The sequence below is a fragment of the Bos javanicus genome, chromosome 1, assembly GCF_032452875.1.
Source record: "Bos javanicus breed banteng chromosome 1, ARS-OSU_banteng_1.0, whole genome shotgun sequence".
In the NCBI taxonomy this organism is placed as follows: domain Eukaryota; kingdom Metazoa; phylum Chordata; class Mammalia; order Artiodactyla; family Bovidae; genus Bos; species Bos javanicus.
In genome coordinates, this window is record NC_083868.1 from 144691142 (window position 1) to 144975936 (window position 284795).

General features: G+C 51.6%; 3 protein-coding genes across 9 annotated transcripts; 2 read left to right on the plus strand and 1 right to left on the minus strand.

Moving 5' to 3' along the window:
- The first annotated feature begins 88519 nt into the window (after positions 1-88519).
- ADARB1 (adenosine deaminase RNA specific B1) lies at positions 88520-205299 on the plus strand. 6 transcript variants are annotated; one of them, XR_009737558.1, is made up of 13 exons: positions 88520-88686; positions 134373-134527; positions 156506-156541; positions 162967-163041; positions 163205-163243; positions 166778-167712; positions 171375-171489; positions 172194-172362; positions 172973-173121; positions 174412-174580; positions 179704-179885; positions 180365-180457; positions 198097-198185. XR_009737558.1 is itself a non-coding variant. In XM_061423483.1 (13 exons), exons 3-13 carry the CDS (start codon positions 156529-156531, stop codon positions 201297-201299), a joined length of 2382 nt encoding a protein of 793 aa, XP_061279467.1. In that variant the 5' UTR covers positions 88521-88686; positions 134373-134527; positions 156506-156528; the 3' UTR covers positions 201300-205299. The 6 variants fall into 6 exon arrangements, 5 of the variants coding, with proteins under 5 accessions (XP_061279467.1, XP_061279504.1, XP_061279472.1 ...); XM_061423483.1 differs by lacking the exon at positions 180365-180457 and adding an exon at positions 200899-205299 and having other exon boundaries at positions 88521-88686; positions 198097-198231; XM_061423488.1 differs by lacking the exon at positions 180365-180457 and adding an exon at positions 200899-205299 and having other exon boundaries at positions 88532-88686; positions 198097-198275.
- Positions 205300-232404: 27105 nt separating this feature from the next.
- LOC133252985 (glycogen synthase kinase-3 alpha-like) lies at positions 232405-233799 on the plus strand. Its single transcript, XM_061426068.1, has one exon. The coding sequence runs from the start codon at positions 232405-232407 to the stop codon at positions 233590-233592; it is 1188 nt and encodes a 395-aa protein (XP_061282052.1). The 3' UTR covers positions 233593-233799.
- Positions 233800-242335: 8536 nt separating this feature from the next.
- Positions 242336-255947, minus strand: POFUT2 (protein O-fucosyltransferase 2). 2 transcript variants are annotated; one of them, XM_061423540.1, is made up of 9 exons: positions 255771-255947; positions 253842-254092; positions 251687-251831; positions 250976-251086; positions 245818-245884; positions 244527-244652; positions 244063-244243; positions 243634-243757; positions 242336-243405 (listed from the first exon to the last, which is right to left on the minus strand). In XM_061423540.1, exons 1-9 carry the CDS (start codon positions 255899-255901, stop codon positions 243252-243254), a joined length of 1290 nt encoding a protein of 429 aa, XP_061279524.1. In that variant the 5' UTR covers positions 255902-255947; the 3' UTR covers positions 242336-243251. The 2 variants fall into 2 exon arrangements, with proteins under 2 accessions (XP_061279524.1, XP_061279515.1); XM_061423531.1 differs by lacking the exon at positions 244063-244243 and having other exon boundaries at positions 255771-255938.
- Between the last annotated feature and the right edge of the window lie 28848 nt (positions 255948-284795).

Here is a 284795-nt window from a genome sequence, read left to right on the forward strand (position 1 = left end):
TGACCTCACTTTCCAGATGCCTCCACAGTGTGGGCAGCGGAGTGAGACCCAGGACAGTGGCCAGTGGACCCCAGGACGCATGGTGCCACCCTGTCTCCTGCCCGCAGCCTTCAGGCCCGTCGGGGGCCTGGAGGCGGCGGGTCTGGGCTTGGCGCTGCGCCGGTGGGAAGGACCACGAGGAGTTTGAACAAAGGCAGTGGAAGCATCCATCCAGAGAGTTCTGAGCTGTGTTTCTGCAAAGCTGTGCCTAAATGGCATTTTGATAAGTTAATTTCCCATCGGCTTGTTGGAATTTTGGCAATACTTTCTCTTTTTCTCATCACAGTTACGTTTCCCGGCTCATGGTGGGCCCCTGAGTGGCAGGTGCACGCACAGCTGCATGCTGGCTGTGTCCTCGCCACGTGGGACACCCAGCGAGGTCATCATAAGAGGGCTTTCCTGAAGGAGCGAGGACGTGCCAGGGGTGACCCTGGGGGCTGGGGTCCAGGTTGGGCTTGGCTGTGGCCCTGTGGGCTCCTCCTGGGTCAACCATGTCCCGGCTGCATTAAGGCTCAGGGTCAGAAGCGTCCTTCATGTGGGAAGTGACCACAGGCTCTGGGGAGTGACCACAGGCTCTCTGAGACCCCACCCCTGCCCTCCAGGTACCAATCAGCCTCAAACCCCACCTTCCTCCTGGTCCACTGTGGCTCCCTGACCCTGTGGACTGTTGTTCTCCAGGTGGCAATCTGGCCTTTTCAAGTTGAGCTGCTCTGAACCCAGGCCCCACCTACCCTGTCTCTTCCGCATGCACCCCCTGCCCCATTCTCTCTGTCTGGTCCTGGGGGGCAGAGTCCAAACCCCCGGCTGTGCTGACGTCTCTTGGGCAGCAGGGGGTCCCAGAGGCCTCAGCTTGGAGCGATTAGGGCTGTCACAGGCACCCAAGCCCCCTCCTTGCTGGCTGCATTTCCTGTCTGCTCTGCCATGGCTATCAGCCTGCTTTGGCCCAGAAGAGAGTGTCTCACTTCCAAGCAGAGGTGTTCAGGGCCCTTGCGTGGTCAGCAGTGTCCTGCTGTCTCCTGCTCTGGCCCTAGAGTAACTCCCTGGGCGACCCTCCCAGGCAGGGAGTGTGGTGGGGGTGGGGGGCTGTCGTGAGATCTGGGGCCTGCTGGGGACGCAGGGTGATCCAGCCCACCCAGGACACACTCGGAAATCAGGAAGGTGGCCAGACACAGCTCCAGTCTCAGGGGACCATGGCTCAGAGGCGCCGGGGTTTTTAAAACTGCACTAGAATGAAACTGGAGCTCCGCCACGGGCCTGGATCTTCAGATGAGCGTGGCCTGGACCTTCCCTGTTTCTTTCTTTCTCCAGAAGTTCTTGGCGAGAGAGCTGATTGTGTGAAATTTTTTCCGGGCAAGGGTAATTTCCAATTATTCTATGATATTTGCAAACACTGCAAGAGCAAGCAGATCTGTGCTGTGATGTTTTCCAAGAAATAAAGTCTCTCCAAGTGGCCCTAACTGCTTCCTCCAATGGCGCAGAGAGAACGGGGCCCTCTGCCCGCTCGCTCGGCACCAGTCCTGCGGGCAGTGGTGTGAGCAGGGTCTCAACAGGCGTCTCAGGCCCTGGTCTGGGAACGTGTGCGTTCCTTCTCTGAGTTCTTTGTGGAAAGGCAGAGCCCAAAGCTCACGTACAGTCTCAGCACAGCCCACCTGTCACTCAGGCCAAGGTGGCTTGTGGCCTGGTCCCTGTCTCCTGTCCCCTCCAGCTGTCCCCAGGTGGGCTCTGTGGTGTGTGCTCCTCTTCTGGGCTGATGCCCCCGCCCCAGGACTGCCACCCCCCAGCCCCCTGCCATCTGCCTCAGCAGGCACTGCTCCCCTGAGATGACCGGCTTCCAACAGTTCTCCAGATTTAAGATGGTATTTAGTCCCCACTGGCGCACATGTCCACAGTCAAGCTAATGCACTTGCCCAGGTGAACTTGGCAAGTTCTCCGTGAGGATGAGAATGCGGGAAGAGCTCAGGTGCCTCCAGCAGGCACCACGTGCCTACGGTGGGGTCGTTCATAGGACAGGAAGGACCACGCTGGCCTTCACACGGCATGGACCAAACTTCAGTGCATTTTTCCAAGTGAAGGAAGCCGGAGCCCAGAGCCCACTTCCTGCCGGAGCCCATTTCTGTGACATCCTTGGGAACGTAAGACTGCTGCCTTGGAGAACAGGTGTGACTGCCCTCTGCCGGTTGGCACTGGGACAGTCTGACCCCACAGGAGCCGGAACCCGGAGCCGTGGACATTCATGTGACCAGAGGCCCAGTGGCCGTAGCTTGGAGCTGGGACACAACCTCTGGGCACGCCATTCACTGTCCTTGGCTTGTGCATAAGCAGCCAGCTCCGTGGGTTCTACATCTAGAGTCGCCATCCCAGCCCCCTGCTCATCTTCCTAGAAGAGGCCATGTTTCTGAGTTGGCCTCTTACAGAGGGGAAGCTGGCACCAGCTCTGGGGCTTGGGGGACCTGTGATGTCCGGTCCAATGGCTCTGCCAGGTGCAGGCACGGTGATATGGTGGCAGGAAGCCCAGAGCGAGTGGGTTGGGGTGGGGGCACTCAGGAGCCAGACCTGCCTCTAAGGTCATCCTGTCCAAGTGGCTCGGCTGGAGGGGATAAGACTTGTGGGGACGCAGCTGGCTCATGGCTCAGTTGGGCCCAGAAACCTCGGCTCCTGAGATCCTCCGCTGCCCCACAGTGTCTGTAGAAGGAAGAGCCCCGGATCCAGCCAAGGGCATGAGGGGAGGCTCCTAAAGGTGGGGGCCCAGGGTGGCTTACTGCAGGCATCTCAGAGACCAGCAGTGGCCCGTGCAGGGGCAGGTGGTCCTGGCAGGTGCTGAGCTGGGCAGTCAGGACCTTGAGCCGCTGCTCTGCACTCAGGCCTCGATCTCTGGCCCTGAGCCTGACAGTCTGACTGGCATGTCCCGGTGGGGTCTCAGCTAGCTGAGCAGGGGAGCTGGCATGCTCGGGTACGTGGGAGATGACCCTCCTACCTCTGCAGGAATGAATGCAGGAGTCACGTCCATCTGTCCTGATGTTTGTGTGCCAGGGAGGGCTGTGGACAGACGCACAGACCTCTGCCTGTCTTAGCACCTCCTTGAAGAGGAGGCCAGGGATCACAGAACCAAAATTCTCTAGGTCTCCCCAGCTGCATACCTTCTGGGGTGATGGGTGCACAGGGGAGCCAGGTGGCCCTAATATTTCAGAGTCAGAGGATGCGTTACATGTGGGAGTCTATAGCAAGCAGCTGCCGGAGAGATTCAAGGAGACTGAAGGCTGCCTCTGCCTGGCGGTGGGGCCTGGCCAGGCTCCCTCCTCCCGCCTCTATGCCTCTTCGTACCCTGACACCAGGCCCTGGGACCCAGGTCAGACTCTGCGGACACAGGCACAGTAGCCGAGGGCCAGGCGCACCCGGCACACTGCCTCCCCCACCCCAAGGTTGACTCCTGCGGTCTGCTCAGCTTACCACACTGTAAACACAACATACTTCGAGTTAGAAATCAATGGCAGATGTGAGCAGATTAGGCCTCTGAGGGACAGGCATGGGGGAAGGCTGGCGGCCAGCCAAGGCCAGAAGAAGCTGCAGCTGTTGCAGCAAGATGCCAGGGCACCCACGGCATGAGGGCGTCTGGGTCAGGGCAGCCCAGACTGCTCCTTGAGAGCTGCAGAGGAGACCAGCTCCTGGCGGCCCTGGGCACATACTCCCCAAAGGTGGGCACAGGCCTGTCCCTTGGCTCTGGAGCACAGCGGACATGCATTGGCATTCATGCTCATTTTAGCCATAGTTGTCATCTTTTAAAACAATCCTCTCTTTCAGAATTTAAAAAAATTAAGGTATAATTCACATACCTTGCAATTCATCCTTTAAAAGCGTCATTCAGCATCATTTCGCACATGCATACTGTTGTATGAAGGACACCGTCCCCTCTCTAGTTCCAGAACTTTTCCATGACCACAAACACAAACCCGGCTTCCCTGGTAGCTCAGCAGTAAAGGATTATTCTGCAATGCAGGACCCACAGGAGACCTGGGTTCAATCCCTGGGTCAGGAAAGATTCCCTGAAGAAGGAAATGGCAACCCATTCCAGTATTCTTGCCTGGAGAATCCCATGGACAGAGGAGCCCGGTGGACTACAGTCCATAGGATTGCCAAGAGTCAGACATGACTGAAGTGACTGAGCACGCACGCACACACGCAAACACAAACCGTGCTCACTAGCCATCCCATCCATTTTGCCCCACACCCAGCCTCGCCACCACGGCTCTGCTATTTGTGTCTATGGGTTTCCCTATCTGGATGTTTCCTATGAATGGACTCAGACAGTGTGGGATTTTCTGAGCCTGACTTCCTTTCCTGAGCATAGACTTTCAAGGCTCCTGCAAACTGTAGCACGTCAGTGGTGTTCCTTTTCACGGCTAAGTAATGTTTCATGGATGGACCACACTGTGTTCACCCCTTTATCGCTGATGGACATTGGGGTTGTTTTCACCTTCTGACTATTATGAATGATAGTGAAGTGAACATTCTTGTACAAGGTTTTACGTGTTTCTCCACCTAGAAGTGGAATTTCTGGGTCGTACAGAAACTGTTTCTAACGACTTAAGTCTGTAAATGGAGAAATACATTTGTTCCATCTTTTATCTTTACCTTTCCCAATGTTCTTTAATTTTTTTCTTTCTTTTTGGCTGTGCCAGGCTGCATGCCAGCTGACCAGGGATTGAACTCAAGCCTTCTGCATTGGGAGTGAAGAGTCTTAACCACTGGACCACCAGGCAAGTCCCCAATGTTTTTTCCTTTTTAATGTCAATTCCAGTGACCATCTAGTGCCCTTCCATTTCAACCCAAAGTCCTCTCTTTAGTGTTTCTTGTAGGGTAGGCTTGCTAGTGATGGGTTCTGTCAGATTTTATTTACTTTTATTCATTTTGTTAAAATTAAGAACTGTGTGTATCATCAGTTCAGTTCAGTTCAGTTCAGTCACTCAGTCCTGTCCAACTCTTTGCGACCCCATGAATCGCAGCACGGATCACCATTTCCCAGAGTTCACTGAGACTCAAGTCCATCGAATCAATGATGCCATCCAGCCATCTCATCCTCCGTCGTCCCCTTCTCCTCTTGCCCCCAATCCCTCCCAGCATCAGAGTCTTTTCCAGTGAGCCAACTCTTTGCATGAGGTGGCCAAAGTACTGGAGTTTCAGCTTTAGCATCATTCCTTCCAAAGAAATCCCAGGGCTGATCTCCTTCAGAATGGACTGGGTGGATCTCCTTGCAGTCCAAGGGACTCTCAAGAGTCTTCTCCAACACCACAGCTCAAAAGCATCAATATTTACAAATGTGTGTATTCTTTCTTTTTATCACTGAGTCTTGTTATTCTGTTTGTGTGTCTTTTGTGTTCTCACTGTTGTCCCACCGCTCGGCTTGCAGGGTCTTAGTTTGCTGACCAAGGACTGAACGAGGGCCATGGCAGCGACAGTGCCGAGTCCTAACCCCATTTACGTGTCTTAGCTTCCCTTTCACTGTGCGGGGTGGTTTCACTGTACATAAAATTCTTGGTTGACCGTCTGTCTTCCAGCACTGTGAATGTGATCTCCATGGTTTCTGATGAGAAATTAACGCTCAGCCTTTCTCACGCTCCCTACTTCTCTACTGCCGCTTTTAAGATCATTAAGTATGATGTATCCAGAGATGGGGATCCCTTTGAGTTTATCCTAGAGTTCATTGAGCTTCTACAGTGTGTAAATTGATGTTTTTCATCAAATCTGCGAAGCTGTAGGTCATTAGTTTTTCAAGTATTCTCTCTGGTCCTTCCTTCTGCCTTTTTCTTGACCCTTTGATGTGTGTTTTGGGTGCTAGTGGCGCCCTCAGGTCTCTGAGGCTCTGTTCCTTTTGCTTTCTTTTCTTCCTCTGTTGTTCTGCTCCTCACCTATCTTCAAGTTTGCTGATTCTTTCTTCTGCTGCTCAAATCTGCCAGTGAGACCCACAGTGAATTTTCTATTTCAGTTATTGTACTTTTCGACTCCGGAAATCCCATCTGGCTCTCTTCATGTCTCTTTGTCGATAGTCCTTACCTGGTGATCCATTGTCCTCATGCTTGTAGTTCCCCTCCCAGGCGTTTATTTATTTGGCTTCACCAGGTTCTAGTTGAGGCACATGGGATATTCAGTCTCCATTGCAGCAGGTGGAGTCTTCAGCTGTGGCGTGTGGGGTCTTCAGCTGTGACAGGTGGGGTCTTCAGCTGTGGTGTGTGGGGTCTTCAGCTGTGGCCTGTGGCATCTTCAGCTGTGTAGGGTCTTCAGTTGTGGTGTGTGATATCCAGTTCCCCGACCAGGGATTGAACCCAGTTCCCCTTGCATTGGGAGCTCAGAGTCTTAGCCGCTGGATCACCAGGGAAGTCCCTCTTCTAGTGTTTTTACTTGGTTTCCTTCAGTTCTTTGAATATATTTAAAACAGCTGACTTGAAATCTTTGATAACTTTAGTGTCTGGACAGCGCCAGGGACAGTGTCCATTGGTTGCTTTGTTCCCTGTGTATAGGACATGCTTTCTTGTTTCTTTACGTGTCTGTTTGTTTTTTTTTTAACTGGACGTTTAAAATAATGCAATGGGGCAAGCCTGGAAGTCAGTTTGTCTTCCCTCCCCAAGGTTTGTTGCTGTCAGATTTGTATTTTGGTGGTTCTTGTTTCTGATTTTCTGAGTCAATCTGTAAAGTCTGTGTTCTTTGTCCTGTGTAGCTACTGAAATGTCTCCTCAGCTACCTTAGAGGTCAGCTGATGGCTGGACAGAGAGCTCCTTAAACTGCTGACCAATATGTCTCAGTCATTGCTGGGGGGCTCTGTGTGTGTGTGCTGGGGCACCTTCAACACTCAGCCAGCAGTTGCCAACTCTGCCTTAGCCTTCACTTCCTACCTGAAGGTTGGCCAGAAGTGAGAATGCAGGGCTTCATCAAGCAATGCACAGCGCTGGGCATGTTCATGGCCTTCCAGGCTCCCAGGAATACATGGGAGCTTTCCAAATCTCCCTGTGGACATCTGACTCCCCAGTGTCTCCTATTAAGCTTGTTTGTTTGTCTTTTTCTTCCCCCAGCTATTTATGGGCTGGCTTAGGCAGCTACAACGTTAAATGACTGCCTCTGGTTTGTTTTCTTTTTTTTTTTTCTTTTTTGGCAGTGCCGCACGTCTTGTGGGATCTCAATTCCCCAACCAGGGATTGAACCCAGGTCATAGCAGTAAAAGCCCAGAATCCTAACCACTTGCTTTTGATTAAGAAACAAATGCCCTTGGGGATATGGCTGTTCCCATTGGGTGAGCTCCAGCTCAAGTCAGATGAAGATGGCCTTGCAAGCGTGGTCTTCAGGGACAGGTCAGACCGTGATGATCTTCTGGGAATTGATGGTTGGGGGCAGCACCTCCTTTCTGCCCCCTCCACCAGCTGCCAGGTTTTCAAGGCTACTGTGGAGGTGGGGGAGGCAGACGGGAGGAGGGCAAGTTAAAATGCCACAGAGCTCGCTGTTCTTACTGAGATTCAGCTGTTTTTCTTGAATAAACATTCCTCATTGCAAGTCTTTGGTTGATTTCCAGAGGTCTGAAACAGTTGATTCCGATCATTTTTGCCAAAGTTCTCATTGCTTTTATGGATAAGAGGCTTTTTGGATGTCCCCATTCTGCCATTTTACTGATGTCATTACTCAGAATGTTAAAAACAGCCTTACGGAGGTAAAGCTGACATATTAAACTATACGGATGTAAAGCACAACTTGACAAGTGTTGAACATACATGTGTACCCGTGAAGCCATCACCACAGTGGAGCTGATGAACCGTCCAGCCCCCCAGACTCCTCATGTGCCTCTGGGGTCCCCCCTTCCTACCCTCTGCACTGCCCTTCGTCTCCAGGAAACCACTGATCTGCTTTCTGTCACTGTAGATTAGTTTGCATTTTCTACAGCCTTATGTAAGTGGAATCATTCTGTCACTCGGCATCAATATTTTGAGATTCATCCATGTTGCTGTGTGAACCAGTTTCATTCCTACTTAAAGCTGAACAGAACCCCATTGTTCGGAAACGAGAGTCTGTGTGTCTCATCCCCTGTTGATGGACGTGTGGATCGCTTCTTGTTTTGGGCTATGACAAATAAAACTGCTGTGGACATTACGCACAGGTCTTTGTGTGGACATGTTTTCATTTCTCTTGGGGAGTGAAATGGCTAGATCATACGCGAGGAATGTGTTTAACTTTTTAAGAGACTGTTCGGTTTTTTTCAAAAGCAGTCATATTCTACACTCCCACCAGCAGAATGTGAATTGACCCACATCCTCGTCCGTGCTTGATTTGGTCGGTCTTTTTATTTGTAGCCGTTCTAATAGGTTGACGGCGGCATCTTGCTGCAGTTTTGTTTTCCCTGATGGCTGATGACATTGAGCGTTTCTGGTGTTAATACGCTGTGTTGTTCAGTCTCTACGTGTGTCTGACTCTGCAGCACACCAGGCTCCGCCGTCCTTCACCGTTTCCCAGACTTTGCTCAAATTCACGTCCATTGAGTCGGTGATGTTATCTAACCTTCTCATCCTCTGCCGGCCCCTTCTCTTTTTCCCTTCAACTTTCCCCAGAATCAGGGAAATTTTACAAACTATATCAGTGTTAATTTGCAAACTGTGTATCTTCTGTGGTGAATCATCTGTTCAAATCTAAAAAAGGGTTATTAGTTTTCTTATTATTGAGTGTTGAGAGTTCTTCACATATTCAGGATTAAAGTAGAAATATAGTTTGCAAATATTTTGTCTCATTTTATGGCTGATCTTTTTATTCTCTTAATAATGTCTTTTGAAGAGCAAAAATTTAAAATTTTGATGAAATCTAGTTTATCAATTGGTTCTTTTATAGATCATCCTATTGGTATTGAACCTAAGAAAATTTTGCCTAAACCAAAGTCACAAGGATTTTCTCTTGTGTGTTCTTCTACAAGTTTTATAGTTTTAGGTTTTACATTTAGACCTATGATCCATTCTCATTTAATATCTGTATATGGTGCAGGGTATAGATAAACATTCATTTTCCCCCCATATGGCTAGTCAATTGTCCAGACACTCTTTGTTAAAAAAGAGACTCCTTTCGACTGAACTGCCTTGGAATTTTTGTCAAAAATCATTTGCATGAGGATCTAATCTGGATTTTATATAAACACTCTATCTTGGCTACTACCTTTATAAAGTTTTAAATCAGGTTCAGCATAAGTCCTCAAACTTCATTCTTCTCTTTCAAAATTACTCCGGCTACTACAGGTCCTTTGCATTTCCTTATGGATTTTAGGGGACATCTGTCAGATTCTACTGAAGAAAGAGAGCCTCCTGGGACATTGGTTGGGTGTTTGTTGACTCTATAGATCAACTGGTTGATATTGCAAGAACATCACTGCTTCCAACCACAATGCAGAGTAACCTCGAATTTCTTTAAGTCCTCTGCAGTTTTCCTCAGCAACGTCTTATTGTTTTCTGTGTACACATCTTACACATCTTCTGTCAGTTTTATCCTTACATATTTTAAACTCATGTGACTATAAATGGGGTCTTCCTTTTCATTTCACTTTCTGGTTGTTCATGGCTCACCGCAGAAACTCACACTGACCTTGATCTCACGACCTGGTAGGCCCCCTCCGCTCCAGTCACTTTTTTTGTGGATTCCATTACATTTTCTGCATAGATGAGCCAGTCATCTGCAGACAAAGACAGCTTCATTTCTTCCTCTCCAGCCGTGACCTCAGACTTCCGTTCCTTTTTTTCCCGCCCCAGCGGGACGGACTGTGAGAGCAGACCTCCTCTCCTGTCCTGATCTGAGGCGCAAAGCATGCACTCTCACCCGTAAGTATGACGTCAGCTGCAGATTTTTCTAAATGCTCTTTATCAATGGAGGAAGTTCCTGGCTATTTCTAGTTTGCTGAGAGTTTTTATCAGAATGTATGTTGAACTTTGTCGAGTGTTTTTTTCTGTGTCTATGAGATAATCATATTATTTTTCTTTTAGTTTTAGTATGCTGATTTACACGGATTAAATTTTGAATGCTAAGTCAACCCTGAATTCTTGGGCTAAACTGTGTATTACATTTGTTGTATATTGTTGGATTTGATTGAGTAAACTTATTTGGGATTTTTCATCTATGTTCATGAAGGATACTTTCTGCATCTTTTCTTGGTGACTTCTTGTCTGGTTTTTTCTCTCAGGATAATGCTGGTCTCATAGAATGTGTAGCTGTTGTTCAGTTGCTCAGTTGTGTCTGACCCTGTGCACCCCCATGGACTGCAGCACACCAGGCTGTCCTGTTCTTCACCGTCTTCCCCAGTTTGCTCAGATTCATGTCCACTGAGTCAGTGATGCCATCTAAACATCTTGTCCTCTGCCACCCTCTTCTCCTTTTGTCTTCAGTCTTTCTCAGCATCAGGGTCTTTTCCAGTGAGTTGGCTCTTTGCATCAGGTGGCCAAAGTATTGAAGCTTCAGCTTCAGCATCAGCCCTTTCAATGAATATTCAGGGTTGATTTCCTTTAGGATTGACTGGTTTGATCTTGCTATCCAAGGGACTCTCAGGAGTCTTCTCCAGCACCACAGATCGCAGGCGTCAGTCCTTTGGCATTTAACCCTCTTTGTGGTCCAACTCTCACATCCAAACATGATTACTGGAAAAACCACAGCTTCAACTATACGGCCTTTATCAGCAGTGATGTCTCTGCTTTTTAATATGCTGTCTAGATTTGTCACAGCTTTTCTTCCAAGGAGCAAGCATCTTTTAATTTCATGGCTGCAGTCACCATCTAAAGTGATTTTGAAGCCCAAGAAAAGAAAATCTGTCACTGCTTCCACTTTTTCCCCTTCTATTTTCCATAAAGCAATGGGACCAGATGCCATCATCTTAGTTTTTTGAATGCTGAGTTTCAACATAGTCTCATAGAATGACTTGGGAATTACTCTTTTCAATTTTATGAAAAATTTTATGTAGAATTACTATGAGTTCTGCCTTAACTATTGGGTGGAATCCTCCAGGCTGCCATTTAGGTTATTTGTGTGGGAAGGTTTCCAACCTCAAATTCACTTTCTAACCTGTGCTCTTCTGCAGATGCAGGGATTCTGGGTCTCCCTGGGGTCTGTGTGCAGCTCCATCCTCACGGGTACATGACTAGAGCTGTCGCTGCCTGGGTCTCCCTGGGTTCTCAGTATCCTCAACCTGGGAGGTCCACCAGCCTCTGCTGGGTGCCCTGTGCTGAGGCGTGGAAACTCTGTATGACAGCGGCCCAGGGCTCCTCTGTCACCACCTCCCTGGCTTCGTGGCTCTTTGTGGCCTGATGTCTGGGGCCTTGGAAACCCTGGTGTCACGTGTTCCGTCTGTGGTGGTGGTTTCAGGTAGGAAAGTAATCCAGTCCCAGTCACTCCATTTGGTGGGAAGTATTGTCCTTTTATTAGACAATAAGATGTTTATTAGGGAGTAAGAACTAAAGAGCCTCTTGATGAAAGCGAAAGAGGAGGGTGAAAAAGTTGGCTTAAAACTCAACATTCAGAAAACTAAGATCATGGCATTCGGTCCCATCACCTCATGGCAAATAGACAGGGAAACAATGGAAACAGTGAGAGACTTTATCTTTTTGGGCTCCAAAATCACTGCAGATGTTGACTGCAGGCATTAAATTAAAAGACCCTTGCTCCTTGGAAAAAAAGCTATGACCAGCCTAGACAGCATATTAAAAAGCAGAGACATGACTTTGCCAACAAAGGTCCGTATAGTCAAAGCTATAGTTTTTCCAGTAGGCATGTATAGATGTGAGAGTTGGACTATAAAGAAAGCTGAGTGCCGAAGAATTGATGCTTTTGTCCTGTGGTGTTGGAGAAGACTCTTGAGAGTCCCTGGGACTGCAAGAATATCCAAACAGTCCATTCTAAAGGAAATCAGTCCTGAATATTCATTGGAAGGACTGATGCTGAAACTGAAACTCTAATACTTTGTCCACCTAATGCAAAGAACTGACTCAATGGAAAAGACCCTGATGCTGGGAAAGATTAAAGGCAGGAGAAGGGGACGACAGAGGATGAGATGGTTGGATGGCATCACCAAATCTATGGACATGAGTTTGAGTAAGCTCTGGGAGTTGGTGATGGACAGGGAGACCTGGTGTGTTGCAGTCCATGGGGTTGCAAAGTGTTGGACACAACTGAGTGACTCAACTGAACTGAAAAAGTTTATTGTAGGAAATCTAGAAAATGAAGAAGAAGAAACAAAGAAGAAACAAGTCGGAATCACAGACAATCTCACTGGCAGCTGACATGTTTGATGTTCTTAATGGCATAATGTTTCCTGTGCCCACCCCAGGAGAGGGATGCCCCATCTCCAGCCTCCTGGCACCACCAGGCCAGCGCTGGACTCAGAGAAACCAGGTGGGCCCAGGATTGGCAGGCTGAGGCGCAGCTCCCCTCCCTGCCTGCTGCCCCTCAGCCTCTGGAGCCCGCAGCGCCTGTCCAGACCTTGGCCCTGCTCAGGCCAAGTCCTAGCTGGTCAGAAAACCCTGCAGGAGGGCTCCCCACCCCATCTGCAGAAACTGGGGAGCAGTTTCTTGAACTTCGGATGGGTGGGGGTCAGGCTTCTTCCGTGTGTGTAAATGGGTCTCAGTGTGGCACTTCCTCAGGGCAGATCTGAAAAATGAAATTCCTGAGTCCAGGTGTGCTAAGCACATGGGCTCCTGTTTACCGAGGTCTGGGTGTGCAAGCCGTGTGGGCTCCTATTCACTGAGCTCCGGGTGAGCAAGCAGAGTGGGCTCCTGTTCACAGAGAGGCTAGGTAAACCCAGACAGCAGCGTGGGTGCTGGGCCCCAGAGATGACGTGGTTTTCTGGCCATTTGTGACCTCTTCTGGTCCAGAGATGGCTCTTGGGGTATCTCCCGGCTCCCTGAGGCTGGTGGGTATCCTGTTTCCTGTCACGGGGGCTGCAGTTCTCAACACACCCCTTCCGGTCACGTTGAAACTGACAAACCCTTCCTCTTGCCCCAGACCCCTCCTGGCCAACCCCTCTCTGCGTCCACAGCTGTGGGGCAGGACCTGGCGGTGGAGGTTGCCAGGAGTGAGGGGGAGGGCCCCGTGGCACACCGCCCGTCACCAAGCTGTGGAAGGTCAGCTTGTCCTGATGCCACCTTCGTGGAGCGTGTGCTTTTAGTGGCTTCATCCTGTCCACGAAAACCCTAATCAATAGTCAGTCTAAGAAAGAAATGGACGCTTGTACATGAGCCAAATCGAGCACTGGCCCCGTGGGCAGCCTCTCGTAACTTTGAGATCTGTTCCGAGGAGGTGACGGTTGTACACGTGTGGCTTGGTGGAGGAGTGTGTGTAACCAAGCACACGTCTTCGTGGAAGGCTGCTGCTGGTCCCCGGGAACAGACGTCTCCATTAGTGGTTTAGTGCTTTTCTAAGCATGGAATCTGCAGGAATCCAGGATCATAAACATTTTCTCCTGAAGATGTCATCTGAGGGCCAGTTCTGCCTGTCTTCCCGGAGCACAGAGAGCCTCAGCCTGTTCTTCACCTTGAACCCCCGATGACCTGATCCTCATAGAGCTGGAGGCGGGGGAGTAATGTTCCTTATTTTAGAATCCTCTCCCTTTCAGTCTTGTGATGTGTGCTGTGCTTAGTCACTCAGTTGTGTCTGACTCTGCAACCCCACGGATTGAAGCCCGCCAGGTTCCTCTGTCCATGGGAATTCTCCAGGCAAGCATACTGGAGTGGGTAGCCATGCCCACCTCCAGGCAATCTTCCCAACACAGAGATAGGACCCAGGTCTCCCACATTGCAGGCAGATTCTTTACTGACTGAGCCACCAGGGAAGCCCAAGAATACTGGAGTGGGTAGCTTATCCCTTCTGCAGGAGATCTTCCCGACCTAGGAATCAAACTGGGGTCTCCCGCATTGCAGGTGGATTCTTTACCAACTGAGCTACCAGGGAAGACTTTCAGGTTTAATTTCAACCAAAGTTTGGAGGCATTTCATGATCAGTTTGTCCCAAGGCCCTCGGGGGCTCATTCCCGGGTCAGGAGAGTATGTTGTTGTGAGGCTGCTCCCTTCATGTGCTGTCCCCAGATGAGGCCCAGAGCCTCTGGGCTGCCTGTCCTACTGGTCTGTTCAGGCCCAGGAAATTAGTCCCTCATGTTGCTTCTTCCATGAAGCATTGCACGATCACAACCATTGATCTTTATGTTCAGAACTTCCAGCCCAGTATCTCCCTGGGTGTCTGAGCAGTCTGTTCTAAATCACTGCCTTTGAGGGGAATGACATACTGGCATTTTACTCCAAATTCACTGAAGATGTCTGTGTACAAGGCCAGTGTGTGTGTGTGTGGGTGGGTGGGGGGTGGTCACTGTGACCTTGTACAGGACTGAGAAAGGGATGTCTTCTCAGAAGTTACATGACTGGTGTCAGGAGGAGAGAAGTTAAATCATGGCTGAGTTTCCTGTCCTTGGGGCGGTTTGGTCAATGCAGGTGAACACTGAAGTCCAAAGGGCAGACAGAAACTTTCTGCTTCAATTTTTCTTATCTTGCCTCAAAATGTGAATTTAAAGTTTGAATCAGCAGGTATGGGAAGCAGTGACTGGTGGCCAAGGGGTAGCAGAGCCCACCCAACACCCCACATGATCCCACATGGTTGCTTGGCTGGGCCATGCGACCCTGGTCCCCTGAGCCCCCTCACTGTAGGCAGCTTGGGTCTAGGGGGGTGGCTCTCTGCAGGGAAGGGCAGAGCCCTCAGCTCTGCAGCCTGGCCTCCCCTCCCCTGGGCACCACACACCCTCTGTTCTTCGGCTGGGCAGACAGAGGGTCAGGCCCCTGGAGCCTCCTGAATGGGACGCCGGAAGTGGGTGTGCGCGCTCGTCACTGGGGATGTTCTGACAGAGCCCCCAGCCGCGCTCCCAGAGACTGGCGCTCCGAGGGCCTGGTCCTCTGATGGGAGCTCTGAGCTCCTATTCTAATGGGCAGTCAGGCAGCCAAGACAGAGGACTGCAGGGAGCAAAGGAACCACCCACAGGTGTTGGGCAGAGAGCCGGCAGTGGAGCCTCGGGGGCTAGGGGGAGAATGTTCCCATGGGAAGGGCATGACCACCGGAGGGAGGGCAAGGGGCTGTGTGAGCGATGGGGAGGGTTGGGGACGGGAGGGACAGGAACCACCCTAGTGTCCCGGGTGTCTGGGGATGTTTAGGTTGGACTGGATGTGACAAGCACCCTGCAAGTTTCCAGCCAGGAAGAGAAGATCCCACCTAGCTCAACAGTGCACGTTCATGAACCGCTTTCATGCCCATTACACAGGAATGGTGAGCGAAGTCGGAAAGGCCACCTGCAGAAGCCTCGGAAGCAGATGGCAGCCCCCCTGCCAGCCCACCGACTCTGGGCCGTGTCCACCCCACAGCACAACGACCTCTCTGTTCTTTCCATTTTTGCTGGCCGGATGCGTGGAGGCAGGCTGTTTTCTAAGTCAGCAAACCCCTAGCCTCTGTGAGGCTGAGAAGCCAGATGTTCAGGGAATCACCCACCCAGAGATGTGGCCTCATTCACCCAGCAGCCCTGCTGGGACTCGGCCTGGCCTCAGGCCCTGCGCCCTGGCAGAAGCCCCTCTCCCAAGAATGGCTCCGCCCAGGAGGCGCAGACCAGCAGGCAGCCCATTTTAAGTAGCTCTGTTCATTTGCCTGATGGATGTTTGACCAGAGAATTCAGAACTGAAGTGTAAGCAGTGTCTGCTTTAAGTGAATTATTCATCAGAGCAGACCAGGCATCCCATGAGATCAATTTTTGGACTCCTGTTTTTATTTTCCTACCAGAATCATTTAATACTGGCAGGAGGGCAGCAAGGAGCCAGGGAGGTGATCTGGGGAGGGACTTTGAGTGGGGTCCGTGGCAACCAGGTTTCGGGGGGCTGTGACCCTGCATGGAGGCTGTGACCCTGTGTGGAGGCTGTGACCCCATGTGGAGGCTGTGATCCTGCATGGAGGCTGAGACCCCAGGTGGGGGCTGTGACCCTGCATGGGGGCTGTGACCCCGTGTGGAGGCTGTGACCCCAGGTGGAAGCTATAACCCTGGGTGGAGGCTGTGGCCTCATGTGGGGGTTGTGACCCTGTTTGGAGGCTGGACCCCAAGTTGGGGGGTGGCTGTGATCCCAGGTGGAGGCTGTGTGTGTTTCTGTGACACCACCAGACCTCTCTTTGCTTGGTGGAGGGGGTCAGGGTCCTGCTGACATGTCTCAGCAGCTGGTGAGTGGTGGGAGCGGGGCATCATGGGGAACATGCCCTCTGCTCAGGGCAGACAGAGGGCCTGACCGGGTGAGGCCTGGTGTGAGGTCCTGGGCCCACGGCTAGGGAGACGGGGCCTCTGTGAAGACCCTGGGTGTCTGCAGTCCTCACCTCTCTTCTGCATGGAGGATGACCAGCTGGCGGGCGTGCGGTGCCAGGCCATCCACGCAGCCCACAAGTGACAGCCGAGAACAGCACTGTCTCCTCACGAGAGCACATCCGTTCCCATAGCCCCTGCCGAAGCTGAGCCGGGCCTGGGGTACCCGCGGACATATATTAATAGCTGTGCTTTCCCCTTTATTATAGAATTAATGTGCGTTCCTTTTAGAAACTTGAGAAAATGTAGATTGTCCAAAGGAGGACAATAAAGCCCGCGGGCACCCTCCCGCTCTGAAGAAATCTGTGTTGCTGTCCACTTGTCATGCGGCATTTCAGACACTGTGGGGCCGTCCTGTGGCTGTCGCTGGCGGCCTGTTTTCTTACGTCACACTCCGTCTGTGCGGGCGACTGAGAGCCTCCCTGTGCGTGTCCTGGCTACTCCACATCCCGCCGGGTGTGCAGACCCGAGTGGGTCTAACCCAGCCCTGTGGTTGGGTGCTGGTTTTTTCCTAGAGTTTTCACTCTGTGAACAATCAGTGGTAAGCCCTCACCCTGCCCTGCAGTTGGCCTCACGTCTAGTATCTGCCTCACCGCGCCCTGCAGTCGGCTTTACGTCTATTATCTGCCTCACGTCTGATGGGGCGCCCCGTTCTCAGACCACATGCTTCGCTCCAGATAGGGCTCCAGACCTGGGTGTGTGAGGCAGCCTTGACCCATCATCCTGGTCAGAATGGGTCAGGGATGGTCATGTGGTCTGAGCTGAGCCATCTGGACACTCTCCCTGGCCCCGGGGAGAGGGCCCTCTCTGTTCCTGGGGCTTGCTAGCCATGGAGGTCACCCCGGGCCAGCCTGGAGGGAGATCCTCTGCAGAAAGAAACAGGCCTGGGAGTGGGTGGGACAGTGGCCCGGGATCCACCTGGACCCCTGGCTTCCCTGGCCCAGATCAGTCCCCTCACCTTTGTCATTGCTCCAACCACCATGCTATTTGCTTGTCTAAGTGGGAGATACACCAGAGAATGGACCTGGCTTTGCAACCAGAGCATCTGGACAGATGCAGAAGTGGTACCAGGCCCGATGTTGCACGTGGCAGCAAGGGGACAGGCCGGACAGACATGGGGCTAAGGTGAGCAGAGGGCTTCTCTGCCCGAGGAGGGCTCCGGGGGACATGCAGGGCCACCCACCGGGCAGTGGCAAAGAGGGCCTCCCACCCCATCACAAGACTCGGCCCAGGGGCATCAAGGTACAGCTCAGCTTGCTGATCCCAGAAGCTCGCTCCTTCCCGTGAAGGAAATACAGCTGTGCAGGGATGGGGTGAGCCCCTCCCAGGCCCTCCCCAAGACAGTGGGGTCCGGCAGACGAGGTGGGAGGGCCGTGTGGTCCTCCAGGTGAAAGAGCTGATGCTCTCCCTCCAGCTGAAGTGGGGGTGGGGGTGAGGCCCCTCCTTGCACCCCTTTCTCCCGGTCCCCAGGGTTTGCTGTCACGTGGGTCCTCTGCTGGCAGTCTGGGGGTAAGACATGTGCCCCTCCTCCCAGCCTGGGGCCCCTCATCTCTGGGCCTCCGGCCTGGGCAGGCCTTCAGGGCCAGTGCTGAGAGACCAATGCCCCAGGCCAGGTCTTGGTCAAATACCATTTTCTCCATCGGTCACGGCTTCCCGGTCCTGCCCCCACAAGTAAGTGGAAGCAGTCAGCCGACGGAGACCCAGATTCTGCGGTCGAGGATCTGGTTGCTCCCACCTGGGCGGCCCCGGGCCTCTCCTCTCCCCGTGCCTTCTCTCCCTTCCCCCAAGTCCTGCCCACCCGGAACTGGACAGCTCCCAGCCGCTCCCAGCCCCACTGTCCCACTCCACGTGTGGCCACTGGGGAAATGAAGCAGCATTGTTAGGGGAACCAGAGCAACTGGACATGGCCCTCCTCCACGGTCCAGTTGGGCTGTCCGGGCTGTGGCCTGAGGCCTGGCTCTGCCCACTTTTCGCCAATGCCAGGTCCGATCTACTGTTTCCATGACCCAGACATTCCCACGGAGCCGAGTGGCTCCATCCTGACCCCTTGCCGGGGGAGCAAGTCACTGGGGGCTGCACGTGGCAGCCTCTGCGTGGCTGGGGGCAGGGGGCAGTCAGCCTTCCTTTGTGTGACTGGGGGAGCAAGACCACCCTCTGCAGTTAACACACCTGTGACCCCAGTGAGACCTCACAGGATGTACCCCATGGCCAAGCATGAGCCAAGAGCAAGCCCTGGATTAGGGGCTGGGACCCGTGGGAGGAAGGGAGAGGGGCCAGGGGAGCAGTGGTGGGAGGTCGATCGAGGGCACGCGGCCCCTGTGATGACCCCGATGGCCCCAGAGCCTCTGGCGCAGCCTGGGGAAAGGCAGAGAGATGGCACCAAGACAGCCGAGGAGGTGCTGGAAGCTAGCACGGATGGGTTTCCCACTGCGAGGGGGACAGAAGAGGAGGGAAACAGCCAGGGTGCTGGGCTGAGCGCCGCTTGCACGGCCCCATGTCAGGCTGACCGCTGGGGGACAGGCAGGCAGGGCTGAGGCCCCCAGGGTGGTGGTGGTGTCCCAGAAGGGCAGCGGCTCCAGCTGGGTCGGGCTTCCCGTCAGTACTGCTCGACCTTCACACTGCGTGCAGTTATGGCTCTGACCAGGTAGATGTGTAAAGGGAGGAATAGCCATGGCAGTATGCCCACGCTCGGCCCAAACCCGCCAAGGGACCCCCGGGTCCCATCCCCCTGCACTGCTCAGCCCATGCTCATCAGCAAGCCCGTTATTTCCTGATAAGCCTGGCGACAGGATGCCAGGGAGCAGAGGGACCTGGAGTCGCTCTGGCCTGGCCAGCCCTGCATTCCCCCCTGGAAGCTGGATCTGGATGTGGAGGGCCCGAGCCTTCCCTCCCCCCAGCCTGTCCTCTCCTGTCCCCTGACGTCGGGTGCAGTGTGGGCGCTGCTAGTGCCAAAGTCAGCAGAGGCCGGGAAGGGAGCACAGCCTTATCTGTCCGCTGTTTTCCTTGAGGCCCACTGCGCCCCGCTGGCTGCACACTCTCACCCTGCCCGCCCGCCGTCCAACATTCCCAGACATTCTTCAGCCCTGGGCCCCTGGCATCCTGGTGGGCGGTGCTGGGAAGCGGCCCGGCTTCGGCTCCCACATGTACACTCTGTCGCTGCTGGGTTCTGGCGAGGCCTCTGGTTACTGCTCTGTTTTTGTGGGCAGGACACCCTGGGGCTCCATTCCCACACCGCCCCCAGGCTGCCTGTTTCAGCCACCATGTGGGGGACAGATGGGGGATGGCTAACCTGTTGCCACGAAGGTCCCCACCCTGCGGACGAAGCCTGAGGCTCCTGGGTGGTGGCGTGGAGGCAGTGGCCACACCTGCCCCACGCGGCCTGTATAAGGAGTCTGAGGTCCCAGCCAGGACGGCTTTGGAACAAACAGAGCTGTGGACGAGAAGACTTAGAGAAAAAGAACCAAGTTCTCCCCCAGCCAGTGAGCAGTGTGGCCACTTGCCTGGCTTGTCTGTGTCCTGCTCCACAGGACAAGCCCAGGGTGCCCTCATCCGGCACTCTGTGTGGCCATGGCCTCCGTGTAGGGACCTCAGCTTCCAACCTCATGTCTACACAGCCAGCAGCAACCGCCTGGGCCGGCCTGGTCTGTGGACACACCGGCTTTTGACATCAGCATGGGGTTGTGGCAGTGACGGGGCACAGACACAGAGTTACTGCAAGTCCATTGCCATGTAGGACTGCTCTTGCTGTTGGGGGACATGGTGGCTGTGGTCTGTGAGGTCACTGGGGGTATCCAGTGGGTCTTGCACTGGGCCTTGCCTTTCCTGGAGGCTGTGGCTTGCTGGGGGAGGGGCATCCATGGCTAAAGACGCCACCGTCCCCACCAGTCCCTGCCTTCAGGGCTCGTCGTTCCTGCGGCCCCATTGGTGGGTCATTGACCTGAAACCTAAGGGCTCCAGGCCTGGTGTTGGGGGCTGCCTGCCCTGGCCCTGGGCCATGGCTCCTGGCAGGTGTGATGGGCTGGATGGGAGAGGATGGAAGGAGAGGCATACAGTGGCCCCGGCAGAGTAGGAGGTCCTAGGGAAGAAAGGCGCCCCTAGCAGGGGCCAGAAGGCCCACCAGAGACCACAGACCTGACACCCCACTTTCCCATCGCTGCCATATAAGCAAATGGTCTTTGCAGAGCTGGAGGCCAGGTGTCTGGACAGCATGGGCATCCCCAGGGCGGAACCACATCTGCCTTTTCCTGCTTCTCGAGGCTCTGCGAGTCCCGAACTTGTGGCGCCTCCTCTGTCTCAAGGTCTCGTAGGGGCCATCCCCCCTCCCTCCCTCTCTCCCTCTCTCCTATCTCCTTCCTCCACATCCAAGACCCTGATGTTTGCATTGGGCCCACCTCCTCAGCCAGGAGAATCTCCCCAAGGTCAGCTGTTGGCTCCCCTTCATCACATAGGCCACCAGAGTCACTGGTCTAGGGATCCAGACATGGCCGTCCCTGGGCCCACTATTCTGCTGACCAGAGCCATCAGGGCTCTGACAGGTCAGAGCCTTGGCGCTGGGCCTGGATGGAGAGGGCCCGCCTGGGGACCTGGCAGAGGACACTGGCCATCGGGAGAGGTCAAGACCCTGCCTGCGGGCCCCTGGGCAGTGGGCGGGGGGAGCCATGTTAAGCAGTCCACGGCTGCGCCTGCTCCTGCAGGGGCCCTCACTTGGGCCGCCTGGGCTTTTGTCAGCCACAAGGGCTGTTCTCAGTGTCAGGAGGGCAGCGGCGAGGAGCGGGGCTTCTTAAATGTCATTCTCCATCTCCCGGGGACCACGCGGATCTGGGGTCAGTCAGGGTGGCCAGACGTCAACGGTGCTGCCCCGAAACCTCACTGTGATGTCAAGGGATGGAGGCGGGAGAAGGAGTAGCGTGGTGTGGCCAGGAGCAGGAGTGGGTCAGAACCCAGGACGGCCTCATAGCGCACCGGACGCTTGGCCTCCAACCCGGCCAGTGCAGCAGGGACAGCCAGTGGACGCACCCTGGGGAGACCAGGATGGCCTGTCATCATCAGCAGTGCTGCCCTGGGTGACGCTCCAGACCCAGGGGCACTGTCTGTGGCAGCACGGCCTGGGAACCTGCCTAGGAACAGATCAATCGGACCGGCTCCTCCTTCATTCATAAGCATTGGAAGCCCGCCACCAGCACCCCTCCAAGGCAATCCGCCTCCTGCTCTACCCTGGCCCCCACCCCTACCCTGGATACAATAGCCGCAGGGCCACTCCCCAAGGCTCCTGCCTCCAGGGAACCCAGCCCCGCGCACCCGCTCGCCTCTGACCTCACACGTCCACCCAGCCGCACACCAGCAGCACCGTCACAGTTAGGCAGGCATCTTCCTGCAGCTCTCTGTCCAAAGGAAGCTCCTAGGGCTTCCTCCGCCACCACTATAACATACACCCCCACCCCCGACCCCAATACCAACCGCCGGCATCGGTCCGCATCCTCCCAGCCACTCCAACTTTCTCCCACCACGTGACACTGGTGACTTGCCGCTGGTAGTCCTTGTCTCTGGCAGCTGGGCTCCCTGCTCTGTGTGGCACCCCGGCGCGCCTGGTAAGTGAGAGGTGCTGGTCGATAAGTGAGTATAGAGCCACAGAAAACACCCCCCAGAGAGGAACCATCTAGAAACTGAGGCATGGCTGGGTCAGCACATGTAGATGGGACAGATGACAAGAGGAGACACTGGTGGACAGTGACACCTGCCCAGACACCCAGCCTGCATGGCAGGCCTCACAGCACACGTGTGTGCAGGGGAGCAGTAAGGGGCCAGCTGGGCACCAGGCACACAGCAGTGTCCCAGGAAGAAGGACGACTGGATGGGACAACGTGGCCAGTCACAGAGGCGGCCTCTGCAGTGCAACTTGGCTGCCATGGTGAGAGGTCAGATGTGGGGACTGGCCCGGGCAGCCCCTAGTCCTTGTGCCGGGTCTGCGTGGCCTCGCTGTTCGCCAGATGGATGCAGATTGCTCGGGGCAAACTCAAAAGAGGACTCGTGGAGGATGTAATCTTAACCAATTCAAATCTTACTACAAAGCCACAGAGGCCAAAACAGTGAGGTGTCAGCCCCAGGGCAGACATGTAGACCAACAGACTAGATGGGGAGCCAACCCCCGCACATGTGGCCAGATGGTTTTGACAAGGCCACCAAGACCACTCAGCAGGAAGGATGGTCTTTGCAACAAATGGTGCTGGGAAAGCTGGATCTCCCCGTGTGAAAGGATGAACTCAGACCCTCCACTAACACCATATAAACAATGAACTCAAAATGGATCAAACGCCTAAATCTAGGACCTAAAACAAAACTCTTAGAAGAAAATACCGGATGCAAACTCCACGACACTGAACTTGGCAATGATTTCTTAGGTATGACACCAAAGGCACTTGCAACAGAAGGAAAAAAACGACCAATTGGAGCAAGAGATCTGCTGGCTGTGCCAGAGCCCCATGTCTGTGCAGGCCCACCTGGTCACAGGCCTCTGCTTCCACTGCCGCCGCCCCCCACCATGCTTCAGTCTGCTCTCACCGGTGCACAGCAAAGCCAGATGCTGTCCGGGCCCCCTGAGACCCGGCTGCTGATCCCCGGCCACTAGGATGAGCCCCGGGGGAAGTGTATGCAGCTAAACAGTTCATTGAAGTGGAGAAAAGGCGGAAATGCCTTTGACTTCCGCAGAGTCAAGCAGGGCAGAAATCCGCAGTGCTTCTCATACGCAGGTATGAGGGTCACGGGGCAGAACAGGAGGTTTGTCATCTGACCTCTGGGGAGAGGCGAGGCTGCAGAGTCCACGCTGCCCCTCGCCTCACCGGGGCTGGTGTCTGATCCCCAACAATGACTGCCGTCAGTGTGCTGAGGGACACGGCTCTGTGTGGCACCACCCTGAGGTCATCCACGAGTACTGAAGGCAGAAGGAGGTGGGAGAGGGGCGGGGACAGGGCCACGCCCGCAGGGGCCTCTCCATGCACCTGGAGCTCAGCAACTCTCCTGCCACCCTGCTGTCCAGATGGTCCCTGGCTCAAAGATCTCCATCCCTGGAAAGGAGCAGAGGAGAGGCGGGCTGGGGCCCCACATGAGACAGGATGGGACACGATCCTGTGTAGTTATGTGAAATTCAGTGTCGGGGTCCATGGTTTACTGGCACACAGCGCGTTCATCTGTGTCTTGTTTATGTACAGTCTGTGGCTGCCATCGTGTAGTTGAGAAGCTTCAAGAGGCTGAGGGGCCCACAGAGCCTCACAGAGCCTCACAGACTGGCTCTCTGCCTCTCCTGGGAAGAGTCACGAAGCCCAAGTGGAAGGAGCAAGCACAGCCGCCCATTGTTTGGAGAGCAGTTCCACAGGGAGGGGCGGCTTCGGCCTCTGTGCAGGCACTGTCCCTGGTCTTGCCCCCAAAAGAACTGGAACCCCTGGGCAGCCCCAGCCGTGTTCCCGTCCTTCCTCAGCCTGGCGGGCTGAGCAGGTAGCAGGGACTGGGCCTTGACTTTACCCTGAACCTGGAGGCCACTCCCTGCCCTGTCCACACAAGTGCCCAGGGCTGGGGAGGGACCCATGTGAGAAAGTGCGTTGTAGTGTAAATGTTTGCTACTGTTATTCACAAAAGGGATTTATGTCGTTGATCTTGTCTAGATTTATGCCATTTTCTGTTACAGACATAAACTCAAAACTGGGCTGTTCAGGGTGCAAAACGCCCCCAGCCTCACAGCCCCTCCAGGCATCCCTTGCCAGCTTCTCACCAAAATACCAGTGAGGAGTCAAAGAAGCCACCTTCCAGATGGGTGAAACACAGTGATTAAAACACGAGGAATAGACGAGCACAACGTTTGTATTCACTGAGTGAAGAAATACTCTCTAAGCATCTCATAAAAGCAGAAATTAAGGATTCAGAGTTAAATTAAGAATTGAAACTTTTTTGCAGGTCTGAAAATAGTCCACAAACAAACTGGGAAGGGAAACGGCGGTGGGAGGCGGGGATTTCAGGCTTTCCAGTGCACGCAGTGTGTGGCGAGATAGTCAGCGCTTTGAACTGTGCAGAGACCTGGAGGACGGGTGCGTGGCTGACCTGCCAGACATCCTGGCCCCCTCACTTGCCACCCAAGTCCCCTGCACCTCTTTTCAGGGCCTGCACGGTGGTGGCCTGGAGTCCTGGGGAGCTGTGTCCCAGCCCCATCTCCACCAGCAGCCTCAGCAATGCCTGATGGGGGCTGGGGTCAATTGCTCAGCTTTCCCAGCCTTGGGAGGAGGCACCCGGCCCAGTGGGACAGCAAGTGGCTTATAGGATCCCCGCACTGGCTGCCTTCTCTTTCTGGCCCCTTTCGCCTTCCCTAGGTGGGTGGTGGTGGTTTAGTCGCTAAGTTGAGTCCAACTTTTGCGACCCCATGGACGGTAGCCTGCCAGTCTACTCTGTCCACTGAATTTTCCAGGCAAGAATACTGGAGTGGGTTGCCATTTCTTCTGGATCTTCCTGACCCAGGGATCTAACAGTGTCTCCTGCATTGCAAGCAGATTCTTTACTGACTGAGCCACATGGTAAGTGGTGGCTTATTCTCCCAAACAAGCCACTTAGAGGCAGTCCTGGACTCAGGATCTAGTCCTGAGGGAATCAAACCAAGACACATCTCTAATTAAAAGTGAGAGAGAGGTCCATTACCAGGGAAACACAAGTAGCCAGGAATTATGTGAAAGGTTTAGGAATCCAGAATTACAGATTGTAACGGGGAAGTGTGCAGCCTCCAGAGGGTGACAAAGCAGAGCCGGGACTTGTCATCCCCGCCCCTCCGAGACATTTTGGGGCCACATGCACGCGATCGTTGAACACACGCATGGCAGGAGTTCGGCTTTGTCTTTTACTCTAAAGGACTAATTAGGTAAGTGTGCAAAGAGATCCATGCATGTGCAAGATGTTTAAACCCCAAACAAAGAAAAGCAGCAAATATAAATGTCCAGTAACAATGGACAGTTTGTTTAAAGCATTATTGATTCCCACAGTGAAATACCATATAGCCATTAAAAATGATGACAACATTCTTTATTTATTGTCATAGAGAGATATTCATGATACTAGGTGGTGAAAGCGGGATTATTCAGTAGTGTGTAGAGCAGAACCATTTTACGCATAGACGCTGATGGGTATAATTTCTGCTCAGGAGAATGTCTACAAAAGGAGAGAGCAACCGACTGCTGTTACTTTGGAACTGTAGGCGGCGTATATCACTTTGTTTTTGCCTATTTTCTCACTTTTCTGTGATAAATATGCATTAGTTATGTGGTTGGAAAAAACCTGGCACCTGCTTCTGCCAGAGCATATTTGCTGATTGCTGAACACTCTGAGAGCTTATACGCTGTTCACACCTATCCTCGCCAACGGGTGGTGTGTACCCAAATGCAGGGGTGTGGTCTCCACCCCACCACTCTGACCCGTCAATGCGGGAGCAGGAGACCCCCACACACCCGCACCTGAGGCCGGCTCTGCTCTAACCAGCTAGACCCACTCAGGGGGCTGCTTTCCCGGGGTACCTGTGCCTTCAGCCTGGGCAGAGTCATCTCTGCTTCTCCCCTTGACTCTCATGAGTTCCTGTTAGCGCCACTGTCCATGGCCTTGGCCAGCCCCAGGGTCATGTCCCCCTGGCTGACAGTGCTTCTTTCCTCCTGCTGCTGCTGCTGTGTCACTTCAGTCGTGTCCGACTCTGTGCGACCCCATAGACCGCAGCCAACCAGGCTTCCCCTCCCGGGGATTCTCCAGGCAAGAACACTGGAGTGGGTTGCCATTTCCTTCTCCAATGCATGAGTTCCAGGCAATATCCCAAGGAAGATGTTCATTGGTCAGGAAGGAGTCACATGCTAATCCTGAACCAATCATGGTGGTGAAGCCAGGGTGGAGTGCATTGATTGGTCAGCCAAGCCCCCCCCCCGACTCCCCGCTCACCTCTGAAGTGGAGGAGGCTGGGTCAGCCCAAGAGGACCACCTAAGGAGAGAAGGGGGTATAGGGGCTAACAGGAGGGTGTGGACATGCCTACCACCCTGGCTGGATGTTCCGCACCAAGGGAAGGTCTGGCTCTGTGTGACCCCACTGAGTCTGCTGATCCTTGTCCTCACAAAGTCCACCTTGAGGAGCTGCTGCTGCTCCCAGCCCCAGGAGGGCAGGTGATCACCAGGAGGGTCAGACCCTGGGCTGGGCTAGACCCGAGGCAGGACAGGGAGGCTCTGGGCTGCAGTGTCCAGGAACCCCTCGACCACAGACAGGCTTGGTTGGGGAGCAGGGCTGGGGGGAAGGTGGGAGGACTCTTGGCCCATGTCGTGGGGAGCCTGGCTGATGTCCTGAGCACCAAGGTCGAGTGGCAGGGCTGGGGTGGATTGCCCACCAACACAGGAGAAGAGCCAAGGGGGCATTGGGAGGTCAGTACCGGAAGGTCCCCAGAGCCCCCAGAACATGGACTGGATCTGAGGTTGGGCAGCCTGATTCCAGGCCAGCCACCCCAGGGACCTCCTGCTCCCACCTGAATCCAGCCAGCTTCACTGGGGGAGCAGAAAGGTGTCTGAGAATTACAAGGCCATGGCCAACAGCCTGTACCAGCCTGGACATGGTCACTCTGGATGCACAGGACACTGAGAACGTGGACGGGACCTGAGGAGCAGCTCAAGCCCAGAACAGTCCAGACTCACGCCACCCCTTTGGGCCCAGACCCAGCCAGGGAGCACCCTCCCTGGGACTGCAGCAGAACAAGGAGAAAAGACTGGGACCACCAACCTGGGAGACATGACCCTGGGGCTGGCGGGGCCATGGAGAGTGTGGCTGTGGGGCCATGGGGAGCAGGATGTGAGTTATCCCTGCTGAGGGCTATGAGGGTTGAAGCTGGCGGTGTATGTGACAGTGACCTATGAACAACCAGCCGTGTGCAGAGATGACTTTTACCTTCCCGGTCCTGCTGTGCTGGCTGTGTTCCCCAGAAATCCATGTTCAGGCCTTTCACACTCCCTCTCAAGTAGGGAGGTCCCTCCCTGGATCACCGGATCCCCTGCTTACCCAGTGACTGCTCAGCTGACAGTCCTGCCCCGAGTTGGCCCCATAGGATCGGCCCCTTGGTCTCAGTGTCCTTGTTGATAACATGAGGCCTTTTCATTACTCACTGTGCTCTTTTGGGAGCAGAGAAGCCAGGACCAGGTGGACATGTATCTTGGGCAAGTAGGGACCCAGATCCAGGAGACCCGAATGCTATGGAGTATCCTAGTAGCAAGAACCTCTCCACACAGCACATGTGGAAACACGGCTACAGTTCATGCATCTTACCAAGCAGAGCTGGCCTGGTACCACACATGAGCTGCATGACCTGTGACCCATGTGGCAGTAACAGGGAACTAGCACACACGTGCTGCATGACTGGTGTAGCAGTAACAGAGGAAAGAGTGTTTCTCCCAGACCATCCTTGACTCTCCAGCCCCATCCCGGTCATGGATGCAGAGGTCACCTCTGGGCAGCCAGGGCCATCCCCTGCCTTCCTCCCCTCACATCCCAGGTCCAGGCAGGGGAGCCCTCTACCTGGGCTTACACACACCAGGGTCTTACATGCACACGGAAGACTTCTACTTTTGGCACATCCCTGGACTTGGTTCCCTGCCCGCCACTCGCATTGGAAGCAAAAGTGCTGAGCAGTGTTTCCTCAGACATTTGCAGGAGCTGGCAGGTGAGGAGTGAAGATGCAGGGGCTGGAGCTGGAGCGTGTGCAGGAGCTGGGGGAGCAGGGGAGACCAGGTGGGGGAGGCTCAGGGGCCGTGCACTCCAGTGGGGGACAGTGCACTCCACTGGGGGATACATTCTAGTGGGAGTGCACTCTGGTGGGGGTGCACTCTGCTGGGGGGAAGTGCACTCCAGTGGGGCCTCCTACCCATGGAAGAGCCAGCATCCTCCTCACATGGATGAACCAGAATAGCACCCCAACCCCCACCCAGGGGACTGCTGGCCCCTAATTGCCATAAGCAGTGGAAGAAGCCTCTCCCTCAAGATTTGTGTCTACCAGCAGACCCTCAGGAGGTTGGCATCCCAAATTCACATCCCCTGTGGGGTCCAAGGCTCATAATTTCAGCTCAAGTAGTTTCAGGCTGGCAGTACCTCTGGGAGAACCCAAGTTCAACCTGACTCCAAGGGCTCCCAGGGTAAAAGTTCAGGACACAGGAAGTCCTAGTAAAAGCTCACAGTGCACCCAGGCAATAAGGCACCACAAATGAGCCAAAAAACCACAGGCAGCAGAATAAGGCTCACGAACACTCTGTCTGGGGGTCGTCAGGGCAGATAATCTAGTACGTAGTTATGCTTAGGGTCTTCCCAGGTAGCTCAGTGTAAAGAATCTTTCTGCAATGCAGGAACTTCAGGAGACACAGATTTGATCTCTGGGTCAGGATGATCCCCTGGAGGAGGGCGTGGCCACCCACTCCAGTATTCTTGCCTGGAGAATCCCATGGACAGAGGAGCCTGGTGGGCTACAGTCCATGGGGTCACAAAGAGTCGGACGTGACTAAAGCAACTTCGTAGCAGTGGCAGCAGGCATGCTTAAGTGAATAAAAAGGAGACAAAAGAAGGAAGTCAAGAAACACCTGGAGTAACAGGCAAATTTGGCCTTGGAATACAGAATGAAGTGGGGCAAAGGCTAATAGAGTTCTGCCAAGAGTACGCACCGGTCATAGCAAACACTCTCTTCCAACAACACAAGAGAAGACTCTACACATGGACATCACCAGATGGTTGACACTGAAATCAGATTGATTATATTATTTGCAGCCAAAGATGAAGAACCTCTATACAGTCAGCAAAAACAAGACTGGGACCTGACTGTGGCTCAGATCATGGACTCCTTATTGCCAAATTGAGACTGAAATTGAAGAAAGTAGGGAAAACCACTAGACCATTCAGGTATGACCTAAATCAAATTCCTTATGATTATACAGTGGAAGTGAGAAATAGATTTAAAGGACTAGATCTGATAGAGTGCCTGATGAACTATGGTCGGAGGTTCATGACATTGTACAGGGGACAGGGATCAAGACCATCCCCGTGGAAAAGAAATGCAAAAAAAGCAAAATGGCTGTCTGAGGAGGCCTTACAAATAGCTGTGAAAAGAAGAGAAGTGAAAAGCAAAGGAGTAAAGGAAAGATATACCCATTTGAATGCAGCGTTCCAAATAATAGCAAGAAGAGATAAGAAAGCCTTCCTCAGCGATCAATGCAAAGAAATAGAGGAAAACAATAGAATGAGAAAGACTAGAGATCTTTTCAAGAAAATTAGAGATACTAGGGGAACATTTCATGCAAAAATGGGCTCGATAAAGGACAGAAATGGTAGGGACCTAACAGAAGCAGAAGATATTAAGAAGAGGCGGCAAGAATACACAGAAGAACTGTACAAAAAAGATCTTCACAACTCAGATAATCATGATGGTGTGATCACTGACCTAGAGCCAGACATCCTGGAACGTGAAGTCAAGTGGGCCTTAGGAAGCATCCCTACGAACAAAGCTAGTGGAGGTGATGGAATTCCGGTTGAGCTATTTCAAATCCTGAAAGATGATGCTGTGAAAGTGTTGCACTCAATATGCCAGCAAATTTGGAAAACTCAGCAGTGGCCACAGGACTGGAAAAGGTCAGTTTTCATTCCAATCCCAAAGAAAGGCAATGCCAAAGAATGCTCAAACTACTGCACAATTGCACTCATCTCACACGCTAGTAAAGTAATGCTCCAAATTCTCCAAGCCAGGCTTTAGCAATATGTGAATCATGAACTTCTAGATGTTCAAGCTGGTTTTAGAAAAGGCAGAGGAACCAGAGATCAAATTGCCAACATCTGCTGGATCATGGAAAAAGCAAGAGAGTTCCAGAAAAACATCTATTTCTGCTTTATTGACTATGACAAAGCCTTTGACTGTGTGGATCACAATAAACTGTGAAAAATTCTTTAAGAGATGGGAATACCAGATCACCTGATCTGCCTTTTGAGAAATCTGTATGCAGGTCAGGAAGCAACAGTTAGAACTGGACATGGAATAACAGACTGGTTCCAAATAGGAAAAGGAGTACATCAAGGCTATATAGTATCACTCTACTTATTTAACTTATATGCAGAGTACATCATGAGAAACTCTGCGCTGCAGGAAGCACAAGCTGTAATCAAGATTGCCGGGAGAAATACCTATAACCTCAGATATGCAGATGACACCACCCTTATGGCAGAAAGTGAAGAAGAACTAAAGGGCCTCTTAATGAAAGTGAAAGAGGAGAGTGAAAAAGTTGGCTTAAAGCTTAACATTCAGAAAACTAAGATCATGGCATCCGGTCCCATCACTTCATGGTAAATAGATGGGGAAACAGTGGAAACAGTTGCTGACTTTATTTTTCTGGGCTCCAAAACCACTGTAGATGGTGATTGCAGCCATGAAATTAAAAGACGCTTACTCCTTGGAAGGAAAGTTATGACCAACCTAGACAGCATATTAAAAAGCAGAGACATTACTTTGCCAACAAAGGTCTGTCTAGTCAAGGCTATGGTCTTTCCAGTGGTCATGTATGGATGTGAGAGTTGGACTATAAAGAAAGCTGAGCACAGAAGATTTGGATGCTTTTGAACTGTGGTGTTGGAGAAGACTCTTGAGAGGCCCTTGGACTGAAAAGAGATCCAACCAGTCCATCCTAAAGGTGATCAGTCCTGGGTTTTCATTGGAAGGACTGATGTTGAAACTGAAACTCCAATACTTTGGCCACCTGATGCGAAGAGCTAACTCATTGGAAGGAAAGTTATGACCAACCTAGATAGCATGTTCAAAAGCAGAGACATTACTTTGCCAACAAAGGTTCGTCTAGTCAAGGCTATGGTTTTTCCTGTGGTCATGTATGGATGTGAGAGTTGGACTGTGAAGAAGGCTGAGCACCGAAGAGTTGATGCTTTTGAACTGTGGTGTTGGAGAAGACTCTTGAGAGTCCCTTGGACTGCAAGGAGATCCAACCAGTCCATTCTGAAGGAGATCAGCCCTGGGTGTTCTTTGGAAGGAATGATGCTAAAGCTGAAACTCCGGTACTTTGGCCACCTGATGCGAAGAGGTGACTCATTGGAAAAGACTGATGCTGGGAGGGATTGGGGGCAGGAGGAGAAGGGGACAACAGAGGATGAGATGGCTGGATGGCATCACTGACTCGATGGACGTGAGTCTCAGTGAACTCCGGGAGTTGGTGATGGACAGGGAGGCCTGGTGTGCTGCGGTTCATGGGGTCACAAAGAGTCTGACACAACTGAGTGACTGAACTGAACTGAACATATTTGGATGGCATCACTGACTCAAGGACATGAATTTGAGCAAACTCCGGGAGATACTGAAGGACAGGGAAGCCTGGTGTGCTGTGGTCCATGGGGTTGCAAAGAGTCAGACATGACTTAGCCACCGAACAGCAACAACAAAAACATGAATAAAGGGCATGTGACGGTAAAAAGGGTATCAACCCAAATTGAAAATAACCAAATGGAATTTCTAGAAATTAAAAACATAATACATGGAAATAAAACTCAATGGATTAAAAAATAAAGTTAAAAACAAAGATTCAATTGATTCAGTTGCAGTTAGATGTAGTTGAAGAAAGAACTAGTAAAATGGAAGATGGAGCTGCAGAAATGAGCTCTAATTCAGCAGAAACGGAACCATGGAAACATGAAGAGTACATGAGATGGAGCTGCAGAAATGTGCTCTAATTCAGCAGAAATGGAACCGTGGGAAACATGAAGAGTACATGATTAAGAGCAAAAAAAGTGGCAAATGTACAGTTAAACCTACTGAGTAAGTAGCTGATCCAAGACACCACATGTTGAGGTGCTGGATACACAGCACACAGCAGCTTGACTTTTAAGGGGGAAGAGGCAGCCAGGCAAGAGCAGAGACTAAAAGAAACATAGGGAAAGAGAGACAAGTATCAGGTTTAAGACAAACATGCTGTGGCAAGTCGACAATGCCAAAAGTCACTCCTTGAAGATGGTGGATAAGATAGACAAACTCCAGTCATCCTGGTCAGGAAGAAGGAGTCATAATGACTACTGTTAGGAATGGGAGCAGGAGACAAAACCACAGATGCTCCACCAATTACATGGGAGATATTATGAATAATTTTATGCTAAGATATCTGTCCACTTGGATGAAGTGGATAGAATTCTAGAAAAATATAACTTAATAAAAGCAAACCAAGAAGAAATAAATAACCTGAATAGTCCTTTAGTTAAAACAAATCAGTAGATAAAAATCTTTCAAAGAAAACCAGTCCTAGATAGTTTTACTATGATGTTTTATCAACATTTAAGAAAGAAAGAATTCTAATCTAAAAAACTTCTTTCAGAGTATATAGAAAGAACGTTTTTCTAAAAGTCTATGTAATATATCGTATTTTAATGGTAAACTCTTAAAAGTGTTCCCGTTAGGATGAGGAACAGGTGGAGGTGACCACTGTCACCATTCCAGTCAACACAGTATGAGTGCAAGGAAAAGGTCATAGGGAGGACAAGGACAGAAGTAAAAAGCAGCCTAAATAGTTAGAATTTTCTTTTTCTCATGTAAATGTAGAAAAAGACTCAGGACTGGGACTGGGGCCCCTTCCTCACTTTATCCCATTGCACAGTCACCCTCAACACCTGGTTGCTAACTCGTAGTCCAATATTGCTGCCCAAGTGCCAGCCATCACGTTTGTATTCCTGCCACGTGGAGAAATTAAATGAGAAGGAGATATGACTGCTGTCTGCTTGGATGTTACTTGAGAGGCATATTTACCACTTCTACATCTATCCTGCTGGCCAGAGGAACATTATCAGACTCAGCTGTCACCTTGATTCTGGGTGGCCATTAGTGGAGAGAGGTCATCCCTGTGGCTGAGTTGGTAAAGAGTCTGCCTGCCATGCAGGAGACCTGGGCTCAATCCCTGGGTCGGGAAGATCCCCTGGAGAAGGGAATGGCAACCCACTCTAGTATTCTTGCCTGGAGAATTCCATGGACAGAGGAGCCTGGTGGGCTGTAGTCCATGGGATCACACAGAGTCGGACATGACTGACTGACTAACACACAGTAGTGGAGAGTAAATGGAGAATGGGACAGGCACGCAGGGACAGACACTCAGAACCCGGGGGGCAGCCCAGACAGTGGGCCAACTGAAGGCTGCCCAAGCCAGGGTCAGAGGTCATCCTCTGCTGGGAGCTGTACCATGCCACTGATACCCTCTACCTGTGCCCACCCAGCCTCCAGCCCCTTTGGGGGATGACGGAAGGCGGAAGGGAGGGGTGGCCGTTGGTGCTCCACAGCACCTGGAGCAATGTGGGCAGAAGTGATGGGTGCGGAGCTCTGGCTCAGTTTGCAAGATGCTGCGTGACCTTGCTCGTTTCAATGCCACGAGTGAGAAGACGCTTTGAGCAGCTGTTTTGCTGCCTGGATCCACGTATTGGCAGGAGGACTTTCAGCAAATGTGCAGAGCACGTTGCTTTTGTCATAATTTCAGCAAGTGTATTTTTAGCTTAAAGACTCAGGAGCAACCTGACTGTGCAGCCTCAAGAGCCTAAAGATGCTGTCAGATGCTGACAGAGGTGGCAGGTCTCCCCAGTCCAGACGGCGCCCTGTCAGAAGGGCCAAAGCCAAGGTCTCATGGGTCACACACTCAGGAATGTTTAGGACGCTTGCCAGATGAAGGACTGGCTGGAGCGCTGGGGCTGCATTTAGCAGTGGATGAGCAGGGGCCACGGGGGCTGCAGAGCCTGCAGCTGAGCAGAGGGGACCTGGGGATGCAAGTGGAAGGGCGGGGTCTGGGGGCGGCAGGACCCTGGCTTCTATTCCCTTGTTGTGGACCCCTCTGTCTTCACTGTAAGGTCACCAGGGAAGGCCTCTGCGACAGGGGAGCCCAGACGTGCAGCCTTGCAGGTTCCCATTGAGGTCATTCTCAGAACGGAGTGGCCAGGAAGATGGGGTGGGGTGGGTGGGCATCTGTCAAGGGTGGGGCCGGAGTGATCGCCAGGCAGTGTGCCCTGGGAGCAGAGGGGTTCTGGGGAGGGAGAGAGCAGAAGTGCTTCCAGTGCAGTCTAGCCGGCTGCCCACCCCCATGTGGGACAGGATATTCAACAAGCCTGCAGCCCTGGGGCACTGTCTTCTTCAGGCAGGCCCTGTGGCCCCTCCACATCCCACTCCCACCTTCCATTAGAGCCCACCATGGCAGATGACCTCATCTGTGACACTCAGCCTCAGAGAGCTCGATCCCCTGGCCAGTTCAGGGTCTGGAGGAATTGGCCCTGACATCACCCAAGGGCAGCTTGGGGGCTCTGGGTGTTTAGGGGGCGACAGGACTTCATATTGAGAACAGGGTCCACTACTGACCAGCACAAGGCCGTGACATCCTGCCTGCCCTGGCACTGATTGAGGCCAGGCTGCATTTGGTCCCTGCTTGGTGGAGGGGAGGGGCACACAACTCTCATCCCCAAGAACAGGCGTCATCAAGTGTGACCCCGACGTAAGTTCCCCGGAGTCACCACGCTCTCGCTCCCTCTCCCCTCTCCCCTGAGTGGAGGGTATGTAGAGGCGGGGAGCTCTGGCCTCCCTCTGTCCCCTTGGGTGTAAGGAGACCCAGACGGGCAGAGAGTGCAACAGCTCAGAAAATGGCACTAATGAGGGGACCCGGACAAAGACGGCATTCAGTGCATTCTGGGACGGCAGGTCCCTCCCCGTGGCCAGCAGCAGGCAGGCCCAGGTTCCCGCACCCAAAGCTTGAGTTTAACAAGCAGCTCCCCTGCACAGCCGTCTGGTCCCCTTACCCTCCTAACCCCGCCTTGGCTGGAGTCGCCTGTTCCCACAAGGCTGCCGGGGCCCCAGCCTGGCTTCACCCACAGGGCCTCCCGCTTCCGAAAACGGTTCTGCCTCGTCATCTCGTCTTCCTCAAAAATGGGCAAAAACTAACCAAGGGTGGCTTTCTGCAGCTTTGGCAGCTCTAGCCCCGTTTGAAACAGTTTAAATGAGCAAAGAGCAAAAAGCGGGTAAAATTGCAATCAGTGTACAAATAAAACACACTTTCCAGTTCCGTGCATGAAGCATGATAGCATCATGAGTAAACACGTGTGTGCCCTACTCGACTTTAGAGTCAGAAAAGAGCAAAGCTGCTGTGGTATCACCCAGGGTGCCCCATACACTGCAGGTGTCCCCGCCTCTCCCCAAACGTTCACCCGATTCCTGTAATAGTTCACGGTTTTTGGAGCTTTGATACTTGAAATGCCAGTTCGTCTCAGGCGCGAGCAAGCGCATGAACCGCTGGGATCCTGTCTGGGCCGGGGTGGGGGATGCGTTCTGAGCAGCACCCTGGGGGCAGTGGGGCCATCATCTGGGGGTCTGGGGGGCAGCACCCACTCCAACGGACTCCAGGGGCGTCGTCTGGAATCCGGAGGGAGGCTTGGGGCTGGAGGAGAGGAAATGGCCATGTCTGGAGGCGAGGAGCCGGCAGAGGTGACGGGGCGCGGTGGGAGATGGGTGTGCTCCTTTTCAGATTGTAAATGATGCTGTTTGAGGTAGAAAACACGGGAAACCTGCGAGAATCTTGGCAGGAGGAGTCACACTGCAGTCAGCAGCCTGTATTTCGTCTTCAAATTATCTCTGTCCTTATGAGTCCCCCATGGTAAGCCTACAAGGTGTAAGGAAGTGTAAACACATCCCTGCTGTATTTAAAACCCTGTCTAGGAGTCAGGGTCCCACTTAGGCGGGTGCACTTGCAGGGGCCGGGCTGGGGCTGTGTCCCCTGAGGGGGCCCAGGGAGGCGGGGGACAGGATAACAGCTGTTTCTCTGAACCCCACTGACATGGCCCAGCGTGCTCCAGGTGTCAAGAAGCCATGTGAGAACTGGGGTCCCTGCTGCCCCGAGACCCTGAGGCTGTGGGAACCTGAAAGCCAGGCCCACCTCTCATCAATCAGCTGCCTCGGATGTCAGGGCTCAGAAGTCAGGCATCAGGGTCTCCCTGGACTCAGTCCCTGTTCCTGGACATCTGGGGACTCCATGTCTTCTAGAGCTGGGAGGAAGGAGCACCTGGTGGGGTGCAGTCGGGGGGCCGGGGCCAGTTCACCAGGCCCTGCTTGGGGGTCTTGGCCCTGGGCCTGCCCTGAAATGGACCGCCCGCACTTCCGTGTTATTCTGAGATGCATTAGGACTCCATCGGTTTCCCCTGGAAGAACTTGTGACTGGAGGAGAGAAAGTGGGCGAGGGGAGGCAGACACCTGACCCCCCCCCCGCCCCGCCCCCAGACAGTGCCCTCAGTCCCAGTTCAGAGAAACAGGAAGCTTCCCTGCTAATCACGTTCCATCCATCTTCGTGTTGGCCTTGAAAGCAGGCTGCGGCGGGGCCAGCGGGGGGTGGGGGCACTTGGACCCTCACACGGGCTGCACGGAGCCGCTGCTGGGGGAGACCGGCTGCCCGGCTGGCAGCGCCCTCTCTTCTGACTCACATGTGTATTTATAGCAGAAAAGATACTCTGAGGCCAAGCTCCCAGCTCGGGAGTCAGGAGAAATTAAATCTCTGCACAGCCCTCAGCCTATCTGCCCCTTCTGCCCACCTGGCATCTGACGGCCACTGGTGAGGCCATGTACATAGGCTTCCTTGAGTTCCAGTTCTGGACGCGGGGCATTTGTCCATCACCATCGTGAGAAGAGGCCAGCCCCAAAGTGGGCAGGTTGGTGCTCAGACACTGGGGCCTGGACTCAGGGAGACACCAGCACTCCCCCCAGTGGAGCCCCCCGGGGTGGGAGCCACAGCCACAGCCTCATGTGCTGTGCCAGCCACCTTGTGTCTGGTGGGCCCGCATCTCTCCTGGGGAGGGTGGGCCTGGGTACCCTGGGCAAGGCTGTGAGGGGAGCCAGTGGGGTGCCTGGTGGCTGAGGAAGGGCTCCTCTGGGCTCGGCCCCTAAGCATGTAGAGTTCCTGCAAATGAAACAGCTGGAGGAGGGGATGGCTGGTATCCCCGGGGCTCCGTCACAAGTGTGACCTGAGTCCTGGGTGTCACCCAGCCTGTCAGGCCAGTGAAGTCTCAGCTCCTCCCCCACCTTGGGGTCTGGGCAGTCACAGACAGGAGCAGAGAGCTGACAAACGAAAGGAAGGCCCAGGACTGCCGCGTCTCAGCAGACACGCAGCTGGGCAGAGAGCGGGTGGGTTTCCTGTCCCAGCCACCTAGGCTCCATGTCCCCTCAGGGCTCCCTCTCCAGAGAGGCCGGGGCGCACCCCCCAGATGTCCTGCTGCAGAGAAGGAGCTTCTGGAGAGGGCTCCGTGCCCCGCTCCACCGCACCCCCGGCCACATGGCTGTTTGCCCTTGAGGCCTGGGGTCAACCAGGCACCTGCCCCTGCAGGACAGCCCCACGTCCCCCTCCCACCGGGCTCCTCCAAGGCCACCTTGGGTCCTTAGCCTCCCATCCCCAGTGAGGTGCACACAACCTCTTCGGGAGGGGGCGGTGCTGAGATGACAGATGCCGCCTGAAACATCCCCACCAGGACATGCCTCTCATGTGCATGAGAACCCCCCTCTGGAAGCCCCCAGGAGAAATTAAAAACCCTAACCTGAAGTCTAAAGGAAATCAACCCTGAATATTCATTGGAAGGACTGATGCTGAAACTGAAGCTCCAATACTTTGGCCACTTGATGTGAAGAACTGACTCATTGGAAAAGACCCTGATGCTGGGGAAGATTGAAGGCAGGAGGAGAAGGGGACAGCAGAGAATGGAATGTGATGGTTGGGATGGGATGGTTGTGTGGCATCATTGACTCAATGGACATGAGTTTGAATAGGCTCTGGGAGTTGGGGATGGACAGGGAAGCCTGGCGTGCTGCAGCCCATGGGATCACAGTGTCAGACATGACTGAGTGGCTGAATAACAATAATAACAAAGCTAAAGTCTGAAAGAAAGTATGAAAGTGCCAGGTTCTTGGGAAATTCTCATCCCAGCTCAGAGATCTGGTTTCCCCTCTGGGTAGGCTCAGCAGGGTCAGAGGTCAGCTGTTAGCGAGGCCAAAAGGGGACCCTAGATTCACACATGACCCTCAGCTGTGGCTGTTGGGGAGGGTGTCCCTAGAAGCCCAAACTCAGGGGCAGGGACCCTGGCCTAGGGCTGAGGGAAACAAGAGAGGAAAAGTGACCATCTAGGCCAGGTCTCGCCAGCACCCTGCCAGCCCCCGCCTCCCTGTCCCGCTCCGGGACCCACGGAAGTGCTGGCAATGGCTCTAGTCACTGGCCTTACCTGGGGGGAGACTCCACCGTGTCCGTCCCCTCCCAGGGCACTTTCCACCTCCTGAAGCCCCCACTCCAGCCTGCTGTGACACTGTCCTTTACCCTCAGGGTCCCCGTGCCCACTCCCCTGTGTGCCGTGGGCGTTCCCGGTTCCTTGAGCTGCAGGGAGGGGCCTGGCTACAGGTTCTGGGTCCCTAACTTGGGACGGCGGTCGCCTCCCAGGCCGCTCCCTCTGGTCTGGGAAGCCTGCATCCAGGCAGGCCCTCTCCTCCCCTGTGCCTTTCAGGAGACACTCCCCACCCTGCCCTATGGAGCTCTGACCTGGGGCTGCACAGAGGATCCTGACCTATGGAGAAGAATCCTCATGGTTTCACCTGCACCCCTCAGAAGGTGAGAACACGCCCGTGCTCACCCAGGTGAGCTTCACACTTAGATGTGTACACGCACGGCTGAGACCACGGCAGCATTAGAACAGAACTAGGAATGCAGCCTGAGATGGTGCAGTGGCAAGGAATTTCACATGACCCAAGGCCAGAACCATAAAGCTGCTGGGACATGTCTGATTTTCTAAGAATCTGAAATTTCTCTCGAGCAGGGTTTAATGAACACGGTTGGAACATAACCTCAGGCTGGGGAGATGGAGTTCACCCCAGTCCTACTAAGGAGCTGCTGGTAGGTTTGAGGGGCTTTTCTCCGGCACCTCCTTCCTTGCTGAGGAGGGATTTTGGCCAGCCCTCCGGCTCCTCTCTCCCACAAGAAGTTCATCTCGGGGTTTATGCTTGTCCTCCTCTCTCTCTCTCTCATATTTAATCATCAACTTTCCTGTTCTCACAAGCCCTTCCCATCTGAAGACGTGAATCTGTCTGACTCAGGGGGAAGGCCTTTCCCTGGGTCTGTTTTTCCTCTGTCCCCACGTCAGCTGTGTGCCCCCAGCCTGACTCTGTCTCCAGGACTCTTGGCCACCCTGGTCACATTCATCTCTACCCCTGTCTTTTCAGTCCTGGGAGGATTTCTGAACTTCTTTTTGAATTCCTGGGTTTGTTTTTTAGGGGTGTGGGGCAAGCTACCCTTTGCTTTCAAAGTCAACAAGCCTACCACTCTCTCCAAGACCTTAGCCTACTCTCAGAGTGATTCTTGCCCATGGCCTGGGCACAAGATCCCTTTGAGATGAGTTGGGTGCACAGGTGGGCTATCTGAGTCTAGCGCCCACTTCCTAGAGGGGCCAGCTCAAAGGACTTGGATGGAGGAGTAGTAGAGTGCCCCCTTGCCCCCTCCCTTCCTGGAGGGGCTGGCTCAAGCACAGTAGTGTCTGTCTGGGGAGCTGAGATGTCAGATTCTTCAGCCCTGTGGTCAGATGGCCCTGCCACCTGGGGGGACCACCCCCGCTCACCCCCCACCCACCCCGCTGTCCGTCAATCCAGCCCCAGTGTGAGGGTAGGAGCTTCCCAGGAGATTCTGTGTCTGAGCCTGGTGGTCAGGGTGGAGCCTGGCCCCTCTGGGGGTGACTTCCCCTGGGGATGCCTAACTGGTCGGTAACCCTGGGGGCCTCCCCTGCCCCCCTATGAGCAAGATGGGGTGGTCACCCTCCCTCTATCACTCAGGGCTGTGTATGTATTCTAGAAACTCTGAGTCATTTCTCCTATGGACGGGCACTTCCTGCTCTCACCAGGGACCGTGCTCGGCTTGTACCCTAGGACAGTCGTTTCAGTGACTGTCCTGAGTGAGCTCCCACACGCCAGCCCCCAGCTCCCTGAGATGGGAACTGCCCAGTGAGGTTGAGATGGTGGAGACGATGCCACCTGACACGGCCCCTCAGGCCAGGCTGGACAGCTGGACATGACAGGGCTTGCATGGGGATACTCGTCCCCCCAGATAAAAAGGACTGGAGGCTTACCCTACCAAGGAAGGAACCCAGGCCCCTGCAGTGGAAACTTGGAGTTCTAACCACTGAACAGCCAGGAAAGCACCCTTCGGGTGAGTTCAATAAGAACCGGTGAGAGAGTGCAGGATATCGAACTGTAGGCTGGGCTGGCATCCCCGCTGTGAACATGGAGCCCCAGCTATTTTTCATGCTTCTACCAAGAGGTTTGCAGATGCGGTCACCCTGTGTGTAGGGGACATGCATGTTCCAGGGCTCAGGGCACCTGCCAAGGCCCCATGGGTGAGGGGCACTCGGACCTGCCGCCTGAGGCCCAAGCCAGAGAGGTCTCCCTTTACTGGCAGAAATGCATGTGCAGGGGAGAGGCAGGGTTGACGGCCGGTCGTCGTGGCGGCAGAGGGCTGTTCCCGCACGTCTGTTTGGGAGCACGGTGATTTATTTTCCTGTCCGAGCCTTGCTTTGCAGTGGGATTTGCAGCCACGAAAAGTTCTTGGCCAGGACATTTGTGTCTTAGGAAATGTTGGGTTGCACTTTTATTTTTAGCTTTAGGAATGCGACACTTGATATTATTTGGGTTGTTTAAGATGGGCCAACTTTAGGATGAGAACTATGTCCCCTAACCCACGCCAATCCTGGAACCTTCTCGTCAGAAAGGGAGGGTCTCGGCTCCACACTGGAGACAGCAGGCTGCATGTGCCCTGTTTCTGGGGAGGCTTCTGTCCAAGGTTCCCCCACCCCGTGTGTGCTGAGTTCACGCCATCAGCTGGGAACAACTGGTGAATCAGAAAGCAAACCTGTTGTCCAGGAAGTGCAGGAGTGGGTTCCCAGTCCAGGGGACAGGTTTCCCCAGGAGGGGCCTCTCTGAGTCATGACCCCTCACCCCCACCCCATGGGTTGCAGACCCAGGAAACCGCCTCACTTGTGCTGTCAGCTGAGTACACAGCCATGTACACAGAGCCCTGGAGCTCTAAGCCTGGGTGGGGGGCTTCTGTAGCAGTGCCGGGGGTCCTGCTGTACTGAATGGCCCCTAAGCTGGGACCAGGGTGTTCTGGAGTCACACCCAGACCCCTGCCCTCAGCTGCTCACCCAACCCCCATTGGAGGGGGCTGAGCAGTCTCCATTCACTCCAGCCTCGGGATCCACACTTCAGCCTCTGCCACTGGGAGCAGAGCCTGTGGGGGAGACTTGGCCTGGACATGGAGTCCCAAGCTTGAGTTTCGTTTCAGTGACTGTCCTGAGTGAGTTCACACACGCTGGCCCCAAGCCCCCTGAGATGGGAACTGCCCAGTGAGGTTGAGATGGTGGAGATGATGCCCCCTGACACGGCTCCTCAGGCCAGGCTGGACAGCTGGACATGTCAGGGCCCTCATGGAGATACTCTTCTTCCCCCAGACAGAAAGGGCTGGAGGCAGCCGGTCTTCCCTGCTCCGTGCCTCATGGTGGGGGAGCGGCCGCGCTCCGTGAAGTTGGACCCGGTGCATCTCCTTGATGTCCTGAATTGAGTCCCTGAGTCTCTGAGCGCTTGTCTCTCAGCTTCATTTTTTCCATTTTGCAGGGATTTTTAAAATGGAAGGCGAAGGCTTTTCCAACAGGAAGTGGAATGTGTGTCCCGTGGGGCTCCCCGGGAGAAGCCGACCAGACAGAGTCCGGGAGAGCAGGGGGGCAGGCACAGGTCACCAGGGGTGGGGGGGGGGCGGGGAGTGGGATGGGCTTCCTGACCTGCAGAGACCACAGCCTCTCCGTGACTCCAGGTCCTGGTTCAGGGACCACAGCCCTGCCGGGAGGTCACACACTTGTCCCTGAGTCCCCACGTATGGCAGAGCCTTACAAATGCCAGTACATTGAATGTGTGCTGAGCCCCTGACAGCTCCGCAGGGCAGGACGTGGCCACCTGGGCTCTGACCACACTGCAGAGGGTTCGAGGGATTCCCTGGAGTTTTCGGCTGCTGCAGCAGAGGCAGGGGCAGCAGAGCTGATGCCCCGGGACAGAGTGGTCTGGAGGCCTCAGACCTGTGTTCTCACACTTGCAGGATGTGGGCCAGTTGGCAGGGACTCTGCCCCTGGGGCTAGAGTCAGCGACCCACCTCAGTTCCGTGGAGCTCTGAGAGCCAGCTGGGGCTTTGGGAGTGAGACTAGGTTTGGGTTTGGGAGGCTCCCCGTCTTCTTCCTACTTCTCTGGGTTTCTCACATTTTCCACCACTTTTCATAATTTGGAAAGCTGATTTTTAAATGTCTGAAGTAAGTTTGAAAACAGCATTTCTGTGTATCCTTGTTGCCAGCCTTGCTCCTGAAGGGTCTAGGATGCATCCCCTCCATTCCCAGGATCATGGTGGGATGAGCTCGGTCTGCTCACGGCCCATCCGCCTGTCGGGGGGTGAACGTCCCTCTGTGCCACATGCTCCTCTCCAGGTCTGCCCAAGTCCTTCACCCCCCTCCCCAGGTTCATCCTGTGCCCTTGTGTCCAGACCTGAAATGGCCATTTCTCCAAGTCCTGGCTCCTCAGAGTGACAAATGGTCCCAGAGACCACAGTTTGGTGTTAGGTGTGCTCATTGTTGGGCTTCCCTGGTGGCTCAGTGGTAAAGAATCCACCTGCGATGCAGGAAATGTGGTTCAGTCCCTAGGTCAGGAAGATCCCCGGAGAGGGAAATGGCAGCCCACTCCAGGATTCTTGCCTGGGAAATCCCACGGACAGGGAAGCCCAGCGGGCTGCAGTCCATGGGGTCACATCGAGTCAGACACGACTTAGTGACTGAGCACGCACATGCTTGTTGCTGCTACAGTGCCGTTGTTTCCAAGCTTCTCCAGCCGACAGGTTTAGGAAATACACGTATTTCTAAGAGGAGAAAGCAGGGGCCCTTACTATTTGTTCAAATTTATTATTAACAAGCTTTTACTTCACTCCATTGACTTTACACGGGATCTCTGAAAATCTCCCTTGTGTTGTGTAAAAAAGTTCTGGCTGTTACCAGCAGTAACTTAATTCCTTGTTTGCTTATTCCTACAGTTTATCTAAATAGTTTCAAGAAAACAGCACTGATAACACTGCCAACCATAAGGGGACCGGATGCTGGTTAAGACTTCTGTGTGATTCTGTGAGTCCCGAGAATATGTCCTGCTGGGGAAGTGCACTCAAAACCCTGCATTTTAAAATCTCTTGAAATAAGGTAGAAACCCATGCAATACTATAAAGCAATTATCTTTCAATTAAAAATAAATAAATTTTTAAAATCTCTTGAAATAACAAATTTTGAAGTCATTTACTAACCACAAATTCATTTCCAGCTTTAAAAATATATTTTTAGGGATTGGTTTTACTTTCGATTTCTTCAAAAAGTTATAAAAGACAACCAAACAGTCCCCCAGTCAAAACTCTATGACCAAGCACATTCTAGAAAACTAACCTCCACCCCTCCCCTTCCTCACCCATCAGGTAAGCATTTACTCATGGCATTTGGTTTACCTTCCATTGCTCCTTTTCAAAAGTTTGAGCAGAATGAATGCCCCTTCCTTACATCAAGTGTAACTTTGCTCTTCGTCCACATAAAAACCCGTCCTGGGCCCCCTTCCAGGTGGACACATCTGGCCAGGACAGCACCGCAGGGCAGGCCCTGGGGACAGAGGGATGGAGGTCTAACAGTCACAGAGGGGAAGTCATGGCCACCATGTCTCCTGCTGTGAGGAGCACAGGCCCAGGAGAGGCAGGAGTGGGGGGCATCACAGAGGCACAGGAGGGAAACGACCCCACCCAGGATGGCCATGAGGGACATGGGTCCTGGGGTGCTCTGAAGGTAGAGGTGGAAAGGTTTGCAAAATTAGATGCAGTATGAGAGGAAGAGAGGGGCCGAGAAGGACCCCAAGGAAGTGGGCCTGAGTTACAGGATGGCTGGAGTGGCCCGCAACTGAGACCAGTTTCTCAGAAGAAAGGACCCAGAGAGGAGACATGGACTGACCCAGAGGACTCAGCTCCTTGACCAGCACCCCTGGCAACTGCCCCTGACAACAGCCCTCCCCCAGCAGCCCTGGACATCAGCTCCCGGCCCTTCTCTGTGAGGTGTCAGCACAGAGGTGGGCACACAAGGGGTCTCAGTACACATCTTTGGAACGGAACTGTAAAAGAGCAACCTATTTTAGCCTCTTAGGGTTTAGGGGATAAGCTGACACCCAGTGATGTTAGCGGTAAAAACCCATCTGCTAGTGCCACAGGAGATGCAAGAAACTTGGGCTCAATCCTCGGGTCAGTTGGGAAGATCCCCTGGAGAAGGGTATAGCTATCCACTCTAGTATTCTTGCCCGGGAAATCCAATGGACAGAAGAACCTGGAGGGCTTACAGTCTCTCCAGGTCCACAGATACGGACTTGACTGAGCAGCCGAGCACTGACACCCAGAGTGTGGGTGCAGAGAGTGCCTGAGGCTACTCACAGGCAGAGCCAGAGTTAAACAAGCTCTGTCTTCTCAACGGTTCCAAATTGCCCCTCAGGCGCCACGGTGGGAATGCGGCCCAGGTTCTCATAGATACTTAATGTTTCAGAGCTGGAAGAAACCTTTGGAAACCATAGTTACTGTTGGAACAGGCTCATGGTGACACCACACCCACAGCAAGAACAGGATTCTCTGAAGAAAACAAAAAAAGAAACAGCTGGAGAATAAGCCAGAGTTCTTGAAATTTGAAATGTAATTTCCAAAATAAAAATTCAGTGGAGGGCTGGAAGAGAAAGGGAGGGAAGTTTCTAAAAGGCAGAGAATGTAGACAAAGATGTGGATGAATTTGGGACAAATTAAGTATGGCAATTTAACGCAGGTGCTCCAAAAACCACCCGATAGCATTTTCAGAATGAGAAAACAGAAAACTGGGGGGAGGAAATACTAGAAGAATTAATAGAAGAAAAGTTCCCAGAGTTGAAGAAAGTCAATTAGACTGAAAGGCCACAGCATCCTGACTGGGGGAAGGACAGAACATCAGCCCTGATGCACCTGCTGAGATTTGGGAATGCCAGTGCAGAGAGAAGTTTTTACAAACTCAGCCAGAAAAAGACAGAGCTCCCTGCAAGGGAACAGAAGCACGTGAATTCAGCATCATGGGTATTAGATTTCCATGTAGGGCCCTGGAGCTTCTGATCAACAATGATTTGGAATCTGGAATTCTATACCCAGCCAAGTAGTCCATCAAGGCTGATGGAGAAGCCAAGCCACGTTCAGACCTGCAGGAGCTCAGAACATGTGCTCCCCATCGGCCTTGAGACAAGGCTTGGAAGGAAGAGGAAGATGTGGGATGGAGGGAAAGTGCCCCCTCTCACCTCACCTCTCCTCACCGAAGAACACAGAGAACAGGTGAGGACATGGCCCAGGTCCAGACGGCACCATCCAAGTCAGGCAGGGTCAGAGCCCCTGGTGGAGTCGTTCAGCAGCAGAATCATTAAGCAGCAGATGAGCTGTGGTGAAGACACATGTCTCCATCATCAAGAAGAAGGAAAGCAATTAGAAACTCCAGGACAAATACAACGTGTTGAGAGAGAGCAGACATCCGGCTGTGCAAGAAGCCGATGCGGGGGAGTGAGGGCAGCAGAGGACGTGTGGGCTGAGGGCTTCCACCTGCCCATCCGCCCTGGCGGCCCTGCTCATCCACAGGACCCTGTTCCTTCTCGGCACACTCAACCATGGTGCAAAGGGAGAGCGCAACTCCAGGCCACGGCTGGCGGAAGGGTGGAGCAAACCCTCTGTCTGACTTGGGAAATAGAACGCCAGAAACTCACCTGCAGAAGGCAAACTTTTTAACAAAAGAAGAAGTAAAATTAAAATTGAAGAAAAACTCAGAACGGACATTTGGCCTGATGGTAATTTATTTCATTATTAAGTGCTAAATCCCTTCTCTATGCTGATGAGCAAAGCTGGAGGTTAAGTATCATTTTTGGTCCAGGGAGTGAAGCACTGCTGTGGGAGGTGGCTGGGTAGGTGAGGCTCTGAACAGGGTCTAAAATAAATGTGACACGTCCTCTGTCCTTCATTCCCTCTGGGTCAGCGTCAGACCCCACCCCAGCCACATTCCTCTGCAGGAGACTCTGGCGCCAGAGGGTTCACACTCAGAGCCTCTCAGGGAGAAGGAGGAGGGGAGCGTGTCTGCACCTCTGCCAGTCCACCCTCCTGGCCTGGATGCTGCACCTGCCATGAAACACCAGCACAGCTGTGGCCCAGGATGGGACTGCTCTGTTCTCCTTCCTGCTAGAGATGTTTGCACTGGGCTTAGAGCACCGAGGATGCTGCTGACAGTGCCAAAACCCAAAACGCAAAGCAGAGGTTTGTACTCCTTGACATAAAAGGGAGTGTATGTGGCGAAAATGTGGAAGTGTGAATGTAGGGCTGTAGCTGATGGAAGGGGAGGGGGAGAGGGGAAAGGAGGCGGGAGAGGGGAGGGAAGAGGGAGAGGAAATGGGGGAAGCAAAGGGGGAGGGGAGGCAGTGCTGCATGCCCCTTCCTCAGCTTGCGGAGGAGGAGCTGAGGATGTCCACAGGGGGCCTGGACCTATAGCCCCAGGCCCCACAGGGCTGCGAAAGCTGGCATGTCCCTTTTCTCCTTGTAGAAATGACCCACAAGCAACAGGGAGAGAAATAAATGCGCAATTCCATTTTCTGGAAACTGAGGAACACAGAATTGCCCAGACCTCCCAACAGCTGAAGCCAGGAGCCTGGGATGAGCAGGAGGGAATGAAAATTGAGGACCTGCTCACCTCCTAGAGTAACGGAAATTAAAACAAAAATTAAACAAGTGGGACCTAATTAAACTTAAAGCTTTTGCATAGCAAAAGAAACTATAAACAGGGTGAAAAGACAACTCTCAGAATGGGGGAAAATAATAGCAAATGAAACAACTGACAGAGATTAATCTCCAAAATGCACAAGCAGCTCAATACCAGAAAAAACAACCCAATCAAAAAGTGGGCAGAAGACCTACAGAGACATTTCTCCAAAGAAGACAACCAGATGGCTAATAAACACATGAAAAGATGTGTTTTCATCTCAACATGGTTCATTATTAGAGAAATGTAAATCAAAACTACAATGAGATATCACCTCACACCAGTCAGAATGGCCATCATCAAAAAATCTACAAACAATAAATGCTGGAGAAAGTGTTAGTTGCTCAGTCGTGTCTGATTCTTTGCGACCCCATGTACTGGAGCCTGCCGGCCTCCTCTGTCCATGGGATTCTCCAGGCAAGAATACTGGAGTGGGTTGCCATTTCCTTGTCCAGGGGATCTTCCTGACCCAGGGACTGAACCTGGGTCTCCCACATTGCAGGCAGATTCTTTACCATCTGAGCCACCAGGGAAGCCCAAATGCTGGAGAGGGTGTGGAGAAAAGGGAACCCTCTTGCGCTGTTGGTGTGAATGTAAAGTGATACAGCCACTATGGAAGAGAGTATGCAGATTCCCTTAAAAATCAGGAATAAAACTATCATACAACCCAACAATTCCATTACTAGGCATGTACCCTGAGAGAACCATAATTGAAAAAGACACATGTACCCCAGTGTTCACTGCATCACTATTTACAATAACTAGGATATGGAAGCAACCTAGATGTCAATCAACAGATGAATGGATAGAGAAGCTGTGGTGCATATACAATGGAATATTACTCAGCCATAAAAAGGAATGCACTTGAGTCAGTTCTGATGAGGTGGATGAACCTAAAGCCTATTATACAGAGTGAAGTAGGTCAGAAAGAAAACAAGTATATGTTAATGCGTAAATATGGGATCTCGTAACACGGTACTGATGAACCTATTCGCACGGCAGCAACGGAAGCGCAGACATGGGGAACAGACGCGTGGACACAGTGGCGGAAGCAGAGGGTGGGGCGAACGGAGAGAGTAGCATGGAAACATGTACTTACCATATGGAAAATAGCCAGTGGCAATTTGCTGTGTGACTCAGGGAGCTCAAACCAGCTCTGTGACAACCTAGAGGGGTGGGATGAGGTGGCAGATGGGATTGAGCCTCAAGACGGCAGGGACATATGTATGTATGCCTATGGCTGATTCATGTTGAGGTATGGCAGAAACCAAGACAATATTGGTAAAACAATTATCTTTCAATTAAAAATAACTACAATTTTTAAAAAGAAAGAAAATTGAGGATCTGGAGGGGACAGAAGGCACCTCCTGGCACTCCTGGGGGCTGCAGCATCAGGCAGAGAGGGCAGGGCAGCTGGAAGGAGGAGGAGGTGCAGGAGGCGGCCCGCACTGAGCAAGGTGGGTGAGGAAAGAGGGTATTCCTGCAGTGTCAGGGGAACCACTGCAGGGACTGCCAGGGTGATTTCTAAAGCGAGGAGTATTTAAAACAAGTTACAGGGAATTTCCTGGTGGCCCAGCAGTTAGGACTCTGCACTTCCACTGCAGGGTCCCAGGTTCCATCTCTGGTTGGGGAACTAGGATCCTGCATGCTGATTGGTGCAGCCAAAAAGCAACCAACCAACCAAACAAACAAAAGTAAGTTATGGAGCCTCAGTGTGTAAAGTAGCACCAGTTGGTGTAACTAAATAGAAGGTTCAGAGGTCGACGCCCTCACCCCATGCACACGGGGGTGTGGTCTGTGCTGAGACTGAAACCCGCATCCATGGGGAAATTAGTAGGAGCCTGGGGACACCAGGTAGCTACCTAAAAGCAAAGTTAGTGACGTTTATACATTACCCTGTCCAGCAGGATACACTCCAGGTGGCTTGAATATTTAATAATTAAAAAACAAAATCTTAAAAGTTGCTTTTAATGGAAGAGTCCTTTAAAACTTCAGAAAGGAAAAGGCTTTTTAAACTGTGACACAAAATCTAGGAACTGTGAACAGCTGACAGAATTGACTCCATAAAAATGAAACAATTTCTACATGACCTGAGCTGTTGTAACCAAAGTCAAAAGGCACCATGGGCTGTGCACTTGGTCTCAAGGGCTGTAATATATAAAGAGCTCCTAGGAGTCAAGAAGAAAAAGACTAGCAATACAAAAAGTGAGAAAGAAAACGTCAGAGAGACGGCACACATGGAAAGTGAGAGTTCTAAGCCCATAAGAAAGTGCCCTTGGCTCTGCCTGGGGCCCCATTTGACAGACTAGACTGGACAGGGCCCCTGTTTGCTGGTACTGGGCTGCAGCCTCGAGAGTGGGCCTGTCACACCACTGACATTCTGCACACAGACCCGTGGACCCACGTGTCCTCGTCCAGGAGTTTTCCTATAAATGCACCACAGACACGGAGCAGGGGACACTCTTTCTGTCCAAGGGTTGCTCAGATGTCCTGGTTCATGGTTCAGGCAAAGCCCAGCAAGGCCATGGACATAATGATCAGCCTGTGTCGTCCCTGGAAGACCATGGGATTCCAATCCTGGCACAGCCCATTCTCCTTTATTTTGAACTCTGTAAATGTATTATCTATACTAAAAAGTGGAAGTGTTGTTGCTGTTTAAAGAATTTGAGTGTAAAGCTCTTCAGTTCAGTTCAGTCGCTCAGTCATGTCCGACTCTTTGCAACTCCATGAATCGCAGCACGTCAGGCCTCCCTGTCCATCACCAACTCCTGGAGTTCACTCAGACTCGCGTCCATCGAGTCAGTGATGCCATCCAGCCATCTCATCCTCTGTCGTCCCCTTCTCCTCCCGCCCCCAATCCCTCCCAGCATAAAGCTCTTACTTGGGTGAACTGGCCTCCCCTGGAGGAAGGAGCAGAGGCAGCCCATGCTTCCCTCCCGGAAAGGGCAGCAGGGATACAGAAGGAGCCAGAAGGCGTTCCTGTACTTTGGTTTCATGGTTTGAGTATTTACCATCATTTTTTATCACTTTTTAAACTGCCATTTTGGCTTATGCTTATGCTTTGAAAAAAAATAAATGGAGAGAACCAAATGAATTGGAATTGCATTGGCATTTCATTGACAAGTAGAGGTTTAAGAACAGTGTCTGAAATACACCGTTGGTTCACAGGAGAGGTGGGGGCCCTCATTCAGCTGCGGCTGTATCCCAAGATGCCAGAACACTGGGGCCTCCCTGGGATCCAGAGGGGACAGACCAACCAGGGGCCTGCAGATGGTGGGGGCAGTTGACTCGAGAAGCTCTTTTCTATCTGATTTATATAATGGGATAAGATTTTGCTGGGGAAAAAAGGCCCTGCCATTAAATGTGCTGTGTTTAGTCGTTCGATCATGTTTGACTCTTGTTGACCCCATGGACTGTAGCCCGCCAGGCTCCTCTGTCTGTGGGATTCTCCAGGCAAGAACACTGGAGTGGGTTGCCATGCCCTTCTCCAAGGGATCTTCCCAACCCAGGAACCGAACCCAGGTCTCCCGCATTGCAGGCAGATTCTTTACTGCCTGAGCCACCAGGGAAGCCCACCATTAGATGCTGCAAGAGTGAGGACCTCTGTATGCATGGCCCGCACGGGTACTCATGTTGGCTGATGCACTTGGTACCAGTGGCCATTGGTGGAGCCTGGAGCAGGGTTCCCTCACTTCTGTTTTTATGTGGAAGCTGCAGGGAGCGGGAGATGGGCCTTCGTGCCTTGAGCCCAGCACAGAAGCCTTTCTATTTACGGACGTGGAAGTGGTGATTAAGGTGGATCAGCCTCACCACAGTGCCTGTTATTTTAAGGCTCCACAAATGTTTACTTTCAGCCTGAAGTTTTCTGTCTAAATTCACATTTTACAGTTTAACTAAATTAGTTTCATTCGTTTTACAATTTACATACGGTGATGAATTCCTTCCTTGCCACTTTAAAGGCATCTTCAAGGGTTTTGCTACGTTGCCCACAGATAAATGCAACACAGATGAGACTCAAGAGCTGAAATGTTTGCTTTGTCTGGCTGCTGAGAGTTCCCCCTGTCCCTGGGTGATTCTGGGAAGAAAAATAAAAACTAACAAAATTATAAGTGAAAAATCACTTGGCCTCCATGAGTTGGGAACCTCACCAAAGTTCAGAGCTGTTTGTGCCTGGAGGCTCAGGGTGGGGGGGAAGGGGAGCTGCTTGGTCTCCTTCCAAGTGGAGTGGAGGGTCTCCTGTGGTGAGGGGAGGAATGACCCGGGAGCTCCACCTTCACCTTCACACCCTTTTCTTGCCTTTTTCTCAACATCCACTTCAGGGAAGAGAAATTAGGAGAATTCAGCTAGGCCTCGGCCCTTCCAGGATGCTGGCCCCTGTCTCTCACAGCCCCAAGGGACTGTCTTGGGGACAACTTGTTACCAGGGCAAGGGCGGTAGCCAAGGCCAGGAGGGCTGGTGGGCAACCCCTCTTGTTTATTTCCCAAGATCACTAAGGCATGAACAGAACATGTTTTCAAATCATAATAACGTAGAATAAAGGTGACAATACCAGCAGCATCCTCTTCTATACATTAACACACAAAGTAGGTGTTTATTATTGACTCTATTTCCTTTTAAACACAAATCATCTTTTTTTCAATGGTTGACACCTCATAATAAACATATGGTGACTACATGAAATAATGATAATCATAAATTTGATCATACATTTGTTCAGCACTGTATGTATATAAAAATGTTAGATAAATCATTTCAGGGTGTCTACAAAATACATGTAACATGGCAAAGCACGTAGGAATGCCCCGGCTTTTAAGAACCAGATGAGACACAGCGTTGAAGACGGAGCACGCCTGCTGTGTATGCGCTGTGTTTAACACACTGTTGGATCTGGGTTAGCCAGGACACCTTGCTCTTTAAAAAAAAATCTTTCAGCTGTACCACATGGCATGTGGGATCTAGTTCCCCAGCCAGGAATCGAACCCTCACCCTCTGCATTGTTAGTGCTGAGGCTCAGCCTCTGGGCCACCAGGGAAGTAAATCCCTGGGACACCTAGTTCACAAGCCACTTGGCTATGCTTTTCCCGCTGTGCCGTCTCCTCCTCTCAGCCCCCATTCCTGCCGACCCCAGAAGCCCCATCTGAGCCATTTAACCAGCGGCCCAATAGGGTGAGGTGTCTGTCTCATCACCGTTTAGACACATTGCTGCATTCACTGGCTTCATTCTGGCCTAAAGAAAACCGTTAGCAGCTCACGCTTTCCACACTTCATCACTCTGTAAGTGTCCGGGAGGCACCGTGCTGTGCGACTATACCGCCGTGTGACGCCTGTGAAGCTGATGTAGCAGCTGATGTAAAATTGCCTACCTAAATGCTCCTCTCTCTCAACCTGGTTAAGATTCCAGGGACTGTGTCTCGCCAGGAGCGCAGAGCCCACCCTGTAGCCGAGGAGCGGCTTGAGGCAGGTGGCGCTACCTGAGAGTTCCTCAAGGACTGCCCCTTCCCTCCAGACTCCCCATCAACATGAAGCCAAGCCCAGACTTCTGTATCCGCAGACACAAAGCCAAGCTGTGATTGTTCGAAGGAGATGTTGTCTCTTTGCTTAGAAAGGAGGTGAAACTCGGGGAGGACGGAAGAGAGGTGGGATGCTGCCCGGGGTGGCAGGTTCGTGCAGCCCAGAGTCAGTGAGGCTAGGGGCAGGCAGCGGCTGGGACGTGACCTGCAGATCCAGGGCTTGGGGTAAGCATGGTGACACTGCTAGTGAAAACAGTCAACTTCGGATTTTTTTTCTTTTTTAGTGAATTTAGCAGTCAGGCAAAGGAAAGTGGAAAATAACAGGACAAAATCTATCCATTTCAACACAGCACCCAAGGCCACTTAGGCTAGGTCATCATCATTCCCCTCATGGCCTCCCCAGGAAGACCACACCCCGAGTGGACAGGACGGAGCCCAGGGAAACCTGCTTATGCCCACAGGACAGCTACAGGAAGGCCTTTCCTGTTATTTGCATAAAGATGATTTATTTGTCAGTCTAAGTATAAATCTGGAGAAGGCAATGGCACCCTACTCCAGTACTTTTGCCTGGAAAATCCCATGGACAGAGGAGCCTGGTGGGCTGCAGTCCATGGGATCGCTAGGAGTCGGACATGACTGAGCGACTTCCCTTTCACTTTTCACTTTCATGCATTGGAGAAGCAAATGGCCACCCACTCCAGTGTTCTTGCCTGGAGAATCCCAGAGACGGGGGAGCCTGGTGGGCTTCCATCTATGGGGTCGCACAGAGTCAGACACGACTGAAGCGACTTAGCAGCAGCTGCAGCAGCAAGTATAAATCAGTAAACTATTTCATCATTAGAAATAAAATGTGAACTGCTTATTTGCATCAGATTTGAATGTGTAGTTATAAAAATTTGATCAAGGAATATGATTCTTCTCTGAAATTTCAGACAATGGTGAATTTTTCCCCTGCTGGTTTTGTCTTAATATTTTAAAATATTTCTGTTATGATCTCCTTGTGAAGAAAAGAATGACCTGTGACATGTTCTGCTTCCAGTCATGGCTCCTAAACAGACCCTCCTCTTGTCCTTTGTAGGTGACAATTGTAAATGCTGAGTAGTACATGAAGGCAAGTCTGTGACGGTGCTGGGCGGTGATCCAAAGTGGCCAGTTCAGCATTCTAAAATAAATTAATGTAATCTCCCACACCAACAGGGTAAGGAAGCAAAATCCCATAATTATGTCAATAGAGGCAACAAAGGATTTGACAAAATGATAGGGAAGCCTGGTGTGCTGCAGGGCATGCAATGGACTCTTCGAGGACAGCAGAGAGGTGAGGAAAGAGTCAGACACGACTGAGCAGCTGAAATGGTGCTGGAATAATTGGATATCATGAAAAACATCAGTCTAGACGCAGACCTTACACTCTTCACAAAAACTGACTCACAGTGGATCACAGACCTAAACGCAAAATATGAAACTATAGAACTCCTAGAAGATATGGCAGGAGAAAACCTGGAAGCTCTGGGTGTGTCAACAACTTTTTAGATAGGACACCAAAGACATGATCCACAAAAGAAAGAACTGGTGGACTTCATCAAAATTAAAGTTTCTGTTCTTCAAAAGACACTGTCAAGAGACAATAAAAAGACAATCCAAAGACTGGAAGAAAATATTTGCAAAACACATATCAGATAAAGGGCTGTTACCCACAGTATGCAAAGAACACTTAAAATTTGAAAATAAAAAATGAACAACCTGATTAAAAATAGGCCAAAGACCTTCACCAACACCCCACCAAATACAATATACATATAGTAAACAAATGTATTTAAAGATGCCTCACACCTGATGTCGTCAGGGAAATGCAAATGAAAACAACAATGAGATATCCCTATACATTTATCAGAATGACCAAATCCAGAACGCAGACACCACCAAATGCTGGTGAGGATGTGGGGCAACAGGAACACTCATTCACTGCTGGTGGGGATCAGAATGTGCAGCCACTTTGGAAGACAGCTTGTTGGTTTCTTATGAAACTGAATAGACTCTTATCATACAATCCAGGAATCAAGCTCCTTGGTATTTACACATAGAATTTTAAAACTTCCATCCATACAGAAACCTGCATGTGGATGTTTATAGCAGCTTTATTCACAACTGTCAAGGTTTGGAAGCACCAAGATGTCCCTCAGTAAATAAATGGATAAATAAAATGTGGTCCATTCAGACAATGGAATGTTATTCACCACTGAGAAGAAATGAGCTAGCAAAGCCTGAAAAGACACAAGGGAACCTTCATTGCATATTATTACTAAATAAAAGAAGCCAATCTGAGAAGGCTACACAGTATATAATTCTAACCATACAACAATCTAGAAAGGGTAAAACTATGAAGACAGTAAAAACATCTGTGGTTGCCAGGGCTTAGGGGGAGGGAGAGATGAGCAGGTGGAGCAGAGAGGATTTGGGGGCAGAGACACTGCTCTGTATGATATGACAGTAGTGGCTACATGGCATTACGCATTTGTCAAAACCAATAGAATGCACAACACCAAGGGCAAACCCTCATGTCAACTATGGACTTTGGGCAGTGATGTGTCAATGTAGGGTCATCAACAATAACAAAGGTACCGTCTGGTGGGAGACGATGATGCTGGAGGCGGTGCATGTGTGGGGGCAGGCAATACATGAACTATCTGTATTTTTTTACTCAATTTTGCTATGAAAGTAACACTGTTCTAAAAATGTCATTTAAAAACTGTACAGCTAAGATTTGGAAGGACTGTTCCTGAAGCTGAAACGCGAATACTTTGGCCAGCTGATGTGAAAAGCCAGCTCACTGGGAAAGAACCTGATGCTGGGAAAGATTCAGAGCAAAAGGAGAAGATGGTGGCAGAGGATGAGATGGTTAGATAGCATCACCAACTCAATGGACGTGAATCTAAGCAAACTCTGAGAGATAGTGGAGAAGCCTGGCATGCTACAGTCCATGGGATTGCAAAGAATCTGATGCAATTTAGCAACTGAACAATAACAAGATTTGTGCATTTTGATGAATCTAAATGTAAATAAAAAACTAAAACAGTAATAGTAACTGAGTGAAGGGTGAGGAGTAAGTGGAAGTATAGATTATCAGGAATGGGAGAATGCTAATAATGAGTATTGAAGTGTTGGATACACAGAAGTATATTATACAATGTGTAACATGTTTGAAATCTTCCATAACAAAGCATTCTCTTTAAAAAAAAAAGCAATTGAAGAGGTAATGTTCAACAAGGAAGACAGTCAGAAGAGATTCAACACATGCACAACTGGAGCCCCGGAGGAGGAAATTTACACCACTGCAACAGAACAAATATTTAGGCATAGAATTCAAGAATACTCTTTACAATAAAATAAGACAAGTTTATAGATTAAAAAAGTCACATTGGATCTCAAGAAAAAGAACACTCCACAGCATTGTTAATACAAAGACTCCTGGAAATTTACCGGACTTCAAATAAAGAACAAATCTTTGCTCAGCAACCCAATAAGAATATGAAGTCAGTTATAAAGAGAAAAAAATCAGTCTGCCCCCAAACTTCTTCACAAAGCAATTGACACCAGAAGATAGCAGAGTAACGCCCTCAGGGAAAGACAGCAAGGATGCAGTTTTATATCCAGCTAAATTGTCATGAGTGAGAGGCAACTAACACACACGTTTGTGCCTGCAAAGCCTTGGGGATGCTATTCCTATGAGCTAGAATGTAAACTGCAGCCAACGAAGAAACGAATTGTAAAACATTACCAAATGTGGCTAGGACAAGTTTGTAAGAATGTAAGGTCATAAATTTCCACTACAGAGAAATTGTACTGCTAACAATGGTGTGAAGTGACAAGGAGCAAGGAGCTGGGAATAGAAAAGACTGCTGACTTCTGTATCTTTACAGCCAGGGGCTAACAAACAGTGTTTAACACCACTACAGCAAATGATGGAGGCACAGGTGTACTTACCAGTGAGAGGCTGGCACTCAGCAAGGAGATGGGGATGAGGAGGGGGGAGAGAGGAATCCCCATGTTGCTCAGCCCTCTACTCATGGTGGCACTCAGCACAGATTGCTTACAGATAAGAGACGAGCAGCAAACACAGAAACTAATTATTTAAAATTTTAAAATAAAATAAATACACTCAAAGTGGTTGTCAAAATACAGGGTGTTTATTTTAGAGCCTCCCTGTTGGCTGAGCAGGAAAGAATCTGCCTGCCAATGCAGGAGACACGGCTTCCATCCCTGGTCTGGGTGGTTCCTGCGTGCTGCGGAGCAACTAAGCCTGCCACAACGACTGAGCCTGTGCTCTAGAGCCCAGAAGCTACAGCTACTGAGCCCATGTGCCTCTAGAGCCTGTGCTCCCCAACAAGAGAAGCCACCACAATGAGAAACCCAGCACTACAACTACAGAGTAGACCCCGCTCGCCAACGAGAGAAAGTCGGCATGCAGCAACAAAGACCCAGCACAGCCGAAAACAAAATAAATATAAAAGTTTTAAAAGTTGTTTATTTTATACAAAATGTGATGACAGAAAGAAGTACTGCCAGGGTGTACATCATTCCTTTCATGCTGATCTTTTTTATTTTGTATCCGGAAATGGTGGTGGTGAAGACAGGGCAGCCAGAACCAGTAGCAAAAAAGACGTTTCCATTTTGTGATTATATAACTATGTCATCAGCAGAGCTCGATAAAATAGGATTTTAGAGTTGTTTTTATCCTTTCGCGAACGATTATATTTCCTAGGCCAACATGAAGTTGGATGGTTAACTTTCAAAATTTTTCTGCAGAGTACATTTCGACATCTTAAAATTCCTGAGAGTGGAGAGTTGGCCTTCTGTTCCACTAAAAGCATGTGGCGGCTTTCTCAACCTGCTTGTGGACCTCAGGCGTTCCACTGTGAAAAGAAAGCAAGCCTGTTTCCGTCCCTAGACGAGATACTTCTTCGGTAAGAAATAACTCCCAAGGAAAATGCCATAGTTGATAGCTGCAGTTTTAACTTTGTTTTGGGGTTCTGCATATTAAAAACAGGCTGAGTGGAAACTGTTACCAATTAATACAGTGATGATTATGCTTCCAAGATAAACGTATCTTCTTCTGATCATCCTTATCCACTGAATGTCCTTCAAATTGAGAACAACTTAGGTAAGAGCACTGTTTTCCCCTCCTTGCATTGAAAGTCTCCTCCTCTCTAGATGCTGGCGGCTAGGAGACAGATGATCCGCCCACTGTGCCCCCATTCAGCCCGCGTTCAGGAAATATCACGACCATCTGGGCAGGATTTGGACGAGTTCTGCAGGGAACGCCAGACAGCAGCCCATCTGCTGAGCATTCAGACTCGCTGGTTGAGGTAACTCTCACATAGTTTTGGTACAAACTGGAAAGACAGTGTTGGATTACAAAAGAATTTAGAAAAATAAGTGTGGTCAGAGCAAAGTTGTCCAGTGATCAAAAAAATTTTTTAAATACCAGGAAAACACACTGGCAGAAAAACAGGAATATCGGTTTAAAACAAACTAAAAGCCATTCAAAGAAATGCGATGTTTGCCACAAAAGTTCTTTTTAGAAACCACATCTTAACTTCAACATTTTTATGGTATTTATATTAATTTTGGTTGAAAAGAACCACATAGATAAATACACTCAGTAATCTGTGAGTCTAAAATCATGATGTTTCTCTGTATGCTCATAAAATAACAATTGCTGTTTTCTAGTCACTAAGTTGTGTACAACTCTTTGTGAGATATACTACTTATATTTGCCCATTTAAAGGAAAAAAAATAGTTCATAAATGCCAAGTATATGTCTAGAAATCTCCTTGTTTCTCGATGTTAGTGGCAGATTTAAAGTGACCCGAAACGACTTAGCAGCAGCAGCAGCAGCAGCAGCAGCAGCAGCAGCTGTGTCTGTATGGATCCGTACCTCCGTCATCACCACATTCAAACCTGTCTTAATCATTTTCAACTCTAGAAATCTCTGGGGTTTCTCAAGTGCCCCATAGTCAACTGTCGACTATGCCTGACCCACTGTCTGGTCACCTCGCGGTCTCCCTGTGGTCACTGGGCTCCCGCTGAGCTCCAGCTGACAGCTGAGCCAAAGGGGCTCAGCAATTCCAGACGCCTCTTCCTGCAGCAAGTGGGATGGGAGGCAGCCTGGGGGCCTAGGGAACCGAGGAACCTCAGTAGCCTGCTCCCTGAATGCCCCAGCGGTGGAAGACCTCTGTCTCTCCGCTGAGACCCCCATGCCCACCCTGCCCGCCCTCTCTCCACTGTTGGCTTGGGCAGTCAGCACGCTCCTCCTGTCTCTGCCTCTGAGCACTGTGCGGTCTGTCTCATGGTCCGCCCACCCCAGCACATCCAGTGAACAGTAAGGTTTCCTCGCAGCCTTCATCCTGAAGCACCATTTGGCATCCCTGTCTTCTGGTCACCAACCCCCCTCCCCCGGGATATTAGCTTCCGTTCTGTCACTGGAACCGGTTTAGAAACGCTCCTCCCAGACACCGAGGTTTTGTTCCCAGCACCCAATCATTGTGGTTATTTCCTGGCAGCGACAGATTAGCTGTGCCTCTCGGAGGCTCTGGCACACTGGCCACGGTCAGCTCCATCCTGGGATCTGGACGCTGGGTGTCTACCAGAGCCCCTGTTCTGACCTGCTGCCGCTCTGAAACGTCCCGTCCCGGTGGGTCTGAGCACAGTCTTGCGGGGTCTGAGCACAGAGCCCACGTGCATGGGGTGATGACTGGCCCGGACTCCTGTGGGATCTGCTCGGGTGGAACCCTACTCAGCTGCAGACTCCTCTCGCCCAGGGAGCTTGCCAGGCCTGTCCCTGCAGGAGGGTCTGCTCTGAGAAGGTGACGGGGCAGCAACCTGCAGAGGCTGGAGGTTCCAAACCATGTTTCCAGAGAAATGAGACCTGGGATGTGAAAATGGGAAACACTGATCACTTTTGCTGTTTAAGCCATTCGTGTTGCTATGTAGTTGCTAAGTCGTGTCCCGCTCTTTCTGACCCCATGGACTCTAGCCCATAGGCTTCCCTGTCCACGGTATTTTCCAGGCAAGAATACTGGAGTGGGTTGCCATTTCTTTCTCCAGAGGGTCTTGCTGACCTAGGGACTGAACCCATATCTCTTGCACTGGCAGGTGAATTTTTTTTTTTTTTTACCATTGAGCCACCAGCAAAGTCCATAAGCCATACATACCATTGCATAAATACATAGAGTTAATCATAAGCAAAAAGAAGAAAGAGACACAGCTCCATCACACCAACAAGTGACGTCTCTGTGAACACACAGAACTATGCCTGCTGTCCTACAGATGGCTGGGGATGCTGCATACGCTCTGTCCTACACAATTTTTATGGAGTAACTATACTGCTAGCATTTTCAAGATCAATGATGTAGACCTCCTGGGTCACTGTAACAGTGGCAAGAATGACATTGCTTTAAATAAATAAAATTGGAGCCTTTACTGTTGACCAGCTACTTATTTCAAGTTTAGCTATTATGAGAATGCTGTGAAAACATTGTTGGGCATATATTTGGGGGCAGGTCTCTTATTACATCTCAGGGTTAATTCTAAGAAGCTGTCCATGTTTCTGGTGGGTGTTATCAGTGTATCCCACAGAAATAAGTGACCGAAATTCCAGCGTCCTCCACATCCCCTCCACACTAAGAATGACATCATTTTTTGTTGTTTTAGCCACTAAGTCGTGTTCGACTCTTTGTGACCCCATGGACTGTAGCCGGCCAGGCTCCTCTGTCCATGGGATTCCCCAGACAAGAATACTGGCATGAGTTGTCATTTCCTCCTCCAGGGGATCTCTTCAACCTAGGGACTGAATTTGCATCTCCTGCAATACAGGTGGATTCTTTACCACTGAGCCACCTGGGAAGCCCATTCTTTTTAATATCTGCTAATCAGATCACTGAAACGTAGTATATCTTTATTCTTTTTTTTAAATATAATTTTATTTATTTATTTTTGGCTGTGTGAGGTCTTGGGTGGCGCGTGGGCTTTGCTCTAGCTGTGGAGAGCAGGGCTTACTCTCTGGTTGTGGTATGTGGGTTTCTCACTGTGGTGGCTCCTCTTGTTGTGGAGCATGGGGTCTAGGGCACTTGGGCTTCAGCAGCTGCGACAGGTGGGCTCAGGGGTTGAGGCTCCCAGGCTCCAGAGCACAGGCTCAGTAGTTGTGGCACATGGGCCTAGCTGCTTGCTGGCATTTGGGATCTTCCTGGATCAGGGATGGAACTCATGTCTCCTGCGATGGCAGGCAGATTCTTTGCCATCAGGGAAGCACTGTTATTCTTTTAATTTACAGTTTTATCTGTGGTGTAAATTGACCACTTGCCGTTCCTCTTGTTAACTGCCTGTTGCCTTTTCATCAGTTCTTTCTTCGTTTGTCTTTTTTAAATTGATGCATTTGTTGTTCAGTCACTGTCAGGTCCAACTCTTTGAGACCCCAAGAACCGCAGCACGCCAGGCTTCTCTGTCCATCACTATCTCCCTGAGTGCTGAAACTCATGTCCATTAAGTCTGTGATGCCATCCAACCATCTCATCCTCTGTCGTCCCCTTCTCCTCCTGCCCTCAAACTTTCACAGCATCAGGGTCTTTTCCAATGAATTGGCTCTTTGCATCAGGTGGCCAAAGTATTGGAGCTTCAGTTTCAGCATCAGTCCTTCCAGTGAATATTCAGGGTTGATTTCCTTTAGGATTGAATGGTTTGATCTCCTTGCAGTCCAAGCAACTCTCAAGAGTCTTCACCAGCACCACAGTTCGAAAGTATCAATTCTTGGGTGCTCAACCTTCTTTGTGGTCCAACTCTCACATCCGTACATGACTACTGGAAAAAACATAGCTTTGACTAGATGGACCTTTGTTGGCAAAGGTAGTAGAGGTGATGGAATTCCAACTAAGCTATTTCAAATCATAAAAGATGTTGCTGTTAAAGTGCTGCACTCAACATGCCAGCAAATTGAGGCATAGATGTTCTTTAAATAGCGTGACATTAAACCCTTGTTTGCTATACTTGCCACACATATTTCTCCCAGTTTGTCATATGCCTTTAAACTTTGTTTGGGTTTTTGTTGTTGTTTTTTTCAATCTATCAGTTTTCCCTCCCACTTGACTTATGCCTTTACCCTCAATTGTTATAATAAAGGTGTAAGTTATTTTCTGTGTGTATCTGTGTGTGATTTTTACACTCAGCTCTTTAAATGTAGGACATTTTTCTGGTGCATGGTATGAAGTGAATACTCTTTCCCATGGGACATGTGAGGGATTCTCAGAACCTGGTAGATGTTAGGGAGACCCCACACTTCCTTCCTGCAAGGCAGGTATGCATGCTGGGGCTGCCAAGATGGGACCAGAGCCTACTCACCCCCATCCCTGGCTGCTGGACCCTTGAAGAGACTTGCCTCCTGGATACGTAAATCCACCCACCCTAAGTGGGATAGTAATAGAAATGCTGCTGTGGAGTTTAGCCTTAACGTTAAGTAGCTATATGATTACTTCATTACATACAATCACAGGTTAATTCCAGTCCTCCAAGAGTGACAACTTGGACCTGGGTTGCGGGTTACTTAAGAGAGGATGGTCTGAGCTGCAGCTGCCTGGGGACCCCGAGGACCTCACAGCAGGAAAATGACTGGCAGACAGTGTCCCTGGGAGGGGAAGCCTAGAGGGAAGACCAGAGTCCCCAGAGACTATCCATTAAACAGAGAAACATCCTCCAGATGCCAGCTTGCCTCCATAGCCTGGATGCTGCAGAGAGCCTGCAGCATCAGCCATGTAACCAAACAGGCTGGCATCCAGAAGCTTAATACGGCCACGGCTTATGGGCCAGGCAGACACGGGCAGATCTTGGGGGTGTGGGTCAGAGATTTCGCTCAATTTATCGCCTGGAGACGATGCCCTGAACTCTCACTTGGGCTGGAGGGAGCGAGTCCATGTACTGCCAGGGGATGAGCAGGTGAGTCCTTCAGTCCTGCAGGCCCGCTTTGGCAGAGATACAAATGGCACGGGTCCTGGGTAACTGCCACGCTGTCTGTGGAAGAAGGACGGGAGACAACAGCCAGGCTGTGACCAGGACGGACAGCACTGCTGGGTGCCCGCCAGGGACGCCAGTGGATCCCAGCCCCGCTCATCTGGCTGGCCGCCCTCCTGCCCCCCGGCCCGAGCTGACCTCTCTTCTCCCTTCACTCGCCTGCAGCCCTCCCGCGGGGACCGGCTTTGTCCAAGGCAATCCACCCACACCTCCCTCTGAAAGTTCCGTGGGCACAGCTGCACTGGTCAGGGCTCCGCAGGGAGACAGGCAGTGGGATGTGTGTACAGAGAAAGCATTATTGCAAGGATTGGTTCACATGACCATCAGGGAGGCTGACAAGACCCAGGACCTGTGGGCAGGCTGGACTCACAAGGGCTGGTGGGTTTGTTGAAGGGCAGAAAGGGGTCGATACCTTATTTAAAATGACGTTAGGCAAGAGAAGTCTTTCTAACTTGGGGGAGATCAATCTGATTGGATGAGGCCCACCCACATGGCAGAGGGCAATCTCTTAGTCCATGGACTTAGATGTTAACCTTGTCCAGAAACACTTGAAATAATGTTGGACCAACAAGCTAAAGAGGAATGAGGACGTAAGACAATTCAAGTAAGAGAATTAATTCCTGCCATGACAGAGGAACAGGGACCAAGTTAAGCTTCTGCTTGGAACAAAAAGGACCCAAGAGAGACAAAATACATGAATCAACTGTTCATGGGCTCAGACGAGGAAGAACAGCCACCTGAGAGACAGGAGATGGACCAGGGGTCCTGGGCTGCAGTAGGGGAGCAGAAATGTGGGGACCCAAGGGTGGCTGACCTGGGCCATCTCTGCAAGCCTTTGGGACGGAAACACTCAGCATCTCAGAAATAGAGCCTGTTTGTCTGCCTCTCCCAACACCTGCTGATGGGGAGCGCAGAGTGGGGGCCCCGCGGTGTCGGAGTAGGGGACGGCACATCCGCATCACGGTGGTGCCCAGTCTGCCTTAGCTGGATGCTGTCAACCAAAGGCTCTGCTGGTTTTCCTGAACTAGAACTGCTGGACGGGGACAGTCATGTTAGATTCTCAGTCGAGTGCCCTGAGCTGAGTGCCACCCCTGGCACGGGAATCCCGCCTTGAAAACAGCAAGGCTGGGGCTGGTGCTCCCACATGCTGAGCCGTCTGGTGTAGGATCCCTCTCCACTGAGGACTTGAATCACCCTCTCCCACCTCGGGGCTCCTTGAATAACCAGGATCTCAAATTAACCATGAGAAGAGCAAAACAAAAGCCCATTCCTTGGTTGTGAAGCGGGAGACAAAACCCCAAAGCTGACCTGCGGGGCAGAGACAGCTCCACTCGTGGGCATTTATCTCCCTTCCTGCTCCGTTTGGCTTCCTCTATTCGTGGAAGGCCAGGATCGTGCTGCCTCAGAATGACAGGAAACGCAGGACAGCAGGCAGCGGCGGCAGAGCAGGGCCAACGGCCGCCCCAGAAATCCTGAAAGGAAAGTGGTTTTCCCATGAAACATGTGCTTGTCAGAGATGTAAATGAGACACAGTTTTAGGAAAGATCAAGGCACTCAGCGCTAATTTGCAGACGGCCACCCCCTTCCCCCTCTTCTACCCAAGGTCATCTGAGTGACCGTTTACAATTCTTTCTGAGAGTAGTGATGTGGTTGTTTTTATAGGAGGGAGGCATGCACATTGTAAAGAGTCCAACGATTCCAAAAGTTAGAAGAGAGACAGCAACAACAAACAAAGCATTCACTGCCGGCCCCGAGGCCAGAAATACCCCGTCCTCATCAGCGGAGGCAGGCCCCAGCAGACCATCAGCAGAGTGCCTGCTGCGTCTTGTGCGTGGATAGGCAGAGGGAAAGAGAGTAAGTATCCTCCTTGATTTTAACAGGAAAAAAAAAAAAGAAAAAAGAAATTGAGCACAATTGAAGGCTGTAAACTTCACATAGATTAATCTTTGTCACGAGAAATCATCTCTGAAAGACCCTGCAAAGAGAGCCAGAAAAGCCCCGAATAGAAGGCGCCAGGCTGGGACCAGGCTTCGGTCCCACACAGAAACCCTGTCAGATGTGTGGGCACGCAGCAGGCCCAGGAGAGAGGAGGAGCCGGGGAAAGGCCCACACGCATCAGGAAGTCAGCACGTGGCCGAGGAGGCTCGCACATCCCTGGGCAAAGTGGACTCTCTTTAAAAAGATTTGTTTATTTATTTATTATCACTACGGCTGTCCTGGGTCTTTGCTCCTGCGCGCAGGCCTTCTCTGGTTACGGCAGGTGGGGCCCTCTCTTGTTGCGGTGCTTGGGCTTCGCAATGCAGTGGCTTCTCTTACTGTGGAGCACAGGCCCTGGAGCACTCAGTAGTTGTGGTGCTTGGGCTTAGTTGCCCAAGGGCTCAGCATATGAGTGCTTCCCAGACCATGGATCTAACCCCTGCATTGGCAAGCAGATTCTTAACCACTCAGACCACCAGGGAAGCCCCAAGTGGACTTCTAATAAATGGTGGGTCCCATGGGACAGCATTTGGGAGAAAGATTAAAGTAGACACACCTGGGCGGGGTAAGGGGGCTGGTGGTAGGAGAAATAGGTGAAGGGGATCGAAAGGTACAAGGAAAAAACAGAGACAGAAAGAAAGAAATATAGCTAAGCTTCCCAGAAGAAAGGAAAGTCTCAGGGAATATCTTTGGAAGTCACAAGGTCCAGTTTTTCTCCATATAAGGTAAGTGCAAGTGTCTGATGAGAAATTTAGGGAAAACCTAAGGATTGCTCGTCACTCTTCATCTCCAAGGCCACAACTGATGTAAAGCAAATAAGCAAATATCAAATAGATCCTTAAAATACATACATATATATACATATAAATTTAAAATAGCCTTTCTATACCCAATCTCCTAGGGAGACATATAGGGAGAAAATAACTAATCATATTAGAGGGAAAAGGTAAAACACTTAATAGTTAGAAAAAAATGTTGGAGGTGGGAGTGAGAGGGGGCAGGGAGGAAGATCACAAGCCCATGTGAAAATTCTGGGGAAAGATGAAAGACGGGCAGAGCGTGAACTCAGGCAACAGCAGTGGCGTGGGGGCTTGAAAAGGCACGGGTTTGAGCAGCTATAAGAGAGAAGGATGAATATAACTTGACGGCTGATAGAATGTGGGCACTCAGGGAAAGAATCGGGGGTGACTCTCAGGTATTTGGCTGCAGTGGACAAACAAAGCTACCACTGGTCGAGGCGGGACTTGGGAAAGGCAGGGGTTGGGGGAGGCGGGGAGGAGAGGGTTAGGAAGGACGGATAACCAGCTGACAAGAGGACTCTCCAGCACGTGGTGAGCAGAGCAGAGGGTCCTCTGCACACAGGTGACATAGCGCATGTGCACATTCCACTCATGCAAATCCCATCCCCACCTTTGAGGAAACAGAGGGAAAGCAGTAAGGATTGAGAAGGCGGTAACTGAAACCATACGGTGGTTTTTCCCACCATTCCTCTTTTATAGTAGACACCCCTTCCCTCCAAAATAGATCCACGCTTCACACCAGACCCAGGAATGGACTTCTGGTGGAGGGGACCTGGTGTGAAGCAAGAAACCACACGAGTACTACATGATGACATGGTGAGGTCCACTCTCACCTGGATGAGAAGTTCTTTCCAATGAGGACACAAAGAGAGACTTCCCTGGCAGTCCAGTGGTCAGGACTCTGTGTTTCCACTGAAGGGGGCATGGGTTCAATCCTTCCTTGGGGAACGAGGATCTTGCATGCTGCATGGCATTGCCAAAGAGACCCAAAAAACAAACAAAAAAATGATGATACAAAGAAAAAATTGAAAAGTATGAGAATAAAAAAAATTGCAGAGCAAAAAAATGATGAACTGAAAACAACTAAAACACATTAAAAATTTTTTTTTTCCAATGAGCCTTGAAAATTACATAGCCAGTCAGGCTCTCAAACTTTACACAATATGAAGTGTTCTCTTGTGTTTCCTGGGACCTGAGATTCCTGTGTCCCCTACCAGTGCAGTTGTGGGCCCAGCAAGTGCTTTAAGCAATGCTGCATCTCAGCTCTGGCCAGTGCAACAAGGCAGGAAAAAGAAATAGAATAAATCTGCATTTACTTCTAGGCAACATGACTTGGATGTAGACATTGTTTCATCGATTAGTCATATCTGACTGTTTGAGATCCCATGGACTGCAGCATGCCAGGCTGTCCTGTCCTCCACCATCTCCTGGAATTTTCTCAAACTCATGTCCGTTGAGTCAGTGATGTCATCCAACCATCTCATCCTCTGTTGTCCCCTTCTCCTCCTGCCTTCTATCTTTCCCAGCATCAGGGTCTTTTCCAATGAGTTGGCTCTTTGCATCAGGTGGCTGAAGTACTGGCGTTTCAGCTTCAGCACCAGTCCTTCCAATGAATATTCAGGGTTGATTTCCTTTAGGACTAACTGGTTTGATCTCCTTGCTGTCCAAGGGACTCTCAAGAATCTCCTCCAGCACCACAGTTTGAAAGCATCAGTTCTTCGGCACTCAGCCTTCTTTATGGTCCAACCCTCTCATCCGTACATGACTACTGGAAAAACCATAGTTTTGACTAGATGGACCTTTGTTGGCAAAGTGATGTCTCTGCTTTTTAGTATACTGTCTAGGTTTGTCATAGGTTTTCCTCCAAGAAGCAAGCATCTTTTCACGGCTGCAGTCACTGTCTGCATGTAGATACAGACAATTCTAAAGAACCTACAAAACAAGACTGAAATTAGCCAACACAGCAAGGCCAAGGAATACAATGTAACACAGTAAATCGGTAGTATTTCTACATGCTAGCAAGAGAGAGCAGGAAAATCAGATTTAATGTACATTTAGAGCAACAGCAAAAACCATGGACTGCAGCCTACCAGGCTCCTCCATCCATGGGATTTTCCAAGCAAGAGTACTGGAGTGGGGTGCCATTGCCTTCTCCAAAAAAACATGAAGTGCCTAGTAATTAGGACTTCCCCGGTGGCTGAGACAGTAAGGCGTTTGCCTACAATGTGGGAAACCTGGGTTTGATCCCTGGGTCAGAAAGATCCTCTGGAGAAGGGAATGGCAACCCAGTCCAGTATTCTTGCCTGGAAAATCCCGTGGACTAAGGAGCCTGGTAGGCTCCTCATGGGGTCTCAAAGAGTCGGACAGGACTGAGCAACTAAATTTTCACTTTCACTTTTAGTAATTAATTAAAAAAAAAAAAAACACGTGGGACTTCTACCTGGAAAACTCCAAAATGCTGCCCAGAGAAAGAAGAGTGGCTAAGTGACCAGGGCACTGACCATGACCATGGAGGGAAGACTCAGCAGGAAGGCCCACTCTCCCCCGGATGACCGATCCAGCCATCCTCACCAAACCCCAGCAGGCTTCTGTGTGGAAACTGAAGAGCCAGCTGATTCCACAAGCGCGATGGAGATGCAGTGAACTCGAGTGGACCCAGGGGTCCTGGCAGGGTCTAGGGGTGGACACAGCTCCTTCAGGGCAGAGCTACAGGCAGCATGGAGACTGGTGGTGGTGACGACACTCAGACCAGCGGGACAGAACAGAGTCCAGAACCAGACCCGCTTTGGGTAGGAGAAGAAGGATGGCTTAACTTGAAAGGGACTCTCCGGGGGATGGTTGCTCTCATGTGATTAAACCTCTGTTGCTGGTCGTCCCACCGTGAGACTGAGGCCCTTAAGCATGCGAACTGTGTCTTGGTGCAGTGGGCCAGGGCGGGGCTCCCATGGGGCATTGTTGAGGTTGCGGGGGGCTAGGGGGGGAGGCTCATGTTTCTGGTAGAGCCACTGCAGGCTCTTTTTAGGGCAGCAGGGGATGGGGAATGTAGATTACTACTTGAACAAATGTGTTAAGTTTCTGTTACTTTCTAGAAATGTCTAATAATGAAGCTGAAATCCTCCTGCCAATTAACCAGTTGTGATGGCTGGTGGGACTGAGCCGAGCTGGGCGTGTTCTTGTCACACCAGCCTGAGAGGGCTGAGGCTTTCCTGAAATAGCCAGTGAAATTCCCCAGTTCTGTTCATAGCAAGAGCACCAGCGCCCACCACACACAACTTTAGGGCAACATGATGAGAGGGCCTCTCTCTCCCAGTCCCCCTCTCCCCCCTCCCCTCCCAGGGGGCAGATTTGAGACCTGAGACCTGGAATCCTCAATTATGGAGCAGTGGGCACAGCTAACACCCTTATTCAAATCCACCTACCGGGATATGGGTTACAAACTGAGGCATGAAAACCGCAAGCAAACAAAGAGAAGGCAGGGTGTGCACAGTCGCCTCCTGCTCAGGGGTCAGGCGGGCACAGAGCCCATCCAGACTAGAAGGGTGCACTCAAGGGCAACCATGAGCTGTAAGACACTCAAGGCAGAAAATGTGTTTTTCCACTCTGGGAAATAGTCAAAGCTTTTCTATTCCACCAAAAATAGAAGTGGAATTCTAGAAAGCAAAAATAGGTGGGCTTCTCCGTGTGTGCAGCTCAAGCGCGTCTGCGCAGCCAGCAGTGCTGTCATCTCCGTGGAATGTGGGCCTGCGTTTCCACGAGGCTGCGGACCAGCTCGGGGGCGGCACCAGCTCGGCCCCCTTGAACCCTCCCCCGGCAGGCCCCGGCCCCCTCGGGGCCACTCGGGCCTCAGGAGTCTACATCACTCACAGGCCAGCCTTGCTGGCTGGCTATGCAGTCACAAGTCCCCGTGGTGGCTGGCACTGGACGGGTAGTAATATTTTCCTGTTAGGACCCTCAGTGGTTTAAAATTCTGATAGCCATGCCCATCTCATGGTGGTAGGGTTCTTTGCATACCCACCCCGCCCCCAAAGGCAGAAACAATGAGTTACACCTGAACGTGCCTGCGTGCTAACTCGCTTCAGTTGTGTCTGACTCTTTGCGGCCCTATGGACTATAGCCTGCCAAGCTCCCCGGTCCATGGGATTCTCCAGACAAGAATGCTGGAGTGGGTTGCCATGCCCTTCTCCAGGGGATCTTCCCAACCCAGGGATCGAACCGGTGTATCTTGTGTCTCCCGTGTTGGTAGGCAGGTTCTTTCCCACTAGTGCCACCTACGATGTAAACTTTATATAATATTTATGTTTAGCTTACATTTTGTTTTACACACTTTACTATAATATCAGCTGTTTACTTCAATGATACATCATTTAAGACAACCTCTCTGAGGACAGGCCCAGAGAGGCCTGTGGCCCGCCCAAGGAGTGATCTGTCCACCAGCACAGTGACCCATCCTGCACGGGCCAGGCTGCCTTCTCCCAAGGGCATCCCCCTTGCCAAGCTGAGTCGGGGGTTAGGATGCAGTTCACAGGCGGGCAAGGCTCAGCAAGGCCAGCAGGAGGCCTGAGGCCCGAGCTTTCCTAGGCATTGCCTTAAATCACTCAGGCTGGGGGAGAGGCGCAAGGTGAGGGGGCCCTGGATGGATGCTGGCATGTCATGGGAATCCCAGAAGCACTGGGCACGCCACCTCAGAGGCACAGGGAGCAGGTGGCACCAGGCCTTGGGCAATGGTCAGGGTGTCAGCACTCTGGGGGGTCCTGCCATCATAAAGTCACTTCCCAGAGCCCCCATCAGTCCTCAAAGGGTCATGGGCCAACCAGCCTGAGACAGCAAACAACAGCTTCTCAGTGACACTTAACGCCCCCATATCTGCCACTGAATCAGGTTCTTGGGCCGGCCGGGGGCTCTGCTGCCGGTGGTGGGAGGCAGGAGCAGCCCCAGAGACTGTAGGGTGGCCAGTGTGGAGGCCACGCTTGGAGGACAACTCAGCTGACTCATCCAGCCATACTCTTCAACCAAAACATTGAGTTGTCTTCTTCCCTCCACACCTGCTGGCTGGATTCCACGAGCAAATGGGGAATAAAGAGACGAGAGGGGCTTTAAGCAATCACAACAAAGGGGTGGGGCAGAGGCCCCCGGACTCTGCCCCCGGAGAGGAATCCACAGAAGCCAAGGCTGCTGGGCAAGGTGAGGGCAGGGCGGAGGCTCCCCGAGAGGAAGCCACGGAAGCCAAAACAGCTGGGCACGGTGAGGTCTGGGGTTCGGGGACAGCGGACTTCCCAGGGGAGGCAGAGGGCAGGAAGGTCTGCAGGGGCCATTCTGTGTGTGGGCACATGGCGCCTCTGCTGCGGTATCCTCGGATCACTCGCACAAGATTTAAGTCGCTTTTCAATTCTTAATGCATGTGAGGCCGGCGTTTCTTCCAAAGGGAACGTCATGCTGAGGCAGGTGAGTGGCTCGGCTGCCCTCTCCCACCCAGCCATCCTCCTCAGGGCAGCAGAGATCGGGTTTGGCAAGACCAGACTCTGACTTTTGCGCAATTGAGAAGAAATAGAAACTTGATGGTCTGATGGCCAGAAAAGAAATGGAATCTGTAATTATAAACTATCTCACAAAGTAAGCTGCAAGCTTTCCCCCAAGGCTTCTGAATTCAATGAAGGTTAATAAAGAATTACACATGTCTTATATTAAACTTTTCCAGAGAAGAGCAAAAAAGGGAACACTTCTTAACTAATTTTATGAAGTCTAATATAAACTTTGATACTAAAATCTGATCAGGACATTATAAAGAAAGAGAAAAGTATAGCTTATTTCCCGCTTAAGTATAGATGCAAAGGTCCTAACCAATATATGAGTGAACGAAATCCAATAATATACAAAAAAGATAGCACATTGCAACCAAATTGGGCTTATTCCAGACATATAAGATTTGTTTAAAAGTTGAACTTCAATCTAGTTCCTCATGTTGACAGAACAAATCAGAAAAATCATACTATCATCTCAATAGGTGAGGAAGAAAACATTCAATAAAATTCAACATGCATTCATGAAAAGAAACTCATAGTGAAGTAGGAATAAAAGGGAATTTCCTTAATCTGATAGAAGGCATCTATGTAAACGACATTCCTACAACAAATATCACACTCACTGGTAAACAGGGAATGTTTTCCCTCTGAGGTCAGGACCAAGATAAGAACATTTGCTATGGACACTTGTAGTCAGACCAGAAGTGAAGCGAGCCAAGAACAAGGCAGTGAGGAACGATGTTTGGAGAGGGAGAAATTAAAAAGTCAGCCTTCACAGGCAAAATGATTACGTGCATAGAAAATCCAACAGAACCCACAGATAACTCTTGATAAAATTATTAAGTGAATCTGGAAAGATGGCTGGATACTAGGTCGACACACAAAAATCATCTGCATTTTCTGTAAACTAGTAACCAGTGGTTACAAAATAAAATATCATCAAATATCATCAAAGCAGCAAATACCCAGGGATGAACCTAACAAAATATGTGTGAACCGTATACACAGAAGACTCTAATAAATTAATGAGGGAAATTGAAGAATCCTTAAATGAATGTCAGAATAAACAATAGCAGGACAGCAATACTGTGAGAACATTCATTCTCACCCAACTGATCTATAGGTTCTCCACAATTATCATTATTCTGGCAGGACTTTTGGGGAAATTGAAAAGCCAATCCAAGAAGTTATATGGAAGTGTAAAGGAACATGTTTAGGAGAAAATTCTGAAGATGAACACAACTGAAGATGACTCTACCAGATAGTGAGACTGTGATCTACTCCAGTGATTAAGACAGTAAGTGTTGGTGTAAGGGAGTCTCATATGAACACGAGTCTTGCTTATGTGGGTTCTAGGTTTATGACAAAGGCAGCGTTGAAGAACAGCAGGGCAAAGGGCAGTCTCCCTATCAGTGCTGGGTCAGTGGATACCACATACAAACAGCAACAGCAGGATGAATCCCACCCCCTACCTCACGCCGACCAGAAAAAACAATTCCAGGTGGACTACTGCTCTGAAAAATAAAGTTGGGGGACTTCCACGATGGTCCAGTGGCTAAGACTCCAGGCTCCCAATGCAGGGGACCCAGATTTGATCCCTGGTCAGGGAACTAGATCCCCCATGCTGCAACTGAGACCCAGCCACATTCAAATAAATAAAATAAATATTTTTTAAAAGAAAATTGGAACAATAAATGTTACAGAAGGTAACGGGGCATGTCTTCATGAGCAGGGAGTTTAGTCAAGGTTTTCTAAACAGGGCACAGAGAGCATTAACCATAGTGAAAAGGTTGAAGAATTGGATCAACACTGAAATTAAGAATGCCTGTTTGTGGAAAGGCACAGTACTGAGAGTGAGAAAATATCTGAAATACAACAGACCAGAATTCTTTGTGTCCAGAATACACAAAGAATTTCTATAAGCAAATGAGAAAACACTGGAGCAGTTTCCTCACCAACAGGGCGTGCGCAGGGATCACCAGCTCCTGCAAAGATGCTCAGCCCATGGGCCACATGAGACCCACACACTCTCCAGAAGGGCCCCTACGAAGAGGACCACCAGCATCAAGTACTGCTGAGGATGAGAGCAGCTGGAGCTCTCACAGGTGCTGGCGGGAGTGGGATGTGGCTCAACATTATATAAAACTGGTGCTACCTAACGAGTGGGACATACGTGTCACCTGCGATGTGGTAGGCATCCAAAATAAACATGTACACATGTGTGCTGAAAGGCACATATGAGAGTGTTCACTGGGGCATTATGCACAGAGAAAGGATCAGGAAGCAATCCAGATATCCATGCACTTCCCTGGTGGCTCAGTGGTGAAGAATCTGCCAGCAATGCAAGAGACCTGCGTTCAATTTCTGGGTTGGGAACATCTGCTGGAGGAGGAAATGGCAACCCATGCCAGTGTTCTTGCCTGGGAAGTCGCATGAACAGAGGAGCCTGGGTGGGTTACAGTCCATAGGGTTGCAAACAGTCAGATGAGACTGAGAGACTAACATTCTCACTTTTCAGATCTGCATTGACAGTAGAATGAATCAATATATTGTGGAACTAACATTCTGGATGATTAATGTACTCGGGACAATGCTCGGACACAGCATGATGGCTTTCCCAAACGTGGCATCCAGTGGAAGAAGCAAGACCCTGACGAGTTTGAGTTGTATGATTTTACTTGTGCCAAGTAAAAAACAGGCACAGCCAACCCATGGCGCTGGAAGCCAGGGCAGAAGTTCTCTGGGAGCTTGGAGGGAGCAGGTGTGAAGCAGCCTCTGGTGGTGACCAGATTCTATTTCTTGTCCTGAGCAGAGGTTCCACCATGCATCCAGTTTGGGTTAATTTGTCAAGCTGCACCCTTGTAAGATGGATATTTTTCTACATGATATTATCCTTCAACAAAACATTTAGAAATGCATGTGTGATTGTCCCTTTTCATGGCACCACTCCCAGCCACTGTGTTACCAAGTAATATGTGTAATAATCAGCTGGAATCCCTAGAATTCAAGTCTAAAGCTGTGACCCTCAAGAGCTGACTGCGTGGGAGCTGAAGTCCCCTGGAGAGAAGGCTTTAAATAACTGCACAACCATCTGAACTGTCATTAACCAACTTTCATCAGGCACTGGCTCAGCCTCCAGACCCCCCAGAAGGGCTCTGCCAGGAAGGGAGAAGGGGGCAGGGTCCCTCCCACGACCCCTCTACCCCTCTCTCCCTTGCCCAGCTTCAGTTCTTAGTTGCCTTTCAGCTTCTCAAGAATGACTGCTAACATAATAATTAAGAGGTAACTCAGCAAGAAAGAAAAAAGAAAGAAAAAAGAAAAGTTCCTTTTACCAGTACTAGTCCATGATCTTAGAATAGTATGTACCAGAAGCCATACTGTGTTTGCATCTGATTTATAAAAAAATACCCCAAACTACTACCATGCAGAAGAAGTGGGTGCAGGTACTAATTCTGTCTGATTTATGTATTTCTTTGCACCCATTTTGTCCCACAAGGAATGTGAGGTGTTTGGCAGTATTCATCCTTTGCATTTCGAGTCCCTTAGCATCCACAGAGCAGTCTGCTGTATGTAGTCCTCACAGTCAGGTGTGGTGTTACCACCCCAATGTCACTGTGGAGAACCCGTGTCCTCCCACACCCTGTCCTGGGGGATCTGCACGCACCCTAAGCCTTCGTGGAGAATGTGCTGAGTTTGCCCATGTTTTGACATCATGATTTGAAATAGCTCAACTGGTATTCCATCACCTCCACTAGCTTTGTTCGTAGTGATGCTTCCTAAGGCCCACTTGACTTCACATTCCAGGATGTCTGGCTCCAGGTGATCACACCATCGTGATTATCTGGGTGGTGAAGATCTTTTTTGTACAGTCCTTCTGTGTATTCTTACCACCTCTTCTTAATGTCTTCTGCTTCTGTTAGTTCCCTGACATTTCTATCCTTTATTGTGCCCATCTTTGCATGAAATGTTCCCTTGGAATCTCTAATTTTCTTGAAGAGATCTCTAGTCTTTCCCATTCTATTGTTTTCCTCTATTTCTTTGCATTGATCGCTGAGGAAGGCTTTCTTCTCTCTCCTTGCTATTCTTTGGAACTCTGCATTCAAATGGGTATAGCTTTCCTTTTCTTCTTTGTTTTTCGTTTCCCTTCTTTTCACAGCTATTTGTAAGGCCTCCTCAGACAGCCATTTTGCTTTTTTGCATTTCTTTTTCTTGGGGATGGTCTGGATTCCTGTCTCCTGTACAATGTCACGAACCTCCATCCATAGTTCATGAGGCACTCTGTCTATCAGATCTAGTCCCTTAAATCTATTTCTCACTTCTACTGTATAGTCATAAGGGATTTGATTTAGGTCATACCTGAATGGTCTAGTGGTTTTCTCCACTTCAATTTCAGTCTGAATTTGGCAATAAGGAGTTAATGATCTGAGCCACCGTTAGCTCCCAGTCTTGTTTTTGCTGACCGTATAGAGCTTCTCTATCTTTGGCTGCAAAGAATAGAATCAGTCTGATTTTGGTGTGGACCAACTGGTGATGTCAATGTGTACAGTCTTCTCTTGTGTTGTTGGAAGAGTGTGTTTGCTATGACCAGTGTGTTCTCTTGGCAGAACTCTATCAGCCTTTGCCCTGCTTATTCTGTACTCCAAGGCCAAATTTGCCTGTTACTCCAGGTGTTTCTTGACTTCCTACTTTTGCATTCCAGTCCCCTATAATGAAAAGGACACCTTTTTTGGGTGTTCGTTCTAGAAGGTCTTGTAGGTCTTCATAGAACTGTTCAATTTCAGCTTCTTCAGTGTTACTGGTCGGGGCATAGCCTTGGATTACTGTAATATTGAATGGTTTGCCTTAGAAACAAACAGAGATCATTCTGTCATTTTTGAGATTGCATCCAAGTACTGCATTTCAGACTCTTTTGTTGACCATGATGGCTACTCCATTTCTTCTAAGGGATTCCTGCCCACAGTAGTAGATATAATGGTCATCTGAGTTAAATTCACCCATTCCAGTCCATCTTAGTTCACTGATTCCTAGAATGTCGATGTTCACTCTTGTCATCTCCTGTTTGACCACTTCAATTTGCCTTGATTCATGGACCTGACATTCCAGGTTCCTGTGCAATATTGCTCTTTACAGCATTGAACCCTGCTTCCGTTACTGGTCCCATCCACAACTGGGTGTTGTTTTTGCTTTGGCTCCATCCCTTCATTCTTTCTGGAGTTATTTCTCCACTGATCTCCAGTAGCACATTGGGCACCTACCAACCTGGGGAGTTCCTCTTTCAGTGTTCTATCTTTTTGCCTTTCATACTGTTCATGGTCAGTTTTCATTCCAATTCCAAAGAAAGGCAATGCCAAAGAATGCTCAAACTACTGCACAGTTGCACTCATCTCACACACTAGTAAAGTAATGCTTAAAATTCTCCAAGCCAGGCTTCAGCAATACATGAACCGTGAACTTCCAGATGTTCAAGCTGGTTTTAGAAAAGGCAGAGGAACCAGAGATCAAATTGCCAACATCCACTGGATCATCAAAAAAGCAAGAGAGTTCCAGAAAAACATCTATTTCTGCTTTATTGACTATGCCAAAGCCTTTGACCGTGTGGATCACAATAAACTGTGGAAAATTCTGAAAAAGATGGGAATACCAGACCACCTGACCTGCCTCTTGAGAAATTTGTATGCAGGTCAGGAAGCAACAGTTAGAACTGGACATGGAACAACAGACTGGTTCCAAATAGGAAAAGGAATATGTCAAGGCTGTATATTGTCACCCTGCTTATTTAACTTATATGCAGAGTACATCATGAGAAATGCTGGGCTGGAAGAAGCACAAGCTGGAATCAAGATTGCCAGGAGAAATATAAATAACCTCAGATATGCAGATGACACAACCCTTATGGCAGAAAGTGAAGAGGAACTAAAAAGCCTCTTGATGAAAGTGAAAGAGGAGAGTGAAAAAGTTGGCTTAAAGCTCAACATTCAGAAAACAAAGATCATGGCATCTGGTCCCATCACTTCATGGCAATTAGATGGGGAAACAGTGGAAACAGTGGCTGACTTTTTTTCCCCTGGGCTCCGAAATCACTGCAGATGTTGATTGCAGTCATGAAATTAAAAGACACTTACTCCTTGGAAGGAAAGTTAGGACCAACCTAGATAGCATATTAAAAAGCAGAGCATTACTTTGCCAACAAAGGTCCGTCTAGTCAAGGCTATGGTTTTTCCAGTGGTCATGTATGGATGTGAGAGTTGGACTATACAGGAAGCTGAGCAGGGAAGAATTGATGCTTTTGAATTGTGTTTTTGGAACAGACTCTTGAGAGTCCCTGGACTGCAAGGAGATCCAACCAGTCCATTCTAAAGGAGTTCAGTCCTGGGTGTTCATTGGAAGGACTGATGTTGAAGCTGAAACTCCAACACTTTGGCTACCTGATGTGAAGAGCTGACTCATTGGAAAAGCCCCTGATGCTGGGAAAGATTGAGGGCAGGAGGAGAAGGAGACGACAGAAGATGAGATGGTTGGATGGCGTCACCGACTCAATGGACATGGGTTTGGGTGGACTCCAGGAGTTGGTGATGGACAGGGAGGCCTGGCGTGCTGCGGTTCATGGGGTCGCAAAGAGTCGGACACGACTGTGTGACTGAACTGAACTGACATCACGAACTCTGATGTGATACATCTCTCCGGAAACAGGTGCAAGCTTCCTGAGGGTGTGTGCTTAGGAGAGGGCCTGCAGATTATTGGGGGAATGAATGTGTCTTTGCAAGACCATTCCAGATTTCCAGAGTAATTGATCACTCTGTTCCCTGGTCCACTTTTGAGGAGCCTTTGTGCCAGGACTAGTTTTATTATCCACCTTGACACCTGGCGGGGTGCCTGGGCGGGGGCAGGGCTTTTCCCTGCCTGATCCTTCTCTTGCCCAGCCTTCCCCTTCTCCTAAAATTTACAGTTTAAAATATTCTTAAAAACTTTAAAAATTGAAGTATAGATGATTTACAATGTTGCATTAGTTCCAGGTGTATACACAGTGATTCAGTTTTATCTATATCTGTATCTATTTTCAGTTCTTTCCCCACAAAGGTTGTTACAAGATATTGAGTAGAGTTCCTTGTGCTATATAATAGGTCCTGTTGGTTCTCTATCTTACATTTATAGATAAATTCATTTACATCTTTTTTTTTTTAAGATTACACATTGTCTTTCTCTTTCTGGCTTACTTTGATTAGTATGACAATACCTAGGTCCATCTGTGTTGCTGCAAATGTCATTATTTCATTCCTTTTTTATGGCTGAGTAATATTCTCTTGTCTATAGCACCACATCTTCCTGATCCATTCATCTGTTGATGGATATTTATATTGTTTCCATGCATTGGAATATTCTTAATATGCTATTTGATTGACCAAATGTTGTATGTAGCACATATGGAAGTTAAAGAGTATCAAATCCGAGCTCTCATCTACCACACAACCCAAGAGCATCACTATTTCTAGGAGCTCACGCCCCCACCTGCTCTTTTCCAAACCTGCTCCCTGTTGTCTTCCTGCTGGAGGCAACCTCCCCCCAGAGCTTCATGTGCCTCACTCCCTTGCTAGGCCACTCACCATGTGCACACATGCATGTGTGTGTACATACACACACATGTACACATAACAGGTCTTATGTATACATAGTACTCTAGACACAAACGTGCCACGTGCATGCCTAAGCCTAAACCCTTGATGATTACTGTCCCTCATTTCTTAGGCTCTAGAAAATGGCATGCTTTTCAGCCAGCATCTAATTTCCAAGATTTGCCCACAGTGGGTGCCACCATTGCTGACTCACTGAATGGCTTTACCATGTGTGTGCCATGTGTGGATCAGCCCCGCTGCAGCTCATCTTCCCCAGGAAACGGACAGTGGGCTATCGTGAGCACGGCCTGCTGCCTGTCTCCTGACCACACAAGGAAGGACTCTTCCCGGGGACACTCAGGAGTGAGGTCCTTGGCCAGTGGGGTACATAAATATTCAATTTTAAGAGACCAGTGTTTCCCCAAATGGTTGCAAACCATCCTCCCATAGCAATGATCCAGAATTCTGGTGATCCATGTCTCCTCTAACACCTGGTATTTGTTGTCAGCCTTTAGAAGCTCTGCCAATATGGTGGCTGTGAACTTGCACTCCTGGGGCCAAGAATCTGTATTTGTCTTACCGATGCGTCTGAACATCTATTTAAGTGTGTTGTGGCCGCACAGACCCTCTCTGTCCATGTCTGTCCGGTCTTTTTCCCAGTTTTAGTTAAGTTGTGTGCCTTTGCTCATTGGACATTTAGTTCTTTTTATGTCCTGGATACAAATCCTCTCACAGTTATATGTGTTGCAAACATTTTCTTCCTACTTGCTGTGTACTTTTTTTTCCCTTCATTGCATCTTCTGATGAGAAGTCATTCTTAATTTTAGTTATGATCAGATTTATCAGTCTTACCCTTTGAAGGTTAGCTCTTTTTGTACCTTATGAAATTCTACTTTCTTCAAGGTTATAAAGACATTCACCTATATTTTAGAATTTTTAAAGTTGTGTTTTCCTTAATCCATCTGGAACTGAGTTTGGGGTCAGGTGTAAGGTACATTCTTAATTCTAGTTATTACTCAAATGGCAAACACATGTCCAAGCATCATTTATTGAAGTCACTGCTTCTCCCACTGATCTGCAAAGCCTCTTCAGTCATATGTCAAGATGCATGGGGGTCTGTTTCTGGATTTCTCTTTTGTTTCAATGGTCAAGTTGCCCATCTGTGGGCCAATAACAGCGCTTGGTTGACTAAAACTTAATAGTATACCTTGACATTTGCTGGTGCAAATCCCCTGCCCCCTTCTAAAGACTGTCTTGACCATTCTGGACCCTTTGCCTTCCTGTTACATATTTTAGAATCAGTCAAGTTGAATGAAGATCCATGTTGGGACAGTTACAAGAATTCCATTGACTGTATAGGTGATTTAGGGGAAAGAGATATTTTTATCTTTATCTGTTAAAATAGCAGGTCTCTACATTCACTTGCTCTTTCAATAACTTTTTAAAACATTTTTCTCCTTAAAGATCATACACTTTTTTGTTAGATTCATTTGTAATTCATACTTGACTACAAACAGAATCATTTTTCTCAATTACAGGTTGCTCATTGCTGATGTACAGAAATTGGCTTTCTGGATGTGCGTTGATTCTATACCCAGTAATCTTGCAGGATTTTATTAAGTCTAATAATTTAACTGCAGATTATTTTTACTTTTCTGTATATGGAATCATATTATGTGTGACTGCTTGCTTTCTTTACGCATCTCATTCCTCGGCCACGTCTGTGCTGTTGTTTACACTCCATTACAATGCTGAATGGCAGTGGCGAGAACCATCACCCTTGCTTTGTCCCTGGTTTAGAGAGAATGCTCCTCACACTTCACCACTTTTTTTTTTTAAAGTATTTATTTATTTGGCTGCAACAGGTCTTAGTTGCAGAACACAGGATCTTCAATCTTTGCTGTGGCATGCGAGATCTTTAGTTGCAACAAGTGGGACTTTTAGCTGTGGCATGTGGGATCTAGTTCCCTGACCAGGGATGGAACTCAGGCCCCCTGCATTGGGAGCGCGTAGTCTTAGCCTCTGAACCACCAGGGAACACCTGTACCAGTGGGTCTGCTGTGTGTCGGTTCCCTCATCAGGTTAAGGAGTTTCCCTTCTAGTCCTAGTTCTCTGAGAGTTTGTCTTCCTCGGTGTGAGTGATGCTGGGTTTCAGTTCAGTTTCTCAGTCGCATCTGACCCTTTGCGACCCCATGGACTGTAGCACACCCGGCTTCCCTGTCCATCATCAACTCCCAGAGCCTGCTCATTTATTAACAGCCTTTTCTGCACCTGCCGTGTTGATTATCCGGGGGTTCTCTGAAGTCCTGATGCAGTGATTTACAGCGATAGATTTTTAAGCGTTAAATCAGTTATATTCTTGGGTAAACCCAAGTTGTTTATGACATCTTTGTTTTCATTGTACATATTACTGGATTTTGGTTTGCTAAGTGTTCTGTCTAGGATGTGCCGATAACTTACTTAGACTTTGTTCATGAGTGAAGTTGGTCCATGCTTTTCCGCACTAGTCATCCTGTTTAGCTTTTGGGGTCAAGATTAGGCAGGCCTCATGTGGGAGGGGTGTTTCCCCTTTCTAGGCAGTTCTGTCCCCAGCACTCTCTTGAAGTTTTCAAGGTCACTATGACCTTCAGTAGATTTTCCGTCCTCATTTGCACTATCTTTTCTTCTTGAAGCACCACCCCGTTTGGCTTCCCGGGTTCTCAGCCTGCCTGCTCCCCTGTACCCCAGGCTGACGGCGGAGGCTCCTCAGGGGTGGCCCAGGCTCTCTTCCCCGTGCTCTCTCTCTGGGTGGCTGCTTCCACCTCCCAGACCCCCAGGTGTGTGTCCCCAGCACAGCCCCCTTTTCTGGATCCCCATCTTCCACTGAACACAGATGTCCACCGGGACATCTCCCAGGGCTGCATACAAGCACAGCCAGAAGGACCTCAGCTCTTCCCAGGCTCTACTTTCAGTGGTGGTGATGGTGTAGTCATGCAGTCGTGTCCGACTCTTTCTACCCCATGGACTGTAGCCTGCCAGGGTCCTCTGTCCATGGGATTCTCCAAGCAAGAACACTGGAGTGGGTTGCCATTTCCTTCTCCAGGGGATCTTCCTGATCCAGGAATTGAACTCAGGTCTCCTGCCTTTCAGGCAGATTCTTTACCCACTGAGCTATGAAGGAAGACCCCCTACCTTCAGTACAAAGCACATTACTGGTCACCTGCTCCAACCCACATGGCCACAACCCTTTGCACACCCTGTACCCAACACTCCACCAGGTCCGTTTCCAGCAAGCACACCAAGTGCCCCTCCCAGCATGTCTGACCCCTTCCTACTCCCTCCACTGTCCCTGGTGGACGCCATCAGCAGTCCACCTGGGAACACGCATTAGCGCTGGGGCAGACCCCAGTGGGTGTCTCACAGCCACCTCCCCTTCCTAACGTGCCCTGGCTTGGGTTTGCATCTCACTCCTCCCAGGCACTCATGACTGAGAAAGGCTTTCTCTCTCCTTGCTGTTCTTTGGAACTCTGCATTCAAATGGGTGTATCTTTCCTTTTCTCCTTTGCCTTTAGCTTCTCTTTTTTTCTCAGCTATTTGGAAGGCCTCCTCAGACAACCATTTTGCCTTTTTCATTTCTTTTTCTTGAGGAGGGTCTTGATCACTGCCTCCTGTACAATGTCACGAACCTCCACCCATAGTTCTTTAGGTACTTTGTCTATCAGATTTAATCCCTTGAATCTATTTGTCACTTTCACTGTAAGGTATTTGGTTGGGCTCCAAAATCACTGCAGATGGTGACTGCAGCCATAAAATTAAAACATGCTTGCTCCTTGGAAGAAAAGCTATGATGAACCTAGACAGCATATTAAAAAGCAGAGACATTACTTTGATGACAAATGTCCGTCTAGTCAGAGCTATGGTTTTTCCAGTGGTCATGAATGGATGTGAGAGTTGGACTATAAAGAAAGCTGCTGCTCCTGCTAAGTCGCTTCAGTCACGTCCGACTCTGTATGACCCCACAGATGGCAGCCCACCAGGCTTCCCCACCCCTGGGATTCTCCAGGCAAGAACACTGGAGTGGACTGCCATTTCCTTTTCCAATGCATGAAAGTAAAAAGTGAAAGTGAAGTCGCTCAGTCGTGTCCAACTCTTAGTGACCCCATGAACTGCAGCCTACCAGGCTCCTCTGTCCATGGATTTTCCAGGCAAGAGTACTGGAGTGGGGTGCCATTGCCTTCTCCGAAAGAAAGCTGAGTGCCGAAGAATTGATGCTTTCAAACTGTGATGTTGGAGAAGACTCTTGAGAGTCCCTTGGACTGTAAGGAGATCCAACCAGTCAATCCTAAGGGAAATCAGTCCTGAATATCATTGGAAGGATTGATGCTGAAGCTGAAACTCCCAACACTTTGGCCACCTGACAGGAAGAACTGACTCGTTGGAAAAGACCCTGATGCTGGGCAAGACTGAGGCAGGAGAAGAGGACAACAGAGGATGAGATGGTTGGATGGCATCACAGTCTCCATCTGTGGAGTTTGAGCAGGCTCTGGGAGTTGGTGATGGACAGGGAAGCCTGGCATGCTGCAATCCATAGGGTCGCAAAGAGTCAGACGCAACTGAGCAACTGAACTGACTGACCTCCCAGGCAGGCTCTGTGCGCTGATGGAGCAGGCCAGCTCCAAGCTCAGGGGCAGGCCCTACTCGGCTAGAACCTGGGGCTGGGGGTGGGGGGTGGTGTCGAGGGGGACACGCCTTTTCTTTAAAGGTTCAGATGGTACTGTCAGGCGAGTGTATGCTCCTCGGTTCTGTCTCGTCACAACAAAGATTTGGAGCTATGGACATTAAAGCCCTCGTCACGTCACAGCTCTCGGGTCTTGGACAAACTGTGTTATAGCTCTTAGACAAATCAGTGTTACAGCTCTATTTTATTTAGAAGATAGCAAGAGAATCCATCCTCGAAGCGTGAGGGCATGCCAACCCAAAGATGTGAAGAGAGTGGAGGAGCGCTCCAGTGAGAGGTGGGCGGGGGTGGGGGTGGGGGGTGGGGGTGGTGGGGAGAGAGAGAGAGAGCGCGAGAGAGCCCTTTGGCTCCTCTTTTCATACATTTTTCCCTCCCCCTGGGCCTGACCTATGCAAATTGGGCTAGCCAGGAGTGCTGTTTGTTCCACCTGAAGTCCTCACTCTGGTCCTCGGACCTTCCTTTGTTCTATTTTTGCAGGCTTTTCCCTTCCTTGTCTTTTAGCCACTGCCATTTTGGACTCCTATTTCCTATTCTAACTACCTAACAGTACCTAGCTCAGGCTTTTCAGGTCACATGTTTGTCTGTTCTCTATTCCCCCTTCCAGCACTTTATGAATGCACAAGTCATCCCAAGCTTGTAGACGATACAGACACAGGCCACAGGCCTGTCCCCAGGACTCACGGGTGGGCCTCTAGTGTGACCACTGGTGGCCTGGGAAGGGCAGAGGACTCAGGGGGCCCAGTCAGCACGACTCTCAGATCACGTGCTGATGGAGCACCCCCCTGCCTGGGCAGCCTCATTCCCAAGGCCTCCTGGTCCTCAGGGGCTCTGCTCAAGGCTGTGGCATCACAGCGAAGCTTGCTCTGATCACCTGAAGCTCCTGGGATGAAAACATCTCAGCACGCAGGGCCCATGCCATGACTTTCAGCCTCTCTGCACGTGGGGCCTTGGGCTGGCCTGGGACATGGGCGTTATGGATGAGGAGCAGGTTCTGAGCAGCCAGATGATGTCTGAGTCACAGGCTAGTGAGGGGTAGGGTGGGGTGAACCTGTCCAGCCCAGCCTGTGCCCCTCACACCAGGCTGGCACAGCCCTGAAGACCCCTCCCCTCCCCCTACCTTCCCTCCCACTCTGCCCCCAGCTCCAGACTGTGGACAACGTCACAGCAAGTTCATTTCCCAAAGTGCACAGGACACATGGCCCGAGGCACCGAAACACCATCTGAAGGTCCTCAGTGTCCTGCCGGTCTGCCTGGCGCCCTGGAACTCACCTCAGGCCGCCTTCCTGGTAGGGGTATGTGGCAGGCGATAAGAACCAGCCTGACCACCTCTGGGTTTAAACATTTCAGGACTTGGTACACAGATGGGCCCTGGCTGAGTCAGTGCTAGCCCCAGGTTCCCAGTGTAACCACCCCGGGTCAGAACTCCTCCTCTTGTCCTGGAGATGGGGGTGGGCAGTGAGTGTGTGTTCCCAGCAAAGCTGAGGCTGCTCTGGGCCCATCCCGTGCCCAGGTAGGATTAACGGAGGGGGCTGGGGGCCCAGAAGAGGAGGTTCATCAGGAGCTGAACAGATGCCAAGCTACGTGTCCACTCCTGAGAGGAGCTGGCTGAAGCTTTAGTAGCATCTGATTTTTATCACTCTAGTCTCATGCTTTTTTAAAAAAAAGTAGGGCAAAAAAATATGTCTCAAATAAATATAAGACAGTATACTGGTTACCACTCATTAGCAGTTTTAGCTTCCTGACATTTTCAGAAACCAAGAAATCAATAACTTACTTTTAGACTATCATCTGGGCTACCCTGGTGGCTCAGACAGTAAAGAATCCACCTGCAACACAGAAGACCTGGGTTTGATCCCCAGTCTGGAGAAGGGAAGCCATTCCCTGGAGAAGGGAATGGCTACCCACTCAGTATTCTTGCCTGGAGAATTCCATGGACAGAGGAGCCTGGCGGGCTATATAGTCCATGGGGCCACAAAGACTGGGACATGATTGAGCTTCTAACACAAACACACACACACAAACATTTCACAGGGACGACAAAGTGGCTTCCAAAGAACAATTAAATGTGGTCCTTCCCCACCATCAAGTGACCGAAACCAACACTCCCTGAGGTGCAGCAAGGCCTGAGTGAACTGTGGCTGTGGCGGGTGGCGGTCTCAGCAGGACCAGCCTGGACCGTGCTCGGCCAGCGGGGGACAGGGACTGGGTCACTCGGGTCAGCTTGCCCCATGTGAGCAGGACGGGCGGCCCCCAGGCTAGAACAGAGGGTCAGGGAGCCAGGCTGACAGCCGCCCCTTCTCAGGGCTGCTGGACTGCCACACTTCGCTGGATTGTTGGACAAGACAGTGGTTTCTACACCTGGGACACAGCATTCTGTGGAAAGCCGTCCTGGGTCAGGATGTGAACGCTCAGCGAGCAGCTCCTGGCCATTGGCCTGAGCCCCTCACCCCTCCTTCCAGCTTTCCCAAACAGCCCTGAGCTACAAGCTGAAACCAGTCACACACCTGCCCCAGAGCAGGCGAGGTCTTTGTCCTTTGTCCCTGACAAGTCCTTCTGCACCATTCTGTCCTACATGTGGCAACTGGAGAAGTCCTTGTTCTGCTGCATGGTCAGGCTGTCCGGTTCAGCTGGTGAGAAGCAGCAAGGCAGCCAGTGCTCCCAGCAGAGGCTTCATGCACTCACGTAGATCCTATCCCCCAACTCCTGGGGTAGAGAGGGGACAGCCAGATCCCTACAAGCACATTTCTAGGCATCACCTGCATTTCCTTGGACAACCTTCACTTTCACAGTTGCACAGGGAGGTAAACAGAATGGTGTCTGGGTGGTGGTGGTGCTCTGGCTGCTGCTCCTTGCACTGAAGGCTGTGCGATCACAGCTGCCAGCACCTCTGTGGAGGCTGGGGCCCCTTCCTGGACGGCCATGGGTCTGACACAGAGTGAAGGGGAGAAGGACCGGCTTTCCTCAGGGGGCTGTGGGATCCCACCTCAAGGAACCTGACCTCTCAGGCACCTGCAGGACCCTCCCTGTTTGGTGCACCCGTCTTGGCCCTGGGGCCTGAAAGTCGCTGTCTCCCATGTCCACGTGTACTGGCAAGCTCTGTGTGTCATGCCCCCAGGTCGGGAGACCTCCACCATAAACCCCTCTCTGGAGACGACGGAGGCAGAGGTTAGAGTACAACAGTCAGGGGTGACCTCAGGTTCTACAGCTGTGGTGAGGCTGACCACCCAGCAGGAGCAGCATGCAGGCCTTGGTCACGGAGGCACCACTCTCGATCCTGCTGCTGAGGTTCACACCACCCGCTTCGACAGGAGGGAGGCTCATGTTTCCTTGCAGGACACATAGGAGGCCACGGCTTCCAGGGCACACACAGCCCCCCTGGATACGGGCTCGGGCTGGGCCCTTTGCCTGGCTTCTGCCAAGAGGATGTTAGCAAACACTGTGCAGTGGCTGAGAAGCCCTGTGACCGAGCTCTGCTGGCCACGTCTCTTGCAGGTGACTGAGTCATGCCAGTGCAAGCAACAGCCAGGGCCACAGCGGGTCCCAGGCCACAAACCATGGGAGGGGAGTGGCCCATGGGAGTCCCAGCTAATACGGGCTGCACCCCAAGAAGCAGAGATGAGCTGTCCCACCTGCTGGCCCTCAGCATCATGAGCAAATAAAGGAATGCTTCAAGTCACTTAGTTTTCAGGTGGTTTTTGTTCATTAAGGATGAACTCCTAGGAGGCATTACAGGAGTCTTGACTTCTCCAAGCCCACTTAGTTTTCAGGTGGTTTTTGTTCATTAAGGATGAACTCCTAGGAGGCATTACAGGAGTCTTGACTTCTCCAAGCCCTCACAAGCACCCCTTTGAACCCTGTGCTGGCACTTAGCCCTCAGGAGGGTGTTGGGCTTGCCTGGTGGCTGGCTGGCCCCGAAGGCAGGTTTTCCTTTCCATCAGACAGCAACCTGAAACAGATAACTGGCCGGCTGCTGCACTTTCCCCTGTGGTTAAATTATGCTCCAAGCCACTGAGTCTCAGGGAAGCTCAGTTCTGTCTGATGACAAGGAATAGCTCCAAGAGGGAACCATCATGGAGCGCTGCGCTAGCCTCTGTCCCCACATTTGACTTTTCTCCCCCATTTTAACAGGAGAAAACAGGCAGAGGTCCGGAGAGTCCTTCTGGCCTCACAGCTGAGGAGGGCGGCAGTGGCACTTGACCTCGGAGTCTTGCGGTCACCGGCCTTGCGCAGGTGGAGGCCCCAGGCTTGCCCAGCTGCCCTGGCGGACGACCAGTGGCCCAAGTGCCTTCAATAATTAGTTTTCCCTACCCAACTATTGTGTGTTGAGTAGACGTGCTGCTTCGAGTTGCTTATTCCGCTTCGGGACGTGGCACTTCTACAAATGCTTGCCGTCCGGGGTGCAAACGTTCTTGGTGTAGCTGTTCAGGAGCCAGTGGATACAGACAAGAGTCCGCGTACTGCCCGGCTGCAAGAAGCTTTCACTGCCTCACGGCAAACCCACCGACCACCACCCCCAACCGCTCATCTGGACTGGCTTCTGCTCGCATCCAGGGCGCCCCTGGGGCCGTGACCCCACCTCCTCCTCCTCCCAACTCGTCCCGACCAGACCCCGCACAGGCCGGATGCACCTTCGCGTCCCGCTCCCGGCGCGCCCTCCAGTGCGGGGATTGTGTGGACCCGCTCGCTTTGTCCAGGGCTTCATGCTTTAGGGCGGGGTGTCGTGGTGCGGGCCCCGCCGGGTTTTCCGCTTCTCGCGTCCCACCCGGGTCCCCGGAGCCCATCCCCACCCTGGCGCCGCGTCCTCCCGATCCTCCGCGTACTACCGGCAGGGTTCTGCGGGGCATGCGTGCGCGCGCCCTCCTGCGCCTTGGCGTCGCTCCCCGGCGTGCGCGCGGCCGGCGGCGGGGGCGGTGGGAGGGCGGAGCCGATGCTGGGGGCGGAGGGCGGAGGCTGAGGCAAAGGCTGAGGCGACGGCTGAGGCGGCGGCCGGTCTGGCCGCGCTCGGGGGCGCGCTCGGGAGCGCGCTCGGGGCCGCGCCAGGCCACGGCCAGCGCGCCGCAGCCCCCGGCGCCCGAGCAGAGTCCCGCGGACTCGCTGTCCGAGCCCAGGCGTTGAGCTGCGCGGAGCTGAGCGGCCCGCGGCTGAGGTGAGGCGCGCTGGCGGGGGCGGCAGGGCGGCGGGGTCTGGGGGGACGGCGGGGCTCGGACACCGCGGGCGGACACCACGGCCCGACCACGCTGCCGGGCAGCGCTGGGCAGCGCCGCGACCGCGTTTATGTAAGCGCCGCCGGGCAGGTGGTGAGGCCGCGCCGGGCGTGCGGCTCGAGCGGGACCCGTGCTGCCCCGAGCCCTGTCCGGAGGGGCCGCGGCCGCCCGCCAGGGGAGGCTTCGCCTAGGACGGCCCCGCGTCTCCTCCCCGGGCGCCGCATAAGCGCGGGATGCGCTGCGCTGCGCCGCGCCGCGCCGCGGGATGGAGGGAGGCTGCGTTCCCAGAGTGAAGCTGCGCCCCGGCGCGTGTACACCGAACCCGGGATGGAGGGGAGCCTGCGCCCCCGGGGACAACCCTGTCCCCTCCCCGGGGGTGCTGTTTCTGCTCCGGATGCGCTGCGCCCTAGGGAGGGAAGGCTGCTCCTGGGACGGCCCCCGGGTCCCCTTCGGGAGAGCGCCGTGTCCGCGCGGGGTGCCCTGCGCTGCGCAGAGGGGAGAGGCACCCCCGGGGGAGGTTGCGCCCCCGGGGAAAGGGAGGCTGCGCCAGGGCGGCCCGCGTCCCCTCGCTAGGGCGCAGTGTCCGCGTGGGATGCTTTTCGCCGCGGGCGTCGCGGGGCGGGGAAGTTCCCGCTGGTGCCCGGCGTCTGAGGCTACTGGGGGCTCGAGGTGAATTCTGTCGTGCTCAGGTCTGCAGTAGGAAAATCACCGAGCTGTGAACGGGTCTGGGGGAAGGTGTCAAGATGGGCTGTGGACGCTACAACGGGTGGGAGTCCCAGTATACAGACTGGAGAACCTGAAATGTGTTCTAATACCGATTTATATATGCGAGACCCACAGCGCCGTGTTTGGTTCGCAGTTCATATTTTTAGCCAGCAGGTTTGGGTTGTTACTAATGATAAGGGCGTTTATTTATTTATTTTTTTCCCCAACACAAGCAATAGTGGTTAGCATTCAGCCCTCTAAGTATAAGGAAAACTGGCTTGGTTGTCAGACTTACTTTTCTACTCTTAGTGCCCTAATTGAGATGATGATCAGTTAAGTTTTGAGAATAGGAATATTTATTTACCTCTCTTTAATCTCTCCTAAATTTACAGTATATTTTATTCCTTCAAAAGGTGCCACCTAGAGCTACAGTTTCCAAAACCTGGGATGTGTTAGGAGCAGTTCCAGCAGTGTCTTTTGATACCGTGGTTTCTCTGAGGCTGAGATTCCTTTACCTGCTTGCTGAGGGTTTCCCTGAGGGGAAAGGGAGAAGGAAAATGCAAAGGTTGGCTGGTACCCTTCCTCTTGGGTGTGAGAAGTTGCTGTCCTCCCTGCAGGGTCCCTCCAGGGACAGGGTCCCCTCCCCATGCCACCCACAGCAGGGCCTGTAAAGTATTGGTTGAGAGCGGCTCAGCTGGGTGGTGAGCCCGCCCTTCTGGGGTGGAGGCAGGGACTGACCCCTGCTTTGCAGGGAGAACTTTATCTCTGAGTGGCATCCTGTTTGACATCTGAATGTTCCTGAGACTGAGTGTATTCAGGGACATCTTCAACAAAAATTGAAGCTGTAAGTGGAAGGGGAAAAAAAAAAGGCTTTCTGCAGGGGGCAGTGGTGAAAAGAAAATTGGTCCAGCTCTGAGAAAGTGATGACACATGGCTCTGGAGATGCAGCATGCTCATGAGGTCAGTTCTGACCTGGGAGGTGAAGGACGGACAGTTAGCTAGTAACAGCTTCCTCAAGAAATTTCTCAGCCTATAGGCGAATCCAGTCCTCCGTAAATTTACAGGTTGTAAAAGTATCTCAACTGCTTTTAGGTTGGAGTAGGAACATTCTTTAAATTTATATTTATCTGGTGAACGAATGAAGCAGACTGATTCACTTGGCAGGTACTTATCTGTGTCGTGCTGCTCACTGTTTTAGGCTCCTTCGATACAGTGCTGAACAAATGAGGCAGAGTTCAAAAAAGCTTGAAAGCTGGCAGTTTGTTTTACTAAACTGTGTTATAGTATTACATTTTAAAAGTTACATCTGTACTTTTAGTTATAAAATTTTAAAATGTATACTATTGAAATTTTTATTTATAGATGTGAAAGTATGAGCATGCATATGCACAAAGGTATAAACACATAAGAAAACCCCATTCCACTCCACCCCAGCCACTCGGGTCCCTGCCACTGCTGTGGTCATTTGACTGTGGATTGTCCCAGCAGTAGTCAAAATATTCATGATTATGTGTATGTTTTAATATAATTTTTAATATCTGCTAAAAGTACTGCAGTGAATTTTTTTTATATATTAGTGTGCAAACAAAATCCACTAATCATTTTTTATTAATTGTCAAAATTCCTTAGCTGTAAGGTTTATTTAAGAGCTGGTTTGTATTCCCTTGAATGCTGTGATGAGCTATGTAAGTACTTAGCACCAAGGAATTTATTTAAATATTTAGGTTGGAGATAGTTAGAAAGTACATTTTCAAGATTAATAGGTGAAGTTATCCAGCCTATAAAAAACTTGTTTAAGAAAAATTGTTGGAGGAATTCCCTGGAGGTGTCAGTGGTTAGGACTTGGTGCTTCCACTGCTGCTGCTGCTGCTAAGTCACTTCAGTCGTGTCCAACTCTGTGCGACCCCATAGACGGCAGCCCACCAGGCTCCCCGTCCCTGGGATTCTCCAGGCAAGAACACTGGAGTGGATTGCCATTTCCTTCTCCAATGCATGAAAGTGAAAAATGAAAGTGAAGTCGCTCAGTTGTGTCCGACCCTCAGCGACCCCATGGACTGCAGCCTTCCAGGCTCCTCCGTCCATGGGATTTTCCAGGCAAGAGTACTGGAGTGGGGCGCCATTGTCTTCTCCATCCCACTGCTGAGGCCCTGAGTTTGATCCCTGGTAAGGGAACTAAGATCCTGCTATACGAGTGGTGGAGCAAAAAAAAAAAAAAAAGTCAATCTTCATATGAAACTGAAGAGCTTAGAGAGGTCAGATTTTATTGGAAAACTTGATGTTTTTTTGTGTCAGATTTCTAAACACAAATTTCCGAATCTGAAATTTGGTGTGATAGAAATGCCTGTGTGTACTAAGTCACTTCAGTCATGTTTGACTCTTTGTGACCCCATGGACTATAGCCCACCAGGCTCTCATGTCCGTGGGATGCTCCAGGCAAGGATACCAGAGTGGGTTACCATGCCCTCCTCCAGGGGATCTTTCCAACCCAGGGCTGGAACCTGCATCTCTCTTGTCTCCTGCATCGGCAGGCAAGTTCTTTACCACTAGTGCCCCTGGTAATGCTGCTGTTGAAAAAAAGAAAAAACAGAAAAAAACCTTTAAAAAGTGTGTTCCTAATATGTGAGGTAGGAAAGACAATTTCATTTAAAAATTGTAAGTTGAAGTCATTAAGATTTTCTTGTTCCGAGAGTGACTTTTCTTTCCGAGGTTACGTTTTGCTTGGAGTGTGGACAGAGGTGTTCACCTGGCCTTGCTGTATTCTTGGTCGTCTGATTAGTACTGCCAGCTGCTCTCCTGTATGTGTGTGTTGTGTTCTAGGAGTGTACCAAAAAACGAGTTTGGTTTTCAGTTTGTGTTTGTGGTGGATTTAAAATGAAGACAGGGCAGGAAGTTGGGGGAAGTAGCTGAGAGGGCCTGGTATTCTTTCGGAGAGTGCAGTGATGCTCTGTTTGCATGGAGGGCAGTTTCGCTTCATTCCCATGCTCATCCCACAAGTGTTTACCACGTGCCAGGTCCTGTTCTAGGTGCTGGAGACAGAGCGGTAAACACGGAAGGGTAGTCCCTGCCCTCAGGGGTTCACATTCTGGAGGAGACAAGGATCGTAAACTCCAGCTCCAGCCCTAAGTCCTGGCCAGAGAAAAGCACAATTCGAAATGATACGTGCACCCCAGTGTTCACTGCAGCATAATTTACAGTAGCCAAGACATGGGAGCAGCCTAAGTGTCCGTGGACAGAGGAATGGACAGAAAGATGTGGTACACGAATACAAGGGAATGTTACTCAGCCATCAGAAGGAACGAAATAATGTCATTTGCGGCACATGGATGGACCTAGAGATTATCATATCAAGTGAACTGTCAGGCAGAGAAAAACAGATATTGCATGGTATCCCTTATATGTGTAGTTAAAAAGAGAGATACAAATGAACTTATTTACAAAGCAGAAATGGATGGCCAGACATAGAAAACAAAACTATGGCTGGTTACTAAAGGGGAAAAGTAGGGGGAGGGATAGATTAGCAGTTTGGGATTAACACACACGCTGCTGTATATAAAATAGATAACCAACAAGGGCCTACTTACTGTAGGGCACAGGGAACTCTTCTCAATGTTCTGTAATCACCTATATGGGAAAAGAATCTGAAAAAGAATAGATGTATGCTTATGTATGAGTGAATCACTTTGCTGTACATCTGATATTAACATATCTTTGTAAATTAACTATATTCCAATGTAAAATTTACAAAGTCCTGAGTGCCCTGCTGGGATGGGGATGGGGCTAGCAGGCTGGGAGGTCTATGGGGAGAGCTCAGGGTGGAGGGAGCTGGGCGCCGCCTGGCTGGGCGCTGGTGAAGGAGGTTCTGGACTCACAGGTTGGCCCCAACGTCCCAGCTTCCTGTCCTGTGCTGACGATAGCCAGGAGCCCAGTGTGGCCTGGAGGGAGGGAGGGAGGGAGGGAGGCAGGAAGTGAGCCCAGAGCCTGGCGGCTGGCTGTGGCTTGCGGAACCTGGCTTGGGGTGTGGAATTTAGACGGTAGTCTCAGCCTTGCTGGGGCTGCCTGCCTGCCTGCTTGCAGTCCCCGTTGGCGTCACAGTTTTGGACAACAGATGACACGATCTGCTTTCTCTTTGAAAAGAATTGCTCTGGCCATTATGTAGCAGTGTTTATTGGGAGCTTGTGGTGTGCCAGGCCATTTAAGCACTTCACATATATTAATTAAATTCTTGTGATCATCTGTAAGGCATGCAGTACTCTCAGTCTCCCACATTGCTGCTGCTGCTAAGTCACTTCAGTCGTGTCCAACTCTTTGCGACCCCATGGACTGCAGCCTATCAGGCTCCTCCGTCCATGGGATTTTCCAAGCAGGAGTACTGGAGTTGCGCCATCGCCTTCTCCGGTCTCCCACATTATGTGTACGTAAAGCTCGGTGCAGGGAGACCACAGATCAGGGGCCAAGGGCGGACTCCCCCGTCCCTGCCCCGGGCTGGAGGGGAGCAGCCCGGCCATGGTGACCTGCTGGGTCACCGATTTCGGCATCATTTTGTACTGAATCAGAAAATGCTGCCCATGTGCCTGTGACACAGTGCTTTCCTGTCACTTGTGTGCGTGTGCTCACTTACACCCACTGAGATAGCTTTCAGACTTTACGAATAGACTTTTAAAACCATCCCAGTCTCATTTGATGTAGAAGGAAAATGAAAGTGAAATAAGGTGATTATACAATTGTGTTTCACCTTTAGCATTCAGTTCCTCCGAGTTGGCGCCGTGGCTGGGTGCGCTGTGCTGTCACCATCTGTTGAGAGAAGAGCCCTTCTTGACTGTCCCGCTGCCGTCTCTGGGGCGCGTCCAAGCTTCGGGACACACGATCCCAGAGGCTGGGAGCTTTCTGTCCTACCAGCAGGTGTTAAGGAGAGGTTTCCGGTCCTCGAATGGTTTGTGGACTGACCCGTTGACGGGGTAGGGAGCTCACAGGGTAGGGAGCTCCTTCAGTCATGCCTCCTCGGAACTGCTGGGCTTGAGTGACTGCTCAGCCCCCACCCCACCTCAAAGTCGCGATAATGAGGGAAAACTCGGGTCTTAGGGCCCAGAAGCCCTGGCATATTTGCTGGTGGGGATTGCTGGCAGACTCTGAGGTGGAACAGCCCAGAAACGCCCCCAGGTGCTGGCTGGCAGAGCAGCCAGCCAGCGGAGCTGTCTCTGACCCTGGCCCACCAGCTGTGTCAGCCTGTGCTCCCTCTGCCGCCGTCCAGTGCTGCAGTTTTCTCTTCTGTAGATTAGGAGGAATGGCAACGCCTGGTCCTCCATGGCCCGTGGGTCGATAGCCAAGCTGATGTAAAGGGCCTGAAACAGTATTTCACTGACGGAATTTAGGAGGGTTTACTCTGCTTGTTATCTTTGTGATCAGTCATTGAGTGGAGGTGTGTGGGTCGGCGCAGAATTTTAGGGTTGGGTTCAAGGAGAGGCTCGGGGTCATTTGTATATTGCTGGTGTTTGAGACTATAGGCTGGGCCCTGGGTGTAGACAGGGTGAGGACTGAGCCTGGGAGCTTTGGGTCCACAGAGGAGGAGGGTTTGGGGTTTAATAAGAGGCGGTGCCCTGTGGTGGGTGGAGAGCATCAGGTGTGGAGGACCCCCAGGAGGGGCCAGAGTAATGGGACAGTGACTGGAGGGTTGTGGGCTCAGGGAGCTTTTACTGTTAATTTTCAGGTAGAGTGATTGTTGTGTGTCCTGGGGCTGATATGACAGATTTCTAGCAAGAGGGGAAGTGGCCAGGGTGGAGTGGCAGGGCAGTACAGCCCCCCCACCCCACCACCCCGGAGCGAGGCGGGACTTCTGTGCGTGGGAGCCTCCGAGAATATTGCTAAGAGACACACTGCCCCTTTGAAAGGAGGGCATAAAATAAAATATAATTTTGTGCTCAGTCCAGGAACCTTGGGAACTGTGCTGTAGGACTTAGGATCTAGTTTCTTATTAGCTTGTGGTGCCAAACATACCTTGGGGTATCCTTACAGAAAGATACATGTGGAAATGGCATTTTTCTTTATTAAAAATATTCACTTGTCTCTAGAAGTACCATTAACTCAACTAGAAGTGCTGGCACCTTTATTCACCAAATCCAGTCCTGCGCAGAGGGCTAACCAGACTTGGCTTCTGGTTTGCCCTTTATTTGTCTGAAAGCTCTCGAGGGAGGTGCGCCGGAGCCGGCTGCCCCCACCGCCCGGAGGCTGGCACTGTTGCTTTGGGCCGTGTGGGCTGAAGCTCCCCTGAGGCAGCAGTGTTCACTTCCAGTTGCCTGGTGAAATGGTAGAACATCTGCCCTGTGTGTTGATTTGTACTCTGTGTGGTTATTTGGGGTTTTTAGGTTTTGGAGTTCCAAAATGTCAGCCTTCTCAGTGGTTCAGTCAATAGGATGAAACACACGAGTCCCCCCGACCCCTTGTCCTCAGGCCGTGGGGGAGCCGAGGGGGAGCTGGTCATGTCCCCCTGCCCTCTGTGGACGTGGAGGTTTGGCTGGGGACATTCTCTGGCCAGACTCGTGGAGGGGGACACTCTCTGCCTCTGGGAGCCAGCCTTCCTGTGGGACGACCCAGCCAGGTGGAGGTGGGGGGCAGACACCCTGCCCCAACGTGGTGGCCACTTATCAGAGTGACTGAGGGAGGCCAGCAGCCTCCATCGGGTTATGTGTGGTGATGCCAGCTGTGGGGGCTCTCCTGGGCCTGGGAAGGGCCTGCAGAGAGGGGCGAGGGGCCCTGGAGCAGGACAGGGGGCCGTGGTGGAGGACAGACCTGGCTGGAGCCGTGTGGGGCCGCTGGGGAGGAGGGGCAGAGATGTCCACGGAGTCAGCAGGGTTTGGTGACGCAGGGGGTCTGGGGGGCGGGGTCCAGGAGGGTTAAGAAGGGTTCTTGGAGCTGTGGATCCGATGCCGCTGAGGCCAGAGGGTCCGAGGTGGGGAATCTCAGTCATGGACGTCAGCTTATGGTGGGTTTGGTTTGAGTCTGCACCTCACTTCCCCCTGCTGTGAGGTGTGCAGAGTATTTCTTTGTACATACTTAGGTGTGATCTGTAGACATAACATGCATTGTTTGTGAAAGGCAGGCACGTGTGTGCTTACACTTCTGTGGGGCAGGACTTTGCTTCCATCAGCCTTTCCTCACAGTAGATGTTTCATTGCCCCTATTTTTCAAATCAGGAACTGGCAGAAGAGGCTCAGTAACTTCCTGGGAAAGCGGAATAATTTAATTTTATTATTATTAATAACTTAATAATATTTAGCTGACATTTATTAAGTTCCTGCTATGTGTCAGGTGTGGTAGAACCAGTTTAATCTCGTTTACTCCTGAAGGTAATTTCAGAAGGTTCCTGTTCTATGGAACCATGGTTGTCCCCTTTTACCTGGCTCACCTGAGTAGCTACCTTACAGCCTCCGCTCCATTCCCGCCTGCCCTACCCACTTCTCCCTTCTCCCTGTCCGTTCTTGACCAGCAGCCAGATTCAAGCCTGTACTAGAGCCCTGTACCTGCCCCCACCTCAGGCCTCCTCTCCTGCCCTCCCCTCTGGCCACCCCCTCCAGCTGTCCCATGGCTTCACTCCTCCATGCCCTTGCCTCCCCCTCTCCCCTGCTGTGGGCCCTTCAGCCTGTTCTGTTCATCTGCCCTCCCCCCTCCCCCCTCCTTTTACCAGCCTGCCTGGCAGAGTGGAGGCCTCAGGAAGGCAGGGATCTTAATTCTGTCTTTATCCTAAGGGCCCAGAACAGTGCCTGGCAGATAGAGGCACTAATCACAGTTTGCTGAATGAATGAATAAGTTTTTCTCACTTGCAATGTAGATAGTAGAATCCGAAACAAGGCTGTCTGCCTCTGAAAATATATTTTTTTCCACCCGAGCATACTGCACCCCCAGCTGCCCTCCCCCCACCAATGGGTCCCATTGTACTTGGTGAATCAGTCATATATTTACGGCCCATATGTCTGTGTTATCTCCAGATTTCTGTGCTTTTCTCTGTAGAACAGAAACATTTACAAAACATTCAAACTTGTTCTGAAACTATCAAGTGCAATATAGCAGTTAAACACAGAGTTCTCAACTTGAAAAAAAAATAGCTCTGTTCTGCTAACCCCTTTCAGGTGGTGGATTGAAATGCATTCTCATAAGAACTAACAGTATCCGTTGTAGAGAAGTGATATTCCTAACTACATCTTGATGAAAGTGAGGATACTTTGAATAATTCTGGGAGATTTCAGAAAAGCAGCCAAATAAAATGAAGTAGATTCACGGTGGAGGCTCAGAGGGTTTAAAAGTTGGAAGGAACGTCATGTAAGAGCTGTTTGGCAGGGGGGCCAGTGGTAGGGGGTACCGGAATGGGGCGCTGGCACTTGGTCCAGCCCCACTGCCACGTGGTGGGCTCCTCCCGCGTCTCCTCCGCAGGTCCTTGAGTGTAAAGGGTGGTCAAGCTGGCGATGTCCAAGGTCACGCTATTCCTAGAAAGCTGTTGTACCTGGGAGTCAGGTGACAAATTCTGAGTGCTCTGAGAGTTGACAGCTCTCAGTCAGCTGTCAACAAGTGTTTGTCAACAACAGCCCTGTGAGGATAGCACGGGGTGCCAGTCACCCAGTGACTGTGCATGCACAAGAGCCTGGGCTCGGCATGAGGCGTCCTGTCACCTCCCGGACCCACAGCTTTCCTGAAGGAGGGCGAGGAGGGCTTCAGGACACAGGACTGGTCTCTGGGACATCCCGATGACCCCGTCTCTTGTTTTCTCAGTCTCTGGGGACGAGACTGGATTGTACTCTGTCACATCTGACTCTGTGACACCAAGGCCCATAGTCCTCCAGGCTCGTCTGTCCATGGATTCTCCAGGCAAGGATACTGGAGTGCTGGGGAGTCCAGATGAGCCCTCTCTCTATTTTCTCAGTCTCTGGGGACGAGACTGTATTAGTTGTTGAATTAAATTGGGTGAGGATTGGGTTTTCAGGTTTTCACAGTGATGCTTTCTACTCTTTAATTTTACCCTCCAGTGAAACCAAGGGTATTGATGACATTTCCACAGGAAAAGCAGGTGCTGTGTGACCCGGCCAGTGCCCCTCGAGTTCTCCCTGAGCACAGCTGGGAAGGAGGCGCTTGATGGCTTTCAGCATTTCTCTCTGAAAGCCTCACTGTAGGAAAAGCAGGGCTTTCCCTTCAGGTCACCAGGGCTTTGAGCCACACACTAGCCGTGTAGCTGGGTAAGGTGTTCAGGACTCGTGGGGCCAGAGCTCTGCTGGGAGCAGCTGGGGAGGGAAGTGCTGCATGGCCGGCGTGTGCTATTCACGGGCACAAACCCCAGGAGCCCGCCCAGCCTCACTGGAGGGGGAGAGAAGCCACACAGATGGACAGATGGTGCACACCGTCAGCCTGTGGCCTGCATGTCCAGGCTGTGGCCTGCTTGGAGGTCGTGGGCAGGAAGTACAGGGACTGGCAGGGCCTGGGGAAGCTTTGCTTTCTTGCTTTAAAAGCTAGCGTGAGCTTCACCCCCGGTAAGTGGACAAGTCAGCGCTTTTCATGAATTCTGAGTTGTGCAGCTAGTACCACAGTCCAGTTTTAAAACGTCGCCGTCACCCCAAAGTGCCCCTTGTGTCTGTGGTCAATTCCTGTTCCCACCTCCAGCCGTGGGCAACCACTGATCCGCTTTCTGTTTATCTAAGTGTGCCTTTTCTGAGCATTTCACGTAAATAGAATCGTGCAGCCTGGAGTCTTTTGAATCAGGCTTCTTTCGCCTCACGTGACTTTTTTGGGGTTCGCCTGTGCTGTAAGTGGATCAGTGGTTTGTCCCTTTTAGTGGTCGACTAGGACTCTGCTGCGTGAGGGGCACATGCCTGTATTACCCTCCACCAGGGACGGGCGTTTGGATGCGTTCTGCCTCTTGCCTCTGTGAACAGTGTGCTCTGAGTGTTAGCGGGTGCATCTCTGTGGGAACCGGCTCTCGGGTGGGGTTGGGATGATGGCACAGCCGCTCTCGGGACCCCAGGGACACTCAGGCCTGTCGCTGCGAGGGGCACTGCGCGTCCGGAGCAGTGTGGACCCGTTAATTCTGGGATGAAGTACTGTGATGTGATGGCGCCCTCGGGGCCGAGTGTTGGGCCAAGGAGCCCTTCCCAGTGTTCGTCTGGCTTTTCCTTTCATTCATCAGAAGCCGTCTAGGAGGAACTCTGAGGTTTGTTAAAATCCACACCCTGCCTGCAGACACCATGGGCTTCATGCTTTGACACTGCAGTCCTCTTCTAGGAATTCAGCCCGAGGACACACCGCTAATAAGATGGAAATACAGATGGAAGTGACCTAACTGTGCAGTCAGGGGCAGGCAGATGGGCTCTGGGTGACCACACCATAACGAGCTATGTGGAGGTGTTGGTCTCTGATCTGAGGCGATTTCCAGAACATACAGGAAGGGAGTTGGGCCAAGCACTGGAGCGTGGCCAGTGAGCACCCTTGAAGTGAGCAAACGTGTATCTGTGCCTTCGTGCGGAAGGGACACCAAAAAGGAAAGCCAGGGCGAGTGGGGTGGGGCCCCGGCCGGTGGGAAGGAGCGGGGACACAGGAGGGTAGAGGGCTGGCCGGGGCTTCTCTGAGCGACCCTCTCAGTACAGCCCAAGTCTGGGAACCACAGACCCCAAGACAAAATAAATGAGCGTCAGCCAGGATGTGCGGGACCCAGAATGGAACACAGACAGAACCAAAGCTCCGTGTAGGACAGACAGTCATGGAGCTACAGTGGGGGTGGGGAGGGATTAGCTGGATTTTGGAAAACAAACTTTTCTGGGTTCTGTAAGGGCTGCACACCATCTGTCTCTCTATCTCTCCCAGCGCCAGGTTAGTGGTGCAGTGTTCACAAAGGTGGGACAGCCAGTGTGTGGTAGGGACAGGATCCGGAAGGAAGGTGCGGACGAGGGGAGGGGACAGAGGAACCTGGGCACTGGGCTGGAAGCAGGTGTCAGTGTGCACAGATGGGCAGAGAGAATAAATGTCAGAGCCCAGGCCACTCAGCTCCTCAGCCAATCCCCCAAGGACAGTCAGGGGCTCTTCCGATCAGAGAAGCAGGGCTCCTCTAAGAAGATGCAACTGAAAGCCCTAGGTGCAGGAAGCAAGGAGGAGCCCGGAAGGGACCGGCCCACACGGAGGGGGTGGGGCAGAGCTGGTGGGTCTGAGCGAGGACCTTCATGGCGATGGCGTGGCTCATAACCTGTAGAATAAAGTAAAGCCCATCACTCCATGCTGGTGCACGTAAGCAGCAGTCAGTAAGCAAGGAGAGGGGAACCAAAGAGTTCCAGCTAAGCAACGGGGAAGGAATGAAGACACAGGATCACCGAGAGGCAGACACCAGGGTAATAATTACTTTAGGCAGGGCTCGGGACTCATGCTAAATTAGTGAGAGTTTGAGGAGAAACAGGATATTTGTCTCGTCTCAAAGTATCTGTTCCCCAAGTTACTTATTTATTGAAAAGGGAAAAGCAGTAACTTTAGAGTGGAGAGAGTCAGCAAGACACCACCCCACCCGATGATCTGGGCAGTGTCACCTGTGATAAGACAGGTCACCCTCGTGCCCTCCCTCCTGCTTGGGCACGGGCACAGTGCAGGCCCGCCCCACAGAGGACGTCCCCAAAACACCAGGCCAGGCCCTTCACATGTCCACATCCCGAGAGACCAGGCAATTGAGGGGGTCTCGGCCTGGAGGGGCCTAAGGAGACAGGGAAGCGTGTGTATGGTCCTAACTCTGTCCCAGGGGAGGGTCAGTGTCGTCTCAACGAGAAACTCATGCCTTCTTACCAGAAGTTCTGGCCATCTGGACCAGGCATGGAGCATTCTGGAGACGTGTGACCTGCACCCTCAGCAGAGGGGCATGGCTCTTTCCAAAGTGGGAGCATCAGGGTGGCCTGGACCCAGTGGGCAGAGACCCTGTGACCCAGAGGCAGTGACCTCCAGAGGCACAGGTAGGGACTTCTCAGCAGCAGGAGGGTTGTCCTGGATTGTTCTTGATCTTTTGATTTTATTATTTTTTCCAAAGTGAAGTGAAAGTCGCTCAGTCATGTCCGACTCTTTGCGACCCCATGGACTATACAGTCCATGGGATTCTCCAGATCAGAATACTGGAGTGGGTAGCCTTTCCCTTCCCCATGGGATCTTCCCAACCCAGAGATCGAACCCAGGTCTCCTGCATTGCAGGCGGATTCTTTACCAGCTGAGCCACAAGGGAAGCCCAAAGAGAAATTTAAAAATTTTAAATGTTCAGATTTGCCAGTCTTTTCCTTTATGACTTGGTTTTGAATCTGCCTGAGAACACTGTCCTGTTTCAGGAGTCATTCTTCTTCCAGCAGTTTTCTGTTGTTTTCCACACAGCCTGTTAATCCACGTGAAATCTGCTTCTGTACCGTTTGAGGCCAGGATCTAATATTTTTTCTGGTTGGCTAGCCAGTTGCCTCAGTTGTTGCTTGCTCTGCCTTTTGCCCAGTGTTCAGAAATGTATTTAGTATTGTATTAGTCATTGTATCCTGACTAAATTTATTTAATTTGCTATTTAACTTGCTATTTATTTTAATGTTTTCTCTCTCTTAGAATGTGTCTCTTCTCTCCCCCTTGTCCTGTGTGCCTTTGAGACATGGTGTGCATACTGTGAGGTACCTGCAGGGCTGTGCTGATCGATGTTTAACAGATGGTTTTCTTTGGTGCTGGTGCTGGTGTAAAAAGCCCTGATTTGTAGCATTTGCCAATTTCCGCAGCGTAAATCTTCTCACCATCACCTATTTCAGGATACTGATGAGCTATTGGCTGATGGTCCTGAGATATAACAGTCCTCTCGAGCTGGTAGGAGCTGGCCCAGCTGCCAAGTTTGGTGGGCAGCCTGCTGACTGATGGCCACACCCATGTGGCTCATGGGACCATCTCAGACATCCTCTGTGCTTCCTGGCCGTCCACTGGCAGCCACGCCCTAGGTCTAACCTTAGTCACCCGGGGTCCTTGCCCCGTCTGGAGCCCTGGCATTCTTTCCTGTGTTCACAGCTCCTCTCTCCCACCGGCCACCTCGTATAGAAAAGGTAAGACATTGGGTCACAGTGAGCTCTGTTGAAGAATTGAACATTGGACTCATGATTACTATTGTGGCACTAACTTTACTAGAAAACAGTGAGGGTTCTCGGATAGTGACTTTCTTTAAATCTGAGGGGTTGCTAGCATGTTATAATCATGCAGCTTTTCATCTTCCTTAGTATTAATTAGGGCCTTTTCCCTTCATTTATTTGTTCAGTCATTCAGTCGGCATTTAATGAACATCCACCAGTGTCAGGTATTTGGGTGCCAAAGGTATAGCAGTGAATAAAAGACTCAGTCTCTGTCTTCATAGTGGGCTTCACCAGTGGCACAGTTGGTAAAGAATCTGCCTGCATTCAGGAGCCATGAGATGCGGGTTCGATCCCTGGGTCAGGAGGATCCCCTGGAGGAGGGCACGGCAACCCACTCTAGTATTCTTGCCTGGCGAATCTCACGGACAGAGGAGCCTGGCAGGCTACGGTCCATGGGGCCGCAGAGTTGGACATGACTGAGCAACTGAGCACGCACGCGCTCTTTCTTCATAGAGCCCAAGTTCTGATATACCTTTAAGTTGTGTGTTTTTCTGATCTGATCATCCTTGTGAGTTTTCTCCTTAGACATCCACTTGTCTTTGCCGCTGGTGTTATCTTAAATCAACCCTAAATTAGTCCAATTCCTTCCACTGCTCCAGTTTTGAAATCCCCTGCTTCGATGCTAGTTGACATTACCTTAACTACTTATACAGCAGTTTCTACTTTTACCAAAATCTCACCAGGAAAAGGGAAAGAATTGCATCTGGTGACTTTTACGTTAGGAAAGATCAGTGTTTTTAAAGGGTTTGGTCAGTAGACTAATTGAAGAAGTTTAGTGAAATGACGTTCTTTATGGCCTGTTGTCCGAGGAGGAACCGGGGATGAGCTGGTGGTCTTCCACTACAGTTCTGGTTGGGGGGCACAGGTGTCCACGGGCTGCTCCCCAGCACCGTGGTCTCATCTCACTCTGGACAGCATCAGGGTGTATGGGGCTGTGCCCTGGCAGCTCGGCTGCTCTGAGGGTGGGAGCCCAGCCACCGATCCTTGTTAGACATTCACTGGGAGCTCTGGAACCAGGCGAGGTGGAGGAGGTGGGGGCCAGGTCCCTGTGCCCATGGGCCACAGGCCAGGAGAGAGGAGGCTTCTGTGGGGAGGAGGAGCGAGAAGACCTTGATTGTGAGCAGCCGGCCTGGGGGCAGCTGGAAAATTAGGGTGCAGCCGGCGGGCCTTGCCAGTTTACCTCCCCATCTCTGCTAAGCTGATTGTGATTTCTGTTTTTCAATCCTTTGCACAATTAGTTTGTCTTTAATTGAAAAGTCAGTATTTCATTTTAATAAGAACAATCAGTTGTAGTTTATTTATTCAGGATCTTAAAAGACCTCAGAGATCAACTTTGCTGCCTCTCCGGGAGGATATGAGGAAGTCAGATGTGTGAAAGAACAGCATGGGTAGGCCTTGGCTCCTGGCCCCTGAGTGTCCGTCTGCACAGAAGAACCTTCCAAGAAAGGACGGGTCACTCTGCTGCCAGCTGTTGGTCCAGAGGTGTGGTCTGGCCCTCAGTGTCAAGGATGGACAGAACCTCCGAGAGCCTTCTGCCATGGGTGACTTGTGACCATTAGTAAACGCTCCGCGAGCTGGCTCTCCTTTCTCTTCTGACTGTATTGCAGCTGGCTTATGAAGAGGATTTACTATAAAAATGGATGTGACGGAAAGTGTTTTTCATGGGATTAAATATATTTTGGTGGGGGTATAGCTACACCTTGGAATTTAGTCTTTGAAAGTAACAATTCTGGGGGTGCAGGCTTAATCTGAAGGTTGAATCCTCACAGACTACCTTTAAATCTTAGAATCAGAATTCAAGAACCCTTGTCAGAAATAATTTTCCATTGTTGTGGTCCTATTGGATTTTTAAATGGATACATCTTATTTATCTGTACTTAAACGTATAAGTCAGATACTAATAGTATCACAGAATATGAAAACAAAACATCCTTCTGTAGATACCAGAAGAATGGACGAGTTAGAGGTTGTACCAGACACAGCGGATGAGGTGGGGGAGATCAATGAGGCTCCAATGGCTCAAACCTAACTCTTGTGTCCTTATTTAATGTGTCTTAGTGAGTAGAGCCTCTCCCTACTGTGAAGTGGCAGCCATTCATCACTACACATTTGTATTCTTGGTTCTTTTTCCCGAAGCTGGATCCAGGGTCCTGGAGATGCCGAAACCACCGTCACTGAGTTTCCTAAAGCTGAGGGAATCTTTGTCCTGCTTCCTAGAGTCCACGAGGTGGTCTGTTCCAGGCCTGTGACACCCTTCTGGGGAGTCTCAGATTGCCCCCACCCCTGTGTTTACACAATAGGCACAATGAAAACCAGGAAACCGAGGCTCTGAGATAAGTAAGGTCTTTGGGAGGAAGGAAGCTTGGCTCCCGACACCCTGTGCGGTCACACCCACCCGCACGTGACTCTGGCCAAGAAGGACCTCGAGACCCTGGCTGCTGGGCGCTGGGCACGGAGGTGGGGGCAGCCGCTGGAGGCTGGCCTCCTTCCCACTTCCCGGGCAGCTCCAGAGCTGGACCTGGGCTGTGGGGCCCTCTTACACCCTGGGCGCTGCTGTCCCGGGGCAGCTCCCCTCCGGTTGGCCATTTTCCAGACGCACTGGCATCCCTGACTATCAGTTGGGAGAGAGAGAAGCGGGACCTCTCACGGTGCCACCTTTGGAGCCCCCCTCTCTGTCCTCTGACTCTGCAGCCCTGGGACCAGCCTTGCCCTCCACGGGGAGGCTCGGTGGGCAAGCTCAGGGCTGCGGTCTCACTGCGAGGGCACAGCCACCCCTGGGAGGAGGCCCTGGGGCCCAGGGCCTGGGGAGGTACAGGCCTAGTTGGGGAATGCAGGGTACAGGCAGGCCTCCTGGATTTCTCAGTCACAGTCCGGAACCTCCTTCCTCCATGTCCTTCCTGCTGGGCACCTTGGGGCTGGGCTTCGTGTCCCCGCTGTACACGGTGCCCAGAAGAGGTTTGATACAATCTGATGAAATAACTTGCCTTCCGGCGTTTCATAGGACAATCTTTTTAGTTGCCTTCTCAACTTGTGACTCATCTGAGTATTTGTATTGCTCAATGTGATTGCAACGCTTTTATTCAAAGCATTCTTAGAGGTGGTGCCTTGTTTTTAGCATATAGTGTCTTTTTTGTTAAGATGAGTTTCTGGTGATTTTGTATATAAAAAGTGAGGCTCTTTTCCGAAATGGAATAAATCAAATGATTTGTTCAGAAATGTCCAGAAGTAGGTTTCACAACTCTGAGAGCAGCTGGGTTTAAACACAGTCTTTAATGTGTCTCATTAAAGGCCCAGGAGAGCAGCCAGTGCAGGGCCGCTTGCCTGTCTTTATCGAGGGCGGGGCTTCCCAAAGGCTGTAGCCTCCTTTGGAGCCAGTGCTGGTTTAGTGCTGAAATCACCTTTAGGGTGGGAAATCTTTCGGTAAAGTTTGGAAAGCTTAGGCTTCGTTCCCCAGGGTGCTTTGGAGTTGTGGGTTGGGGTGATAACCTGCTTTGGATGGTTCGCCTCCACTGCCGCCAAGTGCCCCACTGCCGTCTGGGCTGGTGTGGTCACTGGTCGGGACACCCCCTGCCCGGAGAAGCAGCCCCAGCGTGTCTGCTTTGGTGGGGCCTGTCCCCTCACCCCAGCCCAGGTGAACGCAGGTCCCTCAAGTGCCAGCCTGGGGGCTCTCTGCACAGGTGCCTCCCGCCTCCTGGCCCCGCTGTCAGCATCTCCTGGGCTATTGTGGTCAGGTGGCCTCGCCATCCCTGCACGTGGCTCTTCCAGCCCCTGGGGACCTGTCTTTGTTGAGGACAGTGGCCCATGCCAGCCTATCTTCTTGTCCACCCTCAGCCCGAGACCACCCTCCCTCCTGCTCTGGAGTTGGGGCCTCTCCTGCCCACCCCTGCTCCCCACCAGCTGGCCATGTGCTCAGCTCTCTTCTCAGCTTCGCTGTGTCTCAGCCTGGCTGTCATCCTCTCCTCCCAGTTCCCGTCTCCCGCTTGAGCCTCGCTCCGGGCCGTGGGTGCTCCTCCTCTGCTTCCTGGGTCTGGACTTGCTCTCGAGAAGCCCACCCTTCATCTGGCCTCTGCAGGCATCTCTCTGGGGGCACATCCTGCCCGGGAGCCTTCCTGGTGACTTCCCATCACACCAGGGGGGCGCTCTGTCGGCAGGAGTTCACAGTCTTCCCTGAGCCTGCTTCCCTCCGTTGCCCTGTATGCTGCTCTGGCGCAGAGCCGCCCTCCCCCCACCCCCCAGGGCCGCAGTGTCTGCTCTTCCTCCCGTGGGCAATGGCTGTCTCCTGGTGTTCACGGGGCTGCTGCTGCTCCCTGTTCAGCCATCCGCGCTGGCCCCCTGGTCTTCCCACCCCTATTGTGAGCACTCAAGGTGCCCCATTTGCTTGGAGGCACGTGTGCTGTCTGTCCCCTGCCCTGGCATGTGAGCTTTTGGAAACCAGAGGCAGTCCTGGGTCACTGGGGGCTTTCTCCCGGGCCTGTGTTTGGCTTGGGGGTGGTTTGGCAGCAAGTAGCAGACCACTGGCTCCTGTCAGGGGCCGGTACCCTCTGTCTCTCCTCTCTGCTGTGCCACTGTTCCGCTGGCTCCTTGGCCTTGGGGAGGCTGCTCTGAGGGGAAGCAAGGGACCGATCTCTTTCAGGAGCCCTGCCGCCACCCCGCTGGCTGGGAGGGTGTCTCTGGAGTCAGGCTCTGCAAGGAGCAGGGAGATAGTCTGGGGAGGCCTGGCAGGGCTAACGGGTATGGCCTCCTGTCACCTGCGCCCACTCTTCTTGGCTCAAGTTCCTCCATGGGGAGGGCCCCACGCCCCATGGACGGGCTTGTGGTTCCTCTGTGGGGACAGCCCCCATACCCATGGATGGGCTTGTGGAGAACAGAGGCGGTCCAGCCCTATGGGACGACATTATCATTAGCCTACAGGCTGCTCCTCTTTCATCTCAGATTAGTCAGACCGACGCCCCTAGTGTCGAGCATGGCCAGGCAGGTGACCTCGACAGGGACCAGCCCCTCCTGCACAGTGACTTGAGGGGCCGGTCTCAGGGGTGGGCCACCCTCCCCCAGACCATCATTGCTGCCTCCTCCCTCCTTGAGGATGAGCTGGCTTCTCCCCTCAGGGCAACAGGAGCCAAAAGGCAGCCTCCTCATTTGCCGTGGGATTGGCCATCTCCAGTGGGGGCAGCCTGACATGGGTCGGCCTCAGGGATGGTGGCCCTGTCCTCACACAGCCCCTGATGAGCCCCTCTGCTACCTCTGTGACCCCCTGGGGGCTCTGCTGATCCTTGCCCCCTTCTTGCTGCCTCTTTGTGGCTTCTGAGGAGAACCCTCCCAAAGGTTGATTCCACAGTCCTGACAGTCAAGGGGCACCTCTGGGGGCACCCTTCTGGGATTTGGTAGCAGTGTTCCCCTGGCATCCCCCCACCCCCCACCCCCTTGTATCCTGCAGGGAAGGGTCTGGGTTTCCTCTGCAGCCCCAGAGAGGGGTGGCGAGAGCAGGTAGACAGCCCCTTCGGTTCTTCAGAAAGAGTCACTCACCACCAGGTAGGCCCTGTACCTTCTCTTTGTTAGTCAATGGGGATGGAGCAGAGCTTTGCTGGAAGCCTGGGTTGCAGGAGAGGAGGCTGGCGGAGGGTCTGTGGGCGGCAGGCGGTTGTGTCTGCTCTGAGAATTAGGGCAGGAGGAGAGCTCAGGCGTGTTGGGGCTGCGTGTGGGGCGAAGGGGTGCCTTTGCCTGAACAGAGCTTGCTGGGAGGCAGCTGTAGCAGTGAGAGGCCTGGAGCAGCAGGTCTGTTCTGCACGCACACACTTGGCTGTGAGGGAGGTTTGCGTTTCCATCTCCAGCTCCCACGCGTGGCTCTGGGCCTGGGCCTGCCAGGAGCACGGTACACCCCCCGCGCCACGCTGACGAGCCACAGGCCCCAAACTGAACGTCTGGAACCAATCCCTCTCTTTTCCTAAATTTTCTACCCTTCCCCCCCAGTCCGTGTCCCAACACCCCCGGGTGTCCTGCTAGAAACCGGCAGGTATCCTAGACTTTCCCTGCTGTCACCTCCAGCCCCTCTCACATTGTATCACTGCTGTCCCTGCGTTCATCTCCTCCTGGATGCCTGCTTCCCGTCCCCCCCCCCCCCCGCTCCCTGCAGCCTGCAGGCCGCTGCTGTCTCTCCTTTGGCCTTGACAGAGGCATCCCACTGGGCCCTGAGTCTTACCTTGTCTCTCCGAGTGCTCCGCAAGGTAGTGGCGGTCAGACCGTCTCACCTTGTGCTTTCAGTCTTTCCTGACGTGCCTTTGCATCTGCAGAGAACCCTGACTTAATTCTTAGCTACCAGCGCCCTGCTTTCCCTGGCCTCCAGCTGGCCCCGGCTTCCCTCTGACCACTGTTTCCTTATGCCTGGTCCACCCCAGCCTTGTGCCTGGTCGGCCCTAGCCTCCCGCTTCTGACCACTCGGGCGTCCGCCCCCATCTGCCTGGTCCGCCCCAGCCTCCCAGCCCGTGTAGGTGCTTCAGTTGTTCCCACCTCCTGGCTTTCCCTGGGCTCTTCTCCATCAGGAGACTGCCACTGAGGTGGGCCTGGCGCACCTGTTCGTGGGGGTGTCTTCTGATGTTCTGTTGGGAGGTGGCTTCGGGATATGGTCATGGGCCTGGTCTCTGGAACCAAACTGGGTTTGAGTCATGCTGACCTTGCCTCTTACTGTGTGACCTTGACATTTAACCTTCTGGGCCTCAGTTTCCCCATCTGCAAGATGAGGATTAAATGGTCATGTGAGGCATTTGTGACAGTGTGTGTGTGGACAGCAGGTACTGGGAAGAACTGGACGGAACACCTGGCAGAGTGCCCTGCAGAGAGTGGCCGCGCAGGCAGTCAGGAACTGGTCTCCTTACCTTTGAGCCCTACTGCCTTGCTTTGGGATTGGACACATGGCCAGGCTTTTCTTAGTATTTCAGCCTGGTAGACCAGAGTGAGCACGTTCCCTGCAGAGCAGCCGTGGCTGACCACAGGACAGGAACACAGTTCCCCCAACAGAACGGATACCTGATGCCAGCAGGAGTGGAGCTGGCAAGGGCTGCTCCAGCCTTCAGAGGTGAAATCTAATAGATGCTGGAGATTGAAAGGAATTCCCGTATCTTCTCTTAAGGGGTGTTAATTCAGCACCACTCCTTGAGAAATGGGTTTTGTAGGATTGGTGGCCAAGAAAATGTTTCCTGTGGGAGAGCAGCATTTTCATCATCATTTTAAGTGAAATAAAGCTGTTATTGGTCACCATTCTTTACTGCAGAGTAAAACCTAGCTGTTAAATTAGGATCTTTTTCTTTCAATTGCTCTATAAGCTTAAAAAAACTACCACTTATGTTCAGTGCAAATACTTTATCATTTTATGTAAATCAAAGCATAATTATACACTAAACACAGCGTGTGATGCAGGACATACGCAGTGTTCACACGTGCTGTCCTCCCGATCTCTGGCCCCGGTGTTTCTGGAATGCCCTCTAAGGCTGGCACGTGTTTGGTTATGAAGGCCTGTAGCCTCTGGGTGCCGGAATGTCCACGTGCAGCTGTGAACCACAGAGGGGGTGTCTGTGCATCACTGGCTGTATTAGAGTTACCTCTGGAATCTATTTTAGGCTTTGCCCCAGATACTATCTGAAAACACTGATAGCAAGCAGTCCAGGTGTGGATTTGTAAAGAGAAAACACACCTTATAAAAAGAGCATGAAATCTGTGTGAACTCAACCTAGGCAAGTTCCAATCTTCCCTTTCCAAACGCTCAATTTACCTTTTTACCCAAACCTTATGTTCAAGATTTTTAAATATGTTAAAAAAAACCCCTCATTTTAAATTGTAAAAATTATTGAACATAAAGAAATAAAGCAGCAGCATCTACAGTTCAGGGAGGTTGTGTGCGTCTCTCTCTGGGTCAGGGTAGGGTGTGTGGGGAAGCGGGGTGCACAAGTGACTCACGAGGTCTGGATTTGGGGACCATCTACCATCACTGTGTAGGCCCCTGTCACTTACTGTCCCCAGGTCAAATGTGGCCACCAGCTCCTAAGAGAACTGCAGCTTACGAGCTGCCCTGGTGGGAGGCCTGGCTGCTGCCGATGGCCCATGCTTCAGAGACATGCTTTGCCGTTTTTCAGAGACACCACCCAGCCATTGTTTGGCTTTATAATTTAATGAATCAAAGTAGAGATAAACTATCTTCTGGTTTCCTGGTACCCAGATTTCCTGAGCCCTGTCTTCAGTTCGCTGGGATGTGGCATCTCCTTTCAGGCTGTTCAGGGAGTCGCTGGGAGGTGTGACCTTGACAATCACTGATGGCACACGGGGTGGTGGTGGGGTTCTGCTTTCTGGACCTGTTTCTGTCCGTGAGGTCGAGACGTGGAGGCCGGCGAGGTGCTGGTGCAGTGTCCACGCTGGGCAGGCCTGATGCAGCGTCCCTACCCGAGGACCAGCCACAGGGCAAGCGGGGCCAGCAGGGCGAGTGGGCCAGGGACGGGGCTCGAGCCGCGGGCTCTGAGCTCGATGCCGGGCAAGGCCCGGCTCTCTGAGATGTTGCCCTCCGGGGTCAGGGTCGCGGTCGGGGTGGGCGCGCTGTTCGTGGACTCCGTGCAGGTCTGCGTGGGCAAGAGCAGCGCCAGCAGCAGCAGCAGCAGCACCGTCATGGGCGGGGTCGCCATGGCCGTGAGCTCAGGCACCTCCCAGTCAGGCCAGCGGGACGCGTCAGTGCCCGGTGAGTCTGCAGAGACCTTTCGGGGTCCTTTCGGGCGAGGTCTGGGAGGCTGCCCGCTATGAACTCGCGTCCGCTACTGTTAACGGTCGGCTCTGGGCTGGCCGCGCGCCTGCGCCCTCGCACTCTCGGGAGCCGAGGTGCGCGCGCCCAGCTTTGGCTCAGGGGTTAGCGAGCCGCCTGCTCTGGGTCTCCCCCTCCCACTTCCATCCGCCGGCAGCCCCACCCGATTCCGTAGATCCCCAGGTGCGGATATTTTAGGGGACGTCGGAAAACCTTGCCTCCTAAAGTATGCACACAGAGATTTGGTTTTAGAAACCTTGAAATTATAAATTATACTTTTTCTTAAGTATACCTGTGATGTCACTAAAACATTTTTTGGCTAATTTTTCTCTTTTGCTAATGTACAACATTTATTTCCTGTCCTGGAGTTTAAGGGGTATCTGCCACCTCATGCGAAGAGTTGACTCATTGGAAAAGACTAATGCTGGGAGGGATTGGGGGCAGGAGGAGAAGGGGACGACAGAGGATGAGATGGCTGGATGGCATCACTGACTCGATGGACGTGAGTCTTGAGTGAACTCCAGGAGTTGGTGATGGACAGGGAGGCCTGGCATGCTGCGATTCATGGGGTCGCAAAGAGTTGGACATGACTGAGCGACTGAACTGAACTTCTCAAGTAGGTTAAGAATGCTTTCGCTTTGGGGAGTTATGGTGAACCCCACCATCTTTGCAGCTATAAAACTTCTCAAGGAAAGCGTTTTGTAAAAGTTTCTAAATACTGTGTATTCAGCAAAAGCATTTGAATACTTTGAATGCTGTTCATGTTAGTTAACCAGAGTCTCTGCTGATTGTTAAATGATTGAAAGAGCAATGTAAAATTGTGTAAGAAAAAGAGTGGACACTAGACAGGTGGTGTGTGCTTTGCTAGACTCAGTCCATTCTGAAGTGAGCATGCTTTGTGTTCATTTTTATTCAAAATCAGAATTGTTACTATTCTCTCTCTTTCTTAGATTTGGTTTGTACTTACTGACAACACAAGGGTTTAAATTAATTTTTTACATTTTGAAAAATTTGTGGAAATAATACACATCCTCGGAAAAAGTTATGCAAGCAATTTAAAATGAAAAGTTTGGGCTTCCTCCGCCATCTTACTCCCTGCAGGTAACCCTTTCCAGAGGACCACCCAGTCATGTCCAGTGGGAGAAAGTCATTACTTCTGAACAAGGTCTAGGTGCTGTTCCCGGGAGGAAGATGCCTACCTTTGCAAGGTAGGCAAAGCTAGCTGTCTGCCACTCGTGTTTTTTTAACATGTAACTGCATGCTCCATAAATGAGCATGTGAAAAATAAAGAGTGAGGGTTTCTTTCTGAGACTGTGCAGGAAATACCCAAGATGACCTGGAGCCCCTGGTAGTGCCAGAAAGTACAGAAGTGCTAAAAACAAAACAAAACAAAAAGCCAGCCCCCATGGATGGGCGTGTCAGGGGACAGTGGAGCCAACCGAGGAACTCCCGAGGGCCAGCGCTGGAACAGGTTCAGCAGCAGAACAGAGTCGTACTGGATCATGGCCCAAAGTATAAAATAAATAAATACCCTCGGGGCCAGCCTGACATAAACAAGTGACAGAGAAGGAAACCAGGAGGATCCACGTGGCTCTGCAGCTGTCCCGTCCTCAGAGGAGGGGAGCGCCCCTCCTCGGGTTGGGGGTGGGCACAGTGACCTCCTTCCAGAGGACGGTGGGAGGTGGTGGCAGCACAGTGGAGACACCTGCCAGACTCGCCTGAGCCGGGCGACCACGGTCAGCGTCCACCATGAAGGTCACGTGACGGCACGCACCCTGACGGGACGTGGTGAGAAGGGCCCCTCCCCTCTGTGGTCTTCCCTGAGGGGCGTCCTGAAAAACGCCTGGCTCCTCCAAACTGTCAAGGTCGTTGAAGACAGAAAGGTCTGAGAGACTGTCACAGCCCAGAGGAGCTCTGAAGGGGACACGATGGCTGCGTGTCACGTGGGGGCCTGGCTGGAGCCCTGGGGCAGCAGAAGGTCAGTAGGGGAAACTGAGGAGTCTGAACAGACTGTGACTTCCTGGTTTCATTAGCTAAAGTCCGACTTAGGTGACAGCTGTCCACTTGGTTCTCATAGATATCACGTTGGTGTGTTGCCCTGGTCAGTGTCTCTTGTGAGTTTGCCAGTGCAGACCCTGCTCAAGGGGAAAAGGTCCGGTCACTAGTGAGGGTTGTGAGCAGAAACTGCCCTGCTTGTCAGCGGTGCCTCCGGCAGAGTTGAGGTGCCTGTTTTTCCCAGTGGGACGCCACGCGGCCTTGGGAAGTGGGGCCTATGCCCTGCGGCCCTGGGGAGCGGGGCCTCTGCCCTGCAGTGGGTGGCAGCCCTGTGAGCCCCCTGCCTGCTGGCCTGGGAGCCCTGCTCCAGTGTTGCCTCTGCGCACGCTCCTGCTGGCTGGCTGGGGAGGGTCTTGGGTTTTATGACCTTAATACCAATCTCTGTTTTCCCCAAAAGGACACCCTCCCAAATGAAGGGCAGGGTTTAGTGGAAGAAACTCACCTCCCACTCAGGGTGACAGTGCTGGGGGCGTGTGAGCTGGCTGGCTTACCTCCTCCAAGGCTCTTCTGCTGCCTCAGATGCATCACTGAGCCTTTGATTTTCACTTTTCGACGGTGGCGTTTGTGTTTTTAGAGGAACATTTAGGTTCTTTTTGGCCCTTCGTGTGATAACCGAGGGGCAAGGCCAGGTCTCTTGTGTTGGTCATTCTCAGAGGATAAGTAGTGGAATGTATTCCTGGTGGCTCAGCTGGTAAAGAACCCATCTGCCAGTGGAGTTGCAGTGGATGTGAGTTCCCTGGGTAAAGAAGATCTCCTGAAGAAGGGAATGGGAACCCACTCCAGTAATCTTGGCTGGGAATTCCATGGACAGAGAAGCTGGTGGGCCACAGTCCATGGGGTCTCAAAGAGTCAGAAACTGAGCACTCACACATACACGTACCCTAAAGGAGACAGCCCCCGAGAGCCGGCTGTAAGCAAGCAGGGAAGTATTTCGAGCACTGTACAGACGAAAGCACCCAGAAGTGTTGGTTCTGGCTCTCTGGTACACCTGCTATCTAGAGACTTGGTAAGGGGGTTTATTTCAGGAACTGGCCTCTTTCATGAAGGTGCACCAGAGGCCATGGGGGGATGTGGGACGGACTGCGTGGGGTTCACCGGCCTCAGAAGCAATGACTCCCTCACCCTGGCTGGGCTTTCTGGACCCGTCGGCTCTGTGCTCTTTTCATAACAGGTCTCTGTCTAGGAACTGGGGCTGAACTCAGCTTCTTTGCTTTTTCAGACTGTTTTGCTCGCGACACCGTTGCTTCTGTCCAGTGGAACAGCTGTGGGGGAATGTCAAGAACCCGGGGTCCCTTCTCTCCTGAAGAGAAAGCACCTTGATGCCATTTCGAGTCTTAAGATTCTTCTCAGCTTGTTTACAAAGCTGTTCTTAGGTTTTCAAGCGCTGTCAATAGGGTTCAGGCTTTCAAAGCTGCTTTTTTTCCTTCTTCACAGCAGTGGTAATACCTTTCTTTGTTTTTGTTGCAATTGTATCCTGTAAAACCAGGCTTATTAAATTCCTCTGGAGGTTTTTATAGGTCCCTCTCTCCATGATGCCTGCTGAGTTTAAAGCCCTTTTCTGGGTCCAACAGAGCTCTCTGTGTTCAGGGCAGGAGGCGGGCCTGCTCCGTGTTGTAGCCTAGACTAGTATATTCAGTACACACGTGGTCTGTCAGCTAACTCATCCTTCTGTTTCCACAATCGTTTCTGCACCACCGTCCCACCACATGAACTTGCCTAGGCCTGACCACTGTGGTGCCTGCTTCCTGGGTGTGGTCTCCACAGTAACCCTTGCGAGAACACGGGAGGCCGCTGGCCTGTGGCGTGTTTGCTGACCCCTGTTTTCTTCCTCTCTAATAATGAATGACTTGGGAATTAGAACAACAAATTAATAAAAAATGAATTTTCCCAGCAACATAAAGAAGTTCAGCCCACGTCACTTTTACAAACCGTGTTACTGCATCTGCGGTGGCCTCGGGTCCTCCCAGTGAAAGACCCTGAGCAGCAGGATGCAAGGAATCCCACGTCCCTGTGTGAGCGCGCTGCCCGGGCCTAAGCATGGGGTCTGTGAGGCACGTGATCATTGGATGCTGCACTCATGGAAAGGGAGGCAGAAACATGTGTTCTATTTGTTTCAAATTCTAGTGAACGTAACCTTTAGAAATCTTAAAGATCTCTTTTTCAGGTCCACAGGTGTCAATCATTCAGTTTGTCCCAGATGGAAGTTTTGTTTTTCTGTCTGAAAAAGTCTTATCAGAGGTTTAAATAAGAGTCAGAAAAGTAAAGAAGGTTTTACTGAAAAATAAATTTTAGGCGCTAATTGATCCTCCTTCCATCCCCTGTGCTCCCCTCAGAGACGTTGACCTGGCTGCGGACCAAAGGGAGGGCAGGAGGCAGGGGCTGCACCAAACACAGGTGTGTAGTATGACGACTGATCACAGTGTTCCTCCAAGCCAGGCTGAGGAAAGAACAGAACACAAGTGGGGTTTGGACCAGAGGAGGTGAGTGGCCCCTCTTGGCAACAAACCCGGGCAGTGCTGTCCAGCAGAACTTTCTGTGGTGGCGACGGGGCTCCTCACACCTGGGCTGTCCATGCAGAGGCCACCACTCAGAGAATCGGTGATGAGAGCAACTCAGGTAATGAAAGAATTTGCCAAGGTAGTGGGAATACAAAGTTAATATGCAGATGTTCCTAGTGCCTTTCACATTCACAGAATTAACCAATTAGAAGATACCAGGGAGAAGACAGCCCCCTTTACAATAGCAAAATAAAGTCCTTAGGAGTAAATGGAATAAGAATTGTTCAAAACCTAAGGAAGAACATTCTAAAAGTTCTCCAGAAAGACACACAGGTAGCCTTTGGCAGACAGAAGGACAGGCCTTTTTCCTGATTTGGTTGTTGCAGCACCAGTGAGATGGCCGCTCTCTCTACATCAGGTTTTTTTTTTCCCCTGGGGCTGGACATGTTGATTGTGTCGTTAACAGAAGAACATGTGTGACCACCTAGAAAACTCAGAAGAGAAAGGGCCAAGGAGAAGAGCCCTGCCAGACATTAACTCATCCTCTAAGTAAGATAAGGTGATGACGGAGCAGGACAAACATGAGTAACAGACAGCCCAGCAGACAGAAGTGCAGGAAGAAGCAGGTACAGACGGAAGCCTCGGGTCTGACGAAGGCGGCATCTCAGAGTGCTGGGTCAGGATGAACTTTCAGTAAGTGATTTTTGGACAGTCTGACACCATTTTGTAAAAGACAACATTAGGCTTATGCCTTAGACCATGTACGAGGATAAGCACCAAATGGATCCGAGGAGACTATTCTGGTGTTAGAAACACCGGCCAGTATAATCTCAGTGCTGGGAAGGGCTTTTAAAACATGACTCAGAGTTGAGAATCAACCAGGAGAGGGAGAATCTTATGACATTACAGTCCTCCACCGATGAAGAACTTCTGACGAGGATTCAAACAGCAGCAATAGCACTGTACATGAGGTCAGAAGTCAGAAAGGTCAGCTGTGAGAAACATCTCCGCAACATATCACACATGCACATGTGCATGCGTGCGTACACACACACCTGCACACAGGCCTGTGCGTACATGCTCAAGCACATGAGCACATGCAGGCACGCATGCATGTCTACATGTATGCACACACCTGCGCAGTGCACACGATCATGCACACACACTGTATGCATGTATGCACACATGTGCATGCATACACATGTGCACATATGTATACATGTGTTTGCACACACATATAAAAACGGCCCTTCAGCTTCTTGGAGGTACTGTTTCTCACACATCAGATGGGCAGAAATTCCAAAGCCCTTTGGCAAGCTGTCACTGTGTATGTGCTTAGTGGGAGAAGACAGTCAGTGGATGAAGGGGCCTCTTGGTTCCACCAAGAGGCTGCGTTCACAGTGGTTGACTCTGAGCTGACCTGCAACTGGCCTTGAAATGGACTTTATGATGGAAGTGACAACCCTGCCCTTGTTTTCATTGTTTGTAGGTTCTGAGCATAGAGCGAGTGTTTGGGAAGCTGTGTGTGTGAGCTGCTGGGCCCCGGGCCCCATCCTGGGTCCCATGGGTCCCTCGGGCTGTTTGTCCTTCCCTCTCTCCCCACGCCTGAAGTTTAGGAGCTGCTGCTCTGCTGCCCTTTGCTGTAGGTAGCTCTGTGCTCACATGGATTTCACGCTCTGCTTGGCGGGAAGGTGTCTGCGATGTGTGTGTGGATTTAGGGGGAAGGGTAACGCCTCGTCCGTGTAGGCCATGTGGGTGCCCCTTCATCCGTCCTCGAGCCGGCTCACCCTAGGGGCTGGTCTCTGGGCACGAGACAGCCCCGTGCAGTCAGTGTGGAGAGTGTTAGCCTCGCTCCGCTGGCATCTGTCTCGGGAACTTTATGCGAAGAAGCGAGACAGGGAGGAGGAGAGGCCAGAGGAGAGGTCAGACCTGCAGCCTGGGCTGTGCCGGGCCCTCCCATCCTGGCCCTCAGGCCGCTGTCTCACCACTGACAGCCTCTGCAGACACTGGACAGCCTTCTCTGCTCCTGGGTTCTGGTTAAAGGCCAAATTGTTTTGATTTTGTGTCCCTCGTGTGGACCTACGAGCCCACAGCCTTGCACACAGGGAATGCAGCCTCAAAGGTCTGACTGAATTTCAGGGCTGCTTCCGGCCCTGCTGTGCCCAGTGTGTGTGCGTGTGTGGGAGTGAGCATTCACCCAGGGTTGGGTGGGAAGCCAGGCCAAGGCCTCTTCCAGGCTAGGAGCCGTGCCCCCATTCCATGCGGGTGACAACATGGGGGAGTGTTGTCCATCCTGCCAGCCGCCTCTGAGGCTGAGGCCTGCTTCTCGCTGGGGATCCAGCTTGGCCCCGGCCGGCTTCAGCAGCCACCCTGTCGCTCACATTGAGACAAACCCCCACCACCACACCAGGGTCAGCAGTGGGAGAGTGTGATGGGTCCGCCCCATGGTGGGGCCAGGAGAATGGCTGGCTGGAGGCTTGCTCCCTGCCCTCCCAGCAGACACTCGCAGTCCTCCTCTGTGGCTGCAGCCTGGCCTGGCCTCTGTGTCTGCAGGAGAGACAGTGGGCAGTGGGTGAGAGGTCTGGCAGGCGCGCATCCCCCTCTGTCCCTCACTCCCCCCCACACACAGCGGGTGCCCCATCCTTTACAGGCTGCTCAGGCATCGCCCGCCACATTGGGAGCTTCCGTCCCTGGCATCTTCCTGCTCTGCGTGCCAGGCCTTGAAGCTTCGTTTCATCTTGGGGACCGGCTGGAGAGGAGGAGAGATGCCTCACCATGAAGAGGGCCTGGGAGGGAGGCACAGGAGCTGCCTCCCCAACTGGCCATTAGGACTTGCAGGGACCCTGACAGCAGTGCCGCCTGCCATGCTGGTTTGCATTTAAATTAAATACAGACAGAAGTTGGTCTGCTCAGATGCAATGGATGCTGAGGGCCTGAGTGGGGGACAGCAGGGACAGTGGTGTGGGGCACCAAGCCCAGCCCAGAGCCCAGCCATGGGTCTCAGGCACAGGGGCAGCCAGGGCTCAGCCACCTCCTCTCCTGTGGGGCTTGCCCCTCTCACCGCTGGAGTTTTTCTCTTGTGAGAATCGTTTGCTTTGCTGTAGAAAATTCAGACTGCAGAGATAAGCAGAAGAAAGCAAAAGACGTCATCTTGCCACCCAGAGGGGACTGCAGTGACCATCTGGGGTGGTGCCTCCTCGTGGACACATGTGGGCGCACGGGTGGGTGTGCCTAGGACCCAAGTCCCCCTGGCGTGTCAGTGGCCAAGGGGACATGGGGTCCGGCCTCTCTGCTCTCATCACAGATCAGGGAGCCGAGGGGGACCAAGCAGCTGCCTGGGGGCTTAGCTTTGGGCTCACATGTGTGTCACTGTATAGCCACGCCCAAACATGCGTGCCTATCTGTGTGGGCTCATACCTGAGGTCGTGGCACTGCTGGCTTCTCAAGCACCCGTTTCTGTGTGTGAGTGCTCCCGTGGCCAGTGGTGTCCCTCCGCGCCCCTTCCTCTGGAGCTGGTGTGTGCTCCTTCTCAGCCCCTCCCCAGCACCTGCCTCTGGGGGCCTGGGCCCCTCGCTTGTTGGAGAGTGGCTGGGTACCCCAGTATTTTAATCCTGGTGTGCTTTTTGCTTGCTGCCAGGTTTGTTGTTTAACCAGTGTTTGCTGCGGCTCTTAGTGTGCTTTCAGCTGAAAGGATAGAGAAGCCAGTTCGATCTGATTTTCAACAAACATAGTTAATCTACCCCTGAAGTTCCCTTTGGGGTCCTGCCGCGAGCGGATCATTCCCAGTGCACAGCCGCTTGCCAGCCGTGAGGTGAGGAGTTTCCTCTCCTGCTGCTCATGGAAACGTGCGGGTCGGGCGCAGGGCTGCTCCTCAGTCACGACTCAGCCCCGAGTCAGATGTGAGTGTGTATTTATATCCTCAGCCTTTCTCCAGAAAGCTCAGACCGCTTTGCTTTCTAACTTTAGCTTTCTGCTCTATTAGCCAGTGCAGGGAGGAGAGAAGCCCAGATTAGTCAGTTTGCTTTGTATTTATTTTTACTTGGCCTTTTCACTTCCAGAGTTTGAGGAGAAAATGTGTGATTCTTTTCTCTGCATAATTTTGTGTCTTGACAAGAAGCCACTTTCAGCATGAGATGCTCCGAAAGTGGTGGGATTAACCTCAGGGTAGCATGTTCATTTTCCGTTCATGAAGCACACTTTAAAATGTTAATCCGTTTACTCTATGAAGCAGTTGTTAATTCTTTCTCAGCAAGTTGGAGAACAGCACAGACCTGCCTGAGTGGTGGTTGTGTTTTCCAGGCAGTCCGGCAGAGTCCCAGGGCAGAGGGTCTTGGGGTGGCCGCACATGAGGGCCGTTCTGTCAGAGAGCCAGATGAGGCGAGTGTGCGGTGGATCTGCTTACTGTTTGGTGTTTATTTATGTTTTCCTACAGGAATTAAACTAAATAATAGTCACTGGCAGGAATGTATTTTAATTCCTCAGAGAGTGAACCCCTCACTGGTGGCCATGGGAGGGGTCAGCCTGATGCGTTTAAGCCTCTGTCCCTTTGGAGCGTCTCACAGTCGAGGACTTGCTAGCATTTATAGCACCTTTGACCTTTCTAGTTAGCTTCCAGCAGGATTCATTTTGTTTTGAACAGGTGATGAATCTTTAGCCATTGTTAAAAGTAATAAACAAACACGTTGAATCTCATGGAAAGTGTTGCACAGACTCCTTTCCTGCCTCGTAAAAGCTCGCCATGCATCTCTGTCCAGTTTGGCTCTTCCGGAGAGGACAGCCATTGGCCCTGCGAGAACTTGTTCCTCTGTGGAGGCCCTCGTGGGAGGTGAGGGTGCTCGACTCTCTCAGGAACCCTCGTGCACTTCCTGTCTCACCTGTTCTGACTCAGCAGTGACTTAAAACAGTTCGTGTTTGAACTGTTGTTGAGAGGCATCACATGCACGGAACGCGCACAGAACAGAGACATGCAGCCCCATGGGCTGTCACAGAGCAGGACGCCGAGCACTGGGAGCGAGCCCTGCTGGCCCTCCCCACCCCTATCCCCCAGGGCCACCCCGCAGGCAGGGTTCACCAGGCACGCGGAGCTCAGAACGCCACGGCACCCCTCACCCTGCCAGTGCCCTCTCCAGAGTTCTCGTTCCCGGGTCGCGTTGTGATGAGGGGTGATCTCCTGGTTGTGCATGCCTCTGGCTTCAGCACCCTCCCCCTTCTCCTGAAGTCTTGGGTTTTGAACTTCACATGTTTAAGAGCTGAGATGTCTTTCTTTACTTGTGTTGATGAAACCTGAGGATTCTTGCAGAAGTCGTTGAGGTTGTCTGGAAGGTGAGGGTGACTCATTTGCTCTGAATGCCCTTGTGGGGTCTGCGTCCTGTTGTGTAAGACGTGGGGTTGCCAGAGCCAGGCCTCATCCCCTGAACTGTGGGGTGAGGTCATCCCCCTAAGTTAGTGTTTGGAACGCGGACTTGTCCAGAAAGGAGCTTGCTTTGTCATCTTCTGCACAGACAGAAGCTGGGGAGACAGACACCTGTTAGCTCAGTGACCTCTCCTTGGTTGCCACCACGCGGGGCCTGTGTGCTGCATCTCCACCATGGAGACTCTGCCCGCTCATTAGGGCAGGTAATGGGGCAGGGGTGGTGAGTGCTTCCAGGGACGCTGGTTGGTCAGCGTGTCCCCGTGGTCCTCCTTTGAGCCAGGTTTGTCTTACGAGCAGGGTCAGTCTGGGAACCACCTTGCCCGGGCAGGGCTGGCGGGACAGGGTTGTGCCGTCTGGCCCCACTGTCCCACCACGTGTGCCCTTTGCCTCAACTGCGGCCTCTGCAGAGCACTCCTCGCACTGCTGAGTTTGAGTGAGATTTTATGTTTTATTCAGAAACAAAATATTGTTGTGAACCGTGTACTCTGCAGGGATGCAAACTAGGAGCAGGGAGGTGCAGTGATCCCTCTGCCTGATGGCAGCTCTGCTGATAGCATTTGTCTGTGTCCTCTGAGTCTTCTTTCATACGGACATGTTTTATTTTTCCCTAAACACATTCAAGAGACTGCTGTTCCTCTGCGTATTTCTGCGGGTCTCTCATGTCATCGGAGCAACATGTGCTACAGATTAGCAGCAGCAACTGGAAGAATGGTTTGTATTTCGTTTTCACTGTACAGTGTCGTTTAGTAGGACTTTGCTGCAGGTCTCACGTGGAGTGGACGGCACTGTTGTGCATCTGGGGTTTCTTCCTCTGAGGACGGTGGCGCAGCAGAGGAGCAGCCCTGGGCACTGCCCTGGCCTCTCTCTCCTCCAGGATGCTGTGCCTGCTGCCCGCCTGAGTTTCCAGGGAGGCCGTCTCCAAGCACTCCGGCATCTTCCCATGATGTCTGTTCACTCTCCCGGCCGGCGTGTGGGGTGTGTGAGTGTGCGAGTGTATGTGCAGGATAAATGTGCTTGTAGCCCTGACTTCCTTCCGTGCTGGGTTTGGGTCTGTTGTCATATCCGTGGGCTTCCTGTGACATGTGTGGGGTTTCTGTTGTCTCTGTGGCATATCTGTGGTATGTATGGGACTTGTGTTGTGCACATGAGATTCCTGAGATCTATGTCCACATCATATAGCAAGCGTATACACATAAATGACGTATGTGCGGGCTTTCTCCATTAGATACTGGCTTACTCTCTGTACAGTTGTAACACCTTTTCCATTACCTTGTGGGCGTGTTAGTGCACAGGGACCTCCCTCTTCTTAGAGCTGATACGTTTTATCTGGTACATGTTTGCTTCCACAGTTAAAAATAGTTTCAGAAGCCTTCTGATTTTGTGTAACTAATACCACGCTCATAACCTTGTTATCGGGCTCATTTTGCCATATTTACCAGGACAGCCTGTCCTTCTGTCCTGCAGATGGACTGCAGTCGTTCAGTATGCCCTGATGGGTGAGGGTGCCCTTGCAGTTTAACTGTTTAAAAGCCCAGAGTGCTGTGAGCATGCATTCGGAACGAAGTCACCCGTCCCCTTCTGCCCTCGGTGCTCCCCGAGGTGAGCAGTTGAGAGTGTGTGGCTCCTCTGCTTCCCCATCCTGGTCCTGACCGTCATCGCTTCGTCTCTCTTCTGTTTCTGTGCAGAGCCAGCAAGCAGCGCCTCTCCAGTGCTTGACTTTTACGAGTTACATTTTTAGATTTATATTGACTAAGCTCTAAACATTTGTAGTCTGTTTCTCATCTACCATTATTTTAGGCTTTCTGTGCTTTTTCTACAGCGTTAGTCCAGGAACGTTAACAGAAGGAAAGCGGCGTGTATAGTACTATGATCATATAAATGTATTTCACTGCAGAGCCAAGTAGCAGAAAATGCAATTCCGAATCACAGAGCTCCTGCCCAGCAAAGAGGACATTCAGACGGCACCTTCTGCCCTCTTGTGGGGCTTCTGTACTGCCTCTGGCTGCTCCAGCTGCTGTGGGTCCTCATACCCCATGATGTTCATTTCTTAGATTCCATTTCTCTTTTGCTGGTGCACCTCCTTCATCCACTTCCTTATGGAATGCACAGCTGAGAGACTTCCTGGGTTCCTGCACACAGTCTTCAAATGTGGTTTTTTTTTTTTTGTTCCTGAACTCAATCGATAATTGGCTGGGTCTAGAATTCTTGGTCCGTGTCACTTTCCTTTAGAACTTGGCAAGTATTCTCTAGTATCTTCCAGGGTCTGGTGTCACTGATGGGAAGTCAGGACGGCGATGCTCGTTCTTCTGCAGGTAGATCTCCTGCTGTCCCGTCACATCCCTGCGTGGCCTTGAGTGCTATTTATCTGACTTAGGATTGCCCTCTGCTCCCCTCTGCTTCTCCTCCAGTCCCATGCTTGGGCCTCCTTCAGACTCTTGGCCTGTCTTTTGACAGTCATTCTCAAGTCCTGCTCTTGGTTCCTTGGTCTTGGAACCCCTGCCCTGCCATCCTACACATGGCTCCTTCCACTCACATGAGTCAGGCTGAGTCCACCTGCCTTCTGCCATGATGCCTGTCCCAGCTTCCTCCACTGCTGGGCCCCCTTGGTGACTTTTCAGCACTATTTCGGCTCATTCACCTCCAGAATGTACCTTTTCTGACCCTTTGACAGGGCCTTGGGAAGGAAGGAAGGAAGGTGTGGACTTTATCACTGTTTTCAATTAAAAGCCTTTTTAGATCACTGTGAGTGGCAAGGTTCTTGAACATCTCCAACAGTCGGGGTTCTTTCTTTCCACTGGAAGAACTGCCTAACATTATCAAAGAATTGGGAAGAAATTAAATGAGCCCATTCCAGTAAATTTGTCAGCAGCATATACTTGTCATTTTGTATTATGTAAGTGTGCCCTATAAACTTAAAAATAGCTGGGTAATATTGTTACATTTACCTAGATACTGTGTTGCATGTTAGTTAAATTTCACAGACTCAGAGTCAGCACGTGGTTTCCTGATAAACGTCTCTGCTGCTGCTGCTGTTGCTAAGTCGCTTCAGTCATGTCTGACTCTGTGTGACCCCATAGATTGCAGCCCACCAGACTCCCCCGTCCCTGGGATTCTCCAGGCAAGAACACTGGAGTGGGTTGCCATTTCCTTCTCCAGTGCATGAAAGTGAAAAGTGAACGTGAAGTCACTCAGTCGTGTCCGACTCTTAGCAACCCCATGGACTGCAGCCCACCAGGCTCCTCCATTCATGGGATTTTCCAGGCAAGAGTACTGGAGTGGGGTGCCATCGCCTTCTCCGGATAAACGTCTCTACTGGATCACAATTCAGAGGGGCTCTATACACGTGTTTAGCCATAAGGTTGGAGATCATTTATGATACTGAAAATTTAGTTATTGAAAAATTATGGTCCAGGAAAACTGACCAAATTTCCTCCCTCTGTACCCAGATAGCCCATATTAAACTAATATGGAATGATAAAGCAAAGGTAATGTTATAATGATTAAAAAAAACAATAGTTAGCCATTGGAGTCCATGATAAATTAAAGCCATTATTGATGAAAGAACTGTTCTTTCTGAACTTGGGAGTGCATGGCCCTCTGCAAACTTGAGAACACCCCAGGTTTGGGTTATGAATTATAACTTTTAGTTTTCCTTAATGATTCACTTTATAGGTTACCATCGAGTGATAGTTATATCAAAAAAAGAAAGGCTGTAACATCTTGTTGGTTAAGTGCCAAAGAGAGGAATGGGGGCTGCCCTGGCGGTCCAGTGGATAAGACTCTGCCTGCCAGTGCAGGGGATGCAGGTTTGATTCCTTCTCTGGGAAGATTCCACATGCCCCAGACCAACTAAGCCCATGCACCAAACTCCTGAGCCTACGTGCCATAACTGCTGACGCCCACGAAGCCCACATGCCTACAGCCCGTTGCTCCACAAGAGAAGCCACCACAGTGAGAAGTCCACGCAGGGCAACGAAGAGTAGCTCCTGCTTGCCACGGCTAGAGAACGCCCATGTGCAGCAACAAAGACCCCCAGATAAACGAGCAAATAAAAGAGGCTGAAAATCATTAAAAAAAATAAAAAGAGACTGGGTTTGAGGTCAGCCACAACCTGTGGTTAGACATGCCTGAAGCAGGGTGCAGGCCAGAGGGTCTCTGGGCGTCTGACTGCAGCTCTGTTCATCTGTCCTAGGAAGGTGTGTCTGGACACACACACACACCGTTATGTGTCTAATTTTATGTTTCCACAGACTCGAGGACCCCTCCATGCACCCCTTCTCTAGATAAGGTGGTGGGGCCACTGTTTCCCTCTGCCCAGCACCCACCGGGCGGGAGGCGTCACGCATGGAAGCAAAGGACAGAGGGCCCACAGGCCGCTGCCCCCTCCTGCCACAGCCTGCGGCTCTCACAACTTCCTGACGGAAGACCCAGAGTCTTCCGAGGACACCGAGCCCTGCGGCCCTCCTCCTCCCAAAGGAAGGACGGGGCCGGGAGGCTTCTGTGTGCTTGGTTTGCATCTTTGCGATTTGCGAGGACGCAGACTTTCATTCTCTTGGCTTCTTTATTTCTCCTTGCCCTGTTTTCAGTTCTTTTCCGTAATAGAGGGTGGTTTTGGGGACGAGCACCAGGTTCGCCACACTAGTGCACAGTCAGGAGAACACCAGTTGGATCACTGGGGAGCCTTGTCGCTGGTGACGTGGGGACTGATGTGTTTTCAGATCCAGCCCACCGTGCCCTCTCGGTATGAACTCAAGGAGCTGATGGTGACATGTTGTCACACGTGCCAGGGTTTGAATTTGCTTGTATTTTCGTTATGGTTTTTGTCTCTCTGTTTCTAAGAGAAGTTGGCCATTAGGTTTTAATTCCTGTAACTGATGTCCTCAAGAGGCTTCCAGCCGAGGTCGTGGCGGCCATGAGGAGCATTGGGAAGTGCGCCCTCTTCCCTCCTCTGAGGGTCTGGGAGGCCCTCAGGCTGCCCGCCTCATCTTCATCCTGCCCGTCCTCCACCTCACCTCGTCCTGCTGAGATGACTACTGCACCCGGCTGCGGAGGGCCCCAGGCGCCCGTCTGGGCCTCTTGGCTTTCCTCAGTGTGGAAGGGCTACTGCCCATGTCTCTTGCTTGTGGGGGTCTCACCACCCCCTCTCCAGGCCTGGGCTCTCTGGGGTCTAAGCTCATAGTTTTTAATAGCTTCGTTTATTCATCTGGAGTGACTGGGCTGGTCCCCCCCCCCCACCCCAGCTATTCCCTCCTTCTAGTGACCTTCCCCCTTCTCTTTTCTGATCTCTAACCAAAGACCATTTTCTGGTTAAAAACTTACATTTAGTTCATCTTATGTAAGAGCAGGGAGACAGATTTGAGAACTTTCTATCAAAAATGATTAAAGGTTTTTCTTGTCTAGACAGCTCATCTCCCTGCAATGGATAATAGGATATATTAATTTTCAGTATTTGATACATAACCTTACTGACGGCTTTTAAAATTATAACATTACTTAAGAAATACAGAGATCACATTTGTTTGGGCTTTAATTAAGAGCGTCTGAGAATGTGTTAGTTTGACACATGAATCGGATCCAAGAGGTTGATGGCTGGCCCAGGTTTATGTAACACAGGGACGTGATGGTGGAAGCTGGCGCTGCTGTCACTCAGGGACATGCGTCCTTAGGGCAGTTTCCGCATTATTGGTATTTTTAGACCTTGCAGTGAGTGGTGGATCCCTGCACTCCCTGCCAGGGCTGCTGCCCCAGCATCTCTGCTTGTCCGCTCTGGTCTGTACGGGTCTCAGAGTCTTGTTCTTTCTTTCAGTTACAGGAAGCTTCCTGAGTTTTGCTCTGCGTGTTAATTCTTCTTGTCACTCTGCCTTCCATACTTGGCTTGTGCATTTCAGTCTGGAGAGCGTTTTGTTTTCTCCAGTTGTTCAGTTCATGATCCAGTCCGGGTTTCTTGGGGGAGTGGCAGGGCCTTCCTTGTGGGTTTCCTGGTGTCTGTGGGCAGCGGCTGCAGACTAGGGGCAGGCAGGCATCCTCTGGGGCAGGTCCCCCTCACCTGCTGCTCTGGGTCCTGTTGTTTGTCGGCTGTGATGGGGTGCGAGGCTCCACTCTAGGCCAGTGTGCCTTTGGGGTCCCCTTGGCAAAGATACCTCCTCTGCTCACCCATTGGTCTCGCTGGTTTGTCCTGAAGGGTGCAGGGGCCGAGGACAGGGCGGGCTCAGAACGCCTGTCCCTCCCCATCTGCTGTACCTGCTGTTCTGGTGACCAGGCCTCTGCCCTGTGCCCAGGATGGAGTCACTCCTGCTCCGGGCTGGTGATGCCAGTGCTGCCCGCAGCCCATGTCAGCATCAACTGTCCTGGGCCCGAGTGTGGAAGGGCAGGGGAGGCCGGGCCTTGGGCGCTGGGTGACGGCTCGCTCTGTTCCTACCAGCCTCTCTGGCCCTCTCTCGCTGCCTCTCTTCCCTCTGTGTGCCTCTCCTTCTCTTTGGGTGTGTGTCTCTCTCTGTGTGTCTTTCCCTTTCTGGGTCTCTCTCTAGCTCTCTCTCTCTCTTCCACTCCATCTCTGCTGTCTTCCAGTGGAGACCCAGGGCTCATTCCTAGTGTTGGGAACATTGGGTTTCTCTAAAAACGATCATAAAACAATAAAATATATCCAGACAGGGGGCAGCCTCCCACCTACTTAATGAATTGTTTTAATATTTGCAACATGCTTTAATTGCCCATGAAGCATTTGATTGTTGAAAGTTTGAAAAAAAATAACATTTCCTTCAGGTCATAAAAATATTTCCAATAACGTTCATCAGTTCACTTCAAAAAATAAGTGGGGTTTTAAAATACAAAACAAAGTAGTCTTTTTTTTGACTGCAGCCTTTTTGGGGTGCGGTTGACGTATGCCCGGAACCTGCACGTGTAACGGGAGCAGCTGGCTGAGTGTTGAGCCCCAAGGGACCTCGCCCTGTGAAGGTGGTGAACGCCCCCACCCTGCCCTGTCCTGTCACGGTGGATCCTGTGCAGCTCCTGGCTCACGTGGATGGGACCAGGCCATGCGTCCCTCTCTGTCTGGCTCATTTCACTCAGCGTGATGACTCAGAGACCCAGCGTGTTGTTGAAACTGTCAGTGCTTCATCCCAAAGGAATCTTTCTTATGAGGGAAAGGACAGTACTCTTGCTTGCTCAGAAGGTGGGGTAGATCTAATTCACTGAGGAGAACAAAGTCCACTTCGACCAGGGCTATTAAGCCCCAAAAGTGGGGGGAATGAAAGGCTGGTGAATTGAGGCCCTGCTGGGCGGTCCCAAGGTCACGTGAGAACCTGTATCTGGCTGAGCCTTCAGGACCAGGCAGATCCAGTGCTCTCCCCTGGACCCCGTCCCCCTGGCTCAGACTGGAGTGGGCCCTGCTTGGGAGCAATGTCGAGGGTGGTTCTCGGGTGTCGTGGAATAAATGCACTGTCCGGAGCGTTTCCTCGCTGTGCAGGGTCTTGGATCCCCAACCAGAATTTGAACCTGGATCCTGGCAGTGGAAGTGCCGAGTCCTAACCACTGGACTGCCAGGGACTTCCAAGTGGAATGTAAGTAATACAAAAAGAGATGAAATCAAACCAAGGCCTCTGGACTAGAGAATCATTTCCTCGGGCAAGTCTTTCTTCATAGACTTCCCAGAGGAAGTGAGGGCCAGTGCCCCCCGCCCACTTCCCTTCCTTGGGTGTCCCCTTCCTCGGGATGTTTTTACATTTAAGTGCTTATTGTAGTTTTACCACATGAAGCTGCTGCTTTTCTCCACAATGGTCACATACCAGGATCGACTTGATTCTTCTGAAATCAGCCAGGGAAGCTTCTGTCATATCGGAGCTGCAATATCAATGCTCAGAGGTTTCCCTAGTTCAGAACAGTTGAAGACACCTGTCTTCTAGAACTTCCTTTGCATTTTCTCATGCTAGTTGTTGAAGAGCCGCTCTGCCCTCTGGGTGGAGGCAGGATCCTCGGAGTGAGGATCCTGAGTCACTCGGCTTCTATGGTCTCCTCCACCCATAGGCCTCATCCCCGGGGCCCGGCCACTGAGCCTCCCAGTGAGAAGCCTGACGTTTCCATCTCTGTCATCCTTCTGCCCCCAGCTGTCCCGGCCTTACCCCTGGCATTGCTCACAGAGCTATCAGCCTGATCTTTCAGAAAACATATCCCAGATTCCTCTATCTCACACCAGCTTCTGCCGAGAGCCCCTCCCCTACCAAAGGCATCCTGAGGGGGGACTCCTGCCTTCAGTCTCAGCCTCAGCTGAGGGGCATCTGCACCCCCTGCCTGGCTCAGTGACTTGGGGGGCCCCTCCTGGCTCAGTGACTTGGGGTCCCCCTTGCAGTCCCTCGTCTGGTGCTCCCCTGTGATCCCACCTCCTGGTGCCCCCCCTCCCAGCCTCTCCTCCTGGTGGCCCCCCATGGCTGCTCTTCCTGGTGCCTCCCCTGTGGCCCCTCCTGGTGCCCTCCCTGCCCGCTCAGTGACTCAGGGGGCCCCCCCCTGCGACCCCTCCTCCAGTACCACCCCCTGCAGTCCCTTCTCTGGTGCCCTCCCCAACGGCCCCTCCTCTGGTGCCTCCCCCATGGTCCCTTGCAGCACCCTCCCTGCCTGCTCAGTGACTTGGGGTCCCCTCTGGTGCCCCCCCCCGTGATCCCACCTCCTGGTGCCCCCTTCCCAGCCTCTCCTCCTGGTGGCCCCCCATGGCCCCTCCTCCTGGTGCCTTCTCCATGGTCCCTTGTGGTGCCCTCCCTGCCCGCTCAGTGACTCGGGGGCCCCCCCCACGACCCCTCCTCCAGTACCGGCCCCCGTGGCCCCTCCTCCGGTGCCTCCTTTGGTGGAAGATGGCAGGACTAGTTAAGCACTTGAAGCGGTGGTGGCAGCAGTGATGCGGAAGCATCCCTGTGTGTCAGCATCCCTCTGCTGACCGTTTTCGTCCCCTGCCTTGAGCCTGTGAAGCCTTGTGTCTCAGACAGTCGGCATCTCTAACATCAGGGAATCTGGTGTGTGTAACTGCATACTCACAAACGGCGCTACACACCCGCAAGGTAGAATGTCGGGGCAGAGTGAGCAAGTAAATGTCCGACTCTGCGACCCCGTGCAGTCCATGGAATTCTCCAGGCCAGAATACTGGAGTGAGTAGCCTTCTCCTTCTCCAGGTCTTCCTAGCCCAGGGATCGAACCTAGATCTCCCGCACTGCAGGTGGATTCTTTACCAGCTGAACAAGGGAAGCCCGGGAATACTGGAGTGGGTGTCTGCTTTGTGTATCTGCACACTTACGAATGGTGCTACGCATCTGAAAGGTAGAATGTGAGATACTTATTTGGGGGCAGAGTGAAGCCTTGATTTCCAGTCAAGTAAAACTGTAACGATAAATACCACTTCTCAAGGGAATTCGAGAGCTTCATTCAGTCAGCAAGGTTCCCAAGGGCACAGCAGTCCATCGGGTGCCGAGCAACGCGTTCGTGTAATGGGACTAGTTCTGTGTTTTCAGTTAGTGCCCATGAGCTCAGCCCCACCTGACCCTGTTCCACCAGCACTGCTGTGGCATCTGAGCTCCATTTGTCAGCAGAATGGTGAAGCCCTGCAGAAACCCTTGCAGCCTGACTAATGAGTGGTCACGCTGCTGTCAGAGGAGGGTGTCCTGAGCCAGGCGCAGCCACCAGGAGAGGGCTCCGGGAGGTAGTGGCGGTGGCGCCTGGGTGTGTCAGGGACTGGAGACCACGGAGCCTCCAGCTGACAGGGCTCCTCTATGTCCCACCCTGTCCACCCCTTCCGGAGTTTCAGGGTGCCCAGGCCCTGCCCTTCTCCTGTGGCGTGCCGGGTGTATCAAGCCAGGCAGGATCTGGCTCCTGACCCTGTGCCATCAGCTGGCCTCCTATCCCTGCAGCCTGGCTCCCTGCGTGCCTCTTCTCCCACAGGGTCTCTCTTCTCTTTTGCAAGAAATAGGAAACCTCCCTGATGGTTCAGATGGTAAATAATCTGCCGACAATGTAGGAAACCCAGGTTTGAACCCAGGTTTGGATCCCAGGAAGAACCCCTGGAGAAGGGAATAGCAGCCCACTCCAGTATTCCTGCCTACAGAATCCCATGGATAGAGGAGCCTGGCAGGCTGCAGTCTGTGGGGTCACAAAGAGTGAGCCACAAGTGAGCGACTGACGCATGCACTTTCACTGGCAGGAGCGTTCCAGCTGCCTCTCCTGGCCTTCCCTGAGGTCCTGCTGCCCTTTACGCCCAGGCTCCTCGGCTCTCTTTGCTGCTGCAGTCAGTGCCGCTGTCACTGGTCTCGTCTGGTTCACAGTGCAGCAGGTATGGCTGGCCCTGGCCCAGCTTGGGTGTGAATGGGTCGCCTTTCCGTCAGTAGTAGTTCTACAGCACTGTGCTACCCGAGGACACGGGACCTGGGCACTCGGGGCACCACGCATGGCCGTGTCGTTTCCGGGTCATTCTCAGTTCAGCTGTGCTGGGCTCCATCGTTAGTGACAGTGCTCCCTAACACCGTGGGCACCATGGCGGGTTTGTCTTCTGTGCCTTGTAATTTTCTCCTACATCTGTATTATAAGCTGTGTGACTCCTACAGAGGCATGAGGGTCAGGAGAGCGGTTCTGATGACACGTCCATCCTCTGCCTTCCCTAGGGTAAAAGCAGACGTGTCTCAGTCTCCCTCGAGCTCCTCCTTGACCACAGCCCCTCCCCATGTGGACATGGCCGCTGTCCCAGGTTTCAAAATAGCACTGTGCTTGCCGTTCTCTCTACATCAGCACGGAAGCCTGTGTCCCTTGGAATCCAGCTCAACTGTGCCTGCTACTGAGCTGCCAGTAGTGGGGTCATGGGATGTCCTCATGTGGCCCTCTAGGTTTATTAGCGCGGAGGATCACATCAATAGATGTCCACGCATGCAGTCGTTCTCGTGTTCCCAGCACAAATCCAGCCGGATCGCGCAGGATTAGTCAGGACTGCACTCGCTGATGTTTTGTCGCGGGTGTTTACGTCTGTCCCTGGGAGTGGTTCGGCTGACACCTCTTCCTTCCTCCTCGCACTTGGCAGATGCGTTCCTGCTGAGTGTTGGGCGAACTTCCTCGGGGAGCCACCCGGGCATGGACTGTTGTTCGTACAGTGATTTTTTTTCTCTCTTGATTGTACTTCTGTAATGTTGGTAGTCTAGTCAGATTTTCCATTTCTTCCTAAGTCAGCTTTGATGAGTTGCATTTTTCTTGGAATTTGCTCATTTTACCTAAGTTTACAAGGTTTTTGGAGCAGCTGCACTCTGGGGGGTCTCTTGCTGCTTAACTTACACACCCAAGACTCAGCTTCAGAGAACAGTCACGATGTTGTTCTGCTTGTGTCTTCATGGGTCAGGGATTTGCAGGGCGTGTGTGGATGGCCTGTCTGTGCTCTGCAGTGATGGGGACCTCAGCTGGGCTCGCCCAAATATCTGGAGGTTGGCCATGTGTCTGGAGCCATCATTTAGGCTGATGCCTGGGTTCATTGGTTCTTAGTGTCCTGCCCAAGGAGGCTTCGTGAGTGGCATGGGGTGGCACCTCACGCAGCTGGGTGATGATGGTTGGGCAACGCTGGGCACGGCTCTGGGCACTCGGCTCAGAACCTTTGTGCTGGACAAGATGGCTGTGTGACCGTAACCCCAGGCCTGAGGGGCTCTGCAGCGAGTGCCCGTCACACCTGGTGATGCTGGAAAGGAGATGGGGACGCCATGTGCCCTGTCCTCACTGACACGTTCTAGGGGCATCTGAGCCAGTCACAGCAAAGAGTTGTGGCGGAGCCTGAGGACCTGCAGCTGTGGCTATGCAGAGGGAGGGTCCTGGTGGCTGGGGATGGGGTCTGCACAGCTTGGCCGTGCTGTGGTCAGATGCACTGCCCGCCCGGTCTTGCCACTGCCCCTCTGAGACCTGCCGCTCTCCCCACAGACGTGGGCCGGTAGGTCTGCACTGGAGAAGCAGTGTCGTTTGGATATCAGTTTGTTTTTCAGAAAGAAAATACGGGTGCTCCATTGTCAGGTCTCATAGGTATATCAGCAAGTTCCATCGTCCCACTGGTCAGGAGGAAGTGATCTGAAGAGTTGTTTCCTGGGCTCCGCTCCAGACACAGGGCGGGCTGTTGGCGCTGACTGGGGCGGGAAGGGGCGGGGGGATGCCGAGCCCGCAACTCCAGGTCTGTCTGGACTCACACACGTGTGCACAGGCCTGCGAAGGTGGCATCTGCTCTCTCAGAAGATGGGTCCGGACAGGACTCTGCCCGAGGCCTCATTCCTTGGCGTGTGGTTGGTGCTTGTTTGCGCTGGCCTGTTGGCGAGTGGAGATCTGATGGTGTGTGTCACGCATGCCTCTGTCATGGCAGGGGGTGAAGGTGGAAGTTATCATGGGGCATCTGCTTTAAAAACCAAGAACACGTTAAGAGTAAGTGAAACATATCTAGGAGTTGTTCAGTCGCTCAGTTGTGTCTGACTCTTTGTGACCCCATGGACTGTAGCCCGCCAGGCTGCCCTGTTCATGGGATTCTCCAGGCAAGAATACTGGAGTGGGTTGCCATTTTCTTCTCCAGGGGTTCTTCCCGACCCAAGGATTGAGCCTGCATCTTCTGCATTGGCAGGCAGATTCTTTACCACTGAGCCACCAGGGAAGCCCCCATATTCAAGAGAGGACTGGTTTTTGGGGGGGCTGTGCTGTGCTGTGCAGCCTGCAGGGTCAGTTCCCTGGGAGAGGACTTTTCATGAGCAGCATGTGTTATGGAGTTGTTTTCCCTGGTGGCTCAGAGGTTAAAGCATCTGCCTGCAATGCAGGAGACCTGAGTTTGATCCCTGGGTGGGGAAGATCCCCTGGAGAAGGAAATGTGCAACCCACTCCAGTATTCTTGCCTGGGAAATCCCATGGACGGAGGAGCCTGGTGGGCTACAGTCCACAGGGTTGCAAAGAGTCGGACACAACTGAGTGACTTTACTTTTTCACTTTGACTTCTGCAATGGTGGAAAGGCTTTATTGTTGGATTAAAGTTAACATGAAGCACGGGAACCGTCTGTTGCAGGGGGAAAGCTTTCCGGTCGGCATGGAGAGCTGGACAAGGGCCTGAAGGAAGACAAGGGCCTGAAGGAAGCTTGCCGAGCCGGCGCCACGCTCGGATCATCTCAGCTCCACCCGCTCTGCAGGGCCCAGGCGGCACAGGAACACGAGGGAGTCACGGTAAGAGTGGAACCTGTAAACCTTTGCTAACTTTCGACTCATAAAAAATACCTCTGGCCCCACGTAAACTCATTAGTTAAGCCTTTTGGCTGGCCGTTTAAAATGCATTTTGTTAGGAGCTTCCTACAGATGGTCTGTTCCTGTCCTCACAGCCTCTCAGCTGGTGCTCTGCTGCCCCCTAGTGGCCGCCGCGGGTGGCCAAGGGCTGGGCATTACTGGGGACTCGCTGTAAAGCCTTTACCGCAGGTTACTTTCTTTGAGGTAATTAAAAGAACATTTCTTCGGTACTTATTGTTGGTGACTATTACATGATTCAGCGTCTGCTCTTGAGGGAAGCTGAGATGATAGCTAATCCCGGTAGTTAGTATGACGTAAGGTTAGTTTGTGGCCTGCAGAGTGACTGAGTCAGGAAGGTCGAGCACTGAACTTTCACATAGGTTTTTTTCTTGGGGAAGAAGTATTATAGGAAGTGGCTGCCAGGGGCTGCTGCTTGCAGAAAGAAGGCGTTCTGTGTTCGTCCACTCCCTTGCTGGGGGCTGAGGCGTGTCAGCCAGGACACAGCCCCCACTGGGCCGTGGTGGGCGTGGAGCCCATGGGGTTGCTTAGGGGCAGGAGATGTGCCATGCCTGACACAGGGCCCTGGAATTGTACCTGGAAAGCCCCACCTGTCATTCCTGTGTCCTTAGACATCAGGAACATCAGGTCCCTGGTTTCCAGGGAAACCTTTAAAAGAGGTTTTGTCTAATCTTCAACTGGTGCTTTCTTTCTGTTGTCTTTTTTTTCCCTCTTGTACATAGCCAGCAAGTGTACGGAGAGGGCAAACCATGGTTACTTTTACCACTGCTTGTGCCAGTAGGATGGAGTTGTATTTTTAACCACAACTCATCTTTTAGTTCAATTAGTGGTCTTAAACCAGTTTCTCTGTAGCCAGAGTTGATTGGGAGATGGTAAAAAGCCCAGACTGAGACCATGCTTCAGCACTGCAAGTGAGCTGGGGTTTACAGCCACCTCCATCCAGGGTGCTGTAGGTGCAACGCTTTTGTTTAGTCGCCCAGTCGTGTCTGACTCTTTATGACCCCACGGACTGTGGGTCACCAGGCTCCTCTGTCCATGAGACTTCCCAGTCAAGAATCCCGGAGTGGGTTGCTATTTCCTTCTCTAGGGGATCTTCCTGACCCAGGGATTGAACCTGTATCTCCTGCACTGGCAGGTGGATTCTTTCCCACTGCGCCATCAGGGAAGCCCCCAAAACATTGCCCTCTTAGGCCCATCTGGGATTCAAACCCAAGATCTCCTGTTTACTAGACAGGTGCTTTCACAGCTAAGCCGCAGAGCCAATCATAATGTGATGTGAACTATCATTTTAATTATGCTGTTGAAGTGAATTGGAAAGTGTTTTTTAATGTGACGTAAGCATGCACTGAAGAAGCGAATTGTTTTCGATCCTGTGCACAAGTCAGTTGTCCCTGAAGGCACGGGAGAAAAAGCAAGGACAAAAGGTGGCATCCAAAGCAGAACGGAGAGCGGGGTGGTCAGACGCCCGGAGTCAGGAATCAGGTCTTCTGCTGAGTCTGTGCTGATACGTGGTACCTGCAGAGTGGACACTTCACATTTCTTTCATAAAATGAGAGCTAATTCTAGCAACCGTAATCCCGTGTATTAATCTTTTTTTCACAGTGATTTGAAAAAGAAAAAAGCACGCAAGTTTCTGGCTGGATAAAGTATCTCTTGGCTGACGCGCTCCTGCTTGGTAGCCTCATTTGCTGTCTGGCGGGAGCGCTGCAGGCAGCCTGTATTTTTAGCTCCAGGCCAGTCCCTGCTGCCACCTCTCTTGCTCCTTAAACAGGCTGAAGTTGCTTCCTGTGCCTCACAGGTGAGAACACCTTCTGAGACTGGGGCCTCTTGAGGTTGTGCTGTGGAGCCCCTGCAGAGTTTAAGGGCCCGTGTGCTGTGCGGGCCAAGTTGCTTCAATCATGTCTGATTCTTTGTGACCCTATGGACTGTAGCCCATCAGGCTCCTCTGTCCATGGGATTCTCCAGGCAAGAATACTGGAGTGGGTTGCCATTCCCTTCTCCAGGGGATCTTCCCAACCCAAGGATCGAGCCAAGTCTCTTACATCTCCTACATTGGCAGGCGGGCTCTTTACCACTAGTGCCACCTGGGAAACCCTTAGGCTCCCTCAGGGGGTTAATTTGAGGGGGTCCCAGGGAGGCCTGGCTCTGCTCAGACACTGAGGCTTTCCTCAGTGTCTCATTGCCACCAATCCCCGCAGTCTGCTTATGACAAATATGTATAGACTCCCCCTCTAATTCTGAAATGAAATCATTACACTTATGACCATATCCAAATGTAGTAAAAGAGAAATTGAGGACGCACGATGAACAGCTCTCATGTGGACCTGTGAATGTCCTGTGCTGCCCACACGCCTGTGGACGCAGAGCTGCAGGCGCTGCGATGCTGACGTGGGACTGCGGTGCCTACTGGAGTGGGGTGGCCCTCAGCTCGTGGACTGGCTCTCAGAGCTGCAGGATGCGGCCCTCTCTGCCTTCACACAGCAGTTACACTCTGGACGCTGGGTGTGTGGGGAGTTGTGACTGTATTGAAACAGGCCTGGTCTTGTGTCCCCATGAAGCTCTTTGTCACCTGCGTGTCAGTCCTTCGGGCAGGACAGTTATTTCTGGGATGGTCCTGCTTGTCTCACACATTCCCTCTCCCTATATGGTGCCTGAGCGCCCCAGCCCTGTGACGACCGGACCACGTCCACACGTGGGTACCACTGATAGGAGCCTTGGCAGAGAGAAGAAAGTGGCAAGGAGGGTGGCCTCCAGATCCTCAGAGGCCTGCTGGGAGTCCTGAAAGCTGGTAGCTGTGGGCCTGGGAGGGTCCCCTGGGGCATCAGGCAGGCCCTGGCAGGTGCAGGTGACCCAGGGTGCTCCTGACTAACCCCAGTGGGGGAAGCAGGAGGCAGCACTGCGAGGGCACCTAGTGCTCAGACAGGTGGCTAAATCCTCACATATTGGGGTAGAAACTTGACTTTCCCCCCTCACTGTGATTTATTGGCGAACAGAATCTGTTTAACACAGATGACACTTCAGTTTACAAACACTTCTGAAGGTCAGTGAACTAAAGAAAAGTTTGGCTGAGAATGAAGAGTGTCTCAGTGTGCTTCTGGCATGAGTCACTGCTGCCGAGAAGGTGTCCTTGTGTGGCCTGCCTGACTCACCAGCGTCAGCTCAACAAGGGGCGTCCAGGCAGAAGTGTCCCTGTTTGTGAGGTCACGGGTCTCGGGCAGCCAGGGGCAGAGACTGGCCCTGTGGGACCCCGGTGCTGCCCAGGGATCCGAGGTCTGCCCAGCTCAGGTCTGCCAGTGTTCACTCTTCTGCTTGGGAACCAGGAAGCCGAGCGGGAAACGGATACTGCCGGGGACCATGCTCTTCTCCTGGAGGCTTCTGCATGTGCACCTTGGTGGTCCAGTCATCACTCACTGGGAAGCTTGTGTCCTGCCTCCTGGGGCGGCGAGGGCCTGCTTCCCCAGGCCATGTGGAGGAGACGCGCGCAGGGTCCAGAGAGCCCAGGTCGTGGGTGTGGCCGGTGTGGCTGGCGTGGCTGGTGTCGTGGGCGTGGTTCGCGCAGTTGGTGTGGCTAGCGTCAGGCAAGCCATACTTCCCCGGCCACCACAGGTCACCCGCCGGCTCAGTGCGGAGTGTGAACCCAGTTCTGTCCTTGGAAGCATCGGTGGTCAGCATGCCCATGGACTAACTTCTTGTCACTGAAAGAAACCGCAGCAAATGTCCTCCAGCTGTCTCAGGGTCAGGGCCAGATTCCTTGCTCCCGCTTTCACCTGGTCCAGAGTTTAGAGGCCCAGGGGCCCTACCCAACCCACGGAGTTACTTGTGGTTGCAGGATGCAGGCCTTTGGCCCCAACCCCATTCTTTCCTCCACCCTAATTGGGTGAGCCCACCCAGGGAAGCCAGCTGATTCGGGACCTTCATCGTATCTGCACATCCCTTCCCCATGCCTCCTGTGGCAGTAGGCCCGTCATGTCTGCAGCTCTGCCACCATCAAGGGGGAGGGAGAAGCAAGGTGTGGAATGAAGTGTGGCGCCACTGACGGGGAAGAACTTACTGCACCCGCACGTGGTTGAGGTGTGTGTCTGAGGTGTGTGTGCCTCTCAGGATGTGTATCTGATCGGTGTGTACCAGACAGGCAGAGGCCTGCGTGCTCTCTAAGCACATAATGCATACAGGCCCCTGCAATCCAATATGGACAAGACAGTGGGGAAAAAAGGGCAGGAAAGCTTGCACAGGTTTGGCACCAGAAATGAAATAGGGGTGGCCAGTGAACATATGAAGCAGTGCCCACTGGCAGCGAAACCCAGCATGTCTGGAGGTTGGGCCAGCACCAGCCCGAAAGCCACCTGGGGATCCTCCCGGAACCATCCCCAAGGTGGGCACCTGGGCCCCAGGTGGGCCTGGCGTTCTACTTCTGGGGCCTGTTCCAAGATATGTGCAGCCTAGAGACTGAGACCCTGGCAGCAGCCCTTGACTGAGTCTGTGTACGTGGACTTGAAGCCAGAGTGGAGAGCTGGTTCCTGGGGAATCCTCCCCTGCTCACCCTCTCCCCATTCCTGCTGCTTGGCACTCCCGGTGCCCAAGGAAGCCCTGAGGGTGTTACTGCAGCTGTTGTCTCAGCACTCAGTGCAGGATAGACAGTTAGAAGCTGCTGTGAGCATACTCACAGGGAGACCTTATGGGCTCATCAGCAGAGCCAGGAAGTCATTCTGAAACTGCTGGCCTGCTTCTGCGCCTCACTGCCCATCAGACAGGCTGGGAAGGATGGGGGCCTGCTAAGTGGTCAGGTGCGTGGAGGGTGCTGCAGATGGACTTCTGGGGGGCTTGGGGTTGGGGCGAGGCTGGGATGAGTGGACCAGGGCCTGGAGCTAGGGGGAGGGAAGAACTCCATCTTCTCCCCCCACCTGGACTTCACCTTCTGGGAGGGCTGTCCCCAGGCTGTCGCCCCTGCCGCGGTCCAGCTCCGGCCTCCTCCCCACCCCTCATGGTGGGTGATGGCGCAGACCAGGCACTGGGTTCATGATGTCCTGGCTGATCTTGCATAATTGGGGGTGCCCCCTTCAATGTCCTGGGCCCCTAATGCGCCTTCTTTCTCAGCTCCAGGGCCTCAGGTAGGGGCTCAGATGGCAGGGAATGTCTGAGTGAAGCTTCTTAGCACCTGCAGCAGTGTTCAAGGAAGATCTCTGTTGCACTCTGGACCCAGTCTGTCATTTATCTAGCAGATATGTGCCTTCCACCTGTGGGCAGGCACTAATGGAGGCCCTTGGGACCTGGAAGCAGAGGAGTCATGGTTGCCACCAGGAAGTGCTGACTGTGAGGGGGACCTGCAGGCCAGGGGTGGGACCTCTCCCAGGGGGCAGCATCCCAGCAAGGACCCAGGAGGGGACCCCATGTGCCTTCTCTGCATATCCCTGGCTGAGGGTGGCTGCAGGCAAAGTAGTGCTCAGTTAACCTCACGAGTGGGCTTCCCTGGGGGCTCAGACAGTAAATAATCTGCCTGCAATGTGGGAGACCTGGGTTTGATCCCTGGGTTGGGAAGATTCCCCTGGAGGATGGCATGGCAACCCAGTCCAGTTTTCTTGCCTGGAGAATCCCATGGACAGAGGAGTCTTGTGGGCTGCATTCCATGGGTTTGCAAAGAGTCAGACACAACTGAGCAGCTAAGCCCAGCGCAACTCAAAAATATGACTCGGCAAATAAAAATCCAGTTGCCTTTGCAGTGTTGTGTGCCGTTGCATCTGTTGTTCTTGGAGATTAATTGGTGATTTTTTTCTAGCTGTTTTGAGCTCTAGTCAATACTAGACTCAATACTAGATAATAGAATCAGACACTTAAGACTGATGTGTAAAAGAAAAATTAAGAGATTCATTTATATTGTTTAGTCGCTAAGTTGTGTCCACATCTTTGTGACCTCATGGACTACAGCTCACCAGTTTCCTCTGTCCTCCAGTATCTCCTGGAGTTTAATCAGATTATGTCCATTGAGTCAGTGATGCCATCCAACCATCCCAGCCTCTGTGGCTCGATCATTGTAGATACAGGAAAATCTGGTGTCCTTTCCTGTGTCCTCATGGAGGGAGTTTTAGAAATACTAGCATCGCCCTCTTGTGGACGGGTTTATTACGTAGTCACCACTCTAAAATCTGAAAGGCTGAATCTATGAGACCCCCTGGCCCTCCTGTGCACATGGAGAATTCTAGAAGATTGATGTTTCCTGACCATCTTATGAATGCACTCTTGGCTGTGCCCAGTACGTTGTGGACTGCAGCTGGGTTTGTGGTCCACGTTTTGAACGTGAACTGGGACATTCCATGTGGTCTCTCGTCACTCCCAGGAGTTTGTCAGGTGGCAACTGGCAGCAGTGATGAGAGCTCCATGGGCCCAATTCTGGAAGAACAAAGCCCAGAGCCGCTTAGAGGACAGGGCGGGTCTCTTGGTTCCTGGGGGCCCTCAGGCCTCTGCAGTGCTGCACAGGCAGGCCCTGGAGGACGGGCGTGGCTGGGGGTGGGTAGGAAGCAAGTGATGACAGTGGTGTCTGCTGCTGCTGAGACGAGAGTGGGGGCAGAGGCCGGCAACCTGCACTCTAGGCAGGGCTGCAGGCTTCATGGGGGTGGGGAGTCCTGAACATTGTGTATTTTCCAAGCAGATAGTACGGGGAAGTGGGCACGGAGCAGGGGATTGGGGACAGGAGAGGATCCCAGCAGCCTAGTGGGCCCAAGTGGGCTGCAGGTGTTGGGGTGGGGGCATGGAGGGCACTTTAGCCTTATCATTGGGTCGTGCCTTTTTTGTTCAGTGTTATCCTCTTCTCCCTGCATTCTTGCATTGTCTGGGGTGGTGGAGCGGGCGGTGAGAAGTGGCTCCAGTCCAGTTTGGACTTCGGCCTCCTTGACACAGCTCTGTGCTTGAGGCAGTTTGCCGGCTTCCCAGCCCGGTCTCCTCGCGTGATATGTCACCCGTAGCAGCGAGAGCTGGTGGCACCGTCCTCTGCTGTCCTGATGAGAGAGACCGTGCTTTCCAGTCTTTTCCAACTGATTCATTCTGTGTTTGGAATCCATGCATTCCTTCTTGAAATCCACATACCTTTTATTTCAAATTGAACGGTAACTTTCTCATATAATTTGTGTTTTTTTTTCCTGGGATTTTTTTTTTTAAAAGCTGACTTTATTGAGATATAGTTGACAGGCAATAAAAATCACTTTTCTGTGAGCAGTTAGACGTGTGCTGACAGTGTGTGCACTTAGCACAGCACCGCCGTGTCTCCTTCCTCCCAGAGGTGCCCTCTGGCCCGCTCAGATGTCCCCATCCACCCTCATCGCAGAGTGGCCTTGTCTGTTGGTGGTATTCTATGCCATTGCCTGCCACGGACAGAGAGCCAGGACGTAGCAGTGGAGAGGGCGGACCGCACTGTCCAGCGTGCCCAGAGCTCCAGCCTTCAGACAGTAGGTGGCGCTGTGGGGTCGTGCCGAGATATCGAGAGAGGCCTGTTTCCCATCCTGAACCCAGATACCAACTTCCTGTGGGAAGTCTTCGGGAAAGTTTCGGTTCACTGGCTTTGTTTCAACCGTTTTAAAGGAGCCAGGAGACAATGGCATGGAATACTTATGGCTGGTTTAGTTTACTGAATGACCTGATTTATACATTTTATCAAATAATTTATGTTTAACTATACTAATAAATTGAGTCTGTGTTACAGACTTGGAAAGCACAGTTGCATAATTTGTTCTCATCTTTAAAAAAGTATTGCTTTGCTTATTTATGTGTAACATAATTCTGTAGTTCTACTGTTTTAGCTTAATATTTCACATAGGCAATAATTAAGAAAAAATGCAAAAGAAAAAAAAAATCCCAGTCTCTACTCTCAAGTTCTAAATGTGTGGTAACAGATTGCTGATTTTAATAAGACTAACCAAAATTTGTATGTGTGTGTTTGATCTTTTGTGAAGACAACTCTTCACTAAGTGAAAAAATAATGTGACTGCTTAAGGTTTAAAATTCCTCTTCCATAAACCCGTGTCTTGCAGCCCTACGGCTGTGTTGAAGCCACGCCCACTCTGTTGTCCTGTCCCCACCCTCACTTGCTCTGCTGAGGCTGACCTTGCAGCATTGTACACCAGGGAGGGCGGAGGGTGGCGGGGGTCAGGTCTGGCCAGGCAGTAGCCTGGGTCCATGGTGTAATCCAGGGCCTCCAAGTCGTGGCTCAGATTCTGCCTATGAGATCCCAGGGTGCTAGACTTTGGGGATGAAGGCATACTCCAGCCAGTAGAGATCCCTGCGGGCCAGAGTGAGTAAGGGACCTGTTCCCACACCTCCCTGTGAACGTCCGTCCAGGATGACACTCACATCTCCTGAGGGCCTCCTGGCAGTTTGGGGATACAGATGTGCAGGTGGGGTGAGGCCTGTGGGCTGCCCCACCCTGGAACTCGGGGTCTCTTAGGCTCCCACCTTTGTAGGTGATCAGCTTGAGGGACCTGAGATGGGTTACCCCCTCTCAGACTGGGTGACACCCTGCCACTGCCCTCCAGCCCATCTTCATTGCCTCAGTAACCAGACTGCTTTGGTCTCGACTCCGTTGGTGCTCTCTAGTCATGGATTTCAGTGACAAAGATGTGGGTTTTCGTTGTTGCCTTTTATTGCCGTCTCCTTGTGCTTGGCATCCATTTGGTGGTAGATTCGGATCTTCACACCCTGAGATGTTTCCCCTCTTGCAGCTCTGAGTGTGCCCCTCGTGTGTCTGTTCCTCAGGCTTATGAATTGCATGCCTCAGGTGCCACCTGCGGTCCAGGCTTTCACACCTCTGGTCTCTTTTCAAGTTGTTTCTTCCCCTTCAGTCTTGCTGATGTTTTTAGTCAAATCTGGTCACTTTTGTCCTCTTGGGCTCCAGAATCACTGCAAATGGTGACTGCAGCCATGAAATTAAAGGATACTTGCTCCTTGGAAGAAAAGCTGTGACCAACCTAGGCAGCATATTAAACAGCAGAGACTTTGCCAGCAAAGGTCCATCTAGTCAAAGCTCTGGTTTTTCCAGTAGTTATGTGTGGATGTAAGAATTGGACCATAAAGAAAGCTGAGTGCCAAAGAATTGATGCTTTTGTCCTGTGGTGTTGAAGACTGTTGAGAGTTCCTTGGACTGCATGGAGATCAAACCAATCTATCCTAGAGGAAATCAATCCTGAATATTCTTTGGAAGGACTGATGGTGAAGCTGAAGCTCCAATACTTTGGCCACTTGATGCAAAGAACTGACTCATTGGAAGAGACCCTGATGCTGGGCAAGATTGAAGGTAGAAGGCGAAGGGGATGACAGAGGATGAGGTGGTTGGATGGCATCACCAAGTCAATGGACCTGAGTTAGAGCAAGCTCTGGGAGTTGGTGATGGACAGGGAAGCCTGGCATGCTGCAGTCCATGGGTCACAAAGAGTCAGACACAGCTGAGCAACTGAACTGAACTGAACCTTCCTTGTACATACATACGTTCACATCAGCTCTTTCACCTACGCATACCCAGTTAAAAAACGACAACCCTGGAATCATTTATAAATAGAGCAACTAGGCCAGAGGTTTTCTACTCTAGATTGAGCAAAGTCACTCTGTCTTCTTTGAAGAACCAGCCAGATTTACTTTGTACTTCAAAAAGTTTATGTTCTAATTTGTTATTAATAATGAGTAATAGCTAAAGCATTTTAAAGGATACTTCAAAAACTAATGTTTAAAGAAAAACATACATATATGTATATCTATGACTGATTCATGTTGATGTTTGAGAGAAAACAACAAAATTCTGTAAAGCAATTATCCTTCAATTAAAAAATAAATAAATTTAAAAATATATACAGTAGAGGAAAAATACCTATCCAATCATGACTATCAATTGTGTACTCAGTTTAGCTTCAAATTTATGTTCAGACTTGATGGCAGTGTTTATTTCAGACTTTTTTTTCATCTTTAGCTAGGTGTCTGAGCCCTCCCCGCACAGCCCAGGCCTCTTGGGTTTGAGAGGCCTCTGCTGCGGGCACTCATCCACGGGCCACCATGGCCCCTTGTGGATCACCTCCGTCATCCGTGGCACACTTGAGCCATCTGCCTACCACCATCTGTGGCTACTTCCTTGCCTGACTTTGTTCAGTTGCTCAGTTGTGTCCAACCCTTTGCAACCCCATGAATGGCAGCACGCCAGGCTCCTGTCCTCCACTGTCTCCTGGATCTTGAGCACTGTCTTGCTCAAACTCATGTCCACTGAGTCAGTGATGCCATCCAACCATCTCATCTATCACCGCCTTCTGCCCTCAGTCTTTGCCAGAATTAGGGTCTTTTCCAAAGAGTCGACTCTTCCCTTCAGGTGGCCAAAGTATTGGAGCTTCAGCTTCAGCATCAGTCCTTCCAATTAATATTCAGGATTGATTTCCTTTAGGATTGACTGGTTTGATCTTGTAGTGCAAGGGACTCAAGAGTTTTCTCTAGCACTACAGTTCAAAAGCATCAATTCTTTAGTGCTCAGCCTTCTTTATGGTCCAACTCTCACATTCATGTATGACTGCTGGAAAAACCATAGCCTTGACTATAAGGACCTTTGTTGGCCAAGTGATGTCTCCATTTTTAAATATGCTGCCTGTTTGTCATAGCTTTTCTTCCAAGAAGCAAGCATCTTTTAATATCATGGCTGTAGTTACTGTCCCCATGATTGGCTATTGGAACTAATTTCAGGGCCTAATTTCAATTCAAGTGTCTCCCCACTTTTTTTTTTTCAGATTCAACACCTGCTTTACCTATTTGAGCTGTGTAGATTCTTATTTTAATCCAAAGTTCCTTGGTAAAGTCACTTTAAAAGAAAATGGAAAAAGCTTGCTTGAATCCGTGATCTTAACTGAGTGGAGCAATGTTGCAAGTAGACTGACAACTACGCTCACCTTAGTCTGCTGGAAACTGTTCTATCAGAGAAGGTAGAAACGTGCAATGTTAAAGAAATATGGGCGTGTCATTTTGACAATACTGTAGAATCTTAATACACTAAAAAAGTAAACTTGAGTGGCTGTGCTTTTGCTATGTTGGCTGTGTTGCAGAGGTTGAAGCGCTGGGTCTGAGCTGGGCATGTCCTGGATTCTGAACAGGGCCCTGCTGCCTGCCCAGTTGTAACTGTGGACAGGTCACTTAGTTTCTCCAGCTGGCAGACTCCTCTGTAAAGCGATGCTGCTAATGCAGGAGCAGCTACAGCTGAGGGTCCCCGCCCTCCCTGCGCACTGTCCTCATGTGGTCTCCCCAGCAAGCCGGAGGGAACCTTCACCGTCACCGGGGAGCCAGGAGGGTGAGAAGTTCCTGTGGCCCCAGGCCAGGAGGAGGTGGAGCAGGGCTTCAGCCGGGAGGCCCCTGTGCTGTAATCAGGCTGCACTGCACCACTCCCCTCACAGAGGCTTGACTGGCATCCCTTCTGGCCGTGAAACAGCTGGTGTTGCGTCCAGGCTGCCCCTCGTGCGGTCATTGCAGTCTTCTTTACTGAGATTTGGTGATGTTCAAGTGAGCTAAAGCACGGGCAGTGACCGACAGGCGATGGTCAGTGGATAAACCTGTCCTACGCACACCAGCACACCACCTCGTGGCTGCTCCCTCTCCCAACCGCCCAGCAGCAGCGTGTGTCGCGTCCACACTCAAGACTCTCGCCTCCTCTTTGTGTAGGTGAGTCCCACACTTGAGTCTCCAGCCCAGACCTTTCTCTTGCTCTCTGTACTCAGACCCTGGGTCCCCCCGCATCTTCTGGGGGACTACCTCATCTCCAGCTTGGCACATCAGAGTGAACTCCCAATGACCTGCCCCCATCCCCCACAGGCCTCTGAGCTCAGCGGCTCCGTCCTTCTGGGCTCTCAGGCTGAAAGCTAGGCATCCTTTCTCTCTTGCCCCAGACCCGAGCCATGAGGCCGGCCTGCCTGCTGTGCTGCTCCACTCCACTGTGGAGTCTGGCTGTTTCTCACCTCGCCACTGGTGGGCTCCGAGCCGCTGGGGCTGCTGGCACTGGCCTCCTGCCCTGTCTGCCGCCTCAGCCCTGCCCCGCACCCACTCCTCCCCAGAGGACGGCCGGACGAGTGAGTGAGCGAGTGCTGCTTTTCTTATTAAGAGATATTTCTCAGGTGCCATAATGTTAATATTAAATCAAGTACTGTTACAATCTCCCATGTGTTGATTATATATGAGTAACTAATGAATAACTGACTCATTTAGAGGGTTTAGAATTCTAATAGAATAAACTTTTTTTTTCCTTCTTGTAAGAGTAGAAAAATAGTTTTCAAGAGTCTTATTCTAGTTTAATAGTCTAGGAGCATTAAATTTTGGTGTCTTTACTCTAAGACCTGGATAAAAATAAAGTTAATTAGGTACCAGGAATGTCAGATGCTAAATGGTGTCTGACTATTTATGACTTTCTCTTGGAATTCAGTAGTTATTAACTTGCAAAGATGTGACAGCTGAAGTCCAAAATTGATGTATTTTTAAATTAGAAAAAGAGCTTTGAAGTATTTTTTTAGATTATAAACTGTCAATTTAATGGTTCTGGAATCCCTATCTGAAACAGCAAATCATTGCCATTCTGCTGTGAATCTCTTGATTCTCATGAACATGGGAATTCTATTTTTACACTTCTCTTAAATAATCCTAAAGGTGGAAGGAGGAAGTGGGAAGAAAGAAGACTATGATAGATGCAGAGAGAGGTCATTACTTCACCTCTGGGGACTCCGTGTGGAGTGGCTCTGAGATAAATTAAGACGAAGAGAGAAGCGTGGTGCTCCTTGAGGGCGCCGCCTGATCACAGCCACAGGCTCAGCATGGTCAGGGCCCCACTCGCCTTGTCATTCTGGTGGATTCTGCCTCACGCTTACTCTTGAGAATATGGCATTCATTACTTGATGAAGATTCATTGTGCATTGGGTCATGTCATTTGATGAGAAAAGCAAGCTGTCAGTTTATGAAGTGAAGGCTGTATGCTTGTAACTGCCGCTTTGCCTGCCTCTTGATAAGAATGTAGAGTGGGTGTGAAGTGGGCTTGTGCACAAGTTAGCTTGTAGGAAGCTAACTTGCCCTTGTGTCTCATGGACTGTTACGTGCCCTTTAGTTGAAAGGAACCTAAATGGACTCAGTGTCATCACACCAAGTGTCTTGAGAACCAGACTGTGTCCTCTTGCACCCACGGGATCATCGTGAGCAGTGGGTGCCCTAGAGAAGCGGGCTGCACACATGCCCTGCAGAACATGGTAGCACCCACTGGGGTCTGGAGGGATAAGGCAGTGAGAAGGCCTTTTGGGGAGTTTGCATGGGGACAGCTAACAGAAGCAGAAGATATTAAGAGGAAGTGACCAGAATACATAGAAGAACTATACAAAAAAGATCTTAATGACCCAGATAACCATAATGGTGTGATCACGGACCTCGAGCCAGGCATCCTGGAGTGCTATGTCGAGTGGGTCTTAGGAGGCATCACTCCAAACAAAGCTAGTGGGGGTGATGGAATTCCAGCTGAGCTATTTCAGATCCTAAAAGATGATGCTGTGAAAGTGCTGCACTCAATATGCCAGCAGATTTGGAAAATTCAGCAATAGAGCCCCAGGAAGGGAAAAGGTCAGTTTTCATTCCAATTGCGAAGAAAGGGAATGCCAAAGAATGCTCAAACTACTGCACAGTTGCACTCATTTGACATGCTAGCAAGGTAATGCTCAGAATCCTTCAAGTTACAGTTCAATAGTATGTGAGCCAAGAACTTCTAGATGTACAGGCTGGATTTAGAAAAGGCAAAGGAACCAAGATCTAATTGCCAACATGTGTTGGATCATAGAAAAAGCAAGAGAATTCAAAAAAACATCTACTTCTGTTTCATTGACTATGCTAAAGCCTTTGACTATGTGGATCACAACAAACTGTGGAAAATTCTTAAAGAGATATAATACTAGACCACCTTACTTGTCTCCTGAGAAATTTGTGTGCAGGTCAAAAAACAGCAGTTAGAACCAGACGTGGAACAACGGACTGGTTCCACATTGGGAAAAGTGTATGTACGTCAAGGCTGTACATTGTCACCCTGATTATTTAACTTCTATGCAGAGTGAGTGAGTGAAAGTTGCTGAGTTGTGTCCAACTCTTTGCGACCCCATGGACTATAGAGTCCATGGAATTCTCAAGGCCAGAATATTGGAGTGGGTAGCCGTTCCTTCTCCAGGGGATCTTCCGAACCCAGGTCTCCCACATTGCAGGCAGATTCTTTACCAGCTGAGCCACAAGAGTACATCATGTGAAATACCATGCTGGATGAATCACAAGCTGGAATCAAGATTGCCAGGAAAAATAACAACCTCAGATATGCAAATGATATTACTCTAATAGCAGAAAGGGAAGAAGAACTGAATAACTTCTTGATGAGGGTGAAAGAGCTTAAAACTCAACATTCAAAAAAATAAAATCATGACATCCTGTCCCATCACTTCATGCCCAATAGATGGGGGAGAAGTGGATACAGTGACAGATTTTCTTTTCTTGGGCTCCAAAATTGCTACGGACAGTGACTGCAGCTATGAAATTAAAAGACACTTGCTTGTTGAAAGAAAGGCTGTGACAGTCCTAGATAGCATATTAGAAAACAGCAACATCACTTTGCCTACGAAGTTCCATATAGTTGAAATTATGGTTTTTCCAGTAGTCGTGTATGGATGTGAGAGTTGGATCATAAAGAAGGCTGAGCACCAAAGAATTGATGCTTTTGAACTGTGGTGTTGGAGAAGACTCTTGAGAGTCCCTTGGACAGCAAGGAGATCAAAGCTGTCAATCCTAAAAGAAATCAACCCTTCATATTCATTGGGAGGACTGATGCTGAAGCTAAAGCTCCAGTACTTTGGCCACCTGATGCGAAGAGCCGACTCACTGGGAAAAACCCTGATGCTGCAAAGGATTGAAGGCAGGAGGGGATGACACAGGATGAAATGGTTGGATGGCATCACTAACTCAGTGGACATGAATTTGAGCAAACTCCGGGAGGTAGTGAAGGACAGGGAAGCCTGGCGTGCTGCAGTCTGTGGGGTTGCAGAGTCGGACATGACTTTGTTGTGTTAGCAACTGAGTAACAGCATGGGAACAGCGAGGTGGGGCAGAGTCAGCCACACAGGACTGGTCGGTGTGGGTCGTGCTGACAGGCTCCAGGCTGGAGCGGTGACTTCTGCTGGCCTGGTCCCTGCCTGAGGGCCTCGGGGTGAGGCAGAGGGGTCTGGGGAGAGGTTGGATGGTGGTGGGCACTGGGGTTTGCACTGCTCCTGGCTGAGCCCTCTGCTGTCTCTGGGAATTGGCTCATTGGGAGGGGGCAGTCTCTCTTGGGGTCAGCAAGGCCTCTCCCCGTGCCAGAGCATCAACAAAAAGAAAATAATGTGCTGTGTGATGTATGGATGCCACGTGGAAAAATACTGGACAGAGTCCAGAAAATCAGAGTTAGCGTGACCGCCTCCATCAGCCGCATGAACGGCTGGGCCTGGGGCTGGGGACAGTCCCTGGGCTCTGCCCACCAAGCCGGCCCACCGCTTGGGTTTGCGCTCTGATCCCCCGCCCCACCCCAACCCCAGGCCAGGGGTGGATTCTGTTCCCCTCGTGCCCACTGCCTGGAGCCTTGGGGAGGGGGCTGTGCAGGGCAACCCCTTCTGTGGGGCACATTTGGATGGGCACACCCACAAGCCTAAGGTAATAGGAGCTGCTCGACGTGACAAGACATGGCTCAGCTCTGCGTACAGTTGGTGAATCCGGTGTTAATTCGTGTACACCTTTGGAATACTAAATTGTAAAAGGGATGCTGGCATTACTGGGAAGGAAACTTTTTTTTTTTTTTGCAAGACACAGTCAGTCATGTTGTAAAGAAGAGTTTGACACATTGATTGACTTTTCTTTGGCTGAAGGACTGTGCCATTCACGTCCTCCCGGCTGCAGCTGCCTTTTGTTTGGAGGACAGGCCCCCCTAGACGTGGGAGAGCGTCGACACCGCCTGTCTGGATGAGGGGGGCCAAGGGCGTGGGTTGTGCTGGGCCAGCCCGAGTGCGGGGGTCCCATGCCCCGAGATGTGCCTCTGTGTGTGTGTGCGGGTGTATAACTCTGTGTGTGTGTGTGCGCGCGCGTGTGCCTGTGCACCTGGATGCATGGGAAGGGGCGAGTGGCACTGCCTGGCCTGGCTGCCCACATGCAGGTTGGTGGCAGTGTCCCCAGACGGGGTCCTGGCCCCTGTGTGTTCTCCCTGGCCGCGTTACTTTGTGCAGTGTGTTTTGTGAACTGGCCTCCTGGCAGTTCTGCTTCATTACTTGAGGGTTCTGTGTGTTTTGAAGATGCTGGGCTTTTTCAGGTCAGATTCTGTTTGCTGGGGAGAGCATGTCTCTCCTCCCTTTCAGGGTCATGTCCCTGCTTGTGTTTCAGGGCTGAGGGTCCCGGGCCACCCTCCAGCTGGTGGCCCCTCCGTCTGCCTCTGATGAGTGAGCCTGGGGCGGGGGAGGAGCCGCCCTCCCACGTGTCCCCGGGCGGCCGTCGCAGCTGTGCAGCTCCAAGGGTTGGCTGAGCGTCCACCCCAGTAGCTGCAGGGCCAGACTAGGGCCGGGCTGCCCCGGGCTGGCTCGCTCATCACGGGGACACAGGCTATGGGGACCGTCCTCAGCATCAGGGGCCGCCGGTGTAAGAGGAGGCGCAGGAGACGCTCCGAGAGGAAAGGTGAGTCGTCCTCTTTTATTCTGAAATGCAGATCCTGGATGCAAATGCGCTGTGGGAATGTGTTCTGACTTGTGGTGCTGTGAATTCATCTTATTGATGCCAGTGATTCCAGCTCTCCATTTAAAGCCCTCCTCTTTTTCTCTGTTGGCACTTCATAGAATGTCAGTGAGGGGCCAGCTTACAAAGGCAGATTTAAAGAACATGTCTGGAAACATGTCTAGAAATCCCTTTGGCTTCCAGGTTTAAAGTATTGTTTGCAAAGACGTTTATGGAATCTCAGAAGTGTGCGGCTTGGAGTCCTGGGGGATTCTCCCTCTAGAGACGGGTGCTCTGTGATTCCCCTTCTGCTGCCACGCTTTCTCACTGACTTTTCCAACCTTAAAACTGCTCTTCATGCTGTTTGCCACTGTTACGTGTTTGCCTTTTTAAAAACGCGGAGAGTGTTCCATTCACCACTTCAGATGATTTCGGTTTTTAATTCAATTTAATGTGTTAAGATGTTAAAATCATTATTTTTTTCTTAACACCAGATTCAGAAGTTGCCCTTGACTATAAAAATCGCACACTCCTGGCCTTGGGGCAAATCGCTGCTTTAACAGATGTTGAGAGTTTGCTGTTTCCATGTAACGTGCGTGAACTAACAGAAAACATCATCAGTGCAAAGACGCCCCTACTGAGGGAAAAGCCAGGTGTTTTCTGGGGGCCACCTCGTTACCCAGCAGCCGACAGGGCTGGAATGGGTCTTTCAGGAGCACCGCATCTTTGGGGTCTTCTGCAGCAGGAGACAGTGACCTCTCCAGGAAATAGAATGAGCCTGTTTTTAGTGCATGTCCCGAGAGGAGGAAGAGGAAACCCACCTTGATACTGGCAGTCTTTCGATACCACAGACAATCACACTAGTGGGAGCAGTAGGGCTGGTTCACAGTGTGAGACCTCCGGGGGTGCCGTGCCCACGTGCTTGTCCAGGATCCGAGGGCACGCGGGTGCTGCCTCAGTGTGCCCCTGCTGCTCCCACCCCGCATCTGGGTGACAGTATCAGTCAGGCGTGGGAGAGCAAGATGGCAGGAGACAAGCAGCAGGGAACTGAGACAAAGGCAGGAGCCCAAACTGCAAGAATTCTCATCCAAAGACCCTAAATTTAGACTTGCCACCTTTTCCCCCATGGTCCTTCATCACTAGACATTTAAATTGGAGAAAGTTTTGAGAAGCGTAAGAACAGTTGTGTCATCATTTGGAACTTGCTGTGACTCACGTGGTTTGTGTTAGCCCCACCGTACACAAATTCTGAATGTCTTCACGCGTGCTGGAATCTTTTTCTGCAGTAGGAAAGCTGTTGGCATTTTCAGACCAGCATCTTGGGAGGCTGAGCGTGATGAGATGTAGCAGTGCTCACTGCACATCGCCATGTGTGCACGCTCATGGTGGACACTGTGTGTGCACGCTCATGGTGGACACTGTACGTGCACGCTCATGGTGGTTGCTGTGCGTGCACGCTCATTGTGGACACCGCTGATGAGTGGGGCACACGTGAATGCCTGCTCCTGTTTACCACACACCCTATGTTTGAAACTAATAAGAATGCCTTTCGAATTTATGAGTGTTATTAGGACTGGCCATCCCATTTATGGGATGAATTTTACAGAATTTGAAATGTAGTCTTTACTATTGTGTAATTTTAAAGTGCTCCCAGTCACATGTAAAGCCTGGTGTGACGTGTGGCTTTTCGAATGTCATTAGTTGTCAGTATAGCATAGCAGCAGGTGACTTGCTCTCAGTAGTGATGGAGTCTCAGTGGTTTTTCACCAATCCTGAATTATCCCTGTGGTCACCCCCTCCACAAGGCAGATGTTAGCTGTGGCTGTGGATGAGACTCTGGGGATTAACTCAGTCGTCAGGAAATGAATGGCAGTTAGAAGAGAGTGATGTGCAGTTTAATTACCAACCACCAACCAGGACCTGTGAGGCAGACGCTGCTGCCCTGGTGGGCACTGTGCCCAAGGCCCAAGGTGGGCTGGAGCCCAGGTCACACCCGGGGACAGTGGAGCACACCCCAGCCTCCCCAGGGCCCCGAGGAGTGCCGCCAGCTCCACTGTGACCTCCTCCACTCCTGGCCTGCTGCTGAGAACAGGTGGGGGAACCCCATGTGAACAGGCTCCTGTGTTTTGGGGTTACGGGCTTCCCTAGTGAGTGCTGGGTCCTGAGTGTTACAGCACCCTTATCTGTGTGCTCTGTGATGGTCACTGTCCTGTGCTCAGGCCATCTGGGCACCCCTGTCTTTCCAGAATGGAGAAGTGGATGGGCATGGGGCCTGTTGTAGAAATGGAAGCCCAGACCCACAGCAGTGAGCCTCCTCTGAGCACCACCAGTGGACAGGGCAGCAGAGACTGGGCCAACTTCCCCTCATAGATGGAGGAGATACAGACAGTGCCTGAGGCTTCGGGCTCCTTCCCTGCTTCCACCTTGCTGAGAGAACACCTCCTTGTGAGGGGTGGAGCACTGTGCCAGCTGGAGGCATAGGGAGGAAGAGCATTTATCCACCCACCCATCCATCCATCCTTCCATCCATCCATTTGTTCATCCACTCATTGATCTAGTCCATCCACTCATCCTACCACCCACCCTCCCACCCACCCATCTATCCTTCCATCCATCCATTCATTCACCCGCCCATCCACTCATTCATCCAGTCCACTCACTCATCCCCCCACCCACCCACCCACCCAGGCATCCTTTCACGCAACAAGTAGCTATTGGCGCCCTCAAGTGCCAGCACCAGGATTGGGGCCTGTGTGTGCAGGCATGGGTGATAGGATGGTAGGCCTGGACACCGCTCTGCAGCGGGCCACCTGAAGTGCCCTTTGGTGGGTGAAGAGAGAGGAGTTCCATGTCTGCCTCAGAAGGGAAGGATCTGAGCCCGTCTCTGGCAAGAGTAGGTGACGCCATGTCTGCCAGGAGAGGATACAGGGAGGGGAAGTTGCTGACCGCTGATGAGCAGCAGTAGTAGACAGAGGGCCCGAGGCTCCCAGAATTGACCGTGACATATGTGTGGGTGCATGTTACTGTACTTGTACTACTGGGCTTCCCAGCATGAGTGGGGACCAGGCTCCCTGGGGAGGAGCTCCTCCAGTGGGGGACCTTTGGGGTGGACAGAGCCACCCTCACCTGATAGTTGAAATTCTAAAACAAACGTGGGGTTAGGTCTGTGGACTGTACTGCTACTACTGCTGCTAAGTGGCTTCAGTCGTGTCCAATTCTGTGTGACCTCATAGACGGCAGCCCACCAGGCTCCCCCACCCCTGGGATTATCCAGGCAAGAACACTGGAGTGGGTTGCCATTTCCTCCTCCAATGCATGAAAGTGAAAAGTGAAAGTGAAGTTGCTCAGTCATGTCCGACTCTTAGCGACCCCATGGACTGCAGCCACCAGGCTCCTCCATCCATGGGATTTTCCAGGCAAGAGTACTGGAGTGGGATGCCATTGCCTTCTCCAGTGGACGGTATTGGGTTGGCCCAAAAGTTCATTCGGCCCGATTCCCTGGGCACTCCCAGTCCCTTTGTTGGATCCCCAGGCTGGGAAGCCTGATGTGGGGCTCAGAACCTTCACAACAGCAGGAGAACTTCTTCGGTATTATTGTTCTGTAGCTTGTGGGTCACCCACCCGATGGGTATGGGGTTTGATTTTACTGTGGTTGTACACCTCTTCTTTGTCTTTGGCTGTAGTATCTTTTTTTGGTGGGTTCCGGTGTCCTTCCGTCGATGGTGGTTTAACAGCTAGTTGTGATTTTGGTGCTCTTGCAGGAAGAGATGAGCACATGTCCTTCTATTCCACCATCTTTGTTCAGATCTGTCTTGATTCCTATAGCTGTATACACAGTGAGTCTTGAAGTCACAGACTGTCAGGGCCCCTCTGTTCTTCTCCTTCATATTATGTTGGCTGCTCTGGGTGTTCACCTCTCCATATGAACATGGGAACAAGTCAGTTGGTTTCCACAGAATACCTTGCTGGGATTTTATTGGGATTTTGTTGAATCTATAAGTGAAGTTGAGAAGAGCCGATACCGACATTGTTGAGTCTTTCTGGATTATATCTCCACTAATTTAGTTCTTTGGTTTTGTTCATCAGAGTTTTGTACTTTTCCTCATATGGATCTTTTACATATTTTGTTAAATTTATTTCATTGGGGGGAGTGATACTAATGTAAGCAGTATTGTTTTTTATGTCAAATTCTAGTTCATTGCTCGCATGTAGGAAAGCAGTTGTCTTTGTGTGTTAACTGCGCATTCTGCAAGCTTGATACAACTGCCTCCAAGAGTCTTCCTGTTGGTTGCTGTGCGTGTTTTAATTATTCTCTGTTGCGTTTCACTTTCATTTTCGGAAAGTAGTGCTTGAGCCTTGTTTGTTGTATACAGTCTGCCTAACCGTGTCCAGTGCGTACCGAGTCTCTAAAGGGAAACTGAACTGAGCATCTAGTATGTGGGTGGTTTCCTAGAAAGGAAAATATTTCATTGTAAAGTATTATAAGTTGATTGTTTTGAATATTTTAGTGATACTACTTTGTTTAGAAAGCCAAATATTGGAAGCAAAATACAAGTCATGAATGCATTTTCTAAACATGCATGATTAAGTTGTTGAATTTGAGATTATTTAAACTTCAATCACCTTTGTTAAATAAATAATTGAATCAGCCTTCAATTTTTTTCCCATAGCTGCAAAATTAGTCTATGCTGTGCTTAGTCGTGTCCTACTCTTTGTGACCCCATGGACTGTAGCCCGCCAAGGGTCCTCTGTCCTTGGGATTCTCCAAGGCAAGAATACTGGAGTGGGTTGCCATGCCCTCTTCCAGGGGATCTTCCCAATCCAGGGATTGAACCCAGGTCTCCCACATTGCAGGCAGATTCTTTACCATCTGAGCCACCAGGGAAGCCCCCTTAACAAGTTGATTGATTTATAGTAAAAAGAATTAACATGAAGAATCTTCATTTTAACAATTCTCTGTTTAAAATTTTGTAGTGTATGGCTCCTAACTGAAACCCATAACAGTCATTAAGAATATGTAAAACCTTTTCAAAACCATCCTTTTCAGAGCATAAGGTAGATTAAAATGAGTAATAATTACTAGTAAGTTTTGTCAAGTTTACTGTCTCTCTTAACATTTTTAAAATTTTTAGTGAATTCCTCAAGATAGCTTTTTTTTTTTTTTACCAGCACAACAGAGAATTCATGTTCTGATGCATCTTGAATGTGAGTAAGTCCTGTTCTTCGTATTTTATTCCAGAAACCCTTCTTTTCACCAAGGGAGGGGAGGCATGTGTGCAGGTTGGTGTTTCCACAGTGAGAGATAAGATGCAGAGAGAAATGCTATAGTTTACGTATTTATTTACACTTTATCTTACATCAGAAACACCTACAAGTGTGTAAGGAATCACACAACAGATGACCATCTACCCACCAGCCACTTAGAAAGTAAAGCTTTGCCATTGGGTGGCGTTATGGGAAGTCAGACGCAAACCCACAGGGAGCTGACGCCGACACTGACCGAGGGCCCTGGCGGCTCCAGCCTCCTCTTCCTCCAGGGGTCACCCAGGGTCTGGCCCCACTTGTTATCAAGGGCACTGGTCAGTGCTGGGGAAGCCCTTCTGTCCTGAGTCTGTCTCTCTGCTCTGCATCCATGAGCCGTGAGCACATTCTGGGGCTCCATCCTTTCCAGTCCGGGAGGACCAGCCCCACCTCGTTGCTCCTCAGTTCAGAGTTTCCCTAATTATTCAAATCTGATTATTTCTCCACATAAACTTTAGCATCAGTGTGTCCAGTTCTACTGTAAAAAAGGAGAATTGAGATTATAACTGGAGCCAAGTTAAATTGAAATCCCAGGTCTTTTGATGCCGAGGTTAATCGTCTTTCCTACCTCACTGCCTACTTCTTAACGCTTTAGGGGAATCCTGCAAAATGAAGAAATTATTCGAATGTTGCTATCAAACAGAGCTTTTCTTTCACTGGCAGTTGCTGGAATTTTGTTCATATGGGATTTTTGATGGGGTTTTCATTCCTCGGTGTTTGTGGTCCAGGCCCTATAAGGTGCTTTTCAGAATGAAAGAAAAATGGTTATGTAAAATGCTCTGAAGTGCTTGTATTTGCTATTTTGCTTTGTTTTATAACCTTCAGTATGAAAGCTGGCACTTGTGCAAGCTGGAAGTGCCAGCTTCTGCCCTGCAAGAGGTCTCCGGCTTCCATTCTGTTACACACGTACTCAGCGGCACGGTGCACAGCCTGACTATTTTCTACTGTGAGACATTTTCCCTGTCCTTTTTTAGGACTTGGGTATGAAAGAGCAGGAAAACAAGGCACGTCCTATAGACCGAGTGAACTCTGGGGCCACAGGACTCCTGTGGCTCAGACTGCCCGTCGTGGTCACTGCCGGCGTGTGTTCCCCTCGTCCTAGACCCCAGCGAAGCCAGCCTCTCAGCACACCAGTCACTGATGAGTTACATATGAATATGCTGTGTACCTTCTGCCTACTTTTAAATCGACATTTTTATTTTGAGAGAACCCACATTCACAAGCAGCTGTGAATACAGGGGAATTGTGTTCCCTTTACACGGTATGTAGTCTCAGTGGGAGGCAGACCCCAGGGAGAGGTCCAGAGCATCTGTTGTCACCAGGACCCCCACCCCCTTGTGCTTTGTAGCCACGCCCACATCCTCCCTGACCCCCACAGCCACTGCTCTGCTCCCTATTTCTATGGTTTTCTCATTTTAGGAACCCTTGAAAGTTGACCCTTGAACTGCGCAGGGTTGAGTGTTGACCAGAGCTGCCGTCAAAAACCCACGTAATGGGTCGTCGGCCTTCTGTGTCCTTGGCCTTGGCTTCAGCTGGCCTTGGGATGTGCAGTGGGCAGTATGCGTTTAGTGAGAGGAATCTGTGTCTGAGTGACCCACGCAGTTCAAGCCTGCCTTGCCTGAGGCTCCCAGTGTGTAAATAGGTGTAACATATGACCTTTGGGTTGGCCTTCCCACTCAGCTGAGTCCTCTGGAGACTCGTCCAGGTTGTGGTGTGTTGACGGTTTGTTCCTTCTTATTGCCTGTGGCGCTCCTGGTGTGGACGGCCGACAGTGTGTCCAGCCGGGCCCCTGCAGAAGGGCATCTGGGTTGTCTCTGGGTCGGGGCTGTTATGAAAAAAGTTGCTGTAAACATTCGCCCACACTGTTTGTTTTAATGTGAATGTAAGTCTTCATTTCTCTGGGATCGACGTCTGTGTTTAGTTTTAAGAACCCACCAGACTGGTTCCCAGGTGGCTGTGTGGTGATCCAGTTCGCCTTGAGCCCGCTGGCCTTGGGGTCGTCAGCCCTCTGCTTCAGCCATTCTCGTAGGTGTGTGGAGGATGCATGTGGCTCTCAGTCCCTTTCACTTGTGGCTGATGCCGATGGACGTCATTTCCTGTGTGTGTCTGTCTGCGTGCACTCTTTGGTGAAATGTCTCTTCCTCATGTGAGTGTGTGTTCTGTTCTTGAGAGTTGCATGCGTGGTTTTCACATATCTGCTCACAGTCCATAGCTGGTCTTTTCCTCTTCTTAACAGGGTTGTTAGCAGAGCAAAAGCCATAAATTTTGATGGATTCCAGTTTATCATTTTCTTCTTTTATGGATTTGATGGCTAGTCTGCAAACTCTTCGCCCAGTCCTGGTTTTGGGGTATGATTTTTGTGAAAATTTTCTAGTTTTATGCTTTGTATTAAGCCTGTGGTTCATTCCGAGGACCTGTGTGGGGTGTGAGCTAAGATGGCTGGTTGACCCAGCGCTGTCTGTGGGCAAGGCCGTCTTCCCCTCACCGCGTGGCTTGTCTGCCTTTGTCAACAGTGAGCAGGTTTGCTGTGCGGGCTGGTCTCCAAGTCCCCTGTCCTGTTCTGTGTGGTCTGCCTGTCTCTCTTGGTGATGCGGGCTGTATAGGCTGTGTTGAGATTGGTTACTGATCCCTCCCACTTCTGTTTTGATTGCTGCTTGAAAGCCCTTCTCAGATAATGCTGACGTCCTGGGGTAGGCATCTCTTGCCTTCGTTCATTCAGTTTGAGGTTCTCAGTCTGGTGAATGACTTCAAGTGCAACCTGGACATATTATGTTCCCTGATCCGAATCCTGCTTGAATCTCTGTTTCAGCTGCTTTCTCTTGTGGCCTCTGTAACAGAGGTGAGATCTGCCTCATTGCTGCCAGTGGGAGTGCACGTCTGGGCTTCCTGGCCTCCACTGGCACTGCTGGGTGGGGCCTCCTGCGTCACCCCAGCAAGGAAGGGGCAAGCACCTGGGTGCCACGGGGTGGGGGCAGCCCAGGCTCCCACCCCTTCTCCCTGACTGCATCGCAGGCAGGGTGGGAGGGGTCGTCACAGCCCAGAGGGCATGGGACTCAAGGCTCCCCCACCCCGTATTCCTGCTGGATGGGAGGCTGGGGTCTGGCTGGAATGGGCAGTTCAGTCTGTCAGTCTCCTGTCCTGCTGGGAGGGCCTCTCCTGGGCCCTTGGCCAGAGAGACAGTTTTGCTGGGAGTTTGGGTCTGCCCAGTGGGGCTTCCAGATTGCTGGTGTCTTCAGCTCCAAGTCTGGGGTGGCGATGCAAGCAGAAGACTAGGGGACTTGCAGCCACACCATCCTCGGGTCCCAGCTGTCTGCCATCTTCTCCCCCACCCCTTGCCCAAGCCTTCTTGTGTGCTGTGCTGCGCCGTCTGGGGTTTCCAGTCGGGCTGAAGGGGAGGGGACGGACGTGCCCTCTGACCTCCCACCACATGAGCCCCTCTGCCCGCTTCGAGTCCAGCTCTCAGCCAGAGAGAGCAGGGTGCTTGGACGGCTTGTGTGGTTGCTTCCAAGACTGGTCTTCGAGTCTCTCAGCAGTAAGTCCTTTCTCACTCAGCCTCTGTGCTTCCCAAAGGCCCCTCCCCTCCAGGCTCAGCACAGCCACCGCACGAGGCTCCTCAGAGCACCCATGCCTCACCCGGGGTACTCACGTCCACGCTAGATCTCAAGGGCATTACTTTTAACAGCCTCCATAGTGGGAAGGTTACACACCAACACAGAACCGCAGCCTGAGCCCTCACCCTGGCAGCACCAGCACTGCCAGCTCCCCAGTTTCATCTGTATCTACTTGCCCCACTGCACTGGGTCATCTTTTATAATAAATCCCAGGTGCCATTTCATCTGTAAGATTTCAGTATATATCGCAAAAGATAAAAACACTATTTCCACACCTAAAATGATCAAAAGTAATTCCTTAATATAGTCAGCTATCCAGACAATATTTTTATTTAATTTTCTCAGTTGCAGAGTCCGTCTGATTCATTTTAGGTTCTTATAGTATCCAGTACTGTGCTTTTCCTATAGTACATTTTCAGAAACATATATGTTGAAGTAATTCATGAATATAAAATATTAATACTTTAAAGACTATCTGAAACACTTTGTTGAATAAAGGAGTCTAAATAGAAACTCAGAGGGGCTTCTGGTGACCCAGCGGTTAACACTCTGCTTCCACTGCAGGGGCCCAGGTTCGACCCCTGCTTGGGGAACTATGATTCCACATGCTGCATGGCACAGCCAAGAAACAGAAACCCATTTAACTTTTAACTCATTTAACTGTATTTGCCAGATACACAGTAAGGGTTAGTGTTATTAACAAATGATTGTCATGGAAACTATTTTATATATGTGTTATATGAGAGAGATGTATAAGATACAAGCATGATTGAGCTCATTTTCGTCACCATTTTCTTAAAAGCAGTAAATTTGCCTTTTACTGATTTACAATTTAATTTGTATACAAAGCAACATGTTACTACAAAATTTGCCAATCTCTTTTTTCCTCAATGGCAATTTGATGGGATTCTTTATTATGGGTTTAGAAAAGGCAAAGGAATCAGGGATCCAATTGCCAACGTCAGTTGGATCATAGAGAAAGCAGGGAAATTCCAGAAAATTATCTGCTTCTGCTTCATTGCTAAAGCCTTTGACTGTGTGGATCACAAGAAACTATGGAAAATTCTTCAAGAGTGGGATACCAGAACACCTTACCTGTCTCCTGAGAAACCTGTATGCAGGACAAGAAGCAACAGTTATAACCGGACGTGGAACAACTAACTGGTTCAAAATTGGGAAAGAAATACATCAAGGCTATATATTGTCATCCTGCTTTTTTAACTTATATGCAGAGTACATCATGAAAAATGCTGGACTGGATGAAGCACAAGCTGGAATTAAGACTGTTGGGAGAAATATCAGCACCCTCAGATATGCAGATGATACCACTCTAGAATGTGAAGGAGAGCTAAAGAGCCTCTTGATGAGGGTGAAAGAGAAGAATGAAAAAGCTATTTTGAAATGCAACATTCAAAAAACAAAGATCATGGCATCCGATCCCATCACTTCATTGGAAATAGAAAGGGAAAAAGTAGAAACAGTGACAGATTTTATTTTCTTGGGCTCCAAGATTTGGACAGTGATTGTAACCATGAAATTTAAGATACTTGCTCCCTGGAAGAAAAGCTATGTCACATGTAGACAGCATATTAAAAACCAGAGATATCAGTTTGCCACCACAGTCAAAGCTATGGTTTTTCCAGTAGTTATGTACGATGTGAGACTTGGACCATAAAGAAGGCTGAGTGCCGAAGAATTGATGCTTTCAAATTGTGGTGCTGGAGAAGACTCTTGAGAGTCCCTTCAACAGCAAGGAGATCAAACCAGTCAATCCTAAAGGAAATCAACCCTGAATACTCGTTGAAAGGGCTGATGCTGAAGTTCCAATACTTTGGCCACCTGATGGGAAGAGCCAACTCATTGGAAAAGACCGTGATGCTGGAAAAGATTGAGGGCAGGAGGAGAAGTGGGTGGCAGAGGATGAGATGGTTGGATGGCATCACCGACTTAATAGACATGAATTTGAGAAACTTCATGAGATAGTGGAGGACAGAGAAGCCTGGCATGCTGCAGTCCATCGGGTCCACAAAGAATCGGACCAAGCAGAGGGCACAACTTAGCAACCAAACAGCAGCAAACACATTAGTATGATCCTGCAAAGTACAGCCAAAATATTTAGGAAGAGGAAACTCTTGAATTTGTTAAAAATTATATAATTGGAATAATTGTTCTTTGAGGATTTCTTGTGGTTTCTCCTGCCAACAAAATAATAAATTATACATAGTTAAGAAATTAGGTCAGATTTGAGGAATTGCTTGCTTTTTAATGTCATCCATGCGATGCTGCTCAAGATGAGAGGGGACTGGTGGGGTGAATGCTGAGGCATGTTTGTTCTTGCTCCACAGCTTTATCTTATGACCCAAAAACTGAAGTCTCCCCAGAGCAGAGATCACGTGGCAGCGGGGCCTGAAGTCTGTCTGGGGTCTGTCTTGATGAGTCTGGGATGCATAGGTCCTCACCCTGCCCTGGCTTGGAGCTCTCCATGGTCCTGACCCCAGAATCCAGGCTGCCCTTTGCAACGTGGCCTGAAATTTGCCCCACCCCCACCCCAGCTGCAGAGTCCTGGCCGGGACCCTGGGGTTCCTGGTATGTGCTCAGGATGTGGGAGCATCAGAATGCTGTCCAGAGGGCAGACCTAACCATCCTGTTTTGCCATTTTCCCACAGGGGAGACTTACATTACTTGTACACTCAGTGTGGTCTTCTTGATGTCTTTCAGACAGAAACAGCCTCCGGCAGTCAAGAAACCCTCAGAAGTATTTTGCCATGGATATAGAAGATGAAGAAAACATGAGTAAGATCCAGGCCTATCCTGTAGTGTCAAGTGGCTCATTTTTCTATTAAAATCTTAGTGTTGTAAATTTATGCAATGGGACCGATTTGGGGAGGGTTATTTTTTTCCTTCGATACAGCCTGTTCACAGTGGCATGTGTTTAATTTTCATATATTCTCTACAGTAGGTCTCGGAGTCTGCTGTGGGCGTTTTCCTTATAGCGGTTTGTCTGAATTTTTATTCTTGTTTTCGCCCTGGGGCCCCACCGCACATGGCTGAAAGGAGGGGCCCAGCCTCCAGGCACACACGCCATAAAGCCGCATGCTTCGTGTCCCTATGTGCTTCTCGTAACAATGGCCATGATTTCCATCTGTGTAAATCTAAGGTGGCCTTTGAGATTGGCCGTGTAGGTGCCTAGAACCTTCAGGTGCAGTGGGCTGTCCTGCACTTTGAGGGAAGGGCTCACACGAGTCTCTTGGTCTTGTTTGATGAGCCTCAGGGCTGGAGTTGGCTGAAGCCCCTCCTCACTGCCCTCCCTGGCTTTGGCTCCACCCTTGACCCTGTTCCCTATAAAGAGTCAGTAGACACACTTCTCTGTTCTGTTTGTTGCTGATCCCAGGTAGCAGAGCAGTTAGATAAGGTTACAGGTTCCCACAGAGGCTGGGCGTGTTCTGTAGGGAGGTCACAGCAGAGACCTGAGAGTTCTGGTGTGTGTGATATGTGCCCTTCCTGTTACCTGTGTGTGTTGAGGTGTCCCTGGAAGAACCCATGGGTGTAAGGGATGAACGGTCACTCGGGATGAGGACACACTTCAGCCTAGCATCCTGCGGCCTCACCCAGAGCCTATAGCTGAGGCGTTGGGGTTAGCTTGTCTGCTCACAGAATCCAGGCTTCTGTCCCCGAGGGTAGTGGGTACCGTGGGTTGCTGGGTCTCTGCCAGGTGACCCTGCAGTTGTGTGCCCTCGTGTGGGAGGCCACCCCCAGGACGCTGGCATGAGAAGACGTGACCAGGTGCGGTTTCGGGCCACATGGCGGCGTGGGTGCGGCCTCTGGCTGCCCGCGCTTTCTCCAGGCCACTGCCCCAGCAGTCACTCTCGGGGGGCTTTGGGGCCAACCCACTCCCCACGCCCACTGTCACCCATGCAGCCCTCCCCCTGCTGTCAGGACTGTGAGCTGTTGTCCACGGTGCTGGCCGTCGGGTTTGGGAGGAAGCTTCACAATGCTGTAGGTTATGTAACTGTCCCCAGACTGCTCTGGGGGTCAGTTACTAGATAAAGAGTCCTTCTGAATACGTTTTCTGGAAAGATAAGCTGCTGGTTCTAGTGCTGAAACTGAAATGCCAGTCCCATATTTTTCTGTCATTTTGAAAGCAATGATCATTTTTATCATGATTAGTATTCACATTTATGAAATAAAATAGCATGATATGGAAATAGAAAGCATCTATTTAAGAAGAGTTGTGAGGGTGGGATGTCTTCTTGCAATTCTGGTGTTTTATTTGCCTTTATGTAGAAGCGTTTTTAGGAAAGTAGAGCATGAGTAGCATTTCCGAGCTTCTGAAGTACATGAGAACGTAGAAGCCACGTGAACTGAAGCACAGAAGAATGTAGAATTCATGTGAACTCTCTTGTAGAAAGTGTATTTTTCTATAATCAACACTATTTTTATTTCTTAAAGGAAAGCATTGGTTTCAGAGAGTATGAACATTTGATTAAATGCATGTCAGAATGTTTACCATGACTTGACTTCTTTACTGATAATTGTTTGGCAGTAACATGAGAATGTACGCAGCCGTGCGGTGTGCCGTGCTCTCGCTCACTTGTTAACCTAAACTCTGTCTCGCTCTGCCCTCTCTAACCTTCTGTTTCCTTGGAGCACCGAAAGGAGTAACCTATTGAGCTTTTGCTGGAGGATGTTATAAATGAAAATTTAGTGTCCATTCCGTCAACTTTGTCAACTGGGAAAGTGGTGTGTGTGTCAGGTGTACCTGGGAGGCAGTGAGTCCCAGGAAGGCGTGAAAGTGAAAGTGAAGTCTCTCAGTTGTGTCCCACTCTTTGCGACCCCATGGACTGCAGCCTGCCAGGCTCCTCCACCCATGGGATTCTCCAGGCAAGAATATTGGAGTGGGTCACTGTTTCCTTCTCCAGGGGATCTTCCTGACCCAGGGATCGAACCCTGGTCTCCCATACTGCAGGCAGATGCTTTACTGTCTGAGCCACCAGGGAAGGCTTAGCAGTGTCCTAATCTCTGCCATAGCAGAGATAGAGCCAGTCTCCCTGTGGCTGTTTACATGAGCACCATTCTTGCATCTCAGTGAGGATGGCAGCCCGGAGCCCAGGAACTTGAACTGTGGGCACTGGCAGCCGGGGACCCAGACTTGCTGCCACGTTAAGTGCCTCCCATGGGTCCAGCTGGAAGGTCTTTATGGCTATCCTCAGCCTCCTTAGCATGGTCAGAATCTACTTTCACGTTAAGTAATAGAAATGGCCTCCTTAGCATAGTCAGAATCTTCTTTCACGTTAAGTAATAGAGATGGAGCGGGGGCCACCTAATGGGGCACCTGTAAACCAGCTTATGATTGTGAGCAATATTCTGTTGCTGAAAACACTTGTGGATTCTCAAAAGTTAGCAGTAGGGCTTTAAATACACTCACATCAACAGTATTGTAAAGCCCAGTGGTCATTAACCATGTGCTTCCTGCAGCCAGTGGCCTATGCAAGCTAACTAGGAAAACAAGAAGTTACTGCTTTTTCTCTTTTCCAAAAAGCTTGATAAACTTAAAGAGAAGAGTGAGTGCTTTTTTATTCCCATTTTTTTGAAGTTAAAATCATGTTTATTTTGCCATGAACTTTTAGAGTTCTAGAAATTATTTTTATTAGTTGTAAAAATAAACTACCTTTAAAAGGTAGTATAACCAAATTATTTTGTAATTTCATCAAATATTTGTTTTTCTAAAAAGGAGCACATTGCCACCCTCAGGAAGTTGGGAAGCCGTGGCCACCACCAGCGTGTCAGTCTTCATGTCTGGCCTTATATGTTTTTTTGTATCATGGGGTGTATTAAGGATTCAGAGACAAATCAGCCCCCATAACATATTGAAAAAATGTTAACCGAGCACCAGAAGTGAAGCTGTGTCCTTCAAAATAATTTCTAAAAGGCCAGAACACTTTACATAAACAGTTTTCTAAGACTTATCCATGAACCAAATCAAACAACTGCACATATTAATTGAATATTTTAAACCAGAAAAACTAAGTGACTTGTGAATGTGTATTTTAAATCATGTTTTCTCTTCTGGAAAGGCTGCAGTTGAAAGCCCAGTACGGGTATAGGATGAGAAACAGCCTTGAAAAGAAGGAAATGCTAGAATAAAAGGCGCTTTGTTGATACTGGTGTTAGATTATTAATGCAAGGTCTTCTTGGATTCGTTTATTCCACATTTTGATAAGCTTGAATAGATACCTTTAGATGCTTCAGAATATTCTCATAGAAAAAGATGACTTGAAGATTCACCTTTTGATGCAAAAGCAGTCGTTGATACTAAATAGAAACAGGATTAGCCATTATTTAGCAGAACATCAAATTGCTTGTTCCAGTGTAGGCGGATAGTTCTGTGGTTAAAAGTGCAGCCAGGAATAAGATATATAAGCACACATCACTTAACCAGTTACAAAGAGAGATAAAGGAATCTATAAATTTTGCATTTACAAGATCCTGCAACGAAGGCGTTGTAAGTTACTCTTTCTGGGCACCGCAGGTTCGAGCAGCACAGATGTTAAGGAAAACTGCAATCTGGACGGCGCGCCCCCCAAGGACGGCAGCGCCCCAGGGCCTGGCGAGGGTGCCCCGCTCTCCAACGGGGGCGGCGGGGGCACCAGCAGGAAGCGGGCCCTGGACGAGGGCAGCAACGGCCATGCCAAGTTCCGCCTGAAGAAGCGGAGGAGGGCGCCGGGCCCAGCACTGCCCAAGAACGCACTGATGCAGCTGAACGAGATCAAGCCCGGCCTGCAGTACACGCTGCTGTCGCAGACGGGGCCAGTACACGCGCCCCTCTTCCTCATGTCCGTCGAGGTCAACGGACAGGTGTTCGAGGGCTCTGGCCCCACGAAGAAGAAGGCCAAGCTGCACGCGGCCGAGAAGGCCCTGCGCTCATTCGTCCAGTTCCCCAACGCCTCCGAGGCCCACCTGGCCATGGGCCGCAGCCTGTCCACCAACGCGGACTTCACGTCTGACCAGGCTGACTTCCCTGATGCGCTCTTCAACGGCTTCGAGACGCCCGACAGGTCGGAGGTGCCCTTCTACCTGGGCTCCAATGGCGATGATTCCTTCAGCTCCAGCGGGGACCTCAGCCTGGCTGCGTCTCCGGTGCCCGCCGGCCTGGCCCAGCCGCCCCTGCCTGGGCCCCCGCCTTTCCCGCCGCCCAGCGGGAAGAACCCTGTGATGATCTTGAACGAGCTGCGCCCGGGACTCAAGTACGATTTCCTCTCAGAGAGTGGGGAGAGCCACGCCAAGAACTTCGTCATGTCCGTGGTCGTGGACGGCCAGTTCTTTGAAGGCTCTGGGAGGAACAAAAAGCTGGCCAAGGCCCGGGCCGCACAGTCTGCCCTAGCGACTATCTTTAACTTGCACTTGGATCAAACCCCATCTCGCCAGCCCATCCCCAGCGAGGGCCTGCAGCTGCACCTGCCGCAGGTGAGAGAGCCGCTGAACGCCGTGTGTGGCTAACGCTTTTAGACCAGGTGCGGGGGTCGGGGTCAGTTTCTCCGCCGCCCTGTCCCCAGGAGAGAGAGAGCTCCTGCAAGCCAGGCTGCCGGTGGCCTTCCCTCTACTGTGCTGCTTGTGTGGGCGTGGGAGCCCAGCCGAAGCCAGCGCCAACAGGTGCTCTGTGGCCAGTGGTGCCCACGGCAGGCAGGCCAAGGCGCCCTCACCTTGTTGCCCACCCTGTGGCGACCACACCCCGCAGGGCCTGTCTCAGAGCAGTGGGAAGGCAGGAGAGGGACCGGAGCCCTGCACGGGTCACAGTTTGGCGGTCTCCTCCCTCCACCTCTCACATGGAACCCCGGGTGCAGGACAGGTGAGGCTGGCTGGTCAGCCACTGAAACCCAAGTTGGGGTCAAGGTACCAGGGCCTTGTGGAGCGTGTCCAGGCAGAGGCCAAGCCTCCACAGTGGTGAGCATGTGTCACAAGGCCTGGGGTGTTGGGCTTCCACGAGAGATCCAGAGCCCCAGGGTCCCAGGGGTCTCTGCACCTGGAGTCCCTGTGGGGTCCCTAGAGCTCTGCCTGCTCAGCCACAGGTGGGCACTGCTCTTAGTTTGCTCTTGGACAGGGCACAAAGCAGGAAAATTAGAAGAGGGGAGGGGTCATCTCAGGGTGAAGGAGGGTCATCTTGGTGAGGGAGGGGTTGTCTCAGAGTGAGGGAGGGGTCATCTTGGTGAAGGAGGGACATCTCAGGGTGAGGGAGGGGTCATCTCAGGGTGAGGGAGGGTCATCTCAGGGTGAGGGAGGGGTCATCTTGGTGAGGGAGGGTCATCTCAGGGTGATGGAGGGGTCATCTCAAGGTGAGGGAGGGGTCATCTCAGGGTGAGGAGGGGTCATCTCAGGATGAGGAGGGGTCATCTCAGGGTGAGGGAGGGTCATCTCAGGGTGAGGAGGGGTCATCTTGGTGAGGGAGGGGTCATCTTGGTGAAGGAGGGTCATCTCAGGGTGAGGGAGGGGTCATCTCAGGGTGAGGGGAGGGGACATTTCAGCGTGAAGAGAAGGGACATTTCATTGTGAAGGGTGATGTCATCTCACAAGAAGGTGAGGGGTCATCTCACAAGAAGGTGAGGGGTCATCTCAGGGTGAAGAGGGGACATATCACGGGGGGCTCTGAGGAGAGTGAAGGAGAAATACTTAGTTATCTCAACACCCTAGAACTGTTTGGTTATTTATTGCTGCTTTTCATGGAAATCCAACATCTTTCTGGTCTATTGTGAAGATGTTTATTTCAGGGAGAAAGTCTCACCCTGTTCTCTAATGCTTTCTATCATATGATTCAGTTTGAGGATAAAATACACATTGATGTGATGAGAAGGTATGGAGGAGCCCAGGTTGACAGGAAGCCTGCACTCCCTCAGGAAAACCCACCCCTGTCCAGCCTTTGGGGGACTCTTGAGGACCAGTAGTTCTCAGCTGTGAAAGGAGGAACTTTATTTATTTATTTTTGCTGAAAACAACCAATACAGCCTCAATGTAAAGTAATATATTCAAAGTATATTACTGTTTTTTTTTTAAAAATGAGCCAAGTAACTGCTTCCTGTATTAGCCTCTTGTTATATGATTTATAAAGACTATTGGTCCATTCATCATTGCACACATCAGGGGCACCAGCTCCCGAGGGACTTTCTTTTCCAGTTGAGCATTTGATGCAGTCTTTCCAGCCAAGCTTCCTCCACGCTGTGGTCGCGGCGACTCGTGACGTGCGCCGTCCTCTAGTGTTGGCAGTCGTGTAGGGAGACTGGGGTCGTTGGAAGCTGCATGGAGTCACCTGTGGAGGGAGGGATGCGTGTGCATGCATACGTGCATGTGCACTGGCAGCCTGCTTCTGTCCTGGCCGTGACAGCTGTGGGGAGCAGTGACTAGAGCTGCTGGCTTGGGAGGGGCCTCCTCAGCCCTGCCCAGCTGCCTCTGTGGCCCAGGCCAGCTGGGTCTGGTGAGGTGAACTGTCTCCCCCCAAGCCCCCACTGCTTCCAGGGGCCCCACGGTGGCTCCCTGCCCTCAAGCGGTACCCAAGGATGCAGTCATGCCCTCCTGGGAGGACCTGTGGGCGGCCTTCAGAGTCGGTCCTCTTAGCGTCATTTCTGGACTCAATGGCCTTTTCCAGACATACACTCTGGGAGTGAGGTGTCTTGCTGGCTTCCTGGGGTCACCCTGAAGGATGTGGGGGTGCCGTCCCTGGTCCCAGGGACTTGTTGCTTCCATGTTGCCTTCATGGGGCATTGAGAGTTTATAAAGTCAGATGGTGCTGCCCACGTGGTGAGCACAGGGCTACCCATGAACCTGATGGACGTGGCCCAAGCAAGGTGTCCCAGGAGCCCACCCAGTCCCCACTGACCGTGAGAGCGTGCTTGCTGTGTGACCTTGTCCGCCCCAAAGCTGGAGGGAGGGGCTTCATGCCAGTGTGTGAGGGGGATGGTGGGTGGGGGACTGCCCAGGCAGAGGCGTGGCAGGAGCCCAGACTCTGCGTCCGCCTGTCTGGAGCTCCTCACCCTGTAGGGGGGCCGCTGTCTCCTCTCGCTCACATTCCCTCCACGTCCTGTCCTGTCCGAGGTCTTGCTGCCTTTCTTGTGCTCACACATAGCCTTGCTCCTTTTCCGAGGGTGCAGGGTGGGGTCCTGGCCCTGTCCCCACTCTCCTGTTCCCCTCCTACTTGGCCGTGAGCACCATCTTCTGGGGCTCGTTGCTGGTGTGAGGATGGGGCAGTGACCTGACGACTGTTCTTTCCAGATAAGCTGCCATTGAGGATGATGGCTCTTCTGCCTATTCAGGAGTGTTTCATTGAGGGCTTAGCTGGGGACTCGAGACAGGTGTGAGCTGCTGGGACGTGGGTCCCACGTGACTCCTTGAACCCCTTCCCATCAGGCATTGTTCCCAGAACACAGGGGGTCCCTCAGTCCATGCTGTAGAAGGAGGACCAGATCCACACTCTCGAAGCCGTTTGCCCCCAAGTGCAGTGCTGCGCACCCCCCAGATGCGACCAGCGCTTTGCGCAAGTAGCCTTGCAGCCCTCCCCTGTCGTCCCAGCTAGGGGACAGAGCCCTCGCCTGTGGGGCTCTGAGCAGTGCTGCTCTCTGGTCTCAGATGTGGAGGTAACAGGCGCAGGTGGACTGGTGCCTTGGGAGGGAGGTGCTGAGATACGGTTTCCCTTCTGACTCCCCTTTCCATCTTGCGTGGCCCCTGCAGGGCTGTTCTGGCCTCCCTCCTGTGCTCTTACTTCCTCCAGAAGCCCTATTGCTTGGGGAGTGTGGCTGCAGGACTCGGAGCTCTGGCTCCAAGCCACAGAGGGAGGCAGGGAAGTGATCTTGCCTCCCTGGGCCTGGGTTCCCCCGGAGACAGGGCTGGGATGGGAGGCCTTAGCTGCTCTATGCAGCTCCCACATGGCTGGGCTCCTGCCATCCTGTCCGTAGAGACCCTCGTATGCCCCTTGGGTGCCTGGTTCCAAGAAATGTCTTGGAGGCAAAACTGCACATGCACACGTGTGCGTGCCTGCGCACACGCACACACTCACATGCTCATTTGCCAGACCTACCGTGTGGCTCAGAGAAGAGGCCCCAGAACGTAACCCCAGAGGGCGCTGACCCCCTCTTGGTCCTCAGGTCCTGGCCGATGCCGTGGCCCGCCTGGTGCTGGATAAGTTTGGGGACCTGACAGACAGCTTCGCCTCCCCCCACGCGCGCAGGAAGGTCCTTGCTGGAATCGTCATGACAACAGGTAACCGTGTCGGTGTGTGTCCACTACGTGTTCTCACACTTAATGAAGAAGACACACTCTCAGTGTACAGAAGTCTCTGACAGGAGCAGAAGGCTACTTTTTCGTTCTCCTTCAGAATGTCTGCTGTGTGCAACTGGAGGAGCTGCACTTATGTTTTTTCCCCCACCATTTCATCTGTTTAACCTGAGTGTTTTGTTTGGAGAAAGCATCCTGTATTAGTATTTGATTCCAGTAATCTTACATGAATCCTCTCGAGTGAGTCTGGGAAATGCAGGAGACCTGTTGGTTTTTACTTCACTGAGAGTAGCCATCTCTGGTGTGTCAGTTCACGTCACTGTTCCCTTCCCCGAGAGAGAAGGCTTCCGCAAGCGTAGGGACTCCGTGGGGGAAGCACCCTCGGGACGGCAACAGAAACCCAGCTAAATTTGCCCCTAAGTTCCCAGCTGTGACGGGATCCCTCCCCAAGTCCTCTTCCACCTTCCAGAAGTGAGCCCTCTGAGCAGTGTCTACATGGACCACTCCTGGGAGCAGAAACCACAACCACGGCCAGTGCCTGTGTCCCTGGGGCGGCCAGAGGACCTTCAGCTCCTGAGGGCCGGGTCTGAGGCTGTCTTGGGGCCCTCTCTTCTTGGAGTATCCGCTCAGCCCAGCTGGCTGAGCCGATTCCTGGGAGGAATCTCGAGACGGTTTCTCCTGTGTTCCAGGCACAGATGTGAAAGACGCCAAGGTGATCAGCATCTCCACGGGAACAAAGTGCATCAACGGCGAGTACATGAGCGACCGTGGGCTCGCACTTAACGACTGCCACGCGGAGATCATAGCCCGCAGGTCCCTGCTGAGGTTCCTCTACACGCAGCTTGAGATTTACTTAAAGTGAGTGTCTGAGGAAATGGGGGAAGGAAGCTGTTTTCCATAAAAAAAATTTTCCTCCAATCAAAGTGTATTGCATCCTTTTCACTGTGTCTGTCATCACTGAAAAATTCTCAGCATAGTAACTTTCTGGGTTACAGGTTGGGAACCCTTTTGCCCTTGAAGCTCAGGCTGTCAAGTAGAGTTGGCTGAGTTATATAACGCACATGCCCATGTACATACCCGCCACACGTGCAGTCAGAGGGGTCATGTCTGTGCTCCAGATGCCAGGCTTTTGCTTTATACAGGAATAAGTGCTGGGGAGGTCACCATGCCCGGACAGCTGACTGTGAGTCTGACTGCTTCCTGCTCCAGGCCATGTCCTACTCACAGCCTTTCTGTTCTGAGGTTGTAAATGAAGAGAACGGGGTTACTTGTGTGCTGATGACCTGTCTCATTGGTGAGCAGGCAGGAACTGTGCTAATTATCATAAACATGTCAAGTAAATACCCCAGTGCAAGCTTATCTTACCCTGTTGAAAACACTGGCCTTTGAAAATCATCATAAGCTATGAGAGACTGAATTTTGATTGTGTTCAGCTTTAAGGTTTATGTTTGCAACTTACTCCTTTCAGTAGCAAAGATGATCAAAAGAGATCCATCTTTGAGAAGTCCGAGCGGGGCGGCTTCAAGCTGAAGGAGAATGTCCAGTTCCACCTGTACATCAGCACCTCCCCCTGTGGGGACGCCAGGATCTTCTCACCACATGAACCCATCCTGGAAGGTACCATGCCAGGCTCAGCAGCAGCCGCCACTTCCCAAGAAAGTTCATGACTGTGTTGTAACAGAGAAAAGGACAAACCTGTATTAATATCGTTTTTTTTTTTTTTTTAATATCGTTTCTTCTTCAAAAATTTCCACCTTGGTTGTGGATCTGATAGGGATGTATAAAAACATGAAGTTTTCTTCTCAATTAGTAATTTGAAATTTTTAATGAATGAAGATGTGGATTCAAACAAGAAATTAGAATACAGTGAGGATATTAAAATTGTGTTCAGATTTTGAATTTGGATGACACGCATCTCTAGATTGGAAATGCATGCCGTGGTCCATGTTTCTGGTGGGTTGTGATATCACGAGAGTGTGACTAAGTCTCAGAAGCAGGTGTCGGTGGGCAGGACGGCCTCTCTCTGACCTCTGTGTTGCTCTCATTCTTGTTCCTGCTCTTGTTTCATAGTAATTTGTATCCACAACCCTGCTCACAAGCTTAAGCATTATTTGTTCCAAATAGAACATTTGATTACATTATTTTTATTGATTATAAAAGCAACATGTGGGGTCACCCTGGCTAAGACTTCTCAATACCAATGCAGGGGGCCTGGGTTCAATCCTGGTCAGGGAACTAGATCCCACATGCTGTGATTAAAGATCCCGCATGCTGCAACTAAGATCTAAGATCCTGCATTCCACAAAGAAGACCCAGCACAGATAAACAAGAATTTTTAAAAAGAAAAGACAAAATTATAAAAAAAATTTTTTAAGTAACAAATATGCACTGTTAGAAATTGCCGAATATTTTTAAAACATAAAAAATAACATTTAAATCAATGTATTCATGTAAAAAACCTCTGGGTGTTTGTGAATGTTTCCTATGGATTTATTTCCACATCCCTATAGATTTATTTTTGAAAATTTAAATATGCAGCAGAGAAATATAGCAAATACTCTAATATCCATCACCTAGAATTCGCAAATGTCAGCCTTGTGTTCTGTCTGCTTCAGCTAGTTTCTAATCCTAGAAATACATCAGTTGGTTAAAATGGAGGCCCTCTTTTCTCCCAACCACCAAGGAAACCACTTTTGTGAATTTGGTTTGTATTGTATCCTCCTGTTCAACTTTTTGTGCTTGCATCATACGCACATGTCTTGGGTGCATGTAGAATGAACACATGCACACGTGCGTGTGAGAACCATATTTTGAATTGACAGAGTGTTGTTAGACATGCTTTCTGGTGAGTTAAATAGGTGGTCGACCGGCAGACCGTCTCCAGAGAACCTTGTGTCTCTGTCTTAGAGCCAGCAGACAGACATCCGAACCGAAAAGCCCGTGGACAGCTGCGGACGAAGATAGAGTCTGGTGAGGGCACCATCCCTGTTCGCTCCAACGCCAGCGTCCAGACGTGGGACGGGGTGCTGCAGGGGGAGCGGCTGCTCACCATGTCCTGCAGCGACAAGATGGCCAGGTAAGTCCCCTCGGACACGTGCCTGGGCCCGTCCCCGCCCCTGCACGCCTGGGTGCCCTGGGGTGTTTCCAGGGACACCTGGGCATGTGTCCCACAGATTCACTGAAGGACTCAGGTTTTAAAGGTGCTTCAGGGCCACCTTGAGAGGAGAGGTGGGGTCTCTGTGGACAGAGGCTCTGAAGCCAGGTCCTTTTGGGTTCTTACGGAAGCTTCACTACAAAGGCACCATTGATTAAAAATCATGGCTGTTGGTATGGGAACTCAACCTCCAGCCGCTGTCCCCTACCGGGAGGTCAAGAGGATGGGGCTGAAAGTTCCCACTGTATGTAATCAGTATTTGGCTCCACAGCCAACCAGCCCCTGTCCTCGGGTAGGTGACGCAATCTACCTCATTAACATAGACACCTTATGGTTAATCACTTAGAGAGTTCCCAGGGCCTGGGAGCTGTGAGCCAGGAACCCCAGAAGAAGACCAAACATATATAAGAAAAATATATTTCTGATCATCTGAGTGACCAACTGTACTTTTCTGATAAATCACAAGCTCAGTTACTGTAGCTTCGTAGTAGGTCTTGAGGTCGGATAGTGAGTCCTCCAACTTGGTTCTCCTGTGTTGTGTGGGCTCTTCTGGCCTTCTGCCCCTTATGTAAACTTTGGAATCAGTTTGTCAGCATCTGCAGAATACTGTGCTAGAGTCTTGATGGGTTTGTGCTGAGTCTGTAGCTCAGGTTGGAAAGAATCGAGTCTTCCTCTCCATGAACATGGGCTATCTCTCTGTTCACTTAATTCTTTGATTCTTTTGTCGGTTTTATAGTTTTCCATGTACAGGTCTTGTATTTTTGTTAGATCTGTACCTGTATTTAATTTTGGGAGGTGTTAATGTAAACAGTGTTGTGTTTTAAACTCAAGTTCCACAAGTTCATTGTTGGTCACAGCTGATTTTTGATCAAGGTTCAAAGCCAGTTCAGTAGAGAAAGAATAGTGTTTTTAACAAATGATGCTGGGACAACTGAACATCCCTATGTAAAAACAAGGAAGTGAACTTCATATTTTGCACCATATACAAAAGTTAACTGAAAATGTGTCATAGACCTAAATGCATAAAAGTTATAGAAGAAAAGAGGAGAAAATCTTGGCCACTGAGATGCAACACCAGAAGCACACTCCTTGAGAGGAAAAAAATGGTGTTAGACATCATCAAATTAAAAATTGCTTCTCTGAAAGACTCTGTTAAAAGAATGAGAAATAAAGTCACCAACTGGAAGAAAATATTTACACATCGTACATCTAATAAAGGACTTAGATCCACACTATACAAAGGCTTATGAAACCAACAAGGGGGAAAAACAGTTTTTAAAATGGGCAAAATATTTTAATGGACACTTCACCAAAAAAGATGTCAGATTAGCACATGAGAAGCTCGTTAATCACGGGGACGTACAGAGAGCTATGAGGGCACATTCTTCACTCCAGGGTTAGAGCCCTGTCGGGTACGGTGGGGACCCCAGGCCCTGGAGTGTCATCCTCCCAGGCTGGGAACAGACAATGCAGCCAACTGTGAGGACAGCTCACCTGTGTCTTAGATGTTAAAGGCGTTTCTGGCCTGTGTTCCCTCCACTTTACTCCTGTTTCCCAAGAGAAATGGAAGCACTGTCCATGCAGACTCACCTGGAGCGATTGAAGCAGCTTCTCCATGTCTGGGAGCAGCTCAAAAGGCTGTCAGTCTTTAAACAGGATTAAATGGGGGTATCTGTGCCTCGGGGCACTGCTCAGGCAAGGGACAGAATAAGCTGTCATGTTCAGTCAGTGGTACGTGGACACATCGCAGAAGAACTGTGCAGCATGCCAGGAACCAAAGGAGTGCTTACCATGTGATTCCATTGCTGTAGATTTCTAGAATGTGACAGAAGCAGGTCAGTGGTGGCCCAGGGATGGGGCAGAGCAGGAGGGGGAAGAGGAAGGCCTGGAGCAAGGGGGGAGGAGACTAGAGAGCTGGGAGTGGGGGTTTTGTTGTTTAGTTGCTAAGTCGTGTCTGACTCTCTGCAACCCCATGGACTGTAGCCTTCCAGGCTCCTCTGTCCATGGTATTCTTCAGGCAAGAATACTGGAGTGGGTTGCCATTTCCTTCTCCAGGGGATCTTCCCGTTCAAGGAAGGTGTTTACATGCTAGGACTCCCCAAATTCTGTGCTCTAACACCAGGCAGGGCACTGTGTGTCCATCAAGCCTCAGCAACTCACAGAAGAAATTGCAGGGGAAGTTCAGAGATGGTCGTAAGTGAACGACATAAAACACCACAGCTGAGAACAAGAGAGCAAGTCCAAATTCTCAGAAGGGAGGGAAGGACACAGAGCAGACATTAGTACTCGATGCAGCAGTGATGAGCAGCGAACAGTCAGAAACCCAGAGTGCTGCTTTGAAAAAGGTAATAAAATTGGCAGACCTCTGGAAGTCTGACCAAGACAAAGGGTGCAGCCAAGTCAGGGGAGGAGGAAAGGGTGTCAGGATCTAGTAGGAATGGACACGTGCGCATCTGGCTGCAGTGAGAGTTACAGACACCATTAAAACCGAGATGACATAAAAGCTTTGTAGAAATGTGTATGTTCCTAAAATTGAGTCAAGCATGTGTAAGAAATTTGAATGGAATTCCAAATATATTAAGAAAAAGTAAACCAATCACGCCCTCACTCCCAAGAAGTAAATAAATTGGAGAAAATCAAAGAGGTGGCTGCAGAGAAAGAGGATGCAGCTCTTGCAGGAGACCGTTGAGTGAGTTCTCTGCATTCTGGGGAGGTATCCTCTTCATACATACAGTCATTTCTACAGATCAGGAAGGTGGGGAAGGACCCCAGCTCATCCCGTATCCCCAGACCAAGCCAGGAAGGGAAACAAAATGACGGGGGCCGTCTTCTAATCTAAAACATGCATGTATATGCCAAATCCAATATTATTTCTAACAGTTTAATTTTCTTCCAAATCTATAACTTCGATCAAAATCTCATCATTTTTCACAGCTCTTGACACTCAAGTGAAAAAGTCTCGCTGAGTGGTTAAGGCAGCAGGGCGTGGATGGAGGACACTCCCAGCCCTGTCCTCTGGAATCTCCCTGCAGATGATTAAATCCTTGGTCTTTGGTGATTCACTCAACCCCGGAAGTGGGGGCGGGGCTGAGCTCCCACCCTCTGATCGATCTTTGGTGCCCCTGGAGGGCTGCCCCTGCCTCTGGCAGTCACGTGGTCACCATGAACAGGGTCTGGGGGGCTGGCCTGGGTCTCACAGAGGGCAGGGCTGCCTCCCACAGATGGTTCCGGTTCCAGAGGGGTCAGGGCAGTGGGTGGGCTTCGGGTGAGACCACAGTCGGGGGGTGGCGGTGAGGGGTCCCCGGGGCTCTCACCTCTGAGTGAACTCTGTTGACTGGGCCATGGGAGGGGGTAGCACAGCCTGTGTTCCACGCAGAGCTGGGGAGAAAGCAAAGACCACCTGCCTGAGGGCAGCAGTGTGCACGACCATGCAGAGCCCTGTCCCCCACCACCGCCTCCTCCCCCTCCCCCAGACACAGAGGGGGCCAGGGGCATCGGCTGTGAGCCCCCCTGCCGTGGGGAGACTGTGGGGTCACGGGGACAGCCAGTTTTCACAGGGGTTTGCTGGGGGCGGTGGGCTTGTACGGCACACATCCCACGAGTGTTTGCTGCTGGTAAAGTCGGCGCCTCCGTGTTCCCCGTGAGGCTCGCCCAGGGGAGCTGAGCCTAGTGGGTGGACCACTTCCCACCAGGGCCTCCGTGGAGCAATCAGGGCCTAGGATTCGCCTGCGAAGCATGTGTTCAAAATTAATGACTTGTAACTCGTATAAGTTTCTGCAAGAGCAGGGTTTTCAAGTTTGCCCCAGGAGGCTGAATTCAGCTTAATGGGGCCTAACCCCCCTGACAAGACTCTGATTTACATAAGAAAGGGCTCCCTGTGGGTTTTGTGTGCACTGAATCCTTCCCTATTGTTCCTTGCTAGATAGGAGGAACCCTGTGCTCTAATTTCCTTCTTAGAGGGTTGGGGGAGCCGAGGATTTGTCCAGTCAGCGCACACTGAGCTGTGAGGCCAGGTCCCTAAATGCTGGGATGTTTTAGTATGCTAAACAGACGAATCCCTCCCGCTTAGAGCCTGTTGATGGGAGAAGGTAGGGGACAGATGGTAAGGTCTGCAGGGGTTCAGCAGAGGGGGCACCTGGTGGGCTCCAGTGGCAGCTGAGAGAAGGACTTTGCACAGACCAAGGTGGGGGCACTGGGGACCCTTGGCTGAGGGCTGGAGCTCCGCAGGGAGCAGAGGATGCCCATGCTGCTGGCTCGGGGAAGGGGTGTGAGGGAGAAGACCCCTGGAGCCAGTGAGCTTTGCCCCCTGGGTGCTGGGACATGGACCCCTGAGGCCATGGAGGGCTGCTTTCCTGCTGTCTGTGGGGCTCAGAGCGGTGAGGCCATGTTCGAGTTGGCACTGAGACGAAGCCATGGAGGGTTGGTGCTGTGACCTCACCCACACCAAATGCGGGGTCAGAACGGTCGATGCCGCTACCAGGGAGCAGGAAGAGACCAGTTTCCGTCCTTCTGGAGCTGCCGTTTTTTATTTATTAGAAGTAATGAAATAAAGGTTTATTTTTTCTTTTGATTTTTCTCACAAGAAACGTGGCTCGATATCTTTTTAGAACTAATCTTCAGTAAATGTGTCATCTTGGGAAACATGGAGGCAAAAGATCGTTCCAGCATAAAATAATTAAGTAGATTTTTCTCTTTAGAATTTTAAACTAAGTCAGTTATTTAGTGAAAGTCGTTCAGTTGTGTCCGACTCTTTGCGACCCCATGGACTATGCAGTCTGTGGAATTCTCTAGGCCAGAATAGTGGAGTGGATAGCCGTTCCCTTCTCTAGCAGGTCTTCCCAACCCAGAGATCGAACCCAGGCCTCCCGCATTGCAGGCAGATTCTTAACCAGCTCAGCCACCAGGGAACCCAAGTCAGTTATTTAACTGCCTTTTAAATTGGTTAACACTTGTATGGAATGAGCAGTATGCCCACGTGAGCATGGTGCTATGGAGGGCCCAGGCCAAAGGGACCCCACGCTGAGTGCCTCTTCCTCTGCCTCCAGGTGGAATGTGGTGGGCATCCAGGGGTCCCTGCTCAGCATCTTCGTGGAGCCCATTTACTTCTCCAGCATCATTCTGGGCAGCCTGTACCACGGGGACCACCTCTCCAGGGCCATGTACCAGCGCATCTCCAACATCGAGGACCTGCCCCCGCTGTACACCCTCAACAAGCCTCTGCTCAGTGGCAAGTACCCCCCCTTCCTGACTGCAGCGTGCAGGTCTCACGAGTAACACACCAGTGGGGGCTGCACTGAGGTGGGGGGTGGCAGGGAGTGTTGGGCCATTCAAAAGGGGCGGAGGCAATGGATGGGTCGTTTAAGTGGGTCCCTCGAGGTTCCCCTCTCTTGCCAGTTGAAAACCTCGCCATTTACAGGGAAATTAGAGCCCAGACGCGGCACCTACGGGCTTTCTTCTCACCCGTACTTGTGCTGCTGAGTCCTGCGTCCACTGTAGAGGCTTGCAGGAGCCGTGAAGCTCCACAGGCCTCAGCTGCCCAAGATGATGCTAGGCCAGCCCACAGAGGATTCACGGCCACAGAGACGAGCTCTGCAGGAGCACACAGCTGCAGGCTGTGTGCCCGTGGCAGGCAGTGGTGTCTCTCAGTGGGACGTGCACCTGCCTAGTGCGCCCTGGGTTACTGGTTGTTTATTGTTTTTCTTCTAGAATGTCAGTGGCTAGCAGTAAAGTGAACAAGAGCTTTTGAATTCAAGGGCCCTAACTTCTCAGTTCACCTTTACTTAAAAGGACACAGTTAAGGTATTTTTATCCTTTGGAAATCTCGCTTTACCTACTTTTAAAGCTAGAACTAAAACCCTAACCGTGAACTAGAATGCCTCTTGGTGTGTGTGTTTTGCCGTGGTCTGTGGTCTTGCTACTAGCCCATCTCTAACTGAGAAAAGCAACGTGGAGCTTTGTTTGAAAGCATGTCTCTTAGAGCACATGGATCACACGGGAATGGAGAAAAAGTTGCTCCAAATTCAGTTTCACAGCTCTCTACTGTAAACCGTTATCTTCTTAGGAGAAAAAAGATAAAAGTAGACGGATAAAATCTGATGGTAAGTTGAAATTGTAGCGTCCCTCCCGTTGAACGTACACTGGTAGATGTGAAGCAGGTGTACTTGGATGTGTGTTTGGGTGTGAATCTCACACGAGTCAGAAAACAGTTTTCCTTGTCCGGTCTGTGCTTTGTGTGTGGGGCAAGCATGCTTTGATTCAATCAGCTGTCACTTGTCTAGAGTGTTCGCAGCCACTGAGAACATCATATGTGAGAGGCGTGGTGCCGGGGGCTCCTCGGGAGTCACCGCTGCCCAGTGCCCAGTTGGGTGGCTCTGGGTGTGTTGCTCCACCACCTGCTGAAGGAGTCCTGGGCACTGACCGGCTTGCTCACCCATGAAGTCCGGTGTGCTTTGATCACGTCGTCTGTGTACAGAGTGCGTCTGGATCTATGAGCACCTGCTGGAGAACAGTGTTTCACCACGTATGTTTGTTAGAAACGTGAACTTACAAATAAGGAAGACCTGTTCTTCCCTCTTCCTCCCCAGTATTGCCCTGAGGCCCACAGACACCACGCAGGGCATCTTCACAGACAAAAGGATTCAAACAGGAGAAATCTGGAGGAGAGGGTGTCGGTGTCTCAGTAACGCAGGAGGTCACACTCCTTTCAAACGGGCCCATGGCACCACCCTCAGCTTGCTCACAGGGAGTCCCCACAGTCAGTGAGTGGCCAGGTCCACCTGGGCTGTCCCCTCCCAGTCCTCCTGCTGCGCACACCTGGTGCACGGCTATGTGCCTAGCAGGTCATGCCCTGTTCGTTGCTCTTTTTCACCTCATAGTTTATCGCAGGTCATTCCCATGTTGGAACGAGAAAGCCGTGTAACAGCCATGAGAGAACGGTAGTGTCTGCAGGGAGCAAGAGAAACGGACCTGAATGCCACACAGAGAAAGGTTGAGGTGACTGAATGAGGTTCCCTGGAAACTGGAGCAGATCTAGATGGACTTATTAAAAGGTTTATCAGCAGACTGTGTTTGAAAATGCCGTCGAGGTTAAAAATGAGAATTTTACTTTAATTTCAGCATGAAAAGTGTGTGTTTAAGAAAGAACTTCCTGGAGGTGAACCTTTGCCTTGGGCACTCGCGTGATGCGCGTTCCCATCCTTCTGAATGCTCTTGTCTCTCCTTTTCAGATTAGTTTCAAATCCAGCCCCTGCAAGTGCAGGGCAGCTCTGGCTGCTGGCTCTCCTCCACTGGCCCCCAGGTCTGAGTCTCTCCCTGGCCCCGCTTGCTGTCAGGCACACTGAGAGAACTCAGCGAGGAAGACCAAGAGGCTTGACTGTCGTGGTCACAGCCAGGATGCCCGGGGCCGTGGGGTGAGACCCACTATGCCGATCTCACTGCCAACAGTGTCACAAAACAGTAACACACAGAGAAAGAGCACAGGGTGGTGGGGTGAGCATGTGGGGCTCACCTACCGCCTGAACAAAAGCACAGGAAATGGAAAATTTAATGAAGCCCCAATCAGAAATAGATGATTCAATATCTGAAATTAAATAGCACTCTAGAAGCCATGGATAATAGACAGAATGACCCAGGAGAACACAGAAATGGTCCACAAGAGAGAGTAATGGAACTCACCCAACCAGAGCAGCAGACAGAAAGACAACAAAACAAAACAAAAACGAGTGGGACATATGGGGTCTCTGGGGTAACGTCAAATGTGCCAGCATTCATGTTGTAGGAGTTCTAGAAGGAGAAGGAGGGTTAAAAAGTGTATTCAAGGAAATTATGGCTGAAAACTTTTCAAACGTAAAGAAGGAAACAGATATCCAGGTACAGGAAGCACAAAAAGTCCCGAACAAGATGAACCCAATCAAACCCACACCAACACATCATTAAATTGGCAAAAGCTAAAGAATTCTTAAGGCAACAAGAGAAAAACAAGGAGTTGGTTACATGAGATTCCTGGTAAGGCTATCGGCAGCCAGAAAAGAGTGGCACAGGATATTCACAGGGCTGAAAGGGAAGAACATACAACCCAGGATATGCTTCCCAGCAAGATTAGAATAGAAGAGGAGATGAAGAATTTCTCAGACAAGCAAAAACTAGAATTCCAGCAGTACCGAATGTACCCTAAAGGAATTATTGAAGGGCTTTCTCTAAATGGGAAAAGAAATAAGAAAATATAGGAAAGAGAAAATCCCATTAGGAAGGCAAATATGGAGTAAGACGATCACTTAAATAATCCAGTATGTAATTAAATGACTGAAAAAATATAAAAGCAACTATGACTACGATAAACCGTAAAGGAAAATAGACACATGCACCCCCAGCATTCACAGCAGCACTGTTTACAGTCGCTAAGGTATGGAGGCAACCTAAATGTCCATCGACAGATGAATGGATAAAGAAGACGTGGTGGAATGTTACTCAGCCGTAAAAAGAATGAAATAGCGCCATTTACAGCAACATGGCTGGATCTAGAGATTGTCATCTGAGTGCAGTAGCCAGACAAAGGAGGAGAAGTGATATGATACTGCTTTTGTGGACTTCAAAAAGAAACGACACAAACGGACTTATTTACAAAACAGACTCACAGACTGAGAATGAACATGTGGTTACCAAGGAGGAAGTGGGGGGAAAGGATAGTTAGGGAGTTTGGAGTGGACATGTATATACACTGTTACATTTAAAATGGATAACCAACAAGGACCCACTGTATAGCACAAGGAACTCTGCTCCATATTCTGTAATGGCCTAATTGGGAAAATAATTTAAAGAAGAATAGATACGTGTTATGTGTATTAAAAATAAATGATAAGTTAAAAAAAAAAAAAACAACCTGTGGGGCTTTCACAGAATTCACAGATAGAGATACATGAAATTCTGTTTCCTTTCTACTCCATTATTGTAGTATTCCCCATAAAAGCTCATCTTAACAAAAGCAGCTGCTAATATTGAGTGGTAATTCTCTGTACTGTATTAGTTGTGTCTTTTGGGATAAGAAATTGATTATCTGACCTTAACATAGTGAAGACTTTGCAGGGTGTGCTGCCTTCTACCTTAGGTAGTAACTTAGTTATATAAACAGTGAAAAATAAAGTACAGGAATATTGTAATTTGATTAGGAAAACAAAAAAATGAAAAAAACGGCTTATTTATTTATATTTTCCATAGCAAGTTATGGATTAAAATGCTACTGTCTTAAATAATGCATTTTATAGTGAGTTTTGATATTATTTGTATGCATATTCATAAACTTTTAACAGCGAGTTGATGGGAAAAGAAGTGACACTGAATAGAGTTATATATCATGATGCCCATATTTCTGTCCAATGGCAGACATGCTTTTCAGCTTAGAACTCATAGAGTATGACAATTTCCATTCATAACAAAACAGATCAATCACAAAGAAACGAACATTTCCCCTTATTCAAACTTGGTTAATGTTTTACACCCATTTGTCAGTTCTGAGGAATTAGAAATTAGTGTGAACCCCTAATATCTGTCTGAATGACAAACATTTTAATGTATATATAATCTTGATTTAACTATTTGTAAAACAACTTATATTGTTATCAGATATAGTAAATATTCAACCATAATTGACAGCATAAAACAGTAAAGGGATAAGCATGGACGATGTAAAATATGATATCAAAAACACAAAATGTGGGGAAGGAGAGTGTAGAATGTAGCTCTTTCAGTGTGTTTGAACTTAAATGACTTATCAGTGTACACCTAGTAGATATGATTATGGGTCAACACATATGAACCCCAAGGTAACAACAAATCCAAAAGCTACAATAGACTCACAAAAATCAAAAAGAAAGGAACCTAAGCATTGCTTTTGTTTAGTCACTCTTTTGTGACCCCATGGATTGCAGCCATACTACTAAAGAAAATCACCAAAGCATGACAGGAGAAGCAAAAAGAAGAAAAGAACGTAGAAGAACTATGAAAACAACTGGAAAACTAGTAACAAAAGGGCAATAAAAACGTACATATCAGTAATTACTTTAAGTGTTGATGGACTAAATACTCTGATTAAAGGACATAGGGTGGTAATTGGATAATAAACAGACCCTTCAATATGCTGCCTACAAGAGACTCACTTCAGGGTAAAACACAGACAGACAGAAAGGGGATGGAAAAAGATATATAAATAGAGACAACAAGAAAAAGGAGATAGCAATACTCATATCAAACAAAGTAGACTTTAAAACAAAGACTATTTACAAAGACAAAGAATGGCATTATACAGTGATAAAGGAAATCAATACCAGAGGAAGATATAACATTCTTTAACCACGTATTGACTAGAGATAATACGCCTTTTGTTACCTGAATGTTATTAACTGGAGTGTTTCAATATTTACTTATATAACAAATTGCCAGCCACAGGAATTAGTTTCTGCAAAAAACCCCCAGTCAATAATATGTTAACATATACAGGAGCACCTAAATTTATAAACCAAATACTAACAGGTGTAAAGGAGCAAACTGACAACAATACAATAATAGATGACTTTAACCTTCCACTGACACCAGTGGACAGATCAGAAAGAAAATCAGTGAGGCAGAGGCGGTCTTAAATTACAGACTAGACTGGTTGGGCTTGATTGATATCTATAAGACATTATGTCCCAAACCAGGAGAACATGCATTCTTCTAAGTGCACATGGAATGTTCTCCAGAATAGATTACATACTACGTCACACAACGAACTTCAGCAGTCTTAGAGGGCAGAAATTACATCAGATTTTTTTTCTGCCCATAGTAGTATGAAACTAGAAATCAACTACTGATAGAGAAACAGAAAACAAATCTGTGGACACAAAACAACATGCTACTAAAAAAACAATGGGTCAGTGATGAAATCAAAGAGGAAATCAGAAAATAAATGAAAATGGAACACAACTTTCCAAAATATATGGCATGCAGCAAAAGTAGCACTAAAGGCAAATTCATGACAACACAGCCCTTCCTCAGGTAGGAAGAAAAAGTTCAAGTAAACAACTTAAGCTGCCATCTAAAAATTTAGAAAAAGAACAAATGATGCCCAAAATCAGAAGGAAGGAAGTAATAAAGATCAGAGAGAGAAATTTAAACATAGTTTTTAAAAAGCAATAGAAAAGATAAACGAAAGCCAGAGCTGGTTTTTTGGTACAGACACACAAAGTTGATAACTTTTAGTCAGACTCATCAAGAAGAAAAGAGAGAGGATCCAAATAAACAAGATAAGTGAAAGAGGGGAAATGGCAAAAAATACCACAAAAATACAAAAGATCATAAGAGTACTGTGAATGGTTATATGCCAACAAATTGGACAATCTAGAAGAAGTGGACAAATTTCTATAAGCACACAGCCTGGCGAGATGGAGTCAAGAATAAACAGACAATTTGAATAGACCAGTCACTAGAAGTGAAATTGAATTTGTAATTAGAAAAAAAAACTAGCAAACAAAAGTTCAAGACCTGACAGGGGAATTCTACCAAACATACAAAGGAGAACTTCCACGAATCCTTCTTAAACTATTCCCCCAAATTGAAGAGGATGAAACACTCCCAAACTGATTCTATGAGGCCACCATTGCCCTGATGCTAAAACCAAAGATGCTATAAAGAAACAAAACTTTGAGCCAATATCTTCGATGAATATAGATGGAAAATTCCCCAACAAAATATTAGCAAGCCAAATCCAGCAATACATTAAAATCCAGCAATTTGACCGTCATGTATCATGGTCAAATTGATTTACTTTAGGGTCACAAGGATGGTTTAATGTTCACATGTCAGTCAATGTGATATATACCACATTAACAAAATGAAAGATAAAAATCATATGATCATCTCAATAGACTCAAGCATTTGAAAAAATTCAATGTGCATTCATGATTAAAGCTTTCATTAAAGTGAGCATAGAGGGAACATAGCTCAACTATATAAAGGCCATTTACACCAAACCCACAGCCAATATAATAATGGTAAAAAGCTGAAAGCTTTCCTATTAAATTCAGAAAGAACACAAGTGGAAATACTCTTGCCACTTCTATTTAATACACTTTTGGAAGTCTTCGCCACAGCAGTCAGACAAGAAAAAGAAATAGAAGGTACCTAGGTTGGAAGGGAAGAGGTAAAACTCACTGTTTGCAGATGATCTGATAATCTCTACAGAGAACCCTAAAGTCTCCACCCAAATACTATTATAACTAATAAGTGAATTCAGCAAGGTTGCAGAAGCCAAGATTACTATCAGTTCAGTTCAGTTGCTCAGTCGTGTCCCACTCTTTGCGGCCCCATGAATCGCAGCACGCTAGGCCTCCCTGTCCATCACCAACTCCCGGAGTTCACTCAGAATCACGTCCATCGAGTCTGTGATGCCATCCAGCCATCTCATCCTCTGTCGTCCCCTTCTCCTGCCCCCAGTCCCTCCCAGCATCAGAGTCTTTTCCAATGAGTCAACTCTTCTCATGAGGTGGCCAAAGTACTGGAGTTTCAGCTTCAGCATCATTCCCTCCAAAGAAATCCCAGGGCCCATCTCCTTCAGAATGGACTGGCTGGATCTCCCTGCAGTCCCAGGCACTCTCAGGAGTCTTCCCCAACACCACAGTTTCCTTGCAGTCCCAGGCACTCTCAGGAGTCTTCCCCAACATCACAGTTTCCTTGCAGTCCAGGCACTCTCAGGAGTCTTCCCCAACACCACAGTTTCCTCGCAGCCCAGGCACTCTCAGGAGTCTCTCCAACACCTTAGTTCAGAAGCATCGATCCTTCGGCGCCCGCTGACAGTGACTTCCCAGGCGGTGCAGGTAGTGAGGAGCCCACCTGTCAGTGCAGGAGACATGAGAGGTGTGGTTTCAGTCCCCGGGTTGGGAAGATCCCCTGCAGGAGGGCATGGCAACCCACTCCAGTTTTCTTGCCTGGAAACCCCATGGACGGAGGAGCCTGGCAGCACACAGCACACACACTAATAATAAAGTATCAGAAAGAGGAAATTGAAAAAGAATTCCATTTAAAATGCATCAAAAAGAATAAAATACCTAGAAGTATTTTCTTCTAGGAGAAATCAAGGAGAAAAAAATAAACTTAACCAAGGATCTGAAAGACCTGAAAATTATAAAGCATTGATGAAGGAAATTGAGGGTGATGCTCTTTGATTGGGAGTATTAATATTATTAAAATGGCCATTCTATCCAAAGACAGCTACAGATACAATGCAATCTCTATCAAAATGCCCATGACATTTTCTGGATCTAGATCAAATAATCTTAAAATTCTCTGGAACCACAAAAGACCCTGAATTGGCAAGACAATCTTGAGAAAAAAGAATAAAACTTGAGGAATCGTGCTTCCTGACTTCAGACTATACAACAAAGCTACATTAATCAAAACAGTGTTGAATTGGCACAAAAAGAGATGCATAGATCAGTGGAACAGAATAGAGAGCCCTGAAACTAACCCACACACCTGTAATCAATTAATCTTTGAGGAGGGAAGCAAGAATATACAATAGAGAAAAGACAGTCTCTTCAGCAAGTGGTGTTAGGAAAGCTGGACAGCCGCCTGCAGTCAGTGAATTAGAACACACCCTCACACCATACCCAAAAATAAACTCAAAATGGTTTCTAAAGACCTAATTGTAAGAACTGAAACCATAAAACTCCTAGAAGAGAACCTAGGTGGAACCCTCTTTGATAAAGGTCACAGCAGTATTTTCTTGGATCAGTCTCTGAAGAGGAAAGAAATAAAAGCAAAATTAAACAAATGGGATCTAATTAAACTTAAAAGCTTTTGCATAGCAAAGGAAACCATCAACAAGATGAAAAGACAACCTACCAACTGGGAGAAAATATTTGCTAATGATACAACTGATCAGAGGTTAATATCCAATGTGTACAAAAAGTGCATACAACTCAGTACTAAAAAAACAAACAAAATTTGGGCTGAAATCCTGAACAGACATTTTTCTAAAGAAGACATGGATGGTCAACAGGAAGAGATGCCCAGAATCACTAGTTATTATTGCTGTTGTTGAGTCGCTCAGTCGTATCTGATTCTTTGTAACCCCATGAACTGCAGCATGCCAGGCTTCCCTGTCCTTTACCGTCTCCCCGAGTTTGCTCAAGCTCATGTCCGTTGAGTTGGTGATGCCATCCAACCATCTTGTCCTCTGTTGCCTCTTTCTCGCAGTGTCCTCAATCTTTCCCAGCATCAGAGTCTTCTCTAATGAGTCAGCTCATCGCATCTGGTACCCAAAGTATTGGAGCTTCAGCAACAGTCCTTCCAATGAATATTCAGGGTTGATTTCCTTTAGGATTGACTGGTTTGATCTCCTTGCTGTCCAAGGGACTCAACAGTCTTCTTCATGCCCACAATTTGAAATCATCAATTCTTGGCGCTTAGCCTTCTTTATGATCCAACTCTTACATCCATACAAGATTACTGGAAAAACCATAGCTTTGACTTGGTTGGCAAAGAGATGTCTCTGCTTTTTAATACACTATCTAGATTTGTCACAATTTTCCTTCCAAGGAGCAAGCATCTTTTAATTTCACGGCTGCAGTCACCATCCACAGTGATTTTGGAGCCCAAGTAAATAAAGTCTGTCACTGTTTCCATTGTTTCCGCATCCATTTGCCAAAAAGTGATGGGACCAGATGCTATGATCTTAGTTTTTTGAATGTTGAGTTTCAAGCCAACTTTTTCACTCTCCTCTTCGCCTTCTACCATTAGAGTTGTATCATCTGCATATCTGAGGTTGTTGATATTTCTCTCGAAAGTCTTGATTCCAACTTGTGATTCATCCAGCCTGGCATTTCGCATGATATACTCTGCATAAAAGTTAAATAAACAGGGTGACAATATACAGCCTTGACGTACTCCTTTCCCAATTTGGAACCAGTCTGTTGTTTCAAGTCTGGTTCTAACTGTTGATTCTTGACCTGCATACATATTTCTCAAGAGGCAGGTAAGGTGGTCTGGTATTCCTACCTCTTTAAGAATTTACCACAGTTTCTTGTGATCCACACAGTCAAGCTTTAACACAGTCTGTGAAGCAAAAGTAGATGTGTTTTCTGGAATTCCCTTGCTTTCTCAATGATCCACTGAATGTTGTCTATTTAATTTCGCATTCCCTTGCCTATTCTGAATCCAGCTTGTACATCTGGAAGTTCTCAGTTTGTGTACTACTGAAGCCTAGCTTGAAGGATTTTTAACATTACCTTGCTAGCATGTGAAATGAGTGCAAGTGTACAGTAGTTTGAACATTCTTTGGCATTGCCATTTTTGCAATTGGAATGAAAACTGACCTTTTTCAGTCCTGTGGCCCCTGCTGAGTTTTCCAAATTTGCTGATATATTAAGTGTAGCACTTTGACAACATCATCTTTTAGGAGTTGAAATAGCTCAGCTGAAATCCCATCCCCTCAACTAGCTTTGCAGAGAAGGCAATGGCACCCCATTCCAGTACTCTTGCCTGGAAAATCCCATGGACAGAGGAGCCTGGTAGGCTGCAGTCCATGGGGTCACTAAGAGTCAGACATGACTGAGCGACTTCCCTTTCACTTTTCAGTTTCATGCATTGGAGAAGGCAGTGGCAACCCACTCCAGTGTTCTTGTCTGGAGAATCCCAGGGATGGGGAGCCTGGTGGGCTGCTGTCTATGGGGTCGCACAGAGTCGGACACGACTGAAGCGACTTAGCAGCAGCCGCAACTAGCTTTGTTTGTAGTGATGCTTCCAAAGGCCCACTAGACTTCACCCTCCAGGGTGGCTCTAGGTGAGTGACCATACCATCAAGGTTATCTGGGTCATTAAGACCTTTTTTGTATAGTTGTGTGTATTCTTGCCACCTCTTAATATCTTCTGCTTCTGTTAGGTCCATACCGTTTCTGTCCTTTATTGTGCCCATCCTTGGATGAAATGTTCCTTTGGTATCTCCAGTTTTCTTGAAGAGATTTCTAGTCTTCCCCAGTCTGTTGTTTCCTCTCTTTCTTTGCACTGGTAACCTAAGAAGGCATTCCTTTCTGTCCTTGCTGTTCTCTGGAACTGTGCCTTCACCTGGGCATATTTTCCCCTTTCTCCTTTGCCTTTCTTCTCTTATTTTCTCAGCTATTTGTAAGGCCTCCTCAGACAACCACTTTGCTCTCTTGCATTTCTGTTTCTTTGGGATGATTTTGGTCATCCTGTACAATGTTAGGAGCCTCTGTTCATAGTTCTTCAGGCACTCTTATCAGATCTAATCCCTTGAATCTATTTCTCACTTCCACTGTATAATCATATGGGATTTGATTTAGGTCATACCTGAATGCCCTAGTAGTTTTCCCTGCTTTCTTCAATTTAAGCCTGAATTTTGCAATAAGGAGCTCATTATCTGAACCATAGTCAGCTCTTGGTCTTGTTTTTGCTGACTGTATAGAGCTTTTTCATCTTCTGCCGTGAAGAATATACTCAGTCTGATTTCGGTATTGACTATCTGGCGATATCCGTGTATAGAGTCATCTCTTGTGTTCTTAGAAAAGGATGTTTGCTAATGACCAGTGTGTCCTCTTGGCAAAACTGTTAGCTTTTGCCCCACTTCATTTTGTACTCCCAAGTCCAAACTTGCCTGTTATTCCAAGTATCTTTTGACTTCCTGCTTTGCATTCCTGTCCCCTCAGATGAAAAGAACATGTTTTTTTTTTTTTTTTTTGGTGTTAATTCTAGAAGGTCTTGTAGATCTTCATAGAACTGTTCAGCTTCTTCAGCTTTAGTGGTTGGGGCATAGACTTGGATTACTGTGATGTTGAATGGTTGCCTTGGAAATGAACTGAGTTCATTCTGTCATTTTTGAGATTGTACCCAAGTACTGCGTTTAGGACTCTTGTTCACTTTGAGGGGTCCTCCATTTCTTCTAAGGGATTCTTGCCCACACCGGTAGATACAATGGCACATGGAGGACTTGAACCCTGTCTGAGGTGCGTCCCGTGGAGCTGCATGTTCTGTGTGTGTCCTGGGATCTGCTGCCCTGCCCTGCCCTGCCCAGATGTCCTTTTCCCCCTGCACCAGAGTTGGAGCTCCCCTCTCATCCTCAGGGCGTGTTGCTTGGGGTGGGGGCACTTTCCCTTCCACCCACCAGCCCTGTTGTCCTTGGGATGAGGCTGGCTTGATCCCCTGTCCTCTGGGCCAGGTTGTCAGCAGCGTGCATTTCACCTTGTGGACCAGAGCACCCAGTATTTCGCCTAAGTTGGTGCTTTAAACACCCCCCACCCCAAGCTGGTGTAAGAAGGGGGTCTGATTTGGCCTGAGGTCCACCAGGTGGAGCCCACAGTCTCACAATCTGTGTCTGGGGTTGGGGAGCTGAAGATGACAGAATGGGTGTGTGTGGCTGCCTTGCCCTCACAGACTCATGTTTCCCATTGGTTCCCACCCCCTCCATCAGCCCAGGGGAAATGAGATGGACATCCCCAGGTGCTCCACTCCAGGGCCTGCAGGCCCGGGACACACGGCCTGGCCGACGGACTGAGTGGCCATTACTGTGCTGTGCACTTGATTTCCTTCCCCTTTAGCTCTGCTCGGGGTTTCGTGTGTTTGCAGAATGAAGGCCACACTCAGTCCAGATTGTAACTACACGTTGTCCTGGCCATTTAATGAGTGAACAGTAGCCTCTGTAACAGGAGCCCTGGTCCCCCAGGCATCCGTCACTCTTCACTGTGTGTGTGATGCATCTGATCACACCATGTGTGGCACAGGAAGCACCCTTACAAGGGAAGCAAGAGAAGTACCAGCGCCGCCAGCCAAGTTTCCTGTTTCCCTTGTGTCAGTTACTAGGCCGGTTCAGTTTTTCATGCTTTTGCTCTAAAAGCTCTGACTCAGCATGCTGGATATACAGCAGCAGAGACACTCTCAGGACCACCAAGCTTTTGCTGCTTTTACTGTTTTCTGCACAGTAGCCTGTGGTTAGCTCGTTACCCCAGTTCTCACTTTGCAGCCCCGGAAACACAAGCTCCTTCTGGGTGTCTGTCCTGCGGGAGTATTGACCCCACAGACTTACAGACAGGATCTCCTGGGCCCATGTGGGCTCCCTGCCCTAAGAAAGTACATGGCTGGTGCTAAACCTTGGACTGCCTGCTGTCTTGTAGCTTTATTTTTTCCATTCTTGCTAAAGATGGTAGTTTATTTAACTTAGAATATGAAAAGTATTTATGGAGTTTTCCTGGTGGCTCAGACGGTAAACAATCTGCCTACAATGCAGGAGACGTGGGTTCGATCCCTGAGGTGGTATGATCCCCTGAAGGAGGAAATGGCTACTCACTTCAGTATTCTTGCCTGGAGAATCTCATGGACAGAGAAGCCTGGCAGGCTATAGTCCATGGGATTGCAAACAGTTGGACATGACTGAGTGACTAGCACTTTCATGTGAAAAATATTTATACACTAAGTTAACCGACCATGTCTAGTTTTAATGTAAAATGTTGCAATTCTAAGGTTTAAGTATTACTGAAGAGTAACCCTTGATTTTGATCTTATGTCGAGGAGTCATGGAATTGCCAAAGAAAATAATGTAAGCAAAAACAAGACCGAGAGCTGATTGTGGCACAGATCATGAACTCCTTATTGCCAAATTCAGACTTAAATTGAAGAAAGTAGGGAAAACCACTAATCATTCAGTATGACCTAAATCAAATCCCTTATGATTATACAATGGAAGTGAGAAATAGATTTAAGGGACTAGATCTGATAGAGTACCTGATGAACTATGGACGGAGGTTCGTGACATTGTACAAGAGACAGGGATCAAGACCATCCCCATGGAAAAGAAATGCACAAAAGCAAAATGGCTGTCTGGGGAGGCCTTACAAATAGCTGTGAAAAGAAGAGAAGTGAAAAGCAAAGGAGAAAAGGAAAGATATAAGCATCTGAATGCAGAGTTCCAAAGAATAGCAAGAAGAGATAAGAAAGCCTTCCACAGCAATCAATGCAAAGAAATAGAGGAAAACAACAGAATGGGAAAGACTAGAGATCTCTTCAAGAAAATTAGAGATACCAAGGGAACATTTCATGCAAAGATGGGCTCGACAAAGGACAGAAATGGTATGGACCTAACAGAAGCAGAAGATATTAAGAAGAGGTGGCAAGAATACACAGAAGAACTGTACAAAAAAGATCTTCATGACCAAGATAATCACGATGGTGTGATCACTGACCTAGAGCCAGACATCCTGGAATGTGAAGTCATGTGGGCCTTAGAAAGCATCACTACGAACAAAGCTAGTGGAAGTGATGGAATTCCAGTTGAGCTATTTCAAATCCTGAAAGATGATGCTGTAAAAGTGCTGCACTCAATATGTTAGCAAATTTGGAAAACTCAGCAATGGCCACAGGACTGGAAAAGGTCAGTTTTCATTCCAATCCCAAAGAAAGGCAGTGCCAAAGAATGCTCAAACTACCACACAATTGCACTCATCTCACACACTAGTAAAGTAATGCTCAAAATTCTCCAAGCCAGGCTTCAGCAATACGTGAACTGTGAACTTCCAGTTGTTCAAGCTGGTTTTAGAAAAGGCAGAGGAACCAGAGATCAAATTGCCAACATCCGCTGAATCATCGAAAAAGCAAGAGAGTTCAAGAAAAACATCTATTTCTGCTTTATTGACTATGCCAAAGCTTTTGTGTGGATCACAATAAACTATGGAAAAGTCTTCAAGAGATGGGAATACCAGACCACCTGACCTGCCTCTTGAGAAACCTGTATGCAGGTCAGGAAGCAAGAGTTAGAAGTGGACATGGAACAACAGACTGGTTCCAAATAGGAAAAGGAGTACGTCAAGGCTGTATATTGTCACCCTGCTTCTTTAACTTATATGCAGAGTACATCATGAGAAACACTGGGCTGGAAGAAGCACAAGGTGGAATCAAGATTGTGGGGAGAAATATCAATAACCTCAGATATGCAGATGATACCACCCTTATGGCAGAAAGTGAAGAGGAACTCAAAAGCCTCTTGATGAAAGTGAAAGAGGAGAGTGAAAAAGTTGGCTTAAAGCTCAACATTCAGAAAACAAAGATCATGGCATCTGGTCCCATCACTTCATGGGAAATAGATGGGGAAACAGTGGAAACAGTGTCAGACTTTATTTTTTTGGGCTCCAAAATCACTGCAGATGGTGACTGCAGCCATGAAATTAAAAGATGCTTACTCCTTGCAAGGAAAGTTATGACCAACCTAGACAGCATAATAAAAAGCAGAGACATTCCTTTGCCAACAAAGGTCTGTCTAGTCAAGGCTATGGTTTTTCCAGTAGTCATGTATGGATGTGAGAGTTGGACTGTGAAGAAGGCTGAGTGCCGAAGAATTGATGCTTTTGAACTGTGGTGTTGGAGAAGACTTTTGAGAGTCCCTTGGACTGCAAGGAGATCCAACCAGTCCATTCTACAGGAGATCAGCCCTGGGATTTCTTTGGAAGGAAGGATACTAAGGCTGAAACTCCAGTACTTTGGCCACCTCATGCGAAGAGTTGACTCATTGGAAAAGACTCTGATGCTGGGAGGGATTGGGGGCAGGAGGAGAAGGGGACAACAGAGGATGAGATGGCTGGATGGCATCATCGATTTGATGGACGTGAGTTTGAGTGAACTCTGGGAGTTGGCGATGGACAGGGAGGCCTGGCATGCTGCAATTCACGGGGTCGCAAGGAGTTGGACACAAGTGAGCGACTGAACTGAAGTGATCCATTCATTCACAGAAGATTCTGTCCCATTATGAGATTCCCCACAAGTTGTACCTAAACAGACCACCTTTCTTCCCCGAGCCACTCTTCCTGACTCTGTCCTCAAGAGGCTGTGGCCTTGAGTGCACCCAGTGCTGGCCAGGGGACCTGCAGAACCACTGCATCTGCGCACGTGTGCTCGGGACAGCTGCCCCAGACCCAGCAGCCGATGAAACTGCCTGAGGCGGCCCCAGCTCGCAGGGTAGAAGCAGCCTGGGGGCAGAGGGTTGGTGTCGAGGATGTGCTGCCCTGGGACACCCAGAACGAAGCCAGAGCTTCCCTGGTGGGAGTCCTGCCCACAGTGAGGCTCCCGTGCCAACATTCAGACAGGGGCCAAGCTGGACTCTGGACTCTTGGTCTAGACGGACGTGGGTCCAGGCTCTCCCTGTACGTGCAGGCCCTTCCCAGAAAGAGGCTCAGGAGGCCATGCCAGCTGCCTCTGTTCATCAACCAAGATGTTTACTCACAAACGTGAATGAATGGCCATCAAACTTCTGAGGAAAATAAACACAGAAGAGAGTGATCTATATGAGAAAACACAACCGAGAGAAAGTAACTCTGAGAACAGAGAGGATGTAAGGAATAAGCCTTATGAATACGTGTTTTTAGTAAGTACAGAGATCACACGTTAATTCGAAGGTCTGGAAAGCACTTGTGTAACACATACTAAGGCAGGCAGCAGTGATCAGTGATGTGGTGTCGGGCTGCTGGTGGCTGCCGTGGCGGAGGAGCAGGGATGGGGCAGACTCTGGGGCCAGAGGCTCAGTTTATTGAGGGTTTGCTCACTCTGTGAGATGTCCAATAATTTAGTTAAAACATTTATGGGAAGTGAAATCATTCAGGGCTCATGTCTTAGAATGAAAAAAAAACAATTCAGCAGTTTCACAGAGAAGGCAGAAACCTTGAAAAAAACCATGAAGATTTTCTCGGAACTGGGTCTGTCTGCCTAGCGACTGTCGAGTCCCCCAGGCCGAGCTGGAGGCAGGCTGCTGGGGAGCAGCAGCCCTGGGCACCGGTGGGGGCCTGCACAGGGGACTGGCCTTGCTGGGCGGATTCTGCAGGCAGGTGCTGTGTACACCTGAGGAGACAGGCAGGTCGGCGGGCTGGGGCTGCAGGAGAAGCCACCGGAGGCCAGGACCAGCGCACCTCTGCTCTGTGCATGCGGTGGTTCTCCACTCGGCCCCACTGAGGGCTCTCACCGCTCCCATGAGGCTCTTCACTGCCTCTGGGAGGAGGGCGTGCAGCCAGTCAGGCAGCTGGACCCCCTGCGTGGGGCTTGGACAAAGCCCTCAGAGGTGGCCACTGTAGCCAGGAGGACTTGTGAGTCAGAACAAGTAGCAGGGCCAGGCAGTTCTGTGGGCAGATGACTCGAGGGGATGTGCACCTCTTATTCTGTACTCTTTCCTGGGGACAAATCATCATTTTTCAAGTGTTCACTTGCTGACCTGAAGTCACTCTGGCAGTCACCTCAGAAGGGCAGGTGACCCAGGGTGGAGTGCTCCCAGCACGAGCTCCCTTCCGGTGCCCAGTACCTATCCTCTGCTGTGGCAATCCCGCCCCCCCACCGACTACCTGGGGAAGACACACTGGGCAGCCAGCCCGGGGGTTCCATTGTGGGGTCTGTGTAAAATACCCGGGTCTTCAGGAAGCTCCACCCAGTGCTATCCAAGTGTGGATTCAGACGCCAGCACCCACCAGGCAGTGGAGGGGCAAAGGGGAGGCTGAGCACAGTGGGCACCCACCCCTCCCCTGCACATCTGGGGGAGGGGGCAAGGACATTACATTGAACACATATTGTCCCTTGAAATGAATCCCTGAGATTGGTGGCCTGTAAGCATGAATTTTCCCAGTTCCTTCTCATGCTGCTTTGCCCTGAAGAAGTGAGGCTTCTGAGCGAGGCCTGGGTGCCAGCCTTGGGCTGCCTGGACCTGCTGCCCTGGCTTTAACACTCTGTGCAAGGGGGAGGAGGGGGTCACCAAGAGCGAGGAGCCCCGGGGAGCTCCCTGAGGTCCGGCACTGCAACCGTAAGCCAGCTCTTGTTGCAAGCACTCTGGCCTGTGTCTGGGTCCATGGGGTTGCGTCACTCTGCCCATGGTGGGCACCTGCATTCAGTCCCCAGTGACCTGAGGGCGTCCACCTGTCAGCCCCACAGCACAAGCCTCTGGCTGGTTAAGACAGGAGACTTGTACCCTGCTGAGAAGGCACCGACACACTCGCTAAGAGGCAAGTTTGCTGGGTCTTGAGTGTCATGAGTGTGGGGAGGGGTGTGAACCTGCCTGGCCCCGGCGGCAGGGCCCAAGCACAAACATGCCGAGGTGCACAGCCACGTGGCCCCTGAATTAACCTGGAAACGGAGCCCATCTGCTCCTGGATGTCAGCAGTTTTGGCCCCAAGGGAACTCAGTGCATGAAGTCTCAGGTTTTGGGGTTTCTGTGGCCTGCTCGCCTCCCCACAGGGGCGTGTTTCTGGGCTGCATCACTGGACCGAACTGAGCTGCTGGGAGGGCGGGTGTGCCCGATGGACCGAACTGAGCTGCTGGGAGGGCGGGTGTGCCCGATGGACCGAACTGAGCTGCTGGGGGGGCGGGTGTGCCCGGCTGACGACGCAGACCTGTCCCCACAGCACCCGCGTCACCTTCCCGCTCTCGCTCCATTCCAGGCATCAGCAACGCGGAGGCGCGGCAGCCAGGGAAGGCCCCCAACTTCAGCGTCAACTGGACGGTGGGCGACTCGGCCCTCGAGGTCATCAACGCCACCACGGGGAAGGACGAGCTGGGCCGCGCCTCACGCCTGTGTAAGCACGCCTTGTACTGTCGCTGGATGCGTGTGCACGGCAAGGTACTGCCCAGACCCCCGCTCACGGCCGCCCTCCCTGTGAGGCGCCCAGACCCCCCCCACCCTGTGAGACGCCCAGACCCCCCAGCTCACGGCCACCCTCCCTGTGAGGCGCCCAGACCCCCACCCGCTCGCGGCCACCCTCCCTGTGAGGCGCCCAGACACCCCGCTCATGGCCACCCTCCCTGTGAGGCGCCCAGACCCCCCCGCTCGTGGCCACCCTCCCCTGTGAGGCGCCCAGACCCCCACCCGCTCGCGGCCACCCTCCCCTGTGAGGCGCCCAGACACCCCGCTCATGGCCACCCTCCCTGTGAGGCGCCCAGACCCCCCCGCTCGTGGCCACCCTCCCCTGTGAGGCACCCAGACCCCCACCTGCTCGCAGCCACCCTCCCTGTGAGGCGCCCAGACCCCCACCCGCTCGCGGCCACCCTCTCCTGTGAGGCGCCCAGACACCCCGCTCATGGCCACCCTCCCTGTGAGGCGCCCAGACACCCCCGCTCGTGGCCACCCTCCCTGTGAGGTGCCCAGACCCCCACCCGCTCGCAGCCACCCTGCCCCGTGTGGTGCCCAGAACCCCCCGCTCCTGGCCACTCTCCCTGTGAGGCACCCAGACCCACCCCACTCACGGCCACCCTGCCCTGTGATCTCTATGAGGTGCCCAGACCCGCCCCCCCGCCCCCGCTCGCAGCTACCCTCCCTGTGAGGCTCCCAGACGTCCCACCCACCCCCCCGCTCATGGCCGCCCTCCCTATGAGGCGCCCATACGGCCCCCCCCACGCCCTGTGAGGCGCCCAGACCCCCCCGCTCGCGGCCACCCTGCCTGTGAGGTGCCCAGACCCCCCTGCTTGCGGCCACCCTCCCCTGTGAGGCGCCCAGACCCCCTGCTCGCGGCCACCCTCCCCTGTGAGGCGCCCAGATCCCCCCGCTCGCGGCCACCCTCCCTGTGAGGCGCTCAGACCCCACCCGCTCGTGGCCACCCTTCCCTGTGAGGCGCCCAGACCCCCTCCCCCAGCCCTGTGAGGCGCCCAGACCCCCGCCCCGCTCGCGACCACCCTTCCCTGTGAGGCGCCCAAACCCCCTCCCCCAGTCCTGTGAGGCGCCCAGACCCCCACCCGCTCATGGCCACCCTCCCCTGTGAGGTGCCCACACCCCCACCCGCTCGCAGCCACCCTGCCCTGTGAGGCGCCCAGACCCCCCCGCTCGCGGCCACCCTCCCTGTGAGGCGCCCAGACCCCCCCGCTTGTGGCCACCCTCCCTGTGAGGCGCCCAGACCACCCCACCCCACTCACAGCTACCCTTCCTGTGAGGCGCCCAGACCCCCCAGCTCGTGGCCACCCTTCCCTGTGAGGCGCCCAGACCCCCCCCAGCCCTGTGAGGCGCCCAGACCCCCACCTGCTCGCGGCCACCCTCCCCTGTGAGGCGCCCAGACCCACCCCGCTCGCGGCCACCCTGCCCTGTGATCCCTGTGAGGTGCCCAGACCCCCTCCCCAGCCCAGTGAGGCGCCCAGACCCATCCCGCTCGCGGCCACCCTCCCCTGTGAGGCGCCCACACCCCCACCCGCTTGTGGCCACCCTGCCCTGTGAGGCGCCCAGACCCCCCCGCTCGCGGCCACCCTTTCTGTGAGGCGCCCACACCCCCACCCGCTCGTGGCTACCCTCCCTGTGAGGCGCCCAGACCCCCCTGCTCGCGGCCACCCTTCCCTGTGAGGCGCCCAGACCCCCGCCGCTCGCGGCCACCCTGCCCTGTGAGGTGCCCAGACCCCCCCACTCGTGGCCACCCTGCCCTGTGAGGCGCCCAGACCCCCACCCACTCGCGGCCACCCTTTCCTGCCTCCTCAGGCTGCTCTCAGCTGGCAGTCAGGCCCTGCCTCCTCAGATCCAAAGCAGGCTCAGCCCGTAACCCCCGGCCCCCACGCCCATATGAACCCAGGACTCAGCACCCCCTCCACTTGGCCCCCCACCAGCTCTGCCTGGCAGGCACTCCCCCTCACTGCAGATTCCTGGGCCCTGCAACCTGGGGCTGCCCTGAGTTCACTCAGCCCTTCAGGAAGCCTCTTAAACCTGTTGATTTTGAGGTTTGGTTTGGAGTTAGAGGGTTTTTACAGCAACAGGTCCCCTTTCCCCAGATAAAATCTTCTCTAGTGGATCCGTATGTGACCAGTTTTCACCTATTACATCGAGTCAGAAACTTTTATCTGTGATGGACAGAAGTTGCCGTGTCCACGTGGCAAGAGGGTCACCACACGGGCAGCCTCACAGCAGCTGCCCTCCCTGCAGATCCTAGCTGCACAGAAATGCGTTGGCCTCACTGGCCGAGGCACAGAGTTCTCTGTGACCAAACAGCAGAGTGGTGTTTGCTCAAGACCTGAAAGCGTTGGTGTATCGTTTGAGTCCCTTGCTTGTGGGTCGCCAGCAGCCCGCCTGTTTAACTGCGAAGCCGCCACTGGGGCTGAGGACGCGGCACACTTGGGCGTCTGGCGTGGCTCTGTGTGATGTGGTCCTCGGGGTCAGTGGGGTCCCCCAGAAGCAGCACAGGCTGAAATGCTGCTCTTTGAACACCATCCTGGATTGTGTTTTCCCCTGTTACGGCTTGAACAGTTGCACTTGCCTTTTTGTCTTTTCACAGGTTCCCTCCAGCTTACTGCGCTCCAAGATCACCAAACCCAACGTGTACCACGAGTCCAAGCTGGTCGCCAAGGAGTACCAGGCTGCCAAGGCCTGTCTGTTCAGAGCCTTCATCAAGGCCGGGCTGGGCGCCTGGGTGGAGAAGCCCACGGAACAGGACCAGTTCTCACTCACACCCTGACGGCGTGCAGCGCAGCCCCAGCCTCACAGCCGGGCTGGGGCCGGTGTGGGTGTGCGGGCGCCGTCATGGGGGCAGGCGTGCGGTTCGGGGCGGGGGTGGGGTGGTGGGTGTGGGCTCGGGGTCCCGGTCCCCACCTGCATCTCAGCAGCAGCGTTTCCCCTCTGAGTCATCCAGTGACTGCTTTCAATCTCAGTTTACGTTTAGAAATTGAGTTCTACTAAGTAGGGCTTCCTGAAGTTTAGGAAAATAGAAATTACTTTGTGTGAAATTCTTGAATAATTTATTCAGAACTAGGAATGTGGTTTATAAAATAAGAAATAATTATGCCAGGTCACTCTTATGCCACATCGTTTTAAGTGCAAAGAGGCATTTCCATATGGAGGGCGCTAGGAAGTAGCGAGGAAGCTAGCCTAAGGAAACCGTCCCTGTCTGCCCGTGGCCCTTTCCCCCACAGTTGCTGCCCTCCCACAGAGGCTGATCTGCAGCACGGTGATCTGCTGGGTGGCCCCTGGGACCGTGGCCCAGGTCCTGCAGCCCCCTCTTCTAGAAGCTTCTGTACCCCTTGTTGGATCATATCCTGGAAAACCTCTCAGTAATCACAGGTCAAACGTGGCCGGTGAGCCTGGCCCTTCACTTGGGTTTTTTAAGCAGTGTTTAACTCTTAAGGACCAGAAGGAGTCTGCAGGCCGACCGCACAATAAATGGCCTAGGATTCCCTCTGGTCCCTCCTCTGAATCGTGTGGATGTGAACGACCATCCCAGAATCCTCGCAGGATGGAAATAGGATGAATTGCATAGATATTCACTCTTGGAAAATGCCACTGAGGGCATATTTTTAAATTATTCTTTCCCACTTTATCAAAGACGTGTTTGAAATATAAGAAGTGTTCAGGCTGAAAGCTAGCGAGACAGCGTGTCGCTCACGTGGTCTCGACCGGGGTTGGGTGTTGGTGTCACGGCAGGGAAGGGGGTGGTCTGGCGTCTGGGACACCCAGGACACGGGCCGGCACCCCACTGTGCAGGGACGAGCCCAGGCAGGCCGAGCCAGCGAGTCTGGGGTCGGGGCGGGCGGAGGGGCCTTGGGAGGCCATCCCCACTGAGCACAAAGTCCACACTGACTGCCTCCTGCTTCCACTCAGGACCCCGGAGGAGCTTCCCGCCCTTCGTGGGGTCAGTGCCAGCTCCTGGTCTTGGGGTGCTGTGGGTGAGAAGGCAGACCCCACTCCCCAGCCAAGTCCAGGAGTCAGACTGTGTGCCCAGGGGGCGTGTTGGGGGGAGTGTCCTCTATGGACTTAATAAGCAGGAGCAGGGTGGCCCTGGCCGTGACCCCTGTGCTCAGGGTGGGAGGTGGGGCTGAAGAGGGCTGGCCTCCAGGTGTCCCCTCGCACCACAGAGACGTTAGAGGGTGTGCCCTGTGGATGCATGCTGAGGGTGCTGTGCACACACGGGCTGACCGGGTTAAAGGACAGATCTTTGTCCTTTGAGACCCACACCTCCCTCTGCGGAGTGTGGCTTAGCCTGACCCTGCCAGCACAGGGGCCGGCAGGGCCTGCACACTCAGAAAAGACGTCTGTGAGCCCCTGCGTTTGTATTCTCGTCTCTATAGATGGTATTTTTTTCTAATGGGGAGTGGAAGATGGACTTAGTTTTTTAAAAATATGTGGATTTTGGTTACAAAGTCTAGAGGAACGGTGTTGCGCACACACAAGCTACCCTGCACGCCCGACCCCTCCCCACCCCCACCCCAGATAGTTGAATGCCTTATGTGCGGCTCCCCAGGGCCTCAGCCGGGTGCCACTGCCTCTCCCAGGCAGATCTGTGCCACCGGGCAGCACGGGCCTGGCACAGGGCTCCCGCCCCAAGAGTGCTCAGGCCTCGGGAGATGCTGGGGGGAAGGTGGCCAAGGTTCACAGGGGTAGGGGTTCAGGGAGCCCTGGGTGGGCAGGACCCCTGTGTGAGGCCAGGGGGAGGCGAGCCAGGGCAGGAGGCCAGCCCTGCTCCTGTAACAGGACAGCTGGACGCTGCTCATAGGCAGGAAGTCTCCAGCCCTATCATCCTGAGTGTGGCTAGTCTCCTCCATCTGTGTGTCTGTCTGTCTGTCTGTAGGCAGGAAAAGCAGGGCAAGCACCCCCTCAACCCCCAAAGACCAAAGAAATCAGGGAGCCCAACATCTTACACACCCCTCCCAGATGCCCACATGGCGTCACCATGGAGCTGTTCCCTTGAGTCCTTTACATCTAGGGTCCTTAATCTGGGCTTTAGAAACAGAGATTTGACGAAACCAAGAACTTGATCTTTTGAAAAAAATCTTACATTTTTGAGGATAGCTTGACCAGCGGGGATGGGAGGGGCTGTTTTGACTTGTTGGCTGAGCCTGGAGTGCTAATTCTCCCAAGACACTGGCCCCTCTTCAGTGCCCAGCCCAAGGGGCAGCTGTCCTGTGTTGTAGAAAAGTGAGCCAGGGCTCGTGGGGGTGGGGCCGAGGCAGGCCCCCCATCCTGGGTTCTCCAGCCCTCACCCCTGCTTGGGGTCAGGACACTGTACTCCTCCCTGCCGGTTGACTCTGAGTCTTAAAGGGGCTTTTCTTTTCTGTTTTGGAGATTTTTATTGTGATCAAAACGAGTTACTTTTATTTTAAAATGTACAAGCCAGCATTGTGTGAGATACACACTTCTCTGGAATTTGTTTCCTTGGAATAGTTTTGTTGCCCTCCAGACTGCAGAGCCCTTACTCTCCTCGTCTCGGGGCCAAGCCCTTGGGTCTCCTTGCTGGGCACGTCCCAGGAGCCACCGCCTACCCCTTTCCTCAAAACAGATGAAAAGGATGGATGTTCAGCATTTCCAGAATGCCTCACACCAATGTGTAAGGTCTGCCCCAATTATCACTTTGATCCGGCCTGAGAAATAAAGTGAGCTGGCACTCCCATCTCTAAATTCTTTGAAATCGGTGAATCTCTCAGAAGGTTTATTTTTCATCAAACCTATGCAGATGGTAAAAGCAGAGCGTGACTGTGTGGGTCCAGCCTTGTGAGTCCTGGGACCATCCCTCCCTCAGCAGCAGCCAGCCCGGGGTGCTGGGTTTTGTGTCCCCACAACTGGGAGCGGGGGGTGGGCACTCTCACTTAATCCCGACTCTGGGCTCCTGTTCCTGGCAGCATGTCTGCACCCCCTTGCTCAGGGTCTAGAGGGACGAGGCGCCCCGCCCCGCCCCCCAGCCAAGGACTCGTGTTTTGGCCACAGCTTGTGCTGACAGTGGATCAGGGGCGCAGCCGTGAGCAGTTTAAGGTGGTCTGTGGAGTGAGCCCCGAAAACGGTTTGCTTCTCCGACTTTGGGTTCTATGCTTTTAATTTTGTTCTAGAGTTCAGACACCTTCTATGAATGTAACTCAGCTGAGAACACTGTCACTAGGGCTCAGCCCTTGGTGTCCCCACGTCTCCACTAATGTCTAGGCCACACGTAACCCCCGCATGAGCTTCCTCCTGCACTGAGACCAGCCAGAACCGAGCATGAGACGCTGTCACTCAGACAGAGGGCATGAGATGTTCTCAATAAAACCATGTTTCACCACCACAGCCTTGCCCAGACTCTCTCTCCTCCTGGGTGTCCCCCTTCTTGCTTGGGAAGAGGTGTCAGGAGCAACACCTGCTGGGCCCTGCTCCCCGCCTGTGTCTGCTCTGAGTGCCTGCCCTGGGGTCAGCCCTCCGAGTCCAGTCCCCAAGTTCAGGGCAAAGGAGTGGACACTGCACAGCCACCCTGCTCCTACCCCGTCTGTTGGGGAGGAGGGGGACATGAGCCCACGTGGTAGGAGGCATGTGGAGGGACATGGATGGGGCAGCAAAGAGGGGCCACACTCCAGGGTGGTGCTGACAAGACCATCTGGGTGTTGGGGCCATGAGGTAGCCCCCTGGTCGCAATAATGTTCAGGGCTGGTGTTTTGGAAGGATGTTCCCAATAGAGTGGAAAACTGGCTGTAAAGCTAGTGTTGAAGTTCACAGTTGTGGAGATGCTTCATGGAAGGAGGGTACGCACAGAACAATCTGAAAGGACTGAGTCTGGTCACCGTGCGTGGATGACGGGATAGGAAGTTGTTTTCATTTGATTTTCCTTTTTAAAAAATCTGCCTTTGTCCAGCATTCCTACAATGACATGAAAAGCAAATAGGAAAAGTTTTTGGAAAGTGAACAGTCCCATGCAAATAAAAAGCAGCACTGTTAGAGACAAGTGGTTTGCTCTCTTTTGCGTCAGTTTTCATTGTTTCCATTTCTTTCCCCACAATAAAAGCAACGTTCAAATGAAGGTATGTGTCATCAGAAAGACCAATGACACTTCAGAGAAAAGGCTGGGAGCAGCCTCTTCTTCACAGGTTCAGTCCAGAGTCGTGGGGACTTCCTGTGGCTCCTTTAGAGAGGTGGCAAGACCCCGGGTTCTGTGATGGGGCTGAGCATCGTTCAGCTCACACGGAGCACACGTTCTCCAGCAGGAAAGGCTGAAAATCCGCTCCCAGGTTGGAAGCGGGTCTGGGGGCTACCTGAAGACTCGCTCGACTGCTGGACATCTGGGAAACCAGCTGCTTAGTAAGTTGCTGCTGCTGCTGCTAGGTCGCTTCAGTCATGTCTGACTCTGTGTGACCCCACAGACGGCCTCCTACCAGGCTCCTCTGTCCCTGGGATTCTCCAGGCAAGAATACTGGAGTGGGTTGCCATTTCCTTCTCCAATGCGTGAAAGTGAAAAGTCAAAGTGAAGTCGCTCAGTCGTGCCCAACTCTTCATGACCCCATGGACTGCAGCCTACCAGGCTCCTCTGTCACTGAGTCATTGTTAATATTAAAATCCAATTAATCACGTCATTAATAATTTCCTTACTAAAGACAGAAGGACCAGCCTGAGTGGTCCTGGGGCACTGGCCCAGCAGTGAAGCTACAGCATTCTGGGGAGAGGTGGAACCCAGCTGCTGTTTAAAGCCACACAATACGAGCTCACAGCTGTGTTGAGAACAAGATGCTGGATCCTCAGAGTTGTTGGCTCATCGTTGTGCCTGAGCCTCAGCCTGCTGGGCGCCCTCTGGGCCCTGGGGGAGGCTTGTACCTAAGACGCCCCCTCTTGGGCCTGGTTGGCCACCCTGCATTTCCCAGGCCCGAGAACGGGGTGCAGACGTGCAGATCACACTGAAGCATACCTGTTAGGTTGCAAGGGCCCCGGAATTGAGGATGGGTCGGTGCAGCCTCTGAAAGCTGTTATGAGAGGCATTGCTTGTCCCAGTCAGATGCGAGAGTGACAGTGACCCCTCTCTGGTCAGAACCACGGTCCCCGCACTACTGGCTCCGGATACGAGGGCACAGTGAGAACCCACCAGGTGTCTGTGGGGGCAGCAGGCCCCAGGACTTGCCAGATCATCATACTTTTTTATTGTTTATAAAGCATGGGCTGCTGTCTTCACAGTAAAATTCATGATTGGCTCTGGGCCGTGCAAGGGCCCTGAGCTGGGAGCGTCCACCTGTAGCCCTAAGCGCAAGGCTGCTGAGCTGGGGCACCCCCGCCCCGGTGCACCCCACCTCTCCCCACCCCTCAGTTCCCTGGGCTGTGGCCACTGAGGGCAGCTGTCAAGCAGCCACAGCACCCTGAGGAATGACCTGAATAGAGGACGTGTGATGAGTACAAGTATTTGATAATTAGAATGGAGACAGTGATTTAGACTCCATCACAGTTTATGTGCTAATATTTTCAAACAGCCCAAGAATTTCAAATGAGCTCAATTAACATTCTAAAATAGAAAATGTGAGAGCAAAGAAGAATTTGAAATAGTGAACATAATGGACTATCTCAATAAAAGAATGCATTTGCAATCAGAAAACTGATGGAAAAAGGAAGAGAGGAATGCTAAAATATTTGGACACTAGCAGCAGGGTATTGACATCTGGCTAATGGGGAGTCTGTGTCATTTGTCAGCATCACAAAGGCGCTGCTAGGATGCGCAGTGAAGTCTTTGCAGATGAACAAGTCTGGAACTTGCTTAGAAGAAAAAGCATAAGTGATGGGAAGGTCTAGATAAAACGTTATTGGCCAAACGTAGGAAATTGCTAGAGCTGACAGAAATTCACTACACTGTTCTTTCTGCTTTTATGTGTTTAAATTTTTTCCTCGGGTAGGAAACAGTGGGGCCAAAGTGAAAGTCAGCTATGTTTAGATAAAGTCCGGCCTCATGAACACGAGCTTCTCGTGAATACCGAATTCCTCCCCGCCTTAAATGATTTCAAGAGTCAAAAAAAAAAAAAAGAAACTACTCACTTCCCTACTCTTTTCTTATATGGATAAACTGAATATTCTTAAGTAACACTGCAGACATACATTGGAAAGTGCTAGCTATCAGACTGATTAGTTTTAGCAATGCATAACTTTCTTTTTCATTAAAAATGAAGGAGGCTTTGATCATGAATTAGTGAGGCAGGGCTTTTTTAAATGCTTTTTAGACTTAATTCTTACTTAGCCTTTAGCTCCTGGGAATAATGTTCAATACCAACATATACACATTTTTTGTCATCATTCTCCTCACTCAGTGTATAACCTGAACATTTGCCTACATACTTTCATTAAATTTTATGAGCTGAGTAAGGAAATCAGTATATAGACTGATTTTCTTTTAATGGCACATTATAAAGTGGGTCAATTAATTACATCATAGGTGTTCTAAATCTTGGCTTCACTGCCTTCAGACGTTTAAAGGTGTATCCTATAATTTTATTTCTCAGGATTTTCTTTTTGAAAATCGCTGGAAAATCATGTTAATGTTTTTATTTCAATCAGAAAACTGGCTCAGACCTGGTTGGACAGAAGGTAAGTCTAACTCAGTTCCCAGGCTTGACAAGGAGGGTCAGGCTGCGTGGCAGACATGGGCCATTAGGATCAGTAGAATGAAAATAATCTGCACCTCCAAGTTTTGGTGAAAATAGATTTAAAATAATGGAATGGCCAGAGCATTTTAATAAAATGTCAAATGGGCTAAAAAGCAATGAAGTGAACATTTGCACATTCCCAACCCTCTCAGAATGTATCAGGTCGAACAAAGGACCACCTGGTGATGGAGAATCACTATAAGCAGAGGTGAGGCTGTGCCAGTAAATGTCCCAGCAGTTGAGAATGACAGGGTAACACATCGTCTGACAGGTACAGAGTTTTGGATCCTTTGCTTTCAGAGCATTTGAATGAAAAGGTAACCTGGACGAGACCTGATAAAGCATTTTAAATGTTTTTATAATTTTTACTACAGATCACCTTCTGATGAAAGGATACTAGGTTGGCGTTCAATAAGCAGTTGAGGGACATTGCCATCGTGTATCACTGCCTCCTTCTCTGTGTATTCTGCAAAGTGTCGTGGCTTTACAGCTATTAAAAAAACACTAAGAGCGTAACTAAGACAGAGCTGGTCTTGTTGCAGGAGACTGCCCCTGATCCTTGCACCTGAGAACCATCTAGTTAGAAGAACAGTCCTCATCTCATTAAGGAATGCCTTTTACCTCAGATGTTGCTTTTGTGTGTAATCAGTTCAGTTCAGTCACTCAGTCATGTCCAGCTCTTTGCGACCCCATGGACTGCAGCACAACAAAATTCCCTGTCCATGACCAACTCCAAGAGCTTCTCAAACTCACGTTCATCGAGTGGGTGATGTCATCCAACCATCTCATCCTGTCGTCCCCTTCTTCTCCTGCCTTCAATCTTTCCCAGCATCATGATCTTTTCCAATGAGTCAGTCCTTCCCATCAGGTGGCCAAAGTATTGGAGCATCAGCTTCAACATCAATCCTTCTAATGAATATTTAGGACTGATTTCCTATACGATTGACTGGTTTGATCTTGCAGTCCAAAGGACTCTCAAGAGTCTTCTCCAACACCACAGTTCAAAAGCATCAATTCTTCAGCTGTCAGCTATCTTTATGGTCCAACTCTCACATCCATACATGACTACTGGAAAAACCATAGCCTTGACTAGATGGACCTTTGTTGGCAAAGTAACATCTCTGCTTTTTAATATGCTGTCTAGGTTCTTCATAGCTTTTCTTCCAAGGAGGAAACGTCTTTTAATTTCATGGCTGCAGACACCATCTGCAGTGATTTTGGAGCCCAAGAAAGTAACGTCTGTCACTGTTTCCATTGTTTCTCCATCTATTTGCCATGGAGTGATGGGACTGGATAACATGATCTTAGTTTTTTTGAATGTTGAGTTTTTGAGTTTTAAACCAGTTTTTTCACTCTTGTGTATCAGTTGCCTATCAGTGTTGTTATGTAGTTCCCCAGGCTCCTCTGTCCATGGAATTCTCAAGGCAAGAATACTAGAGTGGGTTGCCATTCCCTTCTCCAGTATGTATTTATGTTGTTTGAATAATTGTCACCTGAGAGTATTTAAAAAGAAATACAAATCCAGGAGATATTATTAATAAGTAGAATCTGGTGATCACAAAGAGGTGAAAAGGAAGGATAGGCAAAGAGGATAAAAGATGCTGGAAAGTCAGAGAGGAAAGTGGGTTGTGAACAGTCGAGGAACATGGTGGAGTGAAGAAGGTAGAAATGGATCATGGATGATGGTGGTGGCTGGTAAATGGTAGAAGGTAGATGGGCGGGATGTAATAGGTCCATGGTGGATGGTGTGTGGTAGAAAGTGGCTGGTGGGGGTGGTGGAAAATAGTGGTGTTCGATGGAAGGTGAATGGTGGAAGGTGACAGGAGGCAGGTGGATGGTAAAGTGTGGAAGGTGGAGGGTGATGGTGGAGGGTTGGTGGCAGGTAGACAATGAGTGGTCACAGGTGGAAGGTGATTCTTCTGGTTGAAGCTGAAAACTTATGTGGATGTGAGTAGTGGATATCATGTGATGGACAGTGAAATATGGGTTTTGGAAGGTGGAAGATGGGCAACGGAAGGTTGAGATTGTAGGTGACAAGTGGAAGGTGGATGGCTCAAGGTGAGTGGTGGCAGGTGGATAGATGGATGGTGTACAGTGAGTTTTGGGTGGTGACTGGTAGGTGATGTGTGGTGGCTAGTGGGTGGTAAATGTGGGTGGTGAAAGGTGAGCGGACGTCAGAGGACAGTGGAAGGTGAAAAATCAACAGTAGAAGGTGGTGAGTGGGGTTGGTAGGGAAAGGAAGATGGGTGGTGGAAAGTGAAGTAAGAGTGGAGGGGTGGTGGTGGAAGGTGGATAGTAGAGACTGGGGTTTGAATAATGGCGCGTGATGGTGGGAAGTGGATAGTGGGAAATGGATGGTGAGGTTACAGGGTTTTAGGTGGATGATCTATTGTGGATAGAGGATGTTGGGTGGTAAATGAATGGTGGATGTTGGGTGGTGGATGTGTGTGGTAAAAGGTGGGAAGTAACAGGCGGACTGGCAGACGTGGATGGAGGCTGGCAGATGGTGTGTGGTGGGTTTTGGAGGGTGGGTGGTGGGTGGTAATTGGGGAAACAAGTGTGGTGGAGTGTGGAATGTTGAAAGTGGAAAGCAAATGGCCAGTGGTGGAGGATGGGATGAAGAAAGTGAATCATGGGTGATGGGTGGGAGGTGGTGAAAGGTGGAATGTTGATGGTGGAAAGCAGGTGGTGGTGACTGATGGTTGCTGAAGAATAGTGAGGAGTAAGTTGTGGATGGTGGATGTGGAAGAGTGAGAGGTGGTGGGCTTTGGGAATTGACTGGGGGATGGTGGAACGTGGTTGTGGATATTGGAAGCTGAATTGTAGACCGTGGAACGTCAATGTTGATAACATAAAAATTCCAATTATAAGAACACATCCCAGGAACATAATCAGTGTTTGGACTAGATATGCCAAAAAAGAATATTTATTACAGAATTACTTGTTATAGCAGAAACCTAGAAATGTTACTGAAGGTCCAAACACAAAGGGACAGTTCAGTCCATTCAGAGGTAGGTTTAGGATGATGTTCTATGAGTAGGGGGAGTGCGAGGCCTTGGGGAGAGGGCGTGGACACCACTGGTGACTGGTGAAGCTGTTGCTATGGGAGACGTTAAAGGGGCTTGTTGCATCACTAAGGATACACTCATATGTGTGTGTGCATGGAACATACCTGCCAAGCATGGCTAATGATGGAACCCTCCATGAACTGAGGATTATAATTTAGCCAATTCAGAGAAATGATACTCACACCAGATGGATGATACAGATAGATAGATGATAGATAGACAGGCAGCAGATGTGAACACAAATACACATAAATGTATGTGTGTGCATATATAGATTTCTATATATTTTTATATAATATTTAACAATAAAAATTTTAAATACCCTTTATAATATTATCCAAAAACATAAAATACTAAGATAAATTTAAGAAAAGTTGTGTAGGGCATATAGAGTAAAAAATATAGTAAATGAACAAATACCTAATACATTAATTACAATAAACTATAATGGCAACCCACTGCAGTATTCTTGCCTGGAGAATCCCATGGAAGAGGAGCCTGGTGGAACTACAAAGCAGAGGGTCACAGAGAGTCAGACACAACTGAGAGACTGAGCTCAGACCCGCATGGTAAATATACTGAGATATATAAAATGGAACCCAAATTAATGGTAATCTATAGTATTTACATCATGAACTCCTTATTCCAAAATTCAGAATTAAATTGAAGAAAGTAGGGAAAACCTCTAGACCAGGTATGACATAAATCAAATCCCTTACGATTATACAGTGGAAGTGACAAATATATTCAAGGGATTAGATCTGATAGAGTGTCCTGAAGAACTATGGACAGAGGTTTGTAACATTCTACAGGAGGTGGTGATCAAAACCATCCCCAAGAGGAAGAAATGCAAAAAGGCAAAATGGTTGTCTGAGGAGGCCTTACAAATAAGAGAAAACAAGAGAAGTGAAAGGCAAAGGAGAAAAGGAAAGATATATCCATCTGAATGTAGAGTTCCAAAGAACAGCAAGGAAAGATAAGAAAGCCTTCCAAAGTGATCAATGCAAAAAAATAGAAGAAAACAATAGAATGGGAAAGACTAGAGATCTCCTCCAGAAAACCAGAGATACCAATCAAGGGAATGTTTCATGCAAAGATGGGCACAATAAAAGACAGAAATGGTACAAACCTAGCCAAAGCAGAGGATATTAAGAAGAGGTGGCAAGAATACACAAAAAAACTACAGAAAAAATAATGACGCAGATGACCACGATGGTGTGGTCACTCAGCTACAGCCAGACACCCTAGAGTGTGAAGTGTAGTGGGCCTTAGGAAGCGTCACTACAAACAAAGCTAGTGGAGGTGATGGAATTCCAGCTGAGCTATTGCAAACTCTAAAAGATGATGCTGTTAAAGTGCTGCACTCGATAGGCCAGCAAGCTTGAAAAAGTCAGCAGTGGCAACAGGTCTAGAAAAGGTCAGTTTTCATTCCAATCCCAAAGAAAGGCAATGCCAAACAATTTTCAAACTACCAACAATTGCACACATCTCACACGCTAGCATGGAGAAGGAAATGGCAGCCCACTCCAGTGTTCTTGCCTGGAGAATCCCATGGACGGAGAAGCCTGGTAGGCTGCCGTCTATGGGGTCACACAGAGTCGGACATGACTGAAGCGACTTGGCAGCACATGCTAGCAAAGTAATGCTCAAAATTCTCCAAGTGAGACTTCAACAGTACATGAACCGAGAACTGCCAGATGTTCAAGCTGGAACCGGAGATCAAATTACCAACATCTGCTAGATAATAGAAAAAGTAAGAGAATTCCAGAAAAACATCCATTTCAGCTTCATTGACTCTGCTAAAGCCTTTAGCTGTGTGGATCACAAGAAACTGTGGAAAATTCTTCAAGAGATGGGACTACCAGACCACCTTATCTGCCTCCTGAGAAGTCTGTATGCAGATCAAGAATCAACAGAGGACATGTGGAACCACAGACTGGTTCCTAATTGGGAAAGGAGTACATCAAGGCTGTATACTGTCACCTTGCATATTTAACTTATATGCAGAGTACATCATGTGAAATTCCGGACTGGATGAATCACAAGCTGGAATTAGGATTGCTGGGAGAAATAGCAAAACCTCAGATACCCAGATGACACCACCCTTATGGTGGAAAGCAAAGAGGAACTGAAGAGCCTCTTGATGAAGGTGAAAGAGGAGAGTGAAAAGGCTGGCTTAAAACTCAACATTCAGAAAACTAAGATCATAGTATCCAGTCCCATCACTTCATGGCAAATAGATGGGGAAACCATGGAAACAGTGAGAGACTTTATTTTCTTGGGCTCCAAAATCACTGCAGATGTTGAGTGCAGCCATTAAATTAAAAGATGCTTGCTCCTTGGAAGAAAACCTATGATGAACCTAGACACCATATTAAAAAGCAGAAACATCACTTTACCGATAAGGGTCCATATAGTTAAAGCTATGGTTTTTCCAGTCGTCTTGTATGGATGTGAGAGTTGGACCATGAAGAAAGCTGAGCACCTAAAAATTGATGCTTTTGAATTGTGGTGTTGGAGAAGACTATTGAGCGTCCCTTGGACTGCAAGGAGATCCAACCAGCCAATCCTAAAGGAAATTAACCCTGAATATTCATTGGAAGGACTTATGCTGAAGTGAAGCTGAAGCTCCAATACTTTGCCACCTGTTGTGAAGAACTAACTAATTGGAAAAGACCCTGATCTGAGAAAGATTGAACTCAGGAAGAGAAGGGGTCGACAGAGGATGAGATGGTTGGATGGCATAACCGACCTGATGAACATGAGTTTTGGAACAAGCTCTGAGAGACGGTGAAGGACAGGGAAGCCTGTGCTGCAGCCTGTGGGGTCACAAAGAGTCGGACATGACTGAGTGACTGAACTTTGGAGTTTACAGGATTGGACACAACATTTCTATGATGTCGGTTTGCTTCAAATTTACCTGTAGAAGGAATGCCACCCTCAAGCACCAAACAAGCTTCTGAAAAATTATATTAAATTCAAAATCCCTAGAGTAGCCAATAGAAGTTAATAAGGAACAAACTTGGAGAAATTATAATACATTAACTGACTTCCAGGTTTAATGCAAAGCTTCAGTAGTAACAACAGCACTGTGTTAGTTAAAAAGAACAGACAAAAAAAGGATCAACGGAATCAATAGAAACCAGAAATAAACCAAGCCATCTGCTGATCACAGAGATCAGGACAGAAGTGAGTGTCCAAGGCCAGCTTCCCCAAGGATGACTATGCATCCGAGATTCCTGACGTTGCTCTGAGATGGTCTGTGTCCTCAGGACTGTGTGGATCCAGGGGAGAGCGGAGCTTCTGGGAGGAAAGCTTGGTCAACTGACCTGCTCATCTTACACACCAGCTCCGCCAGGCTCCTCCTGCCTCCAGTATGTTTGTGGCTGCCCTTGAGGAGAAATGTCCCTGCCCATCATTCCCCCTTCCTGCTCCATCATCTTCTAAAGATCATGTTATTCCTGCCTGGTCCCAAACTGAGGATCTCCAGGGAGAAGAGAAGGGTCAGACCCAGACCAGAACCTGGGAATCAGGCCCTGCTTGGCAACAAGCTCTCAGGGGGTCCCTGTGGCCTAAGGTGTGGGAAGCACTGCAGAGAACTCTTGCTCCTCCATCACTACCTAGCTCGGGCCAGCCCCTCCAGGGAGCGCTCCCTGAATCCTCCCTCCATTTCACTGCTCAGACAGATGAAGAACCGGGCAGTTCCAGCAGTAAGGGTACAGGCCCACTCGAGGACACTTGGGTGCCCGGGTCTGTCTCCTCCTAGGCCGTGCAAGTGCAGGAGGAAGCCTGGTCCACCCTGGCCCCTGAGGAGTGCCACACGGGCTGCACTCAGCAGGCAGGAGAACCCCCTCAAGAGGCCTCACCTGCATCCAGCCCCTGCTCCTATCCTGGGAGGCCCCATGTGGGAGTTCCTGGGAGGTGAGACCTGATGGCAGGATGTGGGGCGGCAGGAGCCCCATGAGTCCAGATGGACAGATTCAGCTCACTGTCCTCTGTCCCCAGGAAAAGCTCTCACAGGCCTCCCCTCCTTCTCCAGGGCTTCCCAAGGCCCCCCACAGACATGGTACTTGGGTTCCTTAGGACCCGATGACAACAGGGCCCTTAGAAAGCTCTGGGTCATCCCATTCCCCTCTGACACCACAAACCCCACCGGCCTCCTCCTCCATCCTGTGATGACCACCCGAGGGCCACCCAGCACTCCCTGCAGACCCAAGAGGGCTCTCCCCCGACTCCTGCCCCTACATTCCACTCTTTCCACCCCCACAGGGGTCTGCAGGGAACAGCCATCACCCCACTTCCCTCAACTCCCTGCCCAGGGCTGCCCCTCTATGGTGGGGTCTCAGCCCTAGAGGACCTGCTTGGGAGCAAGAGGCCCTGCCCTTCCCCTAACCCAGGTCACCTTTGCCACATTTCCAGCCCCAGACACCGAATCTAAGGCATTCCCACTCCTGCACCCTGCTTGGGACGCTGTGCCCCTGGCTTCCAGGCAGACTCGCCCTGCCGCAGATGGACAGCAGCACTAATGTCCGCCGGTGGGGGCTGGCCACCCCGCTGGGCAGCTGGTGGACGAGTCGGGGGAGCAGATGGGACCGTCTCTTCCTTGGTTCCTTTCCTCCCGAGAGCTAGACACTTGGTCCCCTGGACCATGCACCTGGGTGACGTTTTCGTGCCCGGATTCAACACCCAGGACAGTGCTGGGGACACTGGAGGAGCCCGGAATGTTAACTGAACAGACGGATGGAAATAACACCCGCAGCCCACACACACACCCTGATCCAGGACACTGCAGTGTGAGGCTCACTCCCCGCGCCCCCCGGCATCCACTATGGCCTGGCCTGCCCCAAGGCTCCCCTCTGCCGGCACCAGCCCGGTCTAGGGCACCATCCACTGCTCCTGCATCAATGTGGGGACAGCACCCAGGTGGGGGCCCTTTCCGTGCTCCTGACAAGCCCCTCCCCAGAGCAAACCACACCTCTTCCCCTCCTCCCTCCATGCCCAGGGCAGGGACAGCTTCCCTGCTGACCCCTGGAGGCCTGTCCTTGGTCCTTCCCTCCTTCCTGCCACCGCTCAGGACACAGCCTCAAAAAGAAGACTTTTAGAAAGTCTTCTTTTACATTTTTCAGGTACATGACACACGTAACAGGGTCTAATACCTGTCTTGTGAAGGGTGTATGTGTGCGTGAGTATGGCATCAAAATAAAACTTGTGGATTTGAGTGCGTATATTCAGAAAAGTTGAACGAAAATATGATCTTAAACAAAGCAACAAAGATTAAAAAGAAATTAGGCGTGAAACCGTAGCTGCAAAATCTTAGCTTTTTCTAATCTGTGAATTAAGAATAAATTACAAGTGAAGACTAAACTAATACAAATATTAAGTAGTTTGCCTAGCTTTTTCCTAATCTATGAAGTAGGAGTAAATTAGGAGTGAAGATTAAACTAATACAAATATAAGTAGTTTGCCAGGAGTTTGTTTTTCCTTAAGGTTTTCTTGTTTTGTTTGCCTTCCTGCTTCTGTTTTAAAAACCAATGAAAACTTATTCCGGTCAGTTTTAGTCCTGGCCCCAGTCACAGAAGAGTTCTAATCCTTTGAAACATTTCTATCAAGGCCCACACAGAGGAGGCTCACGATCACAGTGGGCATCTCAGTTAAAAAAAACCACGTGACTTATGGAATATACTTCTAAAGGCTCCCTGGGGGAATTTCATCATCATGAGAAGTCATGATGGGATCTGGAGTCTCTGGGGTATCTATTTAGTCATGGGAGCTGCACCTGGAGAGGAAGGAAGATTCCTTCACAGACACACGTGGGTCTTGGGTGTGGTGCTGGCGGTGAGGCTGGATGCTGGAGCCGAGTCAAGACTGGCCTGTCTCCCGGAACCCCCGAGCCTCCCACTCCTAGGGGGTCCAATCAGCCAAGGAGCCTCTAGGCAGTGGCTGGTGCTCCGGGTCCCTGGGGGCAGGGCCAGGAGGGGGCCAGGTCAGTGGCCAGCTCCTGCCTGAGGCACGCGTTGGAGCTCCTGAGCTCCTGTACCTTCCTCCAGGTCTGCTCAGCAGCCATCCAGCTCTCCCACACCATCCTTTCCTGGAAGAGGGTCTGCTTGTGATGGAAGGTGACGCTGACCTCCAGCTCACGGCCCAGGTGCTCGGCCATCTCGCGGTAGACGCTGCGGGCCTCCTCCTGGGCGGCCAGGTCCTCCAGCATGGCGGGCAACCTCCTCTCCAGCTCCAGGCAGCGCGTCTCCGCCTCCAGCTCCCTCTCCTGCAGCTCCGCCAAGAGCCAGGCGTGCTGTCCCGGCAGCACCTGCAGCTTGTGCTTTAGCAGCTGCACATCGTGCTCCAGCTGAAAGGCCGCTCCCCACAGGGCCGCCTGCTCTCGCTGCAGACGCACCGTCTCCCGCACAAGCCTCGCAAAGCGCCACCTTTCTTCTGTCTCCTCCTGTCTGTCTCTTCCCTGGGGCTGGGGCTCCAGGCCCAGGAGGGACACGCACAAGTCCCCGCCAGCGCCCACCTTCTTCAGGACACCTTTTGGCTGCTGGACCGGGGCACGGCCAGCCGGCTCGACGTCCCCGTCACCCCCACGGTCCCCAAGGAGGTCGGGGACTGGGAAGACGCTTAGCAGTTGCTCACCCAGGGCCTCTACCTGGCACATCAGGGCTTCCAACTCCTGCTGTCTCTGTGCGTTCACCTCCTGCAGCCTCTCTTTCTCCTCCTCCTTGTCCTGGACTTTCTGCTTCCATCTCGCAAGTTCCTGGGCCAGCAGCCCTGGATGCTCGGCAACAAGAGTGTTTCCATTCAAATTGCTCACAGCTTTCAGGCAGCACTGCCCCCAACTCTTCTCAGATGCTCCGAGGCCAGGTCTGTCATCGGTCACTCGGGGGTGTTGAGGTGCCCGGCTCTCCTGTGCCTTTTCCACCAAGTCCCCGGTGTCCTGATGAGAGGAGCCTCTCGGGTGTGTGTTCAGTGCTGACAGGCACAGGGTGTGGCCCACAGGTGGGCCGGGTTCCCTGTTGGGTGGTTCGGGGGCTCTGTCGGCCTGTGCTGTGGGGGAACCGCCTGTCTCCCTACTTTGTCCACAGACCTCATCGTGGGCAGGACACTTCCTGCACGGCACCTTCCCTCTGCAGACAATGTGCCATCTCCTCAGGACCCAAAGCAGCCAGACAACACTAACCAGGGCCCCCCAGGGCAACAGAGGGAAGCCTAGGACACGGGTCAAGCTCTCAGAAGCCATCAGCAGAGCGCTCACTAGCAGCCCCAGGGTTAGCTGGCTGTGGACCCCAGGTGCAGGCAGTGGGCCCTCCATGGCAGGGAGGGCTCCCCAGCTCTGCCTCCAAGGGCCAGTGTCCTGTGGGCCACGACCAATCACTCAGAACCTTGGGGAGTGTTCCGTCTCCAAGGGAAATAGGTGCCTGACGACCAGGAATGGTTGCTGAGGTGGGGGAGGGGAGGCACGTCAGGTTGAAGAGACAGTTCTCAGGAAAGGCCCTGAATTAGAAGGGGATCGCTCGTGTCCAGGCTGGGGGAGGTGGCTGTGGGGGAAGACAATGTGTCCCACCCAGGCTCACAGCAAACCTTGGGTCAGGTACAGGCCCTGCGGAGGTGGCCAGAGGGCAGCCTTGGGGCAGAGCCACCTGCAAAGGACACCCACAGGTATGCTGGAGTGAGCATTGCACTGCAGTGTCCTGAATCCTGAGTATATGTTTGGGGTGGGCGTGTTCTCCATTATTTCCATCCCTCTGTTCAGTTAACATCTCGGGGCTCCTCCAGTGTCCCCAGGATTCTCCTGGGTTTTGGATGCAGGGATGAAGAAGTCACCCAGGTGCATGGTCCAGGGGACCCAGAGGTCCAGTTCTAGGGAACGGAAGATCAGGTAACAAGAACCAGAAGAGAGATGGTTCCTTCTGCTCTGTAGACTCGTCCACCAGCTGTCGGGAGGGATGACAGACTCCAGCCAGGACAGACACTGGTGCTGCTGTCTGAGGCAGGAGGAGTCTGCATGAAAGTCAGGGGCACAATGTCCCAGGCAGGACCCAGAGTGGGAATACCTGTGATCTGAAATTTAGTCATAAAGTAAAGTATATGAAGAGATACTGCTCAAAATTATCCAAGTTAGGCTTCAACAGTATGTGAATCGAGAACTCCCATTGCTCAAGCTGGACTTAGAAAAGGCAGAGGAACCAGAGATCACGTTGCCAACATCTGCTGGATCATAGAAAAAGCAAGAGAGTTCCAGAAAAACGTCTGCTTCATTGATGATGCTAAAGGCTTTCACTATTTGGATCACACCAAACTGTGGAAAATCTTAAGGAGATGGGAATACCAGACCACCTTGCCTCCTGCAAAACCTGTTTGAACGTCAGGAAGAAATAGTTAGTTAGTTAGAACCGGACATTGAAAACTTTCAAAATCGGGAAAGGAGTACGTCAAGGCTTTATTTTGTCACCCTGCTTATTTAACTTACATGTAGAGTACATCACGTGAAATGCCGAACTGAATGAAGCACAAGCTGGAATCATGAATGCAGGGAGAAATATCAGTAACCTCAGATATGCAGATGACACCACCCTTCTGGGGCTCCCCTGGTAGCTCAGACCGTAAAGCGTCTGCCTACAATACGGGAGACCCAGGTTTGATCCCTGGGTCAGGAAGATCCCCTGGAGAAGGAAACAGCAACACACTCCAATATTCATGCCTGGAAATTGCCATGGACCGAGGAGCCTGGTGGGCTAAAATCCATGGGCTCTCAAAGAGTCAGACACGACTGAGTGACTTCACTTCACTTCCACCCTTATGACAGACAAGTGAAGAGGAACTCTAGAGCCTCTTGATGAAGGTGAAAGAGGAGGGTGAAAAAGCTGGCTTAACTCAACATTCAGATAACTAAGATCATGGCATCGGGTCCCTTCAGTTCAATTTGGTTCAGTCGCTCAGTTATGTCCGACTCTTTGCAACCCCATGAACTGCAGCACGCCAGGTCTCCCTGTCCATCACCAACTCCCAGAGAACACCCAAACCCATGTCCATCGAGTCGGTGATGCCATCCAACCATCTCATCCTCTGTCGTCCCCTTCTCCTCCTGCCCTCAATCTTTCGCAGCATCAGGGTCTTTTCCAATGAGTCAGCTCTTCGCATCAGATGGCCAAAGTATTGGAGTTTCATCTTCAACATCAGTCCTTCCAATGAACACCCAGGACTGATCTCCTTTAGGATGACTGGTTGGATCTCCTTGCAGTCCAAGGGACTCTCAAGGGTCTTCTTCAACACCACAGTTCAAAAGCATCAATTCTTCAGCACTCAGGTTTCTTCACAGTCCAACTCTCACATCCATGCATGACCACTGGAAAAACCATAGCCTTGACTAGATGGACATTTGTTGACAAAGTGATGTCTCTGATTTTTAATGTGCTGTCTAGGTTGGTCATAACTTTCCTTCCAAGAAGTAAGCGTCTTTTAATTTCATGGCTGCAGTCACCCGCCCAGAAAGATAAAGTCAGCCACTGTTTCCCCATCTATTTGCCATGAAGTGATGGGACCAGATGCCATGATCTTAGTTTTCTGAATGTTGAGCTTTAAGCCAACTTTTTCACTCTTCTCTTTCACTTTCATCAAGAGGCCCTTTAGTTCTTCTTCACTTTCTGCCATAATGGTGGTGTCATCTGCATATCTGAGGTTATTGATATTTCTCCCGGCAATCTTGATTCCAGCCTGTGCTTCCTCCAGCCCAGCATTTCGCATGATGTACTCTGCATATAAGTTGAAGAAGCAGGGTGACAATATACAGCCTTGACGTACTCATTTTCCTATTTGGAACCAGTCTGTTGTTTCATGTCCAGTTCTAACTGTTGCTTCCTGACCTGCATACAGGTTTCTCAAGAGGCAGGTCAGGTGGTCTGGTATTCCCATCTCTTGAAGAATTTTCCACAGTTTATTGTGATCCACACAGTCAAAGCTCAATATTCAGAAAACAAAGATCATGGCATCTGGTCCCATCACTTCATGGGAAATAGATGGGGAAACAGTGGAAACAGTGTCAGACTTTATTTTTTGGGCTCCAAAATCACTGCAGATGGTGATGCAGCCATGAAATTAAAAGACGCTTACTTCTTGGAAGAAAAGTTATGACCAACCTAGATAGCATATTGAAAAGCAGAGACATTACTTTGCCAACAAAGGTCCGTTTAGTCCAGGCTATGGTTTTTCTAGTGGTCATGTATGGATGTGAGAGTTGGACTGTGAAGAAAGCTGAGCACTGAAGTTTTGATGCTTTTGAACTGTGGTGTTGGAGAAGACTCTTGAGATTCCCTTGGACTGCAAGGAGATCCAGCCAGTCCATTCTAAAGGAGATCAGCCCTGGTTATTCTTTGGAAGGAATGATGCTAAAGCTGAAACTCCAGTACTTTGGCCACCTCATGCGAAGAGTTGACTCATTGGAAAAGACTCTGATGCTGGGAGGGATTGGGGGCAGGAGGAGAAGGGGACAACAGAGGATGAGATGGCTGGATGGCATCACTGACTCGATGGACGTGAGTCTGAGTGAACTCCGGGAGTTGGTGATGGACAGGGAGGCCTGGCGTGCTGCGATTCATGGGGTCGCAAAGAGTCAGACACGACTAAGCGACTGAACTGAACTGAACACAGTCAAAGGCTTTGGCATAGTCAATAAAGCAGAAATAGATATTTTTCTGGAACTCTCTTGCTTTTTCAATGATCAGTGTTGGCGATTTGATCTCTGGTTCCTCTGCCTTTTCTAAAACCAGCTTGAACATCTGGAAGTTCACAGTTCATGTATTGCTGAAGCCTGGCTTGGAGAATTTTGAGCATTATTTTACTAGTTGTGAGATGAGTGCAATTGTGTGGTAGTTTGAACATTCTTTGGTATTGCTGTTCTTTGGGATTGGAATGAAAACTGACCGTTTCCAGTCCTATGGCCACTGCTGAGTTTTCCAAATTTGCTGACATATTGAGTGCAGCACTTTCACAGAATCACCTATCAGGAATTGAAATAGCTTCACTGGAATTCCATCACCTCCACTAGCTTTGTTTGTAGTGATGCTTCCTAAGGCCCACTTGATTTCACATTCCAGGGTGTCTGGCTCTAAGTCAGTGATCACACCATCGTGCTTATCCAGGCCCATCACTTCATGGAAATAGATGGGGAAACAGTGACAGACTTCATTTTCTTGGGCTCCAAAATCCCTGCAGACGGTGATTGCAGTAATGAAATTGAAGGTGCTTGCTCCTTGGAAGGAAAGTTACGCAAACCTAGTATTAGTATTAGTCGCTCAGTCGTGTCCGAGTTTTTGCGACCCCATGGACTGTAGCCCGCCAGGCTCCTCTGTTCATGGGATTCTCTAGGCAAAAATACTGGAGTGGGTTGCCATTTCCTCCTCCTGGAGGAGGTGTGTGTTAAAAAACAGAGACATCACTTTGCCTCCAAAGTCCATATAGTCAAAGCTATGGTTTTTCCAGTAGTCATGTATGGATGTGAGAATTGGACCATAAAGATAGCTGACAGCTGAAGAATTGATGCTTTTGAACTGTGGTGCTGGAGAAGACTCTTGAGAGTCCCTTGGACTGCAAGGAGATCAAACCAGTGAATCTTAAAAGAGGTCAACCATGAATATTCTTTGGAAGGAGTGAGGCTGAAGGTGAAGCTCCAATATTTTGGCCACCTGATGCCAAGAGCCCACTCATTAGAAAAGTCCCTGAAGCCAGGAAAGATTGAAGGCAGGAGGTGAAGGAGTTGTCAGAGGATGAGATGGTTGAATGGCATAACGGAGTCAGTAGAGATGAGTTTGGGCAAACTGCAGGAGATGGTGAAGGACAGGGAAGCCTGTTGTGCTGCAGTCCACGGGGTCACAAGAGTCAGACACAACTGAGCCACTGAACAATAACAACAGGGTATCAGGAATCTCTCAGAGATTGTCAGCAAAACTGAAATTGTGAGGGCCTCTCTTCGAGACCCTCTCGCCCCACCGATCCTGTCCACACTGGGAGTCCCATGGAGCCTTTTGCTTGGGGAGGTTGACTGCCCCACTCCTAAGTCCTGTGGTGGGCTTCTAGCCAAGACTGATACCCCTGAGACCCCGTCATGAGGCTGTCTGGGCCCATAGGGCATAGGATAGACCCCTGAATGTCATGGGCTCAGGACCCTCCCAGGTTTGGGTCTTCAGGGCTGAGTGTCCAACTGTGTGTCCTGAGCCCACTTCCTACAGCCTCCTTTGGTGAGAAAGAACCAAGAGATTGAGAGAGAGTGGGTGGGAAGGGCTTTTTTGGAGCTGGAATATTTTTAAAGCAAAGTCAGATGACATTGACCTTCAAAGCAGTGTTTGTTTTTCTCCTTCCACCCAGAACTAATCAGCTCATGATGATGCCCTGGGGCCCTGGGATGGGGGAATCCGCTGCATCCAGAGTGTATCTTTTATTGGGGAAAAAAAAAAAAAATCCCATGTCTCACGAGTGCCTGGTTTATTCTAGACCTTGTCTCAGGAACAGCTAACACTGGGTCATGTAAGGGACAAAGTGGAGACAGTTTCTTTTCCGGATTATTTCCAACTGCTTGATCTTTAACCTTTTAGGGTGGAAATGCCAACTGTAGTTTAAAATGTCACCTGCCCCGCAGAGCCTGGTCACTCGCCTTTCATCCACTGGGGGATTGGAGCCCAGGCGGCTGGAGACGGGCTGCAGTTCCTTCTGTGCCCCGTCACCTGTGCTGCCTGAATCCAGAAGAAGGTAACCTTTTTAGGGTTACCTGTCTGTGTTGAAACTGAAGCATCGTGGGGACACAGCCAATCCCTGGACTCCTAGTGACCAAAAGGGTGGGTGACTTAGCCCCTGACAGTAAAAGGACACTGCAATTCAAATTTAATTATTGTCCCTCAGTTTGCTGTGCTTGCCCACTTTCCCACCCCTGGCGACAAAACTAAGGAGAAAAAATAGGTGTGTTTGGAGGGTTTGTAGTCAGGGTCACAGCTGGAGAGAATGTCATGCTCACTCTGGCAACAATAACAGATCCAATCACATTGGAGTCTGTGAGCCCTTCCTGAACATCAACAGTCCTAGAGCAAACAGTGAGACCTCAGGGGGACAGTCCCACTCAGAGGGCGACCAGATACAGATGATGCAGCAGGGAGAAATGGACACAGAAATGACAGGAAGGTGGGCCCGCACCCAGGGTGCATTCCCTGGGAGTCCTGAGGTTCCTCGGAGAAGAGAGGATACAGGGGGAGACTGGCTTTTTGTCCTTCACAACCTGCGGGAGAAGATGCAACAGACACGGCCACTCCCGGCTGCTGGTCTTAAGACTATGTCGTCTCATACTGATGCCAGCAATTCAGCCTTCTTTCATTAGTGCCTCTTTATCTAACTTTGACCTTCTATTTTTTCAATGCCCTTGTTTTTAAGGTTGATCTCTCATGGAGAAGAAAATGGCAACCCACTCCAGTATTCTTGCCTGTACAATCCCACGGACAGAGGAGCCCGGCAGGCCACAGTCCATGGGGTCACAAAGAGTCGACAAAACTGAGAGACTGAACACTCCTATAAGGGGGGGAACTGTACTTCCTGATCTGCCCTGGAGAGCGATGGTTTATGCCATCCCTGTGGCATCCCAGAGAACACAACTTCTAAACCAGAAGCAGGTTTAGAACCCCCTCTTATGGTCCAAAGCAACGTGGTTTGGACAATGTGGTATATGATCGCCTGACTTCTAAACAGTAGATAATTTGGAATTCTAAAAGCTACCCAGGGACTTTCCTGGTTCCAGTGGCCGGGACTCCACGTGTCCACTGCAGGGGGCCACGTCTGATCCCTGGTTGGGAAACTAGATCCCACACGCTGTAGCTAAGACCTGGCGTAGCCAACTATCCACATGGACACTATGCATCTTTGAGTGGTGTGACAGTCCACGTTTATACACTTCATCCATGTAAATGCTGACAAATAGGATTTTCTCCATATTCTTACCTGATTCCATCGATTCTAAGATGTACATTTTTCACATAATGTAGAATTAGGATGTATCTTATAATTGATGTGGTAAGAAATTATCATCCTTTAATTGTTACTGTTTTTTCTTCCTTAATTATACACAAAACGGTAAGATTCACAATAGCAGTACTTCAGATCTAACGTGTATGCTTTCAATTTGTCCCCTTATAGATTTTTCCTCCCTCCTTTTTTATCTTCGTTTTTGTTTACTGACATGTTTTGAAAATCCTTTTGTCGTTTCCTTTTTTCCCCTGTGTGTTTACAAGTTGTGTTCTCTTGGATCATTCAGGTAGTAAGTGCCCTTTTGCGAATACATACTTAGTTTAAAAAGTCTGTGGTGTATGGGGCTTCCCTGGTGGTCTGGTGGTTAAACTTCCAATGCAGGGAGTGCTGGTTCAATCCCTGGTTGGGGAGCTAAAATCCCACATGCCTTGAGGCCAAAAACCAAAAAAACGAAAGAAGCTTACAAGTCAACGTTACAAAAGCTAAGCTCATGGCATCCAGTCCTTCATGGCAAATAGGGGAAACATGGAAGCAGTGACAGATTTTCACGGGCTCCAAAATCAGTGCCCAAAGACAGTGACTGCAGCCATGAAGTTAAAAGACACTTGCTACTTGAAAGAAAAGCTATGACAAATCTAGACAGCATGTTCAAAAACAGAGACATCTCTTTGTCAACAATGGTCCATACAGTCAAAGCTATGGTTTTTCCAAATCTTGTACAGATGTGAGAGTTGGACCATAAAGAAGGCTGAGCACCAAAGAACTGATACTTTAGAATTGCAGTGCTGGAGAAGAATCTTGAGAGTCTCTTGGACAGCAAGGAGATCAAAACAGTCAAACCTAAAGGAAATCAACCCTGAATATTCACTGGAAGGACTGATGCTGAAGCTGAAGCTCCAATACTTTGGCCACCTGATGTAAAGAGCCGACTCATTGAAAAAGACACTGATGCTGGGAAAGATTGAAGTCAAAACAAGAAGAGGGAAGCAGAGGATAAGATAGTTAGACAGTATCACCATCTCAATGGACATAAATTTGAGCAAACTCTGGGAGTTAATGAAGGGTCACTTATCCAATAGAACTTGCAGTGATGATGGAAAGTCTGTGCTTTTCAGTCTGGTGGTCACCAGCCACACGTGGCTCTTGGGCAACTGAGATGTGGTTAGTGTGATTGAGGAGCTGAATTTCTTTATTTAATGTAAATTTCACTTAATTTAGGTACATTAAGTACAGCCATGTGTACCTAATGGCCACAGTATCCGACAACATGGATCTAAAGTATTCTTTCACTTTTAGTTATGTATTTCTGTGTTAAACTCTCACATTTCTTCTTTGTTTGAAAGAAAATTACCATAATTATAGTATGATAGTTTCTGTAACACTAGGCTATCTTCTCTCAGGACATTGAAGACAGTATACCAATCATGGCTTCCATTGATACCAATGTAAAATAAATAGTCTAACTGTCATCCTTTCATGAATAATCTGATTTTTCTTTTTGGCTATTCTTAGACATCTCTTTTCCCTTGGTTTCTGCAGTTTCACCATTATATATTTTAATGGAGATTTATTTTTTTTATCCTCCTTTGGGTTTATTTGGCTTACTGGCTCTTCCAGGTATCTTTAATCTACCAGAGAAGTTCTCAGTGCTGTCTCTTGAAACGTTGCCTCTTCTCTGCTTTATCTATCATTTCTTTTGAAAAATCTTATCAGACATATGGTTAATCCTCTATTTGTATCCTCCAATTTTTTTCAGCTCCTTGTACATTTTCCGTGTCTTTGTTTCTCTGTATTGCAATTTGGATAATTTCTTTGGACCTATTTTCCAGTTCACTGTTTCTCTCTTTAGCTGTATCTAATCTGTTGTTAGACATTGAATTTTATGGTGACTTTCTCTTTTTTATAATTTGATCACCAATTGCTTGCTTGCTTTGGAAGCATATTTGGTTGGAATTCTTTGAGTCCTTCACTTGGTTTTTCTGACTAAAGTTTTGTGTTCACTTCTATCACCTGGGGGATGCCACCAATATGGGACCATTATTATAAATAATCAGCTTGAAATGGTTAGTGTGAGTTTAGATCACCAACTTCACTGAGGTCTGGCTTGAGTTGATGAATCCTCAGGGGGACTTTTATCTTTCCCTAGTATCTGGGCTACCCACTCCAGTGTCCTTGCCTGGAGAATCCCAGGGACGGGGGAGCCTGGTGGGCTGCAGTCTATGGGGTTGCAGAGTCGGACACGACTGAAGCGACTGAGCAGCAGCAGCAGTATCAGGGCTGATACAGGAATCTTTCCTGTGTGTCTTCTACTTCTGCCTATATGTTTCCAACCAGCTTTACGAATTGTCCTTGTCTGTTTCCCACTTTGGAAGATTCTCAGCCTTGTGCCTCCCTCAAAGCCCTGGGTGGTTGTCAGAGTGGCACCAGGTCTGTAGGACCCTGCGTGGCACCCCACATCTGAAACCTGGTTTGGACTTAGCTTGCCTCCTGGGTTCCTGATTTGCTTCTGTTTGCTGCCATGTGATTTCTTTGTTTTCATGAAAAGTCTGCAATATATTGTATGTTTTCTTTTAACTCAGCTATCCATCTATTTTCTTCAGAAGGGTTGTTCAGGGCATCTACTCTGCCAGACCCAGAAAATAGAAGTCCTCACGGCAGTTCTTCACTTTTGGGGTCCCTTAGGTATGGCACGTCTTAGCTGAGGTTCTCCAGAAAACAGAGCCTAAGGCCAGGATGAAAGTGCTGGTACTTTAATTGGGAGGTGCATAGGGCAGAGAGTGTAAGAAACTGGCAGGTGGGCAAGGAGAGATGTGGTCAGTGCAAAGGGAGGCACAGGCCCCGGCTGCTGCTTCAAGAGGGGCTGGAATGACCCACCTTGGCAGCTGCATCCATTCAGCTCTAGGGACTCCCCCAAACAGGCTGCACAGAGAAAATGGCTCTGGGAGCACTCAGGGGCAGGGGAGAGGGAAGGTCTCTGCCTGGGCCCCTCCTAGTGCCCACTCTCCACTGATTGAAGTTCTCGCCCCAGGGAATCAGCTGCCCTGGTTTGCATCTCTTGGCCTCTTTACGGCGCTCTGGGTACCATGTCGTCAGGGCGGCAGAAGTGGCCGGAGGGCTGTACTGAGGTGGTTGACGGGGGAGGAAGGGGTGGGAAGTGCAGAGACCTGCGCACTTCTGGCCACACCTGCTGGACTGGGGTGTCATTGCCAGGCCAGGTTATGATTTCTGACAGAAGTAAAATCTCAAGTTTTTAGAAGTAGTGTGAACTGATGATGTTTCCATCTTCCTGGCCCTGCAGCTATCCTATCATCCTGCCCTGGTGGGTGGGCCCTGGGGAAGGTCACCGGATGCTCTGGGGGTGGGTCATGGGACAGGGGTGGGATGATAGGCTCTGCTCTCTGAAGGAGAGGCTCTGGGCCGCCAGCCAGCAGCCTGTGATCTGATGGGCAAGTTCAGTTTAGGTGAACCGGCAGGAAGCCAGCTTTGGTGGCAGGTCCACATCTGTCCCCTGGCTGCTGTCACTGCACTCACAGACTCTCAGACCCTCACTGACACCCTAGTCCTTCCAGGGCAAAACTCCAAACTTCTGCGGGGCCCTTGGCCAAGCCTCCACACATCTTTGCCCACCTCCTCCCCAGCCCACAAACATCACACGACCCCTTGAAAGTCCTGCACAGATATCTTTTGGCTGGGAGGCAATCACTGACCCCAGAAAACATTGCCCAGAGTTTAGCACAAAGGGCCCCGTGGCCAAACACACGGCCACCTGCTGCTGTGCTTCCAAGGCCCATGCTCGGACAGTCACCCGACTGGGGCCAGGCTGCACCCTTCCACTGTCCGGGGAGATGCGGCAGCTTGACCTCCAGGTGTGGGGCACAAGGGAGCCAGAGGGACAAAGGTGCTGAGGGGGGGCAAACTAGGCCCCCCTCAGACCCCACACCACCGTCCGCCTGCTGATCTCCCCCTAGGAACATCCTGGGGACGACGAGTCAGGAAGGTGAGGGGGATCCGGTCTGGCCAAGCAGGGACTCTCACAACGTTAACCAGCAGAGCAGAGCAGTTGCAGCAGCAGAGAAAATTCATGGCGGGTGACGGTGGGGGCTGTGCTTCCAGCAGGAATTTGTTATTTAAGGATTTTGAGTCCTATTGAGTAATCGGGGGGACAGCATCACAGCCCTGGCTACTTCTCTCTGACTAGGGAGTTGGCGAGACGCCGCGGGTGGCAGTCTTTCTGCTTTCTGCTCCTCTCAAATGCCAGTGGCTCTTTGCCTCTCCTGAGTCCCCCTCTTTCAGCAAGGGTGGTGGGGGAGTCTGGCGGCTGCTCAGGCAGGTAGTCACCTGGACCTATGGGTGAGCCTACAGTGTGTGGGGGTCCCTGTTACAAGGAGTTCATGGTCTTCTAACCACATGTGGCTTTTCAGTTACACAGACATGTCCCCAATCCACGATCAGGGCTGAGAATAACCTTCTCTTGGACGTGTGGCCACAGGGGCCTCTTCAGGGTCACCCCCACAGAGTGGTGTCGACTGAAAAAGGGCACGATGTCAAGAATCATGAATTATGTCTTCTTTGGGGCCAAATGAGGACTGCAGCCTGGGAAATAGCACCTCAGATAGCTCTGAGACACTGCTCCAAAGAGGCAGGTGGAGGTCCGTATACGTGTGATTTTGGTGAAGGGGGAGTACATGAAATTTAGCACACATTTTTCCAGAAGGTTTCTGCTAGCCATGGGGAACAGTCGTCACCATGACGGATTTTAGTGCTTTTCTAGATATGTGATAAGTGAAGTTGCTCAGTCATGTCCGACTCTTTGCGACCCCATGGACTGTAGCCCACCAGCTCCTCCATCCATGGAATTTTCCAGGCAAGAATACTGGAGTGGGTTGCCATTTCCTTCTCCCAGGGATCTTCCCAACCCAGGGATCGAACCATAATGCAGGCAGGCACTTTACTGTCTGAGCCACCAGGGAAGCCCCTTTCTAGATATGAGCAAAAACTGGGCTCACAAAACCGGGTCCTGAAACCATCTAACTATCTGAAGACCTGTCCTGCCAATTTTCCCTGAGCACAGATGCCTCATTCCCGCTCTCCACCCTGAACTCCTTCAGGGGGTGTTGCAGGTCAGCAGCTGCAGCGCACATGACCTGATCCTTGTCGAGGTAGATGGTAAGCACCCATGGCAGGTGCCAATTTGTAGCTGACACTGTCCTTCAAGCACTGGAGTGTGTTGCCATTTCCTTCTCCAGAGGATCTTCCCAGCCCAGGGATTGAACCTGCATCTCTTATGTCTTCTGCATTGGCGGGCAGGTTCTTTACCACTAGCACCACCTAAAGCCCCTTCTTATCACAAGAAACCAGAAATACTGAAGACAAGCCAGAAAATGAGCCCACCAAAGTGGACACATTAATGCTCATGTCTTACGTTAATTAACTCATGGTTGTAAAGACGGAGTTTGTGCTATTCTGATATTGTCCCTTTTCCACCTGACTTCACATCAAGGCTAGTCTACACACCTGATTCTATTACACTTTTCAGTGCCCCCCTTGTCCACTTAGGACACGCACATTGACCACCGTGTGTCCTGTCATCGCACACTTTTATAACTAACACTGCAGTGGAAACCTTCATGGGGGTTTCAGGTGAGATATTTTCTTAAGCTACCCCAACCCCCCCGAGCAAGATTTCTGGGTCAAAGCACACACCCATCTCTGGGTCTTTTGCTAAAACTGATAATATAATAGTGATTTACTAAGTACTATTTGTAGAGGGGTTGTGTTTAAGTTGGTTGGAAAGAGTCAGGACTCTTAGGCTCTCAGACACATCACAGATGTTCTAAAGGAAAGAAAGAAGTATGTACACAGTTGAGCAGTTAGACTATATTAACAAAGTATTTTTTAGGTAATCATGCTTAAGACTTTATATATATAACTTTTTTCTCCACGTTTTCAGCTATAGCAGAAGGTGGTTATATATTCCACTCAAAATGAGCTGCCACCAACACCCCTAGACTTTCTGCCATTTGTTCTTAGGACTGTAGCACGTCTTTAAATATAGTAAATCCTCTTTAGCCCATTGAATATTTCTGAGTGCCCCAACTCTACCAGCACCTGTAAATTACCTCGGAAAGGACTGTGAGTACCAGTGGGTTTTTCAACTTTGAAACAAAAAATCCCGGTAAACGTTCCAGTGCCTAGCCGAGGTCTTGGGAGAAAACATCTCTGTTCCCTTTACTTTCAGGTTAAAAATGTTTCTGACTTGCTTGCAGCTTCCTTTATGGCCTTGATCTTATTGAGGGATGTAAACTGAAGACAGAAGTCTCTAACGTATAGAACTGTTAAGTGTAGGCCGGCTCTGACGGAGCTGCCTGCGCTCAGAGGCCACTTGGCAGCCCTGTGCTGAATGAGGGCCAATGACAGCGAAGCAGAAACGGCTTTCGAACTTGGTGTTACTTTTCTTAAGTTGTTTATAGTTCAGCAATTTCGAACATGCTCCAAAGAAAAATGTGAAAGGACTTTCTGTCACAGCACTTAAGAAAACACAAAACCACCCTCCCCACCCCCACACAGAAATGCTGCAGAGTGTAAAACTTGAGACATTTTGTAGGACGCCTGACAAAGTGTAGCCTTTTATCTTGTTTCAGGATATTTATTTCAAGTACTCTGGTTAAATACTGAAGTTACATGCTGTAGTTTAGCATTTTGCCTTGTAATTTACAGAAAAGTATTGCGGAAAATAAACTTTTGTTTCGTTTTTTTTTTTTTTTTCCTGGTTTTTCCTTCTTTATTGAATGACTTTTCAAGATGTAATTACAATTGAAGGTGACGCGTTAGAAAGGAGAGGTGCGCGTTGAAGGCATAAGGCTGCTCATAGACCCGGCTCCAGAGACAGGTGGCCGGAAAGGAACAAGGATTAAAAAAAGGCTGAGCGTGTGTGTCGCTCATGGGGACGGGCGCATGGGTGCAGCTCGGCTGGATGGCCCTTGGTGGCCCCCAGGAGAGGCCTGGCTGAGCAAGCAGAGCCCCCAAGCAGCAGAGGGGGGCCCTGCCCTGCAGTCCCCACGGCCCACTCACACGCCCCTACAGGTGACGTCAGCCCCAAAAGGACAATTAACAGGGAGCTTCAGGACATGAACAAAACCTCAAAAGTAAAAAAGCTGATAAGTGTAGCAGTGGTACCAGGAGGTTATATACACAGGTGGCGGCGGCCCCTTCTTGGAAGTGTCTGGATCACTCCGGGGGGCGCTGCCGGGGTCCCTGAGGCCCTCCCTGAGGCCTCAGCGGCCGCAGCCTCAGTACACCGAGCTGTTCCGAATGCCACAGCAGAGCACCATGCTCAGGATCATCTCGAAGATCATGATCACAGCGACCACGATGGCCGCGATGCCAATGAGGTACAGTTTTCCCGAGAAAACTGGGGGCTCGGGCCGGGCGCGGACCAGCTCGTTCGCGGAGCCAGGCGGCGGAGGAGGCGGCGGCGGCGGCGGCCCGGGGGGTTCGGCCTCTGGCCCAGGCGGCAGCGGCGGCGGGAAGACGTCAGTCGGAGCCATGGGCGGGGGCGTGGGGGCCTCAAGCTCCGGGGGTGGCCCCGGCGGCAGCGGCGGAGGAGGCAGCGGCGGCCCCGGCGCGGGCACCAGCTTCCCGCCGCCCGGAGTGAAGCTGGGCCGTGACAGTGGGAAGGTGACCACAGTGGTAGCCACTCTAGGCCAAGGCCCGGAGCGCTCCCAGGAGGTGGCTTACACAGACATCAAAGTGATTGGAAGTGGCTCATTTGGGGTCGTGTACCAGGCACGGCTGGCAGACACCAGGGAATTGGTGGCCATCAAGAAGGTTCTCCAGGACAAGAGGTTCAAGAACCGAGAGCTGCAGATTATGCGTAAGCTGGACCACTGCAATATCGTGAGGCTGAGATACTTTTTCTACTCCAGTGGGGAGAAGAAAGACGAGCTTTACCTAAACCTGGTGCTGGAATATGTGCCCGAGACAGTGTACCGGGTGGCCCGCCATTTTACCAAGGCCAAGTTGAGCATCCCTATCATCTATGTCAAGGTGTACATGTACCAGCTCTTCCGGAGCTTGGCCTACATCCACTCCCAGGGTGTGTGTCACCGCGACATCAAGCCCCAGAACCTGCTGGTGGACCCCGACACTGCTGTCCTCAAGCTCTGCGATTTTGGCAGTGCAAAACAGTTGGTCCGCGGGGAGCCCAATGTCTCCTACATCTGTTCTCGCTACTACCGGGCCCCAGAACTGATCTTCGGAGCCACCGATTACACCTCATCCATCGATGTGTGGTCGGCTGGCTGCGTACTGGCTGAGCTCCTCTTGGGCCAGCCCATCTTCCCTGGGGACAGTGGGGTGGACCAGCTGGTGGAGATCATCAAGGTGCTGGGAACACCGAGCCGGGAACAGATTCGCGAGATGAACCCCAACTACACGGAGTTCAAGTTCCCCCAGATTAAAGCTCATCCCTGGACAAAGGTGTTCAAATTGCGAACGCCGCCCGAGGCCATCGCGCTCTGCTCCAGCCTGCTGGAGTACACCCCCTCCTCGAGGCTCTAGCCGCTGGAAGCCTGCGCCCATAGCTTCTTCAATGAACTGCGATGTCCTGGAACCCAGCTCCCCAACAACCGCCCGCTCCCCCCGCTCTTCAATTTCAGTCCTGGCGAACTCACCATCCAACCATCTCTCAATGCCATCCTCATCCCTCCTCACTTGAGGTCCCCGGCGGGCACTGCCTCCCTCACCCCGTCCTCACAAGCTTTAAGTGAGCCCACACAGGGCTCCAAGATGGAAGGGTAGTTGGTGGCGCCCTCAGGAAGAGTTGGTGAGGGTGGCTGTGTTATCGGTCGACTGCCAGTCCGAGCTGGTCTGAGCCTCACTTAAAGCTTGTGAGGACGGGGTGAGGGAGGCAGTGCCCGCCGGGGACCTCAAGTGAGGAGGGATGAGGATGGCATTGAGAGATGGTTGGATGGTGAGTTCGCCAGGACTGAAATTGAAGAGCCAGAGGCCTGGCCGCATCTCCCACCCAGGACAGGAAAGGCCTCTCAAGAGCAGAACACAACTCTACTAAAGGGTCAGTCTCATTCTTTACTCAATCTAGTCTTTTCATTGGAGGTTTTATGTGTTTAAATTTATTGGAATCACTGATATATTGGGGTTTGTTTATCAATGCAAAGAAATGGAGGAAAACAACAGAATGGGAAAGACTAGAGATCTCTTCAAGACAATTAAAGATACCAAGGGAATATTTCATGCAAAGATGGGCTCGATAAAGGACAGAAATGGTATGGACCTAACAGAAGCAGAAGATATTAAGAAGAGGTGGCAAGAATACACAGAAGAACTGTACAAAAAGATCTTCACAACCCAGATAATCACGATGGTGTGATCACTCATCTAGAGCCAGACATCCTGGAATGTGAAGTCAAGTGGGCCTTAGAAAGCATCACTGCAAACAAAGCTAGTGGAGGTGATGGAATTCCAGTGAAGCTATTTCAAATCCTGAAAGATGATGCTGTGAAAATGCTGCACTCAATATGCCAGCAAATTTGGAAAACTCAGCAGTGGCCACAGGACTGGAAAAGGTCAGTTTTCATTCCAATCCCTAAGAAAGGCAATACCAAAGAATGTTCAAACTACCGCACAATTGGACTCATCTCACACGCTAGTAAAGTAATGCTCAAAATTCTCCAAGCTAGGCTTCAGCAATACGTGAACCATGAATTTCCAGATGTTCAAGCTGGTTTTACAAAAGGCAGAGGAACCAGAGATTAAATTGCCAACATCCGCTGGATCATGGAAAAAGCAAGAGAGTTCCAGAAAAACGTCTATTTCTGCTTTATTGACTATGCCAAAGCCTTTGACTGTGTGGATCACAATAAACTGTGGAAAACTCTGAAAGAGATGGGAATACCAGACCACCTGACCTGCCTCTTGAGAAACCTATATGCAGGTCAGAAAGCAACAGTTAGAACTGGACATGGAACAACAGACTGGTTCCAAATAGGAAAAGGAGTACATCAAGGCTGTATATTGTCACCCTGCTTCTTTAACTTATATGCAGAGTACATCATGAGAAATGTTGGACTGGAAGAAGCACAAGCTGGAATCAAGATCGTGGGGAGAAATATCAGTAACCTCAGATATGCAGATGACACCACCCTTATGGCAGAAAGTGAAGAGGAACTCAAAAGCCTCTTGATGAAAGTGAAAGAGGAGAGTGAAAAAGTTGGCTTAAAGCTCAACATTCAGAAAACAAAGATCATGGCATCTGGTCCCATCACTTCATGGGAAATAGATAAGGAAACAGTGGAAACAGTGTCAGACTTTATTTTTGGGGCTCCAAAATCACTGCTGATGGTGATGTAGCCATGAAATTAAAAGACACTTACTCCTTGGAAGGAAAGTTATGACCAACCTAGATAGCATATTAAAGAGCAGAGACATTACTTCGCCAACAAAGGTCCGTCTAGTCAAGGCTATGGTTTTTCCAGTGGTCATGTATGGATATGAGAGTTGGACTGTGAAGAAAGCTGAGCGCTGAAGAATTGATGCTTTTGAACTGTGCTGTTGGAGAAGACTCTTGAGAGTCCCTTGGACTGCAAGGAGGTCCAACCAGTCCATCCTAAAGGAGATCAGTACGGGTTTTCACTGGAAGGATTGATGCTGAAGCTGAGACTCCAAAGTTTAGCCCCCTCATGCGAAGAGTTGACTGATTGGAAAAGATGCTGATGCTGGGACGGATCAGGGGCAGGAGGAGAAGGGGACAACAGAGGATGAGATGGCTGGATGGCATCACTGACTCAATGGACATGAGTTTGGGTGAACTCCGGGAGTTGATGATGGACAGGGAGGCCTGGCGTGCTGTGATTCATGGGGTTGAAAAGAGTCGGACACGACTGAGCGACTGAACTGAACTGATACCTTTCTATGGGACTTCCCTGGTGGCTCAGTGGTAAAGACTCTGCCTAGGATGCAGGACACCTGGGTTGACCCCCTGGGTTGGGAAGATCCCCTGGAGGAGGGCATGGCAGCCCACTCCAGTATTCTGGCCTGGAGAATTCCATGGACAGAGGAGCCTGACAGGCTACGGTCCATGGGGTCACAAAGAGTCATACACAACTGAGTGACTGAACTGAACTGAAGCTATGTTTTGTTCTGATTCTTGAAAGACAGTTTTGCTGGTAACACAAATCTTCATCCTGGGCCTGAGGCCACCTCTGCCCTGAGTCCTGTGAAAATGTCGGCAGCTGGTCTAGCTGCTCTTCATGGGTTATCAGTCCCCTGCCTCTAGGGACTCGGGGACCTTCTCCGTCTCAGTTCCTCTGCAGTTTCACCGTCATTCTCTGCATGTGCATCTCTTGACTTAACCTGCTGGGATTCACTGAGCCTTCTGAGTATGAGAGCCAGCATCTGGAAATCCTCCAGTGACATCTCCTTGGACATGGCCTGTGCTGCACCCCCACTTCCCTCTCTGGCCTTTGGGGGCTCCCCTTCCATGCTCCCAGGCTCAGCCTTGCATCCAAAAAGGGGTGACCAAGCTGCTCACTAGGCATCTTCAGGGAGCAGAAGTCCTCTGCCGGAAGCCCCCTCCTCGCCCTGCTCCCTGTGTGGCTGGGAGCCCCACTCAGAGTCACCGAAGGTCCACAGAGCCCCTTCCCTGTCAGCCGCTGGTGCTCAGCACCACTCCTGGAAGAGGGAGCCAATCCTTCCGCGTCCACTCCTTCCTCCTCTTGGGCCGTGTTTCTCCTAACCGCTTGCAGGACTGGTCTCGCCACCCCTGCATGTCCTGGCAACAAAACATCACTCGTCCCCCAAACTGCCACCTCCCCCATGTCGCCTCAAGTTGCTGTCACTGTGGTCACTTGGCACTTGCTACCCTTCCTCGCTGTCCCTGGGAAGCTGAGGCAGGGGGCAGTGCAAGGAGCTGAGTCCTGGACCCCAGCGTCCAGTCCACCAGCCAACAGGCACCTGCCCTGCAGGCTAGCTTTGCCAGCAGGTCCTCCGGAGACAGGCCAGGGTGTGTGGGGGTGGTGGGGTGGTGGAAGGGGGGTGGAGTGGGGGGGAGGTGGGGGGCCTGCAGCGGGGCTTGTGTCATGCTTATCCCAGGACACGGTCAACGGCACTGTGTCCCCTCTCACACACACCCGACTTGCCCACTGTGCGCACAGCCCAGCCATGAAGAGAGAGGCCCCAGAGACACAGAGCCTCCCTGGTTTGTCCTGAAAAGGCCTTTTAATAGAATCAAGAGATTTAATTTGTCACAGGCCATTTCTTGCGGTGTCTAACCTCCATTAGCCAGCTAATGTCATCCAGGAGTGATGGACGGTCCTGGGACAGATGGCTCTGGCGCCCAGCAGAAAGGGCTCTGCGTCCTGTTACCTCCCCTGGGCCTCAGGAACCGGGTTATTGAATCTGCAGACCAGCTCGGTTGACTTCTGGGGCGCGCTGGGCTCCAGCCAGCCCTCCCTCCCTGGGCACCCTGCGAGTCAGAGGGGAGGAAGGGCACCCCCTCAGCACCTGGCTCCAGGTGGCCCTCATCATCCCCTTTGGTGGTGAGCTCCCCCAGCCCACCACCCCTGCCCCACACACCCTTCCCCCCACCCTGCCCTGCTGAGGACGGAGGTGCTGGAACCAGCTGGAGGGCACCCGGTGGTTGGGGAATCTGTCCGTGTGGCCGTGAGGGTAGCAGGGTACTCCCGGGGGCTCCCCGCTGCCCACTTTGAGGGAAGGGCACCAAGAACGTTCTGGTCTTCAGGGCAGGAGACCCTGCGTCCAATCCCACAAGGCGTGCAGGGTGGCTGGACATCTCCCCGACCGTGAGAACGTGGCTTATCTCCAGGTCAAATCTGAACTTTATCCCCATTTTCAGGGAGGACAGTCACCCAGCTCCGGGCGTGGATCCTAGTCATGCTGGTCAGCAGGGCAGCCCCAGGGCCAGAGCTGGGTGGAGAAGAGGGGGGAGCCAGGTCCACTCTGGCCCCTAGGGAACAAACCCAGAAGTGTGTGGCCGGTCCTCTGTGATGCCCACAGGGGCACTGTGTCAGCATCTACAGCAGCGTGGATGTCCCTGCCCAGAGCCCCAGGACTGACCAGGCCGTGGGGGCAGCCCGGACGCGGCAGCTCCTGGGCCCTGCTGGGGCTCACGGGTGAGCTGCCCCCTTTCTCAGGCCCCAAAGTCCTTCCCCCCTGCAGTAGGGGCCTCTGCTGTGTGACCCCTCAACAAGCCTGTGGGGGTCCAGGGCTGGATGGCCGGGAGCAAAGCATGATGGTGTGTTGGTGGCAAGCGCAGCCACAGGCACTGGGCAAGGGTGGTCCTGTCTCCCGGGAGGGGTCCCTAAGGCCAGCTGGGGCCCAAGGCAGGCAGCACAGGTGCCAGCAGACGGAGCCGGCCAGAGGAGAGCCAGGGCCGAGCGTGAGCCCAGTGGGACGGGAGGTCAAGACCAGGAGGAGCATCTAAGTCAGTTCAGTGCGTTTGTCTCCCGTCTGCTTGTGAGGAGGGTTTGGGCAGCTCAGAAGAAGGGACAACGTGAGCAGAGGAGTGGACGGCAGAGGGAATCTGGGCAAAGAGTGAAGGGAGAGGAGGGCAGCAGGGCCTGGCAGGGGTGAGAGGCAGGGGGACGGGCTGAGGGTCTCAGGGGGGTGTGGGCCAGGCCAGCTGTCTCGAGAGCTGAGGAAAACTGTGGGGCGGTCTTTGCGGCGGGGCGGGGGGGGGTCTCAGGCTGCTGCTGCCCATTCCAGGTGGGCTCTGGCTGCCTTGAAGCTGGGGGCCTGCAGGTAGGAGGGAGGAGAGTTTGGGTGCAGGGCTTTGGGGTGTGGATTTGGGGGAGCCCTGGGCAGGAGAGGGGACCCGTGACAATGCCCCACGTGCTCAGCCAGGGAGGAAGCACCCCGTGAGCTCAGAGCCCCTGACTGGGATCGACCAGGCTTGCAGCCGGGGGTGAGGGCTCCGCTGTGAGGGTGCCGTGGAGAGGGCCAGGGTCAAGTGTTCACAAGGGACGCCCCCTGCCCTGGACACACGCAGAGCTCAGCCAGGGCAGAGGGAGCTCTCAGGGGCAGGACAGGGCATGGCGGGGGCCTGGCCAAGAGGAGGGGCTGGTGGGGACCTGGCAAGGAGCTGTCTGGGAAGTGTTTCGGAAACCAGGGCACACTCTTGGTGTGCAGCCTGATTCCTCGCCCAGTCTCCAGGAATAGGGCCCTAGCTTCCACGTCCACTGGGCCAACTGGGCAGGAGCCGTGGGTTGGTGGGCAACGGGGTGGCCCAGAGAGGACCCAACACAGGCTTCTTCATGGGTCAGGAGGAAAAGAGGCAGGTGAGCAGCTGGGGTCTCCAGCGGCATCATGGTGACCATGGGCAAGGAGCTCTTACCCTACCCTTTGATGGAAGGGCTCAGGGCCCGGCTGACCCTGGAGGGAGCTCGCACACAGCAGAGCCAGACAGCGACCAAAGCCTGCAGCCTTCCTGTGGCCAGGCCCCCAGGCCCAGCCCTGCAGGTCAGCAGGAGAGTGGGCAGGAGGCAGCCCCACGGCCTTCCTCCTGAGCCCTCTCTGGAGCTCAAGCCTGGGGGCACAGCCGCAGCCAACTACTGGCAGTCTGAGGCCTGGCCTAGCCATACCAGGGTGGCTGCGATGGGGCAGTGGGGAGTCAGAGAGGCTCACGGCGTCTGGTGCCCTGGGCAGACACAGGGGCAGGTGGGGTGTGGAGGCTCTGGAGAACCAACCCCCACCAGGCCCCCAGAGATACTGTCATCTGAGGATCCAGGGGCTCCTAACTTTCCTACACCAGTCTGGCAGCCTGGGGCAAGAGCTCAGGGAGGCCTGGGGTGAGGGGCTGAGGTGTGTCCAGGTGAGGGCTCAGGGGTACCTGAGGTGGGGGGCTGAGGTGTGTCCAGGTGAGGGCTCAGGGATGCCTGGGGTGGGGGGGCTGAGGTGTGTGCAGGTGAGGGCTAGAGGCTGAGGTATGTCCAGGTGAGGGCTCGAGGTGCCTGGGGTGAGGGGCTGAGGTGTGTCCAGGCGAGGGCTCAGGGGTGCCTGGGGTAGGGGGACTGAGGTGTGTCCAGGCGAGGGCTCGGGGTGCCTGGGGGCAGCTCAGGTATGTTGGCCCCCTGTACCTTTCCTGCGCCTCCCTGGACACCAGCAGGTGAGAGGTGTCTGCTGGTAGAGCCTTCCCTGAAGCCAGGCGAGCAGAAGTCCTGTTACCAGCCCCAACCCAGGAGGTGTCTGGTTTCCACTGGTTTGTACGTCCCATTCCCTCAGCTTGGCCTCCTTGGCGGTGGCCTCAGGAGGCAGATATGATTTTTGGAGGGCAGAGTTTGGCAGGGTTTCTGTTCTCTTGAATGATGCTTGGTTTCAGGAAGAGAATCCCATCTTCCCATCTAGAGGGGGCCCAGGCCCAGATGCCCGCCCCCGGGACATCCTCTGGGCCAGCAGGCGGGCTCCTGCCGCAGAAGTCTCTTCCCTCTCGGAGGAGCCCAGGCCCTGGTTCTCTCACCCAAATTGGTCACCCAGGGTGGGATGCCTGGACGGGAGCTCCCTGTCCCCATAGAGTGGGCTCCTGCTCTTCCCAAATCCATACCTAGACATCATCGGCCTTGACCCCGGGGTCCACGGCCAGAATCAGGTACATGAGCCAAGACAGAAGGATTTCTGGAAGTCCATCTTCATTGTAAGTGATGTCTTTGAATTTTCCACTCTCACCTCCCTCTCTTGGTTGGAAAGGACCACATGATTGTCTGGGTTTCTCTGAATGCTGGTGACAATGTCCTGAGAGTTAATTGGCTGTGTCATGGCCTCCCTGAACAAGGGCTGACTTAATCACAGAGATAACCAGCAGGCAGGAGGGACATGAACATTTATCTCAGGCCAGCCTCTCCACTTGGTTGAGGTTGAACTGTGCCTGCCTTTGAGGAAGGGGTGGGGCGGGGCGGGGGCGGGGCAGGTGTGGAGGGTGGGAGGCGATCAGAGCACTGGCTTGGCTCCTGCCTGTGCACCAGACTCCTGGCCTTCTCCACAGACAATGAGACGCAGCCCTGAAAGTTCAAAGGTCTGCGTTCCAGAATGTCAACGCTGAGTGATCAGTGCGTCAGCAGTCATCAGCTGGAGCAGATCTGGGGGTCTGGAGGAGAGATTGGAGGGGCTTGGTGAGGCCCCTCCTCACCAGGTGTTACAGCCTCTGAATGCAAAAACAAAGATCATGGCATCTGGCCCCATCACTTCGTGGCAGACAAATGGGGAACAATGCAAAGAGTGACAGATTTTATTTTCCTGGGCTCCAAAATCACTGCGGACAGTGACTGCAGCCATGAAATTAAAAGACGCTTGCTCCTTGGAAGAAAAGCTATAATAAACCTAGACCGCATGTTAAAAATCAGAGATGTTACTTTGCCGACAAAGGTCTGTATAATCAAAGCTATGGTTTTCCAGTTGTCATGTATGGATGTGATTTGGACCATGAAGAAGGCTGAGTGCAAAGAACTGATGCTTTTCAACTGTGGTGTTGGAGAAGGCTTTTGAGTCCCTTGGACAGCAAGGCGAGTAAACCAGTAAGTTCTAAAAGAAATCAACCCTGAATATTCACTGGAAGGACTGATGCTGAAGCTGAAGCTCCAACACTTTGGCCACTTGCTATGAAGAGTCGGCTCGTTGGAAAAGACCCTGATGCTGGGAAATACTGAGGGCAGAAGAGGGTTACAGAAAATGAGATGGTTGGATGGCATCAACTCAATGGACGTGAGTTTCAGCAAACTTCAGGAGATAGTGAAACAGGGAAGCCTGGGGTGCTGCAGTCCATGGGGTTGCAGAGTCGGACACAACTGAGCGACTGAACAACCCCCCCGCCCCCGCCCCCAGGAGAGAGGGTGCCAGTTCCAGAGGGCGTGGGTCATCTGCCACCTGCTCCTCCCACCCTCTGACTAGACACCTCTGGGATGTGTGTCCCCAGGGACCCATCCTGGCCTGGCCCGTGAAGGGGGGTCCTCCTGTCCCCACACAGCACCCCAAGCCATCTCCACCGTGGGAGGCTTTGCTGATGGCCTCGGGGCTCCGTGACCTCAGGGCTCCCACCACTTGGTGCCTAGACAGCAGTTCTCAAAACGTCTGGAACCACAGACTCTTTACCAACACATCTGGGGGCCATGAGTAAAGGACAGAAGGGCTGGTGGTGTGGGCAGTGCCTCCATCACGCTCACACCCACAAGCATGCTGATGACAGAGCAGCTTGCCTTCCTGAAAGAGGAAGGTGACGACTAAGTCCAAACGCTTGGCCCAGCTCTTGGCCAAAAGAGTACTCGGGCGGAAGCAGCACCGCTTTTAGAAAATGTATTTTTATTAACATTTGATGTACAAACGGAGAAAGAATAAATATCTTGTCGTTCCACCCTGCACGGCCGAGAACACCGAGGACCCTGAAGGAGACGGAGGAGGTCAGGGCTCTATCCCACCCCCAAACTCCGCCTGGCTCCCCACACCCACGTCAGCGGTCACCCCAGGTGTTGGCGAAGCTGGGCGCCCGGTCTGAGGCTGGACTGACCCTGCTCCTCTCAGCTGCTCCCTTTGCCCACAAGGCCGGGGGGTGGGGGAAGGGGGGGGGCGGGGGCACAGAGGCTTCAAGGACGAGCATCCGGTTGCCCACCACGTTGCTGGGGCCATTAGACCACACCACCTGGACAGACCCTGCAGACCATCCCGGAAGGACTTCCCCCCACCCCCACCCCAATATGGGCACAGAGCACCGGGCCCTCCTGAGGAACATTCTGGAGCTCTGACTCAGGCCAAGGCGAGGGGTGGGGATCACAGCCCCCAGCAAGTCTCAGCCCAGCCCCGGTGAGGTGGGGTCCGCCTGCCATCCAGCTGGCATGGAGTTCTGTGGGGAGAAGGGCAGGGCCAAGGGCACTGCTCTGGGGCACAGACAGAGTCAGCATTGCGTCCACTGGCCCAGGGCTGGAGCAGCCCAGGTACCACGCTTGCCAACACTGCTGGAAACCCGGCAGACCAAGGTCAGTAGGGACAAGTCAGAACCTCCGCGGCATCACCGGGGGCCTCGCTGGCTGCAGACGTGCGCTTCCAGATGGATCCCAAGTGAAAGCAACCCAAGTCCTGGGGATGCAGAGGTGCCGGCTGAGAGACAGACAACCGGGCCGAGGCGGTGCACAGCACCGCTCCGCGGGGTCCACAGCCTGAGGTCCGGGAAGGGACACGTGTCCTCAGGCAGCCGTGTGGGCTCAGTATGCAATCCTCCAATGAGTGGGCTGCTCACACGCCTTCTCCTCGTCCCCGCAGAACCGGTTGTATGTTGTCTTGGGGTCCAAGCCCAGGATCTCCCTCTCCTCGTGAATTCGAAAGGAGAACGTGGAGACTGATGTGCCGATAAAAAACCTGCCGAGGAACAGGTTGTCTGTCACCAGGACTGCAGCACAATCCCCCATCCACCACCCACCCAGACGCCTGCCCGGGCCCTCGCCCCAGTCCCCTTGGCCAGGGTTCCCTGCAGCTGGTCACCAGCAAGCGGCCTGGGTTCAGGACTCATGGGTGGGCAAGCAGACCGGCCCCGTCTGCACAGGAGGACTCAGCCAGGAACACGGCCGTAGGTAAGGGGGCGCTCACCGCGCGTGCGCACAGATCCACTGGTCCACGATGGCCACGCCCCCATCCTTGTAGAGCTCCAGCTCCTCCCACGTGGGTTCGAACCGCACCATCTCAGGCAGCAGCCTCCGCAACTCCTCCAGCTCTGTGGGCGCGAGGGGGCTGGTAAGAGGGCACCGCGGGGGGCTCGCACAGCCTAGAGGAGTCTCGCACAGGCATGCACATACCCACAACTCTGCAGGGTACAGGGGACTCACACATGCACGCACACGTGCCTATGACTCACAGACTGCAGGGGACTAGCACACGCATATACACATGCCGACTCACACAGGCCAAGAGGGACTCACGCACACGTGCCCACAAGCAGGACCATAGGGTGGGGGAGGAGGACAGAAACACGACCCCACTATTAACCCAGGGAGGAACAGATGGACAGGAGCCGAATACCCTTCCTGACAGCATCTGTGGCCACGAACACCTTGTCCAGCTGGTGGGCCTTCATGAGGCTGCGGATCTTCCGCACGGCCCCGTCCAGGCTGGGCACGTCCTCCCTGTGCCCCCAGATGAAGTCTTTCCTCCTCAGGTGGACGCCCAGGTATGGGCCCCCCAGCGAGGAGCCCAGCTTGACCTGGTGAAGGGGGACCAAACTGGCTGAGCTGGTGACAGGCAGGCAGGATTCAGGGCCTGATGGGGTCTGTCCCTGGACTGATTACCAATGTCCTCAGGTTTATACTAGGATGGGGCTCCCTGCTGATGAGCAGTAGCTTGGGTAACTGGGGTGCAGGGCCAGGAGCCCTGTGACGGGCAAGCATACCCCCTTCAGACCATTCCTAACTTTTAAGGGCTTAGTTGTGAGGCATCTCAAGAGAGAAATGCACCCCGCCCCCCAGGATTACGGGGGAGGGGGTTACCTTCATCTGGGTCCAGTCCTCCTCAAAGGGAATTCCATCGGCCACATCCGTGGAGTTGAGGTACCTGCTCCTGAACTCGTCCCCTACTGCCCGCAGGTGCCTGGCGAACACCATGCTGCGCCGGGTCTGCAGGAAGACAGGCCATGAGCCTGTCACCAACCCTCCTCGCCCACCATTCCCTCTTGTCCCCAGAACCCTCTCATCCATCCGGAGTCCAACATGAGGGCAACGAGCGAGCTAGGGCCTCAGGCAGTGGATTCAAGGTGGAGCCCACCATTCGGAGTCAGGAGCGTCCAGGGGGCGTGGCCACATCGGCCTGGTATGCTCCGACGGGCTGTGCAGGCTGATGCTGCAGCGCTCTCTCCTCCCAAGAGTCCCCGTGGCCTGGGGCCCTTGACTGTGACGGGCAGGGTCAGGAAAGTGCTGAGGGGTCACCACCCTGCAGGGCTGGTGGGGCCCAGTGCTGCTGAGAGGCACAGAACCCATGTCCACGTGATGACAACGGCCCTTCTGTGATTCTGAAACCACCCATTCAGGAGGTGCCCGAGTCCAAGGAGCAGGGCTCTCACTTGGGGGTCTCTGCCCAGCCCAACCCCCACTTCTATTTCATGTCAACAACAGACAAAGGCCCCTGCTAAGAGTCAGTTTTGGTACCCGTGGGAGGGTGGGAGCTGTCCCTGCAGCCTGCCCACCCACCGATGCTCCTGGCAGAGCCGTGGACAGGCCAGGCGTGCCGACATCACCTGGGTCTCCACCTCGTAGCCGAGGGCTCTTCTCAGGGAACGTCTGATGCTTTTGCACTGGGCCTCCATGGGCAGGACGGCACCTCTTTTCCAAACCAGACACCTGATGACTAGGCGTCCCCACCCCAGGACGGAAGGCCTTGGCCCACCTCCATCACCGTCCATCCACCAGAGCCAGCATTTCCCCGCCAAAGCAGAGCCCAGTCCCACAGTCAAGGAGTCGAGCAGACAGCGCCTACCTCCCATGGCTGAGAACGTGGGGCCAGAGCTCTTGTCCAGGCTCCCGGTGCCAGCAGCAGGGACAGCCAGTGCAGGAGGAGGGCCCGGGACGCCCCAGCCCTCTGCCAGGAGCACCTCCGTGGGCAGGCGGGGAGCACCTGCCGGTGGGCCCACCCCCAGATGCTCTGGGCCTCATTGTGTCAGTCAGCAGGCGGACACAGGAGCTGCTCCGTGTGTGTGCGTGTGTGTCAGTGTGTGTTGAGGCCGGGGCGGGGGGATGTATTTCCCAAACTACACACGTTCACACAGGTGCTCGAGGCAACACTCACGTCCCAATACTCCTTCCCGCCGTAGTGGTCGTGGAGGAGGTTCTCGGCTCGGTCCAACATCACAGACCTATTTTTAAACAACAGAAAAAGAAGGTCTTTATGCCCATGTGCTCCACTGAGTACTGTCATGTGGGAGGGCCCTGGGCCAGGGAACAGTCCAGGACAAAACCTGAGCGGGTCCAAACCCTGTAGGGTCAGCTGGGTGCATGAGGGCAAGTCTCTGACGACCCTCTCAAAGGCAGCCGTCTGCAGAGGGCTTCTGCTTCCTCGGCGGCTCTGAATGTTCACGGACTCGCTCCTGCCCCAGCCACTGAACTTCTCAGCAGCCAGCTCACTTGTGACTATCAGTGCAAAAAACCACACAAATACACAAAACGAATAACACCAGCCAACAGAACCCAGCAACACACTAAGAGAAAAACAAACGACAGATGGAGCTCGTACCAGGAACGCGGAGCTGGCTTGACGTTGGAGCAGCTGTGGCTTAACTCGCACTCCTGGGTAAAGGGCAAAGCCAAGCCACCACAGCCAGCCCAAAGGAGTGAGTGAGCGCTTAACCCTGCTTCTAAGGATCACCTTATGAAAGAGAAGCCTCGTCCTGTGTGTCCTTCTCCGGCCAAAACGCAGGCCCCTTCTTCAGGGAAGCGTCAACTCGATCCTTCAAAGTGCGGGGCAGAAGAAGCTGCCCACCTGAGCTCATCAAGCAACTTGAAGAGTCAGAACACACAGAGAGGACCCTCCAGAACAGGCCACATCCACTCCAGGCTGGCCCCCTGGGCAGGACAACCCTGGAGAGGGTGGCTCCCAGATGCCTGGGTGGGGGACACGGATGGGGTGATCAGAGGCTCCATTTTTAAGCCAAAACAGATGCTCAGGGGCTCAGAGATAATTGTGGAAACTGAAACTATAAAAAGTAGAATAAGAAAGAATTTTTAAGAATACTGAAATGGTTAAGATTATAAAAACATCTCCTTCTGGTTGATTGACCATGCTAAAGCCTTAAAATTCTTCAAAAGATGGGAATACCAGACCACCTGACCTGCCTCCTGAGAAATCTGTACGCAGGTCAAGAAGCAACAGTTAGAACTGGACATGGAACAACAGACTGGTTCCAAATCAGGAAAGGAGTACATCAAGGCTATATATTGTCACCTGATTACTTAACTTATATGCAGAGTACATCATGTGAAATGCCAGGCTGGATGAAGCACAAGCTGGAATGAAGACTGCCGGGAGAAATATCAATAACCTCAGGTATGCAGATGACACCACCCTTATGGTAGAAAGCCAAGAAGAACTAAAAAGCCTCTTGATGAAAGTGCAAAAGAGTGAAAACCTTGGCTTGAAACTCAACATTCAGAAAACTAAGATCATGGCATCCGGTCCCATCATTTCAGGGCAAATAGATGAGGAAACAACAGAAACAGTGAGAGACTTCTTTTGGGCTCCAAAATCACTGCAGATGGTGACTGCAGCCATGAAATTAAAAGATGCTTGCTCCTTGGAAGGAACGTTATGACCAACCTAGACAGCATATTAAAAAACAGAGACATCACTTTGCTGACAAAGGTCCATCTAATCAAAGCTACGGTTTTTCCAGTAGTCATGGATGGATGTAAGAGTTGGACATGAAGAAAGCTGAGCACCAATGAATTGATGCTTTTGAACTGTGGTGTTGAAGAAGACTCTTGAAAGTCCCGTGGACTGCAAAGAGATCCAACCAGTCCATCCTAAAGGAAATTAGTCCTGAATATTCACTGGAAGGACTGATGCTGATGCTGAAACTCCCAATGCTCTGGCCACCTGATGCGAAGAACTGACTCAATGGAAAAGCCCTGATGCTGGGAAAAATTGAAGGCGGGAGGATAAGTGGACAACAGAGGATGAGATGGTTGGATGGCATCACTGACTCAATGGACATGAGTTTGAGTAAGCTCCAGGAGTTGGTGATGGACAGGGAAGCCTGGTGTGCTGCAATCCACGGGGTAGCAAAGAGTTGGACATGACTGAGCGAATGAACTGAACTAAAAGATTATTTAAAACACACACACACACACACAGAAACCTTTAAAGAATAAACAAGTTAACAACTTTGAATATATAAGTTTAAAACTTCTGCAGAGAAACAAATTGGCAAAATATTTAAATAGATACTTCACAGAAAATCATTTCAAAAGAGCTTTTCAACATGGTTTTACTCTGAAATCAAATAAACACAAATGAACATAGCAGAGGTCCACCCTCACTCGTCAGCTCCAGAGCCCAAAGCGCCCTGCCCGGGGCTGCGTGGCAACCACGGCTCGGCGGCCACCACTCGGAAAGCAAGACCCAGCTTCTGTTCCAGGCAAAAGCCTGTGTCCTCACTCCCCCATGACTGTGCAAACACGGTTCCTGTTTGTGATGGCAAAACCTGGGACTGGTCAAAGGCCACCAACTCAGGCAGGTTCCGTGAACCCTCTTCCTCTGTGCGAGGACAGCTGCAGAGGAACATGGCAACCTCTGCAGTGACCTCACGGGTCTTACCTCACAGAGACTCCCAAAGGGTACCACCAAGTGCACAAGAGACAAACAGGACACTGCAGAGAACACGCCTGTGGTGTGAGTACACGTGTGCTCAACAGGGAGACGGACACGAGCACTGGGTGGGAGAAGAGTCCTGGAAAGATGGGACGGGATGGACCCAGTGGTGGCCCGGGGTCCCTGTGAGAACAGAGACTGTTTCTGAAGACTCCGTTTTAGGACAAAACACAGCACAGCCTGCAGACGTGGGTATCCCACCCCGCCAACGGCCAAGTGGGGTTCTGAAGCAACTCTAGGGGCCTGGAGAGCGTGCTGCAGCCGTGCCCTGGCCCCAGGACCCCCACGGGCAGGCGGCCGTGCCTAACTTCCCGCCCTGGGAGGGCTGGACTTATCTTCTGCTTTTCCCACTTGCTGTTTGCTCCTCGTGATCACCTTTGCTGGAGGCAGCCGTGCTTTTTGATTTTCACGGCTCAGTTGTGCTTCAATTCTGAATTTGCACAACCTAGCTTTTCCAACGGAGAAGGCAATGGCACCCCACTCCAGTACTCTTGCCTGGAAAATCCCATAGACAGAGGAGCCTGGTAGGCTGCAGTCCATGGGGTCGCTAAGAGTCAGGAACGACTGAGCGACTTCACTTTCACTTTTCATTTTCATGCATTGGAGAAGGAAATGGCGACCCACTCCAGTGTTCTTGCCTGGAGAATCCCAGGGACGGGGGAGCCTGGTGGGCTGCCGTCTATGGGGTCGCACAGACTCAGACACAACTGAAGCGACTTAGCAGCAGCACAGCAGTTGGGGCTCACAGGAATATTCCAGAACACGCATGGGATGCTCCTGCAGGCACTTAGGGTCACAAGCCTGCCCACCTCCGCCTGACGTCCCCTGCACTCCCAGGGGTCTCCCACTTCCTTCTGCACCTGGAGCCCTTTCTCCCAAGGGCACTGTGGGCCAGCGGGCTGCGTCTCTCCTCAGGTCTAAGGGCAGTGTATCCCCCTGACCACAAGCAAGGTGTACCTGATACCCCCGACAATGTACATAATTGTGTCTTTTGCTGAATCTGCTCCAAGGCTGCCTGCCCTGTACTCAAGGGCCTTCAGGAGCTCTGTCTGCATCTGGGTCCCACAGGACAGGCTACAAGTACCCGTCTCTGTGGTTTGTTTCCAAGCCTTATTAAACTTCAATGTAACTGAACGTATCCATCCTCTCTTTGGTTAGTGCTTTTCACATCTTGAGTTATCTGTGCGGTAGGGGTGCCCCGCCTTGTAGGGGTGCCCCACCTTGTCTGGCCTCACATCTCAGCAACCTAACCCTAACCCTGCTCCCTCCCACCAGTGTCTCTTAAACGGAAGGGTCCCTGGGCACCAGTCTTTCCTGGGCTCAGATCCCCTTACCTGCAAATAGGACAAAAAAACACAAAAAACCTGCCCCACAGGCCAAAACTTCAGCCAAATCTGCTTTCTTTAGAAATGCAAAGTTTTAGGACTTGTATTGCAGGGTCCCAAACCTCTGGCAACCTTGTGTGTCTTCTTCTCTTCGTGGAGATTGGACCCACCGAGCAGAGCACGTGGGCCCACCTGCGTTTTGTTTACGAAGGCCCAGGAGGGATCGGCCTGGCGTCCTGGCACATGGGGCAGTGCTGGGACAGGCAGAGCTTCCAGGCCCCAGAGAGCAGGGAAGGGGCTCAGCGCCTGCTGCAGGCTCAGGACACTGATGGTGGCTAATGGGAGGGCCGGCTTTTCCGGGTCCCCAAGTCCCCCACAACTCACACCTGCAGGGAACTCCCAGGGCCTGCTGGAATCAAGCATGCACCTCCAGAGGAGCTTCCCTTACCCTGGGACTCGCCCGAGACCCCGTGCCCCTTCCTGCTGACCCTCTGGTGCTGCCCAGAGCGTGTGTTTGTGGGGGGGAGGTGTGCGCGTGCCTGATTTTCTGCTTCAGAGAGCCCAGGCGTGTAGACAGACTTCCTACACAAGGGGCCTGGAGCGGCCTCCAGGGCACTGTGCCCAGGCTCGAGCTGTTCCTCTGACCTCTCAGAGCCCAGCTTCGCAAAAGCCTGACTCAGGAGTGACCCCCCCCCCAAGGGGAAGTGCTCCTCCTCCACGGTGAGCCTCCAAGACCAGCTGCAGGCCGCCCAGCCCCCGCTTCCTCAGCGGTCACTCGTCCCGCTCCTGTCCTGGCCCTGACCCTGCTTCAGCCTCACAACCCCGTGGCCCTCATCCCCGTCCTCTCCTCCAGCCCCCCACCCCCACCTGCGCCCTGAGGCCCCAACTCTCCCCACCAGCTCAGACAGGACCCCGGGGCAGGATCTGGGTGTGAATCCGACTGCACCACCCACCAGTGGTGGGACCAGAGACAACTCCCCACCATACACACCAAGGTCAGGCTCGGAGCACAGCTGCTCCAAGCAGCACCCAGAAGACAGCAGGCGTGGCCGCCCCACCTGGGAGTGCTCCCGGGGGGTGCTCCCTGGATCCTGACTGTCAGGCCCCCTGGGGGTGGGGGAGGGCTGAGGGCTAACCCTCCAGGGAGTGCCCCTCCCCCCCGCCACGAGCCGTGCCAGCAGTATGGCACACAAACACACACAAGCACACGCGCACACACGTACCAGCCATCATCCAGGGACCACGCAAACACTCACCGTGCAGACGTGTTTCTCAATAGTACAGGTGCGATGATGGAGGCCGATCCCTGGACAGACAGACAGGAAACGTTTAAACCCCTCGTCTCTTCGTAACCCCAAAACCATCCTCTGGAAAATAAGACCCACGGCACCCCGTCAGTGTGGTGTGTTCATCCGTGGGCAGGGAGTCAAGTCCAGATGCACAGCCTGACCTGGAGAAGCTCGGCCAGTTCCTGTGTGAAAACTTGGTTGTGATCACAGGTAGAGATAGTGTGGAAGTTTTTAAAGAAATCACAAATTTCACCTCATCTGATGAGACCACTGACACTCTTTTCAGGAAGCTGGATGGTTCAATGACGGGAAAACAGGGCAGCCCCAGAGGAACCCGGAGGAAATAAAGCTTTATGTGTCAGGGCCCGTTTTGGCGTAACTATCCTCAAACCAACTCTGCTCTCAAGAGCTCCTAGTTCTTAGAACCACATTACTCTGGTCCTCTGCTGGGGAAGGTGGGAAAGGGGGCTGTGGAGGCTGCAGAGGGAGGAGAAGAGGGACAGCACTTCCCCAGGCCGCACTTCTGACAGCAGCGCAGCCTGGGATGGTGCCATCTCCACGACCAGGTTCAAATGCATCAGAAGTGGAAACGGATACTTCTGAACAGCCCGAGTCCCCAAATGCGGCAACAAGAGCCGCCCTGGATGTGGGCCGTGCCCGCGGACCTCCCAGCGGTACCTGTAATACTCGTGCTTGTCCTGAGAGTACAGCGGTGGCTCGATGCAGGGCCGGCCGTCAATCTTCTCTTCCCAGGCCCCCTCCTTCCAGCCTTCCGCGTAGCCTTGCAGGATGTAGACCTGGTCGATGAAGGGCCCGCCAGACTCTGGAGGAGACAGGACAGACGAGAACGGGGACCACATCCCAGGTTACAGGGACATAGAGAATCACCCTGTATGGAACAACACTGTCTTCCCAAACAGGACTGGAAAGAGCTTGTAACAAGAGAGATGATGGAAAAAGGACCTCAGGACATGGGGGTCCGACAGGGCGGGAGGGCTGCCACAGTGGGGACGTCCAGGCCCCTCAGCTCCTCTGGGCCCCACGCTGCCCTGACCTCTGACAGCACCTGGGAGGGCCCTGGGCCCTCTTCCCTCTATGGCCACACTCCCCTTCCTTGGGGGCAGGGCTGGTCCTCTGCCCTCTCCTCTCCCGGGTCTTCCTCCTCTGGCTCCCTCCCCATGGTGCTTGGAGCCCAGGGCACCCTCCTTCCCCAGGCCCCTGACCAGCTATCTCCTCCAGGGCTCTCTCTTGACCCCTGTGAGGCCATTCAAACTGCAGCTCCCCAAAAAAGATGCCTTCCCAGGCCACGACCACCACCCAGACCCCACACCACTTCCAGCTTTCTCGTCCTGTGGCTCTGGTGCCTGCCCCAGAGCTGCGTGTCCCCATCACTGACTTAAGCTTGGCCCCCACTCTGCAACGGGGGGCCCAGGAGAGCAGGAGTCAGTGTCCCTCTCACCCACCGCTCCCCTCGCACCTAGAGCCTCCGGGCCACCAGCCGGTGCTCAGTGAAGAGGTGTTCAGAGGCGGAACGATGGAGCCTGGGAATGAGCGTGCTCCAGCGAGTAAAACCCAGGGTCATCCACATTCGTTTGGCTTGGGCGCTAACACCCAAAGCTCAGGGGCTCCTACTGCAAGGCAGGGGTGGTGACGTCGGAACTGAGACGCTGATACACCCACAGCACAAGGCCTGAGGGTCTTCTGGGGTGGCACCCACACCTGTCCTCTCTGCAGGAAGAAACTTAAGCGGGGCCAAGGCTGCCACCTTCACTCTGTCACCAGCGGGCTCAGTGCTCACCCTGCTGCCCAGCCCAAGGGATGAGGTGGCAGAGCAGCAGGAACCACACCTGTCTGCCATCACTTGGCCCAGCTCGTGGTCGAGGCTGCGCCCCACCATCAAGTCAGGGTCCAGTTCCCTGGGGGCCAAGCCCCGTGCAGAGCAAGACCGAGCCTGCCCCCCTGGGAGGAGCTGGGTCAGACGGGACACCCCATCCCCTCTCGGGTAGGGAGGCCGACCTCCAGCCTCGGGTCCGCCTTCCTAGCATCAGCCACTTCAAGGCTCCAGACCTGCAGCACCCACAGGTGTGGTTCCTGCTGACCTTGAAGGGAAAACGTCTTCAGGCGACAGGGCCTGCAGCGCGGCGAGAACAGAGCTGGTGAGGACATACGGGCCTGTCCTTGGCGGGAGCCGCAACCCTCAGGCCCCCAGGCCGCACAAAGCAGAAGTCCCACGACCACCGCTCAGGAGCCGTGACTTGGCTCTTCCAGGCGGCTCCAGGGACGTGGAGCAGAGATGACCCTACTTAAGTCCATGTCTCCTAAACAAGGTAGCAGCGTGCTCCCACACCTTTATCCTAAGAAATCGTCAGCTCTTCTCTCTTAAGAGCATTAAAACAGGAACCCTGAGCAGGACTGAACAAGGCAGGGCATGGCGTTACATGGCTCTGCCAGCACACGGCCCCACCACTCATGCACCGAGCTTTCCTTCAGGTGAGAGTGGCCTGGCCTGCACAGAAAGGGAGGCCTGCGGTACAGCTGGGACGAGGCCGGCCTCCGGGCAGCGGCCTCCCCATCACAGCTCCACTTCACCAAGCTGGATCGGGTTTTCAGAGGCAAGGGGACACATAGCTCAGATGCTTCAGATCTATTTCCCTAAAAAACTACGAAAAGACCAAGATCACTGGTCGTGGGGAAAACAGAAGCAGGAAGCAGGGCCCCTACACAAAGGCCTGAGGAGAGACGGCCCCACTGGCCAAGGTCTCTGGTCTGGCCGGACATTCACACCAAACCAATGACCGCCTGGCCCCAGTTAAAGGACCACCACCCACCTCACCTGCGATGAACTGCTCATACTCAATGACGGGGATGTTTCTGTTGAGACTTGGAAGGTCAAAGAAGTCAGACCAGGGAATCCGGACCTGGTGAATGTCAGGGCTCTGCCAGTGGTAGAGGCGGCCCCAGGGGGGCAGCACCAGCACCCACTCCTCCGTCTTCAGCAGAGTCTTCAGGAGGGACGCGATGCGGATGTAGACATCTCTGCGGAGGTTGAAGCCCTCGGGGGGATTGACATCGTACAGAAGGTACCTGGCAGGGTGGGCAGGGCAACAGCGCCTCAGGGCCAGGCTCTGCGCGGAAAACCCAACGGCCTACATTCGCAGCCTGGTCCGGACACCAGTCACCACTGGGAGTTTCTGGTCTGTGAAGTGGAGGCAGCAGCCCACCCACTTCTACGATACCAGTTACTTAAAGAGCCCTCGAGTAGGCGCAGAAAGCATCTTAGCATCTGTTTAACCATCAGCAATAACTCACAGCTAAAACCAGCAGGATCTCCATGGCTAGAATCTGAGCCCTCATCCAGTAGGGGTTCTCAATCTTCTTGGTCTATGGACCCCTGCACATTCTCAACAATTATTACATTCTCAACAATTATTGAGGACTCCAAAAGGCTGCTGTTTATGTGAGTTAAATCTATCAATAATTCCTATGTTAGGAAAAAAGCAAGAACTTATTTATGAATTTCTAGTATATTCAAGACAAAATCACGAGTGAGAAGAGTGTGAGTGTTTTTAATTTCTGCATGTCTCTCTTCAGTCAGGCAACACCTGTATTCTCCTGTCTGCTTCTCCATTCCCTGTGTTATGATACTACAGGCCAGGTGGTCTCTGGAAACCCCCACAGTAAACTCATCAGTTCAGTTCAGTTTAGTCACTCAGTCTGTCCGACTCTTTGTGACCTCATGAAATGCAGCAAGCCAGGCCTCTCTGTCCATCACCAACTGCCGGAGTTCACTCAAACTCACATCCATTGAGTCGGTGATGCCATCCAGCCATCTCATCCTCTGTCATCCCCTTCTCCTCCTGCCCCCAATCCCTCCCAGCATCAGAGTCTTTTCCAATGAGTCAACTCTTCACATGAGGTGGCCAAAGTACTGGAGTTTCAGCTTTAGCATCATTCCTTCCAAAGAACACCCAGGGCTGATGATCTTCAGAATGGACTGGTTGGATCTCCTTGCAGTCCAAGGGACTCAAGAGTCTTCTCCAACAGCACAGTTCAAAAGCATCAATTCTTGAGTGTGTGCAAAAGGCAGACGGCATCCCAGTGTTTCTAGGAAAATGACCTGGCACCCTGGGGGTCCCTGAGCACCCACTGAGCACTGCTGCCTTGTCCACAGCGAGGCGCAGGGAGAGGACTCCTGCTTCTGCTATGGTCTCACCCTCCCTTCTCTGCACCTCCGTTTGCGAAACAGACCATGCTGGAACGCCTGGCCTGGGCCTCCAATTCCCCAAAACTGCCGGTCTACCGTCTGTACACCCTGCACCCAGCAGTCTGTTTTGGGTCAGGCCCTCCCTCAGTAACAGCTGTAGGGCACTGACGCTTCTTTCTCACTCCTGAGACTTATCTATGGAACAACCAGCATCTGTACAGGGCGGAAATTCTCCTGCAGATAAACAAGGCTGGGCTTTAAGAGCCACCCTGTTCGAACATCTGATTCTGGGGCTCCTCGAACGCCAGCTAACACTCCGTATCAACTAACTGGGGCCCCCGCCCTGCCCCCTAACGTGGACCCAAGCCTGTCCTTCCAAGGGGCTCCGGGAGGCCGCGGTCGCCAGGCGACCCTGGCTCGCGCCCCCAAGCCAGGGCGCCAAAGGTGTAGGGCAGACCGAGGCCCCGCCGCTCCGCACCCCCTCTCCGAGCCCCGCCTCCTGGTCCTGTGCTCCGGGTCCGGGTCCCGGCCCCACCGATGGCGCGGACGCGCGTTTACCGTCTGCGGGACGCCGCCCCCGACAGGATGTCGGCTGCCGACTGGCCAGGCCAGAACTCTTCGCCGAAGGCCGAGGCCGACGGCCAGGATGCCGCCCAGAGCAGCAGGAAGACGACGGCAAGCGCCGCCATGGCCCCGGGCGGCCACGCACTTCCTGTAGCCGCGCCCCACCCCGGAAGCGCAGCGCGCCCTCAGGGAGAGCGTCTCCCGTAGCCACGGCAACGCCACGGGGCCCACCCAGCGCATGCGTCGTGCGTGATCCCGAGTCCGGACATTCCTTCGGCCTAACTTGCAGAGCCGCGGGGGCTGGGGCGGGGCCAGGAGGCAGGACTAATGGGCGGGAGGGCGGGGCCGATCCCTGGGCGGGGCCGCGCTGAGGTCCTCCCGGCAGTTCGTGCCGGGCGGAGACTGGCGCAAGGTCGGAGGCGGGGCCGTAAAGGGGGCGGGGCCTCGCAGGCCTACTTGACTCTGCTGCCTCCAGGGGCCCCGGACGCGAAACCCGTCAGCGTGCCTTCTGCAGGAGGGCTAGCCATAGGCAAGCCCCGGGCCTATACGGCTGTCCAGGTGGGGTACCTGAACCTCAAATCCACCAGGCCCTCTGCGGGCCTTGAATTCGCGTTGCTGAGCAGTTTCCCAGATGACAGGATCTCTCCCAAGATGGGAGGTGCGGCAGGAGGCGGGTGGGTCGGGGATGCCAGATGCTGGGCTGGGTGCGATCTCACTGGAGAACGACAGTTCGAGGGAGCAGAGCGGCCAGCGGGCCTCCGACATTTGGGGTATGGTGTGGGATGGTGTGTATGGTGCTCTGGGGTCTCCTCAGGAACCTTCATTCCAGACCAAGAGGTCCTGCTGTTCCGCCCTCTACTGAGCCCGCTTCCTTCACCAGCACCAACGCCCCTGCCTCAGGAGTGCCCACTGTTCTCTTCCCGCACTGGGCACTGTCTCTATTAGAGGTACTGAGCTCTCTCAGTACTGAACTCCATGCACTGGGCACTGTCTCTATTAGAGGTACTGAGCTCTCTCAGTACTGAACTCCATGCACTGGGCACTGTCTCTATTAGAGGTACTGAGCTCTCTCAGTACTGAACTCCATGCACTGGGCACTGTCTCTATTAGAGGTACTGAGCTCCCACTGCAGCCACCCTGTCTGCCAGGACTTCTCTCTGTGCTGGGGGCACTGGCGGGCTCTCTGCAGACCGGAGCCAGCTTCCACACCTGCTCCCTCGCTGCAGACCTGGCCCCAAGGCCCCTAAGGCTCCCTGGCCCAGGAAAGACCACCACACCATGGGGTCTCTGGGATGTCCACAGGTCTCCAGTGTGAAACTCCCTAGCCCCTGGACCCAGGGAACCAACTCTCCAGGGACCCAAATGAAAGCTTCATTCCCGCCTTGGACAAAGCACCTCCTGGCTGAAGACACCTGCTTCCAGACTTGCAGATTCTCTCTGTTAAGTTGGCCTGCATGCAACCCCCCTGGAAAGGGAGGGCCTTTCCCTCACCCCTGGGTGCACAGAGCCCTGCAGGTTGGGGTTCCCTGCTTGGCCATCCCAGCCAGGAGCCCTCAGCACTGTAGCCATGTTGGGTCACGCGTGGCCAAGAACAGCTGGCCCCTCTCTTCCATTGCTGCCCAGGAATGCACCACCCACACTGCTGGCCATTTAGGCCACTTTGGGAAAGCAGCAGGTATTTTTATGGGAAATATTATTTGCTCTTTTGAAAAGATTTGAATGCAAATGGACGAAGGGTATGCTTTTTCTGTTGCTCTGGACTCAAACTGAAGCCAAAGCAGGTTTTGGAGAGATCCACAAAACACCCCGCAACCAAGATCAAGCCTCCCCAGCAAGGGCCACAAGACCAAGGCAGGCCTCACCCTCCTGCTGGGGCTTGGTGGCCAGCGTGCCAGGTGGGGCAGAGCCACAGCAGCCCGATGGCACCTGCAGGGAAGAACCCTGATCTCCACTGCAGGGCCGGGCCCTGCTCCAGACCCCAGGGCCATCAAGGTGACTGCCCCGCTGTTCATTCCCTGGGGTCTAGGTGTAGCCCCTCTCAGCCCCTCCCCCACTGTTCCTTCTGGGAACACCCCCAGATGAAAGAAGTCTTGGGACAGGAGAGCCCTGCTGGGTGCCAGAAGCTTGAAGATCTTGGTGATGGGCACCCACCACTACTGCCCCGTTCTTTAAGGGAGGGAAAGTTTGCTCCTCCCAGTCGGTCCTCCCCTCCCTTCCCTTCCTCTACCCTCTCCTCCTTCTGCCCTTCTCTCTCCCCTCACCTGCATCTCCTGATTGATCCCTGGATGGTGGTCTTTACCAGGAATGACCCAGGAGAGGTTTTAATGAGCCTTTAAGAGAGGAAAAAAATCTTTACACAAACAACCGAAGGGCGCTTTCTTCTTTCCCTGCATGTGATCTTCTTTCCTGTGGTTGAGGTTTACTAACTGGTGTCAAGTTTCTGAGGCCCTCGCCTCTGAGAAAGCGCTCCTTCTCATTCTGTCCCGAGCTGCATTCACCCCAGCGTCCTGGCCACAAGAGGGCAAGAGAGCCCTTCCCCAAGGCCAGCAGAGGAGGGCGGGAAGGCAGATGGAGGAAGTGCCCACCCTGAGGCTGGCTGAGCCTCCCAACCCAAAGGAAGGAGCAGGGTTCAGAGCTGGGAAACCAAGTGAGCCGGTCTGGCCCAAGTCTTCCCTGCCTGGCGAACCCCAAGAGCTACTCTAGGCCCCACGGCCCTGCCCAGCTCCCTACAAACAGGAACCGAGGATCCAGGAGGGAGGAGAAGAAGGGAGGCCCTTGGCCTGGATCCAGGCAGGGGTGTCCTGTGAGCCCCAGGGACACCTGTTCAAGCCAGCGCTTTGATCTCCTCTCCCCTAGCCTCAAAAGGGTCATTCCTGGGTGCCCTGGGTCCCAATTCTGGGGGTGGGAGGAGACACAGGAGCAACTCTGAACTGAGAGTCTCTGAGAGACAGATTCTTCAGGAAGCTGGATTCCAGGGCGTAGCTCTCCCAGAGTTGGGGGGTGGTGTCCTGACCAGACCCTGGAGGGGGTGTGTGGGGCGTGGGGTCCTCTTAAGAGAAGAGAGTAGACAGTGCTTTGAGGGGGAACCCCCCCCCAGCTTTGTCCTGTCGTGTCCACAGCTTGGACACTTCACAAACAGCCCTTAGGCCACCAGGAGGTAGCCCAGGGTTGGGAGCAGACGGGGAGAGGCGGGGGCAGCCTCTGGGCCGCCTGGCCCACACTGGGTGTGGAGGGTCAGCAGGAGCAAGGCAGGGTGAGGCGCCGGGGGCAGGCCAGGCAGCCAGCACTGAGAACTCACCAAAGTCCAGTACAGTGGAGACAGGCCACGAGTCAGGGGCCTCCACCCTCGGAGGAGGACCTGGACCTTTAGGCCCAGCCCCTGAGAGCCCCAAGGGGAAGAGGGGCCGGAATCCCAAGGAGCGGCTCTCCTGGGGGCACAGACATCCCAGTACTCATGCTTCTCACTGGTGCTTTCCAGGGTGAAGAGTGAATGACGTAGTCCACGTGTTTGGGACTTGGTGTGGAATCCACCCTCTGCAGTTCTGGCATTTGTCGCTGGACCGGCACAGAGGAGCTGACCGCAGTGGGAGTCACTGCGGCCAGCGGACTTATAGGTTGGGCTCTGTGGCTATTGGCTATGCGCCAGGATTTCTAAACTGCAGCACCTGCCCCATGGAACAACCCAGGCCCCCACGTGACCCAGGCCACTGAGTGGCCAAATTGCAAGGCTGCTCAGGGTTTCCTGGGGACGTGTGGATTCCTGTGGTCACTACATGGGCCCAGCATCCCCTGACGGTCTGCCCACGGAGGAGGTTACCCTCCAGGGCAGTGGCTCCCAGGACCAGCAGGAGGCCAGCTCAGGGACTCCTGGGGGTCCACAGTGAGAAAGTGACCAGGTGCCATCCTGCTGGCCACTTGGGGCCCCCTCCCCACTGAGGCAGAGGCGGACCTCTCCCCGGGGCCCCAGTGGTCCTGCCTGCCCTGGACAAGCCAAGCCCCTAGCTCTGGCACAGCCTGGGTGGTCCTGTGGGGGTAGAAGGTCCTGGGAAGGTGGCTCATTCCAGGGTGTGCTCTGGAGGGATGCTGGACCTGGGGGGATGCTACCGCCTTCGATGCCACACTGGGGGGAGGACCCCGTGAACATCTGTATCTCTGTGGGAGCCTCCTCTCCAGCCCAGCTGGGAGGCAGGCTGCAGGGCCGGAAACTCATGTCTCCCCACAGCAAAGGACCACCTGGTGGGGGGAGTGCAGGGGGTTGTCAGAATTCATCTTAACAGCCTTTCTGGGATCGGAATACCAGCAAATGTCAAAAAGTGCGTAATTTGTTTTATCAAGCAGACTGCTTATTTATGTTTGGAGGGCTGGGCTATCTCGGGTGATCGTCAGCGGAAGCACAGGCAGCGCCAGGAAGGCTCTGGGCTCCTCCTCAGAAGGAGGTGGACCGGGGGGGTCTGTGGATCCACGAGGAGGCCCACTGCGAGCTCGGAATGACGGCTCACCGTGACCCTGTCCTGCTGGGCGGGGGCTCTGGGCCTGGCCAGGACTGCAGATTCTTCCAGCTGGGTTCCAGAAACTCAGACGGTGGACTTTGAGGGGCGGGTTTTGGACCAGCCTGTGAGAACCCGGACAGGGGGCGGAGAGGCCTTTATCCCTAGTCCCCCCAACGTAATCACTGCAGTTGGGGCACAGTCTCCCCCAGACTCTCGGGTGACCCCCACTCTCTCTGCCTTCTCTCTGTTCCCCCCTCACCCCACATGGTGTGACTGACGAATCTGGTGTGTGGCCACCTCCAGTGCCCCCTGCAGCTCCCTATCTCCCTTTTCCAGCAGGTCACTCAGCCTCATCTCTGCAGGTAATGGAGGTCCAGGCTCGCCTTAGGTTCTGAGCTTGAGCAAGAAATGGAAGCAACTGGAGGCAGAGAAGCTGTGGGGGGCAGTGAGGAGGGAGTGTGCACCCTAGCGGCTCTGTGCTGCTGGGGTTTATTATTCTCTTTTTTGGATGCACAGACAATTGTCGTCTCATCATTCACTGAAAAAGGTATCTTTCCTCACTGATGTGAAATGCTACATTCATCTTGAAGTGACTTCCTACAAACATGGTTCAGCTTCTGGTCTTTCAGTGCTGACCTATCTACATGTCAATTTCTGCACAACAGGTGTGTGGATTACGATGGCTTTACAGCACATTCCTTCTTGTGTTCTTTTAAAAATATGTGTCAGTGGAATGGATACATGTGTACATATGACTGGGTCCCTTTGCCATTCACCTGAAACTCACAATATTGTTCATTAATCAGCTATACACCAATACAAAATAAAAATGTTTAAAATTAAAAGAAAATATGTCTCAGAGAAGCTGGCACATTTTCTCTTCCACGTGAAGATTAGAAGCTGCTAGTGGACACAGCTGAGTGTGGACACAGTTTAAAAAGCTGACATTGGCGTGATGAGAAGCCCTGTTCAGGAAGGGGTCTGTCTGGAGACTTGTTTAGAACTTTAGTGATATTTCAAGTTTTAAGAAAGAAATCGATCAACGGGGTTGGATTTGGAACTGCTCATTTCTTGGTTTATTTCTGGGTTTTGTTGCTATCACCAGTGGGACCCTTTTGCTCATGAAATGTTATAATTATATACTGCCATTTCAATAAATGCTGTTATTTTTGTATATTGACCTTAAAATTGACCACTTCTAATTCTACCGGTTTGTCAGTTGATTGTTTTGGATTTTCTAGACGAATAGTCTATTAAATAATTGCATTTTTTATCTCTGCCTTTCTAGTCTTTGTATTTCGTGTATGTATTCTTACATTAAGGGCTGGTAGCTCAGCTGGTAAAGAATTCGCCTGCACAAGGACTGCGTCATGAGATCAAGTATCTTTCTTTCGTTTCTGACTATAATGTGAATGGCTCTAATGCAGTTGTGTCCAACTCTGTGACCCCATGGACTGGAGTCTGTCAGGCTCCTCTGCCCATGGAATTCTCCAGGCAGGAATACAGGAGTGGGTAGCCATTCCCTTCTCCAGGGGATCTTCCTGACCCAGGGATCGAAACTGGGTCTCCAGCATTGCAGGCAAATTCTTTACTATCTAAGCTGTCTACAGCCAAAAGGCCAAATCCAGCCCAGTTGATTGATTCTCTTTGTAAATAAAGTTTTACTGGTACAAAGCCACTCACACTGATTTGCATATGGTCTAAATGCTTTGTGCCGTAACAATGATGTCAGGTACTTGGGACAGTGACCATCAGTTCAGTTCAGTTCAGTAGCTCAGTTGTCCGACTCTTTGCAATCCCATGGACTGCAGCATGCCAGGCTTGCCTGTCCATCACCAACTCCTGGAACTTGCTCAAACTCACGTCCATCAAGTTGGTGATGCCATTCAATCACCTCATCCTCTGTCGTTCCCTTCGTCTCATGCCTTCAATCTTTCCCAGCATCAGGGTCTTTTCCAGAGTCAGTTCTTCGCATCAGTGGCCAAAAGTATTAGAGCGTCAGCTTCAGCATCAGTTCTTCCTGAATATTCAGGACTGATTTCCTTTAGGATTGACTGATTGGATCTCCTTGCTGTCCAAGGGACTCTCAAGAATCTTCTCAAACCCCACAGTTCAAAAACATCCATTCTTTGGCGCTCAGATTTGTTTACGGTCCAACTCCATACATGACCACTGGAAAAACCATAGCTTTGACTAGATGGACTTTTGACCACAAAGTAATGTCTCTGCTTTTTAATACATTGTCTAGATTGGTCATAGCTTTTCTTCCAAGGAGTAAGTGTCTCAATTTCATGGCTGCAGTCACCATCTGCAGTGATTTCAGTGTCCATATGGCTCCCCAAATCTAAACTGTTTGCTATCTGACCCTTTATAGAAGTTTTATGACCCCTGTTCTAATGTATTTGGAGCAGGCAATGGCACCCCACTCCAGTACTCTTGCCTGGAAAATCCCATGGACAGAGGAGCCTGGTAGGCTGCAGTCCATGGAGTCACTAAGAGTCGGACATGACTGAGCGACTTCACTTTCACTTTTTAACTTTCATGCATTGGAGAAGGAAATGGCAACCCACTCCAGTGTTCTTGCTTGAAGAATCCCAGCAACAAGGGAGTCTATGGGGTTGCACAGAGTCGAACAATATTTGTTAGAGGTTGAGGAATTTTCCTACCATACTTGGCTTCCTAAAAAGTTTGCAGTTGTATGTGCTTGGAATTCAATAATGAATATTAACTTGTACCAAATGCTTTTGGAGGGCTGACTATCTTTTGAAACGATTGAGGATTTTCTTCTTTTTAATCTCTTAGTGTAGCAAATTGAACTAACACATTTTATAATGTTGACTCATCCTGGCATTCTTGAGATAAGCTTTACTCACTCCTGGTGTATTGGATTCTGTCTGTCATTGCTTTTACTTAGAGTAATGATGTCCCGTAAATCATGTGTCCCTATTGGTGTGTTGTATGTTTGTGTGTCTGTGTGTAAAAACCCACCATTGGTTTGATAGGATTTTGACTAGCTGTATAGAGTGAAGAGTGGTGCTCTTGTCTTTTCTTGTGCCTGGGAAGGATATCAGCTCTTCACAACAATTAATCTGTTTGGAGTTCTTACTTGGCAACAGGCACATTTCTACACATTTTGCATGAGTTAAATCTTTAAACTTCACATCAACACTGTGAATTAGGCTCTATTCTTATGTCCATTTGACATTTGGGGAAACTGAGGCACAGGCCATTTCAGTGGCCTGTCCAAGGTCACTCTGCTGGCAGGCAGTGGAGATGGAACTAGGACTTAGGAGCTGGTCTGCGGGCTTGCATTCCTAAGCACAGGCCACTCTGTCCCTCCCTTGCAGGGAGATTACCCCTTAAAGGTTGTGAAAACATACGCAACACTGCCCGTGCCCCTGTCCCCGGCACCACTGGAATGACCAGATTTCCTGTTTCTACTTGAGCCAGTTTTGTGCTTTATATTTTTCAAGAAAACCATTTAATCTAGCTTTTAAAATTTATCCCTACAAGCTGGAACATGATAGTTTCAAAATTTTTAAACCTCCCATTCTTTTTTTCCCCTCTCACCCTTTGTTCTGGGGACAGAGCGTGTGTTCCGGGTGTGCACTCCGTCACCCCCAGGGTCTGTTGAGTAAGACTGGGACGGTGGTTGGTTGTGAGCTGCGGCCAGCAGGCTCTGTGGGGGCTTTCACATTAATGTCTGTCCCACCCAGCAGAACATGAAAGTTGCTATAAATACTGAGTAGCTTGGTTTTTAACATTTATCCAAGTTACCTTTACTATAGGGATTAGCTCCTAACTTGGTTTTCATATTCCAATAGAGAATGTGTCTAAAGACACGGAGGAAAAAAGTCAACAGGACGTGACTGAACATTTTACAAAGATGATACAGATGTGTTTTTAAGAGTAACCTGCCAAAACATACTTGAAAAGTTCCTCCTCTGGATTTTAATTGATGGAAATGTGCTGAGAATGGTGTTCATCAGAAGCATTTAATAGGTTATGTCTACCAAAACCAGCTCAGAATTGGGGCAGCATCTGGTTAGGTGAGTGATCCTGCAAAGCTGTCATACAGACGAGGTCTCAGAGGATGAACAAGATGGTGACGTGGGCTTGCAGTTAGCTGTGGTCAGTGTCTGGGGTGAGGCAGGTCTGCAGACCACAGGATCCGAGTTGTTTCCTTTGGGGAAGATAATGTGCTTCTGGTAGGAGCAGAGTCGGAGCTGGAGAATGCAGGCAGGGCTCTTATCACAGCCCTTGTCTGTGGGAACCTTCTGGACCAGGGAGTCTCATCCGGGCCAGTATCTCCAAAGGGGTTTAGAACCAAAGCTCCAAACAGCCCCTGGGACACAGGGTGCCAGGCAACTTCACAGTCAAATGGAATGTATGTCAAATATGGAATATTGAAGTGCAGTAATTAAAGCCAGGACTTGCTCAAGGCTGGTCAATGCCCTGGGGGGCTGGGGCTCACAGGCATGGCTCTTTAAGTCTCCCTGTGTTGATGAGCCCTCTTGGCTGCAGAGACAGAACTGGATTTCCAGGGACTCGAGCTAAGAGAAGAATGTACTGCTTGATCAAACTTCAAAGCTTTTGCACAGCAAAGGAAACCATCAACAAAACAAAAAGATAACCCCAGAATGGAAGTAAACATTTGCAAGCCATGCGACTGACAAGGGTTGATTTCCAAAATATACAAACAGCTCATATAACTCAATATCAGTTAGAGGATCTAACTAGACTTTTCTCCAAAGAAGACATACTAACAGCCAACAGGCACATGAAAAGATGCTCAAAATTGCTAATCATCAGAGAAATGCAAACCAAAACCACAGTGAGGCATCACCTCACACGTGTCAAAATGGCCATCATTAAATAGTCTACAAATAACAATTGCTGGAGAGGAAGGAAAGGGAGCCCTCCTACCCTATTGGTACGAATGTAAATTGGTGCAGCCACTATGGAGAACAGTGTAGAGGTTCCTTAAAAAACGAAAAATAGAATTACCATCTGATTCACCAGTGCCACTCCTGGGCATATATCCAGAGAGAACTCTAAAAACTCAAAAAGATATGCGCACTTGTGTGTTCCTAGCAGCACTGTTCACGCTAGCCAAGACATGGGAGCAACCTAAATGCCCATCAACAGACAAATGGATAAAGATGGGATACATACATATGATGGAATATTACTCAGAAAGAATGAAATAATGGCATTTGTGGCAACATGGATGGACATAGAGCTTATCATACTTAAGTGAAATTAGTCAGAAAAAGAGAAATACAAACAATAAATGAATCTATATAAAACAGACTCAGAGACATCAATTCAGTTCAGTCGCTCAGTCGTGTCCGACTCTTTGTGACCCCATGAACCGCAGCACGCCAGGCCTCCCTGTCTATCACCAACTCCCGGAGTTCACTCAGACTCACGTCCATCGAGTCAGTGATGCCATCTGTCATCCCCTTCTCCTCCTGCCCCCAATCCCTCCCAGCATCAGAGTCTTTTCCAGTGAGTCAGCTCTTCACATGAAGTGGCCAGAGTACTGGAAACAAAGTACATAGGAAACAAATTTATGATTTCTGAAGAGCAGGGGAACCAGCTTCCCTAGTGGCTCAATGGTAAAGAATCTGCCTGCAATGCAGGAGACCTGGAATCAATCCCTGGGTCAGGAAGATCCCCTGGAGAAGGGAATGGCTATCCACTCCAGTATTCTTGCCTGGTGAATCCCATCTACAGAGGGGCCTGGTGGGCTACAGTCCATGGGATTGCAAAGATTCAGGCACGGCTGAGCGACTAAAGGGTCAGGGAGGGGTAAATTAGGAGTTTGGGATTAACAGATCCATACCACTATATATAACAACAAAGATTTACTATATAACACAGGGACAAAATTTGATATCATGTAATAACTTATAATGGAAAATGACCTGATTGCTTTGCTATATACCTGAAACTGGGCTTCCCAAGATAGTCTTAGTGGGTAAGGAACTTGCCTGTCAATGCAGGAGACATAAGAGACTTGGGTTCTATCCCCGGGTTGGGAAGATCCCCTGGACAAGGGCGTGGCAACCCACTCCAGCATTCTTGCCTGGAGAATCCCATGGACAGAGGAGCCTGGTGGACTATGGTCCACGGGGTCACAAAGCATCAGACATGACTGAAGCGACTTAGCATGCATGCACCCCTGAAACTAACACAATATCACAAATCAACTGTACTTCAATTTAAAAAAAGAAAAAAGCAGAGTGTCCTGGGGTGTAGAGCAAACAGCCAGAGTGGGGGAGGGGAATGCAGTCTGGGGGTCCCTGTGATATCCCCAGCCCTCAGTTTCTCTTTCTCTCCCACCCCTCTCCCCTCACCTCTCCCCACTTCTCCTTCCACCTCATCTCTCTGTGTCTCTGTCTCTCTCGCGCCTCTTCCTGGAGGGGGTAGCCACATTAGAAGCTAGCAGAACACACTTCTGGCAACATCCTGCCTAGAAGGAGAGGGTGAGCACTGAGCAGAGAGGCTCCGTGGACTCCCTGGGAGCCAGATATACAGGAAGCAGACATGCTTGAACTTGGTGGCCTTTAGAAGTCACTTGGCTTTACAGATACAGAAAAGATAAAGTAAGCACCGGACTCCTGAACCTAAGATGTTTTTGGAGACAGAAGTCTGGGCTAGGACTCCTGGGAGGTGTGGGTCCAGCATTTATACCCACGCCCTCACCACCCCTCTGGGGCTTCCTGGGACCCCCAAGGATGAGGGTTGGGGGCTAGGAGAATTTCCCAGAGCTGGCTGGTCCGTGCAAACACTGGAGGCATTTAAGAATGATTCCATCAGAGACCACAGGGATGGAATTTCCATCCTCTGTAAACCACAACTTTCTGTCTCAATCTCACAAAACTGGGAAAGCCTGGATCATGAGAACTTGAAAGCCAGCAGGAACTGTGCCTGCAGCGAAGGGTAGTCAGTGCCCTGGGAAGCGTCTCTGCCCGGAGTCACCCCAGGCATCTAGCATGCCCATGTGCCCATAGAACAGACTCCTGAAGCCCCGACCTTCCATCAGCCCCTCCTGCAGGGCCCTCCCTGTCTCTGGGGCCTTGCTTTCCCCAGGGAGGCCCGCCACACCACCCCCTACCCCCCAATGCATCGGCTGCGGCCGGAGAATCTGAGAACAGCTGGCGAGGACCCCAGCGCTGTCCTGGGGCTGCCTGCACCCTGCCTGTCCCAGACGCCCTGACGCACCCTCCTTGGTCCCTGCCCTCTGCCACTTCCTCCCTCATCTGCTGGTCCTTCCTCCTGGTTCATCCCTCAGCTCTGGAATGCCTTTTAGTGCCTTTCACTCAAACCAAGGCAAACACGACAGGAATCTACCCTGGAGCTCCCCTCCTGTCCTCCTTGCTCACTGCACCCCCATGGGTCAAATGTGGGCAACCCCAAGACTTCACCCCCCCATCCCTCGGGTTCCTCTTCCACCTCATTTGGTTTTGGGGGTGTGTTCTTCATCCCCTCAAGTCTGTCTCCTTCCCTGGGGCCCCCCTCTTGTGTCTCACACCAGGACCTCAGTAGATTTTGTTGCCCAGATGAAGGCGGAAACAGCCGGGCCCATGGTGACCTGTGGGTTCTGCCTCCTGGGGACCCTCCCTCTCTGTCCTTCAGTCCTCATGGCAACTGGGGGGGCGGGTCCTCCCAAGTCCCTGGGACCTGGACGAGGTCAGCCCTCGTCCACACCGCCCCACACTGCCCACCCTTCCTGGGTCCCACACCCAGCCTCCCAGACAGACAAACGCAGGAGTCCACTCTGGCTGACAAATCAGAATGAGCTTTCTTCTGTCCCAGGCGACTCGGCTCCACGCAAGGGCCAGGCCTGGTCAGGGGACCCGGTTTCGTCCTGATTTGGTCTCTCATGCAGAGAGGCCTTGGTTACCCATGGCCTTGGTCACCCAGAGATTAGACTGAACCAGCAGGTCCCAGCGTGGGGCTGGGGCCCGAATCCTGGGGTGGGTCAGGAAGGCCCAGGTCCCCGTCTGCCTTTGGGCCTCTGGGGATGAGGCCACCGGAGGCCAGGACAGGCTCCGTATGCCCTTCTCTGGGCCCTGCTGATCCCGAGCAGCCTTTAGCTCAGCCAGAACCTGCTGGTCAAGTCAGTGTCAGCCCAGCGCCCAGCAGCTGTGACCCCTAGGCTGGGACGCTTGTGGGAGAGGCCACGCCAGGCAGTGCTGGCTCCAGGAACCCAGCCGGCGCCCTGCACCCCTGTCCTGCCTCAGGGACGTAACCAGGGCCCATCCAGGGCGCCGGTGTCACCAAGGAGAAGGGCTGGAAGTGTCTTGTTGCGGGGAGGAACGCAGGACTCTGAGACGGGGGAAGAAGGGGAGTTGGGGATTTCAGCGTGAACCCTCGTCATCCAGGCAGTGCTTCCTGCGCTTAATTAAAATATTCACTTGGAGATGCTGGCGTTTCAAAGTTCAACCTCACGACAGCCAGACGAAGTGCAGGAGAAGGGACTGGGCGGTGGTTCTGGGTGCTTTTATCCCCCAAATATGTGCAGAGCAGCCACCCTCCGACTCAGAGGAAGTGCCTCAGCCCTCAGCCAGGGAGCTGCCCCCACCCTGGCCTCGCCCAGTGCTTCGACGTGGCCCCAGGGACGTCCCCAAGTGCTAGCCTCACACCCTGGAGCGTGGACACAGGCAGTCCACTGTCCCCAGAGGAAAGGCTATCTCGCTGATCAGAGCCAAGCGCCAGAGGTGTCCCCACGGTCCCGAGGCGCGTGGGGAATCCATCAGCGTCCGCCTCAGACAGCCTGCAGGCCGATGGCTTTTCCTTCTGTTCCTGAGAGCCTGGCGTGGCCCGGAAGTGCCCGCGTGCCAGGGCGGCTGGCTGCTGTGTGCCCACTGTCCATGTCCATCTGCAGAAGGAAGGGCTGGGGTTCCATCTCCCCTACCCCCGGGCCAGACTGCAGCTCGCATCCCTGAGCCCAGCGGCCTCGCGGGATTAAGCGCCTTTCCTTCTGTCTCCTCCGGACGTGTGGCTCTGCATCGCCACGTGCACGTCTGGAGCTGAACCACATGTGCATCATCTCCAGGGGCTGTGGGCTTTGCGGGAGCTCTTGGATGACAGGCCATCCTGCCCCAGACTTGCAGGACCTGGACCAGGGTTAAGAACAGTCATGCCTCCTGGCCAGGACGGCAGCCATGGAGGCACGGCTTTGTGTTGTCCCCTGAACCCAGTCCCCACAGGATGACCTGAAGTGGACCAGGTGATATCACACGCGTGTCTGCTCCTGAAGAGGAGCCCAGATCCGGGACCCAACCCAGTAGAGGCCCCATCTGCTGCCCTGCGTATGGTGGGCTGGAGAAGGTCTCCTGGCTCGAAGGGCCATAAGGGCCGCCCCTGGGCTCTGAGAGCAGGGGCGGGGCCACGGTCTGCCGGCCAAGGTCAGCCCCTGCGTGGGGCTCCTTGCGGGGGAAGTGTTACTGCCTCAGATAGCAGACCCGTGTCCTCTTGTCCTGTCCCCACGAGTCCACCCTGTGAACATAGCCGCACCAACTCCTCCCCAAGGGGTCCCACCCCTGCTGCTCCCAAACAACCCAGAACAAAATCAGAGGCAGCTCAGTGCTGCCCTCCAGGAACAGAATCAAGTCCAAACTTGGCCCTGCAGCCTTTCTAGCTGTCTGGACCTCATGCCCTCTGACCCTATGTGCCAGCCAGACTGCAGATTCCCCTCTGTCCTGGGTCGGCTCCACAGCCCTCTGTCAGGCACAAGAAACACTGCTCTGAGAAAGCATGGATGTGATCACATTTACACACTTAAAACATTGTATGTGAGTGTGTGCGTGTGTGTGTACATACATATTATGTGCTGTTGTTCAGTTGCTAAGTCATGTCTGACTCTGCAACCCCATGGACTGCTGCACAGCAGGCTTCCCTGTCCTTCACCATCTCCTGGAGTTTGCTCAAACTCATGTCCATTGAGTCGGTGATGCCATCCAACCATCTCATCCTCTGCCATCCCCTTCTCCTCCTGCCTTCAATCTTTCCCAGCATCAGGGGCTTTTCCAATGAGTTGGCTGTTTGCATCAAGTGGCCAAAGTATTGGAAGCTTCAGCTTCAGCATCAGTTCTTTCAATGAGTACTCAGGGTTGATTTCCTTTAGGATTGACTGGTTTGATCTCCTTGCTGTCCAGGAGACTCTCAAGAGTCTTCTCTAGGACCACAATTCGAAAGCCAAATCGACTCTTTGGCACTCAGCCTTCCTAATGGTCGAACTCTCACTTCCATACATGACTACTGGAAAAACCATATCTTTGACTATTTGGGCCTCTGTCAGCAAAGTGGTGTCTCTGTTTTTTTAATACACATATCATACTGTGATTAAAAACTTGGTGTTCCTGTCTTCACTTCTCCAGCTTCCAGGTCAAACCCCAGCTGTCAGCCATCAGCCTTCCCTTCCAGCACTGCACAGGCGGGGTCATCTCGATCAAGCCTTCTCCTTGGCGGGGGCCACGGCTCCTCCGCACCCCAGTGTCCTTCACCTGTACTGGCCCCTTCTGGCCAGCCCTGCAGGACTTGTGTTGGGACCTGGCCTTAGGAGTGAAATGGGACAGGGTCCTGGAAGGTCTGGAAGGAGGGTCGGGAGGGGTGGCCTGCTCTGGAGTCGGCCTTCTAGAGACCGAACCCCGTGGCAGGCTGCTTTAAGGTTAGAACTTCCTGGGGGACATCTACTGAGGCTGCATTTTATGTATTTATTTAATTCTGTTCAAAATACTTTCTAATTCCTCCCCATTTTAAAGATACACGCATTTTATTTTATTATTAATTTAAACATTTATTTGTTTGGCTGTCCTGGGCCTTTCCAGCTGCAGCATGCAGCTGGAACATATGGGATCTAGTTCCCTGAGCAGTGATCAGACCCGGGCCCCCTGCACTGGGAATGCAGAGTCTTAGCCACTGGACCACCAGGGAAGTCCCCAAAATGGTGTTTTAAATAAACACTTGGAAAGCATACTGAGAGTGCATCATTTCCTGATCATTTGCTTTCATTGTTTGTATTTTAAAGATTATTGTTTAGAGATTCTCACCACAAAATATTATGTATTCTTTTAGAAAATTTGAATAAGCAAAACACAGAAAGTCAAAACTGTGTACAGTTCCACACCCTGGAGATGAAACTGCATTTTGGATGTTTCTCCAGGGCAGCTCTCCAGCCTCATTTGCAAGGAAGTCATGTGTGTGTTCAAACTCACACACTCATGGATGTATGTGTACGTGTGTGCGTGTGTGTACCCCAGCAGAGCGGGTGTTCACAGTGGGCTTTCACGATAGGGAGGAAGTGGGTAGAGGAGGCTCGGAGCTGAGGGGGTGCGGTCAGGGAGGTGAGCATGAGTGTGCCTCCCCACCTGCCCTCCTTGGGTTCTGAGCCCAGGCTGCATCCCTGCTGCGGGAGCCCCTTCCTCTCCATCCTCCTTCTCATGGGCAACCCAGTGCTGCCACCCTCAGGACCCCGTGGGCCTGCATTCCAAACTGGGCAGATGGTTCTGGATGCTGGAACCCAGCTGCCAGAGCAACTGCCTTTTCTTCCAAAATTTTATTTTTATTTCAAAACAATTTCAAACATTTTGAAAAGTTGCAAAAATAATGCAAAAAATGCTCATATATTCCTTACCTAGAGACCCATTTCAGTCTTTCCGATTGTCCCCATAACAGCCTTTGGGGCAAGACGACCCACGTAGAGCCACATGGTGTGTCCAGCGGCCCTGTCTCTATTCTCCCTCCATCAGGAACATCCCCAGTCCTCCCTGGGCTTCCATGACCTTGACATTGTTGAAGAAACACAAGTCCCCACTTTGGGTTTGCTGTGCTGCCTGGACTGAAGCAGACCCAGGCTAACCCCAGCGCAGTGGCTCACCTGGGTGTGTCCTGTCCTGTCTGGAGGCCGTGGACATATCCCTGTGTCAGGCCTGGGGCGCCGGTCCTGGCTGTCTGGTGACTGTGGGTCTGTAGGGGTTGCCCTTGGAAAGGCGTGTCCTCTGTATAATTCGTGCGGGTTTGCGGGGACACATGGGGTCAGTCAGTCCGCGTTCGCTGCTGGCGGCATCTTCGCCTGTTCTCACGGCCGGAAGTCTTCCTTGCAGTTGGTGCGACTTGAACCAGGAGGCGTGTTTCTAACCCCATCGTTGGTTGGCTGGAATTCTAGTGTAGGGAAGCACTGTCTCCTCTCCTCATTAGTTAATTACATCTGTTTTTGCCGATAGAGACTCACTTCCTGTGACAGGCTCTCACCTGTCACCGTCTTTGTTTTATTTTGATGCTGGAATGTGCCCTGGTAGGAGTCCCTTTAGTCTGGTCTCCCATCTCTGCACCTGGGTCTTCAAGAATCTCCTTCCCGAGTTCCCACCCGCAGCTTCCCTGGCCTCCTCCCCTGTGCTGGACACCCCCTCCACCAGCAAGAACCCAGGTCCTGGCAGCCCCCACGCATGTACTGTTTGCTCAAGTACTCTCCCCCCGCCCCAGCCTCTATGTAGGCAGGCTGCTGCCAGTGCCCTGTGAGGCCCCCTCCGCAGCAGGCTGCCTCTGCCCCCGATTCCCACGCACCTGCAGGGGCCTGACCTCCACAGGACTCCCTCCCTGCCTGCTTCTCAACAGCAAGGAGATACCTGGGGACCTGAGGGGGAGATCCTGGTGGGGGCGAGGGGACGCTAGCTCTACACCAGCCCCAGGGGTGAGGAGCCTCAGCTGGTCCCAGGGCAGCCCAGGGTCAGACCGACAGTAGAGGAGGGGACACACTGGGGGTCGCAGGGGGACGGCAGGGGTAGGCAGGCACAGAGCGCATCCTCGCTGCACCCCCATCTCCCTGAGGCTGTGCAGGGTGGGGCACAGATCCAGGCTGGTCTGCAGATCCTGGACTCGGCCTCAGCCAGCGCTAATTGAGATTGTTCTCTTCTAATTGTTCTGGCCGCTCTGAGTAACTACCAGAGATTACCATATTTGTGACTGCCTTGGCCTGGAAGCATTCTGCTGGGGAGAAAGTAGCCCACAGCCGAGGGCAAGGCTCCCAAGCAGGTCCAGGAACAAGGCTCCACGTGACCGGGTGCCTCAGACGCCGCTGTGACAAGTGGGAGACCAGGCGGCCGGACAGCCGGGCCATTCAGCTCCTGCACGGCTGCAGCTGCCCCGGCACACAAAGGGGCCTTGTTCCTGTCACGTGCTCACGGGCCCTCTCCAACCTCGCTCTCGGGAGATGATGAGGTGTGGGAACTATTTGCCTCAGGCTGCACTTGACATTTGACATTCACGCTGGACAAAGGGGCCCTGCGCAGCCTCCCCAGTCACTCCCTGCAGGGGGTCCTGACACCCAGCTGACCTGCCCCGGCCACCTCCCCATCAGCACCTTCCACTCAGGGCTGGTCTGGGCACAGGCAGCCCAGGGACCAAAGGAAGATGTAGTGGGGCACACACGCATGTGCACACACACGTACACACACAGCAGGAACACACAGGCAATCACCTGCACACACACACCAAGAACACGCACATGCACAAATACACAAAAAAGATGGATGTTCTGGCAGAGTGGTGGGCACAGATCCATTTCCTAAGGAGACCGGTGCACACACACGTGCACACACACACACGTGCACACACACACGTGCACACACAGCCCCACCAGCCCCAGCAGAGCTGCTATCCCAGTGAAATCAGGCATGTTGTCCCCCATCCCTGCCTGCTGCTCACACTTGGCCCTGCTTCAGGCCAGGGGCTTGGAGGGTCTGGGCTCTGTCCCTGCTCTCAGGAGTAGGACCCAAGGTGATACCAGGCCAACAGGAAGGTGTGACTCCAGCTGCCAGGGGAGGACAGGAGGGCAGGAGGGGAATCCTGCGAGCCCTGCTCCCTGCCACCATGCGGATCCAATGCCTTCCCGGAGAACCGGATAACGTGGGGCTGAAGTGGATTGTTGGAACTGGCCCCCAGACCGCAGCTCTGCAGCAGAGTGGGGACTGCATGTTTACTGTAAGCTGCGGCAACGGAAACAGGGTCTTGTAAACATCACAGGAAAATTGCAAAATCGAGGTTTCAGCATCCAAACATGGAGTGGAACTTTCACAGGGAGTGAGGGCCCCAGAGCCTGAGGGCAGCATCTCTCAGGCCAGCGGGTGGGCGTCCTGGGCCCCTGTGCCGGCCTGTGGCCACTTGCAGATACACTCACCTGCCTCACCTCACCCCGTGGCTGGGCCAGTCTAAAGGGATGAAGCGCAGCAGGCCGGAGTCTGACCAGTGACCCAGGGCCAAGAGCAGCAGCCCCACCTAGCCGAGACGCCTCCTCCGGACAGCCTCACCCCTGCCTCTGCAAAAGCGCTTGTGATCTGGAGGAGCAGGGCGTTTAGGGGAGCGTCGTCTGTCCTCAGCCTGTGGCAGGATGCCCTGCCCCCAAGTATCCATGTTCAATCCCCGAAGCCACAACCGTGATTTGCACAGACGTGGCTGAGCGAAGGCCCTCGCGACGTGTTCATCCTGGGTGATCCAGGGGGCCCTAAACACTGTCACTTGGGTCCTCACAAGACAGAAGGAGGGAGTACACACAGGGAGGAAGCCCGCCAGCCTGGGACCAGGAGCTGGTGAGGCCCCCCATGCCTGGATCTACATCCAGGGTTAGGCTTCTGCCTCCAGGTTGCTAGGGATCCGCTTCCGTGACTTATACCCTCATCTGTGGTCCTCTTGCAGAGGCCAAGGGTCCCTGGGTGCCTCCCCTCTCAAGACTGGAGATGCATGTTTGGTTCAAATTCCTCTAAACAAAGGGCAACAGGAGCGGGGGACAGCCACGCTGCTCAGAGAAAGGCCCACCTGACTCTCATGTACGAAAATTAATTGTTGACCTGTTTTGGTCAGGCCAACGCCAGAGGTGAGCCAGTTGGTGCCAGGACCCACCCTGAAATGCCCCCCGACGCCTGTGGACTGGTTTCCTCCCTGACCTGGGGGGCCAGGGAGCCCCACCTGGCCATAAACTCAGGTGGACATTGAGTCCTGCACCTGCTCGTCCTGAAGCAGGGAGAATAGGGTCCTGCAAAGGGGCAACAACGTGGCTGAGGTCAAAGGGCTGCTCCAGGGAAACCAGCTGCCTCCAGGAAGGCCTCTGGTGTTGCCTTGGCTGGAGAGGCAGGTTGGGGTGGCCCCTGGTCCATCTGCTTCGGGTGCTGAAATTGGCCAGACCATTGGCTTCCAGGATGTGCCAGTCCACATGGAACTGGATGAGTGCCCTGAGCAGGAAGACGGGACCCCAAGCAGGATGAGGACCCCATATCCTGGAGCTCCCTTCCTGGCTGCTCCTGATCTCTGCTCCGTGGCTGGGCACCCTGGCCTCTTCCCGAGCCTGCAGAAAGATGGAAGACTAAACAACGTGTTCCACTTCTCATTTCTGGAAAAATCCTTCTTGCCAAAATAAATAGATGTCTATCAGCTGCTCCGTGGGCCGTAAAGGACTGCCCCCCCCGGGCCCCCGCCGCCGCCGCCAGAGACAGAGGCAAACAACGAGATGGCCAGAGACCTGGGGACACGTCATGGGCAGTGCCTCCTGCGAGACTCGCTCCTGACTGTGGAGCAGGTGGAAGTCAGCTCCCCGATGCCTGGACGCAGGAGACATCAGATCAGGTAGAGGGGCTCCTCCTCCTGGGCTGTAGGCACCCCTGGAGGCCCAGAGGCACAGGACGCTCTGGCAGAGGAGAGGGTACTTTGCGCCAGTGCATCTGAACGTGCCTAGTCTCGGGGTCCAGACCCTATCAGAGGCACTGCCCACCCTCCAACCTGGGAGGGGCCTGGAACAGAGCAAGTGTCCCAGCTCCTCAATGACACTGATCCTCCTAACCAGTCTGCAGCTCTGGGTCCCCATGCAGATTGGGGTCAGCACAGAACACTTGCCCCAAGACCCCCTGAAGACCAGTCAGGGAGAGCAGCAATCAGGACAGCAGAGGGCTCAGCCCCACAGCCTGAGACTCCAACTATAGACATGTCAGTCCTCCCCATACCAACATGTACGGTAAAAGCAATATTAGCCAAATCTCCCCATTTTTTGTGGAATCTGACAGTTGGAGATACTAAGAGTACCTATAAGAAGAACTAAGACTATTCTGAAAAGTAATTAAGAAGGCAACTCAGCATTGAAGGAGAGGGAGAAAGTTGAAGGAGGAAGATTACCCAACTTCAAGACCGAAGCTGCTGTGTGGAGTTGGGGGAAAACAGACAAGTAGGTGATGAACCAGAACAGAGGGCCCAGAAACAGACCCTCATGGGCACAGTCACCTGACCCTTGACACAGGACCACAGGCAAACAACGAAGCAAAGATCAACTTTTCAACAAACGGCGTAAAAAACAAAACTGTGAAACTCAGAAGACTTTGGGCTTGGCAATGGCTTTTTAGATACAACCCCATTCCCCTGTGGCTCAGCTGGTAAAGAATCTGCCTATCCATGCAGGAAACGCAGGAGACGTGGTCAGGAAGATCCTCTGGAGAAGGGAATGGCAACCCACTCCAGTATTCTTGCTTGGAGAATTCCATGGACGGAGGAGCCTGGTGGGCTACAGATCATGGGGTTGCAAAGAGCTGAACATGACTGAGCAGCTAAGCACACCATAGGCACAATTCATGGAAGAACTGACAAGCTGGACTTCCTAAAAATGAAAAATTTCTGTTCTCTAAAATACGCTGTTAAGAGAATGAGAAGACAAGCCACAGGCTGGAAGAAAAAATTTGCAAACTGCACATCAGATAAAGGAATGTTATCCAAAATATACAAAGAACACTGGAATCTCAACAATGAGATTTAAAAAATGGACAAAGACCTTCCAACTAAAAATAAATTAAGAAAAAGAAAAGCTGAACTCAAAGATACTACTATGACAAGTGGCATTAGAACCTATGTTATCAAATGTAGTAGAAACAATAAACAAACACCTAAAAGTGAGTTTTGAATAAATAAGTGAATTAGAGACAAATCTCAAATCCACCAAGGTCATGAAAAACAAAAACCCTGAGAAACTGAGGGAGACCAGAGGAGACTGAAAGAAGCATAACAAGCAGATGCAATGTGATGCTCCAGACTGGGTTATAGAGCAGACAGAGGGCATTAAGGGAAAACAGCACGAAGTTCAAATAATTGAACAATGCTGATTTCTTGGTTTTAATAGATGTACCATGACAATGTAAGATGATAACATTAGAGGAAAGTAAATCTGGGTCAGGTGGATTTTCTGTACCATCTTTGCATCTGTAATTCTAAAACTATTCAAACACTAAAAAGTTTAGCTTAAAAAGATGGACAGACCTGGACAGACATATCACCAAAGAAGATACACACACGTCCATTCGGCACAGGGAAAGATGCTCCACTTCAGCTGTCACCGGGGAAATGCAGATTGAAAGAACGATGAGTTACCACTGCACTCTTAGGCTCTCTGAGATCCGGAACACAGACAACGCCGGATGATGGAACTCTCACTGCTGGCGGGAGTGCACAAGGGGCAGCCACTTTGGAAGACAGTTTGAGGGTTTCTCATAAAACTAAACCTTTCTCTTAGTATGAAATTCAGTAATCATGCTCCATTGTGGTTATCCAAAAGAGTTGAAAACTGTGTTCATAGAAAAACCTGCACAGGGATGTTTACAGCAGCTTTATTTACAATTGTCAAAGCTTGGAAGCATCCAAGGGATTCTTCAGTAGGTAAACGGATAAACTGTCATCTGTCTCAACAATGAAATATTCGGAGCTAGAAGGGCATGCGTTGTCAAGCCATGGGGGAATGTTGAATGCATATTATTAATGAAAGAAGCCAACCTGAAAAGGCTACCTACCGCATGATCTTGGTGTATGACACTGTGGAAAAGCGTAACTGTCGAGACAGTAAAGAGATCAGTGGTTGCCACAGGTTGAGGGGAGGGAGGGATGAGCACGTGGAGCACAGTGGATTTTGGGGGCCGTCAAACTGTCCTGTGTGCTACTGTAATGTAGATGTATGTGATTGTGCATTTGTCAAAAATCAGAGTGTGCAACACCAACAGTGGACCTGATGTAAACTGTAGGCAGTGATCCCCGTGTGTCGGGGCAGGTTCACGGATTGAAACAGTTGCGCTCTGGCAGGGGATGTTGTTAATTTGGTAAACTATGCAGGGGAATCTCCAAACCTTCTACTCGACTTACTTTCTGAAGTCTATTTTTAAAAAAGTTATAAAGAGAAGCTGTTTAAACAGACGCTTGGATACATAAGAAAACCATAGTAAATAAAGAAGGTATTTTGTTTGCAGGAACAAAGCAATAAGGGAACAGAATCAAGGATGCAGAATAAGCTTCCTGCATCTGTGGGAATTGTGTACGTGGGGGAAAGGACATCTCAAATAAGGAGCGAGGGTGGAGCCTGGAATAATCATATATGGAGTCAGACCACTCCTTACTTCACTCAAAAAATATAAAAAACACATGACGTGACCAAACAGAGGGAACTGGCTAGAGCTTGCTTGTGACCCTGGAGTAGGAACAGGTTTCCGAAGCCAGGACACACACCTCAGGTCAGGACGAAGCAGAGGGGTGTACTGCAGCAGAGGTTACATTTTTGTGACACAGGACCCAATAAGCAAAGTAAAACGTAGGTGACAGATGGGATGATTGTCAACACTAAGGACGCCTCAGCCTCACAGAAACCCCGGAAAATGTCAGCAGAGAGGAGCTGCACGACCACCCGAAGCTTCAACACGAGTCGTGGCCAATGGCCAGGTGGCCCTGGGGCTTCCAGCCATGACCGTGGCCTCACGGCCTCCTAGTTTTTGGCACCCAGAGCTGAGTGGGCATTAAAGGTGTTTGTCTTTGCACACAGGCTCTCCATGCAGCCACTCGGCTCTACCCTGCCCTTTGATCCTTGGCTCCTGACAGAGATGGAACTCAAGTGTCTGTACCCTCCGGCTGCTCTGAGCAGTCTCTGCACCCCTGGGTGCAGCTGGAAATGCAAACTCAGGCCCCGCCCAGAGAGGGAGGGGAGCGGATGGGGCTGGCACTCCCGCTGGGGCATGCTGCGGGTCTGAGGATGCAGGCGGGGGAAGGAGCTGGCGAGGCTGGGCGGTCTGTGCCAATTGTGGCAGTCTCACCGGCTGCCTCCCGGTGCTCATTCTCGGGCTGCCAGATGCCCACTGGGTGCTGGGCCCTGGCCCTCCTTCAAGGGCACACTCTGACTCAGCAGGCCCGAGTGGGACCGCAAGTGCTACCTTTCTACCCAGCATTCAGGGGGCCCTCGAGGGGACTCCTCCCCATCAGCCGCTGCCTTTAAATTTGTTGTTTAGTCGCTCAACCGTGTCTGACTCTTTGTGACCCCATGCACTGCAGCACCCCAGGCCTCCCTGCCCATCACCAATCCCGGAGCTTCCTCAGACTCTTCTCCATTGAGTCAGTGATGCCATCCAACCATCTCATCCTCTGTTGCCCCCTTCTCCTCCTGCCTTCAATCTTTCCCAGCATCAGGGTCTTTCCAATGAGTCAGTTCTTCACATCAGGTGGCCAAAGTACTAGAGAGCTTCAGCTTCAGCATCAGTCCTTCCAATGAATAGTCAGGGTTGATTTTCTTTAGGATTGACTGGTTTGATCTTGCTGTTCAAGGGACACTCGAGTCTTCTCCAACACTCAGTTCAAAAGCATCAATTCTTTGGCACTCAGCCTTCTTTATGGCCCAATGTATGGTTTCTCCCATCCATCCATGACTACTGGAAAAACCATATCTTTGACTAGATGGAAATTGTCAGCAAAGTAATGTCTCTGGGCTGCCTCTGGACTGCTCAGGATGTCGGTAGGGCTGTGCAGCCCCCGTGGTGGGGAAGCCTCTGTACCACCTCCAGAGGCCCCTGGTGGGGGCACCCCATTACGGGCCCCTCTGTCCCCCACCCTAGATCCCTGGACCTAAACCTTCCTTCCTGACTCACAGCCGGCCCAGACGCCATGCAGAAGGTGGGGTTCAGGTGTAGAGGAGACCAGATTGGGGCAGGTGCAGAGGCTTGCTGTCCCCACCCCTCCCCAGAGAGCACTCTGATGTGGGCACCCCTCCCCACACAGCTGCCCAGAGTCTGTGTGTGTCCTTGTCTCAGCCTGGGATACCGCAGCCCTGGGTTTAGGGGGCCTCCAGGCCCTTCCTTCGGTCTCTGTGGCCTCCAAGTGGCCACAAACTGCTGACCCCACCAACAAGGAGGGGGCTGTGCTCTGAGGGTACCCCCACCCCACCGGGGTGTGTGAGGACAGGGGTCTGGGTGGGCTAGACTTCAAGGGAGGCCCCACGGGGCTTGCTTCTGGGCCGAGGCCTGGGTTTGCCTTGGGGGTGTCAGAGGAGGGCAGGGCTGATGGAGCAAGGGCTGTGAGGGTCCCCCTAGCCCCCACCCAGCCTCTTCTGCCCTCTCCCCCTCAGGCTTCACCTCTGCCTACCCCACCCCCAACTCCTACATCTATTCAGCATAACCTATGCTCTGGGACCTCCTCAGGGTCTGTGTGCACCCTGATACTTCTCCAGGGCTGGGCTCCAGGATTTAGGGTCCCTCGTGCCCTGGAAATGGAGTCACTGCCCCCTGTCCTAAATGGTCAGTGGCCAGCTGGATGGGACATGGCCCAATGTTCTGCAGGTCCCAGGCACTGGGCAGCCTTCCTGGGTAGGAGTGGAACCCCACGTGGATGGCAGGGCTATCGATGACTCTTTTCTGCATCAGGCTTAGTCAGAAGGCACCAGACAGCTGACCTTTCATGGGCACAGGAGGCGGGAAGGGACCAGGAATCAAATGAGAGGGGTCAAGCCTGGGTTGGGGGGAATTGTGAGCATGTGTGAGTGGATTTGTGTGTAAGTCTGTGTCGGTGCAAATGTGAATGTGAGTTGAGTAAATGGATGTGAGTGTGTACAAGCCTGTGTCTGTGTGTGTGTGTGAGCAGATGTGCATTGAAGCCTGTGTTGGTGCAAACGTGAGTGTGAGTGTGTGTGCAGATAGAAACAGGCATAGACAGCGAGTGGGTTGAGTCTTTCAGGTAACAAACCCCTCAAGGTGTCAGACTCGGGACACTGGCCGGCCGGGGTCCCTCTCCTGGGTCCCGGGTGGACTTCGGGAGCTGTGAACTGGCCAGAGAAAGTGACGACAGCTGCTGGACTCAGCCTGGATGCTGCTATTAGGGCCTCAGAGTCGGACACGACTGAAGTGACTTAGCAGTGAGTGTGTACATCCCTGTACACACTGAGGAGCGTGTTCTGACTGCATATCAAGACAATGGGTTTATAATCCTCGGTGTTTGGCTTTACACATTTTAAAACAGCATCTGAGAGTAAATGGGCTTTCCCAGACGGCCAGGGGCCTGCGGCTCTGAGCAGGCTGAGAGGCCCTGTTCTGGCCCCGTGTGAGCTGTGCCTGGTGAGCAGCGACCAGCCAAGTGGGGCCGGGACAATAGCCCACGTCCGCACCTGCGGGCCCGTGGTGCCTGGCCCTCCCTCCTCACTTCCCGAGACCTCCAGGAGGAAGGAAGTCAGGCTGAGTGTCGGCCCGAGTGGCCGCTGATCTGGCGGCCCTGGCACTCTCCTCAGGACCCAGGCGCCAGCCCGTCCAAAGGCCAAGCCGGGAGTCTATTCTGGGAGCTTGTGTGGAGGCCCGGGAGCTCCTTATAAGGCCCCGTCCAGCAGCCTGGTGCTGCGTGACCCGGAGGTCTGCCCTGCCACCCGCCTGCAGCCGGGCCAGAGGGCTGCAGGGGCCTCACTGCCCTGACCCACTTGGCCTGGGATCCAAATTCCCTCCTGTCTCCAGAGCCGCTCTCCTGAGATTGAAAATGAAATTTAACCAGCGTCTGGGTCTTGGGGGGGACTCAGGAGAGAAGTGGGGAGCAGAGCTCCAAGCTGGCTGGGCTGGCCTTCCACATCCTTATAAGATGAAGCGCCTGGTCCCGGCTGAGTCACCAGCGTTTGCACACTCGGTCGTGGGAGCCAGTGGTTCCGCTTATTTATAGTCTCTTTACCGGAACACCTGGGTTGGGCCCAACTAATACACGTCTCTTAGCAGTTCAAAAACATAACTTCAGGGCAAGTCATTCAACAGGGAGACAGTGCTCAGTTGGGGAGCCCAGTGAGGGGTTTCCTGAGGCAGTGGCCTGAGCATCCCCCGGCCCACAGAGCAGAATTGGAGGTCTGGTTGGTGTGGATGCGTCCCCAGGGGACATGCTGGAGCGAGCCACCCCATCACTTCTGCTCTTCTTTTCAAACGGGGTGGAGATAAGCAGTGCTGGAAACGTGAGACCAGGACCAGATTTACTGGACGGCTCTGGGCATGGAGCCGGGTGCCCATGTGCTCTGCTGGCTACTGGGTGTCCACTGGGCAAACACCAGAAGGAACATACGAGTGAGTGGTGGGCTGTTCTCGGGGCCCTGCGTGCTGGGCAGAGGAGGCTTGCACACCAGCTGTGCCCAGCGTGGTCCTATGGTGGCCTCTGCCCCAGCTGTGATGTGACCGTCTGTGTGTGGCAGGCCAGGACACCAAGTGGGGAAGTCTGAGGGGTGCTTCGCGGGTATTTTCCCGGAATGAACGCAGCCAGCCTTGCTAGGAAGCCCCCCGGACAAGCAGGTGACAGGGAACGGTTAGCCCCTCCACTCTGACTCTGCCAGGAGGCCCCTGGTGTCACCGGGAGCCTGTTAGAGGCATGGTCTCAGCCCCAGTGGCACCTGCCCCTGCCTGGGGCTCTGAGGGTCCATAGGCTTAGCAGGGGTGTCACCGGCAGGCTGGACTGTGAGATGCTCCCTCGCAGGGACATGGACAATGCCAGCCATAGGGTGCAGGCTCAGCCTAGGAATAGCTGCTGCACGTGGCTGAGTCTCAGAGCCGGGGTCCCACAAGACCCAGATGGATGCCTACAACCCCTCATGGGGTGAGCTCAGAAGCCCCTGAGTGCCACCCCCCATCCTGCTCTGTTGCACCCTCTCCACAAGGCCGTCCCAACCCCCTCGGTCCCTGCACGTTGGGACCAGGCCCCCAGCCCCGTTCTCTGTAACACAGGACATGCGCGCTACCTACGTGAGGCCCCTAACCCTCCCCCTTCCCCAAGCAGAGGGCCGCGTTCCAGGCCTGTTACAGTCAAGGCGCTCTGAACGCCATGCCCCCTTCCAGACCAGGCCAGCCTGTGTGGGCTCAGCACTGGGGATGGGGCCCACCCTGCCCCTCCCTCACCAGCCAGCAGCTGAAAGACATGATGGAGAACCCACTGGGTCTGAGGGTCTTCTGTCCCAAGCGGTCAGCCCCCAGGAAGAGGAGGCTCCCAGGGTCAGCACACCCACCCCGGGCAGCCACCTCACAGGGCTCATCTGAAAGGAGCCCCAACCTGACCTCCCACACTTTTCAACTGACTGGGAGCAGGGAGGAAGCGGGGTCCCAGAGCTCCAGGTCACAAAGGTGTCTAGAGAGGGGCTTCTAGCAGGGAGAGTGAGGAGCCAGGGGACCTGGGGACACGGCAGGCGCTGCTGTGGAGGGACCAGCCTTGCAGATGGCAGAACACGCTCGGAAACAATTTCCTCTGAAGAAAGGGTCCCTGAGTAGGGCTCCAGGGGAGCTGAGACCTCACCTTTTTATACACTGGCTGCCTTGGTGAGGAGATGAGCCAGGGCAGGAAGACTGGTCCGGGAGGCCAGGTCCAAAAGGTGCTAAAGGTACCAGATTCTGGAAGGAATTGGGAGGTGCAGCCTTGGGACTGGCTGAAGGATGGCGGGGAGAGACAAAACCTCCCTGAACAGACTGGGCTGGGCCCTGGGGCCCCCAGGCTTGCTGGGCCCAGGCCAGGAGCCCCCCAGAAGGGCAGGAGGGGGCACTGGGGCCCTGGGGCAGGACTGGCGCTATGGAGATGGAGGGCTGGTCACAGCATGGTGGGGCGAGTTCAGTGGGCATGCAGGGGACAAGCAGGCTTCCTCCAGTTCTGCCCCAAGAGATCTGTCTGGCTGTAGCCCTTGCTTCCCAAGAACCCCATCCTCCTGCCCCCCTGCCTGACATCGGGGTCCTGGCCCCTAAGCCCACTCCCCTAATGCCCCTGACAGAACCGCAGTGCCCAGGCGGCCTGTCCCCACCTGCCCCAGGCCCATCGACCAGCCCACTGTGCAGGCCTCTGGGATGGGGATGAATAGGGCCAGGGCACAAGAGCCAGCGTGCTGGGCAGCTGGGCCACAGGAGAGGTCCTCCAGAGAGGGGTGATCCATGGGTGGAGGGACAGGCCGCAGGGGCGCGATGGGGAAGGTTCTGTGTCTGGATGACTCGCGGCTGCCGGCTGTTCCCTCCCGCAGACCAAAGGCCGGGTTTTCCGGGAATTCCCTCCTGGTCACACCACTGTCACATCCCGCCTTGTCCTCTGCATTCAGGCCGCAGCCCACCCTCTGCCTGGGGGACGACCAGCTTCACATCTGCATGGAACAGAAGCCTGTGTGTGGCCAACTCCTGGGCCCCTGGCTGCTGTGTAGAGAATGGGGGTGGGGGGGCTGCCCACACAGGGCCTTCACACAGAGAGGTCCTGGACAAAAATCCCT

Bases quoted from the DNA above. Each gene is read 5' to 3' on its own strand.
- ADARB1 (XM_061423483.1), top strand. The intron at 163,244-166,777 runs GTTTGTCTGAAT...TGGGCACCGCAG, and splicing joins TGGGCGTTTTCCTTATAGCG to GTTCGAGCAGCACAGATGTT. The intron at 167,713-171,374 runs GTGAGAGAGCCG...CTTGGTCCTCAG, and splicing joins TGCAGCTGCACCTGCCGCAG to GTCCTGGCCGATGCCGTGGC.
- LOC133252985 (XM_061426068.1), top strand. From the start codon at position 232,405: ATGGCCGCGATGCCAATGAGGTACAGTTTTCCCGAGAAAACTGGGGGC.
- POFUT2 (XM_061423531.1), bottom strand. From the start codon at position 255,901: ATGGCGGCGCTTGCCGTCGTCTTCCTGCTGCTCTGGGCGGCATCCTGG. The intron at 245,885-250,975 runs GTGAGTGTTTGC...GTTTAAAAATAG, and splicing joins TTGAGAAACACGTCTGCACG to GTCTGTGATGTTGGACCGAG. The intron at 243,758-244,526 runs GTAACCCCCTCC...TCGCGCCCACAG, and splicing joins AGGACTGGACCCAGATGAAG to AGCTGGAGGAGTTGCGGAGG.